Raw genomic sequence first — 288,358 nt, 5'->3', positions numbered from 1 at the left:
CAGTCATTGCATGTCTCATACTGGTAACGCCCCCTTGCATTTAAAGAAAAGAGCTCTGGTGGAAGATTCTGTGTCCGGCCCATAGATCTTAATAGCTCATTTAATGAGAACACGTACTCACTAAGTCTATGATTCTGCTCACATGTCTGATTTTTTTGCAGACCATGTGTCATGCAAAAATCATGGAGACATATACATCATCATACTGTAGTACTGTGTACTTATAATTACTAAATTTTACTTTCTACTCATTCAATCTTTCTCTTTTATCTGCTCTATGTAGAAACAGGAAGTCTCTTTTCCCTGCATGAGTCATCAACTCCTGACCCATCTGCTCCACTCCTACCACTTTTGCAGTAATGTAGAATAGTAGTTCTAATGATGACTCATGCAGTGAAAAGAAATTTCCTATTTCTACACAGAGCTTAGAAGGATTCAGATAGTCTATTTTTAATCATGTGATGTTATAGACTTAATGGAAAAGAGAACAATTGACTCTGTAGAAAGGCAAAATGAGCAATTGTAAATACACAGTACCATAGCACATGATGACTGCAATATATTAAGAGAATAGAAATTTTGATGGGACTGATGAGAGTGCTTCTTTAACATTACTGTGTATAGGAGAAACTTTGTAATTTATTTAGTGATCTATCCATACTTGAAAAACGCACGTTGATTTATCCATACGTAAAAAACTGACACACTTACCGAACACTGATAAAACTCGGATCCAAAACACTGATGACACTAGTACCACTTTTATGCGTATATTCAAAAAACATGAGTGTCTGAATGAGGCCTTAGAGTAACTAGTGCTAAAGATGAAGTGGCTGTCCAGCAATGGATGAGAATGAGAACGCAAGACTCCCAATCTGTGACGCTGGACAATGTCTCCACAACAGAAAATATGCACAGAACCTTCACAACAAATATATCATCTATACATGTGGGAGCATCTGATAATTTGCAGAGGCTGATAAATTCCATGCGCTTGTCATTTAGTGAAATAAAACTAGTTAAATGTCAGTAGAGGAGAAATTTAATGGCTGTTATTTATTGTTGCCACTCCTTACTGTGATGATTACAATTTATATCTTCTGACTAACTTTTCATTGTCAGGCTGAAAGTTAAAGCAGCTTCCCAACTGAGGCCCTTGTCATCGTCAAATATGAAAAACAGTTATGTTGTACGGTTACGGGGGCTTAAAAATGACTGTGTTCTGAATTACAATATTGTCATATGGAAAATAAAGACCTTTTTATATACTGGATGATAAGCTGTTGATTTAAGGCTTCATATACATTTTCAGCTTTGCGACTGATGTGTTCACATGGATGCACATTTCAATCACTAAGATTCAAGAAAGTATAAAAATATATACCGCGCAAAATACTGAAATTATTCCCATAAATCTAAAGGACAATGCTGGAGACATTATTACTTCAGGATTGCGGTGCCTTGTAAATGTCTTAGTCATGGCACAATGACTGCTGCTACGTATATAACTAAAGTGGTTGACATGTAATGCTGCTTAAGTTTTCATGCAAATGTTACACTTCGTGATTTTTCAAAGGTTATTTCAAATACGATACAAACAACACATGCTATGTAAATTCTATTCAAAATGATAGAACACTCCAGGAATGATAAGTCACTATGAATGGTAACGTTCTTCTTGATGCCTCTATTTTTTCTGAAGGTCTCATGCAGTCAATCGAGGGTTCCTATTTGCCTCTCAAGCAATCCTACAAGCAGGTCTCACTGAAATTTTACTTGGTCTTCCAGACCTTATCTTGACCTCTACTTCTGCTGTTAACTTCCATTTCTCAATTACATTTCGAACTGAGGAAAGGGCAACATGAAAAAGCTTTGCTATCTTCTTATAGCCTTCTCCTGCTTTGTGGGCCTCCCCCATTTTCATTTTCAGAGTGCTAGGAAGCTGCTTAGAAGACCCCATGGCTGCTGTTTTAGGGCACAAGTTTAGAAGAGGCCAGGTTTTCATAAAGCTGGGAAATTGGCATCACCTGGCCTTTCCTAACGATGATGGTGAACAAGCCATAACCCTAAAAGGCTAATTAAGATTTGAAACCTTGGTCAAAGCTATCTAAGCACACAAATCTCAAACTTTAGCATAGGTCTATTTTTAGAACGCAAAAAGTGACTATTTTTTTTTGCCTAAAACACAGAAGAAATGTGTCATTATTTAACTTTAGGCATTTTAGAAACCATTTCATCTTCAACGTGCTTAACAGTTCACAATAACTGTAATTTTGATCATGGGTGCACAAACTTTTACATACTACTGTAGATGTTGGAATATGTCCCCAACTTGTTCATTCCATTCCTAAAAGACATGGTGATGTACATAAAAATCATGGACGTCATCCAAATAAATAGATGTAGTTGTTTTTTAAGTGGAGTGTATTCATATTTGCTTGGTTTGTTAGGAGAGACTGAAGAGCTTTGGAGGGGTAGGTCATTCCCATACTCCATTCTACATCTTTTACTTCTGGACAGAAACCACAGGAGGAAGTGTAATTGATTAAAAGCACAAACTACCAACGATTTGTGTACTCTGTGTCTGCTGGACTGATTGGAAGTTCAGCTTGGGATGAAAAGATCTGAAGAGATCACTGTAAAAAGTGAAGTATTATTGTTTGAACTGAACCTAAAAGATTTGGTGAGAAAATGTTAGGTACCGTCACACTTAGCGACGCTGCAGCGATACCGACATCGATCCGGATCGCTGCAGCGTCGCTGTTTGGTCGCTGGAGAGCTGTCACACAGACCGCTCTCCAGCGACCAACGATGCCGGTAACCAGGGTAAACATCGGGTAACTAAGCGCAGGGCCGCGCTTAGTAACCCGATGTTTACCCTGGTTACCATCCTAAAGTAAAAAAAAACAAACGCTACATACTTACCTACAGCCGTCTGTCCTCCAGCGCTGTGCTCTGCACTCCTCCTGTACTGGCTGTGAGCACAGCGGCCGGAAAGCAGAGCGGTGACGTCACCGCTCTGCTTTCCGGCTGACCGACGCTCACAGCCAGTACAGGAGGAGAGCAGAGCACAGCGCTGGAGGACAGACGGCTGTAGGTAAGTATGTAGCGTTTGTTTTTTTTTACTTTAGGATGGTAACCAGGGTAAACATCGGGTTACTAAGCGCAGCCCTGCGCTTAGTTACCCGATGTTTACCCTGGTTACCAGTGAAGACATCGCTGAATCGGTGTCACACACGCCGATTCAGCGATGTCTACGGGGAGTCCAGCGACGAAATAAAGTTCTGGACTTTCTTCCCCGACCAGCGATCTCCCAGCAGGGGCCTGATCGCTGCTGCCTGTCACACTGGACGATATCGCTAGCGAGGACGCTGCAACGTCACGGATCGCTAGCGATATCGTCTAGTGTGACGGTACCTTTAGATTTACGTGCAAGTGACAATATATGATATTAAGAGCATTTATTTTCTAATTTCCTGCTGAAGTTAGCCTGTTTCAGTTGCTGTTTATTCTTTAAAGGGAACCTGTCACCCCGTTTTTTCAGATTGAGCTATAAATACTGTTAAATAGGGCCTGCGCTGTGCGTTACTATAGTGTATGTAGTGTACCCTGATTCCCCATGTATGCTGAGAAATACATTACCAAAGTCGCCGTTTTCACCTGTCAATCAGGCTGGTCTGGTCAGGTGGGCGTGTTCACAGCGCTCTTTTCTTCTCCAGCTTTCCGTTGGTGGCGTAGTGGTGTGCGCATGTCCAAGGTCCGAATTCCCTGCGCCCACGTGAAGACACAGCACGCGATCTGCGCTGTAATCCCTTGCATCGGTGGGGGCGGCCATCTTCCTGGGGCCGCGCGTGCGCAGATGGAGTGCTCTGCTGCACGGGGCTTCAGGAAAATGGCCGCGGGATGCCGCGCGTGCGCATTAGAGATCGCGGTGGCCATTTTCCCAAAGCCGAGTTTGCATCTCGGCTTTGGGAAAATGGCCGCCGCGATCTCTAATGCGCACGCGCGGCATCCCGCGGCCATTTTCCTGAAGCCCCGTGCAGCAGAGCACTCCATCTGCGCACGCGCGGCCCCAGGAAGATGGCCGCCCCCACCGATGCAAGGGATTACAGCGCAGATCGCGCGCTGTGTCTTCACGTGGGCGCAGGGAATTCGGACCTTGGACATGCGCACACCACTACGCCACCAACGGAAAGCTGGAGAAGAAAAGAGCGCTGTGAACACGCCCACCTGACCAGACCAGCCTGATTGACAGGCGAAAACGGCGACTTTGGTAATGTATTTCTCAGCATACATGGGGAATCAGGGTACACTACATACACTATAGTAACGCACAGCGCAGGCCCTATTTAACAGTATTTATAGCTCAATCTGAAAAAACGGGGTGACAGGTTCCCTTTAACTACCAGCGTGTGCTTGTTTGACTATCTGAAGGGTCCCATTCACAATATTATATACACTACATTACTGTGCAAAACTTTCAGACAGCTAAGGAAAAAAATGCCACAAAGTAATAATGTTTCAAAAATACAAATGTTAATAGTTTATTTTTATAATTTAACAAAATGCAAAATGAATGAACAAAAGAGAAATCTAAATTATCCTAATATTTTACGTGACTTTGGCTTCAAAACAGAATCAAACCATCAATTCTTCTAGATACACTTGCACATAGTTCTTGAGGGAATTTGGCAGGGAGGTAGCTCCAAACATCTTGGAGAACTATCCACCGATCTGTGTATATTGCTTGTGTAAATCCTCCTGTCTGTTTATGTAATTCCACACAGACTTGATGATGTTGATATCTCCTTGTTCTCCAGGTCCAATGGCTGGATGTTCTGAAGGACAGAAATATCCAGGAAGGATGGTAGATTTTGATAAATGAAATTTTCATTGCACAATCAGTAACAATCCTGAAAAGAAGGAAGAATTGGAAGCATTTAAAGGCAACCCATCAATAGGATTGTGCTGAATAACCTACAGACAGTGTCAGGTTGGCGCCATTATACTGATTAAAATGATACCTTGGTTGATTAAATCCATCTTGTGGTTATATAATCTTTATTTTCAGTTTTGAGTATCTGTTGTTTCAGATGCTGGGGTCATCTGAAGGCAATTGTCTATGCTGTGAAGATATGAGACACGCAGCATCTGAAACAATGGATACTGGAATCCTTTGCTAGCATTTCTTCTGATGAGTTGCTATCAGTGTGTCAAGAGTGGGAGAAGAGGGTTGCATTGACAATCCAACACAATGGGCAGCACTTTGAACAGATTTTATAAGTGGTGGTAAACTTGTAAATAATTCATGAAAGAATAAAGTTATGTTAAAACCAAGCACACCATTGTTTTTCTAGTGAAATTCTCAATAAGTTTGATGTGTCACATGACCCTCTTCCCATTGGAAAAAATAAAGTTGGATCCAAAATGGCCAACTTCAAAATGGCCGCCAAGGTCACCACCCATCTTGAAAAGTTTTCCCCCTCCCATTTACTAATGTGCCACAAACAGGAAGTTGAAATCACCAACCATTCCCATTTTATTTAGGTGCATCCATATAAATGGTCCAACCTGTATATGAAAAAATGCTAAAAATTATATTTGATATATTTTTGTTGCATATATGTGGCATGTCCAGCAAATAAAGGTGATCAGAACTTAATTTCATCTCTGCTCTAATATAATTTGATCCTGCAACAGATTTAGTTCAATATAGTGGTGCTCCATATAATGTATAATCCATCTGGAAGAAGCGTCAAATGTGGCAAAAAAACAGCCATCGTACCTGGCTCAAAAGAGAGATTGTTACTGTTGTCTCTGCCTGTCTGTCTTTATTTTTACATTACATACGGAATAAAGATCATATTAATTTTTTCTCGGTGAGTGGCATAAAAATTTCTACTTTTAAAAATTGTAAATTCAAAAATCAAAATCTAAAATCAATATTTGGAGTGATCACCTTTTGCCTTCAAAACAGCATCAGTTTTTCTAGGACACTTGCACACAGGTTTTGAAGGAACACGGTGTCATGATCTGTATTTTTTTCCCTGTCCTGTATTTTGTATAATATGTCATGATGTGATGCGACTTCTCTTTCGTTGTATTTACTGTACATTTTGCAATGTCATGGGGTGTATGTAACTAACCTGTCTCCTTCCCCCAATACTTGCAGCCCTGAGCTATAATGTAATTAAGCTTTGTCCACACCACTAGGGAAGGAATAGCCATTCTTCCTCACAGCAGGTGGCTAGTCAAATGCACACAATGAATAGACTAAAGGTACCATCACACTAGACGATATCGCTAGCGATCCGTGACGTTGCAGCGTCCTCGCTAGCGATATCGTCCAGTGTGACAGGCAGCAGCGATCAGGCCCCTGCTGTGATGTCGCTGGTCGGGGAAGAAAGTCCAGAACTTTATTTCGTCGCTGGACTCCCCGTAGACATCGCTGAATCGGCGTGTGTGACACCGATTCAGCGATGTCTTTGCTGGTAACCAGGGTAAACATCGGGTAACTAAGCGCAGGGCCGCGCTTAGTAACCCGATGTTTACCCTGGTTACCATCCTAAAAGTAAAAAAAACAAACAGTACATACTTACCTACAGCCGTCTGTCCTCCAGCGCTGTGCTCTGCTCTCCTCCTGCTCTGGCTGTGAGCGTCGGTCAGCCGGAAAGCAGAGCGGTGACGTCACCGCTCTGCTTTCTGGCTGCCCGGCGCTCACAGCCAGACCAGAGAAGCAGAGCGCCGAGGACAGACAGCGGTAGGTAAGTATGTAGCGTTTGTTTTTTTACTTTTTAGGATGGTAACCAGGGTAAACATCGGGTTACTAAGCGCGGCCCTGCGCTTAGTTACCCGATGTTTACCCTGGTTACCGGGGACCTCGGGATCGTTGGTCGCTGGAGAGCTGTCTGTGTGACAGCTCTCCAGCGACCAAACAGCGACGCTGCAGCGATCCGGATCGTTGTCGGTATCGCTGCAGCGTCGCTATGTGTGACGGTACCTTAAAGGTACCTTCACACATAACGATATTGTTAACGATATCGTTGCTATTTGTGACGTAGCAACGATATCGTTAATGAAATCGTTCTGTGTGACAGCGACCAACGATCAGGCCCCTGCTGGGAGATCGTTGGTCGCTGAATAAAGTCCAGAACTTTATTTCGTCGCTGGACTCCCTGGAGACATCGCTGGATCGGCGTGTGTGACACCGATCCAGCGATGTCTTCACTGGTAACCAGGGTAAACATCGGGTAACTAAGCGCAGGGCCGCGCTTAGTAACCCGATGTTTACCCTGGATACCATGCTAAAAGTTAAAAAAAACAAACACTACATACTTACCTAACGCTGTCTGTCCTCCAGCGCTGTGCTCTGCACTCCTCCTGTACTGTCTGTGAGCCAGAAAGCAGAGCGGTGACGTCACCGCTCTGCTTTCCGGCTCACAGACAGTACAGGAGGAGTGCAGAGAAGCAGAGCGCAGCGCTGGAGGACAGACGGCTGTAGGTAAGTATCTAGTGTTTGTTTTTTTTAACTTTTAGCATGGTATCCAGGGTAAACATCGGGTTACTAAGCGCGGCCCTGCGCTTAGTTACCCGATGTTTACCCTGGTTACCGGCATCGTTGGTCGCTGGAGAGCTGTCTGTGTGACAGCTCTCCAGCGACCAAACAGCGACGCTGCAGCGATCCAGATCGTTGTCGGTATCGCTGCAGCGTCGCTTAATGTGAAGGGGCCTTAAGTGGAGCCAACCAGTCTAGAATCTTCTGCTGGACCCAACCATTGAATAGAAGGTGTGACCTCTACCCCCCCTTCATGGGCGGATCCCAGGAGCTCAGACAATCCATTCTTATTTTGAGATCAGATGTGAGTTGATCCTTGAAGGAGAAGGAGTGGGGATTCTTAGCTGAGGCTAGACCCCATGTCCATCTGTGACTGCGGGAGCGAATGGGGCGAGACTTGAGCTGAGGACTTATCTCGTCGCTCGTGGTATTGTTTTGGGATCCGTTGGACTCGTGTGGACTATTGCTTTGTTAGCTGGCACAAGGATTATCGGGAGGTGCCCCCGAACCTGTTCTGTTGGCCTAATTGTGGACTCTGTAGATCTACCTGCATGTGTTGTTCCAGCGTTCTTGATAATAAATCTGTTGAATCATCCCTTGGCCTGTTGTCCCTTCTTGCTCTGCCGTACACCCCGTCACACACGGCAGGGAGGTTTTTCCAAACAACTTGGAGAGCTAACCATAGATCTGATTTTGTGTGGATGTAGGCTTGCATGAATCCTTTCGTCTCTTCAAGTAATCCTCATCTTGATGATGTTGACACCAGGGCTCTCTGGGAGCCATATCATCATTTCCAGAATTCCATGTGCTTCTTTATGCTGAAGATCATTTGTAATGACATTGGCTGTATGTTTGGGGTCTTTGTCTCTTGCAGAACAGATTTGGAGCAAAACCAGATTTCTCCCTGATGGTACTGCATGATGGTTAATGTCTACCTGTATTTCCCAGCATTGATGACACCATGAAATGGTTATCATTGAGGTCCATAGTCGCATTGGTCGGCCAAGGAAACAGCAGATGAAATATGCATAAAACTTCCCTTCAAAGTCTTGAAAATATTCAGCATCGCCAGAAGTGGCAGGAACTAGTGGGACCCAACTATACTCTTCTAATGCTTGGTGACATCTGGCCAGAAGTGGTCTTTATGGAAGAAATCTGAATGCCATGAAGCATGGCTGAGGATCCTTGCAAGTTTTGGGCTGCATTTCAGCAAAAGGAGTTAGGACTTTGGTCAGGCTCACTGGTGTCCTTAATGCTGAGAAAGAAGAAGACAGGTACTTATTCATTATGCAATACCATTAGTCTGATTGCTTCCAAATTAATTCTGCAGCAGGACAATGGCCCCAATAATACAGTCAATGTCATTAATAATTGTCTTCAGCGTTAAGAAGAACATGGACTCCTGGAAGTGATGATATGGGCCCCATAGAGCTCTGCTCTCAACATCACCAAGTCTGTGTGGGATTACATGAAGAGATAGAAGGATTTGCAGAATTCTGCATCCAGAGAAGATCTGTGGTTAGTTCTCCAAAATATTGGGAGCCACCTTCCACTTAGTTGCATCAAAAACTGTGTGCAAGTGTACCTAGAAGAATGCTTTAAACACATCATAATAGGGGAGACATCATAATAAGATTATTCCATAGCGATGATGAATATTCCATAGCGACGATGATGTCACAATATTGTGCCGGAGTTATAGCAGGATGATCAACTGACTGAGCCCTTTGAGGGTCCGTGAAGGCAAATGGAGATGGAAGGTATGTAGAAGGCACATCACATCCAGAGGTGAACTACCAGAATAGCTGGCATATCTGCTGGGCACCCGATCCCTCTGCTACTGCCACTTACTATTGGAGGGGCATAAAGAAATAGAGGGGGAGTTAGTAGTGAAGCTTGACCACTAAATTACTGGGTATATATAGCAAGTGGGGCTGGAGTGGAGACATTGATAAAAGGGGGAGTAATATAGAGGGCTGTAAGGCCAAAAGAGCCGGGTTGAAAGAAACACATATTGAACTCGCTTGGTGCTGATCAATTTGATTGGGCCCCATACAGAGTTTGGCCTCATTACTTGCTACTGATTTCATTTACAGCTTCTTTGATAATCTGACATTTCAAATAATATAGAATTTATTGGTTTAAATGACCCAAGCCCAACATTTTAAGCTGGTGATTATATCAAATAAAATCTTGTACAATAGTACTGTCTATAACACAGATCATTATTTTCGGAATTTAAAACGGCTTCAGACATATAAAAACTACAACCTGCCACACATTCCACATGATAAACCGCTGTGAGTTCTTATTATGCATGGCAGATCTCATTATGACTGGGCATTACCTATAATACATAGGTTCTGTGTCACAATGCTGAGCAGGGGGGTGTGCAGTATAGGACTGGTCAGCTCATTAAGCCCTTTGAGGCTGAAGTAATGGGGAGAGGACATGGCAGGTCAATACTTTGCGATATTTTGGAGGTTGCTTTGTTTGTACAGTTGTATGATAAAGATTTTGCCCCCTTCCTGGTTTCCTATTCTTTAGGGGCCCTGTAGGTTTGGATTTCTTCTTCCCTTAACAATAAAGACCTTCTTTTATAAACTGCATTTTGTGTTACTTCCGTTATTTTTGTCTAATATTTAAATTTGTTTATTGATCTGAAACATTTAAGTGTGAAAAACATGCAAAAGAATAGGAAATCAGGAAGGGGGCAAACACTTTTATACATCTGTATATGTCTAACGTGGGATTGACAAGCTCCCAGACACAAGAGCGTATTACAAGGGTAGAATTACCATTGGTGCAACCTGTGCAGCTGCATAGGGGCCCGAGAGGTAAGGGGGCCACTTCTACCTCGAAAGCAAGTGGGATTGTGCATTACGATGAGCTATTGCTTCTGCAGGAGGGCCCTTCCTTATCCGCCTGCGTCTGCCCCTGGGGTAATATACAGGTTTGGTTTCTAGAGGCACATATTTGATTTTTGTCTTTCAATAACAGATAATTAATCTTGTGACTTTATACCATGAACTATTTTTAACCCATCTATTTCTATTTTGCATACAGGAGTTAATACAAGAATGTTTTTTGGCGTTTTTATTGTGGTGATTGCAGTTTTTATTATTGCTGGGATTTTAAGTTACATCCGGTAAGTTGCTGATGTCACCCAATATTAGAAATAATATTACACTTCTCTAATCAAAGTCATTGTCAGCTGAACCTTATACATCTGCTTATTTGTTATAATAGGGATAGTATTAAAATGGGGAAAAATGTTCATTGGACATAATAATGGGACTTAATAATCCCAATCTGTAAACGATACAGAGGACAGGAGGGAAGAAGGCCAGTGTAAGATATGGGGCCGGAAAAGGTTATTACATCACTACAAATGTATAAATCACTCTTTACAGATATTGTATATAATATATAATGGACATCATGGCTATAAATATGTTGTTTAGTTCCCTGATTTGTAAAGGTGCTATAACTGTATAATACACTATGGACACTTAACGAAGCCCTGTCTGAAAACATTTTATTCCCTATTCCCGTCTAAGCCTTTGTTCACATGCAAAGTGTCGTTTTACAGGTTTTATTTTTTTTTTTTGCTGCATTTTTAATGCAAATTATGAAAATTAAAAGCTGCTTTTTGCATTACCAGCAAAAGCAAGGAGATTTCAGAAAACTCATGAACATGCTTGCCAGTTATTTACTGACTGTACTTTAGCTTATCAGTTCTTGCAGTGGTTTTGCAGCTAATGTTCTTTCACCCACAGAAAGCAATGAAAAAGTGAAAAAACATTGCCAAAAACTAAACAAATGTTTTAGTAGTGTTTTCACTGCCTTTGTCATTGTGTTTTTGAAGCATTTTTTGGTAAATAAAACTAACTTTATTAAACATGTACTGTAGATAAAACACATGTAATCTGCACCCCCCCAAAAAAGGTTGCAAAAATGCAGCGAAAATGTTAAAAAACATGTAATTTGAAAGCAAAATTTTTATTGCCAAGAGAGCATATTTGTTTGGCTACAGAAATAAAGACTGCATGTGAACATAGCCTAAATATGTATGTAATGTAGTATGGTCACTTCATTGTTCTCTCTGCTCCTGCCCTTCACTATACTATCCTATAAATCGTTTTATTAAATCCTTCGCATTTATCAAACAAGAGAATACAGCAGCACCCTGTACGGGGTAAGATGTATGCAAATATTAACCCCTTTCCGACACTGGGCGCAATAGTATACCGATGTTGGACTCCACCTGTTTGGTGCAGGCTCCAGCGCTGAGCCCACACCTTTCTGGGCACATGACGGATGATCTGTATAGCTGACATGTGCCCGCAACAGCCGCAGGTGGAATCGCGATCCACCCACAGCTGTTATCCTGATAAATGCCGCTGTCAATCTCTAAAAGCGGGATTTAACTCGTGCTTCCAGCAAGAATGCCGCTAAACCTCACCCATTGGTGACCCCATCATGTGATCGCAGGTCACCGATGGGTCGGCATGACGGCCAGAGGTCTCCAGCAGACCTCTATGGTTGTCACTGCTGGATTGCTATGAGCGCTGCCCGATGGTCGGCGCACATAACAAGTGAGTATTTCTGCTACATACAGGCAATCTGATCATCACCTGTGTATAGCAGAGGCAATCGGACTATGGCAGCTTCTAGTCTCCCATGGAGAATTTTAAAGCATGCAAAAAGTAAAAAAAATAAGTTTTTTTAAAAAATAAATAAATCAAAGTTCAAATCACCCCCCTTTTGCCCCATTCAAAATAAGACCATAAAAAAATTCAAACATACACATTTTTGGTATTGCATGTTCAGAATCGCCCGATCTATCAACATAAAAAAAGAATTAACCTGATCGTTAAACGGCGTATCTAGAAAAAAAAGTCAAAACACCAGAATTACATTTTTTTGGTTGCCGCAACATTTCATTAAAATACAATAACGGATGATCAAAAGATCGTATCTGCACCAAAATAGTATCATTAAATATGTGAACTTGGCACGCAAAAATTAAGCCCTCACCCGACCGGAGATCATAAAAAATGGAGACGCTATGGGTATTGGAATATGGCACAATTTTTTTTAACAAACTTCGTAATTTTTTTTCCCCATTAAATAAAAAAGAACCTAGACATGTTTTTGTTGTCTATAAACACATAATAGCCTGGTCAATCATAGTCAGTTTTAACATTTAGTGAACATGGTAAAATAAAACCTCAAAAAATCTGTGGAATTGCACTTTTTTTGCATGGAATTTCTTTCCTGTTTTCCAGCACACTATATGTTAAATCCAATGGAGTCTTTCAAAAGTACAACTCGTCCCGCAAAAAACAAGCCCTCACATGGCCATTTTGACCCAAAAAAATAAAAAAAAGTTGTGGCCCTGGGAAGAAGGGGAGCAAAAAAAAAAATGCAAAAACAAAATTACCTCTGGTCATTAAGGGGTTAAATATATGAGATTTGAACTGCATTACTGCTATATAGAATGTACTTATGAAAATGAAGGTACTTAGCGCATAATTTTGCCATTACATGAGAGCTGTCAACCAGGGCAAGATGACATAGGATCCTAAACCTAATATTTAACATGCCTCTCCGGGGCTCCAGGGTCCCATCAAAGAAAGGTTGCCTTGCTGTGGCTGATGGGCTCTCGTGAATTGGCCAATTTATGCACCAAACTTTCTTTCTATATAGCAGTAATGCAGTTGAAATGTCATAAATTCAATGTTTTCATAGATCTTAGCGCTTACAGGGTGCTGCTGTATTCTCTCGCTAGTCAGTTTTTTTTGTTTTTGTTACATGTCTTTTAATTTTTAGGATGAAGATAATAGACCGTCAGCATGAGAAGCTTGTGGCTGCATTTGCAGATAAACTGGGTAAGTACAGTCATGTACCTACTACACATGTTCTCCATTCTGTAGCTATAACGATTTATAGTCAGGTATGTGATACCTATGAGTTCCAGTTACCGGCCCAGTCACTGTTATAGCACATATTACGAGTTACTAAGGCCTCGTTCAGACCTGGGATTTCACTTATGTATTCTGTACCCGTTCTCACAGATAGGACATGTGCCCATCATACTCCATGTGCATGTTCACATGTCAATTTTTTCACTGAAATACCCTAATTGAAACATAGAACAATTTACATCTTCTCTTCCACTTCCCAACAGAGAAGCAGTATCCGGAAATGATTGAGGATGACACGGAGCTATGGGTGGTGAAACAGTGGCAGGCTGAAGGAGAGAAATATAAAAAATAACATCAACATCATAATCAAATAATGTAACATCATCATAATACGGTATGTACTGTGCTGGAGTATTGTTATTGCTATTGTACAAGTCATGTAACACGAGTCAAAAACTGCATATATATCCCATATCTGGATGCTTTACAGTATGAGCCACGTTGGATATACAGTACAGACCAAAAGTTTGGACACACCTTCTCATTTTAAGATTTTTCTTCACACTGAAGGCATCAAAACTATGAATCAACACATGTGGAATTATATACTTAACAAAAAAGTGTTAAACTACTGAAAATATGTCTTATATTCTAGGTTCTTCAAAGTAGCCACCTTTTGCTTTGACGACTGCTTAGCACACTCTTGGCATTCTCTTGATGAGCTTCAAGAGGTAGTCACCGGAAATGGTTTTCACTTCACAGGTGTGCCCTGTCAGGTTTAATAAGTGGGATTTCTTGCCTTCTAAATGGGGTTGGGACCATCAGTTGTGTTGAGCAGAAGTCTGGTGGATACACAGCTGATAGTCCTACTGAATAGACTGTTAGAATTTGTATTATGGCAAGAAAAAAGCAGCTAAGTAAAGAAAATGAGTGGCCATCATTACTTTAAGAAATGAAAGTCAGTCAGTCCAAAAAATTGGGAAAACTTTCAAAGTGTCCCCAAGTGCAGTTGCAAAAACTATCAAGCGCTACAAAGAAACTGGCTCACATGAGGACTGCCTCAGGAAAGGAAGACCAAGAGTCACCTCTGCTTCTGAGGATAAGTTTATCCGAGTCACCAGCCTCAGAAATCGCAGGTTAACAGCAGCTCAGATTAGAGACCAGGTCAATGCCACACAGTTCTAGCAGCAGACACATCTCTACAACAACTGTTAAGAGGAGACTTTGTGCAGCAGGCCTTCATGGTAAAATAGCTGCTAGGAAACCACTGCTAAGGACAGGCAACAAGCAGAAGAGACTTGTTTAGGCTAAAGAACACAAGGAATGGACATTAGACCAGTGGAAATCTGTGCTTTGGTCTGATGAGTCCAAATTTGAGATCTTTGCTTCCAACCACTTTGTCTTTGTGCGATGCAGAAAAGGTGAACGGATGGACTCTACATGCCTGGTTCCCACCGTGAAGCATGGAGGAGGAGGTGTGATGGTGTGGGGGTGCTTTGCTGGTGACACTGTTGGGGATTTATTCAAAACTGAAGGCATACTGAACCAGCATGGCTACCACAGCATCTTGCAGCGGCATGCTATTCCATCCGGTTTGCGTTTACTTGGACCATCATTTATTTTTCAACAGGACAATGACCCCAAACACACCTCCAGGCTGTGTAAGGGCTATTTGACCAAGAAGGAGAGTGATGGGGTGCTACCCCAGATGACTAGGCCTCCATAGTCACCAGACCTGAACCTAATCGAGGTGGTTTGGGGTGAGCTGGACCGCAGAGTGAAGGCAAAAGGGCCAACAGGTGCTAAGCATCTCTGGGAACTCCTTCAAGATTGTTGGAAGACCATTCCCAGTGACCACCTCTTGAAGCTCATCAAGAGAATGCCAAGAGTGTGCAAAGCAGTCATCAAAGCAAAAGGTGGCTACTTTGAAGAACCTAGAATATAAGACATAATTTCAGTTGTTTCACACTTTTTGTTAAGTATATAATTCCACATGTGTTGATTCATAGTTTTGATGCCTTCAGTGTGAATTTACAATTTTCATAGTCATGAAAATACAGAAAAATCTTTAACTGAGAAGGTGTGTCCAAACTTTTGGTCTGTACTGTATGTTTCTATTTTATTATGTTCTTCCTCCACTAAGGTAATGCATGGGCTACTTCAAACCAAGCCTGCCGTTCAATGGGGATCTGGAGATGATGTGTAGATCTATTCACATACGGTATATAGATATCACCTGTTAGGGAAAAAAACTATAAGTATCAAAATATTTACTTTTTTCTGGACTGAAATCTGACGAAATCTCTTTGTTTCCAGATTGTTACACCATCTACAATCGCTTAACATCTCTATGACCAACAAGCAAGGATGGGATAACATCCATAGGGGAAACATCCGCTAAATGTTCTCCAAAATGAATGATTTAATTTATTTTTTTAAATAAAATAATAATATAGCTGTGTGTTAAAACTCTGTCATGATCTCTTCCTTCTATAATAACTGCACATCATATAAAGAATTGGAATCTGAGCAACCTTGATCACAGCTGTGTATATGTGTGAGTGTGTGTGTGTGTGTGTGTGTGTGTGTGTAAATTGGCTAATTCCTGTGAGTACCAGTCATGAAAAGGCTGAGAGAGATCTTTATAATTTCTTCCAATTATGTTTCACCTCTGTAGAGTTTGTCATCAAGATTTCTTCACTTCCTAACTCAATCTACAGTATATTCATCTATATGGCTTATGACAGGTCACTGATCCTCTGTGACCTGCCCCCCTATTTTACATACTGATTATATGTATTGAAAAAAATAAATCACCATCAGCAGGCAGGCGCCGCCGCCTGTGCTGCAGCCTGATCGCATGTATAATGTGCATTATATTGTTTTATTTAGGCCACATGCACACATTCAGTATTTGGTGAGTTTTTTACCCCAGTATTTGTAATCCAAAACCAGGTGGGTGAAAAATGCAGAAGTGGTGCAAATATTTCCATTATGCTTTTCCTCTGACTGTTCCACTCCTGGTTTTGGCTTACAAATACTGGGGTAAAAAAACTCACCAAATACTCAATGTGTGCATGTGGCCTTAGTCATATACACTGATTCTCAAAAAAAAATATTTCTCAAAATGGCACCGATTGCGCCTGCGCAGTAGCATCTATCGGCGGTCCGATACATGCTGCTGTGTTGGAGCTGAAGCTGCCATCTTGGTGGAGACAACATTTTTTCCTGTAGCAAGATGGTGCCACTGGTGCCTGTGCAGTAGCATCTCTCAGATCGCCGACAGATGCTACTGCGCAGGTGCGGCCAGTGCCATTTTGATAAAGATTTTTTAAAATTCCGAATCAATGTGTATGACTAAATAAAACAATTTCATCCGCATTATACATTGGACAATGCGCCCGCCTGCTGAAGGTAATTTTTTTTCAATACATATAATAATCAGTATGTAAAATAGGGGGCAGGTCACTGAGGTTACTGACACTGTCTGTAGGTTACTCAGCACAATCTTGTTGACAGGTTCCTTTTAACCCCTTAATCCCATATGACGTACTATCCCGTCCAGGTGACCTGGGACTTAATTCCCAGTGACGGGATAGTACGTCATATGCGATCGGCCGCGCTCACGGGGGGAGCGCGGCCGATCGCGGCCGGGTGTCAGCTGACTATCGCAGCTGACATCCGGCACTATGTGCCAGGAGCGGTCACGGACCGCCCCCGGCACATTAACCCCCGGCACACCGCGATCAAACATGATCGCGATGTGCCGGCGGTACAGGGAAGCATCGCGCAGGGAGGGGGCTCCCTGCGTGCTTCCCTGAGACGATCGGTACACGGTGATGTACTCACCGTGTACCAAGCATCTTCTCCCTGCAATCCCCGGATCCAAAATGGCAGCGGAGCTGCATCCGGGTCCTGCAGGGAGCACTTCCGGGTCGCCTGCAGGCACTTGCTAACGCTGCAGCGATGAATGAGATCGCCGATCTTACAGAGTGCTGTGCAAACTGTAAGATCAGCGATCTGTGATGTCCCCCCCTGGGACAAAGTAAAAAAGTTAAAAAAAAAAATTCCACATGTGTAAAAAAAAAAAAAAATTACTAAATGAATAAATAAATAAATAAAAAATATATTATTCCCATAAATACATTTCTTTATCAAAAAAAAAAAAAACAATAAATGTACACATATTTAGTATCGCCGCGTCCGTAACGACCCGACCTATAAAACTGTCCCACTAGTTAACCCCTTCAGTGAACACCGTAAGAAATTTAATAAAAAACGAGCCAAAAAACAACGCTTTGTTATCATACCGCCTAACAAAAAGTGGAATAACACGCGATCAAAAAGACGGATATAAATAAACATGGTACTGCTGAAAGCGTCATCTTGTCCCGCAAAAAACGAGCCGCCACAAAGCATAATAAGCAAAAAAATAAAAAAGTTATAGTCCTGAGAATAAAGCGATGCCAAAATAATTATTTTTTCTATAAAATAGCTTTTATCGTATAAAAGCGCCAAAACATAAAAAAATGATATAAATGAGGTATCGCTGTAATCGTACTGACCCGAAGAATAAAACTGCATTATCAATTTTACCAAACGCGAAACGGTATAAACGCCTCCCCCAAAAGAAATTCATGAATAGCTGGTTTTTGGTCATTCTGCCTCACAAAAATCGGAATAAAAAGCGATCAAAAAATGTCACGTGTCCAAAAATGTTACCAATAAAAACGTCAACTCGTCCCGCAAAAAATAAGACCTCACAAGACTCTGTGGATCAAAATATGGAAAAATTATAGGTCTCAAAATGTGGAGACGCAAAAACTTTTTTGCTATAAAAAAAGCGTATTTTAGTGTGTGACGGCTGCCAATCATAAAAATCCGATATAAAAAATGCTATAAAAGTAAATGAAACCCCCCTTCATCACCCCCTTAGTTAGGGAAAAATAATAAAATTAAAAAAATGTATTTATTTCCATTTTTCCATCAGGGCTAGGGTTAGGGGTAGGGTTAGGGCTAGGGTTAGGGTTGGGGCTAGGGTTAGGGCTAGGGTTAGGGCTAGGGTTAGGGCTAGGGTTGGGGCTAGGGTTGGGGCTAGGGTTGGGGTTGGGGCTAGGGTTAGGGCTAGGGTTAGGGCTAGGGTTGGGGCTAGGGTTGGGGCTAGGGTTGGGGTTAGGGTTGGGGTTAGGGTTAGGGCTAGGGTTAGGGTTGGGGCTAGGGTTAGGGTTGGGGTTAGGGTTGGAGCTAAAGTTAGGGTTAGGGTTGGGGATAAAGTTAGGGTTAGGGTTAGGGCTAGGGTTAGGGCTAGGGTTGGGGCTAGGGTTGGGGCTAGGGTTGGGGCTAGGGTTAGGGCTAGTGTTAGGGCTAGGGTTAGGGCTAGGGTTGGGGCTAGGGTTGGGGTTAGGGTTGGGGTTAGGGCTAGGGTTAGGGCTAGGGTTAGGGTTGGGGCTAGGGTTAGGGTTGGGGTTAGGGTTGGAGCTAAAGTTAGGGTTAGGGTTGGGGATAAAGTTAGGGTTAGGGTTGGGGCTAAAGTTAGGGTTAGGGTTGGGGCTAAAGTTAGGGTTAGGGTTTGGATTATATTTACGGTTGGGATTAGGGTTGGGATTAGATTTAGGGGTGTGTCAGGGTTAGGGGTGTGATTAGGGTTACCGTTGGGATTAGGGTTAGGCGTGTGTTAGGGTTAGGGTTTCAGGTAGAATTGGGGAATTTCCACTGTTCAGGCACATCAGGGGCTCTCCAAACGCGGCATGGCGTCCGATCTCAATTCCAGCCAATTCTGCGTTGAAAAAGTAAAACAGTTCTCCTTCCCTTCCGAGCTCTCCGGTGCGCCCAAACAGGGGTTTACCCCAACATATGGGGTATCAGCGTACTCAGGACAAATTGGACAACAACTTTTGGGGTCCAAGTTCTCTTGTTATCCTTGGGAAAATAAAAATGTGAGGGGCTAAAAATCATTTTTGTGGGAAAAATAAGATTTTTTTTATTTTTGCGGCTCTGCGTTGTAAACTGCAGTGAAACACTTGGGGGTTCAAAGTTCTCACAACACATCTAGATAGGTTCCTTGGGAGGTCTAGTTTCCAATATGGGGTCACTTGTGGGGGGTTTCTACTGTTTGGGTACATCAGGGGCTCTGCAAATGCAACGTGACGCCTGCAGACCAATCCATCTAAGTCTGTATTCCAAATGGCGCTCCTTCCCTTCCGAGCTTTGCCATGCGCCCAAACAGTGCTTCTCCCCCACATATGGGGTATCAGCGTACTCAGGACAAATTGGACAACAACTTTTGCGGTCCAATTTATCCTGTTACCCTTGTGAAAATACAAAACTGGGGACTAAAAAATCATTTTTGTGAAAAAAAAAAAAGAATTTTTATTTTCACGGCTCTGTGTTATAAACTGTAGTGAAACACTTGGGGGCTCAAAGCTCTCAAAACACATCTAGATAAGTTCCTTAAGGGGTCTACTTTCCAAAATGGTGTCACTTTTGGGTGGTTTCAATGTTTAGGCACATCAGGGGCTCTCCAAACGCAACATGGCGTCCCATCTCAATTCCAGTCAATTTTGCATTGAAAAGTCAAATGTCGCTCCTTCCCTTCCGAGCTCTGCCATGCGCCCAAACAATGGTTTACACCCACATATGGGGTATCAGCGTACTCAGGACAAATTGTACAACAACTTTTGGGGTCTAATTTCTTCTCTTACCCTTGGGAAAATAAAAAATTGGGGGCAAAAAGATCATTTTTGTGAAAAAATATGATTTTTTATTTTTACGGCTCTGCATTATAAACTTCTATGAAGCACTTGGTGGGCCAAAGTGCTCACCACACATCTAGATAAGTTCCTTAAGGGGTCTACTTTCCAAAATGGTGTCACTTGTGGGGGGTTTCAATGTTTAGGCACATCAGGGGCTCTCCAAACGCAACATGGCGTCCCATCTCAATTCCAGTCAATTTTGCATTGAAAAGTCAAATGGCGCTCCTTTCCTTCCGAGCTCTGCCATGCACCCAAACAGTGGTTTATCCCCACATATGGGGTATCAACGTACTCAGGACAAATTGTACAACAACTTTTGGGGTCCATTTTCTCCTGTTACCCTTGGTAAAATAAAACAAATTAAAGCTGAAATAAATTTTGTGTGAAAAAAAGTTAAATGTTCATTTTTATTTAAACATTCCAAAAATTCCTGTAAAACACCTGAAGGGTTAATAAGCTTCTTGAATGTGGTTTTGAGCACCTTGAGGGGTGCAGTTTTTAGAATGGTGTCACACTTGGGTATTTTCTATCATATAGACCCCTAAAAATGACTTCAAATGAGATGTGGTCCCTAAAAAAAAAATGGTGTTGCAAAAATGAGAAATTGCTGGTCAACTTTTAACCCTTATAACTCCCTAACAAAAAAAAATTTTGGTTCCAAAATTGTGCTGATGTAAAGTAGACATGTGGGAAATGTTACTTATTAAGTATTTTGCATGACATATCTCTGTGATTTAAGGGTATAAAAATTCAGTTTTCAAAATTTTTGTCAAATTTCTGTTTTTTTCACAAATAAACGCAAGTTATATCGAATAAATGTTACCACTAACATGAAGTACAATAGGTCACGAGAAAACAATGTCAGAGTCGCCAAGATCCGTTGAAGCGTTCCAGAGTTATAACCTCATAAAGGGGCAGTGGTCAGAATTGTAAAAATTGGCCCGGTCATTAACGTGCAAACCACCCTCGGGGCTTAAGGGGTTAAAGAGACCAGGATGGATGAACACAGAACTTAAACGCTTGTTAAAAAGAAAAAAAATAAATGTATATTAAATGGAAATTGGGGGTCTAAAGAAGAATATAATGCTGTCAGCAAGGAATGCAGGGCTAGCATTTGAAGAGCTAAAGCCAGTAATGAAGTGAGGCTTGCAAGGGAGACCAAAATCAATAAAAAAGGATTTGGGGGTATGTCAAAAGCAAAAGAAATGTAAAAATGCAATAGAATTTTTACAGGATGTAAAGGTTGAGGTGATCAAAAAATGATGTTGAGAATGCAGAACTTTTAAATTCTTATTTTGGATCGGTGTTCTCTAAGGCCGGGTTCACATTAGCGTTCGGGGGCATTGTGGAGGGCTGCGTATGTCCTTTGTTAAGCCCTGCCTACTTCTGCATACTTCTGCATGTGTCCTGCATACCTATCTTTAGCATTGGGTATACATCTGCATACATCCGCATGTCCTGTGTACCCAATGTTAAAGACAGGTACGCAGGACGCATGCAGAAGTATGTGGAAGTAGGCGGGGCTTAACGGAGGACGCATGCAACCTTCCTCCGCAAAGCCCCCAAATGCTAATGTGAACTTAGTCTAAGAAAGCAATTGTAAAATCAATTGATCTTTACAGTGCCTTCTAAAGAATTAAAGAATCCACACTATTTATAAGCAGAAAGATGGTGAGGGAACACTTGGCTAATTTAAATTAATTTAAATCTCCTGGTCCAGGTGAATTACATCCTAGGTTACTGAAAGAGTTAGTAGAGGAAATTGTAGAATCACTAGCCAGAATCTTTGAAAAATCCTGGAAAACAGGAGAAGTCCCAGAAGATTGGAGAAGGGCAAATGTTGTCCCTAACTTCATAAAAGGAAAGAAGATAGAGCCTGGAAATTACAGGCCAGTAAGCTTTACCTCTATACCAGTAAAGATCTTTAAACAAATTATGAAACAGTATGTAAGTATTTGGATAAAGGCCCCTTCACATTTAGCGACGCTGCAGCGATACCGACAACGATCCGAATCGCTGCAGCGTCGCTGTTTGGTCGCTGGAGAGCTGTCACACAGACCGCTCTCCAGCGACCAACGATGCCGGTAACCAGGGTAAACATCGGGTAACTAAGCGCAGGGCCGCGCTTAGTAACCCGATGTTTACCCTGGTTACCATGCTAAAAGTAAAAAAAAACAAACACTAGATACTTACCTACAGCCGTCTGTCCTCCAGCGCTGCGCTCTGCTTCTCTGCTCTCCTCCTGTACTGTCTGGGAGCCGGAAAGCAGAGCGGTGACGTCACCGCTCTGCTTTCCGGCTCACAGACAGTACAGGAGGAGAGCAGAGCGCAGCGCTGGAGGACAGACAGCGGTAGGTAAGTATGTACTGTTTGTTTTTTTTTACTTTTAGCATGGTAACCAGGGTAAACATCGGGTTACTAAGCGCGGCCCTGCGCTTAGTTACCCGATGTTTACCCTGGTTACCAGTGAAGACATCGCTGGATCGGTGTCACACACGCCGATCCAGCGATGTCTCCAGGGAGTCCAGCGACGAAATAAAGTTCTGGACTTTCTTCAGCGACCAACGATCTCCCAGCAGGGGCCTGATCGTTGGTCGCTGTCACACATAACGATTTCATTAACGATATCATTGCTACGTCACAAATAGCAACGATATCGTTAACAATATCGTTATGTGTGAAGGTACCTTAAGACTACAGTAATTAACCAGAGCCAGCATAGGTTTGTAGCAAACAAGTCATGCCAGACTAATCGAATTTCCTTATATGAAGGAATCACTGACTGGGTGGATCAGGAAAATGCAGTAGATATAGTATATCTCGACTTCAGCAATGCATTTGTAAAAAAAAAGTATCTCATACTATCCTTATTGAAAAAAATGACCAAGTATGGGATTGACAAGGCTACGGTTTGGTGGATTCATAACTGACTCAATGATCGTACCCAAAGAGTGGTGATAAATGGTTGCACATCCGATTGGAAGTGTGGTTCAAGTGGAGTACCACAAGGCTCAGTCCTGGCCCCAGTGTTTTTCAAAATTTTTGTAAATGATCTAGATAAGGGAGCTGAAAGTCAACTAATCAAATTTGCAGATGATGCAAAGATAGGAGGGATATATAACAATAGGGAAGACAAAGACTAAGGAAAAGCTAGGAGGGACAGCTAACACTAGAGAAGGCAGTGACTAATAGAATTATATATAACAGGGTGAAAAGCAAGATTCTACATCTTTGCAAGAAAAACAAAAATTACATCAACAGAATGGGAGGAATAGAAGTAAGCAACAGCACGTCTGAAAAAGACTTGGATATACTAATAGATCACAAACTTCACAAGTTAATAGTGTGATGCAGCAGCAAAAATTGCAAATACAGTGCTAGGATGTATGAAGAGAAGCATAGAGTCTAGATCACGTGCAGTAATTATCACCCTCTACTCCTCCTTGGTCAGGCCTCATCTGGAATACTGTGTTCAGTTCTGGGCATCACATTTTAAAAAAGACATTGAAAAACTGGAGCAAGATAAGAGAAGAGCTATCAGAATGGTAAGCGGACTTCAAAGTATATAGAATTGTCAGAGCTTTCCGAACCTTCTGCAAATTATCTTGCAATTGTGGGAGAGTCCCTTTAATAATGCATTAACCAGATGAAACAGAAGTGTAGTTTTATTGTAAACCTTTGGGGCTAAATTGTTTTTCATTAACTATATCAACTTCTCCAGAAATACAAAGCTGAGAGACCATCAGATATAATGACCATATCGATAATGTACATGCATGTATTGTCGACTAACTTTCCCAGAAACAAATAAAATATATCACATCACTACAAAATTATGATTGTTATAGTCTATGGATCATTAGACACCTTTTAGGAAGAAAAAATCTTGATTAAAAATGTGAATTTTATAGTTTGGAGTCAATGTCCTATAACACTGCATTCTTTTCAACTAATGTGTGAAATATGCAGCATCACAGTTCTCTATCCTCCAATCAGACACTGATCATTCTGATTAGGTCATGTAATCAGTCATAAATCTGAAAGGAACTTCAAAATGTAGTACTGTTGACACAGTGTGCAGCATAGATACAGGTGTTTCTCACAAAATTACAATATCATCAAAAAGTTAATTTATTTTGGTTCTTCAATACAAAAAGCAAAACTCATGTATTATTTAGAGTCCTTACAAACAGAGTCATCTATTCCTAGTGTTTATTTCTGATAATGTTGATGATTATGGCTTACAGCCAATGAAAGCCCAAAAGTCATTATCTCAGTAAATTAGAATACTTTATAACACCATCTTGAAAAATGATTTTAAAATCCGAAATGTTGGCCTACTGAAATGTATCTTTAGAAATTGCACTCAATACTTGGTCGGGGCTCCTTTTGCATCAATTACTGCATCGATGCGGCGTGGCATGGAGGCGATCAGCCTGCGGCACTGCTGAGGTGTTATGGAAGCCCAGGTTGCTTTGATTGCAGCCTTCAGCTCGTCTGCATTGTTGGGTCTGGTGTCTCTCATCTTCCTCTTGACAGGAAGATCAGGTTAAGGTCAGGCGAGTTTGCTGGCCAATCAAGCACAGTGATACGGTTGTTGGTAAACCAGGTATTGGTAATTTTGGCAGTGTGGACAGGTGCCAAGTCCTGCTGGAGAATGAAATTTCCATCTCCAAAAAGCTCGTCAGAAGAGGGAAGCATGAAGTGCTCTAAAATTTCCTGGTTGATGGCTGCACTGACTTTGGTCTTGATAAAACACAGTAGACCTACACCAGGAGATGACATGGCTCCCCACACCATCACTGACTGCAGAAACGTCACACTAGACTTCAAGCAGCTTGCATTATGGCCTCTCCACTCTTCCTCCAGACTCTGGGACCTTGATTTCCAAATTAAATGCAAAATTTACTTTCATTTGAAAACAACACGTTGGACCACTGAGCAACAGTCCAGTTCTTTTCTCATTGGCCCAGGTAAGATGCTTCTGGCGTTGTCATGAGTGGCTTGACACAAGGAATGCGACACTTGCATTGGAAAATTCTTCCAGTTCTGTGAGTTTCCTGGGTCGTCTTGCATGCACTGCTATTTTGAGGTCTAGCCACAGATTTTCAATGATGATCAGATCAGGGGACTGTGAGGGCCATTGTAAAACCTTCAGCCTGTGCCTTCTGAGGTAGTCTATTGTGAATTTTGACGTGTGTTTAGGATCATTATCCATTTGTAGATGCCATTCGCTTTTCAGCTTCAGTTTTTTCACAGATGGTGTTAGGTTTGCATTAGGAATTTGTTGAAATTTCACTGAATCCACTCTTCCCTCTACTCATGAAATATTCCCTGCGCAATTGGCTGAAACACAACCCCAAAGCAAAATTGATCAACACCTATGCTTAACCGCTTCACCCCTGAACCTGTTTTCACCTTCATGACCAGGCCAAATGTATCAATTATGACCAGTGTCACTTTATGTGGTAATAACTCTGGAATGCTTCAGCAGATCGCACTGATTCTGAGATTGTTTATTTTCATGACACAAACATTTGGCAAAAGTTTTTAAAATTTAGCAATTTTCAAACTTTGAATTTTTATCTGCTTAAACCAGAGAGGTATTTCACACAAAATAATTAATAACTTATATTTTTCAGATGTCTAGTTTACATCAGCACAATTTTTGAAACATCATTTTTTTTTTTTTTTAGAAAGTTAGAAAGGTTAAATTTTGATTAGCGATTTCTCATTTCTCCAACAAATTTTACAAAACCATTTTTTTAAGGACCACATCACATTTGAAGTGACTTTTCGGGGCCTACATGACAAAACATACCAAAAAAGAATGACACCATTCTAAAAACTGCACTCCTCAAGGTGCTTAAAACCACATTCAAGAAGTTTATTTACCCTTCAGGTGCTTTACAGGAATTAATGGAATGTGGAAGGAAAAAATTGCTGATGCCTCAGCAATGTTGGAAATTGTGCCGGTCAAGTTTGTTCTTTTGTTGTTGTTTTTTTTTTGAGATTCAAATCTCAAGATGTTTGAATTCAAGAAAAAACTTGAAGTCTATCCTCCGCAGATCAATCCACTCATCTCTAGTGAGCATCTGTTAAAAGCCATTAGAGATATGCTGTGCAGCAGCCACATGAACCATAAAATAATGTGAAGAGATTTATTGATTTCTATGGGAGAGTTTTCATGGCATGCTCCGTGACCATCGCCTATTGTGAAGAGTGCGATGCTGTGTTATCTACTGTATGTATATTCTGGTGTTGTCCTGGATCCTATATGTGATGACAATGATATGACTGCAAAGGAGTGATCTCTATAGAACCGGTATTGTCAGTCTAACCTCAGTGGCCTTAATTGAAACTTTTTTTAGTATACTAAAAATGGTGACCTAAAAATGAAAAAGATTACCAAAAATTATTATGGAATGGATTGAATATAAAATCATGTTTTGTAACAGATCGTTTTCTGATGATAAATGCACTTAATAGGTACTGTATAAAGCACCTGGTAAATTTACAGGACCACTCTATCAAATGACACTATTCACAAATTATGAAATTTGTCAGAAACTTCAGTTTAAGCTCAGGTTTTTATAGACTGATACACGAGACCGGAGACAGCCATATGTTAACACTTTAAAATGTTTCAGTAGAAAAATTATATTACCATAAATCTAATAAAAAAAAATCTCAATATGTAGTAATGCTTGTCCTATATTATGTTTTGTAACCTTTTTAAGTTATTGATTTGACAAGTTGAGAAACTTTTCTTAACAACCTTAGAAATAGACACTGAGCAGTGATAACGGTTGCTAAAGTGTTTCTTCTAGGATTAATGACATCTTTATTTAAAAAATGTCATACATTCAATCTCCATCTTCAGATCCTTTCTAAATACTGTAGCTGCAATGCATTTAAACTAAGACAGAATTATGTGCTGATTGCAGTAACTGAGAAGAAAATTTACATAGTTTTTTGGGACTAAGTATCGTTGGCTTAAATCCCACAAAGGGAGCGGAAAGGAGAAAATGTGAGTGGTAAATATAGCATATCTTTTAATTAAATATTTTTTAAAAAAATTTGTCTTGATCCTGAGTCATGATGACTTGATGAATGAATGATCTGTAGGAAGTTTAATCTTGTGCAAGTGAGTCGCCTGTCAGGGCAGTAGGGTACTCGGTACCGCGTCTGGTCGCAATTAAAGGAGTGGTCACGGTGGCAGCGACCTGGTCCGTGGCCCTGGGCACCCAAGTAAAAGGGACGGTCTTTAAAGGGGTTGAGGAAATAATAGTTCGTGACGCCACCTGTGGTATTCGGTCATTGATGACCAATGCTGCTTAAGGGGGTCCTCTGGGGTGATGTTATGGCAGCCAGATGGTATAACTTCCCACAGGTGAAGTAGGTCCCCAGGGCTCCCGTGTGCAGATGGAGATGGTGAACGATGCAGTAAAGAACGAAGGACGCAGTTGTGGAGTCTTTTTACCTGGTTTACTGTTGGTAGCTGGCAGCCCCAGTCCAGCGCACCAGATCACAGGTACAGGCAGGATCCGGCTGGTTTGGAAGCAAGTTCAGAGTTCAGCTTTACCAGGTCAAGTTAAAAGCCTTCCTTCTAGCGCTGTGTTATTGTAGTCCCTTACTGCCTATGTCTTTTTAGCAAGGTCCTGTCAGTTCTCTCTGTCCTTTAGTGAAGTAGGACACAAACCTGTATGACAGGTGACTTGAGCCTTTTTACAGGGTCTCTATCATGTCCCGGGCTCTATGTGTCACTGTGTCTCCTGGGTATTAGGGCGGACAGGTTACGTGTAGTCTAGCTGTCCTACCGGTTTCTGCTCTGCCTCTTAGAGTATGACACAACCTCGGTCTTCCAGTTACCGGTATCTGTGCTCTGTCAGGGAGATAGCCCTCTCGCAGCTATTCTCCCTTGTTCTCACGCAGCTATTCTCCCTTGTTCTCACACTCCTGTGCTTCGCTCTCCAGCATGTTTGCTACAAGCTGTTCTTCCTTCTTTCTCTCAGTATCTAGGAGCTGCAGCATTTCAGGCTACATGGCCCCTCACTCATCCTTCTGCTTCAGACTGCTCCAGTCTACTGCCTAGCAACTAACTCCTCCTCAAGAGAGAGCAGCTCCCCTGAAGTCGGGTGCAGGGCTCCCCCTTCTGGCCTGGAGTCAGAACGGTGTTGTATGTGCTAATTACCTGTCAAAATAAATCCTCCATCGCTTCCAAGCGTGACATCACTCTCGCTGTGAGGAAAGCAATGCTACTGTGACAACTAGAACCCTGGGGCATCACACTAGCCTAAACAGGTCCACCAAAGTTGTTTCCACTATTATCTTAATAGTATCAAGCAATCCGGTTGGTGGTCTTCCTATTCACCTTGTTCATTCTATTCTACCAACCAAGATGTCCTTCTCCAGTGATTGCCCTCTTCATTAAATGTGTCCAAAGTAGGCAAGTCATAGCTTGGTGTTCCTTGCTTCAAGTTACGTGTCTGGCTTGATTTGTTCCAAAATTGATTTATTTGTTCTTCTTGCCAGCAACGGTATTGAAAACTAGTGATGAGCTAATTTGTTCATTATTTGTTTGTCATTTAGTGCTGTGGTGATATGAAACTGTCTGCAGACCTAATGTACATTTTAAAAAAATTATAATTTTTCAGTTGCAAAAAGTTAGACAGCTACACTTTGTAATTTTTTGGATTGAAATTAAGCTGTCTGCAGATCACATAACCCCAAAAAAATTTCTGTTGCTAAACATCATATAGTAGGGTACCTGACTTTAACCCCTTTCTGCCATTAGACGTACTATTCCGTCCATGTGGGGTGGGCCCTACTTCCCAAGGATGGAATAGTACGTCATAGGCGATCGGCCGCGCTCACGGGGGGAGCGCGGCCGATAGCGGCCGGGTATCAGCTGCTTATCGCAGCTGACATCCGGCACTATGTGCCAGGAGCGGTCACGGACCGCCCCCGGCACATTAACCCCCGGCACACCGCGATCAAACATGATCGCGATATGCCGGCGGTGCAGGGAAGCATCGCGCAGGGAGGGGGCTCCCTGCGGGCTTCCCTGAGACCCCCGCAGCAACGCGATGTGATCGCGTTGCTCCGGGGGTCTCCTACCTCCTTCCTGCAGCAAGTCCCGGATCCAAGATGGCCACGGATCCGGGTCCTGCAGGGAGGGAGGTGCCTTACCAAGTGCCTGCTCAGAGCAGACACTTGGTAACGCTGCAGCGCTCTGAGACAGATCGGTGATCTGTCAGAGTGCTGTGCAAACTGGCAGATCCCCGATCTGTATTGTCCCCCCATGGGACAAAGTAAAAAAGTTTAAAAAAAATTTACAAATGTGTAAAAAAAAAAAAATCCTAAATAATGAAAAAAAATATATATATTATTCCCATAAATACATTTCTTCATCTAAATGAAAAAAAAAAACAATAAAAGTACACATATTTAGTATCGCCGCGTCCGTAACGACCCGACCTATAAAACTGTCGCACTAGTTAACCCCTTCAGTAAACACCATCAAAAAAAAAACGAGACAAAAAACAACGCTTTATTATCATACCGCCGAACAAAAAGTGGAATAGCACGCGATCAAAAAGACAGATATAAATAGCCATGGTACCGCTGAAAGCGTCATCTTGTCCCGCAAAAAACGAGCTGCCATACAGCAACATCAGCAAAAAAATAAAAAAGTTATAGTCCTCAGAATAAAGCGATGCAAAAATTATTATTTTTTCTATAAAATAGTTTTTATCGTATAAAAGCGCCAAAACATAAAAAAAATGATATAAATGAGGTATCGCTGTAATCGTACTGACCCGAAGAATAAGACTGCTTTATCAATTTTACCAAACGCGGAACAGTATAAACGCCTCCCCCAAAAGAAATTCATGAATAGCTGGTTTTTGGTAATTCTGCCTCACAAAAATCGGAATAAAAAGCGATCAAAAAATGTCACGTGCCCGAAAATGTTACCAATAAAAACGTCAACAAGACCTCACATGACTCTGTGCACTCAAATATGGAAAAATTATAGCTCTCAAAATGTGGTAACGCAAAAAATATTTTTTGCAGTAAAAAGCGTCTTTCAGTGTGTGACGGCTGCCAATCATAAAAATCCGCTAAAAAACCCGCTATAAAAGTAAATCAAACCCCCCTTCATCACCCCCTTAGTTAGGGAAAAATAGAAAAATTAAAAAAATGTATTTATTTCCATTTTCCCATTAGGGTTAGGGCTAGGGTTAGGGCTAGGGCTAGGGTTAGGGTTAGGGCTAAGGCTAGGGCTAGGGTTAGGGCTAGGGTTAGAATTAGGGCTAGGGTTAGGGCTAGGGTTAGAGTTAGGGCTAGGTTTAGGGCTAGGGTTAGGGTTAGGGTTAGGGCTAGGGTTAGGGCTAGGGTTAGGGTTAGGGCTAGGGTTAGGGCTAGGGTTAGGGCTGGGGTTTTGGTTAGGGCTAGGGTTAGGGCTAGGGTTAGGGCTAGGGTTAAGGCTACAGTTAGGGTTAAGGCTACAGTTAGGGTTGGGGCTAAAGTTAGGGTTAGGGTTTGGATTACATTTGCGGTTGGGAATAGGGTTGGGATTAGGGTTAGGGGTGTGTCTGGGTTAGAGGTGTGGTTAGGGTTACCATTGGAATTAGGGTTAGGGTTGTGTTTGAATTAGGGTTTCAGTTATAATTGGGGGGTTTCCACTGTTTAGACACATCAGGGGCTCTCCAAATGCGACATGGCATCCGATCTCAATTCCAGCCAATTCTGCATTGAAAAAGTAAAACAGTACTCCTTCCCTTCCGAGCTCTCCCGTGTGTCCAAACAGGAGTTTACCCCAACATATGGGGTATCAGCGTACTCAGAACAAATTGGACAACAACTTTTGGGGTCCAATTTCTCCTGTTACCCTTGGGAAAATGCAAAACTGGGGGCTAAAAAATAATTTTTGTGGGAAAAAAAAAGATTTTTTATTTTCACGGCTCTGCGTTATAAACTGTAGTGAAACACTTGGGGGCTCAAAGTTCTCACAACACATCCAGATAAGTTCGTGGGGGGGTCTAGTTTCCAATATGGGGTCACTTGTGGGGGGTTTCTACTGTTTAGGTACATTAGGGGCTCTGCAAACGCAATGTGACGCCTGCAGACCATCCCATCTAAGTCTGCATTCCAAATGGCGCTCCTTCCCTTCCGAGCCCTCCTATGCGCCCAAACGGTGGTTCCCCCCACATATGGGGCATCAGCGCACTCAGGACAAATTGGACAACAACTTTTGGGGTCCAATTTCTCCTGTTACCCTCAAGAAAATACAAAACTGGGGGCTAAAAAATAATTTTGGGGGGAATTTCTTTTTTATTTTCACGGCTCTGCGTTAGAAACTGTAGTGAAACACTTGGGGGCTCAAAGTTCTCACAACACATCTAGATAAGTTCCTTGGGGGGTCTAGTTTCCAATATGGGGTCACTTGTGGGGGGTTTCTACTGTTTAGGTACATTAGGGGCTCTGCAAATGCAATGTGACGCCTGCAGACCATTCCATCTAAGTCTGTATTCCAAATGGCGCGCCTTCCCTTCCGAGCCCTCCCATGCGCCCAAACGGTGGTTCCCCCCAACATATGGGGTATCAGCGCACTCAGGACAAATGGCACAACAACGTTTGGGGTCCAATTTCTCCTGTTACCCTCGGGAAAATACAAAACTAGGGACTAAAAAATAATTTTTGTGGGAAAAAATTTTTGTTTTATTTTTACGGCTCTGCATTAGAAAATTCTGTGAAGCTCTTGGTAGGTCAAAGTGCTCACCACACATCTAGATAAGTTCCTTAGGGGGTCTACTTTCCAAAATGGTGTCACTTGTGGGGGGTTTCAATGTTTAGGCACATCAGTGGCTCTCCAAATGCAACATGGCGTCTCATCTCAATTCCTGTGAATTTTGCATTGAAAAGTCAAACGGCGCTCCTTCCCTTCCGAGCTCTCCCATGCGCCCAAACAGTGGTTTACCCCCACATATGGGGTATCAGAGTACTCAGGACAAATTGTACAACAACTTTTTGGTTCCAATTTCTTCTCTTACCATTGGGAAAATAAAAAATTGGGGGCAAAAAGATAATTTTTGTGAAAAAAAATGATTTTTTATTTTTACGGTTCTGCATTATAAACTTCTGTGAAGCACTTGGTGGGTCAAAGTGCTCACCACACCTCTAGATAAGTTCCTTAGGGGGTCTACTTTCCAAAATGGTGTCACTTGTGGGGGGTTTCAATGTTTAGGCACATCAGTGGCTCTTCAAACGCAACATGGCGTCCCATCTCAATTCCTGTCAATTTTTGCATCGAAACGTCAAACGGCGCTCCTTCCCTTCCAAGCTCTCCCATGCGTCCAAACAGTGGTTTACCCCCAGATATGAGGTATCAGAGTACTCAGGACAAATTGTGCAACAACTTTTTGGTTCCAATTTCTTCTCTTACCATTGGGAAAATAAAAAATTGGGGGCAAAAAAGATAATTTTTGTGAAAAAAAAATGATTTTTTATTTTTACGGTTCTGCATTATAAACTTCTGTGAAGCACTTGGTGGGTCAAAGTGCTCACCACACCTCTAGATAAGTTCCTTAGGGGGTCTACTTTCCAAAATGGTGTCACGTGTGGGGGGTTTCAATGTTTAGGCACATCAGTGGCTCTCCAAACGCAACATGGCGTCCGATCTCAATTCCAGTCAATTTTGCATTAAAAAGTCAAATGGCGCTCCTTCGCTTCCAAGCTCTGTCATGCGCCAAAACAGTGGTTTACCTCCACTTATGGGGTATCGGCGTACTCAGGACAAATTGTTCAACAAGGTTTGGGGTCCATTTTCTCCTGTAACCCCTGGTAAAATTAAACAAATTGGAGCTGAAGTAAATTTTCTGTGAAAAAAAGTTAAATGTTAATTTTTATTTAAACATTCCAAAAATTCCTGTGAAACACCTGAAGGGTTAATAAACTTCTTGAATGTGGTTTTGAGAACCTTGAGGGGTGCAGTTTTTAGAATGGTGTCACACTTGGGTATTTTCTATCATATAGACCCCTCAAAATGACTTCAAATGAGATGTGGTCCCTAAAATAAAATGGTGTTGTAAAAATGAGAAATTGCTGGTCAACTTTTAACCCTTATAACTCCCTAACAAAAAAAAATTTTGGTTACAAAATTGTGCTGATGTAAAGTAGACATGTGGGAAATGTTACTTATTAAGTATTTTGTGTGACATATCTCTGTGATTTAATTGCATAAAAATTCAAATTTGGAAAATTGCGAAATTTTCAACATTTTCGCCATATTTACGTTTTTTTCACAAATAAACGCAGGTAATATCAAATAAATTTTACCACTATCATGATGTACAATATGTCACGAGAAAACAAAGTCAGAATCACCGGGATCCGTTGAAGCTTTCCAGAGTTATAACCTCATAAAGGGACAGTGGTCAGAATTGTAAAAATTGGCCCGGTCCATAACGTGCAAACCACCCTTGGGGGTAAAGGGGTTAAAATACTTTGTAGCATGTTGAATGTTACAGAGGCCTGTTCCAGAGGTCACAAAAATATCTTCTGTTCCTAGTGTCATACATTAGGGGACCTGACATTAAAATGGCTTGCAGTATCTAGTGTGTTATAGAGGCCTGATCCAGAGGCCACCCAAAAAAATTCTGTTCCTAATGTCATATAATAGGGGACCTGACTTTAAAATACTTTGTGGCATCTAGTGTGTTATAGAGGCCTGATTCAGAGGTCACAATAAAATTCTTGTGTTCCTAACTAGAGATGAGCAAATATTTCAATGTTCGGTTCGGATTACGATAGCTGAATTTGCAATATTTGCCGATTAATTAGATGACTATTTGCTGAACATAGCCAAACGCCATTCACCTCAATGGGAGGCAAAAACAAACGCATGCACAATACCTTATAACGGCCCCAAATGCTGCAAAAACAAATTAAATGAGGGACAGACACCAGGTACGTGGCCTCAATTCACTCACGGTACAAATTGCAGCATGGTACTGCAGCAATTAGCCAGGCATGAGGTATTGGGGTCTGGGACAGCATTTACAGATTTAAATTAAACGTCACAATAAGACGAGGTGGGTGAGGGATCGGTGAAGGCCATCTTTGCTGGGAGCCCTGATACCACTTGCAACACCTCTACCTGCTTTCATGCTGAGCCACACTCAGGTGGCATAAGTATCAGTTTTGTAGACTACCACTGTCAGAAAAATTTAACGATAGTAACAAGGGTAGTTGAGTCCAAGGAACTGGAGGCATGACGGTCTCGGAAGCCTACTGCTACAGGCAACACGCAAGAAGGAGACCCAACCAGGAGTGTTCACATTTCTAAAAATTATTGGCAGACACTGACAAAGTGGAATCAATTTCACCACAGTAGAAATAGTATAATAGGTCTTCCACTAAATCCAATCCAGCAGATGGATACCCAACTAGGAGTGTTCACATTTAAGCAAATGAGGGCCTTACACCACAGAAGTGCCAACAATTTCACCACAGTAGAAATAGTATAATAGGGACCAACGGGTCTTCCACTACACCCAATACCGCAAATGGACACCCAACCAGGAGTGTTCTCATTTTAAAAAAATGAGGGCCTTCCACCACAGAAGTGGACTAACTGTCATGAGAATTGAAATAGTATAATTAGGACCGACACGTCTTCCATTTCAGCTAGCCCAGCAGATGTAGACTAACCATGACTGTTCACATTTCCACAAATTTGTGTTAACATCATCAGCAGCAGCCACAGCAGGCACAGAAGCCACACTAAAGATATCACAGAGTGCAGTTGCGTGACATTAATGCATCACACTAAAAAATGCAATATCACCTAGTCTGTACAGTCTGCGATTGGGGTTCAAAAGTCCTTAGAGATCCATGGGGACAGACGGCTGCACTTATCCATCAGGACACCACCAGCAGTGCTGAAGACACGTTCTGAGAGAACTATGGCTGGTTTTTGGTGAATATATACATACATATATATATACATATATATATATATATATACAGCTCTGGCAAAAATTAAGAGACCACTGTCATGATCCCAATGGCAGGGGATCACAAAAGGACAAGCACACAAAAAACAGAACAAGCTCTAGGGTGATGGAAACTGAGCTGACCGCGATCCTGAACCTAATTCACAACACTAGCAGTAGCCGGGGAACGTGCCTACGATGATTCTAGACGTCTCGCGCCAGCCGAAGGACTAGCTTCCCCTATTAGAAGAAACAAAGACCTCTCTTGCCTCCAGAGAAACACCCCACAGAAATAGCAGCCCCCCACATGTAATGACAGTGAAATGAGAGGAAAGCACATACGTAGTAATGAAAACAGATTCAGCAAAATGAGGCCCGCTAAAACTAGATAGCAGAGGATACAAAAGTGAACTGCGCGGTCAGCGAAAAACCCTACAAAAAACCATCCTGAAATTACCTGAACTCATGTGCCAACTCATGGAACATGAGGAGTAATATCAGCCCACTAGAGCAACCAGCAACAAGGAATCACATAACTGCAAGCTGGACTAAAACAAAAATAAAGCAAAACGTGGAACAGAAAAATCAAAAACTTAGCTTGTCCTGAAGATTACTGAAGCGGAAAGCAGAGGTAACAAGACACACTGATTACATTGATCGCCGGCGAGGAAATGACAAGAAAGCCAGGTTAAATAGGAAACTCCCATATCCTGATAGAACAGGTGGACACCAGAGACCGCAGAGAACACAAGTCACCCAGTACCATCTGTAACCACCAGAGGGAGCCCAAAAACAGAATCCACAACAGTATCCCCCCCCTTGAGGAGGGGTCACCGAACCCTCATGAGAACCACCAGGGCGACCAGGATGAGCCCTATGAAATGCACGGACCAAATCAGCAGCATGAACATCAGAGGCAACCACCCAAGAATTATCCTCCTGACCATAACCCTTCCACTTGACCAAATACTGAAGTTTCCGTCTGGAAACACGAGAATCCAAGATCTTCTCCACAACATACTCCAATTCTCCCTCCACCAGCACCGGAGCAGGAGGCTCAAGCGAAGGAACAACAGGTACCTCATACTTCCGCAACAACGACCGATGGAATGCATTATGAATAGCAAACGATGCCGGGAGATCCAAACGAAACGACACAGGGTTAAGAATTTCCAAGATCCTATAGGGACCGATGAACCGAGGCTTGAACTTAGGAGAAGAGACCTTCATAGGAACAAAACGAGAAGACAACCACACCAAGTCCCCAACACGAAGTCGAGGACCCACGCGGCGACGGCAATTAGCAAACTGCTGAGCCCTCTCCTGGGACAACTTCAAATTGTCCACCACATGACTTCAAATCTGATGCAACCTATCCACCACCATGTCCACTCCAGGACAATCAGAAGGCTCCACCTGACCAGAGGAAAAACGAGGATGAAACCCCGAATTACAAAAGAAAGGAGAAACCAAGGTAGCAGAACTAGCCCGATTATTAAGGGCAAATTCGGCAAGCGGCAAAAAGGTAACCCAGTCATCTTGATCAGCAGAAACAAAACACCTTAAATAAGTTTCCAAGGTCTGATTAGTTCGTTCCGTCTGGCCATTCGTCTGAGGATGGAATGCAGACGAAAAGGACAAATCAATGCCCATCTTAGCACAGAACGTCCGCCAAAATCTAGACACAAACTGGGATCCCCTGTCAGAAACAATGTTCTCCGGAATCCCATGCAAACGAACCACGTTCTGAAAAAACAGAGGGACCAACTCAGAGGAGGAAGGTAGCTTAGGCAAGGGTACCAGATGAACCATCTTAGAAAAGCGGTCACACACAACCCAGATGACGGACATTTTTTGAGAGACAGGGAGATCCGAAATAAAGTCCATGGAAATGTGCGTCCAAGGCCTCTTCGGGATAGGCAAAGGTGACAACAATCCACTGGCCCGAGAACAGCAAGGCTTAGCCCGAGCGCAAACTTCACAAGACTGCACAAAAGAACGCACATCCCTCGACAAGGAAGGCCACCAAAAAGACCTGGCCACCAAGTCTCTAGTACCAAATATTCCAGGATGACCTGCCAACGCAGAAGAATGGACCTCGGAGATGACTCTACTGGTCCAATTATCCGGAACAAACAGTCTTTCAGGCGGACAACGATCAGGTTTATCTGCCTGAAACTCCTGCAAAGCACGTCGCAAGTCTGGGAAGACAGCCGACAAAATCACCCCATCCCTAAGGATACCAGTGGGCTCAGAATTTCCAGGGGAATCAGGCACAAAACTCCTAGAAAGAGCATCCGCCTTCACATTCTTTGAACCTGGCAGGTATGAAACCACAAAATCGAAACGGGAGAAAAACAGTGACCAACGAGCCTGTCTAGGATTCAGACGCTTGGCAGACTCAAGGTAAATCAGATTTTTGTGATCAGTCAAGACCACCACACGATGTCTAGCACCCTCAAGCCAATGACGCCACTCCTCAAATGCCCACTTCATGGCCAAAAGCTCCCGATTACCAACATCATAATTCCGCTCAGTGGGCGAAAACTTTCTAGAAAAGAACGCACATGGCTTCATCACCGAGCAATCGGAGCTTCTCTGTGACAAAACCGCCCCCGCTCCAATCTCAGAAGCATCAACCTCAACCTGAAAAGGAAGCGAAACATCTGGCTGACGCAACACAGGAGCAGAAGAAAACCGGCGCTTAAGTTCCTGAAAGGCCTCCACAGCCGCAGGAGACCAATCAGCAACATCAGCACCCTTCTTAGTCAGATCCGTCAAAGGCTTAACAACACTAGAAAAATTAGTTATGAAACGACGATAGAAATTAGCAAAGCCCAAGAACTTCTGTAGACTCTTAAGAGATGTAGGCTGCGTCCAGTCACAAATAGCTTGAACCTTGACGGGATCCATCTCAATAGTAGAAGGGGAAAAAATATACCCCAAAAAAGAAATCTTCTGGACTCCAAAGAGACACTTTGAACCTTTTACAAACAAAGAATTGGCCCGCAGGACCTGAAACACCTTCCTGACCTGCTGAACATGGGACTCCCAGTCATCAGAAAAAACCAAAACATCATCCAAATACACAATCATAAATTTATCCAGATATTCACGGAAAATATCGTGCATAAAGGACTGGAAGACAGAAGGAGCATTAGAAAGTCCAAAAGGCATCACCAAATACTCAAAATGGCCCTCAGGCGTATTAAATGCTGTTTTCCACTCATCACCCTGCTTAATCCGCACAAGATTATACGCACCCCGAAGATCAATCTTAGTGAACCATTTAGCCCCCTTAATGCGAGCGAACAAATCAGTCAACAATGGCAAAGGATACTGATATTTGACCGTAATCTTACTCAAAAGACGGTAATCTATACAAGGCCTCAAGGAACCATCTTTTTTGGCCACGAAAAAAAAACCTGCTCCCAAAGGAGACGAAGATGGACGGATATGTCCCTTTTCCAAGGACTCCTTAACATAATCCCGCATAGCAGTATGCTCTGGCACTGACAGATTGAACAAACGACCTTTAGGAAATTTACTGCCAGGAATCAAATCTATAGCAGAATCGCAATCCCTGTGAGGAGGAAGCGAATTGAGCTTAGGCTCCTCAAAAACATCCCGATAATCAGACAAAAATACAGGAACCTCAGAAGGAGTAGATGAAGCGATAGAAATCGGAGGTGCATCATCATGAACCCCCTGACATCCCCAGCTTAACACAAACATCGTTTTCCAGTCCAAGACTGGGTTGTGAGTTTGTAACCATGGCAGACCAAGCACTAAGACATCATGTAAATTATACAGTACCAGGAAGCGAATCACCTCCTGATGAACGGGAGTCATACGCATGGTCACGTGTGTCCAGTACTGAGGTTTATTCATAGCCAAAGGTGTAGAGTCAATTCCTTTCAAAGGAATAGGGACTTCCAGAGGCTCCAGACTAAACCCACAGCGGTTGGCAAATGACCAATCCATAAGACTCAGGGCAGCGCCTGAATCCACATAGGCATCGACGGAAATGGCTGATAATGAACAAATCAGAGTCACAGACAGAATGAACTTAGACTGTAAAGTACTAATGGCAACAGACTTATCAACCTTTTTTGTGCGTTTAGAGCATGCTGATATAACATGAGCTGAATCATCACAATAAAAACACAACCCATTTTTCCGCCTATAGTTTTGCCGTTCACTTCTGGACTGAATTCTATCACATTGCATTGTCTCAGGTGCCTGTTCAGAAGACACCGCCAAATGGTGCACAGGTTTGCGCTCCCGTAAACGCCGATCAATCTGAATAGCCATAGTCATAGACTCATTCAGACATGTAGGCGCAGGGAACCCCACCATAACATCTTTAATGGCCTCAGAAAGGCCATCTCTGAATCTTGCAGCCAGGGCGCACTCATTCCACTGAGTAAGCACCGACCATTTCCGAAATTTCTGACAATATAATTCTGCTTCATCTTGCCCCTGAGAGAGAGCCAATAAAGCTTTTTCAGCCTGAATCTCTAGGTTAGGTTCCTCATAGAGCAAACCCAATGCCAGAAAAAACGCATCCACATTGAGCAACGCAGGATCCCCTGGTGCCAATGCAAATGCCCAATTCTGAGGGTCACCCCGCAGGAAAGATATTACAATCTTGACTTGCTGAGCAGGGTCTCCAGAGGAGCGAGATTTCAAAGAAAGAAACAACTTGCAATTGTTCCTAAAATTCAGAAAACTAGATCTATCTCCAGAAAAAAACTCTGGGATAGGAATTCTAGGTTCAGACATAGGAGCATGTACAACAAAATCTTGTATATTTTGAACCTTAGCAGCAAGATTATTCAGGCTGGAAGCCAAACTCTGGACGTCCATGATAAACAGCTGAGGTCAGAGCCATTCAAGGATTAAGAGGAGGTAAGATGCAGCAAACTCTGAGGGAAGGAAAAAAAAAAAAAAAAACTTCCTCAGACTACTTTTCCTCCTACTTCAGCCAATATGATTACCACTTTTCGGGCCGGCGATACTGTCATGATCCCAATGGCAGGGGATCACAAAAGGACAAGCACACAAAAAACAGAACAAGCTCTAGGGTGATGGAAACTGAGCTGACCGCGATCCTGAACCTAATTCACAACACTAGCAGTAGCCGGGGAACGTGCCTACGATGATTCTAGACGTCTCGCGCCAGCCGAAGGACTAGCTTCCCCTATTAGAAGAAACAAAGACCTCTCTTGCCTCCAGAGAAACACCCCACAGAAATAGCAGCCCCCCACATGTAATGACGGTGAAATGAGAGGAAAGCACATACGTAGTAATGAAAACAGATTCAGCAAAATGAGGCCCGCTAAAACTAGATAGCAGAGGATACAAAAGTGAACTGCGCGGTCAGCGAAAAACCCTACAAAAAACCATCCTGAAATTACCTGAACTCATGTGCCAACTCATGGAACATGAGGAGTAATATCAGCCCACTAGAGCAACCAGCAACAAGGAATCACATAACTGCAAGCTGGACTAAAACAAAAATAAAGCAAAACATGGAACAGAAAAATCAAAAACTTAGCTTGTCCTGAAGATTACTGAAGCGGAAAGCAGAGGTAACAAGACACACTGATTACATTGATCGCCGGCGAGGAAATGACAAGAAAGCCAGGTTAAATAGGAAACTCCCATATCCTGATAGAACAGGTGGACACCAGAGACCGCAGAGAACACAAGTCACCCAGTACCATCTGTAACCACCAGAGAGAGCCCAAAAACAGAATCCACAACAGACCACCACATCAAAAGCCTGTCATGGGCAGCCCAATCTCCAGACCTGAACACCTTTGAAAACCTCTGGAATGTAATCAAGAGGATGATGGATAGTCACAAGCCATCAAACAAAGAAGAACTGCTTACATTTTTGCTCCAGATGCAGTATGAAAGACTGGTGGAAAGCATGCCAAGACGCATGAAATCTGTGATTAAAAATCATGGTTATTCCACAAAATAGTGATTTCTGAACTCTTCCTGAGTTAAAACATTAGTATTGTTGTTTCTAAATGATTGTGAACTTGTTTTCTTTGCATTATTTGAGGTCTGAAAGCACTGTTTGTTTGTTTTTATTTTGACCATTTCTTCTTTTCAGAAAAAAATACAAAATGTATTGCTTGGAAATTCGGAGACATGTTGTCAGAAGTTTATAAAATAAATGAACTATTTACATTTTACTCAAAAATATGCCTGAAACGCAATATCTGTTTAATTAAAAAAAATGCATGAGCTCCCGCGTAATTTCCATAACCAGCAGAGGAAAAGCTGATGGCTGAGGGCTGATGTTAATATTCTGGGAATGAGCCAATAGCCATAAAGATTCCCAGGCTATTAATATCAGCTAACAAATGTTTGCTTAGTCTTTATCATCTAGTTTACAGAGGAACTCCAGAAAAAAATTGACATATGGTCCCCCTATAAAATAGAACCAGCAAAGGCTAGGCAGACAGCTGCGGGCTGACATTAATAGCCTGGGAAGGGGCCATGTGTATTCGCACCCCCCAGGCTAAAAATATCAGCTCTCAGCTGCCCTAGAAATGTTGCATCTTATAGATGCGCCAACTCTGGCACTTAGCCTCGCTCTTCCCACTTGCCCTGTAGTGGTGGCAAATAGAGTAATATTTGTGGGGTTGATGTCACCTGTGTATTGTTCGGTGACATCAAGCCTATGGCTTAGCAATGGAGAAGCGTCAATAAGATACCTCTCCATTACAAATCCTATAGTTATATGGTAAATAAAGACACAGCAAGAATAAAGTCCTTTATTTAAAATAATCACACAGACTCCTTTATTAATCTTAATTAACCATACTTACTGCATTGCCTAATCCCCAAATCCCTCAATCTCCTGCAGCAAAAATAAAATAATAAACCAACACAAATACTCCCTGTCCAACGTAGTCCATTTACCAAGTGTCCCACGACGATCTCACATGTAGAGCGTCACATCGGGAGATGTGACTGCTCTACACGGCCTCCAGTGATACATTGAGAGTTCACCGGAGTTCATGCTTTCACTTATGGCACTACCGCTGCGTGAGAATTTTCTCACGCAGTGGTGCCACAAGTGACAGCATGAACTCCGATGACCTCTGATGGTGGCGCAGTGATACACTACTGGAGGGATAATCTCTTCACAGTGTATCACTGGGAGTCGGGTAGAGCGGTTATATCTCCCGATGTGACTGTTCTACATGTTAGATCACCGTGGGACACTCGGTATTAAATGGACTACGGCGGAAAGGTAAGTATATGTTGGTTTATTATTTTATTTTTATTGCAGGAGATCAAGGGCATCAGTGAATTGGGTGTTTGGTGAGTATGAATGTGTTTTTTTTTGTTTTACAATTGAACACAGTTGCCGGATGATGGGACTACTACTGTCCCATCATCGGCTCATGCTGTCACTGTTATATGTGACACCAGACATAGAAAGATGGGAGTAGTAGTCCCATCAGACGATGCCTGGCTACACACACAGACACCCACACACGCACACACAGACACCCGCAGACACACACCCTGACACCGCACACACATACAGATGCCCACAGACACACCGACACACAGACACCCGCAGAGAGATGCACACAGACACAGACACACACACACACACACAGAGAGGCACGCACATATTCTCCACTCACGCATAGCCTCCGCCCACACACATACACACATATTCTCCACACACACTCTTACTCCTTCCTTTCCGCAACGTTTTTGGCACGCAAATCCGCAGCCTTTTTTACACCTGTGGTTTAGCTGCAGATTTGACTGACTCAATGTAAGTCAATGGGTGCAGAAACACTGCAGCTCCACAAAAAGAACTGACATGCTGCAGAAAATAAAATGCCGAGAATCAGTGCGGAACTTTCCGCAGCATGTGCACACCAATTCTGGATTCCCATTAATTAACATTGCCTGAACACTCTTTGCGGATTTGGTGCAAATCTGCGCGGAAAAAGCGCTGCGGATCAGCAACAAAATCTGCAATGTGTGCACATAGCCTAAATGGATCTTATCACGAAATCTTTCCTATGGGAGGCTCTTTCTTTATACCTGACATGGTGGAGCTCTCCCATTCTACTTGCCATATTCCCTGATGAGCCCTGGTGGTATAAAACACGTCAGGGGCATTTATTTTCTGGAAATGGCATATAGATATCAACTCATGGTTTGGACAAAAAATATATTATTAAATGTTATGTTTTAAGTTTCCTACCCTGCTATTTTCTCTCACCATAACTCATGACCATCATTTTTTATTAAGCAATAATATCTCTAACTAGATAGTCCAGCAATGTTGCACAATATTCTAATGCTAGGCATCCTTGAATTTTGCAGATTAGTGATCACATAACTGCAGTCAGCGTCCAGTTTTAAGGAAAAGAAACATACAAATGATTTCCCCTGGCTAAAGCTCTTACAGATACTGTAAGAAGTAGACATGTCCTGAATTATGGGATTATAAAATATTATAGGAATAAGGTGCAGATTATGCCATAGAAAAAGCATTTGCATTTTCTGCTGTGTTTAAACTCAGGTTAAATTAAATCTTGAAGAACAAGCCTGGAAAAGTACATTGTGGCACCAAAGATTTTATATTATTATTTTCTATTACCTTTCTCCCCGTGCAGAAGACTCAACGATTAAATTAAATTGAATTATATGAGATATAGGCAGCAATATAAGGTGAAGCAATATTACGATGAATAACATAGAAAATCTCTAAGAAAAATAATACAGGTTTAATTTGGCATTCTTCAGGAGGAAAGCAATTGTCTCATATGTTATGATCAACCATAAAGCTGCTCATTGTAATGCATTTTGTAAAATCTTAATCATTAAACATGAGAGGATTGTAAAGTGCTTTCCAAAGTTAGCCATGGAACACTGACTTCTTTCACAATCATTAAATCTAGCATTTTCCACTCTGACCACAGAGACTCATTAGTTTAACACTTCCTGTTCTGTACAGAACAGTACATACCAGGGTGCTGTGACCAGCAGAAGTTGTCAGAAGGATAAAAAAGCGAGCATCTTACACAATTCCTGAAAACCCGAGAATTTGCAGAAATTGTGTAGACTATATAGTAAATCAGAAGACACAAAAGAGAATAGTAAAACCAAAAACACTCAGTTTGAAAAAATGTTGCAGTAATCCGCAAGTGCTAGTAAAAGATGTAAAAAACAGGGTATTTGGTTGATACGTTTTTTGCAAAAAATGTATACTAAGCTGCTCTACCAATCTTCACGGTATACCCTTATCAGAGCAGTCCTAACTAATGTATGCAATCCCTATCTGATGTATTTAAAAACCTGATCATCTGTATATAACCTGTGTGAACAGGGTTCAGAGAGGAAAAATCCATGTGTGCATACAGGGTAGAACAGCTTTTGTGCAGATAGCCCAAGAGGAGTGGTGGAACTCCCCAGTCTTGTAGACACAAGAGAACAATTATGGAAACAGGAACACATGGGCTACTTGCACACTGAACAAGTCTGTATGATCATGTTCACACACCACCAAGAAACCTGAAGACACAAAAGAGAATAGTAAAACCAAAAACACTCAGTTTGAAAAAATGTTGCAGTAATCCGCAAGTGCTAGTAAAAGATGTAAAAAAACAGGGTATTTGGTTGATACGTTTTTTGCAAAAAATGTATACTAAGCTGCTCTACCAATCTTCACGGTATACCCTTATCAGAGCAGTCCTAACTAATGTATGCAATCCCTATCTGATGTATTTAAAAACCTGATCATCTGTGTATAACCTGTGTGAACAGGGTTCAGAGAGGAAAAATCCATGTGTGCATACAGGGTAGAACAGCTTTTGTGCAGATAGCCCAAGAGGAGTGGTGGAACTCCCCAGTCTTGTAGACACAAGAGAACAATTATGGAAACAGGAACACATGGGCTACTTGCACAGTGAACAAGTCTGTATGATCATGTTCACACACCACCAAGAAACCTGAAGACACAAAAGAGAATAGTAAAACCAAAAACACTCAGTTTGAAAAAATGTTGCAGTAATCCGCAAGTGCTAGTAAAAGATGTAAAAAACAGGGTATTTGGTTGATACGTTTTTTGCAAAAAATGTATACTAAGCTGCTCTACCAATCTTCACGGTATACCCTTATCAGAGCAGTCCTAACTAATGTATGCAATCCCTATCTGATGTATTTAAAAACCTGATCATCTGTATATAACCTGTGTGAACAGGGTTCAGAGAGGAAAAATCCATGTGTGCATACAGGGTAGAACAGCTTTTGTGCAGATAGCCCAAGAGGAGTGGTGGAACTCCCCAGTCTTGTAGACACAAGAGAACAATTATGGAAACAGGAACACATGGGCTACTTGCACAGTGAACAAGTCTGTATGATCATGTTCACACACCACCAAGAAACCTGAAGACACAAAAGAGAATAGTAAAACCAAAAACACTCAGTTTGAAAAAATGTTGCAGTAATCCGCAAGTGCTAGTAAAAGATGTAAAAAACAGGGTATTTGGTTGATACCTTTTTTGCAAAAAATGTATACTAAGCTGCTCTACTAATCTTCACGGTATACCCTTATCAGAGCAGTCCTAACTAATGTATGCAATCCCTATCTGATGTATTTAAAAACCTGATCATCTGTATATAACCTGTGTGAACAGGGTTCAGAGAGGAAAAATCCATGTGTGCATACAGGGTAGAACAGCTTTTGTGCAGATAGCCCAAGAGGAGTGGTGGAACTCCCCAGTCTTGTAGACACAAGAGAACAATTATGGAAACAGGAACACATGGGCTACTTGCACAGTGAACAAGTCTGTATGATCATGTTCACACACCACCAAGAAACCTGAAGACACAAAAGAGAATAGTAAAACCAAAAACACTCAGTTTGAAAAAATGTTGCAGTAATCCGCAAGTGCTAGTAAAAGATGTAAAAAACAGGGTATTTGGTTGATACCTTTTTTGCAAAAAATGTATACTAAGCTGCTCTACCAATCTTCACGGTATACCCTTATCAGAGCAGTCAGGTTTTTAAATACATCAGATAGGGATTGCATACATTAGTTAGGACTGCTCTGATAAGGGTATACCGTGAAGATTGGTAGAGCAGCTTAGTATACATTTTTTGCAAAAAACGTATCAACCAAATACCCTGTTTTTTACATCTTTTACTAGCACTTGCGGATTACTGCAACATCTTTTCAAACTGAGTGTTTTTGGTTTTACTATTCTCTTTTGTGTCTTCAGGTTTCTTGGTGGTGTGTGAACATGATCATACAGACTTGTTCACTGTGCAAGTAGCCCATGTGTTCCTGTTTCCATAATTGTTCTCTTGTGTCTACAAGACTGGGGAGTTCCACCACTCCTCTTGGGCTATCTGCACAAAAGCTGTTCTACCCTGTATGCACACATGGATTTTTCCTCTCTGAACCCTGTTCACACAGGTTATATACAGATGATCAGGTTTTTAAATACATCAGATAGGGATTGCATACATTAGTTAGGACTGCTCTGATAAGGGTATATTGTGAAGATTGGTAGAGCAGCTTAGTATACATTTTTTGCAAAAAACGTATCAACCAAATACCCTGTTTTTTACATCTTTTACTAGCACTTGCGGATTACTGCAACATTTTTTCAAACTGAGTGTTTTTGGTTTTACTATTCTCTTTTGTGTCTTCAGGTTTCTTGGTGGTGTGTGAACATGATCATACAGACTTGTTCACTGTGCAAGTAGCCCATGTGTTCCTGTTTCCATAATTGTTCTCTTGTGTCTACAAGACTGGGGAGTTCCACCACTCCTCTTGGGCTATCTGCACAAAAGCTGTTCTACCCTGTATGCACACATGGATTTTTCCTCTCTGAACCCTGTTCACACAGGTTATATACAGATGATCAGGTTTTTAAATACATCAGATAGGGATTGCATACATTAGTTAGGACTGCTCTGATAAGGGTATACCGTGAAGATTGGTAGAGCAGCTTAGTATACATTTTTTGCAAAAAACGTATCAACCAAATACCCTGTTTTTTACATCTTTTACTAGCACTTGCGGATTACTGCAACATTTTTTCAAACTGAGTGTTTTTGGTTTTACTATTCTCTTTTGTGTCTTCAGGTTTCTTGGTGGTGTGTGAACATGATCATACAGACTTGTTCACTGTGCAAGTAGCCCATGTGTTCCTGTTTCTATATAGTAAATCAGATCTCCCCAAAGGCCTTATGAGAGCAACTATACACTACTCAATATTGAACTTGAAACAACAAAAATGAATAGTCATGGAATTTTAAAAAATCACAGGATCAAGAGACATGTTAATAATCTTGATTTATTCAGTATCAAGTACCTGCAATATGCTCTTACATATTTTGGCAAGCTATCAATGATTGTCTGAGGAATGTTCTTCCACACTGAATGCACTTGGGCAAATCATCAAGATCCGCTGCTGGCATCTCCCTTTGTTATAGCCAACAAAGGATGTTGCAGATGTGTTTGATGGAAGACAAGTCTGGTGGCACTGCAGGCCATGGTAGCATAATTAAGCCACAAATGCTCCTCACAGTAAAATGAGCAACATGCGGACTGGCATTGTCATGGTGAAAATGTGTATGTCCATTGCCAACGTCCTCTCTAGGCTAATCTCCAGATATCACTGCCTTATTCCTGAAGGCATCTTACTCCATAAGCGGCTACTATGATATTATTATTATTATTATTTATTGTTATAGCGCCATTTATTCCATGGCGCTTTACATGTGAGGAGGGGTATACATAATGAAAACAAGTACAATAATCTTAAACAATACAAGTCATAACTGGTACAGGAGGAATGAGGACCCTGCCCGCGAGGGCTCACAATCTACAAGGGATGGGTGAGAATGCAGTAGGTGAGGGTAGAGATGGTCATGCAGCGGTTTGGTCGATCGGTGGTAGCTGCAGGTTGTAGGCTTGTCTGAAGAGGTGGGTCTTCAGGTTCTTTTTGAAGGTTTCGATGGTAGGCGAGAGTCTGATGTGTTGTGGTAGAGGGTTCCAGAGTAGGGGTGATACGCGAGAGAAATCTTGTATACGATTGTGGGAAGAGGAGATAAGAGGGAAGTAGAGTAGGAGATCTTGTGAGGATCGGAGGTTGCGGGTAGGTAAGTACCGGGAGACGAGGTCACAGATGTATGGAGGAGACAGGTTGTGGATGGCTTTGTACGTCATGGTTAGGGTTTTGTAGTGGAGTCTCTGGGCAATGGGGAGCCAGTGAAGGGATTGACAGAGGGGAGAGATATAAGATATGTTGCTCATTGTAGTTATCTCTTCCACAAGCACATTGGGTCCCCTGATGAATCCTGGTCTATCTACTTGGGGGGAAACGTGTGGGGATTGGCTTGAACTATTATATTAGATAAGTACACGCTTTCTTTTTTGGTCTGCTGCATTTTTTATCATGATATCAATCCCTATGGATCAATTTTGCTTTGCCTATATCTATATTAAGGGGGTTTGTTATAAGAGGGTTTCTTTTGGATGCTAGATCTTAATATAAATATTCTGAATATTCATTTCATCTAAGTATTGGCACATGTGACCGCCGGCAGCAGCAGGAAGTAGGTGGCTGACAGTATGCGCTACTGAATAGGAATGGATACTCACCGCAATCTCTGATGAACACCCGGTGAGTATTCCGGCAGCTGTGCTCTGCTTGTGAGCAGCATATGATGTCCCTGCCATGTGCTGCTTACAAGCATTAAGAAGCTGCTGACACCGGAGGAGGACGCTGCAACTGCAAGGGAGTGGAGGAAGGTAAGAGTAAAGGTTTGTTTTTTTAATCTTTTCTGATGGGACCATGGATACCAGGACTGGGATGGGGTCAATCATACCAGCAAAGGGATGGGGCCAATCAATCATACCAGGAACAGGATAGGGCCAATCAATCATTCCAGGAACTGGATGGGGTCAATCAATCATACCAAGAACGGGATGGGGCCAATCAGTCATATCAGAATAAGAATGGGACCATGCCTACCAGGACTGGGATGGGGTCAATCATACCAGCAAGGGGATGGGGCCAATTAATCATTCCAGGAACTGGATGGGGCCAATTAATCATACCAGCAAGGGGATGGGGCCAATCAATCATACCAGGAATGGGATGGGGCAATCAATCATACCAGGAACTGGATGGGGCTAATCAATCATACCAGGAACTGGATGGGGCCAGTCAATTATACCAGGAACTGGATGGGGCCAATCAATTATATCAGGAACTGGTGGGGCCAATCAATCATACCTGGAGCAGGATGGGGCCAATCAATCATATCAATTTATATTACAGGATGATTTATGTAAACTAGAAGCTTGGGCTGATAAATGGCAAATGAGCTTTAATGGGGATAAATGTAAGGTCATTCACTTGGGGAGAAGTAATAAGATGTAAAACTATGCGCTTAATTCTAAAACTCTGGGCAAAACCGTCAATGAAAAGGACCTGGGTGTATGGGTGGATGACAAACTCATATTCAGTGGCCAGTGTCAGGCAGCTGCTACAAAGGCAAATAACATAATGGGATGCATTAGATGCACATGAGGAGAACATAATTTTACCTCTATACAAGTCACTAGTTCGACCACACTTAGAATACTGTGCACAGTTTTGGTCTCCGGTGTATAAGAAAGACATAGCTGAACTGGAGCGGGTGCAGAGAAGAGCGACCAAAGTTAGTAGAGGACTGGGGGGTCTGCAATACCAAGATAAGTTATTACACTTGGGGCTATTTAGTTTGGAAAAACGAAGACTAAGGGTTGATCTTATTTTAATGTATAAATATATGAGGGGATATCATACCAGCAAGGGGATGGGGCCAATCAATCATACCAGGAACTGGATAGGGCCAATCAATCATACCAGCAAGGAGATGGGCAAATCAATCATACCAGGAATGGGATGGGGCCAATCAATCATACCAGGAACTGGATAGGGCCAATCAATCATACCAGGAACTGGATGGGGCCAATCAATTATACCAGGAATTGGTGGGGCCAATCAATCATACCAGGAACAGGATGGGGCCAATCAATCATGTCAGAATACGAATGGGACCATGCATACCAGTAATGGGATGGGGACAATCATACCAGCAAGGGGATGGGGCCAATCAATCATACCAGGAACTGGATGGGGCCAAACAATTGTACCAGCAAGGGGATGGGGCCAATCAATCATACAGGAACGGGATGGGGTCAATCAATCATTCCAGGAACAGGATGGGGCCAATCAATCATACCAGAATAAGAATAGGACCATGCATACCAGGACTGGGATGGGCCCACTCATACCAGAATAAGGATGGGGCCATACATACCAGAATAAGGATGGGGCCATGCATACCTACCAGGATGGGGGTCAGGGCCATGCATACCAGGATAGGGATGAGGGGACCATATTTACCAGGATAGGTGATCTTAAGTACAGAATTAACCACATTTTTTGCTTCAGTTTTTTTTTCTTAATTTCCTCCTCTAAAACCTAGGTGTGTCTTATGGTCCGGTGCGTCTTATAGTCCAAAAAATACGGTAAATAAAAAAAAAGGAAAATAAAAGTAGCATGAAAATGAAGCACTATATGTGGCAAAAAAAGGCAAAAATTATTTCAATGTCTGAGCGAGAAAAAATTACAGTGCCATTAAAGGCACATTTGCAGTAAACATCAAGTAAACATCAATCCTCACTTTTGCCCATTGTTCTTCAGATGCTGATTCACATAAATGGTACATGCATCTACCGTCAAAGATGGAATCACCATAATTATCCTAAAGTACTGCTTGTAATGATGGATTGTCCTGTTTTTCATATATTTTACTGTACTTGATAAGGCTGACAGATTTATAGTGTAGCCTTTTTTGCATACAAGAGCATCACAACAATATCTTCATGCGTTCCAGCAATCAAGTAAAAGAGGCCGTGCTGCAATACTCAATTCAATCCACACACAAGGGTCATGTTTATAGAAAAAAATAAAACTTTCACATCATCTTAAACTTTTTATATGGATTTTCCCACCAACCACATTTATAATCTATTGATATGATACCAGATAACTACTGTATAAGACTGATGGGGGTCAGGCCTTTGGACACCGTCTGATCATAAAATAAAGGAACCATGTCCTCCAGGTAAAAAGAGCCCTTCTTCTAGTGCAGTGTCTCCCAAACTCCAGTCCTCAGGAACCCTAACAGAACATGTTTTCAGGATTTCCTTTGTATTGCACATCTCAGATAACCTGTGGCCATTTCTGATGCCTTTATAATTATTACATCGCCTGTATAATACTAAGGAACTCCTGAAAACATAATGTGTTGGGGACCCAGAGGACTAGAGTTTGGGACATGCTGTTCTAGTATCTAATGGGTTCCAGTGCTGGTAACACCTGTAGTCATAAAATGTGGATACTGTAGGTGATAAATATAATTGGTGGGAAAGCCCTATTAAATCCATATATTTACAGTATATCTGATTCTTTATCTAAATATACAATTGTACATAAAAAGAACTACACTCTCCGTCACGCTCCCTCCTACCAACTTCTTAAAGGGACACTGTCACCTGAATTTGGAGGGAACAATCTTCAGCCATGGAGGCGGGGTTTTGGGGTTTTTGATTCACCCTTTCCTTACCCGCTGGCTGCATGCTGGCTGCAATATTGGATTGAAGTTCATTCTCTGTCCTCCATAGTACATGCCAGCGCAAGGCAAGATTGCACCTCGTGCAGGCATGTACTACGGAGGACAGAGAATGAACTTCAATCCAATATTGCAGCCAGCATGCAGCCAGTGGGTAAGGAAAGGGTGAATCAAAAACCCCAAACCCCGCCTCCATGGCTGAAGATTGTTCCCTCCAAATTCAGATGACAGTGTCCCTTTAAAACATATAACACCTCCCAGGGTTGCCCTAACTGTGCGCTGTTAACCCTGAAGACTATGAGCCAGAATTCATCATTTGCAGTTTGCGTTTTTTTAAGTTACTTTTCTTTTTATGTCTTGTGGAATTCACTGATAGTTTTTTCCTGCCAGATTCATCAAAATGGCATACACGGTTCACCAATTTTGCGCAAAATCAAAAATGCTCGTTGATTTTGTATTTTAACCTTATTTGCAAGGTTTCAGATTGGAGCAAAAAGTTGCATGTCCACTAAAATGTAAAAACTATTTGCGCAACAACTGAAGATGTACATAAAATTACACCAGGGGAAAATTGGAGTAATTGAGCGCCAAACTAATTGAAACTTTTTAAAAAGTCTTGATAAATCTGCCTAAAACATCTGGAATCCCCAAATCATGTCCACAAAAAAGAACATAAAAAAAACTTGGTAAAAACATAAAAAAAAACACTTTATTAAAGTTGCACAATAAAAGAGGAATGAAACAAAATTGAAAAACACCAGAAACTAGATAAAAAATGCACAAATGCAATAATGAATCAGGCCCTATTTAAACAGCATGGACACCCGTAATCATTAACATTGGAATTGCTAGTTCACATGTAAGTGGTTGGTACGTTGACAATCTGGAGGGACATAAGTTTTAATGTAGCGTCATATTATTCCATATGCTCACACTCAAATGTATATTATAACCCACTGTACCCTAAAGGTTATTTAAAGTTGGATTATAGCATCAATAATGTACTAACACTCTATGTATGAAAACCAAATATACTCCGCACGCTGGGATCTTTCTTGCCGGAAATTTGTGGTAGTTTATAAAATCACATCTGGCAGAGAAAAATTCAATTACATGGCTATAAAACAACTAATGAAAGGAAAGAAATCAATTTTATACAACAAAGGGCAATTCTAAAACTTCAAGTTGATGAAAAAGCTTATATAAGTGAGAATGTTCTTTCATTTATTTTAAATAAAAAAGACACAATGATACTGTGATAGTAGTTGGATTTTACACGTTACGGAAACAGGCAGACGGCTGTCAGAGCTGAAATGAAGCACTGTACTAAGCAGCGAGCACCATCTAGCGATTCAATTATATGTAGCAGTAGCACATCCAACAGCGTTAGAATGCAATGTGCAGGCAACTTGTAATTGTCAGTTAAGATTAATTTAAGACAGCAGTTCCATCCAGCAGGGAAGTAACTGAGGGTGGGGCAGGTGGGTCATGTCCCACGATCACAGATAGCAACAAATTGCCTTTGGGCCGCATCTTGCCTCCTACGGCAGTCTGAGTTGTCACCCTAGGATCAGCTGGGATTTGCCATCTCCTATCCGGTTGTTAAACTGACAGCCAACTCAAGAGAACCAGTACAAAACGTACCCTTCTTGCAAAAGTGGACAAAACTAAACTAATCATCTTTCCTTCCTCTCTCTCAACCCCCATACCCGATCTATTACTATAAACCTCATCACACTTCCCCCTATTACACAAGTCCACTGCCTTGGCGTAACCCTTGCATTGCCCAGTCCTTCAAACCACACATCCAAACCCTTAACATCTTCTGCCGACTCCAACTCATTAACATTTCCAGAATTCATCCTTTCCGCAACTCTGAATCTACTCAAATGTTAGTTCATGCCCTCATCATCTCCGGCTTCGACTACTGCAATCTCCTCCAACTAACATTCTTACACATCTCCAGTCCATCCTTAACCCCTTCATGACCAGAGGTCTTTTCATTTTTGCGTTTTCATTTTTTGCTCCATTATTCCCAGAGCCATAACTTTTTTATTTTTCAGTCAATATGGCAATGTGAGGGCTTGTATTTTTGAATGACACCATTGGTTTTATTATATCCTGTACTGGAATACGGGGAAAAAAATTCAAAGTGCATTGAAATTGCAAACAAAGTGCAATTCCACAATGGTTTTTTGTTTTGCTTTTTTACCATGTTCACTAAATGCTAAAACTGAACTGCCATTATGATTCTCTAGGTCATTACGAGTTTATAGATACCAAACATGTCTAGGTTCTTTTTTATCTACGGTATGTGGTGAAAAAGAATTCTAAAGTTTGTTAAAAAAAAATTTGCGCCATGTTCCGATACCCACAGCGTTTCCATTTAGGTGCATATACAATCTTTTGATCACCCGTTATTGTATTTTAATGCAATGTTGCAGCGACCCAAAGAACGTAATTCAGGCATTTTCACTTTTTATCTCGCTACGCCATTTAGCGATCTGGTTAATTCTATTTTTATATTTATATATCCGGCAATACTGATCATGGCCGATACCAAATATGTGTATGCTTGATTTTTTTTCCTCATTGTTTTATTTTGAATGGGGCAAAAAGGGGGTGATTTGAGCTTTTATATATTTTTTTTTATAAATAATTTTTAAAACATTTTTTTCTACTTTTGGCATTCTTCAATAGCCTCCATGGGAGACCAGAAGTGATAACCCAATCAGCTCTGCTACATACAGATCAGATCGCCTGTATGTAGCAGAATTGCTGACTTGCTGTGAGTGCCAACCACCAGGTGGCGCTCATAGCAATCCAGCAGTGACAACCATAGAGATCTGCTGGAGAGCTCTGCCATGCCAACCCATCGGTGACCCATGGTCATGTGACACGGGTGCCGATGGGTTGGATTTCTTTGCTGGAAGAGCGTGTTAAATGCCGCTGTCAGAGTCAGCACCTGTTCACGCACACTCCTGTCCTCCCTCTCCTTGCCATGATGTTTTAACCATTTTTGAATAAAATATGGAACTTTTTAAGGATCGGTGAGTGCTATCCATTTTCTTTCTTCAATGGAGTTTCTGATAGGTCATTTAGGAAGGCAATGCTGTTATTCAGACTCCTTCAGAGGCAAGCCTACGATCCTTAAATTCCACTATGCACTTTCCCTACATGAGCAAATTTATGGCTACAACAAATGAATGAATACATCTATAATATTTATGTGCCTTCTTCTACTGTAGTCTGATTTATGAAAGTCATTGAAGGTTCTCTTCTAGCGACTAGCAGTCACATGGTGGCCAAATCTTGTCTGCGGAAAGTTTAAATTTATAAATTATTCTCTATCTTCCGAAACAGATTGTGTAATTTAACTTTCAAATGGCTTTAAAAGAGCAAAGAGGAAATGCATCAAAGTTTTAGGAGTTGGTGAATTTGTTTTCTAAGTGAAATATTTTGCTTGATATCAATAAAATGTTTACACTCATTTGATAAATTATAGATGCCTTCAGCAATTTTACATTAAACTATTGAAACACACAAAAAATACATCTTAAAAATTAAACGAATAAAGTTAAAGTATACGCGGCACTGTTAGAAATGAAGATCTTTAAATGGGCTAGGTATTAGCATTAAGGTACCGTCACACTTAGCGACGCTGCAGCGATACCGACAACGATCCGGATCGCTGCAGCGTCGCTGTTTGGTCGCTGGAGAGCTGTCACACAGACCGCTCTCCAGCGACCAACGATGCCGGTAACCAGGGTAAACATCGGGTAACTAAGCGCAGGGCCGCGCTTAGTAACCCGATGTTTACCCTGGTTACCATCCTAAAAGTAAAAAAAAACAAACACTACATACTTACCTACAGCCGTCTGTCCTCCAGCGCTGTGCTCTGCACTCCTCCTGTACTGTCTGTGTGAGCACAGCGGCCGGAAAGCAGAGCGGTGACGTCACCGCTGTGCTTTCCGGCTGACCGACACTCACAGCCAGTACAGGAGGAGTGCAGAGCACAGCGCTGGAGGACAGACGGCTGTAGGTAAGTATGTAGTGTTTGTTTTTTTTACTTTTAGGATGGTAACCAGGGTAAACATCGGGTTACTAAGCGCGGCCCTGCGCTTAGTTACCCGATGTTTACCCTGGTTACCAGTGAAGACATCGCTGAATCGGTGTCACACACGCCGATTCAGCGATGTCTGCGGGGAGTCCAGCGACCAAATAAAGTTCTGGACTTTCTTCCCCGACCAGCGACAGCACAGCAGGGGCCTGATCGCTGCTGCCTGTCACACTGGACGATATCGCTAGCGAGGACGCTGCAACGTCACGGATCGCTAGCGATATCGTCTAGTGTGACGGTACCTTTAGTCAAAGCTTGAAAGGTGACAAGGCCTACTAGGCTTGGGGTGCCCAATGACCCATTGTACACACTTAGCCAACTCTGTCTTTAAGCTGCCAAAGACAAGGTAGTAGGACCAACGTGGGGCTTGTCTCTTCTACAATGTAATCATGACGCAATATCTCGTCAAAAACTGTAAACCCTGGAGTTTAGAAAAATAATTCTGTAAGAACCAGAAATGTAATTAACATGACATTACAAGAGTCCTCAGAAGTCCAGCACCCAACTGTTTTAGCGCTCTGATAGTGTCACTGTCACGGTCCTGCAAAATCAGCAGCAGGACAACTGTTGATGCAAATGTCATGATAGTAGTCAACCTTGATACATTTACCCAGCGACTCCGGTCACATCACACGTGCGCCTACGTGGACAGGACTTCTTGCTGCATCCAGGCTACCCTACCAATATTGGAATTTATAGAGACAGGATTAACGCTTCTCCCTGCACTATATCTCTTATATTTGTTCTGATGAAGGTCCGGATGTGGACCGAAAACGTTCGACTTGCCTTTATGGATGCACATCAATAAACCTTTTGCATATGATAATTATTCATCTAGAGTGCCAAGTTTTTTCGGATTTGAACAACCACTTTAGGTGGTCTTATCTGAGAAGAGGTCATGCTGCCTTGTTCCTTGGCAACCCCATGAAGCAATTGCAGGATGCCAGTGGGTTGCCAATTGCAAGCAGTATCATCTAGAGGCCAATGTCTCCATAATCTTTGTGAAGTTTTACATCAACTTCATCGATGAGAAAAAAATAATATGCTCTATAATCTAGAAAATATTGACAAACCAATTTTTTTACCAAGTTCAATGGCAAAATACATTTTTTTCACCAATTCGAATTACATCTTGTTTTTATTCTCCACATTTTTAGTACAATATATGATAAATTGAACGGTATCATTCACAAATATAACTCATCCCACCAAATAAAAACCAGCCGTCATATGGCTATGTCAATGGAAAATAAAGGAATGGCTCTTGGAAGAATGGAAGGAAAAAAAATGTAAAAAGGAAACTTGGATGGGAAGATTAAAAAAGTGGGTAAACTTTTTTTTGTTCCATGCATTTTTTTTGTCTGAATGGACATCCAAAAGAACAACCAAAACTATGGAATAATAGTTACTACATTATTTATCCCATGCAGTGACTATTGTGAAAAAGTATAAAAAGTAATGCTATAATTGCTGTTTTTTATTCATCCCGTCTCACAGAAAAACAAAATGATAAAGAATCATCTGCTTCCAAAAGCAGGAAGAAGTGGACGTTAGTGTTGTGCAGTTAGTCCCAAAAGCAAAGTTCACCCTTATTGAACTTCTATGCAATATAGGCCTTGAAAATGCAATTCCCTAACTTAATATGTACACGTAATGTAAAATTACAGTAGTTTTCATATAATGCAAACATAAACTCGAGGGATAAACCGACTTCAGATGTAATTTTTCTACTTTAAAACTAAGAACTGAGCTGTAATATTTCTCACGTCTATCACAGTCAATAACAATTTAAGCCAATATTGAAATCGTTGGAGATTTCAGCAGATTTACAGAAATGTCATCTATATATTAAACATACCCAATAAGGGAATTACCTTTCCGAAACAAGGCGATTTTAGACAACATTTAACTTCGGGAAGAACATGAAGCCAGAATCAATATTTCAGTAGTTAAACACTGAGTCTTACCTGTGTACAATTAATGTGATAATGTATCTAGCAGAATTAAACTCACAGGGAAATACATTATTCTTGATCTACGCACTTTCATTGAAACAGAGTTTAACATTTGTATCTTTGGGATTAATTAAGTTGAATTTGCAGACACGGAAGAACTAGAAATATCATAAGAAAAGGGATCACAAAAATCCCTCACTTCTTTTTTCTATATCAAATTCCCAAATGGAACTGTTCATTAACCTACATACAAAGTAATGTTCATCCTATATACCTTTCTACTTGATGTCAAAATCTAAACTAATTTCTAACATAATTCAAGCAATTATCTATCCTCCCCTAACTACACTGACTGCTTCTTTTTTTTATTTTCTACTTCCTTTTTTGATTACACTTCTTCTGATTATCCCAGCATGCCCTGGTATTCTCAAATGAAGTCTCACCAGGGGAGCAGAGGCTGGAGTCACTGCTGCAGCCCCTGCCCCCTTCCTGAAATAAAGTGTCATCAGCGACTCTTGCTTCAGGGACTTTGCTAGTATCTGTTTTTCACGGTACAATGTGCACAATGACAGTGCGCTCTGCTGCTGACTCAGATCAGCAGTAACAAGCCACTGTTAGTGCGCGCTGTCAGAATACCCAATGTGCAAAGACAAGCACTGCCTCTGCAAGTGACTGACTTCATTTGTGGTGGTGGTTCTTGTCTCTGCATTTCGGGAATTCTAACACCATGCACCTTACAGTGCGCTCTGCTCTGGTGCCAGCTTGTTACTGATGATCCGAGTTGGCATCAGAAGGTGCGATGTAATTGTGCATATCGCACAGTGACAAGGCAAGAACTAGCATCACTGATGATGCTGCCTTTCTGGCATAGGGTCAAGGGCTGTTGCAGCCTCTGCCTCCTGATGACGCTTTGCTTCATTATCCCAGCATGCACTGGTATTCTCAAACGAAGTGTCATAAAAGAAGTAGTAAATAAAAAGAGAAGCAGTTAGTGTAGTTATGGAAGGATAGGGAATTTATAATTCAAGAATATTAAAAATTAGTTTAGATTATTGCATCAAATAATCTAGGACTTTGAAGAGTTGGGGAAGAAAGTAAAGGAACTGGATGCACAGGTAGTTTTTTCTTCTATCCTTCCAGTAGATGGGCATGGCACCAGGAGATGGAACAGGATCCTTGATGCAAACAACTGGCTAAGACGATGGTGCAGACAACAAGGATTTGGATTCCTGGACCACGGTGTGAATTACTGGTATGATGGACTCCTCGCCAGAGACGGACTACACCTCAACAAACATGGGAAACACACATTCGCCAGAAGACTCGCTACACTCATCAGGAGGGCGTTAAACTAGAAGAAGAGGGGACGGGAAGAAAAACATTAGACTCGAACAAAGACAACCCAGGAAAACATACTCAGAAGGGAGGTAAGAACATTTCTAAAACAATCCACAGTGAGGAGATTGGAACAAAAAAAAGTCCTCTAAACTGCATGCTCGCAAACGCCAGAAGCCTGACAAACAAGATGGAAGAACTAGAAGCAGAAATATCTACAGGTAACTTTGACATAGTGGGAATAACCGAGACATGGTTAGATGAAAGCTATGACTGGGCAGTTAACTTACAGGGTTACAGTCTGTTTAGAAAGGATCGTAAAAATCGGAGAGGAGGAGGGGTTTGTCTCTATGTAAAGTCTTGTCTAAAGTCCACTTTAAGGGAGGATATTAGCGAAGGAAATGAGGATGTCGAGTCCATATGGGTTGAAATTCATGGAGGGAAAAATGGTAACAAAATTCTCATTGGGGTCTGTTACAAACCCCCAAATATAACAGAAAGCATGGAAAGTCTACTTCTAAAGCAGATAGATGAAGCTGCAACCCATAATGAGGTCCTGGTTATGGGGGACTTTAACTACCCGGATATTAACTGGGAAACAGAAACCTGTGAAACCCATAAAGGCAACAGGTTTCTGCTAATAACCAAGAAAAATTATCTTTCACAATTGGTGCAGAATCCAACCAGAGGAGCAGCACTTTTAGACCTAATACTATCTAATAGACCTGACAGAATAACAAATCTGCAGGTGGTTGGGCATTTAGGAAACAGCGACCACAATATTGTGCAGTTTCACCTGTCTTTCACTAGGGGGACTTGTCAGGGAGTCACAAAAACATTGAACTTTAGGAAGGCAAAGTTTGAACAGCTTAGAGATGCCCTTAATCTGGTAGACTGGGACAATATCCTCAGAAATGAGAATACAGATAATAAATGGGAAATGTTTAAGAACATCCTAAATAGGCAGTGTAAGCGGTTTATACCTTGTGGGAATAAAAGGACTAGAAATAGGAAAAACCCAATGTGGCTAAACGAAGAAGTAAGACAGGCAATTAACAGTAAAAAGAAAGCATTTGCACTACTAAAGCAGGATGGCACCATTGAAGCTCTAAAAAACTATAGGGAGAAAAATACTTTATCTAAAAAACTAATTAAAGCTGCCAAAAAGGAAACAGAGAAGCACATTGCTAAGGAGAGTAAAACTAATCCCAAACTGTTCTTCAACTATATCAATAGTAAAAGAATAAAAACTGAAAATGTAGGCCCGTTAAAAAATAGTGAGGAAAGAATGGTTGTAGATGACGAGGAAAAAGCTAACATATTAAACACCTTCTTCTCCACGGTATTCACGGTGGAAAATGAAATGCTAGGTGAAATCCCAAGAAACAATGAAAACCCTATATTAAGGGTCACCAATAGAGTTGAGCGACCTTGACCTTTTTAGAGTCGAGCCGGGTTTTGCGAAACCCGACTATGTCCAAAGTCGGGTCGAGTGAAATCGGCCGATTATGACGTAAAGTCGGGATCGACCGAAACACGAAACCCAATGCAAGTCAATGGGGCAGCATAGTCGGCAGTGAGTGGGGGCCAGGAAAACACCTAGAGTGGCCATTTTAATGTCAAAACCATCCATTCTTCTTAATGAAGCTTGTCAAGCGTAATTTACCTTATAATAATTGGAAGGCATTTGAAATTGGGGGTCATTTGGCTAAAGTTGTGGGGGGTAGGGCTGGTTCAAGTAATTAGTGGGCCCAGGAAATCTGGACCACGTCACGGCAGTGGAGCAGGGAGAGGTAAGTATTTCAACTTTGCAAGTGCTGTGAACCTGAGCAAGCAGGGGGGGCCCACTCGTTGGCATTGGCACTGGCACAGGGCCCCTCAAAGTACAGCGGTGTGTTTGCACGGCGGGGGCGCCTCCCACCGGCAGCAACACTTTTGCGTACTATGAGAGGCCCTGTGCCAGTGACGTCGCCAACTAGTATTCCTCCCCCCACCTGATGAAGGAACCTGCACTTTCATCTGCACCTTCCTCTTTGTCCCCGTGTAAGGTGGTATGGTATGCGGGAAGAGCAACCTGACTTTCAGCAGGGTCACAATGTTGTTGTGTAGCGTGCACGGGGAATGTTGCGTTATGGGTCAATGTACCAGCAGACTCATCTATCACTGGCTGGGCAATGGGCACGATGAAGTGGAAACACAGATATAGGCCCAAAGAAGAAAGTGGGCTAAATGCAGTTCAAAATTGGTAACACAGGAATAACCAGGGGGCATTGCAGTGGAGGACAACTGGAATGAGAGGCTGACACAGAGAGTAGGGCCAAATCAGTAAGTAGTCGAAATGCAGTTCAAAATTGGCAACCGTAGTAAACAGGCGGCACAGCTTTGTTCAGTGGAGGAGAACAGCAAGGAGTGGCAGACACCGATAGTAGGCCCCAAACCAACTAGTACGCCAAATGCAGTTGTTCCATTTAACCACAATTTAATGAGAGCCTGAAGATAGAAGCTCAGGAAAGGCAACCTGGGGAACACCTTGGAGTGTAACACACCATCTCTCTCCACCCCATACCCATTTTGTATGGCCTAATGCAGTGTACTTTTCTACAACTACTAAACGAGAGTCGGAAGACCGAAGCAATGGCAAGGAAACCTGGGGAACACCTTAGAGTGTAACACACCCTCTCTCTACACCCCATACCCAATTTGAAGGCCTAATGCAGTGTAGTTTCCAAGAACTACTAAACGAGAGCCGGAAGATCGAAGCTCAGGAAAGGCAACCTGGGGAACACCTTGGAGTGTAACACACCCTCTCGCTACACCCCATACCCAATTTGAAGGCCTAATGCAGCGTAGTTTCCAACAACTACTAAACGAGAGCCGGAAGATCGAAGCTCAGGAAAGGCAACCTGGGGAACACCTTGGAGTGGAACACACCATCTCTCTACACCCCATACCCAATTTGAAGGCCTAATGCAGAGTAGTTTCCAAGAACTACTAAACGAGAGCCGGAAGATCGAAGCTCAGGAAAGGCAACCTGGGGAACACCTTGGAGTGTAACACAACGTCTCTCTACACGACGGAAGGGCTGATTCTTAGGAAGGAAGGCTGTTGGAAATAAGCATTGCGCGTCCGAGGGTGATTATATTCTTATTAGGTATATACTCACCCTCGGACGCGCCCTGCTTCTTTATTTGGAATGAATGTTTATTTGCAATGTGGTGTTGACTTTCTCTATTATTTTGGTAATTAATGATTTTATTATTTTCATTATTTTGCATCTTCTCGGCAATAATATAAAGAAGACGCGACAGGACAACACTCGGTGGATGCCATATGTGTGTTTTCAATTTAAAAAAACTTTCAGTTAACTACTTGCAGGAGAAAGTAATTGTAGCTGGTGGCCATTTTTAGTACTGTACCAGATTAGAGTTGTGTGTTTGTTTTTAATGTTAAAATGTCTGCATTTGATATCTCACCAGTATTTTCTTTTTTATAAGCAAAATACTTATTTTTATATTTTCTGATGTTGGTTCCAGGGGTACACGGCCAGCAGTGCCCTGGTCAGTGTAGTAGTAGTTGAAAGAATGGACCGCAGACAGGCATCGAAGGCCTAAAATAATAACACATGGCTGTAGGCAATTTTAAATTGGTTCCAGGGGTACACGGACAGCAGTGGTGTGGTCAGTGGAGGCCTAGTGGAAGGAGTGACCGCAGACAGGCATCGAAGGCCTAACATAACAAACTTGGGCTGGCTGTAGGCACTTTTAAATTGGTTCCAGGGGTACACGGGCAGCAGTGGTCTGGTCAGTGGAAGTCTAGTGGAAGGAGTGACCGCAGACAGGCATCGAAGGCCTAAAATAATAACACATGGCTGTAGGCAATTTTAAATTGGTTCCAGGGGTACACGGGCAGCAGTGACCTGGTCAGTGTAGTAGTAGTTGAAAGAATGGACCGCAGACAGGCATCGAAGGCCTAAAATAAAAAAATTGGGCTGGCTGTAGGCAATTTTAAATTGGTTCCAGGGGTACACGGGCAGCAGTGACCTGGTCAGTGTAGTAGTAGTTGAAAGAATGGACCGCAGACAGGCATCGAAGGCCTAAAATAAAAAAATTGGGCTGGCTGTAGGCAATTTTAAATTGGTTCCAGGGGTACACGGGCAGCAGTGACCTGGTCAGTGTAGTAGTAGTTGAAAGAATGGACCGCAGACAGGCATCGAAGGCCTAAAATAAAAAAATTGGGCTGGCTGTAGGCAATTTTAAATTGGTTCCAGGGGTACACGGGCAGCAGTGGTGTGGTCAGTGGAGGCCTAGTGGAAGGAGTGACCGCAGACAGGCATCGAAGGCCTAAAATAATAACACATGGCTGTAGGCACTTTTAAATTGGTTCCAGGGGTACACGGGCAGCAGTGGTCTGGTCAGTGGAAGTCTAGTGGAAGGAGTGACCGCAGACAGGCTTCGAAGGCCTAACATAACAAAATTGGGCTGGCTGTAGGCACTTTAAATTGGTTCCAGGGGTACATGGGCAGCAGTGTATGGTCAGTGGAAGTCTAGTGGAAGGAGTGACGGCAGACAGTCTTCGAAGGCCTAACATAACAAAATTGGGCTGACTGTAGGCACTTTTAAATTGGTTCCAGGGTAACACGGCCAGCAGTGGCCTGGTCAGTGTAGTAGTTGTAGAAAGAAGGGACCGCAGACAGGCTTCGAAGGCCTAACATAACAAAAATGTCAAAACAATGGTATTGTCAGTGCCAGGCATTGAAGGATGTCAGCGGCTAGACTACACATTGGTGAAGCTGTGAGAGATAATTTTGCTAGTGGTAGAGCACTGTTTGAGCTGGGGGGGGGAACTGTCTTGTGGCCGGCGGTACAGGCACAGGGCCCCTCATATTACAACGGTGTGTCTGACGTTGGGTGCGCACCACCACCGCCAGAGACACTTTATTGTACTATGAGGGACCCAGTGGCAGTGCCGTCGACCAAAAGCGGCCACACCCACCTCTTCAGACAAACAGCACTCTCAAGGGTCCAAGCGCAAAGTGGCGATAGCACGGCCCCGTGTGGGGAGTTTGGCCATTTCGTGAGGTGGAAACATGTCGTATGCTGGACAATCAGGTGAAGAAAATTACGAGATTGGAAAAGTCATTCAGAATAGTCCACAGGCAAGACCTTTTCATAGGAAAGCTAGGTGTCAGCCGGGCAGGGTGGGGCAAAAGATTTTGAAATCCAGTTGTGGTTCATTTTAATGAAGGTTAGATCATCTACATTTTGGGTAGCCAGACGAGTCCTTTTTTCTGTTAGTATTGAACCTGCAGCACTGAATACTCTTTCTGATAGGACACTAGCTGCCGGGCAAGCAAGCTCCTGCAATGCATATTCTGCCAATTCTGGCCAGGTGTCTAATTTGGATGCCCAGTAATCAAATGGGAATGACGGTTGAGGGAGAACGTCGATAAGGGATGAAAAATAGTTTGTAACCATACTGGACAAATGTTGTCTCCTGTCACTTTGAATTGATGCTGCAGTACCTGTCCTGTCTGCGGTCATAGAAAAATCACTCCACAACCTGGTCAGAAAACCCCTCTGTCCAACGCCACTTCTGATTTCTGCCCCTCTAACACCTCTGGTCTGCTGGCCCCTGGAGCTCGTGTGAGAACGATCACGGGCGCTGTGTGCAGGGAATGCCAGAAGCAAACGGTCAACAAGAGTTGATTGTTTTGTTGCTAATATTAGTTCCAAGTTCTCATGTGGCATAATATTTTGCAATTTGCCTTTATAGCGAGGATCAAGGAGGCAGGCCAACCAGTAATCGTCATCGTTCATCATTTTTGTAATGCGTGTGTCCCTTTTGAGGATACGCAAGGCATAATCCGCCATGTGGGCCAAAGTTCCCGTTGTCAAATCTGCGGTTGTGCTTGGTTGAGGGGCAGTTGCAGGCAAATCTACGTCACTTGTGTCCCTCAAAAAACCAGAACCCGGCCTTGCCACGCCACCAATTTCCCGTGCCCCCGGGAAAGCTTCCTCATTAAAAATATACTCATCCCCATCATCCTCCTCATCCTCCACCTCCTCTTCGCCCGGTACCTCGTCATGTACACTGCCCTGACCAGACAATCGCTGACTGTCATCAAGGCTTTCCTCTTCCTCTGGTGCAGACGCCTGATCCTTTATGTGCGTCAAACTTTGCATCAGCAGACGCATTAGGGGGATGCTCATGCTTATTATGGCGTTGTCTGCACTAACCAGCCGTGTGCATTCCTCAAAACACTGAAGGACTTGACACATGTCTTGAATCTTCGACCACTGCACACCTGACAACTCCATGTCTGCCATCCTACTGCCTGCCCGTGTATGTGTATCCTCCCACAAAAACATAACAGCCCGCCTCTGTTCGCACAGTCTCTGAAGCATGTGCAGTGTTGAGTTCCACCTTGTTGCAACGTCTATGATTAGGCGATGCTGGGGAAGGTTCAAAGAACGCTGATAGGTCTGCATACGGCTGGAGTGTACAGGCGAACGGCGGATATGTGCGCAAAGTCCACGCACTTTGAGGAGCAGGTCGGATAACCCCGGATAACTTTTCAGGAAGCACTGCACCACCAGGTTTAAGGTGTGAGCCAGGCAAGGAATGTGTTTCAGTTGGGAAAGGGAGATGGCAGCCATGAAATTCCTTCCGTTATCACTCACTACCTTGCCTGCCTCAAGATCTACAGTGCCCAGCCACGACTGCGTTTCTTGCTGCAAGAACTCGGACAGAACTTCCGCGGTGTGTCTATTGTCGCCCAAACACTTCATAGCCAATACAGCCTGCTGACGTATGCCAGTAGCTGCCCCATAATGGGAGACCTGGTGTGCAACAGTGGCAGGTGCGGATGGAGTGTTTGTGCGACTGCGGTCTGTGGACGAGCTCTTGCTTCTGCAGGAGGACGAGGAGGAGGAGGAGGAGGGGGTGCGAACGGCTACAGACAACTGTTTACTAGACCGTGGGCTAGGCAGAACTGTCCCAAACTTGCTGTCCCCTGTGGACCCTGAATCCACCACATTTACCCAGTGTGCCGTGATGGACACGTAACGTCCCTGGCCATGCCTACTGGTCCATGCATCTGTTGTCAGGTGCACCTTTGTGCTCACAGATTGCCTGAGTGCATGGACGATGCGCTCTTTAACATGCTGGTGGAGGGCTGGGATGGCTTTTCTGGAAAAAAAGTGTCGACTGGGTAGCTCGTAGCGTGGTACAGCGTAGTCCATCAGGTCTTTGAAAGCTTCGCTTTCAACTAACCGGTAGGGCATCATCTCTAACGAGATTAGTCTAGCTATGTGGGCGTTCAAACCCTGTGTACGCGGATGCGAGGCTAAGTATTTCCTTTTTCTAACCATAGTCTCATGTAGGGTGAGCTGGACTGGAGAGCTGGAGATCGTGGAACTAGCGGGGGTGCCGGTGGACATGGCAGACTGAGAGACGGTGGGAGATGGTATTGTTGCCGCCGGTGCCCTAGATGCAGTGTTTCCTACTACGAAACTGGTGATTCCCTGACCCTGACTGCTTTGGCCTGGCAAAGATACCTGCACAGATACAGCAGGTGGTGCGCTAAATGGTGGTCCTACACTGCCGGAAGGGATGTTGCGTTGATGACTAGCTTCATTGGCCGAGGGTGCAACAACCTTAAGGGACGTTTGGTAGTTAGTCCAAGCTTTCAAATGCATGGTGGTTAAATGTCTATGCATGCAACTAGTATTGAGACTTTTCAGATTCTGACCTCTGCTTAAGGAAGTAGAACATTTTTGACAGATGACTTTGCGCTGATCAATTGGATGTTGTTTAAAAAAATGCCAGACTGCACTCTTTCTAGCATCGGATACCTTTTCAGGCATTGCAGACTGAGCTTTAACCGGATGGCCACGCTGTCCTCCACCAGGTTTTGGCTTTGCCACGCGTTTTGGGCAAGATACGGGCCCGGCAGATGGAACCTGTGGCGATGTTGATGCCTGCTGCGGCCCCTCCTCCTCCTCTGCTTCAGAACTGCTGCTGCCTGCACCCTGTTCCCCCAATGGCTGCCAATCGGGGTCAAGAACTGGGTCATCTAATAACTCTTCTTGTACCTCCTGCGCAACTTCGTCTGTGTCACCGTGTCGTTCGGTGGTATAGCGTTCGTGATGGGGCAACATAGTCTCATCAGGGTCTGATTCTTGATCAGCACCCTGCGAGGGCAATGTTGTGGTCTGAGTCAAAGGACCAGCATAGTAGTCTGGCTGTGGCTGTGCGTCAGTGCACTCCATGTCAGATTCAATTTGTAATGGGCATGGACTGTTAACTGCTTCACTTTCTAAGCCAGGGACGGTATGTGTAAAGAGCTCCATGGAGTAACCCGTTGTGTCGCCTGCTGCATTCTTCTCTGTTGTTGTTTTTGCTGAAGAGGACAAGGAAGTGACTTGTCCCTGACCGTGAACATCCACTAACGACGCGCTGCTTTTACTTTTACCAGTTTCACGAGATGAGGCAAAAGAGCTAGAGGCTGAGTCAGCAAGATAAGCCAAAACTTGCTCTTGCTGCTCCGGCTTTAAAAGCGGTTTTCCTAATCCCAGAAAAGGGAGCGTTCGAGGCCTTGTGTAGCCGGACGACGAACCTGGCTCCACAGCTCCAGACTTAGGTGCAATATTTTTTCCCCCACGACCACCTGATGCTCCACCACTACCACTACCCTCATTACCAGCTGACAATGAACGCCCCCGGCCACGACCTCTTCCACTAGACTTCCTCATTGTTTTAAAAACGTAACCAAACTAACGTTATTTGTTGCAGTCACACAACTTACACGGTGAGCTATAACTTCAGTATGATTTAGCTACCCCTTTACAGGTTGGTGAGACCACAGCGAAAATCAGGCCCAATGTTACACACTCTTTTTTTGGTGGCTGCAAATTAGAGAGATGCCCCACACGCAGGACTGTCACTGAAGCACAAATGTTAATATTAATGTCACACTATTATTTTTTTTTTATTTTTATTTTTTTCAGGAACACTTTAGAAACCCCCCAAAAAAAAAAAAATAGATTTTTGCAGGGAGAATTTAGAAAACAAATGTAACAAACTATATGCTTTCTATGGGCCACTGAGTGAGAGATGACGCACACAGGAATCAGGAGTGGCACACAAGCCCAGAGGCCAATATTTTTCTACCAATGATTGATGGAGTTATTTTCTCTGGTAGATTTTGGAACCCAAATCAAGGAAAAAAAATGTAGGCTTTCTATGGACCACAATTGGAGAGAGAGAGAGAGAGAGATGGCACACCCAGGAGTCAAGACTGGCACACAAGCAGAAAGGCCAATATTAATCTCCCACTGTTTTTTTTGGTTGTTTTTTTTTTTTTTTTTTTCAGGGAGACTTTAGAAAAAAAAATAATAAAAAAAATATGATTTTATCAGGAAGAATTTAGAAACCAAATAAAATAAAATGATTTTTTCAGGGAGAATTTAGAAAACAAATAAAACCAAAAATAGGCGTTCTATGGCCCACTGACTGAGAGATGACGCACCCAGGAGTCAAGACTGGCACACAAGCAGAAAGGCCAATATTAATCTCCCACTGTTTTTTTTGGTTGTTTTTTTTTTTTTTTTTTTCAGGGAGACTTTAGAAAAAAAAATAATAAAAAAAATATGATTTTATCAGGAAGAATTTAGAAACCAAATAAAATAAAATGATTTTTTCAGGGAGAATTTAGAAAACAAATAAAACCAAAAATAGGCGTTCTATGGCCCACTGACTGAGAGATGACGCACCCAGGAGTCAAGACTGGCACACAAGCAGAAAGGCCAATATTAATCTCCCACTGTTTTTTTTGGTTGTTTTTTTTTTTTTTTTTTTCAGGGAGACTTTAGAAAAAAAAATAATAAAAAAAATATGATTTTATCAGGAAGAATTTAGAAACCAAATAAAATAAAATGATTTTTTCAGGGAGAATTTAGAAAACAAATAAAACCAAAAATAGGCGTTCTATGGCCCACTGACTGAGAGAGAGAGAGAGATGGAACGCTTAGTACTGGCACACAAGCCCAAAGGGCAATATTAATCTCCCTTTTTTTTTCCAGGGAGAATTTCTGAAACCCAAAAAAAAAATAAAATAGGCTTTCTATGGCCCACTATTTGTGAGAGAGATGGGACGCTCAGGACTGGCACAGATGGCACGCTCAGGACTGGCACAGAAGCCCAGAGGCCAATATTAATCTCCCTTTTTTTCTGGGAGAATTTATAAAACCAAAAAAATATTTAAATAGGCTTTCTATGGCCCACTATTTGTGAGAGAGATGGCACGCTCAGGACTGGCACAGATGGCACGCTCACAACTGGCACAGAAGCCCAGAGGCCAATATTAATCTCCCTTTTTTTCTGGGAGAATTTATAAAACCAAAAAAATATTTAAATAGGCTTTCTATGGCCCACTATTTGTGAGAGAGATGGCACGCTCAGGACTGGCACAGATGGCACGCTCACAACTGGCACACAAGCCCAGAGGCCAATATTAATCTCCCTTTTTTCAGGGAAAATTTATAAAACCAAAAAAAAAATTAAATAGGCTTTCTATGGCCCACTATTTGTGAGAGAGATGGCACGCTCAGGACTGGCACAGATGGCACGCTCACAACTGGCACACAAGCCCAGAGGCCAATATTAATCTCCCTTTTTTCAGGGAAAATTTATAAAACCAAAAAAAAAATTAAATAGGCTTTCTATGGCCCACTATTTGTGAGAGAGATGGGACGCTCAGGACTGGCACAGATGGCACGCTCAGGACTGGCACAGAAGCCCAGAGGCCAATATTAATCTCCCTTTTTTTCAGGGAGAATTTATAAAACCCAAAAAAAAATAAAATAGGCTTTCTATGGCCCACTATTTGTGAGAGAGATGGCACACTCAGGACTGGCACACAAGCCCAAAGGCCAATATTAATCTCCCACTGTATTTTTATCAGGGAGAATTTATACACCCCACAAAAAAAAATACAGAAAAATGAAAAGGCTTTCTATGGCCCACTATGTGAGAGAGATGGCACACACAGGGATGGCACTCTAGCAGAAATGCCAAATTGCCAATCTTAATCTCCCACCAAAAAAAAAAAAAAAAAAAAAACAGGGAATGTCCTACAATTACTATCTCCCTGCCTGCAGTAATCTCAGCCAGGTATGGCAGGCAGCTACTATCTCCCTGCCTGCAGTAATCTCAGCCAGGTATGGCAGGCAGCAATAAGGAGTGGACTGATGCACAAATGAAATAAAAAGTGTGGACAAACAAAAAAGATAGCTGTGCAGAAAGGAAGGAACAAGAGGATTTGTGCTTTGAAAAAAGCAGTTGGTTTGCACAGCGGCGTACACACAGCAATGCAGCTATCAGGGAGCCTTCTAGGGCAGCCCAATGAGCTACAGCGCTGAGGGGAAAAAAAAAAAAAAAAAAAATTCCACTGTCCCTGCACACCGAGGGTGGTGTTGGACAGTGCAAATCGCTGCAGCACAAGCGGTTTTGTGGTTAATGGACCCTGCCTAACGCTATCCCTGCTTCTGACAAAGCGGCAGCAACCTCTCCCTAAGCTCAGATCAGCAGCAGTAAGATGGCGGTCGGCGGGAACGCCTCTTTATAGCCCCTGTGACGTCGCAGACAGCAAGCCAATCACTGCAATGCCCTTCTCTAAGATGGTGGGGACCAGGACCTATGTCATCACGCTGCCCACACTCTGCGTTTACCTTCATTGGCTGAGAAATGGCGCTTTTCGCGTCATTGAAACGCGACTTTGGCGCGAAAGTCGCGTACCGCATGGCCGACCCCGCACAGGGGTCGGATCGGGTTTCATGAAACCCCGACTTAGCCAAAAGTCGGCGACTTTTGAAAATGTTCGACCCGTTTCGCTCAACCCTAGTCACCAATCTAACCCAAGAAGAGGTGCGAAACCGGCTAAATAAGATTAAAATAGATAAATCTCCGGGTCCGGATGGCATACACCCACGAGTACTAAGAGAACTAAGTAATGTAATAGATAAACCATTATTTCTTATTTTTAGGGACTCTATAGCGACAGGGTCTGTTCCGCAGGACTGGCGCATAGCAAATGTGGTGCCAATATTCAAAAAGGGCTCTAAAAGTGAACCTGGAAATTATAGGCCAGTAAGTCTAACCTCTATTGTTGGTAAAATATTTGAAGGGTTTCTGAGGGATGTTATTCTGGATTATCTCAATGAGAATAACTGTTTAACTCCATATCAGCATGGGTTTATGAGAAATCGCTCCTGTCAAACCAATCTAATCAGTTTTTATGAAGAGGTAAGCTATAGACTGGACCACGGTGAGTCATTGGACGTGGTATATCTCGATTTTTCCAAAGCGTTTGATACCGTGCCGCACAAGAGGTTGGTACACAAAATGAGAATGCTTGGTCTGGGGGAAAATGTGTGTAAATGGGTTAGTAACTGGCTTAGTGATAGAAAGCAGAGGGTGGTTATAAATGGTATAGTCTCTAACTGGGTCGCTGTGACCAGTGGGGTACCGCAGGGGTCAGTATTGGGACCTGTTCTCTTCAACATATTCATTAATGATCTGGTAGAAGGTTTACACAGTAAAATATCGATATTTGCAGATGATACAAAACTATGTAAAGCAGTTAATACAAGAGAAGATAGTATTCTGCTACAGATGGATCTGGATAAGTTGGAAACTTGGGCTGAAAGGTGGCAGATGAGGTTTAACAATGATAAATGTAAGGTTATACACATGGGAAGAGGGAATCAATATCACCATTACACACTGAACGGGAAACCACTGGGTAAATCTGACAGGGAGAAGGACTTGGGGATCCTAGTTAATGATAAACTTACCTGGAGCAGCCAGTGCCAGGCAGCAGCTGCCAAGGCAAACAGGATCATGGGGTGCATTAAAAGAGGTCTGGATACACATGATGAGAGCATTATACTGCCTCTGTACAAATCCCTAGTTAGACCGCACATGGAGTACTGTGTCCAGTTTTGGGCACCGGTGCTCAGGAAGGATATAATGGAACTAGAGAGAGTACAAAGGAGGGCAACAAAATTAATAAAGGGGATGGGAGAACTACAATACCCAGATAGATTAGCGAAATTAGGATTATTTAGTCTAGAAAAAAGACGACTGAGGGGCGATCTAATAACCATGTATAAGTATATAAGGGGACAATACAAATATCTCGCTGAGGATCTGTTTATACCAAGGAAGGTGACGGGCACAAGGGGGCATTCTTTGCGTCTGGAGGAGAGAAGGTTTTTCCACCAACATAGAAGAGGATTCTTTACTGTTAGGGCAGTGAGAATCTGGAATTGCTTGCCTGAGGAGGTGGTGATGGCGAACTCAGTCGAGGGGTTCAAGAGAGGCCTGGATGTCTTCCTGGAGCAGAACAATATTGTATCATACAATTATTAGGTTCTGTAGAAGGACGTAGATCTGGGGATTTATTATGATGGAATATAGGCTGAACTGGATGGACAAATGTCTTTTTTCGGCCTTACTAACTATGTTACTATGTAAATGGATAGGAATGTAGGATGAAAATCACTTTGTATGTCAGACCACCCCTTCATGCTATTTTCAGTTTTCAAATTATTTATTATGGTTTTAATGAAGGATAATACATCATCAAGGAAAAATCGATGAGCAACATCCTGTAGGATTTACATCACTGCATAATCTTATATTAAAGGTATAATTAGCGTAATACTCTGATTACTGCAATTAGAGAAAGAAAATGGGACAATTCACCTATAAGATTTGCCATTAATTTCCGTCACTACTCAGCTGGCCCAAAGACTTTTATTCCCTAAGCTAGTCCAGGGTTTAATTCTTTAATTATCGTCTAATATAAGTGGAACGAGAACATATGGGTATTAGTTAAAAATATAGCAAAGGGCAATGTCAGCAGAAAGTAAATGAAGTACAATATTAGTGTCATGATCAGTTCCAGGGTTTAATCTTGTCTGCTCTTTTTCCGAGCGGATCATGTCAAGGGTTAACTTTGCTCTGCCTCATTCTGGGTTCACGTTTGCTATTTGGCTCCTATGCATCCTGCAGGCGGTGTCAGCTATAGTTCTGCCTTCGGCGTGTGAACCTGACTCTAGTACCCCTTCATTTATCCTGCTGTGATGCCTGACTTGCCCCGTGTCTGTGTACTCCCTCTGCCCATTTCCCAGCGTTTCCCTTTTTTCAGTATGATTGTCTGGTTTCTGACTTGGCTTGTATTCGCATTTGCTTCTGCCTTCTGACTTTGTCTTATCCACTCCTGACCGCTGCTGAACCTTCTGGCTTGTTCCTGACCATGTGTACTTCTAATCCCTTTAGTACTTCTGCCTCTGTTTTTTGACTTGGTTTGTCTGACCACTCTCTCGCTACTTGGTGGTGCCTGTGCTGCTGCTCTGTGGTGCTTCTCTGTGACCACAGTCTCACTTCCCTCTCAACTTTGCTCTGGTGGAGGTTGCACTATACTGCACCGCAGGAGCATGACAATTAGAGAGGGTAGCATGATGAGGTGGGCATACAATATTGAGTGGACAGAATCAATGATGTCAGTAAAGGAGATTGAGACAAACCAGGGTACCAAATTCAAGTTCACAAAAAAGCAGGTAACTCACAACACAAAATAGGTAGAAACTACCTATAATTGATACATGGGCTAATGAGAAGCCCAAATATATATATCACACCTTCTGACTTTGGTGAATCTGACAGCTGCTTTGTGTATGTTCCCCAGGAAAAGAAAGTTACAGTGCTGAATATTACTATATTACTATACTATTAGATGTATAGAGGTGGAGAGAATGACGTGGCACCTCTATAGGTACCCCTGTTGATTTAAATATATGAAGATGCATTGTATTGTTTGTTATCCTCTTGGAAGATGTAGTTGTTGTTAGTCAGGGGTTATAGGGTTAAGTGTAGGGCAAGCCCATAGTTTGGGAGGAGTATTAGGGACTAGTTTGGACGGTCCTGTTTGGTTAGTAGTAGTTAGTGAGCGGGAGACAAGAAAGGACACTCTCAGAGGAAAGTGATCATCATTGTGGGAGGGTGTTGGAAGAGACCAGGAAAAGGGTGCAAATTTCAGCAAGAGATCTTCAGTGGCAGCAGTGTTGTACCTTAAGCAGGCAATTCGGGCACCTATAGCAACATGCAACAGACTATTAGGAACGTTATTAGTGCTATCCAGACCTGGAATCTGCTGTGAAGCAAGGCAGAGTCAGCTAGGCTGAGGCCACATTTAGTAAGGTGGTGGTGGAGCTGACTTACTCTATTCTCAAGAAGTGTAATTAGGGTGAAGTATTCAATGCGAAACACATTTACCCATGGGGCCCTGTACCAGAGAGCTGGAGTTACTCACTTTGTCATGCTGTTCATCTGTAACGTTCATCACAGGTATTGTGTCACAGTCCATGACCACCAAGAATGTGTCTCTGTATTGTGCAGAAGAAAAAAGCAAGCTTATTTCCTGCTACCCTCAGTATATAAGTTATATTGTCAGTGAAAATGACTTTATTTAAATAAACTGGTCTGATCGTGGGTTTAAAGGGGTCCAGAGCCAAACAAATCGTGATAAAGCTGAACCTGAAGGTGTCCGTAACAGCAACCCAACCACACACACCCACCCACCCAGTAAGAACCCTATTTTTATGTAGAGTGCCAAGGCCTGGAAGACAAGTACCTCACCCACAACTACCGCCACACGACACACTGGACATGCTTGGAGAGTAACCACTGTTATAATTTTTATTTCATAAATCAAAGGAACATATGAAAATAAGCAATTTGGTAATATATATTATCAGAGAAATCTGCTTCTTTCTCCATTTGAGTTAATGTTTTACTCTTAATTTATGAGTAAAGTCTGTAAAATTTGCATTCAGCGAAGATAGATTTTCCCAATACCGAGATAGAAGATGTCAGTTGCTCCTTTTAAAATTCTATGGAGAGGATGTTATCCACAAAGGGAGCTTCCTCTAAAGTCCATGAATAAAAAAAAAAAACATCTACAATTTGCCAGGGCTCGTGGTTAAAAATATGAAGATTTCTGGGACTCTTTATCCTGGAGTGATGAGATCAAAATAAATGTTTTTGGAACTTATAGTTTCAAAACTGCATGGCATAGCAAAGGTGAGAAGTACAAAGAAAAATACATGATGCATACAGTGAAACATGGTGGTAGCAGTATTCTTATGTGGGGTGCTGGTGTTGGGGAGCTACAATTCTTTGATGGTATCATGAATTTACAGATGTACTGCTCTATGTTGAAGAAAATGCTAGCATTACTCCTTGCCCATGGTCACCGTGCACTTTTCCAACATGACAAGAATCCAAAACACATGTCTAAGGCAACTGCTGCATTTCTGAAGAACAGGGTGAAAGTGATTCAGTGGTCAGGTATGTCTCCTGATCTAAACCCAACTGAACACCTATGGGAAGTTCTGAATATACAAGGTGAGCCTCACTGTAAGTTTTTTCGGGCATGCGCAGTTGCGCTGTCCTTTGATCTTACAGCGCAGACGCCGGGGACACTAATGAAGGAAGAGGAGGCGGTGCGCGGTGCGCAGAGGCCCTGAGTGATGGCTGTGGTGCGTCTGTGTCAGGGGGGAAAGCCCTGCTCAACTGACAAATTCGAGGTATAAGGGGCACATTATAAAAGCGATTATTGCAGCGTTGGAAGGAACCAGAACTAAAAGAGACACCTTCACAGACTGCAGCATTAGTGCGGCACAAGGTGGCTCTTTTAGTTAAAAACGCCTGGGGGCGTGACAGGTTTCCTTTAAAAATGATGGAGGTCATCCAAAATACTAGACGTGGTTGTTTTTGATGTGGGGTATAAAACTGAAGATTCTGTAAGGAAATCTAAATTTTTTCATCTTATGGGTTAAACAAATGTTCTATGAGACTCAGCCTTGTCAATTTATGGGGAAATTATTGTTATGTTCAGTGAGATATTGATTAAAATCTTACTTTTCAAAGGGAGTGTACTCATTGATTCTTAGCACTGTATTATAAAGTTGACTACTTTTAAGCGTACTATTGTTTTATGTAAAAAAAAAAAATAACTGTACTCTTTAAGCATGCATTTCCATCTCAGACATTTATAAAAAATACACAGGACTGATCTTCCCCTTTTACTGTGACAGCACTGTTCAGGTCAAGATAACGAGTGAGTGGATGGGACTCTGATGCTGAGTGGCCATGCAACCAAACAGCTGGAGGGAACAGTGCATGGGACCAGTATCAATTGAACATTTATGGCATACTGTTAGACTAACCAGATGAGGTGGATCCTCAAAGCACCAGGTCCATGTGGACAAACAGTCCACGGGCATCAGTGCAGCAGGCAGTTGAGGCATGCAGGAAAGAGGTAGCAAAGGTACGGAAGAGTACAGACAGACAGGAGTCCCGGAACAGGTAGCAGAGATCCTGGAGACCGCAAACAGATAGTAGAGGTCCTAGAGACTGCAGACAGGTACTGAGCAGGTCTTGGCACACAGACAAACTAAGAGTCTTAATACCAAGACTGTAGTGGGAATATAAAAATGGACATTTTGAGTCCATATTGAAACATACAGAATGCATTCAAGCCATGACAGAGCAGGATTACTGGTCATACGTTTACAGATAGACAATGTTCATAGTGACAAAATCTAGAGAACTGTTTACTCCCATTGTCTGAAGGTTTTTACCTCAGAAATAGTCCTGTGTTTGTTGCTTGTTATTGTAAAACATGGAGATTTATTTAACCTCTATCTGTTGTTGAGTTATATTATCCTTCGGAGCTTTTGAACTATGTGGGTTTATTGCCCCCATTGTCTGATGTTTGTCTTGTATCTCTGTTTCATCTTATTCCAAAGGCTGGCCACTGGAGGGCAAGGGTGAACCAGACTTACCACATAGTGCAAATCACTAGATCAGGTCAGAGAAACATGACTAAGACAGAAACAGAAGTTGGGTATCTGTACTTATACGTGTACAGTGTTGTAACACTTCCATAAGTGGGGACGCCCATGCAGTGTTGTGAATTTTCCAGGAGTTCTCTGTCTTGGTGGTTGCTTCTCTGATATTCAAGATGGATGAGGTTTATAAAGCTCCTTGGTGATGATGTGAGTATATGTACTTAATCTTTATATGTACATACCCTGTGTATGTTAAAATATACAAAAGTGTACACAACAATATCATTCCTTTAATGTTGTACTTTGAAATAAAACTGTGTGATATCGCAAGCAGTAGCCTTCTTTAAAGCTGTATCCGAACCTTAGTGTTAAAAACTTGGCAATACACAAGATAGGTAGGATTTATATACGCTTAGTTAAATGATCACATAGGACCATTCCGGGCTACTTGTAATGCCCGACATGGAGCACAAGAGAGTTTAATGGACCAGTGTGAAGGGAGCAGAGCTCTGAGCCGGGAAAGGTATATACCACATATCTTGTGGCTCTAGACAAAAATAAGGACTATCACAAGAGAGAAAAAAAAGATGTATCATGTAAAACAATATCCAAGTGTGACTAACGCCAACTGTTCAAATTCCTTGACTGTCCCATACTGCCCTAGATTGGGTAGACCCTACAAAAGCTACTACAGCTACTTTGGTGGTAATTCTACCGTGTATAATGACATTAGATACTCCTGCCCAGCTTACATACAAATAGAAAATTCCTGACAGTTACAAATTAAGCTTTGATGCTGAGGCAAAGTGCTGAAAAAGCCAGAAACACTCTCTAACACAAGCACTAATTTGTAGCTGACATTTTGCAAAAGTAAAATGAAGGGAAAGTGATTTGGTTAACTAAAATGTAGACCTGGTAGATGACAATTGTCAGCGACACAGTTTGCAGTTACTCTCCTGACACTTTACTTCAGTAAATCCAATTTGTATTTAGAGGACACATTTACTGCTTACACCACCCTGTTGCTAAATTAGAAAACGGTATGAAAAAGTCAGGAGAGAGAAGTGGAGAGAGCTTTCCCGATGTTGTCATTGCCATGGAAACCGCTTCCATCTGTTCAGCTTCCATGTCTCAATTTGTCTTTTAAGTATCACAAAAAAAGCACCATAATTCTATAATAGAAGAATATTCAAACAAAACTGGCGTCCCACACCCGGTGATTTACTGGTCCATTAACCATATTGCTTTTGTATTTTATTTGTCTGCTGTACAAAATGTAATATTAAAATATAAATCATCCATCTTTTAGTTCAAGCTTTATATCAGCCTTAACTATATGGTTACTATGCATACACATAATGTGTTTGTTTATTTGTTGGTTCTTTTCATCCATAAGCACAAACAGCAGTGTGGTTTAGGGCCAACTGTTCCATGGCTTCAGCTCGTAAACAAACCTGTGAATATTCTCTTGTTTTTTGCTGGAATGTCAGAATTTCTGGATAGCAGGTGCCAGACTATGGGTATTCCCACTGTCTGTTCATTTTCTGGGCAGCAGCAAATACAGGGAAAAGTAGTAAAACTGTTCAGTTCAACTGGAATCTTAGGCTGCCGAGTCTGTATCATTATCCGAGCAGAAGACAAGGGTATGATTCTCCAAAATCTTGGCCACCTCGTTCTATTCGCAGTGAATATTCTGTTCCAATATCTACGAGGGTAACTGACTATGGAGCCTGATCCATTTGCATTCTTTAAAGTCATTTTTCTTTGACTAGTAGGCTTCCGCTGACGTGTTTTGCGCCATATTCAGCTAAACTGCGCATGCATTAATTTTGCACAAATTCTAAAAGTGTCTTTTTTTTTCTGCCATCGACAGTTTTTCTGACTTTTCTTGTTTTGCAAAATGACTTTAAAAAATGTCAAATTTTTGTCTGGCGTACATAAAACGACTTCAGGTAGAAACTGGAGTAGAGATGCTCCAAATTGTGTGACTTTTCAAAAAAGTCACATTTGATGAGTCAGTCTAAAACTTCTGAAAAAGTCACAGTGACGTAAAAATCAGAAGATTAACTAAATAGCATATGACAATTAGGAAATAAGGTTTTTCCTGTTTTTCAATACATTATATGGTAAAATGAATGGTACCATTGAAAACTAAAATTAATTTCCCCAAAAATAAGCCCTAATGCGGTTACGTCAATGGAAAAATAAAAAAGCACAAAAACAATAAATCAGCAGGTCTTATAAGGGTCATAGAAGACTTGGTATTCAACATTAATACTGTATGTAATTGTCTTATCTAGCCTAACTTCCACTGTTCTCATTAGTCTGTAAGGTTTTTTGTTGTTCCTCTGTTTTTGCATTCCTGAGATGCCCCTAAAATGTATTTCTTTAGACTGGCCTCACCTCACTAATGTAACTATTCCCTCTTTGCACTTCCTAAATTTCCCTCCAAATGTGATCTTTTGTATCATCTGTTTACCATTGTCCATGCACTTAATAACACCATGTGCTGATCACCGATTCATGCAGCATTAATTGAATAGTCTATTTATTAATATTAATGGCTGAACCATGCAATACTTGTGTTACACACCTGTCTCGGCTCGACTCAGCACGGCTTCACCACTTTCCCCTCTGGACACTGCCCTCTGCTGCACTCCACGTCAGGCTTTAAAAGTGGCCTAGTATGCTTTTGAAAGGAAGTAGATAAAGGAAAAGAGAAGTATGGTTACTGTCTGAGTATCTGTTGGTCAAAAGGCGAAAGTGAAAGTAAAGAAAGAATTCTATTAGTAGGAACCCAATAATTAAGTGTATGGTCCCCCAAGGAAGAGTTAGAAGATGACACCAGGTCAGGTGACACCTATGTCGTAGTTACTTAATTATAAAAAGGCCTGGCAGGGCTGAGAAGGAAAAGTTGCCACCAGAACCTGGATCAGACAGATCATGTGGCTGCGGAGTGGGCTTACATCCACCATCACCACAGAAGGGTCCAAGAGTGGCTAGATGCTGGAGAAGGCCTGAGCTGAGTAGAAGATCCATGAGCAGCGCCAGTAGAAGTCTGTAAGCAGCACCAGTAAACTAGGCTCTAGTAGAACACCGTGACCAGATCCGAACCAGGCTCAGGAGATGATCCAGCTGTAGCTGAGGACCATAGCCAAGGGAACGTAGTATTCAACACTTCTCTGTGGGTTTCTTCTTGTCGATAAGGCACTCTTAACTAAACAGACTAGATTTACGTGCAAATAAGAGTGATCATATCTCAGTAATGGCAAGCCGCAGGAACAAGAAAAACTACATGTCATTTTTAATGAAAATGGGGGCATTTGAAGCAGAAAAAACAATTTCATACCATGTTAATGGCAATTAACAGGCCCTCCTTGCTATCTTTATGAAACAATCATAGTTGAATCCATTCGACCCACCATTCCATAGTTATATGTTTTATATTTACCGTACTTTTTATTAGGCTTTCAATGTAAATTTGTTTCTTTAATAATAATAATAATAATTTTTATTTATAGAGCGCCAACATATTCCACAGCACTTTATAATTAAGTTTAGTTTCATTTTATTGAAAAATAGATACAATTGATAGGTTTATTTCCTTAATGAAGCATTCCTCCTCCCATCTAAGTTTTTTATCCTCTTAATATATTGTAATCATATTATATAGCACTGTGTACTTACTATTGCTCATTTTGCCTTTCTACCCTGTTGATTGTTCTAGTTTCTCTCCTCCATGTGGAAACAGGAGGTCACTTTTCCGTGCATGAATAATTGCCTTCTTCCACTCCTGACCCAGCAGCCCCCTACTCCCCACTGGCCTGGGACCTTTGCAGTGACTGATGAGTCATGCAGTGAAAAGAGACTTTCTGTTTATACATAGACCTTAAAAGGATTTGGCTAGTCAGTTAATAAACATGATATCATAGATTTAATGGAAAAGAGAAGCATTAACTGGGTAGAAAGGCAAAATGAGCAATTGTAAGTACACAGTGCTATACTATGTGATGACTACAATATATTAAAAGGATACAAATTTTGATGAGAGGGCTTCTTTAATTAAGAGGTTATTGAATATCATCACCTGTTCACAAGATAGGTGATAATGTATGATTGGTGGGGTGCTGACCACTAGAATGTGGCGCCCCCTGTTCCCCTGTAAAGCTAGTGGTAGTGCGCATACCTATTCATTAATTTCATAAACATGAACCACACCTAAAAAAAGAGAATGGAGTAGCGATTATGCAGGCACATAACGTAAAATACACATGGACTGACTAGATCAGTGGGGTCACAGTGGTCAAACCCCAAAAATCATACAATTAACATCTATCTAGTGGACAGGTGAAAATTTTTGTTCATGGGACAACCCTTTAAAACATAATATCAAAGAATTTAAAAAAAATCATGCAATATGCAGACTTCATAATTAAAATAATGTAGACTTTAGATGAGCTGAATGAGCTTTTGTTTTTTTCTTCACATCTCATGAACATTTATTGCTCAGCATCAACCTTTTCCTAAGAAATGAATGGCTCCATCAGAATAATCATGGTTACGTATTGCGAATGCTCCAAGTATGCCTGAAGAAGGTGGCATGTTTTATATAATTGCTGGATATAATCACCCACGGATATTATTATCTATTAATTATGATTGAATGGTAGATAGCACATGTAGCAAATTGTTATATGGTAGGTTATTGCCCTGTAAGCTGATGGCTTTCAATGCAGTTTCTGCTCAAAATATTTGCACCGAACACACCACAATTTGTGTAAATGTGGTTTTTAAAATCACATTGACATGCTTTGCAAAATTTGATTTTTCCAATTTGTTGATGAGGGACTGCGTGCAAAAATACTTAAAGGGGTTGTCCATGTTGTTTCTAATTACCTGTCTGTTCTGCCCATCACAGATCGTTACCGCCCCAAGGCAGTGGCAGGGCGCTCCTGCTGGTGGTTCTGTGACTTCTGCTGATGTCACGCAGACAGAACAGCAACTTCACTTCCACTCGCCTCTGTTGATGGGGCTTGACTGCCAATATCATAATGATTGACAGCCAGCTCCTCACTGCCTAACTGTGCGGCTGTCAATCAGCATGACATTGGCAGTCATGCCCCATTGACAGAGCAGCACGGAAGAAGAAAAGCTGCTCTGTTGACATGGAGCAGCCGAATCGCCGGCAGGAGCAGTCAGTGACGATGAAATAGAACAGGCAGGAAGTTACCAACTACCTGCCAGTTAATTTTTATTATTATAACACAAAAAAGTTATATAGTCCTGGTTAACCCCCTTAAAGATTAACTAAACTCTTTTTTTTTACATTTTTAAACTAGAAATTTAGTTTGAATACATATTACAATAGAGTTATTTATTCTATTTTGCTTATTAAAGGGTTGTCCAGTCTAGAATGGCAAGTCTGCTGTCACTCTATGTGACTGAACACTTAGTTCTCCCAGCGCGCGCACTGTGAGGATTCGCCGGTGTGTACCCCAGGAATGGCAGTCAAGTATGCGATATACTCTGGCAGAATACATCTAGTGAGCGTGGCCTCACTCAATACACTAATATTAAGCAAAACTGCATGCATTAGATGGGTTCTAACAAGGCGTATGCATATCGGATACTTGACCGCCGTTCCCAGACCAGATACCGGTGAATCCGCACAGCACACAATGCGTGAGTTGTGAGAATTCACAAGTCTGCAGTCACAAAGTGTGACTGGTGCCAACGAGCACAAGAAAATAATAACAGTATAAAGGCATTTTTAAGAGGCAATAGTGTGAAACAATTCCTTTTATTATATCTAAAGTGCAAAAAGACAATTAAGAACATTTAAAAAGGCAGAGAAGTTGGGGAAAAGCGTAACCACTTGTGAATAGTCCATATTAGGGTTGAGCGAAACGGGTCGTTCATTTTCAAAAGTCGCCGACTTTTGGCAAAGTCGGGTTTCATGAAACCCGATCCGACCCCTGTGCGGGGTCGGCCATGCGGTACGCGACTTTCGCGCCAAAGTCGCGTTTCAATGACGCGAAAAGCGCTATTTCTCAGCCAATGAAGGTAAACGCAGAGTGTGGGCAGCGTGATAACATAGGTCCTGGTCCCCACCATCTTAGAGAAGGGCATTGCAGTGATTGGCTTGCTGTCCGCGGCGTCACAGGGGCTATAAAGGGGCGTTCCCGCCGAACGCCATGTTACTGCTGCTGATCTGAGCTTAGGGAGAGGTTGCTGCCGCTTCGTCAGAAGCAGGGATAGCGTTAGGCAGGGTCCATTAACCACCAAACAGCTTGTGCTGTAGCGATTTCCACTGCCCAACACCACCTTCGGTGTGCAGGGACAGTGGAAGCTACATTTTTTTTTTTTTTTCCTCAGCGCTGTAGCTCATTGGGCTGCCCTAGAAGGCTCCCTGATAGCTGCATTGCTGTGTGTACGCCGCTGTGCAAACCAACTGCTTTTTTCAAAGCACAAATCCTCTTGTTCCTTCCTTTCTGCACAGCTATCTTGTTTGTTTGTCCACACTTTTTATTTAATTTGTGCATCAGTCCACTCCTTATTGCTGCCTGCCATACCTGGCTGAGATTACTGCAGGGAGATAGTAATTGAAGGACAGTTCCTTTTTTTTTTTTTTTTTTTTTTTTGTGGGAGATTAAGATTGGCATTTCTGCTAGAGTGCCATCCCTGTCTGTGTCATCTCTCACTCAGTGGGCCATAGAAAGCCTATTTATTTTTTTGCTTGATTTGGGTTCTAAAATCTACCTGAAAAAATCACTACATCAATCAGTGGGAGAAAAATATTGGCCTCAGGGCTTGTGTGCCACTCCTTACTCCTGTGTGTGCCATCTCTCACTCAGTGGGCCATAGAAAACCTATTTATTTTTTTGCTTGATTTGGGTTCCAAAATCTACCTGAAAAAATCACAACATCAATCAGTGGGAGAATAATATTGGCCTCAGGGCTTGTGTGCCACTCCTGACTCCTGTGTGTGCCATCTCTCACTCAGTGGGCCATAGAAAGCCTATTAATTTTTTTGCTTTATTTGGGTTCTAAATTCTACCTGAAAAAATCAATAAATCAATCAGTGGGAGATTAATATTGGCCTTTGGGCTTGTGTGCCAGTCCTAAGCGTGCCATCTCTCTCTCTCAGATAGTGGGCCATAGAAAGCCTATTTATTATTTTTTTTATTGGGTTTATAAATTTTCCCTGGAAAAAAAAAAAAAGTGGGAGATTAATATTGGCCTCTGGGCTTGTGTGCCAGTCCTAAGCGTGCCATCTCTCTCACAAATAGTGGGCCATAGAAAGCCTATTTATTTTTTGGGTTGATTTGGGTTCTAAATTCTACCTGAAAAAATCAATAAATCAATCAGTGGGAGATTAATATTGGCCTTTGGGCTTGTGTGCCAGTCCTAAGCGTGCCATCTCTCTCTCTCAGATAGTGGGCCATAGAAAGCCTATTTATTATTTTTTTTATTGGGTTTATAAATTTTCCCTGGAAAAAAAAAAAAAAAGTGGGAGATTAATATTGGCCTCTGGGCTTGTGTGCCAGTCCTGAGCGTGCCATCTCTCTCACAAATAGTGGGCCATAGAAACCCTATTTATTTTTTGGGTTGATTTGGGTTCTAAATTCTACCTGAAAAAATCAATAAATCAATCAGTGGGAGATAAATATTGGCCTCTGTGCTTGTGTGCCACTCCTGACTCCTGTGTGCGTCATCTCTCACTCAGTGGGCCCTAGAAAGCCTATTTTTTGTTTTATTTGTTTTCTAAATTCTCCCTGAAAAAATTATTTTATTTTATTTGGTTTCTAAATTATTCCTGAAAAAAATCATTTTTTTGTATTTTTTTTTTCTAAAGTCTCCCTGAAAAAAAAAAAAAAATCAAATCAGTGGGAGATTAATATTGCCCTTTCTGCTTGTGTGCCAGTCTTGACTCCTGGGTGTGCCATCTCTCTCTCTCTCTCTCTCTCTCCAATTGTGGGCCATAGAAAGCCTATTTATTTTTTTGCTTGATTTGGGTTCCAAAATCTACCTGAAAAAATCACTAAATCAATCAGTGGGAGATAAATATTGGCCTCTGGGCTTGTGTGCCACTCCTGACTCCTGTGTGCGTCATCTCTCACTCAGTGGGCCCTACAAAGCCTATTTTTTGTTTTATTTGTTTTCTAAATTCTCCCTGAAAAAATCATTTTATTTTATTTGGTTTCTAAATTATTCCTGAAAAAATCATTTTTTTTGTATTTTTTTTTTCTAAAGTCTCCCTGAAACAAAAAAAAAAAAATCAAATCAGTGGGAGATTAATATTGCCCTTTCTGCTTGTGTGCCAGTCTTGACTCCTGGGTGTGCCATCTCTCTCTCTCCAATTGTGGGCCATAGAAAGCCTATTTATTTTTTTGCTTGATTTGGGTTCTAAAATCTACCTGAAAAAATCACTACATCAATCAGTGGGAGAAAAATATTGGCCTCAGGGCTTGTGTGCCACTCCTTACTCCTGTGTGTGCCATCTCTCACTCAGTGGGCCATAGAAAACCTATTTATTTTTTTGCTTGATTTGGGTTCCAAAATCTACCTGAAAAAATCACAACATCAATCAGTGGGAGAATAATATTGGCCTCAGGGCTTGTGTGCCACTCCTGACTCCTGTGTGTGCCATCTCTCACTCAGTGGGCCATAGAAAGCCTATTAATTTTTTTGCTTTATTTGGGTTCTAAATTCTACCTGAAAAAATCAATAAATCAATCAGTGGGAGATTAATATTGGCCTTTGGGCTTGTGTGCCAGTCCTAAGCGTGCCATCTCTCTCTCTCAGATAGTGGGCCATAGAAAGCCTATTTATTATTTTTTTTATTGGGTTTATAAATTTTCCCTGGAAAAAAAAAAAAAGTGGGAGATTAATATTGGCCTCTGGGCTTGTGTGCCAGTCCTAAGCGTGCCATCTCTCTCACAAATAGTGGGCCATAGAAAGCCTATTTATTTTTTGGGTTGATTTGGGTTCTAAATTCTACCTGAAAAAATCAATAAATCAATCAGTGGGAGATTAATATTGGCCTTTGGGCTTGTGTGCCAGTCCTAAGCGTGCCATCTCTCTCTCTCAGATAGTGGGCCATAGAAAGCCTATTTATTATTTTTTTTATTGGGTTTATAAATTTTCCCTGGAAAAAAAAAAAAAAAGTGGGAGATTAATATTGGCCTCTGGGCTTGTGTGCCAGTCCTGAGCGTGCCATCTCTCTCACAAATAGTGGGCCATAGAAACCCTATTTATTTTTTGGGTTGATTTGGGTTCTAAATTCTACCTGAAAAAATCAATAAATCAATCAGTGGGAGATAAATATTGGCCTCTGTGCTTGTGTGCCACTCCTGACTCCTGTGTGCGTCATCTCTCACTCAGTGGGCCCTAGAAAGCCTATTTTTTGTTTTATTTGTTTTCTAAATTCTCCCTGAAAAAATTATTTTATTTTATTTGGTTTCTAAATTATTCCTGAAAAAAATCATTTTTTTGTATTTTTTTTTTCTAAAGTCTCCCTGAAAAAAAAAAAAAAATCAAATCAGTGGGAGATTAATATTGCCCTTTCTGCTTGTGTGCCAGTCTTGACTCCTGGGTGTGCCATCTCTCTCTCTCTCTCTCTCTCTCCAATTGTGGGCCATAGAAAGCCTATTTATTTTTTTGCTTGATTTGGGTTCCAAAATCTACCTGAAAAAATCACTAAATCAATCAGTGGGAGATAAATATTGGCCTCTGGGCTTGTGTGCCACTCCTGACTCCTGTGTGCGTCATCTCTCACTCAGTGGGCCCTACAAAGCCTATTTTTTGTTTTATTTGTTTTCTAAATTCTCCCTGAAAAAATCATTTTATTTTATTTGGTTTCTAAATTATTCCTGAAAAAATCATTTTTTTTGTATTTTTTTTTTCTAAAGTCTCCCTGAAACAAAAAAAAAAAAATCAAATCAGTGGGAGATTAATATTGCCCTTTCTGCTTGTGTGCCAGTCTTGACTCCTGGGTGTGCCATCTCTCTCTCTCCAATTGTGGGCCATAGAAAGCCTATTAATTTTTTTGCTTGATTTGGGTTCCAAAATCTACCTGAAAAAATCACTAAATCAATCAGTGGGAGATAAATATTGGCCTCTGGGCTTGTGTGCCACTCCTGACTCCTGTGTGCGTCCTCTCTCACTCAGTGGGCCCTACAAAGCCTATTTTTTTTTTGTTTTCTAAATTCTCCCTGAAACAATCATTTTATTTTATTTTGTTTCTAAATTCTTCCTGAAAAATTCATTTTTTTGTATTTTTTTTTCTAAAGTCTCCCTGAAAAAAAAAAATCAAATCAGTGGGAGATTAATATTGCCCTTTCTGCTTGTGTGCCAGTCTTGACTCCTGGGTGTGCCATCTCTCTCTCTCTCTCTCTCCAATTGTGGGCCATAGAAAGCCTATTTATTTTTTTGCTTGATTTGGGTTCCAAAATCTACCTGAAAAAATCACTAAATCAATCAGTGGGAGATAAATATTGGCCTCTGGGCTTGTGTGCCACTCCTGACTCCTGTGTGCGTCCTCTCTCACTCAGTGGGCCATAGAAAGCCTATTTTTTTTTTTATTTGTTTTCTAAATTCTCCCTGAAACAATCATTTCATTTTATTTGGTTTATAAATTCTTCCTTAAAAAATCATTTTTTTTAATTATTTTTTTTTTCTAAAGTCTCCCTGTTAAAAAAACAAAAACAAATCAGTGGGAGATTAATATTTACATTTGCGCTTCAGTGACAGTCCTGCGTGTGTGGCATCTCTCTCATTTGTTGCCACCAACAACAGAGTGTGTAACATTGTGCCTGATTTTCGTTGTGGTCTCACCCACCTGTAAAGGGGTAGCTAAATCATACTGAAGTTATAGCTCACCGTGTAAGTTGTGTGACAGCAACAAATACCGTTAGTTTGGTAACGTTTTTAAAAAAATGAGGAAGTCTAGTGGAAGAGGTCGTGGCCGGGGGCGTTCATTGTCAGCTGGTAATGAGGGTAGTGGTAGTGGTGGAGCATCAGGTGGTCGTGGGAAAAAAAATATTGCACCTAAGTCTGGAGCTGTGGAGCCAGGTTCGTCGTCTGGCTACACAAGGCCTCGAACGCTCCCTTTTCTGGGAGTAGGAAAACCGCTTTTAAAGCCGGAGCAGCAAGAGCAAGTTTTGGCTTATCTTGCTGACTCAGCCTCTAGCTCTTTTGCCTCCTCTCGTGAAACTGGTAAAAGTAAAAGCAGCGCGTCGTTAGTGGATGTTCACGGTCAGGGACAAGTCGCTTCCTTGTCCTCTTCAGCAAAAACAACAACAGAGAAGAATGCAGCAGGCGACACAACGGGTTACTCCATGGAGCTCTTTACACATACCGTCCCTGGCTTAGAAAGTGAAGCAGTTAACAGTCCATGCCCATTACAAGTTGAATCTGACATGGAGTGCACTGATGCACAGCCACAGCCAGACTACTATGCTGGTCCTTTGACTCAGACCACAACATTGCCCTCGCAGGGTGCTGATCAAGAATCAGACCCTGATGAGACTATGTTGCCCCATCACGAACGCTATACCACCGACTGACACGGTGACAGAAAGAAACGCAGTCGTGGCTGGGCACTGTAGATCTTGAGGCAGGCAAGGTAGTGAGTGATAACGGAAGGAATTTCATGGCTGCCATCTCCCTTTCCCAACTGAAACACATTCCATGCCTGGCTCACACCTTAAACCTGGTGGTGCAGTGCTTCATGAAAAGTTATCCGGGGTTATCCGACCTGCTCCTCAAAGTGCGTGGACTTTGCTCACATATCCGCCGTTCGCCCGTACACTCCAGCCGTATGCAGACCTATCAGCGTTCTTTGAACCTTCCCCAGCATCGCCTAATCATAGACGTTGCAACAAGGTGGAACTCAACACTGCACATGCTTCAGAGACTGTGTGAACAGAGGCGGGCTGTTATGTTTTTGTGGGAGGATACACATACACGGGCAGGCAGTAGGATGGCAGACATGGAGTTGTCAGGTGTGCAGTGGTCGAAGATTCAAGACATGTGTCAAGTCCTTCAGTGTTTTGAGGAATGCACACGGCTGGTTAGTGCAGACAACGCCATAATAAGCATGAGCATCCCCCTAATGCGTCTGCTGATGCAAAGTTTGACGCACATAAAGGATCAGGCGTCTGCAGCTGAGGAAGAGGAAAGCCTTGATGACAGTCAGCCATTGTCTGGCCAGGGCAGTGTACAGGACGAGGTAGCGGGCGAACAGGAGGAGGAGGACGAGGAGGATGATGGGGATGATTATATTTTTAATGAGGAAGCTTTTCCGGGGCCAGTGGAAATTGTTGGCGCGGCAAGGCCGGGTTCTGGTTTTTGGAGGGACACAAGTGACGTGGATTTGCCTGAAACTGCCCCTCAACCAAGCACAACCACAGATTTGAGAACTGGAACTTTGGGCCACATGGCGGATTATGCCTTACGTATCCTCAAAAGGGACACACGCATAACTAAAATGATGAATGATGACGATTACTGGTTGGCCTGCCTCCTTGCTCCTCGCTATAAAGGCAAATTGCAAAATATAATGCCACATGAGAACTTGGAAATAATATTAGCAACCAAACAATCAACTCTTGTTGACCATTTGCTTCTGGCATTCCCTGCACACAGCGCCCGTGATCGTTCTAACACGAGCTGCAGGGGCCAGCAGACCAGAGGTGTTAGAGGGGCAGAAATCAGAAGTGGCGTTGGCCAGAGGGGTTTTCTGACCAGGTTATGGAGTGATTTTGCTATGACCGCAGACAGGACAGGTACTGCAGCATCAATTCAAAGTGACAGGAGACAACATTTGTCCAGTATGGTTACTAACTATTTTTCATCCCTTATCGACGTTCTCCCTCAACCGTCATTCCCATTTGATTACTGGGCATCAAAATTAGACACCTGGCCAGAATTGGCAGAATATGCATTGCAGGAGCTTGCTTGCCCGGCAGCTAGTGTCCTATCAGAAAGAGTATTCAGTGCTGCAGGTTCAATACTAACAGAAAAAAGGACTCGTCTGGCTACCCAAAATGTAGATGATCTAACCTTCATTAAAATGAACCACAACTGGATTTCGAAATCTTTTGCCCCACCTTGCCCGGCTGACACCTAGCTTTCCTATGTAAAGGTCTTGCCTGTGGACTATTCTGAACGACTTTTCCAATCTCGTAATTTGCAGCACCTGATTGTCCAGCATCCGACATGTTAACACCTCCCTAAATGGCCAAAGTCCCAACACGGGGCCGTGGTATCGCCACTTGGCGCCAGCACCCGTGAGAGTACTGTTTGACTGAAGAGGTGGGTGTGCCCGCTTTTGGTCGACGGCACTGCCACTAGGTCCCTCATAGTACAATAAAGTGTCTGGCAGTGGTGGTGCGCACCCAACGTCAGACACACCGTTGTAATATGAGGGGCCCTGGGCCTGTACCGCCGGCCACAAGACAGTCCCCCCCCCAGGTCAAACAGTGCTCTACCACTTGCAAAATTTTCTCTCACAGCTCCACCAATGTTTAGTCTATGCGCTGACATCCTTCAATGCCTGGCACTGTCAATACCATTGTATTGACATTTTTCTTATGTTAGGCCTTCGAAGCCTGTCTGCGGTCACTCCTTCCACTAGGCCTCCACTGACCTGTCTACTGCTGCCCGTGTTCCCCTGGAACCAATTTTAAATTGCCTACAGCCAGCCCAATTTATTATGTTAGGGCTTCGAAGCCTGTCTGCGGTCCCTCCTTCCACTAGGCCTCCACTGACCTGTCTACTGCCGCCCGTGTTCCCCTGGAACCAATTTTAAATTGCCTACAGCCAGCCCAATTTATTATGTTAGGGCTTCGAAGCCTGTCTGCGGTCCCTCCTTCCACTAGGCCTCCACTGACCTGTCTACTGCTGCCCGGGTTCCCCTGGAACCAATTTTAAATTGCCTACAGCCAGCCCAATTTATTATGTTAGGGCTTCGAAGCCTGTCTGCGGTCCCTCCTTCCACTAGGCCTCCACTGACCTTTCTACTGCTGCCCGTGTACCCCTTGAACCAACATCAGAAAATATAAAAATAAGTATTTTGCTTATAAAAAAGAAAATACTGGAGAGATATCAAATGCAGACATTTTAACATTAAAAACAAACACATACAACAAAAATCTGGTACAGTACTAAAAATGGCCACCAGCTACAATAACTTTCTCCTGCAAGTAGTTAACTGAAAGTTTTTTCAATTTAAAACACAGATATGGCATCCACCGAGTGTTGTCCTGTCGCGTCTTCTTTATATTATTGCCAAGAAGATGCAAAACAATGAAAATAATAAAATCATTATTTACCAAAAAAATAGAGTAAGTCAAAACCACATTGCAAATAAACATTCATTACAAATAAAGAAGCAGGGCGCGTCCGAGGGTGAGTATATACCTAATAAGAATATAATCACCCTCGGACGCGCCCTGCTTCTTTCCGACAGCCTTCCTTCCTAAGAATCAGCCCTTCCGTGGTGTAGAGAGAGGGTGTGTTACACTCCAAGGTGTTCCCCAGGTTGCCTTTCCTGAGCTTCGATCTTCATGCTCTCGTTTAGTAGTTGTCGGAAAGTAGGCTGCATTAGGCCTACAAATTGGGTATGGGGTGGAGAGAGATGGTGTGTTACACTCCAAGGTGTTCCCCAGGTTTCCTTGCCATTGCTTCGGTCTTCCGACTCTCGTTTAGTAGTTGTAGAAAACTACACTGCATTAGGCCTACAAAATGGGTATCGGGTGGAGAGAGATGGTGTGTTACACTCCAAGGTGTTCCCCAGGTTTCCTTGCCATTGCTTCGGTCTTCCGACTCTCGTTTAGTAGTTGTAGAAAACTACACTGCATTAGGCCTACAAAATGGGTATCGGGTGGAGAGAGATGGTGTGTTACACTCCAAGGTGTTCCCCAGGTTTCCTTGCCATTGCTTCGGTCTTCCGACTCTCGTTTAGTAGTTTTAGAAAACTACACTGCATTAGGCCTACAAAATGGGTATCGGGTGGAGAGAGATGGTGTGTTACACTCCAAGGTGTTCCCCAGGTTTCCTTGCCATTACTTCGGTCTTCCGACTCTTGTTTAGTAGTTGTAGAAAACTACACTGCATTAGGCCTACAAAATGGGTATGGGGTGGATTGAGATGGTGTGTTCCACTCCAAGGTGTTCTCCAGGTTGCCTTTCCTGAGCTTCTATCTTCAGGCTCTCGTTAAATTGTGGTTAAATGGAACAACTGCATTTGGCGTACTAGTTGGTTTGGGGACTACTAACAGTGTCTGCCGCTCCTTGCTGTTCTCCTGGTTTCCTGTCCTGAAATTCCGTTTTCAGGCGCTCGTTAAGTAGTTGTTAATGTTAGACTGCATTTGGCCTACTAGTTGGGTTGGGGCCTACTATCGGTGTCTGCCTCTCATTCCAGTTGTCCTCCACTGCAATGCCCCCTGGTTATTCATGTGTTACCAATTTTGAACTTCATTTAGCCAACTTTATTCTTTGGGCCTATATCTGTGTTCCAACTTCATCGTGCCCATTGCCCAGCCAGTGATAGATGAGTCTGCTGGTACATTGACCCATAATGCAACATTCCCCGTGCACGCTACACAACAACATTGTGACCCTGCTGAAAGTCAGGTTGCTCTTCCCGCATACCATACCACCTTACACGGGGACAAAGAGGAAGGTGCAGATGAAAGTGCAGGTTCCTTCATCAGGTGGGGGGAGGAATACTAGTTGGCGACGTCACTGGCACATGGCCTCTCATAGTACGCAAAAGTGTTGCTGCCGGTGGGAGGCGCCCCCGCCGTGCAAACACACCGCTGTACTTTGAGGGGCCCTGTGCCAGTGCCAATGCCAACGAGTGGGCCCCCCCTGCTTGCTCAGGTTCACAGCACTTGCAAAGTTGAAATACTTACCTCTCCCTGCTCCACTGCCGTGACGTGGTCCAGATTTCCTGGGCCCACTAATTACTTGAACCAGCCCTACCCACCACAACTTTAGCCAAATGACCCCCAATTTCAAATGCCTTCCAATTATTATAAGGTAAATTACGCTTGACAAGCTTCATTAAGAAGAATGGATGGTTTTGACATTAAAATGGGCACTCTAGGTGTTTTCCTGGCCCCCACTCACTGCCGACTATGCTGCCCCATTGACTTGCATTGGGTTTCGTGTTTCGGTCGATCCCGACTTTACGTCATAATCGGCCGATTTCACTCGACCCGACTTTTGAGATAGTCGGGTTTCGCGAAACCCGGCTCGACTCTAAAAAGGTCAAGGTCGCTCAACTCTAGTCCATATTATAATGAAAATGGACATACAACAATCTCCCTAACAATCCAATAATATGGGACACATATAACAAAGTACAAGGTATGAACAAGGTACTATAGATATAATAAATAATAAATATGCCCATATGTACATCCCTGCCCAAGATCACAACATACAGATCAATATACTATGCATACCAAATGGCAAACCTGTCCTGAGAGAATAAAACATGAACGAGCGGTCCAAGGAAAAATAGAGAAATGCCTGAAATAGGGGTCAGATCAAGGAACTGATGTATGACCATAGGACACAACTCAACAGAGACATAAGAAAGTATAAATGGGAGAAAGTATTATGCCCTATGCATAAAGCCACACATAATAGCTTCATCAGGGTAATAAGAGTGAGACCACATATAGACAGAGGAAAGAACTAAGAGGCAGGAACCTAATTAACAAACAGATTATATCAATGAGAAAACATCCTATGAGTAAGAAAAAACACAAAAATTGAGCTTAGTTTAAGTTGGTATACATGCAGCACATAAAGGCATGTTCACATTGGCCATAAAGCGCACAAAACCTACAAGAAGCAAAATAAACATAAACCCTACTGTAACTAAATAAGTAAAAAACAAAAGTGCATTTAAATAGCACAGGGTTCTTAGTAATACTGTTTTTGATCAAAAATAGCATAATAGCCATCCCACTGTAGGCAAGGTGACCCTGTTTGGGATGGTCCTACACTGTCTAATATTAAAAACCCTTACGATGTGTCAGAGCTGATCTCATTGTGTGAATAAGGGCAGACAAAGAACCAGGTCCCGAACTGCGGACACCAGCCCTGGGAAGCTTTTATATGTAATTTCCAGGTTTTTAATATTAGACAGTGTAGGACCATCCCAAACAAGGTCATCTTGCTGACGGTGGGATGGATTTTATGCTATTTTTTATTTTTTAAAAAGTGTTATTAAGAACCCTATGTTATTTAAATGCACTTTTGATTTTAAGCTATTTATTTACAGCAGTGTTTATGTTCACTTTGCTTCTTGTAGGTTTTGTATCATATGAGTAAGGTAATTATTCATTCCCTGTGGGGCTGACCGTTTTTTCTGACATCCACATAGATAATGAATGGAGCATCTATTGGACATCCTACCCGCTGTGCCATTTTGTAAAAGAGATAGAAGTTCCCTATCAGGGATAATAATTCCCCAATCTACTAACAGGTGCGGATCCAAGAAGTCAGACACCCACCAATCAGTAACTTCTTTTCATCAGAAAACCCTTTTAACATAGAGATAATAATGTGCTCCAAAAATGCAAAATTACGAAATTCCTTGCAGATCGGATATGGCCACCAGTGCACCAGAACTTTGCTTTCAGATAGGTCTGGTTTCCATTTGAGAGCTGAATACTCTCATCATCATTTGTAGGTTCTGAATTTGACGTCTAAAAACGGACAACTCCTGGGAGGGAAACAATAATTAAAGGTGGACGGCGCTGTTCTAATTTCAGTCCAATGCCCATATCTTTAACTGCCCTCCAAGCATCAAATTGTGGTACTCAGTACGTGAGTTACTGCATGAAATGGTGCAAGAAACAGAAGACAATACAAATAACTACTGTATGTGCACGCCTGAAGATATGTATGTATATGTATTAATAAAAACAACAAACTACATTATTAAACCCAATTAAAACCAATGATGTAAATACTCCATTGCTGACATGATCCTTATAAACAAGAAAATTCTACAAAATGACTTCATGCTGTGTATGAAGGTGTATCAATAATGAATAAATAACAGCCAATTTATATAGCCGTCAAACTGCCCCCTTAGGCCATGTTCACACAGTGCGTTTTTTACCGCGGAAACGCAGCGGTTTTGCCGCTGCGGTTCCGCGGCTGTTTTCCATGCAGGGTACAGTACACTGTACCCTATGGAAAACAGGACCCACTGTGCACATGGTCCTGAATTGAAAAAAAAAAACCGCACTGATTAGCTGCGGTAAAAAAGAAGTACCATGTCACTTCTTTTTGTAAAACAGCAGCGGTTCTGCACCCATAGACCTCCATTGTGAGGTGAAAGCCGCAGTAAAACCCGCAGATGAAAAAAATATCTGCGGGTTTTACTGCGGTTTGTGGTGCAGAACCGCTGCAGTGTCGCTGCCCCCCCGTGTCCCAATCCCACCCCCCATGCTCCGATGCCACCCCCCCGTGCTCCGACGCCCCCCCCCCCGTGCCCCCATCTCCCCCCATCTCCCCCCCTTATACTTACCCGGTCCCGTTGTCCGTCCGGCCGTCTTCTCCCTGGGCGCCGCCATCTTGCAAAACAGATTCGTTCCAAAGTGCATTTTGATCACTGAGATATAACCTATCTCAGTGATCAAAATAAAAAAAATAGTAAATGACCCCCCCCCCCCTTTGTCACCCCCATAGGTAGGGACAATAAAAAAATAAAGAATTTTTTTTTTTTTTTTCACTAAGGTTCGAATAGGGTTAGGGTTAGGGGTAGGGTTAGGGGTAGGGTTAGGGTTAGGGGTAGGGTTAGGGTATTTTCAGCCATTTTAACCCTAAAAAAATTCCTAGAAAACACACAGACTCTGGCTAGAAAACTGCATCAAAAAACGCATCAAAAAAGGACCAAAAAAAGGACCTGCGTTTTCTGCCAAGAGCTGCAGTTTTTTAAAAAACAGTCCTGAAAAAAAAAGGATGGAAATCAGGAACGTGTGAACATACCCTTATGGTTATTTCCTAAACTTTTTGCTAAAATGTGAAGAATCTTATTGTTTAAAGTCAGGCTCCTGGAAGACACCGGCTGCAGGTCATATTTTGACTATATCGAGCAATTATACCTCTCCCAACAACATAAGGTAAGAACCTCCACCACCAAATGAGGTCTAATAAAAAAAATTCTACAAACGGTATTACCATATGTGGTGCTCTGATTTTTTAAAAAAAATTTGTTTCAAATTTACCTATTTTTAAAAGGAAACTATCAAGCCTTAGTCCATCAAGATACAGCTAGGCAATAACTCCTAGAGAAGTTGGGGGTCCTTCCCTTCCTACAGTCATGTGCCCCCTTTGCTTAGTACTACGGAAGGCTTGATCCTGCAGGGCTCTATGTACTGTACTCTGGGAACTTACAAATTCATTGTAAGATAGTTTTAAATTTAAGTAACATATTAATCACTAATTAAAGCTATCGCTTACAGATTAACACCACTATATAATTTTGTTACTTTGAAAACATATTAAATATTGCTGTTTTACTGGTATACGGCCTAAAAAGTATGCATGAAGAACTCGCTGAGCTGCTGACTGCTAACAGCTGCATCCAGAAAAGCCGTACAATGAGCATCGTAAGTTTTCCACCAGGAGTTGACAGATTTTTGGAATTGTGTTTCATTGGTTGATACAAGTAGCTCGCAAACAGTCTTCCCATTTACAAAATGAAAAACTAGTCTGGCTTAATGAGCATACTGTATGTGATAGGGCAGACCCATAAAGCAGCATAAAATAACACTTTGGCTGCATATTAGAGGTGGAGGATTCACAGCTGCAAAGAGGCTGCAGATTTAACAGTAACATAGCAAAATGACCCTAAACCAAGTGGCTCGTGCATTATATCTGTTGCCCAGCATTATGGCTTATAGACTATGGACAGCTATGGTTTACTTTCTCTGCTCCCAAAACAAACACATTTGTGGTTAGTTTCAGATATTATTGATACTCCTTTGTAGTATTCTAGAAATTCTGTTAGGATCTAGTCTAAAATACTCATTGTTAGTATTTTGGGGGGGGGGGCACTAAACCACCAAAATGGAGGGAAATAGAAGGAGCACCAATTTTTTCCCATCGTCTTAACCACTGCGTCTCTCTCTCGTCTCATATTTTGACTGCTGCATTATTTGGTGGCACTCTAACCCCAAGATAAGAAAAAAATTTACTTTCCACGGTATATGGTACTTTTATTTATGAATACAATAAATTATCTTATATCACTGAATAAGATATAGATGTGGAGGAAGGCAATTCTTTAGAGAAATAGCAAATATTGTCATTTTCATGTTTGAGAATTTGCGTTATTATGTCTCACAAAATCTAAAGTCCTTATGAGGTGGCACATTGTTCCTTTCAAACTGCATACATTTGTTACCCCGATATTTGTGGATGCCCCTATAAGCATTACAAGTATCATGTTTGGTGGAAAGACCTCCTACTCAGACCACATAATACCACATAAACCTTCTCATACTCATTCCCATAACTGTTTTACCTTGGCAACCAACATAACAATGGCTTGTTCATGAAAGCAAAGGTTTGGTATTTTATATAACAATTTATTTTGTTAGTTGAAATGCCCTGGGTGTAAAATTTCCAGACAGATTGCCACCCAGTAGCAGGAGTGACATCTGAATTGATGAATCCAGAGCATAAACAGGTAATACACTGAGCTGATGTGTAAGATCCTGAATCACTGGTACATACAGCGTGTGTTGTTTGAGCTCAGAAGGAGACTACAGAAAGATGCAGGCAGAAGCTCACTTTCCAGTTGGTGTGCCACTCAAGAAAACTAGCTATAAGGATTCAGAGAAGAACCCGAGAGTGGACCCTCTGGGTCGTGACTCTAGAGCCCCCGAGGACGAGCGGACCAGATGGAACCACCCCCTATACAGGGAGCGTTAGGAGCAGGGCCAAGGGGGAATGGAGACACAACTGCTAGAGCCAAAAGGGAGACCAAAAACAAAAGAGGGAGACAGTGGACAGGCTACAGGGAACTGGAACAGACTGGGGAAGGCATATATATTTGGAGACACAGGAGAGGGACACGGGAACCCACGAGGCTGCAAAAGAAACAAAAAACAGAGAACTAAAGAACTGGGTTACAAACAGGAAGGGACAAGAAATGGAAAACTGGTGCGGGATGGAGAAAGGGCAGATAAAGCGGAGACACACAGTGGACTGGAACACTGGACTGGCACGGTGAAAACACAGAGCGGACAAAGCTGAAAGGCAAAGCAGGCACGGCTCGAACCAAGGGTAGACACAGTGGAGACACAGCAGACAAAGGGCAACAGGCGTATAGAATGGTACAGAGACCAGGAAGTCTAGGGCATAGGAACGCTGACAAAAAGTTCAGAGAAACCTACAAAGCAAAGGCGTCTTAACTGGGAAGATGCTGGTAAGAAATACCCGATGGGCACCGCCATGTTGGGGCGGAGCCATTGGGTCGTGACCTCCCAGGAGGCTCTGCGGCACAGGAGATGCGACTGCACATGCGCGAAGGAACCAGACACCGCGACCCAGCAAAGAGAGAAACAGAGCGGCGTGGGACAGAGTCGCGAGCGCGCCGAGGGATAGAAGAAGGCAGGTGAGTATGTGCGGTCGTAACACTAGCTAGGATAACAGCAGTATTTACAAAGCTCCATCCTGCATTGCAATTATTGTAGTCTGCCCCAGGAGAAAGAGATAAGCCTTTCTGGATGGAGAGCTGACCTTACACAGAGAAGGTGAAAATTTCCTCCAGAGAGGGGAACAAAAAAGGCTTATTCCTGTGAGTGAAGAGAGTAACAGCTAACAGGAAGAAGTTAGCTGTCATAAAAGCAAAGATTAGATGCAAAAGATGGAAGCATAAAGGCGTATTCCTGACTGCGGGCTATGCCAGACAAGAAATGTCTGAATTGTGAGTGTGAAGAAAATTACTACAACAGAGAAAAACAGATGCAAGTGCCTTTGTGTGAGGAAGTGCTCTGTGATAACTGAAAAAGTAGGTCGTAAGCTGTCAGAAAAGATCTATATGGTAGGTGGTGCTATCTAGAGAATTGACCATGAAAAGGGGCTACGACCAGCACAAAAAGACTGTGCTAGTGTTAAGGAAGTGCTGCTGAAGTGTTTGCCAGCAGATTGTTGCAAGTATGAGCGAAGTATTGCGAGCTCATTGCTGTAAAAAAAACATTCCATCTCTGTTCAAGTTTGTTATCTCTTAAATGCACTTTGTAATCATCAAGTTAACTGCCTCCTAATGAGAAAAATTGAACTGCTTCTGGTGTCTGCGTTTATTGCTTTTGCCATACCGAAGTGGAGACAGTAACCACTATGTCCATTGAGAGCTTATCTACAGGGACCACTACACACCATCCCTGGCACCTCTCACCACTAGTCTCTTACTCGTTTACCTTGAATAAACCAGTTTGCGTGCAACCCTGTACTGCAAGCCGTATCTGTGTCAGTGACTTTGCCATCCCTGTATGAGGAGTCTGGGGTCAAAGGACCAAACATTAAAGATAACCTACCCTGTTTTTTACACATTGTGGGGATTCAAATAGGAAACAGAACTTGTCCTCCCTAAGAAACAGGCTCCCATTTATCAAGACCAGCATTTTTAATTCCAGTCTTGATGAAGGGCAGGGTGAAGTGAGAGGCACCTCATTTTTTAAGAGATGTATGAATCAGACGATGAGCAAAGTGGTACACTCGGGGTCACAATTCATCTATTTTTCATATTTCAGGAACTGAAAAACTGATATAATAGAGAGTGAGAACAGCAAAAGAAAATGCAGTGTCATAGAGAAAGATGTTCATTTAGAGGACAAATGAACAGTTTTTCTACTTATGTGCAGAAGCAATACTATGACTGACGCCATGCTAAATATCTCATCTTCATTGTATTGTCAATAAATGAAACACCAGATTAACAAACACTAGAAATTCATCTGGCAGGAGACATTTCAATGTCAACATGTCAAAAAAATGAGACAAATATTTAGTTCCAAATATTTAGATTGTATATTTTTACACTCTATTTAACACTAGTCCATTGTAAATTAGAAAAACATGCATTCTAAATTTACTTCAATACTTTATCATTTCAACTGCATCTAGAAATGTCGAGAAAATGGCAAGTGTATTGTATTTATGAATAAAGAACAGAGAAAATGGTATTAAATAGGTGCACAATGTAGAGTGATTATCTATCAGTACTTAACCCCTTAAGCCCCGAGGGTGGTTTGCACGTTAATGACCGGGCCAATTTTTACAATTCTGACCACTGTCCCTTTATGAGGTTATAACTCTGGAACGCTTCAACGGATCTTGGCGATTCTGACATTGTTTTCTCGTGACATATTGTACTTCATTTTAGTAGTAACATTTATTCGATATAACTTGCGTTTATTTGTGAAAAAAACGGAAATTTGGCGAAAATTTCGAAAATTTCGCAATTTTCCAACTTTAAATTTTTATGCCCTTAAATCACAGAGATATGTCACGCAAAATACTTAATAAGTAACATTTCCCACATGTCTCCTTTACATCAGCACAATTTTGGAACCAAAATTTTTTTTTGTTAGGGAGTTATAAGGGTTAAAAGTTGACCAGCAATTTCTCATTTTTACAACACCATTTTTTTTTAGGGACCACATCTCATTTGATGTCATTTTGAGGGGTCTATATGATAGAAAATACCCAAGTGTGACACCATTCTAAAAACTGCACCCCTCAAGGTGCTCAAAACCACATTCAAGAAGTTTATTAACCCTTCAGGGGTTTCACAGGAATTTTTGGAATGTTTAAATAAAAATGAATATTTAACTTTTTTTCACACAAAATTTATTTCAGCTCCAATTTGTTTTATTTTACCAAGGGTAACAGGATAAAATGGATGCCAAACATTGTTGTACAATCTGTACTGAGTACGCTGATACCCCATATGTGGGGGTAAACCACTGTTTGGGCGCATGGCAGAGCTCGGAAGGGAAGGAGCGCCATTTGACTTTTAAATGCAAAATTGACAGGAATTGAGATGGGACACCATGTTGCGTTTGGAGAGCCACTGATGTGCCTAAACATTGAAACCCCCCACAAGTGACACCATTTTGGAAAGTAGACACCCTAAGGAACTTATCTAGATGTGTGGTGACCACTTTGACCCACCAATTGCTTCACAGAAGTTTATAATGCAGAGCCGTAAAAATAAAAAATCATATTTTTTCACAAAAATGATCTTTTCGCCCCCAATTTTTTATTTTCCCAAGAGTAAGAGAAGAAATTGAACCTCAAAAATTGTTGGCCAATTTGTCCTGAGTACGCTGATACCCCGTATATGGGTGTAAACCATTGTTTGGGCGTATGGCAGAGCTCGGAAGGGAAGGAGCGCCATTTTACTTTTCAATGCAAAATTGACTGGAATTGAGATGGGATGCCATGTTGCGTTTGGAGAGCCCCTGATGTGCCTAAACATTGAAATCCCCACAAGTGACACCATTTTGGAAAGTAGACCCCTTAAGGAACTTATCTAGAGGTGTGGTGAGCACTTTGACCCAACAAGTGCTTCACAGAAGTTTATAATGCAGAGCCGTAAAAATAAAAAATCATATTTTTTCACAAAAATAATCTTTTCGCCACCAATTTTTTATTTTCCCAAGGGTAAGAGAAGAAATTAGACCACAAAAGTTGTTGTGCAATTTGTCCTGAGTGCGACGATACCCCATATGTGGGGGTAAACCACTGTTTGGGCGCATGGCAGAGCTCGGAAGGAAAGGAGTGCCATTTGACTTTTCAATGCAAAATTGACTGGAATTGAGATGGGACGCCATGTTGCGTTTGGAGAGCCCCTGATGTGCCTAAACATTGGAACCCCTCACAAGTGACACCATTTTGAAAAGTAGACCCCTTAAGGAACTTATCTAGATGTGTGGTGAGCACTTTGACCCAACAAGTGCTTCACAGAAGTTTATAATGCAGAGCCGTAAAAATAAAAAATCTTATTTTTTCACAAAAATGATCTTTTCGCCCCCAATTTTTTATTTTCCCAAGGGTAAGAGAAGAAATTAGACCACAAAAGTTGTTGTGCAATTTGTCCTGAGTGCGACGATACCCCATATGTGGGGGTAAACCACTTTTTGGGTGCATAGCAGAGCTCGGAAGGGAAGGAGCGCCATTTGACTTTTCAATGCAAAATTGACTGGAATTAAGATGGGACGCCATGTTGGTTTGGAGAGCCCCTGATGTGCCTAAACATTAAAAAACCCCACAAGTGACACCATTTTGGAAACTAGACCCTCTAAGGAACTTATCTAGATGTGTTTTGAGAGCTTTGAACCCCCAAGTGTTTCACTACAGTTTATAACGCAGAGCCGTTAAAATAAATTTATTTTTTTTTCGCAAAAATTTTTTAGCCCCCAGTTTTGTATTTTCACAAGGGTAACATAATAAATTGGACCCCAAAAGTTGTTGTCCAATTTGTCCTGAGTACGCTGATACCCCATATGTGGGGGGGAACCACTGTTTGGGCGCATGGCAGAGCTCGGAAGGGAAGGAGCGCCATTTGGAATACAGACTTAGATGGATTGGTCTGCAGGAGTCACGTTGCATTTGCAGAGCCCCTGATGTACCCAAACAGTACAAACCCCCCACAAGTGACCCCATATTAGAAACTAGACCTCCCATGGAACTTATCTAGATGTGTTGTGAGAACTTTGAACCCCTAAGTGTTTCACTACAGTTTATAACGCAGACCCGTGAAAATAAAAATTCTTTTTTTTTTTCACAAAAATGATTTTTTAGCCCCCAGCTTTGTATTTTTACAAGGGTAACAGAATAAATTGGACCCCAAAAGTTGTTGTTCAATTTGTCCTGAGTACGCTGATACCCCATATGTGGGGGGGAACCACTGTTTGGGCTCATGGCAGAGCTCGGAAGGGAAGGAGCGCCATTTGGAATGCAGACTTAGATGGATTGGTCTGCAGGCGTCACGTTGCATTTGCAGAGCCCCTGATGTACCCAAACAGTAGAAACCACCCACAAGTGACCCCATATTGGAAACTAGACCTCCCATGGAACTTATCTAGATGTGTTGTGAAAACTTTGAACCCCCAAGTGTTTCACTACAGTTTACAACGCAGAGCCGTGAAAATAAAAATCCTTTTTTTTCCCACAAAAATGATTTTTAGCCCCCCAAATTTTTATTTTCCCAAGGATAACAAGAGAACTTGGACCCAAAAAGTTGTTGTCCAATTTGTCTCGAGTACGCTGATACCCCATATGTTGGGGTAAACCCCTGTTTGGGCGCACGGGAGAGCTCGGAAGTGAAGGAGCACTGTTTTACTTTTTCAATGCAGAATTGGCTGGAATTGAGATCGGACGCCATGTCGCGTTTGGAGAGCCCCTGATGTGTCTAAACAGTGGAAACCCCCCAATTATAAATGAAACCCTAATCCAAACGCACCCCTAACCCTAATCCCAACTGTAACCCTAACCACACACCTAACCCAGACACACCCCTAATTCTAATCCCAACCCTAATCCCAACCGTAAATGTAATCCAAACCCTAACCCTAGCCCCAACCCTAGCCCTAACCCTAACCCTAACCGGAAAATGGAAATAAATACATTTTTTTTAATTTTATTATTTTTCCCTAAGGCTAGGTTCACATTGCGTTAGGGAAATCCGTTTAGCACTAGCGGATTGCGCTAACACAATGTCTTTTTAGGTGTCGTGTTTAGTGGTCGCGTTAACGTCCCCGCTCTGGAAGATCGGGGATCGGACCTCGGGCGCGCCGCGGACGCTGCAAGCAGCGTCTGAGGCGCGCCACAAAAGAATGGCACCTTGCTAGCGCGAGCCGAAAATGGCACGCTCTAGCGATGCGCTACACCTGAAAATCACATTGCTGTCAATGGGTGTGCTAACGGACCCGTTGCACGGCGTTAATTGTGACATTTTCGCCGTGCAACGCTGTCCGTTAGCGTTAACCCATTAACGCAATGTGAACCTAGCCTAACTAAGGGGGTGATGAAGGGGGGTTTGATTTACTTTTATAGCGAGTTTTTTAGCGGATTTTTATGATTGGCAGCCGTCACACACTAAAAGACGCTTTTTATAGCAAAAAAGTTTTTGCGTCTCCACATTTTGAGACCTATAATTTTTCCATATTTTGGTCCACAGAGTCATGTGAGGTCTTGTTTTTTGCGGGACGAGTTGACGTTTTTATCGGTTACATTTTCGGACACGTGACAGTTTTTGATCGCTTTTTATTCCGATTTTTTTGTGAGGCAGAATGACCAAAAACCAGCTATTCATGAATTTCTTTTGGGGGAGGCGTTTATACCGTTCCGCGTTTGGTAAAATTGATGAAGCAGTTTTATTCTTCGGGTCAGTACGATTACAGCGACACCTCATTTATATCATTTTTTTTATGTTTTGGCGCTTTTATACGATAAAAGCTATTTTATAGAAAAAATAATTATTTTGGCATCGCTTTATTCAGAGGACTATAACTTTTTTATTTTTTTGGTTATGATGCTATATGGCGGCTCGTTTTTTGCGGGACAAGATGACGTTTTCAGAGGTAACATGGTTATTTATATCCGTCTTTTTGATCGCGTGTTATTCCACTCTTTGTTCAGCGTTATGATAATAAAGCGTTGTTTTTTGGCTCGTTTTTTTTTTTTTTTTCTTACGGTGTTCACTGAAGGGGTTAACTAGTGGGCCAGTTTTATAGGTCGGGTCGTTACGGACGCGGCGATACTAAATATGTGTACTTTTATTGTTTTTTTGTTTTTTTTTTATGTAAAGAAATGTATTTATGGGAATAATATATTTTTTTTTCTGCTTTATTTAGGAATTTTTTTTTTATTTTTTTTTTTACAAGTGTGGAAATTTTTTTTTTTACTTTTTCACTTTGTCCCAGGGGGGGACATCACAGATCACCGATCTGACAGTGTGCACAGCACTCTATCAGATCGGTGATCTGACATACAGCCGGGCAGGATTAGAGCTGCAGCTGCAGCCTGATCCTGACCCGGAAGTGCTCCCTGCAGGACCCGGATGCAGCCCGGCGGCCATTTTGGATCCGGGGACTGCAGGGAGAAGACGCTCGGTACACGGTGAGCACATCACCGTGTACCGATCGTCTCAGGGAAGCCCGCAGGGAGCCCCCTCCCTGCGCGATGCTTCCCTGCACCGCCGGCACACCGCGATCATCTTTGATCGCGGTGTGCCGGGGGTTAATGTGCCGGGAGCGGTCCGTGACCGCTCCTGGCACATAGTGCCGGATGTCAGCTGCGATAGGCAGCTGACACCCGGCCGCGATCGGCCGCGCTCCCCCCGTGAGCGCGGCCGATCGCATATGACGTACTATCCCGTCCATGGGAATTAAGTCCCAGGTCACCTGGACGGGATAGTACGTCATATGGGATTAAGGGGTTAATCTGTCTATTTCTTCTGGTTAGCTAACTCAAGCTATTGAAAATTACATAATCTTGTAATTTATCACATGACATCCAAAAATATTAATGATTCAACATAGGATATGTGCCAGCTTCTAGATCAGGGAGTGTTCGACCGCTGATGTTACTGCCGATCCAAGAGTTATCTATCCTGTGGACAGGTGATAGCTTCTTGTTAGTAGAATCCCTCTATGAAGGGAGCAGAGAATGTCAGGAGACATTGTTGTAGCAGAGCTCGGTTTCCTGGAAGACTAACTTAGTGAATGTAACATAGTAGCCCAGAGGTTGTATCAGAGTCCAGTAGTTGTAACTAAGTTGGGTTAGTCAGGAGACGCTTCCCTGACCAAGGTGACACTATATACCTAAATACTCAGGTGGTGTTATGAAACGATGGCCGGGGGACCACCACAGTGCAGGAAGACTTCTGTACACAAGATGAGGTGCAAGCAACAAAGGGTAGATTTATTGGAAGGCAAGGAATGAAGGGAGTGAGGAAGATGCAAACAGGGGTATACAATGGCAAAAGACAATTTACAAGAGTTATGAACTTTAACTTTTCCGTAAAATAGCACGGTGCTACAACTATTGCAGACTCAAAATATGTCTAACAAACAAATGTAAAAAACAAACAAGTGATGATGCTACTCTACATATAACCTCCCTGGCCTTTACTAAGCAGGCCACACGGCTCCCTTGTACTGACTATTGAAGCCTACACTAGGCCCTAACAGGTGCACCAAACAGGAACAAACTCACGGTGATGTTGGAGAATCAGATCCAGTCCCAGGGGGCCACCAGCAGTCTAATACGGTGGTGCGCACAGCTTTCTGTCAGCTCTGTGAAACGTGGTCTTCTCCTTGCTTCTGGATCCTAGGGATGGTCCTGGAAACTGTAAATCCCTTTCTCTGTATCTTCGTGGCTCTCTTGCAGCTATATCAGGACACAGTTCTTCTCTTTTTCAGCTATCAGCACAAAAAGTCTTCTCTGCAGCAGCCTCAGCTCACACACGCTGCTCCAGCTCCACACCTGCCCTCTGCAGAGTAGTTCATTACAACGATTATTGCAGGGGAGAAGCAGAACATTCCATCACGCCAGACAAGGGGGTGCAGCCTCTTAAAGTGACAGCATGTTCCTTACTGTCCATAACAGCACCACCCTCTTACAGTTATACACCCTGAATTGGACTATAAGTCCTCAAAGGGGTACTCCCATCTCCAAGATCCTATCTCAATATTTAGTAGGTGTAATAATAATAATATTAGCAAATACCTCAGATTATAAATATAGTATAGTTTTTCTGATTCGCTATGTCTCTTTCCTCATCTGTAGGAATTGCAGGACCCTTAGGTATCCATGGTCATGACCACTAGCAACTAGCTAACTGTCACTATATCAGTGGTCATAACCATGGATACCTAAGGTCCTGCAATGCCTGCACATGAGGAAAGAGATATATTTCCTACCTTGGAACAGTGAACCACAGCTGTATTAGAACACAAAAGCAATGATTACAAATTTGTAGATTTTAGTAAACTTATTGGTTCATAGTTTCAGTAAATAGTAAGTATGTACCTTTTCCTCCAGATCAAAACTCCTTGGAGGTAAATCAAAGTGATTACTCCCACTGCTTCAATTTACACTGTAAAATAGCTTATGAAGAGATATTCAACTGGCCTGCCTCCAGCATCAGGAACTACTTTCTTCAACTTCACCCGTCTCCATATGCTCCTCTGCGCTGGTTTGATGATACTCTCTCAGGTCATATAGCTTGGCTCAAACAATGGATGACAAGGGGAGTACTCAGGTAAAGTTGATGTCCATGTCGCTACTCTGGACTTCTATTTTGTATCTGAACTTCATAACAAATTCAGCTCTGCTATTTTGCTGAGTCAACACTGCCATACTGCAGTTCCAGTATTGAACTCTGCTGCAAACTCAGCCCTGCTACATCACTAAGTTAAAGGGGTTGTCTGATAAAAACAAATTATTTACTATCCACCGAGAGGGGATTACTTGTTGATCGGTGGTGGTGTGAATTTTGGGTCCATTAATGATCATCAGACTGGAGAACTTTTATCAATGTTAGAATGGAGCAGCAAAGTAGTAAAGTGCATGCCCGACCACTGCTCCATGAATTCTCTACAGGGCTTCTGAATGGCTTTTTCTTGAAGGACCATGAAGAGTGAATAAAATGGTGGTCAGTTGTCCAAAATGCCGCTCCATTTTGCAACAGTATTAAAAATTCCCTAATCGGCAGATCAGTGCTGTTCCCAGCTGGGGGACACCAACAGATCAACAATTTGTCAACCAGTCCTGTAAATAGGTGATAACTTGTTTTCGCTGGTCAACCATTTTAATTCCGCTACACTCCTGCGCCAGTTCTGTCTCCGCAATATCTCTTCTACTTAGTTCTGCCTCACTGGTTCCATGTCACTGGATCTCTCCTGCTCCCTTGTGGAATACAACTTTGCCCTTCCAGTTGCTGTCCTGCCATATCAGCCTCAGTTGTTCCACCTGCACCAACTTGCTGCACCATTGCCTTCTTTCCGTGCCGAATATTGACTGGTCGTCAGGACCAATGGCTTTCTGAGACATGACAAGAAGTTTTAATTTAAGGTTTTGATTTTTCATATTACAAATTTAGCTATAAATTTGTCACTGTACCAAAGCCTAACATTAGTATTTATTTTCTTCCTTTAAGATATATTTCAGCATCCTTTCATGCATAGAACCCTCCACCTAATAGTCCATCCCTAGATAGAATCAGTACATCTTGCCCTAGTTAAACTTGAAAATAGTTCTTTATGGGCTGTTACACTATTAACATCAGTCCTTTATCAACATTATGTTCCGTTTATGTGTGATAATGTCCTAAAAAATAAAAAATATACTTTTTTTTCCTATGAAAAGCTGTTATTCTGTAAGATAATGGTATTTTTAAAAGGAAAAAATTCTACCTTTAATTTAATGATGTGATAATTAGGATGGCAAGAGCCCACAAATCTATAAAATGGTTTGTTTCTTCAACCGGATTGACATTTCATGTAATCGACATGGGGTAAATTGGAGTAGACAAATAACTAATGAATGTCCTTGGGAGTACTTCCTCTTAATGAGTGAATCATACAGCAAGTTAGGCAATTCTAACCCAATAAAGACGGCACTTCTAAGTAATCGCTCCTTAGGTACTAATTTTTGGGACATGAGATCTCATGGGGGATCATGAGGACAAAACAGGATACAGTATGTCAATGCCATCAAGCAAATATGTTATTCCGTGACATTAGTTCTCTGTTTACTATTCTTGACAACATATGTGAATGCAACAGAGTGCCCCATGCAGTAAAATCCAGAAAAACACTGGGAAGTTCATGGGATTTGTTATGTACAGTGCCTTAAAAAGTATTCATACCCCGTGAATTTTTCTGTATTTTATTGGGATTTTTTGTGATATACCAACACAAAGTAGCAAATATTTGTGAAGTGTAAAAGAAATGATACATGGTTTTCTAATTATTTTAGACATATTAATTTAAAAATTGTGACGTGCCTTTGTATTCAGTTCCCTGGGTCAGTATTTTGTAGGATCACCTTTCACTGCAATTACTGCTGCAAAAATGAACAAGTATGGGACTGACAAGTCTACGGATAGATGGATTCATTACTGGATAAATGATTGTACTCAAGATCTCTGTCCTGGCTCCAGTGTTGTTCAACATTTTTATAAATGATCTAGATGAGGGAACTGAAGGTAAACTGATCAAATTTGCAGATTATGCAAAGCTAGGATGATAGCTAACACTAGAGAAGACAGAGAAAGGATTCAGAAGAATATAGATAATCTTGAACAATGGGCAGCGACTATTAGAATGGTATTTAACCGGGATTCTACATCTGGGCAAAAAAGATGAAAATTAAGTCTAAAAAATGGGAGGAATAGAACTAAGCAACAGCAAGTGTGAAAAAATATACTAACAGATCACAGGCTGCACATGATTCAACAGTGTGGTGCAGCAGCAAAAAAGGCAAACACAGTTCTAGGACGTATTAAGAGAAGTATATTGTCTAGATCATGTGAAGTTGTTATCCCCTTCTACTCCTCCTTGATCAGACCTCATCTGGAATACTGTGTCCAGTTCTGGGCACCACATTATAAAAAAGATATTGAAAAACTGGAGCGAGATCAGGGAAAAACTACCAGGATGATAAGTGGACTGCAAAGTAAGGATATGAGAATTAAACACTCTAGCAAAAAAGAAGACTAAGAGGAGACTTTATTGCTGTCTACAAATATCTGATGGAATGTCACAATGTAGAGGGATCATCCTTATTCTCATTTGCACATAGAAACATAAGAAGCAATGGAATGAAACTGAAAGCGAGAAGATACAGATTAGATAATAGAAAAAACTTTTTGACAGTGAGTTGAACAGGTTGCCACGAAAGGTGGTGACTTCTCCTTGAATGGAAGTCTTCAAACAGAGGCTCGACAGACATCTGTCTGAGATGGTTTAGTGAATCCTGCATTGAGCAGGGGGTTGGACATGATGAACCTTGAGGTCCCTTCAAATTCTAACATTTTATTACAGGGGTAATCTATGTACTGTTAAGAACAAATACTCTCTGCCTCTAATATCTGAGCTATTCAACAGGTTGCAGGGAGCAAGGGTACTTACTAAGCTTGATCTGCGGGGTGCTTACAACCTGATTCGCATCCGTGAGGGGGACGAATGGAAGATGGCATTTAACACCAGGGACGGGCACTATGAATACCTGGTGATACGCTTCAGGCTCTGTAATGCTCCTTCCATTTTCCAAGACTTTGTGAACGATATCTTCCAGGATATGCTCATCACCTCGGTCGTAGTTAGTGTTGAGCATTCCGATACCGCAAGTATCGGGTATCGGCCGATACTTGCGGTATCGGAATTCCGATACCGAGTTCCGATACTTTTGTGGTATCGGGAATCGGTATCGGATCCATAGTGATGTGTAAAATAAAGAATTAAAATAAAAAATATTGATATATTAACCTCTCCGGCGGCCTCTGGACATCACCGCTGGTAAGCGGCAGGCTTCTTTGTTTAAAATGAGCGCGTTTAGGACCTGAGAATGACGTCGCGGCTTCTGATTGGTTGCGTGCCGCTCATGTGACCGCCACATGACCAATTAGAAGCCGCGATGTCATTCTCAGGCACTAAACTCCTCATTCTAGGAATTTAGGACCTGCGAATGACGTCGCGGCTTCTGATTGGTCGCGTGGCGGTCACATGAGTGGCACGCGACAAATCAGAAGCCGCGACGTCATTCTCAGGTCCTAAACGCGCTCATTTTAAACAAAGAAGCCTGCCGGTTACCCGCGGTGATGTCCAGGGGCCGCCGGAGAGGTGAATATATCAATATTTTTTATTTTAATTCTTTATTTTACACATTAATATGGATCCCAGGGCCTGAAGGAGAGTTTCCTCTCCTTCAGACCCTGGGAACCATCAGGATACCTTCCGATACTTGGTGTCCCATTGACTTGTATTGGTATCGGATATCGGCGATATCCGATACTTTTCGGGTATCGGACGATACTATCCGATACCGATACTTTCAAGTATCGGACGGTATCGCTCAACACGACCTATCTGGATGATATTCTCATCTACTCTCCAGATATAGACTCCCACCGGAGAGATGTTTGCAAAGTCTTCGACCTCCTATGGGCAAACTCCCTCTATGCCAAGTTGGAGAAGTGTGTGTTTGAGCAGGAGTCCTTGCCTTTCCTGGGCTATGTCATTTCCGCCCAGGGATTGGCCATGGATCCTGCCAAGCTACAGGCTGTGATGGACTGGCAAGAACCCCATTCTCTTAAAGCAGTGCAGCGCTTTATGGGGTTCATTAATTACTATTGTCAGTTCATTCCCCACTTCTCAACTTTGGTAGCTCCCTTGGTTGCCCTCACCAAGAAGGGAGCAAATCCCAAATTGTTGTCGGAGGAGGTCTCCAAGGCCTTTCTCTCTATTAAGTCACACTTCACTAGGTCTCCCATTCTACATCGCCCGGATGTTGATAAACCATTTATCATGGAGGTGGCTGCCTCTTCCGTCGGTGCTGGACCAGTCCTCTTCCAGAGGGATGCTCAAGTTCGGAAGCATCCTTGCTTCTTCTTCTCCAAGACCTTCACACCTACGGAGAAGAATTATTCCATCGGGGACAGGGAGTTGCTAGCCAAAAAGTTGGCCATCTCGGAGTGGAGACGCCTCCTGGAGGGGGCTCGCTTTCCCCTCCAAGTTTACACTGACCACAAAAATTTGGTGTATCTAGAGACTGCCCAGCGGCTAAATTCTCACCAGGCTAGATGGTCCCTGTTCTTTCATTTCACCCTCCATTTTCTCTCCGGGGAGAACATTTGTGCCGACACTCTCTCCTGCTCCATAGTGTCATCAGAGGAGGAGGAGGAGCCTCGGCTTACTATCCCTTCCGAGAGCCTGAGAACTGTGGCTCCGGTTTCACTAGAGTCTGCGCTCCCGGGCAAGATGTTTGTGCCATCTCATTTGCGACTGGAGGTTCTCTCTTGGGCTCACTCGTCCAGGGTGGGTGGACATTTTGGGACCAAGAGGACATCTGAGCTTTGGCGAGGACGTACTGGTGGCCGCATATGGCCCGTGACGTCGGAGACTATATTCGGGCATGTGTCTCCTGTGCCAAGAATAAGTCTCCTCGACAACGGCCTGCTGGATTACTTTACCCTCTGCTGGTGGTGGACAGGCCCTGAGAGATGGTCGGGATGGACTTTGTGGTGGGCTTACCCAAGTCCCGTAGCTGCACCATTATTTGGGTAGTCACTGACCATTTTTCCAAAATGGTGCACTTGGTGCCGCTTCAACGGCTACCTTCTGCATGGGCCTTGGCGGCGTTGTTTATTAAGCACGTTTTCTGCCTACACGGTATGCCTGACAAAATTGTCAGTGACCAGGGTCCCCAGTTTGCATTTCGGTTCTGAAGAGAGCTTTGTCGTTTACTCAGCATCGAGCTGAATATCTCTTCAGCATACAATCCCGAGACAAATGAGTTGGTAGAGAGAGCCAACCAGACCCTGGTCACATACCTGCGACATTTTGTTTCAGCCAGGCAGGATGACTGGGCATCCTTGCTACCATGGGCGGAGTTTGCGCTGAACAACGCCATAACCGACTCCACTGGGCAGACCCCATTCTTCTTTAATTACGGCCAGCATCCGCGGGTTCCTGTACCCATGCCTGTGTCTTCCGCCGACTCCAGGGTGGCAGACTGGGTTATGGAGGCATGTGACATTTGGCACCACACACAGGATGCCATCTGGGCCTCCAAGGAGAGAATGAGGTCCTCCGCCAATGCACATCGGTGCCCCGCTCCGACCTTTGCTTCTGGCAACTTGGTGTGGCTCTCCGCCCGTAATATCAGGTGAGATGAGTCCACTAAGCTTGCACCTTGCTACTTGGGTCCCTTCAAGGTCCTGGAACAGGTTAACGATGTGGTCTACCGTCTAGCCCTTCCTCCACGCCTAGACATCACCGACATGTTCCGGTTTTCCGAGTCATCTGCCGGGACATCGGGTTCATCCACAGACAATTACAAGGTGAACGCCATCATGCGGTGTAAGGTGGTACGTGGCAAAAGATTTGATTTGGTGGATTGGAAGGGTCATGGCCCTGAGGACAGGTCCTGGGAGCCTGCTGAGCACATTCGGGTTCTACAGCTCATTGCGGCCTTCGAGCATAGCGAGGTCCAAGCAGGGGGGCCCTAGGAGGGGGGTAATGTTAGGTGTCGAGTTCCCGCCACTTCACAGGGGGAATCTCTAACCATCTCCGCTGCGGTTCACATTCTAGGCTGGTTACTGCTGTCCTTCCAGGCTCAGCCATCATAACCAGTACTGATCAGTCCTGCTTTTCTTCTTCTGAGAATGCCCAAGGGACGACCTCCCATTGACGGTCAAGGGTCACATGCTCAGGTCCTGTAGCAGCTCCTATTGGACCACTAGGAAGGTCCCAGAGAGCTTCGGTTATAAAAGGTTTGCATGGCCGCACGGCCATGCGCTAGTACAAACCTGTTATCGTGTGTGTGGAAGTATGCCTGTTCTCGTGAATGCTCCTTAATCATATCCATTCATAGTGATGTTGAATGTTCACGAATGATGGAGGTACCTAGCGCCTGACAGTGCTATCCTGCACAGAAGCACGATTTTACTGGGTCAAATCAGCAGCGACCACCAGTGCGGCTCCATGCGCAACCAGTGAGCTTTCCTGACCCTAGTTAGGGTGGATAGTGGCAACCGCCAGTGCGGCGCTGTACGCACTCTGTGCGGTGAATGTTAGTTTTGTTCTGTCCTGACAACCGGTCAGTGTAGGGTGGGAATTCCCACTTGGACTCTGCATCTGACTCAGGGCGTCCTAAGGCGCGGGCTCAAAAGCCACTGAGGGTCAGAGCGAGTCCAGTCACCAGTTTAGTGGGGGTTCTTGTCTCTTAAAGGAGTCTTTATTTATAATTATGGACGACACTATAAGGTTTAGCATTTTTTGACCGCATATAATATGCACATGTTATGGCGCAATAATTACTATTCAATATTATTAAATTAGTTGCGGTTATAAATTGGAATTGCTGTATTCTGTATGACCCTCTTTATTTTGATTTTGATGATTTCATTGTGATGTGCTCTAACGTCCCCTAGACGGCATTTTGCTTTTTTATCATTTTTTTAAATATATTGCTTTTTTAGCGTAATTAATAAAAAATTGACTTTTTTATAATGGTTGGGATCTCTTCTTTGTCCTATACATTACTTGATATGAGATATGTTGCTTCATTATGATGAAGTGCCTGTAGCACAATTGGACATATGTTGATTTCCTTCAGCACATAGCATGCTGAAAAGAAACTTATGGGTTTCTAGATCACAGAGGAAAGTAACCACTGTGACACATATCTCCCCTCACATACAGTGACAGTGGCCCTCTCACAAAATGCTGAAAAATAGGTCCATAGATTTCATCTTAACCAGTTCCACATTCTCTATTGCTAGATTATTTATAAGGCACAATCTCATTTGTTGTGAGAGAAGCATCCGACCTTTTATTATAAAACCTGTTATAGTGTCTGCTATCACTACCTATTGCTGTCAAGCATTCTACAATCTGACTGCTCAAAACTGCATTTCCTCCACAAGTCAGGAATATCCCCTGGTCCTTTGTAAGGTCCTTGGATGGAATTAGTCATGTGCCAGCCCTTTGTATTAACCCTACATATACTTAACCATATAAATGAGAACTCCTCTGAGGTATCTTTTCTTTAAGCTACACAAGCCCAACTTTTTTAACCTCTCATTAAAGAGAAACCTTCCATCCCATGTAATAATCTAGTTTTCCGCCTTAGAACTTACTCTAAAGTCCCAATATCCTTTATAAAATGTGGAGAACAAAACTGGATCCCTTATTCTAGGTATGGCCTTACCAGTGATTTATAGAGGCATAATAATAGAGGCGTAATAATAATCACGGGATTTTATCTTTTTATACACAAAATCTTGTTTGTTTTTTTAGCTGCTACCTGACATTGAATACTCCTGCTTAGCTTACTTGTAACCAGAATATGCAAGTCATTTTCCTGTTCTTTAACCAAAATAAATTTCCATTTATTGTATATGCAGTAATATAATATTTGCAGCCTAAGCTCATTTTGCTCTATACTGCTTTACAGCAGCCTTGGCCTCCACCCTGAAATGCTGTGTCATCAGTGATGCTCATTTCCAGGACTGGGCTAGTCCATGTGCGATGTGCATTGTGCACTGTGCATAATGACAGTGCACTCTCTGCTGCTGATTCAAATCAGCAGTTACAAGCCAGCAACAGAGCTCGCTGTCAAAATATCCGAGGTGCAGAGACCAGAGACATTACTTATTGGGGAGGCGCTGGTCTCTTCATGCCAGATATTCAGGAGAAAAACGGAGCATGTTGTCAGATCTGAGTCGGCAACCTGAGAGTACGCTGTCATTGTGCACATCGTGCAGGGACTAGCCCAGCCCCTATAACGAGTGTCACTGATTACACTTTGTTTCAGGAAGGGGGTAGGTGCTGCAGCAGTGACCACCGCCTGTGCTCTCTAATGATGCTTCATTTGATGATCCCAGCATGCAAACAAAGATTATCAAAAAGGAAGTGAAAAACAAAATTAGAAAAGCAGTTAGCTAGTGCAGTAAGGTTGCTTTCACATTGTTTTCAGGCACCCTTCCGGGGTCCCGTTGGGGCTTATGTCTGAACCCCCCACAAAGCAGGACTCTGATAACTATAATGCTGCCTATAGAATGAACACGCGCTGTGCCGTGCATCATTTTCGAGCGTGTAACCTACTGGAGGCGGACACTCAAAAGTAGTAGACTGCACACACCCAAAAATGATGCATGGCAGATAGCACCTTTGCTCTGCCGACACCATTATAATTTATGGTGAAAGGTGTTATAGCATATAGATGGAGTCAGGCCTAGTGATAGGTCTGGCCGTCTTTGATCATCTATCCACCCCTGATGTGTTGATCAGCTGCTAATTTATCATAAACCAGCTCCCACAATCCCTCTCACCTGACCATCTAGTCAGCCTATTAATCTAGAAGCATCCTAAGGGGTGCATGTGTGTGGGGTGTATGCACATGTCCCCTTCAGCAAAGTATCCTTGTAGTTAAGTATCTAGAAGCTGCAGTTAATTCAATGGCAGTTAGTCAGGTCAGGAGTCAGGTAACCCACACATTGTACTCCTTTTTAACCATGTGCTTTATTTCTGCTTCCATCTTCCTGTATGCCTTTGCCATCCACATTCACCGTCGCATCCCCCCTCAGTCACCACTCATCCACATTAGTCCCTCTCTCCTTCCCTCTCCCATGTGCAGCTCCATGCTCTTTTCACCTTCCTGAAAATTCTCGGTTCATCTTGCCCAAAGATATCGCACAATAAACCATGTCACAAATCAAAGAACTACTTGCTCTTTCTCTTTTTACTGCTACTTATTTCAGGGAATATCTCTTCCAACCTCGGTCTAACATCCGCCAACTTCAACCCCTCCCTCTCCTTACATACAAGAAAGAAATATATCTTGGTACCGTGTTAGCCAGTAGATAGAAAAATAGAATCTCTCAATTCTAAATATTTTTCTCCTTACATAGAAGCCTTACTAACTTTATTAACATTAGCTGTACTCCCTCTTTTAATTGTTTACTCTGGAATCCATGGTCTATATGCAATAAGCTTCCTTTCCTGCACAACTACTTTTTACATACCGTAAACAAAAATTGTCTGCTGTGGTGCCATTGCCACCAGACCAAAAGTGATTCAACCAAGAGATAGTGAATTAATTTAAAGATACAATTTTTATTATAAATTAGTAAAAACATTTGATAGACAGGGCAAAAGAAACCTCCATGCGGAGGGAAAGTCACTGTACAATATTATCAATGCGACAATAAGGGATATGTGGAACAATCACAAAGGTATTATTATGAAATATAAGTCCGCCAAAGAGGTGGATAATGATGAGAAAATGTGTTACCACTAACTGGCCAAGGGACAGTACATAATCAATTGATCTAAAGTATTCAATAATGTACATCCACGGTCCACTAACATATAAATGTGATCCAATCAATTGAGAATATAATAAATAAATAATTCTATGGTGATAACCAAATAGGCAACAATCCAGTCAGTATGGTAACCATGTTATACCTATATCCTGCTGTTGAAAAACAAACAATCCTGAATGTTACACAAGTTATAACCCAGGAATATATCATCTGTCAGCCTGATATTGAGCCACCACTATCGCAAAATATATCTCCAAAAGATCGGTTGTTACCTGGTTGGTACCAGTGGGGGTAAAGGAAGCGATAGTATGGCGATAGTGCTTAGTCAGGGATGTTTGTCACGAAGCTATGCTTTCCCTCCCGCCTGATGGGCGCCGTTTCGCTGCTCGCTTCTTCTGGGGGCGTGCACAGTGAGGGGTGCCGGCATATTCAAATAGGAAGCGTGTGACAGTGATTGGTTATCATACCGGGTACAATAGCGCATGCATGCAGGATGCCGCTTCCCTGTGGCTAAAGGGACAGCCGGTCGATGCTCGCTGGAACGCACTGCGGTCACATGAATTAACATTTCCGGAAGTCATGGAGAAAGTCCGAACCCGGCGCATGCGCAATCCATGGTAAAGGCAAATACTGTACAGTCTGGGAAGGACAAATCAGGCGGTTGCAGTAAATGAAGGAACAAGCAGATATTTGTTTAATGAACAAAGTGCCCAGCTGTGGTGGGTATGAAAACGCAAATAGTGATTTAAAGTATCAATCGATAAAGTGGTGAAAAAGGAGTGAAGGGAAAAGTGCATAAGTGATGAGAAGAATTTATTGAAATAAATATATACGTTAAAAATATATACAAATCAGATGATGCTGATAAGATTAATTATATATAAAATCATAATAAATATACTATTATAGTGAAGGAATAATATGAGACCATATTGCTGAACTGCCAGTCATGTGAACAAGGACCAGATAAAAATGCTATTAATTCTTGTAAGGGGTAGGAAAATGTGAGAGAGGGAGGGGAAAGGAAAAAGGGGAGAGGGAGAGGGAAAATGGGTAAAAATTGGTGAAATTGGGAAAAGACTATACATAAATGATGGGGAACAATGTTCCTTATTATATATCTCTTTTCAAATTTTCTTTCCATGTTCCTCTTCCTTCTTCTTTTCCAGTCTTTCCCAAGTGATGGATAGATTTTGGAGAGGATAGTTCTGCTGCCACCTATTATTGCCAGATGAAATAGGGTTCATCAAATACCAATGGAACTCCACAATCGTGAGGGAGACATCATGTCACGAACGTTTCTGAAATGAATAACAACAAACCTATTAAAATCTAAAATAAAAGTAATATAATTATGTATAAAAACAAAATATATTAAAATTATAAAAATAAAGGAATCCTAATGAAGGAACCCCGCACCTAGAAAGAGAACCCCCAAAAACCAAAAGACTACTACAAGAAGGAATTAAATCCAAAGTTCTCATTTAACCCTTGCGGTGTAAGAGTCCCAAGATGGAAAATCCATCTGCTCTCATATTGAGCTAGGATTTTGCCCAAATCCCCACCCCTAATGCCAAGATCCACCTGATCAATGCCATAGATCCCAAGTCCCCTGGCATTACAATTATGGTTGGCCTTAAAATGGCGGGGTAGGTTCTTGAGGGAGGATAGATCTTCAACTGTCTGTGCTTTCTCAATGTCCCTCACATGTTTCCTAACCCTTATTTTAAGTTCCTGTGTAGTGAGGCCAATGTAAATCAAAGTGCGTGGACATTTTTCATAAAACATGACTCCCCGGGAGGCACACGTGAGATGTTACCTTATTTTAAAGTCTTTTAATCCATTCCAAATAGTAAAAGAAAAAGAACATATATCTGCTTGTTCCTTCTTTTACTGCAACCACCCGATTTGTCCTTCCCAGACTGTACGGTATTTGCCTTTGCCATGGGTTGCGCATGCGCCGGGTTTGGACTTTCCCCCTGACTTCCAGAAATGTTAATTCATGTGACCGCAGTGCGTTCCACTGCATTCCAGTGAGTATCGTTCGGCAGTCCCTTTAGCTACAGGGAAGCGGCATCCTGCATGCATGCGCTATTGTACCCGGTATGATAAAAACCAATCACTGTCACGCGCTTCCTATTTGAATACGCTGACACCCCTCACTGTACACGTCCCCAGAAGAAGCGAGCAGCGAAACGGCGCACTATCTGCCATACTATCGCTTCCTTTACCCCCACTGGTACCAACCAGGTAATGACCGATCTTTTGGATATATATTTTGCGATTGTGGTGGCTCAATATCAGGCTGACAGATGATATATTCCTGGGTTATAACTTGTGTAAACATTCAGGATTGTTTGTTTTTACAACAGCAGGATAATAACATGGTTACCATACTGACTGGATTGTTGCCTATTTGGTTATCACCATAGAATTATTTATTTATTATATTCTCTATTGATTGTATCATATTTATATGTTAGTGGACCGTGGATGTACATTATTGAATACTTTAGATCAATTGATTATGTACTGTCCCTTGGCCAGTTAGTGGTAACATATTTTCTCATCATTATCCACCTCTTTAGCGGACTTATATTTCATAATAATACCTTTGTGATTGTTCCACATATCCCTTACTGTTGCATTGATAATATTGTACGGTGACTTTCCATCCGCATGGAGATTTCTTTTGCCCTGTCTATCTAATGTTTTTACTAAATTATTTATAATAAAAATTGTATTTTTAAAGGAATCCACTATCTCTTGGTTGAATCACTTTTGGTCTGGTGGCAATGGTACCACAGCAGACAATTTTTGTTTACGCATAATTTAAGTGCCTAACTACTAATAACTTTTGGACATATAGTATTATACAACTACTTTTTAGACAACTCTCTTAATCTGTTGGCCATCACTGAAACCTGGATTCAGGATTCTGACACTGTCTCCCCTGCTGCTATTTCTCATGGTTCCCTCACTGCAGGGAAGTCCCGGCCTCTAACACCAGTCTCTAATATCTGCTTCATTTCTAAACTCTTGGAGCGCCTGGTCTATTCCCGCCTAGCTCCATCACAGTCCGGCTTCCGCCTCCTACATTCTACAGAAACTGCACTCATCAAAGTGACCAATGGCAGCAAAATATAACAGTGACTATTCTCTGCTCATTATTCTTTACCTCTCTGCAGCTTTTGACACTGTTGACCACCATCTCCTAGTCTCTATGCTCCAATCAATAGGCATAAAGAAAACTGCATTTCCTTGCTCATTTCTGTTTATCGACCTACCCGATCGTTACACTCTGCAAGCGACTTTCGACTAGCCTCTGCACTACACTGTGTGCAGAATTATTAGGCAAGTTGTATTTTTGAGGATTATTTTTATTTTTATTATTGATCAACAACTATGTTCTCAATCAACCCAAAAGACTCATAAATATCAAAGCTTAATATTTTTGGAAGTTGGAGTGGGTTGTTTTAGATTTGGCTATCTTAGGAGGATATCTGTTTGTGCAGGTAACTATTACTGTAGACACAAAAGAGAATAGTAAAACCAAAAACACTCAGTTTGAAAAAATTATTGCAGTAATCCGCAAGTGCTAGTAAAAGATGTAAAAAACAGGGTATTTGGTTGATACGTTTTTTGCAAAAAATGTATACTAAGCTGCTCTACCAATCTTCACGGTATACCCTTATCAGAGCAGTCCTAACTAATGTATGCAATCCCTATCTGATGTATTTAAAAACCTGATCATCTGTATATTACCTGTGTGAACAGGGTTCAGAGAGGAAAAATCCATGTGTGCATACAGAGTAGAACAGCTTTTGTGCAGATAGCCCAAGAGGAGTGGTGGGTAACTCCCCAGTCTTGTAGACACAAGAGAACAATTATGGAAACAGGAACACATGGGCTACTTGCACAGTGAACAAGTCTGTAGGATCATGTTCACACACCACCAAGAAACCTGAAGACACAAAAGAGAATAGTAAAACCAAAAACACTCAGTTTGAAAAAACTATTCTCTTTTGTGTCTTCAGGTTTCTTGGTGGTGTGTGAACATGATCCTACAGACTTGTTCACTGTGCAAGTAGCCCATGTGTTCCTGTTTCCATAATTGTTCTCTTGTGTCTACAAGACTGGGGAGTTACCCACCACTCCTCTTGGGCTATCTGCACAAAAGCTGTTCTACTCTGTATGCACACATGGATTTTTCCTCTCTGAACCCTGTTCACACAGGTTATATACAGATGATCAGGTTTTTAAATACATCAGATAGGGATTGCATACATTAGTTAGGACTGCTCTGATAAGGGTATACCGTGAAGATTGGTAGAGCAGCTTAGTATACATTTTTTGCAAAAAACGTATCAACCAAATACCCTGTTTTTTACATCTTTTACTAGCACTTGCGGATTACTGCAATAATTTTTTCAAACTGAGTGTTTTTGGTTTTACTATTCTCTTTTGTGTCTTCAGGTTTCTTGGTGGTGTGTGAACATGATCCTACAGACTTGTTCACTGTGCAAGTAGCCCATGTGTTCCTGTAGGTAACTATTACTGTGCAGAATTATTAGGCAACTTAATAAAAACCAAATATATTCCCATCTCTCACTTGTTTATTTTCACCAGGTAAACCAATATAACTGCACAAAATGTAGAAATAAACATTTCTGACATGCAAAAAAAACCACAAAAAATTAGTGACCAATATAGCCACCTTTCTTTATGATGACACTCAACAGCCTTCCATCCATAGATTCTGTCAGTTGCTTGATCTGTTTACGATCAACATTGTGTGCAGCAGCCACCACAGCCTCCAGACACTGTTCCGAGAGGTGGACTGTTTTCCCTCCCTGTAGATCTTACAATTTATGAGGGACCACAGGTTCTCTATGGGGTTCAGGTCAGGTGAAAAAGGGGGCCATGTCATTATTTTTTCTGCTTTGAGACCTTTACTGGCCAGCCACACTGTGGAGTAGTTGGAGGCATGTGATGGAGCATTGTCATGTATGAAAATCATGTTTTTCTTGAACGATATCGACTTCTTCCTGTACCACTACTTGAAGAAGTTGCCTTCCAGAAACTGGCAGTAGGTCTGGGAACTGAGCTTCACTCCATCCTCAGCCCGAAAAGGTCCCACAAGTTCATCTTTGATACCAGCCCATACCAATATCCCACCTCCACCTTGCTGGCGTCTGAGTCGGAGTGAAGCTTTCTGCCCTTTACTGATCCAGCCTCTGGCCCATCCATCTGGCCCATCAAGAGTCAGTCTCATTTCATCAGTCGATAAAACCTTTGAAAAGTCAGTCTTAAGATATTTCTTGGCCCAGTCTTGACGTTTTATCTTATGTTTCTTGTTCAAAGGTGGTCATTTTTCAGCCTTCCTTACCTTGGCCATGTCCCTGAGTATCGCACACCTTGTGCTTTTTGTTACTCCAGTAACGTTGCAGCTCTGAAATACCTTGGCACCTTGGCAGCTTTACGCTTGATTTGCCTCAATTCATTGGCAGTTATTTTGCACCTTTTTTGCCCAACATGCTTCCTGCGTCCCTGTTGGCTATTTGCCATGAAATGCTTGATTGTTCGGTGATCAAGCTTCAAAAGTTTGGCAATTTCAGGACTACTGCATCCCTCTGCAAGACATCTCATAATTTTGGACTTTTCAGAGCCCGTCAAATCTCTCTTGTGATCCATTTTGCTAAAGGAAAGGAAGCTGCCTAATAATTAAGCACACCTTATATAGGGTTTTGATGTCATTAGTAGTGTTGAGCATTCCGATACCGCAAGTATCGGGTATCGGCCGATATTTGCGGTATCGGAATTCCGATACCGAGATCCGATACTTTTGTGGTATCGGGTATCGGTATCGGATACATAGAGATGTGTAAAATAAAGAATTAAAATAAAAAATATTGATATATTTACCTCTCCGGCGGCCCCTGGTGAGTCCGCGGGTAACCGGCAGGCTTCGTTGTTCAAAATCAGCGCTTTTAGGACCTGAGAAACACGTCCCGGCTTCTGATTGGTCGCGGGCCGCCCATGTGACCGCCACGCGACCAATCACAAGCCGCGACGTCACCGCAAGCTATTAGCGCGCTCATTTTTGAAAAATGAGCGCGTTAATGACTTTCAAAGACGTTGCGGCTTGTGATTGGTCGCGGCCACGCGACCAATCACAAGCCGCGACGTCACCGCAAGCTATTAGCGCGCTCATTTTTGAAAAATGAGCGCGTTAATGACTTTCAAAGACGTTGCGGCTTGTGATTGGTCGCGGCCACGCGACCAATCACAAGCCGCGACGTCACTGCAAGCTATTAACGCGCTCATTTTTAAAAATGAGCGCGTTAATGGCTTTCAAAGACGTAGCGGGTTGTGATTGGTCGCGACCAATCACAAGCCGCTACGTCTTTGAAAGTCATTAACGCGCTCATTTTTCAAAAATGAGCGCGCTAATAGCTTGCGGTGACGTCGCGGCTTGTGATTGGTCGCGGCCACGCGACCAATCACAAGCCGCTATGTCTTTCCAAGCCATTAACGCGCTCATTTTTAAAAATGAGCGCGTCAATAACTTGCGGTGACGTCGCGGCTTGTGATTGGTCGCGGCCGCGACCAATCACAACCCGCTACGTCTTTGAAAGCCATTAACGCGCTCATTTTTAAAAATGAGCGCGCTAATAGCTTGCGGTGACGTCGCGGCTTGTGATTGGTCGCATGGCGGTCACATGGGCGGCCCGCGACCAATCAGAAGCCGGGACGTGTTTCTCAGGTCCTAAAAGCGCTGATTTTGAACAAAGAAGCCTGCCGGTTACCCGCGCTGAGTTCAGGGGCCGCCGGAGAGGTAAATATATCAATATTTTTTATTTTTATTCTTTATTTTACACCTCCCTATGGATCCCAGGGCCTGAAGGAGAGTTTCCTCTCCTTCAGACCCTGGGAACCATGAGAATACCTTCCGATACTTGATGTCCCATTGACTTGTATTGGTATCGGATATCGGTATCGGCGATATCCGATATTTTTCGGGTATCGGCCGATACTATCCGATACCGATACTTTCAAGTATCGGACGGTATCGCTCAACACTAGTCATTAGACAACACCCCTCCTCATTACAGAGATGCACATCACCTGATTTACTTAATTGGTAGTTGGCTCTCAAGCCTGAACAGCTTGAAGTAGGGCAACATGTATAAAAAGTATAATGTGATCAAAATACAACTTGCCTAATAATTCTGCACACAGTGTAATCCGTACCTCCCACTCCCGACTTCTCGCTAGTTGCACCTATCCTCTGGAATGCTCTACCCCAAGAAATCAGGACTAACCACAACTTATACAGTTTTAGGCGCTCCCTAAAAACCCATCTGTTTCGAGTGGCCTATCACGTTCCCTTATCGAAGTATTTTATATTTATAGCCCATTCACTTTCTCTGAACATAACTCTCCCTCAAACTCCACCACACCCAAAAGCACCACACATACTGGCTGGTGACAACCTCATGCAGCCTTTATCTATCCCCATTCCATCAAGATGGCTGGAACAACATTATAAATAAGCCTCTGTACTTTGCCTCCCCCCACCTCATTGTAGATTGTAAGCTCTCATGAACAGGGTCGTCAATATCTTTGCTTTAATTATCTTTAGCGCTGTTACTTATGACTTGTGCAGCGCTCCAGAGATCTGGTTGTTGCAGTATGACACTCTGCCACTAAGGGGAGTGATGGTACGTCTGATGGCACTGAAGGAATTCTACTGACCAGGTATCACCAGCACACATTACACTTCACACTCCGGCCACTAGGGGGAGAAAAAGGCTTTATTTATTGGGCCACTCCTCACACTGGTAAAACTAGGGGTTGGATAGGAAGTTAGTCAGAAGCTGACTGGGTTGGATTCAGGCAACATCCCGTGGCAGGGGGTGTTGCAGGGAGAAGACACAGGGGGGTCCCTGTCAGGCGTGGGAACCTGGCAGATGCCTAGCGAACAGAGCAGAACGTAACGGAACTGCGCCTGCACACCCTGCAGCGGTATCCTAAGAGAGAGACACAAAGGGAAGGATATTGTGGAACAGTGAGAAACGAGATCAAGCACAAAGGAGAACCAGTAGGAGTCGTGCCGTGAGACCGAGGCAACATCCTACTGAGGCGCGTAGCCGGTGGCCGGAACACCGCGGGAGTAACTGACTCTAGGCCTTACTTCGAACTCTGCAGGACAGTTAATTATAGGTTGGCTGTCTACCTTAAATTTCCTACGAAGACATAGGGGGCAACGCATGGAGAGGGGCGTCTCTAGGGTCCCGGAAAAGCTCCGAGCCTTCCCGTCATACGGGTGCGTCCTAGCCATAACATACTGGGGGATGAGAAACTAGTAACATCTGGAACAAGCGAGAGAGAATTAGAAAGAACGAACAAACGAGAACAGCAGTTGTGAGGACTATTCCGAATGCTCAGCAGGGTAGCACTACAACACACAGGTGCTAGTGGTAGGCACTGATTTCCACCTGCAAAGGGAACTCTGGAAGTGCCCATCGGACCGGCCGGTCTCAGACAGCCCTGTTAAGCATGCTCTGGATTGAGGATCCTAAAGTCTTCAGTAAAGAGGTAAAGAGACTGCAACCTTGTGTCCTCGTTATTGACTGCACCTCACACCATTACCCTCCACCTTACTGGGAAGCCCTGGGGACATACTTCACCTGTGGGAAGGTATACCATCGAGCTGCCATTCCACCACCCCAGCGGACCCCACAGCAGCGTCGGTCACCCTGACCGAACACCACAGGTGGCGTCACGAATCCCTGATAGACTGTACCACCTTTATTGGACGCCCCTTAGCAGGGTCGCGGACCGGGTCTAGCCACCGTGACAGCCTCAGAACCGAACCAGAGAGGCCCGGTACCGAGAATGCGTGGCCCTGTGTCTGAGGGCACTCCACTTGCATATGAACTGTTGAATTGTAAAGCGCTGAGGAATATCTTGGCGCCATACAAAGACTATTGGGCAGCACGGTGGCTCAGTGGTTAGCACTACAGCCTTGCAACGCTGGAGTCCTGGGTTCAAATCCCACCAAGGACAACATCTGCAAGGAGTTTGTATGTTCTCTCCGTGTTTGCGTGGGTTTCCTCCCACATTCCAAAGACATCCTGATAGGGAATGTAGATTGTGAGCCCCATCGGTGGACAGCGATGATAATGTGTGCTATATAGAAATAAAGATTATTATTATTATGGTCCTGTTGGTGCATATGTTCAAATCCTGTATTGCGGCGGGGTTCGGATGTAAACCCCAATGGGGCCATTGAATGGGTGCCTAAACGCAAAGTAAGGGGACAGAAGAGAATTTTAAATTCAAGTATATTAGAAAATAGTTTAGATTATGGCACTAAACAGTGATGTAAAATGAAAATTGCTTTGGACTTCGAACCACCCCTTTAATCAACATTATAATTAATTTACCTGGCTCTTACTCTGGATATCAATGGAACCAGATCACAACAATAGTCTACACTTGCACATATGGAATAAATGTGCACTATTGTGAAGAAATCCTTTTGATCATTTGAACTCGCTTATTCATGACTGTACTTTATAACTGCAATTGGATTTAGTAATTAGGTTTTACAGCTCGTGTTAACATTTTCATTGCTGAAAATTGCGCCGGCAACATGCACTTACGCGTTTTAATGACGACCATTACTTTTAAATGCTTGTAATTTTAGTCTTTCTATAACCATTACATTTATCTGCATTTTCGAAGAGATGTTTTTAGCTCAGATTTAAGTTTGAAACTCCTGTTAACAATTTACTCCTCAGCTTACGAATGACAGCGTTCTGTGCATCTGACACTTATTATACAAAGGCGATGGTTAAACCAGAGATGAGATGCAGATTACTGTAATCAAAGACGGAAGAAGGAAAGGGGGGATCGCAAACCATAGTAATGGTGTCACAGTGATTAAACCAATGACTAATTTATTTGGCTGCAGAGCGTGCTGCGCTGTAGATAAACATTTGGGTGGACTATGGGAATGCATTACAATCAATTAAAGTAAAATGACCTTGAAAAACATTTACTATTAAGAAAATGTATTCCAGTGTAAAAGGGTATGTGGGTTTAATAAAATCAAACACAATAGAGTATATGAAGAGGACAATAAAATGCTTAAATGTTGAATGGATACATACACTGAAGTGTACAATTTACATAGTATGCCCAGTTATTTGTTATATATATATATATATATATATATATATATATATATATATATATATATATATATATGTATATATATGTATATATATATATATATATATATATATATATATATATATATATACATATATATATATATATATATATACACACACACTACCGTTCAAAATTTTAGGGTCACTTAGAAATTTCCTTATTTTTGAAAGAAAAGCACAGTTTTTTTCCAAACCAATCGAGATGGTTGGGGTGAGCTGGACCGCAGAGTGAAGGCAAACAGGCCAACAAGTGCTAAGCATCTCTGGGAACTCCTTCAAGATTGTTGGAAGACCATTCCCGGTGACTACCTCTTGAAGCTCATCAAGAGAATGCCAAGAGTGTGCAAAGCAGTCATCAAAGCAAAAGGTGGCTACTTTGAAGAACCTAAATATAAGACATAATTTCAGTTGTTTCACACTTTTTTGTTAAGTATATAATTCCACATGTGTTAATTCATAGTTTTGATGCCTTCAGTGTGAATGTACAATTTTCATAGTCATGAAAATACAGAAAAATCTTTAAATGAGGTGTGTCCAAACTTTTGGTCTGTACTGTATATTTATATATCATAGACTTACCTAGGACACAGTTGTAATATAAAATAAGCTGTAAGGTGCCCATACACCAACAATAGCTGTCAGTTGAAAGGGTTGTCCACTAAGAGATGACAGGTTCTTAAAGGGAATATGGCAGTTGGTTTTTCCTGTTTAATCTGAGAGCAGCATGATATAGAGGCAGAGAACCTGATTTCAGTGATGTGTCACTTATTAGACTGTGTGTTATAACTTCACTAAAATCACTGTTTTATCAGCAGGAGATTATCACTAGAGGACTAGTTGTCCCGTGCCATGTAGTCCTCCTGCTCTGTGTAATCCTGCCCCCAACATTGACTGGAACTGTTCTGCCTATGTGTACATAAAAGTAGCCAATCAGTGGTGTGGGTGGGGTTATACAGAGCTCAGCATTCTGAGATCTGGTAAACCTGCAAGAACAGCAGCAGAAAAAACAGAGATCTTATCAAAACTGCAGCAAGTAGATCAGAAAGTGATGCATTTCTGGAATCATGGTCTTTGCCTCGGCCTTTCAGTATTCCGACATGGTAGAAGTCTATTATAATAACAATAATTTTTATTTATATAGCGCCAACATATTCCGCAGCGCTTTACAAATTATGGAGGGGACTTGTACAGACAATAGACATTACAGCATAACAGAAATACAGTTCAAAACAGATACCAGGAGGAATGAGGGCCCTGCTCGCAAGCTTAAAAACTATGAGGAAAAGGGGAGACACGAGAGGTGGATGGTAACAATTGCTTTAGTTATTCGGACCGGCCATAGTGTAAGGCTAAGGTGTTCATGTAAAGCTGCATAAACCGGTTAACTGCCTAAGTATGTAGCAGTACAGACACAGAGGGCTATTAACTGCATAAAGTGAATGAGAACATGATGCGAGGAACCTGATTATGTTGTGTTTTTTTTTTTTTTTAAATAGGTCACACAGGGATCGTTAGGTTAATGTGTTGAGGCGGTAGGCCAATCTGAACAAATGAGTTTTTAGGGCACACTTAAAACTGTGGGGATTGGGGATTAATCGTATTAACCTAGGTAGTGCATTCCAAAGAATCGGCGCAGCACGTGTAAATTCTTGGAGACGGGAGTGGGAGGTTCTGATTATTGAGGATGCTAACCTGAGGTCATTAGTGGAGCGGAGGGCACAGGTAGGGTGGTAGACTGAGACCAGAGAGGAGATGTAGGGTGGTGCTGAGCCATGGAGTGCTTTGTGGATGAGGGTAGTAGTTTTGTACTGGATTCTGGAGTGGATGGGTAGCCAGTGTAATGACTGGCACAAGGTAGAGGCATCGGTGTAACGGTTGGTGAGGAATATGATCCTGGCAGCAGCATTCAGGACAGATTGGAGCGCGGAGAGTTTGGTAAGAGGGAGGCCGATTAGTAGAGAGTTACAATAGTCCAGACGAGAATGAATAAGTGAGACAGTAAGAGTTTTTGCAGAGTCGAAAGTAAGAAAAGGGCGAATTCTAGAAATGTTTTTGAGATGTAGATAAGAAGAGCGAGCCAGTGATCGGATGTGGGGGGTGAATGAAAGGTAGGAATCAAGGATGACCCCAAGGCAGCGGGCATGTTGCTTTGGAGTAATGGTGGAACCACACACGGAGATAGCAATGTCAGGCAAAGGTAGGTTAGTAGAGGGAGAGAACACGAGGAGTTCAGTTTTTGACAGGTTTAGTTTCAGATAGAGGGAGGACATGATGTTGGAGGCAGCGGTAAGACAATCACTGGTGTTTTCTAAAAAGGTTGGCGTGATAACAGGAGAAGAGGTGTATAATTGGGTGTCGTCAGCATAGAGATGGTACTGGAAACCAAATCTACTGATTGTTTGTCCAATAGGGGCAGTATACAACGAGAAGAGGAGGGGGCCTAGGACTGATCCTTGAGGAACCCCAACAGTAAGGGGAAGGTGAGAGGAGGAGGAACCAGCAAAACATACAGTGAAGGTTCGGTCAGAGAGATAGGAGGAGAACCAAGAGAGAACGGTGTCCTTGAGGCCGATGGAGCGGAGCATAGTGAGGAGGAGCTGATGATCCACAGTATCGAATGCTGCAGAGAGATCCAAGAGAATTAGCATGGAGTAGTGACCATTAGATTTAGCTGTTAGTAGGTCATTGGAGACTTTAGTGAGGGCAGTTTCAGTAGAGTGTAAAGAGTGGAAGCCAGATTGAAGACAGATCTGTCGGAATAGTAACGTCTGCAGCCGATCAGCAGTCATGTGACTTTGCAATGGGAGGTAAGTTTACGTTTTTTGTTATTTTATCATGAGAAGCGTAGAATGGCTTGGTCACCAGTGCACAACGCCTGTAACTACTTGTTTAGAAAAGAGCTATACCACCAAAACCAAGCATACACATATACTCTCTGTTAAGCCGAGCGTGCATCAGTTTTCATATAAACCTCTGTCAGACACCTCTGGTGCCAGCTTATCTCCCCCAAAGAACAAAAGGATTGAGTATTTAAAATCAACATGCTTGATCCCCTCACCTTTCCCGACTTCATGTGTGATGGGGAGTCTGGAACCCCTCATGCAAACAAGAAATCATTGCGTTCAAATGACTGTGCTGCAATGTGTTTCACCATTCCGATCAGCAGAGCATGGAAATATCTGAATTCCAAGGTCCTGATACATCAAGACGAGTATTTTTCACGCCGGTCTTGGTAAGGAGACATGGTCAGAGACTGAAGTAACATTTGAGGCGTAAAGAACCCAACCGCTCTTCATGAATTTGACAATTGCGGGTCACCCATTCACACCCCAGGTCCTCACATTTTTACGATAGTTTAGCGATAAAGAGTATTGATTACAACGTATAAGGTGTCAGTGTTTCATTATACTTTTTTTTTTTTTCTTTCCTTTCTTTTTCTTTCTTTCCCTTTGTGAAGTTGAACCTGGGATTGCTTGACCGCTTACACTACATACAAAATAGCAGTTCTCTTATAGAGCGCTGCCTGTGGCTAAGCTTCACAGGGGAACCACGATAGTAATTTCAGGGTCCTTCAGAAGGTCCTTCGCTACTCTGGTAAACCCATTGGATGGGAGCCGGTGTACGTTTGCACCAGCAATGATGTAATTTAAATGGTGCTGTCAGAGACTGACAGCGTAATATAATTTGTTGAACTGCAGCGATCAGAGCAAGCTCCACTCGCTGTCGTTACAGGCAGATGCCGGCTATGTAACATATTCAGTATCGGCCTGGTATGTAGCGGGCTAAACTCCTCCAACACATCTAAATGACATCCAAGTGATCAATTATTTCCCCTATAAAGATAGATTAATGCCGCAGTCAAGGTCTAATGTTCTTTCTATCAGCCAGTAGTTCAGTGAAGATAATAATTCCAAACGACTATTCTTACTATTACTATACCTATTATTTGTAGTTATTACCTTTCAGTATAAGCACTGCGTCCACGATCCTTGGCTGATTGATATGATGAATCCATTTTAAAAGTATAGTTCTGTGTAGTGGTGTATGGTATATAAGTATCTTCCAAATAAATCATAAAAAATCTATATTCATAGATAATTCAAAGAAAGCACATTAATTGTGCCATATAAATTATTGCATGACATTTCACCTTAATTAAGTGCATAAAGCCAATAGCTGCATATTCTAACAGGTAATGAATCATAATTACTTCACATCAATGTGACAAAAATATGCTCTTGTTCGAGTCTTCTAGAAACATGACAGATGTAACATACATGAATTATTTGCCCTTGAATTCTTTACGCTGCCCGTTGCTTTTCCTAGTGCACAGGTATCGATAATCTAACAAAATTGACATAATCCATTACAGTGGCTTGCAAAAGTATTCCCTCCCCTTGGCATTTTTTGTGTTTTGCTACCTCACAACCTGGATTTTCACAGGTTTTTTTTAGGGTTTGCATCAGTTCATGTAAAGAACATGCCTCCATCTGTGAACATTTAGTTTTCTTTTCATTGTGAAGTAAACGACAAATAGGTAAAATTAACTGGAAACTTTAGTGTGCATAGCTATTCACCCCACTAAAGTCAGTACTTAGTCAGTCTAGAGCCTTCTTTTGCAATTACAGGTGCATGCCGCTTTGAATAAATCTCTATGACCTTTACACATGTTGCCACTGGGATTTTTGCCCATTCCTCAAGACAAAACTGCTCCAGCTTCAAGTTAGATGGTTTCCTGTGGTGAACAGCGATCTTCAAGTCTGTCCACAGATTCTCAATTGGATTAAGGTGTGGGCTTTAATTAGGTCACTCCAAAACATTTCCATGTTTCCCTTTAAACCACTCGAGTGTTGCTTTAGCAGTATGCTTTAGTACATTTTTTTGTTGGAACGTGAACCTCCATCCCAGTCTCAAATCACTGACAGACTGAAACAGGTTTTGCTCTAGAATATCCCAGTATTTCACACTATCCATCTTCCCCTTTACTCAGACCATTTTCCCTGCGCTGAAAAACATCTCCACAGGATGATGCTGCTACCACCATGTTTCACTGTGGGGGTGGTGTTCTTGGGGTGATGAGTGTTATTGGTTTGGCACCAGACATAGCATTTTCCTTGGTGGACAAAAAGCTAAATTTTGGTCTCATCTGGCCACAGTAACTTTCTCCATATAATTTTTATGTGTAAGTAAAATGATTTTTCTCCCTACTCTTCCATAAAGGCCACCTCTGTGGAGTGTATGGCTTATTGTGGTCATATGGACAGATACTTTAGTCTCTGCTTGGAGACACTGCAGCTTCCTGAGGGTCACCTTTGGTCTCTGTACTGTCTCTTTGAGTAATGCCTCTTTCCCCGGGCTGATAGTTTTCATGGGCTGCCCTCTCTTGGCAGGTTTTTTGTGGTACCATGTTCTTTCCATTTGATTATAATGGAATTTTTTTATAACCCAACCCTGACTTGTACTTCTCAACTACTTTGTTCGTGACTTGTTTGGAGATCTCCTTGGTCTTCATGGTGTTGTTTGATTAGTGGTACCTCTCGCTTAATGATGTTGCAGCCTGTATGGCCTTTGTGAAAAGGTAAAGTGTATATACTGACAGACATGTGACATTTAGATCGCATACAAGGGGACTTCCTTTCACTAAGCATGTGGTTTATGAAGGTTTCTTTTAGGGGCTACATAAAAAAAGGGGTTAATTCACAGGGATATGCCACTTTTTAGTTATTTTATCCAATAAATTAAATTTATGTCTACATTTTTCTCACTTCACTTCACCAGAGTATTTAGTGCTGATGCATCACACACAAATCAGATTACAAAATTATTTAAACACCGGTTGTAAAGTACAAAATAGGTAAAAAGCCAAGGGGTTGAATACATTCGCAAGCAACTGTATGTCATACCTCTTTCTTCCATTTTATATTCATTACTTTACAAAGCAAATTTCTGCTGTCACTGAACTAAAGCAAACATGAACACATGAAAGCAAAATTATCAGACCATGGCTAATTGTCAGCTAGACAAATCCACTATTTTATGATTATGGAGGCCAGAACAAGGCCAGACTTACACATTTCTATGACCTAGACCAAAGCACGCACATAATTCTGCACCCTTCCCTTCAAAAAGTTGATTAGAAATGTATTGATTAGTAAGAAAATTGTCACCCTCGCTTAAACGAACGTCACCATCACATGTCTCATCAGCCTGAAGTTTTCTGAGAATCGAACACTTTTCATTATGCTCATATACTTTCTTTTCAGAAATGTTGAGAGCTTTTTTCTCATATAAATCAAACTTTTCTCGCATTTCTACCAAAAACTCTACTAGTGATTAGAGAAGTTTGGCAACTTCCAAAACATCAATTACCACGTTTTGTACACACTTTCTCACTTGGCGTAATATGAGCAGCACCGTTCCACAAAACTGTGCTATGAACTGTGGGTTTCGTGTCTTTTAAGGCAGTTAAAATGGCAGTAGATATGTAGAAATCAAGAGATATGAGCATAATTAATCACTTGGAATCACTATTATAACTCCAAAACTGGAATTTTCCTTTAGCATGTGGTTTACGCTGAGTGTGTGAGAGAGAAGTAGCAAATGCATTGTGATTGTGAATGAGCAAGACAGCGCAAGATGTAGAGATGGGTAACGTAAGCATACCGCTCAAATTATTTAATATAAATAGATGAAAATTTAAAAAGCAGTATTTATATGGCTTTCTCAAAATAATACTGAAAAATTTGAAAATATTTGGCTATTTTTTCTGTATAAACACCACACTGACTGCTGTGCCGTAGGCCATGGCTTAGGTTGGGCTTTTGAGAAGTTCGCCCCTGCTCAAGGACATGAATATAATGCCCATGACATTGTACAATTAATGTATCTGCAGCGCCCCCAAGGGCTGTGGGGTACTTGGATCCGGGCCCTTCTGTTCTCAATGGGGATGTCACGGTGGCTGACCCGGTCCGTGGCCCTAGGGGAACGTCCGCTGTAAATAGTGGGGGAAAGGTCTTTAAAGGGATAATGTTCGTGACGCCACCTGTGGTATTCAGTCAGGGTGACCGACGCTGCTTAGGGGTCCGCTGGGGTGATGTTATGGCAGCTAGATGGTATACCTTCCCACAGGTGAAGTGCATCTCCCGGGCTTCCCAGAGTGTAGATAGTGGATGGTGGATGATGTAAGGCGCAGTGAATAACGAGGACACACGGTTGCAGTCTCTTTACCTTTACTGAAGGCTTCAGCATCCACAGTCCAGGGTAGGGACCATGGGGTAGGCAGAGTCCGGCCGGTCTGAAGGCAAATGCAGAGTCCCCTTATCCAGGTGGAATTCAATAGCCTTCCTCTAGTGCCTGGGCATTGTAGTCCCTCCCTGCTGAGCAACTCGGTAAGGTCCTCACAACTATTGTAGATGTTAAGTCTCTTTCTCTCTGTCCCCCTGATGGATAGGATAAACCCATATGACTGGTGGCCTGAGGCTTTTTATAGGGACCCTAGAAATGCCCCGGCCCCCACAAGTTGCCACCCTGCCTCCTGGGTATATGGTCAGGCAGCCGACGTGGAATCAACTGTCCTGCCAGTCTCTGAAGTAACGGCATAGAGATCCTTACTCACTTGGTGTTCTGGCCACCGGTAGTGCGCTTCAGAAGGAGGCAGCCTGCTTCTAGCTGGTCTCCTTCTGATGTTCCTCTCCTGTTGCTATGACTTTGTTGCTCACTCACTGCAACACAATTCCTTTCGTGTCCTTTCTTAGGATGCTGCCGCATGGGATGCAGGCGCAGCTCCGTGTACCTTTGTCCTCCACAGGCCGCAGTCTGGAGCTGGCTAGAACCCACTCCAACCAGCCTCTGCCAAACTCGGTCAGGACTCACTGACTATCTCCTTCTCCCTCCAGTCAGCTTCTGTCTAACTTCCTAACCAACCCACCAGTTTTACCTAAGTGTGAGGAGTACCCTAATAGATAGAAGCATGGCTCCCCCTGGCAGACTGGAGTGTGAAGTGTGTTTTGTGGTTGTGATACCTGGACAGAAGATCTCCTTCATTGCCTTCAGACGTAACATCACTCCCCCTGGTGGAAGAATAACATTACTGCAACGAAAAGGACTCTGGGGCACTGCATATCCAATATATTCGTGAATTTATTGCAATTCTGAAATCACAAAATTAATTCTACAAAAGCTTTTTTTGTGGATGCATACAGTATACTGGCACCTCCAGACTCATCATCTGTCAGGGGAACTAAGAATGGGGCATACTGTATTTCAACATTCCATAGATTTAGTGTCCAGGGTTACAGCCCTAACTTGTTGTAGACAAATCTTTAGAAGTGACATATTATAAGCTTTTTATATATGTAAGGCTGGAGATGAATGGGTTAAAATCTGGGCTGCCAGTAGTCCAGAGATGAGTTGGATACGGGAATGGTAGAAATGTGGTTTATTAGTCAACACATTTCGAAGTGACACACTACTTCATCAAGACAAACCACAATCTTGGTTTGTGGATTGTGGTTTGTCCTGATGGAAATGTGTATCACTTCGAAACGCGTTGACTAGTAAACCACATTTCTATCCGTCCTATCTCCTGCTCATCTGTGGACTACTGGCAGCACCATTTTTAACCCACTCATCTCCAGCTAACAAGTTTCTTCACTTTGTAGATCTGCAGCAGGCTTTTTCTAAGCTAATATAGGGATTGTGACTCTCATAACCCATCCAAGTAAGCATAAATTGCTTTTCTGTCTCGGATAAGACCCTATTGTGCTTATTGTCTTTCTAGCTTTCCTTTTTGAAAACTTTTTATATAATCTTTTGTTGTTTGGAACCTTTGTAAACAATTGTAACATTCAGAGGAACTTAATGGCAATTACTGAATACTTCTACAACACCTCTGCAGGAGATAATAGTAATTACACAATTTTTAGTAAAGGTTTTGTTTCCGGGCTAAACTTAAATTTTGCAGTCACTCTATGTGATTGCAGATTGCCAAATCCTGACTGTGTACAATATGCACAATGTTAGGATTCCCCTCAATTGCCAGTTCGAGTGGTCGTCACATGACTGCATGTATATAATTTGCGTAATTGCTGTTACATGACAACAAGCTTATCACCTACTTCTCTCAATAGCACGTGAAGCAGGACATGCTGGAAGCCACAGAACCAGAAAGGCAGAAGGAGAGGAAAACAACAGGTCTAAAACATCACACAGATTTATTTAGCAGACTCCACAGCAGGTAGCGACATAAACACTCCAAAAACAATTCCTGAGGCTTAGAGCAAATGACAGGTTAACCAGAGCAGATGTATGTTAAAGAAACCACAGCGGAATGTCTACAGAAAATAGTTAATGATGAGTGCAGCAAGCAATAAGTTGACCACTAGCAGATCCAAGTAATGTAAGCATACTCTAATACCAGTTTATGATGCTCACAACAAACAATTAGTTAATCAAAATTAGTTGCAAATGATGGAAATTACAGAATGCAATAAACAGGATAATAGCAATTGCCAAACAGCAATTGAACATGTTAAAGAGTTAACACTCAGACATATGGTTGTGTCTAATTTGGCATTAAAAGTCCTTGGAAGATGATGTCACTGAGGAATGCTGGGCCAGGTACAAGACCCAAGTGGACCACATCAAAGGGCAGCATCCACAGTGGATGGGAACAGAGCTTGGCCTTGAAGATGAGACAGGTGTAAATCAAGAACAATAAGAGAAGGAAGAAAAGTTGCTAGATGGCACTTAAGCGCAAGTATGTAAATTGCATATTTGTGGTTGTGTGATGACCACTCAAGTAACAATAGAAGGAAATCCTAGCAGAATGTACTGTCTGGATTTGACAATTTGCAGTCACATAGAGAGATTGCAAAAATTGTCCATCTTCTGCATGGTCTAGTCCTCCACAGCAAGAGATGCTCTTTGTTGCTAACCTCCACTAAGTTAACTGAAAACAGAAACCATTTCACAAACTTTGGCCATTGATCCAACTTCTTGAATTATTCTAGTATGGCCATTTTTATGCTTTAAGGGGAAATAGGCTTTACATACAAAGGGAGACATTAGAATCTTGTAGCATAGAAATTGCCTATAGACAGCATTATCATCAATTTTACAATAAGCTTTTACTCAGTATAATAATTTGCTCTCCCTGAAGAGGAGGCGGAAAGGAGATAAAAGGTATGTCAGTTTCACTTACACAAAGGAAAATTAGAAGAACTCTTATAAAACTCATCTTCTAAATGGTCGTCTCACCCGCCAGCTTCTTTCCCTATAGCCAAAGAAAAGGTTAATTGTGTAGAATTAAAGATAACATATCCATTTTCAAGAATAGCCTCTATGAAGATAACTGCAGGAAAGACTTTTATTCTAGGAATTACATCCCCATTTTTTATTCTCCTGCGGATGATTAATAACATGTCAGGAGGCGAAAATTACGGAAACAATTAGAGTTGAATAAAAAATAAAATACATCAAAAGTATTAGCTCTGCGGACATAAAAAAAAGTATTTCTCATTTTGCAGGATATAATTTGTAATCCTTTTTTTTATAAATTATCTTGCAATTAAATCCCTATGTTCTTTGTTAAGGTGTCTGGGTGATTCCACGACTAGATAATTAAAGTGTGAAGAAAAGACTTCAACAAACTAAAAATGTTCAGTATTTCAATAGTTTTGTAACCTATACTGCAATCTTCAGACATACTAAAAGATATCGCGCAAAGGTAGCTGAGTCTTTTACAATAGAAAATGAAAAAAAAATGATAATAAGAGTCAAGGATTAATGAAGATTAATATATAGCATACATATAGGGTCTTTGCTGACTTGTACCCTGCTTGTATTGTGTGAGCATAAAGTAAAAGGCTATTAGTACAATTAGGCATATAAAACAGTAAACAAGCCACGATTCACCAAAGCAAGTATGATAGCATAAAGTTTTGAAAAGTTGCAAAAATTTTGTGGGGGCAGTACGGGGGCACAACAGGGCGTGATGGAGCTCGCAATTCACAATGAACTGTGGCATACCTTACTCCAGATATCTTACACCAGTGCCTTACTAGAGTAAGGGTACCGTCACACTATAACATTTCGATCGCTACGACGGTACGATTCGTGACGTTCCAGCGATATCGTTACGATATCGCTGTGTCTGACACGCAGCAGCGATCAGGGATCCTGCTGAGAATCGTACGTCGTAGCAGATCGTTTAGAACTTTCTTTCATCGCTGGATCTCCCGCTGTCATCGCTAGATCGGTGTGTGTGACACCGATCTAGCGATCTAGCGATGCGTTCGCTTGTAACCAGGGTAAACATCGGGTAACTAAGCGCAGGACCGCGCTTAGTTACCCGATGTTTACCCTGGTTACAAGCGTTAAACTAAAAAAAAACAAACAGCACATACTTACATTCTGGTGTCCGTCGGGTCCCTTGCAGTCTGCTTCCAGCACTGTGACTGCCGGCCGTAAAGTGAAAGCAGAGCACAGCGGCTGTGCTTTCACTTTCACTTTACGGCCGGCAGTCACAGTGCGGGAAGCAGAGACTGCAAGGGACCTGACGGACACCAGAATGTAAGTATGTGCTGTTTTTTTTTTTTTAGTTTAACGCTTGTAACCAGGGTAAACATCGGGTAACTAAGCGCAGTCCTGCGCTTAGTTACCCGATGTTTACCCTGGTTACCCAGGGACCTCGGCATCTTGGTCGCTGGAGAGCGGTCTGTGTGACAGCTCCCCAGCGACCACACTACGATTTACCTACGATCACGGCCAGGTCATATCGCTGGTCGTGATCGTAGGTAAATCGTATAGTGTGACGGTACCCTAATACTTCTGTCGAGGTGCATGAACGTACATGTCACTTTTCTGACATGCCTGATCCATTAAGATAATGTCTTCAAAGGGAGACTTGTAGTTAAAGTTCTGCGCTTCCGCTAAGATGAATTTCAAGAGAGTATAGTTGATTCACAGTGATTTTATTCAACGCGTTTCAGGGGTCTCATGCCCCCTTCATCAGGAAATACCACAGAGAATATACAGGCATCACAGGTATAAATAGTTTTGCTAGGTTACAAAAAAAAAAAAAGGCGCCAACAGGTCAGATGACTCAGTGTCAAAGTTCAATGATAACACACAATTAACAATTCAAACGATTAGAGAGATATATATAATGAAAAAAAATACAATGACTTCTTTTATATTGCTAGACAATAGTTCCAAATTTGCAGCATTTAGGAGGAAATAAAAAGAAAAAAAAAGAAAAAAAAAAGAAACGATCTCTGCTTAACCCCTTTATCCCCAAGGGTGGTTTGCACGTTAATGACCGGGCCAATTTTTACAATTCTGACCACTGTCCCTTTGTGAGGTTATAACTCTGGAACGCTTCAACGGATCCCAGTGATTCTGACATTGTTTTCTCGTGACATATTGTACTTCATGAAAATGGTAAAATTTCTTTGATATTACCTGCGTTTATTTGTGAAAAAAACGGAAATATGGCGAAAATTTTGAAAATTTCGCAATTTTCCAACTTTGAATTTTTATGCAATTAAATCACAGAGATATGTCACACAAAATACTTAATAAGTAACATTTCCCACATGTCTACTTTACATCAGCACAATTTTGGAACCAAAATTTTTTTTTGTTAGGGAGTTATAAGGGTTAAAAGTTGACCAGCAATTTCTCATTTCTACAACACCATTTTATTTTAGGGACCACATCTCATTTGAAGTCATTTTGAGGGGTCTATATGATAGAAAATACCCAAGTGTGACACCATTCTAAAAACTACACCCCTCAAGGTGCTCAAAACCATATTCAAGAAGTTTATTAACCCTTCTGGTGCTTCACAGGAATTTTTTGAATGTTTAAATAAAAATGAACATTTAACTTTTTTTCACAAAAAATTTAATTCAGCTCCAATTTGTTTAATTTTACCAAGGGTAACAGGAGAAAATAGACCCCAAACATTGTTGTACAATTTGTCCTGAGCACGACAATAACCCACATGTGGGGGTAAACCACTGTTTGGGCGCATGGCAGAGCTCGGAAGCGAAGGAGCGCCATTTGACTTTTCAATGCAAACTTGACTGGAATTGAGATGGGACGCCATGTTTCGTTTGGAGAGCCCCTGATGTGCCTAAACATTGAAACCCCCCACAAGTGACACCATTTTGGAAAGTAGACCCCTTAAGGAACTTATCTAGATGTGTGGTGAGCACTTTGAGCCACCAAGTGCTTCACAGAAGTTTATAATGTAGAACCGTAAAAATAAAAAATCATATTTTTTCACAAAAATTAACTTTCCGCCCCCAATTTTTTATTTTCCCAAGGGTAAGAGAAGAAATTGGACCCCAAAAGTTGTTGTACAATTTGTCCTGAGTACGCTGATACCCCATATGTTGGGGGGAACTACCGTTTGGGCGCATGGGAGGGCTCGGAAGGGTAGGAGTGCCATTTGGAATGCAGACTTAGATGGAATGGTCTGCAGGCGTCACATTGCGTTTGCAGAACCCCTAATGTACCTAAACAGTAGAAATCCCCCACAAGTGACCCCATATTGGAAACTAGACCCCCATGGAACTTATCTAGATGTGTTGTGAGAACTTTGAACCCCCAAGTGTTTCACTACAGTTTATAACGCAGAGCCGTGAAAATAAAAAATCTTTTTTTTCCCACAAAAAATATTTTTTAGCCCCCAGTTTTGTATTTTCCCAAGGGTAACAGGAGAAATTGGACCCCAAAAGTTGTTGTCCTATTTGTCCTGAGTACGCTGATACCCCATATGTTGGGGTAAACCCCTGTTTGGGCACACGGGAGAGCTCGGAAGGGAAGGAGCACTGTTTTACTTTTTCAACGCAGAATTGGCTGGAATTGAGATCGGACGCCATGTCGCGTTTGGAGAGCCCCTGATGTGCCTAAACAGTGGAAACCCTCCAATTATAACTGAAACCCTAATCCAAACACACCCCTAACCCTAATCCCAACAGTAACCCTAACCACACCTCTAACCCTGACACACACCTAACCCTAATCCCAACCCTATTCCCAACTGTAAATGTAATCTAATCCCTAACCGTAACTTTAGCCCCAACCCTAACTGTAGCCTTAACCCTAGCCCTAACCATAGCCCTAACCCTAGCCCTAACCCTAGCCCTAACCATAGCCCTAACCCTAGCCCTAACCCTAGCCCTAACCCTAGCCCTAATCCTAGCCCTAACCCTAGCCCTAACCCTAACCCTAGCCCTAACCCTAACCCTAGCCCTAACCCTAGCCCTAACCCTAGCTCAAACCCTAACCCTAGCCCTAACCCTAATGGAAAAATGGAAATAAATACATTTTTTTAATTTTTCCCTAACTAAGGGGGTGATGAAGGGCGGTTTGATTTACTTTTATAGCGGGTTTTTTAGCGGATTTTTATGATTGGCAGCCGTCACACACACTGAAAGACGCTTTTTATTGCAAAAAATATTTTTTGCGTTACCACATTTTGAGAGCTATAATTTTTCCATATTTTGGTCCGCAGAGTCATGTGAGGTCTTGTTTTTTGCGGGACGAATTGACGTTTTTATTGGTAACATTTTCGGGCACGTTACATTTTTTGATCGCTTTTTATTCCGATTTTTGCAAGGCAGAATGACCAAAAACCAGCTATTCATGAATTTCTTTTGGGGGAGGCGTTTATACCGTTCCGCGTTTGGTAAAATTGATAAAGCAGTTTTATTCTTCGGGTCAGTACGATTACAGCGACACCTCATTTATATCTTTTTTATGTTTTGGCGCTTTTATACGATAAAAACTATTTTATAGAAAAAATAATTATTTTTGCATCGCTTTATTCTCAGGACTATAACTTTTATTTTTTGTTGCTGATGATGCTGTTTGGCGGCTCGTTTTTTGCGGGACAAGATGACGCTTTCAGCGGTATCATGGTTATTTATATCTGTCTTTTTGATCGCGTGTTATTCCACTTTTTGTTCGGCGGTATGATAATAAAGCGTTGTTTTTTGCCTCGTTTTTTTTTTTTTTCTTACGGTGTTTACTGAAGGGGTTAACTAGTGGGCCAGTTTTATAGGTCGGGTCGTTACGGACGCGGCGATACTAAATATGTGTACTTTTATTGTTTTTTTTTTAATTTAGATAAAGAAATGTATTTAGGGGAATAATATTTTTTTTTTTTTCATTATTTAGGAATATTTTTTTTTATTTTTTTTTTACACATTTTGAAAATTTTTTTTTTACTTTTTTACATTGTCCCAGGGGGGGACATCACAGATCAGTGATCTGACAGTGTGCACAGCACTCTGTCAGATCACTGATCTGACATGCAGCGCTGCAGCTTTCACAGTGCCTGCTCTGAGCAGGCTCTATGAAGCCACCTCCCTCCCTGCAGGACCCGGATCCGCGGCCATCTTGGATCCGGGGCTGGAGGAAGCAGGGAGGGAGGTGAGACCTTCGCAGCAACGCGATCACATCGCATTGCTGCGGGGGGCTCAGGGAAGCCCGCAGGGAGCCCCCTCCCTGCGGGAAGCTTCCCTATACCGCCGGCACATCGCGATCATCTTTGATCGCGGTGTGCCAGGGGTTAATGTGCCGGGGGCGGTCCGTGACCGCTCCTGGCACATAGTGCCGGATGTCAGCTGCGATAAACAGCTGACACCCGGCCGCGATCGGTGGCGCTCCCCCCGTGAGCGCCGCCGATCGCGCTGGACGTACTATCCCGTCCGTGGTCATGGGGGCCCACCCCACCTCGACGGGATAGTACGTCCCATGTCAGAAAGGGGTTAAATGGACAAGAACCTGCAAGAAAAGGAGTTATTCCAGTTCAGAAGAGAATGCCTTACAGATGAACTACCGTGTGGCATGTGCCTCTAAGTGAATCAGGCACCTCTGACTCCAACACAGCTCCTCATCAAGTCCAGTGTGAAAAATGCAGGTATTGATAAATCAGAGCTTAAGGCCCTGATTCATCAAAGATTTTATGCCAGAAAACAGGTGTAAAACACCTTGAAAATGTACACATTTTTTTGCTACTTTTGGTGTTTTCAAGCCAGTTTAGGAGGAGCTGATTAGAGATCAGTGCTACACCCACACGTCAAATTTAGGAATTTAGCAAAAGTGTCAACATTTCTAGAAATGCTACTCCAATCCCTGTCTGGAGTAGTATTTATATGTCACTCTTAATGAATAAGCCTCTAAGGACTTCATCATTTGCAGTTTTTCTGTAAGTCATTTTTCAATTAACATTTCATTGAAGTTTTTGGGGCCAAATTATTCATACTGGCACCTGCAACTCATGAATTTTGCACGAAATCAAAAATGCCTTTTATTTTTGGCATTAACCCGTTGTGCAACTTTGCTAGGCAAAAGAGGGCATATTCTGTTAAAATGTCAGAAAATTTGCACAAAAAAAGTCAGGTGTACATAAAATCACTGCAAAGGAGGACTGGTGCACATGGAAACCACATATCCTGCCCACAGTGACAAACACAACAAAACAGGTGATCACCTCTAAAATAGATTTTAAAAAAGGTGAAAGTTAAAAAAAATTACAGCACAAAAGAAAAACAGGTGAAAAAATACCAAAAACTAGAAGAAAAAAAGGCGCAATTGCTATAATGAATCCGGTCCTAATATTATACTGGTGATTTATACACATATCTATCTGCATGAAGTTTGTCTTTCAGCTTGGAGGGTAACATGCAAATTCACATCAGCTTTTTTCTAGGAACTCTGGGAAATGTGATGTCCAAACGAGGATCAGTATTTGATTTGCTGGTCTTGTATATTGAGTGCACTGTGCAGGGCCGGCGTCAGTACCTGGTGCACCCGGGCAAGTGCCGAGGCCCTGAGCAGGCAGGACCCCCCACCTGCTCCGGGCCCCGGCACTTGCGATACTCACCTCTCCTGGTTCCAGCTCTCCAGCGTCTTCCATCCTCTGACTGTGATATTCAGGTCAGAGGGCGCGATTACCTCACCAGTGCGCGCCCTCTGCCTGAGCGGTCACAGCACAGAGAGCAGGAAGATGCCGACGCTGAGGAGTCCAGAGCAGAGCAGCATCAAGCAAAGAGAGGTGAGTATTTCATTTTTTTTATTTTTTAATATTTGGAGCAATATATGGGGCTAATTCTATATGGAGTATCTTATGGGGCCAATAATATAGGGAGCATCTTATGAAGCCAATTCTATAGGGAGCATTATATGGGGCCAATTTAATATGGAGCATCTTATGGGGCCAATTTAATATGGAGCATCTTATGGGGCCAATTTAATATGGAGCATCTTATGGGGCCAATTACATATGAAGTAGTATATGGGGCCAATTACATATGGAGCAGTATATGGAGCTGTACATGGGGCCAATAATATATGAAGCATCTTATGGGATATTTAATTATGTATGGAGCATTTTATATGGCCAATTATATATGGTGTAACAACCCTGCCGGCATCACTGCATGGCCTTCCATTCCCCACCTGCCTATTACATCTACTCACCCTGTGCCATACTGTGAGATCTGTCTGCTGCCGGCTTAATGCCATGTGCTCCATGGCCGCTTACTTTGTGTACACTTCCTGGCTGTGTGCATAGGGGGGTGGCGCCAGCAACTCCGGAATCTTATTGAGACTGTGTGCACCTCCCTAAGGTGCTCCTGGCCAATAGCCTTGAGGCCTCTGATACTTAAGGCATCCTCACCCATTGGAGGATGCCTGAGCAAACTATTTCCCTCAGTTAGCACTTGCTACTGAGCTGCCAGGTCATGTCTTTTTCCTGTCTCAGAGGGCTGCAATTAGCAGGCCTTAATTTGTGTTCTATTTGTGTGTCCGTTCCTGTCTGAACTCTGGTCTGTGTCCGTTCCTGTCTGAACTCTGGTCTATGTCCATACCTGCTCCTTCTTTGTCATTTCCCACTCTGCTGTGTATACCTCCGCCTTACCTTTCTGCTCTGTTCGCCACTGTCTGTGGCTGCTTCTCTCTGCTCAGTTCTATCACAACCTGTTGTTCTGTGCTCTCAGCTCTGCTCTCTGTGACTTTGCTCCGCACTCTGACCTTGCTCTACACTCTGTGACTTTGCTCTCAGCTCTGCTCTCTGTAACTTTGCTTTGCACTCTGACCTTGCTCTGCACTCTGTGGCTTCGCTCTGAGGCTCCGCTCCTTGCGGTTCTACTTGGCTCTGCTCCTTGCGGCTCTACATCTCTTGCTCTTGGTTCCGCCTCCTGTGTTTCTGAATGTGGCTCCGCCTCCTGCATTTCGGCACGTGGCTCCGCCTTCTCCTTCTCTGCTCTTAGCTCTGCCTTTTCCTTCTCTGCTCTTAGCTCCGCCTTCTCCTTCCTGCTCTTACTCCACCTCCTGTGGTTCTGCTTCGCATCCGCTCTTGCTCTACCTCTGTTCAGCAACTTGCCATTCAGGTTCCTACCTGTTTCCATATACCCTCCAGTCTGAACAAGTTCTTACCTGTTTCCATACACCCGCCTGTATACCAGTTCCTACCAGAGTATCAACCCTGTCTGCCTGAGTGCCAGCCGTGCCCGCCTGTCTGCCTGTATCTCTGTCAAACCAGTCTGCCCGTCAGGGCCTCTGCCGTACCCATCCATCAGCCAGTGTCACAGCTGTGCCTGCCTGCCTGTGTCTCTTCCCCAGTGGGATCAGCATCCACAGTCAGACTCCACCCTGGAGTGGCACCTGGTAGCTTCCTATTGCACAAGTCTGACCTCACCATCAGAGGCTCCAGCGAACACCTAGGAAGCTACTTAGTTACGCCCCTTCCAGGGAAGTTTGGTCTGTGGTCCAGTGGGGCCACACCCCCAGACGCCCGCGCCAACCAGTCTCGGCACGAGCGTTACATATGGAGTATTATATGGGGCCCATTATACATGGAGCATCTTATGGGGTCAATTATTTTTGGAGCATTATATGGGACCCATTCTGTAAGGAGCATCATATGGGGCCCATTCTGTATTCAGCAATATATGGGACTCAGTATACCGTATGGGGCGGATCATATACTGTATGGAGCATTATATGAGGCCCATTGTATATGAAGCAATAGATGGGGCCCATCATATACTGTATGGAGAATTATATGTGGCTCACTATACTGTATGGAGCATTATATGGGGTCAATTCCGTATGGAGCAATATATGCGGCTCATTCTGTATGGAGCAATATATGGGACTCATTATTTTGTATAGAGGACTATGTGGTGCCAATTATACTGTATGGAGCACTATATGGGGCCATTATACTGTATGGGGCAATATATGGGGCTCAATATTCTGCTTGGAGCAATATAATGAAGGCAGCACGGTGGCACAGTAGATAGCACAGCAGCCTTGCAGCGCTGGAGTCCTGGGTTCAAGCCCCACTAAGGACAACATCTGCAAAGAGTTTGTATGTTCTCCCCTTGTTTGCGTGGGTTTCCTCCGGGTACTCCGGTTTCCTCCCACATTCCAAAGACATACTGATAGGGAATTTAGATTGTGAGCCCCAACAGGGACAGTGACGATAATGTGTGCAACCTGTAAAGCGCTGCGGAATATGTTAGCGCTATATATAAAAAAAAAAAAAAAGATTATTAAAGATTATATGGGGCTCATTATTCTGTATAGAGGACTATAGTGTCCGGTTTCTGAACTAATGTAGAATGCACAACAGATATCCCTCATGTAATGTAAGAAGTGAAATCGTTGGCATTGTACTTTACCTATATTTCTCTGCCGTATCCGTGCATTATGAATTGTGGTATGCGTTAAAGGGGCCCACCGGGACTCTTTCGCCCAGGGCCCATGAAAACCTGGCACTGTGTCACAACCAGATTTGTATTACATTCCCCATTTGGGATACTAGGGATCAGGGGAGAACATAGAGCTCCATAGCAGATGTTCTAATTGAACTCCGCCAAAACCCTCTCCCACCAAATATTTGTCAGGGTCACAGAAAAGCATATCTCATAACTTTGCAGTCCTTACAAAATACTTTTGCTCCTTTTGAAGTGAAGCCAAAAACAAAGTATGATAACCCCCATAGTGAATTCCTCCACATGCACAGTATGATGAACCTACAGTACACCCCACAAGTATGATAACCCTATACTGACCTCAACACGGTATAATGCCCTCACAGTGATCCCAATACCGTATGAAGGCCTCCCACACACAGTATGAAGGCTCATACACAATAGGATGGTACCAACAGTCTTCACATAGTATAACTGTCCCCCACATAGCCCTCTACACAGTATATTTGGCCCCCACATAGCCCTCTACAGTTTAGTTGGCCCCGCGTAGCCCTCCACAAAGTAAAATTGGTCCCCACATAGCCCCCAAATAGTATAATTAGCTCCTACATAGGCCTCAAAACAGTATAACTGGACCCAACAGAACCCTACAAATAGCATAATGGCCTCCACGTTGCCCCCAAATAGTATAATGGCTTCCACATTGTCATCCAATAAATATAATGGCACCTAACATAGTCCTTAAAATAGTATAATGGCCCCCAAAATACAGTAGCCCTCGAAATAGTATAATGTCCCTCAACATAGCCCTTCATATAATATAATGACCCTCACATATCCCTTCAAATAATATAATGGTCCCCACATAGCCCTGTAAACATAATAGTTCCCACATGTCCCTCCAAATAGTATAATGGCCCCAACATAGCCCTCCAAATAGTATAATGGCCCCCCACATAGCCCTCCAAATAGTAAAACGGCCGCAATATAGTGCTTAAAGCAGTATAATGGCCCCCCGCATTATACTCATTGATTAAAAAAAATCAACTTACTACATTCCCCTGCTGCCTCTACAATGTGTGGTCTAAAGCTCGGCACAGCTCAGTACAGTGGGCGCAATGTAGTGATATCACCATACCCACTGAACAAAGAGAATGATGGAGGAGGGAGCTGACCGCTTCCAGTTCCATCATTATGGGTCTCCCCAACTTATGGGCCCCATAGTGGCCTTGTGTTCTGCGACAATTAGCGGGCACACCACTGCTATGAATTTATGGTGTAGTCTTGACATTTTACCTAACTGTGCTGCTCTTGACTGCATGCTGATGCCCAATTGGATTTGATGGAATATGTGACCCTGACATCACCTTTAAGTCTGCTTTTACTGACTTTAGATCATGATGACTGATTTGTAAACTCATAAAGCTTACCTATTGATTTCCATAATTGCAAACTTGCTTTTTTCTATATAAATCCACTGTATACTTTGGTTGTTGGTCAATTTGCATTGATTTATCTTGTGATTTGTAAAGGCTACTTCTTTTGAAACTGACTCTTTTATGCCTTCCAGATTTCTGAAAACCTCCCTCCCTCCCTCTAGTGGGCAAAGCTGCAAGTCATCAATAGCATTATAAATTATTTCTGTGTGTAGTCATCACTAGGGAGAGCTCCTTAAAAACTTATTTAAATAGGTGTTAAAAACAGTACCTGCACTATAACCATTTAATATTCAGGATCAGATAAAGCCATATTATGCATGGACTTCACTGTTTCTCCTTGCATGGTAGCGTTCTTGGGGAACTATAGCTAGTGTTGGCGTTCGGGGGAAGGATTGGACAATTACTCAGGGCTCCCACTCCCTTACGTAAATCCAGCGTTTACAGCAGAAACTACAATAATAATAATAACAATTCTGCATTATTAGTGCAGTTTCTGATGTTGAGAGTACAACAGGACCTTTGTAGTATGTACATGGCCAAAAGTATTGACACCCCTGCAATTCTGTCAGATAATACTCATTTTCTTCTTTTTTATTGCAAACACAAATTATTGGGTATTATTATCTTCATTTAATTTGTCTTAAATGAAAAAAACACAAAAAGAATTGTCCTAAAGCCAAATTGGATATAATTCCACACCAAACATAAAAAAGGGGGTGGACAAAAGTATTGGCACTGTTCGAAAAATCATGTGATGCTTCTCTAATTTGTGTAATTAACAGCACCTGTAACTTACCTGTGGCACCTAACAGGTGTTGGCAATAACTAAATCACACTTGCAGCCAGTTGACATGGATTAAAGTTGACTCAACCTCTGTCCTTGTGTCCTTGTGTGTACCACATTGAGCATGGAGAAAAGAAAGAAGATCAAAGAACTGTCTGAGGACTTGAGAAACCAAATTGTGAGGAAGCATGAGCAATCTCAAGGCTACAAGTCCATCTCCAAACACCTGAATGTTCATGTGTCTACCGTGCGCAGTGTCATCAAGAAGATTAAAGCCCATGGCACTGTGGCTAACCTCCCTAGATGTGGACGGAAAAGAAAAATTGACAAGAGATTTCAACACAAGATTGTGCGGATGTTGGATAAAGAACCTCGACTAACATCCAAACAAGTTCAAGCTGCCCTGCAGTCCGAGGGTACAACAGTGTCAACCCGTACTATCCGTCGGCATCTGAATGAAAAGGGACTGTATGGTAGGAGACCCAGGAAGACTCCACTTCTTACCCCGAGACATAAAAAAGCCAAGCTGGAGTTTGCCAAAACTTTCCTGAAAAAGCCTAAAACATTTTGGAAGAATGTTCTCTGGTCAGATGAGACAAAAGTAGAGCTTCAACATAGAGTTTACAGGGGAAAAAAAAGAGGCATTCAAAGAAAAGAACACGGTCCCTACAGTGAAACATGGCGGAGGTTCCTAGATGTTTTGGGGTTGCTTTTCTGCGTCTGGCACTGGACTGCTTGACCGTGTGCATGGCATTATGAAGTCTGAAAACTACCAACAAATTTTGCAGCATAATGTAGGGCCCAGTGTGAGAAAGCTGGGTCTCCCTGAGAGGTCATGGGTCTTCCAGCAGGACAATGACCCAAAACACACTTCAAAAAGCACTAGAAAATGGTTTGAGAGAAAGCACTGGAGACTTCTAAGGTGGCCAGCAATGAGTCCAGACCTGAATCCCATAGAACACCTGTGGAGAGATCTAAAAATGGCAGTTTGGAGAAGGCACCCTTCAAATATCAGGGACCTGGAGCAGTTTGCCAAAGAAGAATGGTCTAAAATTCCAGCAGAGCATTGTAAGAAACTCATTGCTGGTTACCGGAAGCGGTTGGTCGCAGTTATTTTGGCTAAAGGTTGTGCAACCAAGTATTAGGCTGAGGGTGCCAATACTTTTGTCTGGCCCATTTTTGGAGTTATGTGTGAAATGATTAATGTTTTGCTTTTGCTTCATTCTCTTTTGTGTTTTTCATTTAAGACAAATTAAATGAAGGTAATGATACCAAAGAATTTGTGTTTGCAATCATTTTCAGGAAGAAAATGAGTATTATCTGACAGAATTGCGGGGGTGTCAATACTTTTGGTCATGACTGTATGTGCTCTGTGTATACATGTGTGTACATGTCTGTGCCCAGTGTATACATATAGAGTGACATGTAAAAGTTTGGGCACCACTAGTCAAAATTACTGCTATTGTGAACAGTCAAACAAGTTGAAGATGAAATGATTTCTAAAAGGTCTAAAGTTAAAGATGACACATTTCTTTTATATTTTTGGCAAAAAAATATTGTAAGTTTGCACATTTTAAAAATAATAAAAAGGAAAGTGGACCAATGCAAAAGCTTAGGCACCCTTGAAGATTTGTATGCTCAGATAGTTTTGACCGAAGTTTCAGACCTTAATTAACCTTCAATGAAATTTCAACAAATTCTTGATGCAAACATAACATCAATAGTAAAAAAGCTGAAGTTGAAAAGAGGATGGCTTCTATGAATGGATAATGATCCTAAAAACACGTCAACATCCACATTAGACTGTACTGGTTTTAGAGAAAGTGGGGCCCTGACACAAAAAGAGGACTTAAAAAATCATCCAAAAATTTGAAAAAAGTCACAGAGAAAAAAGCAGAGATGATTACCGGTACCTGCTCAAGCCTCCAAAACAAATGGACTGGCAGGGTGCAGCGGACCCGATAAATGATGGCAGAAACACAGGTGCAACAATACCGATTAAACAACCACTTTCAATCCAGTGTTGGCTGTTTGGTATTTTAGTGCACAAAAAGATAAAAGATAATAGTCTGTATGTGGCATTATTCACACAAGCAATGCAGAGCATCTGGCTTACAGCCTATTAGTAATGCACATGCAGACGAGCTGCCCAGTGCTACAAAATGCATGCTGTGTGAACAGAGACATCTTGGTCCAACTACACCCTGCAAGTATTGGTTAATATTGGGGCCACAATACATAAGCTGGCAACCTACGTCAAGGGTCCTTACGTTTGCCAGTCCTAACCAAGATGGCTCTGTAAACCGTGGCCTCTGTTCACACAGCATGCATCTTCTCTGCACCCGCTCTAGTTCAGCTATGTCTTTCTTATACACTGGAGACCCGAACTGTACACAGTATTCTAAGTGTGGTCGAACTAGTGACTTGTATAGAGGTAAAATTATGTTCTCCTCATGAGCATCTATGCCTCTTTTAGCCCCTTAGCGACCGCCGATACGCCTTTTAACGGCGGCCGCTAAGGGTACTTAAACCACAGCGCCGCATTTGCGATCGCCGGTAATTAACCGTTTACCGGCGATCGCAAAAAAAAAAAAAAACGCGATTTCTTTTTAATTTCTCTGTCCTCCGATGTGATCGCACATCAGAGGACAGAGAAAAGGGGTCCCCGATCGCCCCCCGATACTCACCTGTCTCCCCCGGTGCTCCTCGTGGCTCCCGATGGGCGCCGCCATCTTCAAAATGGCGCCCGCCGGCCGGCCCCGGGAGAATCTTTGGGGTCTCGGCTACCGGGGGTAGCCGAGACCCCAAAGAGCATGATTGGGGTCGGTTTTGCCGACCCCTGTTTTGCGATCGCCGGTAATTAACTGTTTACCGGCGACGGCAAAAAAAACAAACAAAAAAACAAAGTGTAATTCTCTGTTCTCTGATGTGATCGCACATCAGAGGACAGATAAATAGGGGGATTCAGGGACCCTATCATACTCACCGGTGTCCCTGGGTCCTCCTGCTGCTCCTCCTGGCCGTCGGGGAAAAGAAAATGGCGGGCGCATGCGCAGTGCGCCTGCCATCTGTCTCCATCTGCCGGCCGGCAGGAGAAGAGCAGTTGGGGCTAAAATTAGGGTTAGGGTTAGGGCTAGGATTAGGGCTAGGGTTAGGGGCTAAATTTAGGGTTAGGGTTGGGGCTAAATTTAGGGTTAGGGTTGGGGCTAAATTTAGGGTTAGGGTTGGCGCTAAATTTAGGGTTAGGCTTCTTTCACACTTACGTCGGTACGGGGCCGTCACAATGCATCGACCCGACATACCGACGCACGTTGTGAAAATTGTGCACAACGTGGGCAGCGGATGTAGTTTTTCAACGCATCCGCTGCCCAATCTATGTCCTGGGGAGGAGGGGGCGGAGTTACGGCCACGCATGCACGGTCAGAAATGGCGGATGCGACGTACAAAAAACGTTACATTGAACGTTTTTTTGTGCTGACGGTACGCCAAAACACTGATCCAGTGCACGACGGACGCGACATGTGGCCATCCGTCACGATCCGTTGGCAATACAAGTCTATGGGCAAAAAACGCATCCTGCGGGTACATTTGCAGGATCCATTTCTTGTCCAAAACGACGGATTGCGACGGATGCCAAACGATGCAAGTGTGAAAGTAGCCTTAGGGCTAGGGTTAGGGCTAAAGTTAGGGTTAGAGTTGGGATTAGGGTTAGGATTAGGGTTAGGGTTGGCATTAGGGTTACGCTTGGGATTAGGGTTAGGTTTGGGATTAGGGTTAAGGTTAGGGTTGTGATTAGGGGTGTATTGGGATTAGGGTTAGGTTTGAGGTTAGGGTTGAGATTAGGATTAGGGGTGTGCTGGATTTAGGGTTTTGATTAGGGTTATGGTTAGGGTTGACATTAGGGTTGTTTTGGGGTAAGGGTTGTGATTATCGTTAGGGTTAGTGATTAGGATTATGGATCGGGTTGGGATTAGGGTTAGGGGTGTGTTGGGGTTAGGGTTGGAGCTAGAATTGGGGGGTTTCCACTGTTTAGGTACATCAGGGGGTCTCCAAACACGACAGCCAATTTTGCGCTCAAAAAGTCAAATGGTGCTCCCTCCCTTCTGAGCTCTGCCGTGCGCCCAAACAGTGGGTTACCCCCACATATGTGGCATCAGCGTACTCGGGATAAATTGGACAACAACTTCTGGGGTCCAATTTCTCCTGTTACCCTTGTGAAAATAAAAACTTGGGGGCTACAAAATCTTTTTTGTGGAAAAAAAAATTTCTTATTTTTATGACTCTGCATTATAAACTTCTGTGAAGCACTTGGGCATTCAAAATTCTCACCACACATCTATATAAGTTCCTTGGGGGGTCTAGTTTCCAAAACGGGGTCACTTGTGGGGGGTTACTACTGTTTAGGTACATCAGGGGCTCTGCAAACGCAACATAACGCCCACAGGCCATTCTATCTAAGTCTGCATTCCAAAACGGCGCTCCTTCCCTTCTGAGCTCTGCCGTGCGCCCAAACAGTGGTTTACCCCTACATATGGGGCATCAGCGTACTCAGGATAAATTGAACAACAACTTTAGTGGTCCAATTTCTCCTGTTACCCTTGTGAAAATAAAACCTTGGGGGCTACAATATCTTTTGTGGAAAAAAAATATTTTTTATTTTCACGACTCTGCATGCTAAACTTCTGTGAAGCACTTGGGCATTCAAAGTTCTCACCACACATCTAGATTAGTTCCATGGGGGGTCTAGTTTCCAAAATGGGGTCACTTGTGGGGGGTTTCCACTGTTTAGGCACATCAGGGCCTCTCCAAACGCGACATGGCGTCCAATCTCAATTCCAGCCAATTTTACATTGAAAAAGTAAAACTGCACTCCTTCTCTTCCAAGCTCTGCGGTGCACCCAAACAGTGGTTTACCCCTACATATTGGGTATCGACGTACTCAGGAGAAATTGCACAACAACTTTTGTGGTCTAATTTCTCCTGTTACCCTTGTGAAAATAAAAATTTTGGGGCAAAAAGATCATTTTTGTAGAAAAAATGCGATTTTTTATTTTCACGGCTCTACGTTATAAACTTCTGTGAAGCACATGGGGGTTCAAAGTGCTCACCACACATCTAGATAAGTTCCTTAAGGGGTCTAGTTTCCAAAATGGTGTCACTTGTGGGGGGTTTCCACTGTTTAGGTACACCAGGGGCTCTGCAAACGCGACATGGCGTCCAATCTCAATTCCAGCCAATTTTACATTGAAAAAGTAAAACTGCACTCCTTCTCTTCCAAGCTCTGCGGTGCGCCCAAACAGTGGTTTACCCCCACATATTGGGTATCGACGTACTCAGGAGAAATTGCACAACAAGTTTTGTGGTCTAATTTCTCCTGTTACCCTTGTGAAAATAAGAATTTGTGGGTGAAAAGATCATTTTTGTGTAAACAAAAGCGATTTTTTATTTTCACGGCTCTACGTTATAAACTTCCGTGAAGCACTTCTGGGTTCAAAGTGCTCACCACACATCTAGATAAGTTCCTTAAGGGGTGTAGTTTGCAAAATGGTGTCACTTGTGGGGAGTTTCCACTGTTTAGGTACATCAGGGGCTCTCTAAACGTGACATGGCGTCCGATCTCAATTCCAGCCAATTCTGCATTGAAAAAGTCAAACGGCGCTCCTTCACTTCCAAGCTCTGCGGTGCGCCCAAACAGTGGTTTACCCCCACATATGGGGTATTGGCGTATTCAGGAGAAATTGCATAACAAAATTTATGGTTACATTTCTGTTTTTACACATGTATAAATAAAAAAAATGGTTCTGAATTAAGATGTTTGCAAAAAAAAGTTAAATGTTCATTTTTTCCTTCCACATTGTTTCAGTTCCTGTGAAGCACGTAAAGGGTTAATAAACTTCTTGAATGTGGTTTTGAGAACCTTGAGGGGTGTCGTTTTTAGAATGGTGTCACACTTCGTTATTTTCTATCATATAGACCCCTCAAAATGACTTCAAATGTGATGTGGTCCCTAAAAAAAAATGGTGTTGTAAAAATGAGAAATTGCTGGTCAACTTTTAACCCTTATAACTCCCTAACAAAAAAAAAATTTGTTTCCAAAATTGTGCTGATGTAAAGTAGACATGTGGGAAATGTTATTTATTAACTATTTTTCGTGACATATCTCTCTGAGTTAAGGGCATAAAAATACAAAGTTTGAAAATTGCAAAATTTTACATTTTTTTGCCATATTTCCATTTTTTTCATAAAGAATCGCAAGTAATATCGAAGAAATGTTACCACTAACATGAAGTAAAATATGTCACGAAAAAACAATCTCAGAATCAGCGGGATCCGTTAAAGCGTTCCAGAGTTATAACCTCATTAAGTGACAGTGGTCAGAATTGTAAAAATTGGCTCGGTCATTAATTACCAAATTGGCTCTGTCACTAAGGGGTTAATGCATCCATTTTATTTGCCTTTGTTGCAGCTGCCTGACACTGGCCACTAAATGTGAGTTTGTCAACCACCCATACTCCCAGATCTTTTCCATTGACGGTTTTGCCCAGAGTTTTAGAATTAAGCACATAATTATACATCTTATTACTTCTACCCAAGTGCATGACCTTACATTTATCCCCATTAAAGCTCATTTGCCATTTATCAGCCCAAGCTTCTAGTTTACATAAATCATCCTGTAATATAAAATTGTCCTCCTCTGTATTGATTACTCTGCAGAGTTTAGTGTCATCTGCAAGTATTGAAATTCCACTCTGTATGCCCCTACAAGATCATTAATATGTTAAAAAAGAGGGCCCAATACTGACCCCTGTGGTACCCCACTGCTAACAATGACCCAGTCCAAGTGTGCTCCATTAATAACCACCCTTTGTTTCCTATCCCTGAGCCAGCTCTTAACCCACTTGCACATATTTTCCCCTATCCCCACTATTCTCATTTTATGTATCAACCTTCTGTGTGGCACCATTTCAAAAGCTTTTGAAAAGTCCATATACACTACGTCCACTGGGTTCCCTTGGTCCAGTCCGGAACTTACCTCTTCATAGAAGCTGATCAGATTAGTCTGACAGGAACGATCCCTAGTAAACCCGTGCTGATACTGGGTCATGAGGTTATTCCTCTTCAGATACTCCAGTATAGCCTCCCTTAGAATGCCCTCCAGGATTTTACCCACAGCAGAGGTTAAGCTTACTGGCCTATAATTTCCGAGTTCAGTTTTTGTCCCCTTTTTGAATATTGGCACCGCATTTGCTATACGCCAGTCCTGTGGTACAGACCCTGTTATTATGGACTCTTTAAAAATTAAAAATAATGGTCTATCAATGACTGTACTTAATTCCTGCAGTACTCGGGTGTGTATCCCATCCGGGCCCGGAGATTTTTCAATTTTAGTGATTTTTAGACGCCGACGTGCTTCCTGCTGGGTTAAGCAGGTGACATTTAATGGGGAATTTTTATCATTGATCATATTGTCTGCTATGGAATTTTCTTGTGTAAATACTGATGAAATAAAGTCATTTAGCATATTGGCTTTTTCCTCATCCTCATCCACCATTTCACCCAGACTATTTTTAAGGGGTCCAACACTATTATTTTTTAGTTTCTTACTATTTACGTAGTTAAAGAATATTTTGGGATTATTTTTACTCTCTCTGGCAATGAGTCTCTCTGTCTCAATCTTAGCTGCCTTGATTTGCTTTTTACAGAATTTATGTAATTTTCTGTATTTATTTAATGCCTCATCACTACCTACTTCCTTTAATTCTCTAAATTATTTCTTTTTGTCCCTTATTGCGCCCCTTACAGCTCTATGTAGCCATATTGGTTTTCTCCTATTTCTAGTTTGTTTATTCCCATACGGTATATACTGTGCACAGGTCCTATCCAGGATGCTAATAAACGTCTCCCATTTTCTTTGTGTATTTTTATGTCTCAGGATATCGTCCCAGTTAAGCTACTTTCACACTTCCGTCTTTTGTCCTCCGTTGCAATCCGTCGGTTTGGGCAAAAAACGGATCCTGCAAATGTGCTTGCAGGATGCATTTTTTGCCCATAGAGTTGTATTAGCGTGTTTTGGCAGACGCAACGCACAAAAAAAGTTCAATATACCGTTTTTTTGTGCGTCGCGTCTGCCATTTTTGACCGCGCATGCACGGCCGAAACTCCGCCCGCTTCTCTCCGGACTGCAGAATGGGCAGTGGATGCGTTGAAAAACTGCATCCACTGCCCACATCGTGCAGTAATTTCACAACGTCCGTCGGTACGTCAGCCCGACGCATTGCGACGGGCCTGTACCGACGGAAATGTGAAAGTAGCCTTAATTGCACTAAGATCATCTCTCATCCGTTGGAAATTTGCCCTCCTGAAGTTTAGTGTCCTTGTCACCCCTCTACTACACATCTTATTAAAGGATACATGAAACCTTATTATTTTGTAATCACTATTCCCCAAGTGACCCCAAACCCTTAGGCTGCGTGTCCACGATCAGGATGGCCAGCAGTTTCGTCGGAGCGGCAATCCTGCTCTGCGCTAAGCCCCGGCCCCTTCTGGGACGCGATGATGCAAGGTATATGGACATGCTGCGATCTTAAAAGACGCGCCGCATATCCGGAGTCGCAGGGCTGCCGCGTGTGTGTTACCACGCATAGTGGAGACGGGATTTCATTAAATCCCCTCCACTATGCTGTAACATCTGGACGCTGTGTGTTTGACGCTGCGTCTCTATGCAGCGTCAAACACGCAGCGTTTACTGCACGTGGACACACAGCCTTATATTTGATATGCGGTCTGGCCTGTTGGTTAATATTAGGTCTAGCAGTGCCCCCCTTCTTGTTGGGTCCTGAACCAATTGTGAAAGGTAATTGTCTCTCATAGTTGTCAAAAACCGATTACCTTTGCTGGAACTGCAGATTTCTGTTCCCTAATTTATTTCAGGGTACTTGAAGTCCCCCCACAATAATGACTTCTCTTTGAGTCGCAGCTTCATCTATTTGCTTTATGAGGATATTCTCCGTAGCTTCCATTATTTTTGGAGACTTATAACAAACCCCTATCAGTAATTTATAATTTTTCCCCCCTCCCCTTATTTCCACCCACAGGGATTCTACATTTTCATTAGATTCACCTATATTATCATGCAGGATGGGTTTTAAGGATGACTTTACATATAGACATACCCCTCCCCCTCACTTATCCGTTCGGTCATTTCTGAACAGACTATAACCCTGCAGATTAACAGCCCAGTCATGGCTCTCATCCAGCCATGTCTCAGATATCCCCACCATGTCATAATTATGCTCCAACACCATTAACCCCTTCATGGCCTTGGGATTTTCCGTGTTTGTTTTTCACTCCCCTTCTTCCCAGAGCCATAACTTTTTTACTTGTCTATCAATATGGCCATTTGAGGGCTTATTTTTTTGTGAAACAAGTTATACTTTTGAATGACATCATTGGTTTTAGCATGTCGTGTACTAGAAAACGGAAAAAAAATTCCAAGTGCCGTAAAATTGCAAAAAAAGTGCAATCCCACACTTGTTTTTTGTTTGGCTTTTTTGCTATGTTCACTAAATGCTACAACTGACCTGCAATATGATTCTACAGGTCATTACGAGTTCATAGACACCTAACATGACTAGGTTATTTTTTATCTAAGTGGTGAAAAAAAATTCCAAACTTTGCTAAAAATAAAATTGCTCCATTTTCCGATACCGGTAGCGTCTCCATTTTTTATGATCTGGGGTCGGTTGAGGGCTTATTTTATGCGTGCTGAGGCGGTGTTTTTATTGATTGCATTTTGGTGCAGATACGTTCTTTTGATCGAACGTTATTGCATTTTAATGCAATGTCGCGGCGACCAAAAAACGTAATTCTGGCGTTTTGAATTTTTTTCTCGCTATGCCGTTTAGCAATCAGGTTAATCCTTTTTATATTTATAGATCGGGCGATTCTGAACGCGTCGATACCAAATATGTGTAGGTTTGATTTTTTTTATTGATTTATTTTGAATGGGGCGAAAGGGGGGTGATTTAAACTTTTATATTTTTTTTATTTTTTTAACTTTTTTTTTACTTTTGTCATGCGTCAATAGCCTCCATGGGAACACATTTCAAAAAACCCGATCTGCACATCCAAACATAGACTGAGTGTGAACAGGTGCTGAGTCCAAGGAGAGGTTTCACATGTACCCATTCAGATGGAGACGTTTATTCTCAGCGAGGTAGGTTTAGAGTAGGACCTCGTATAAGAGAGATGCCGTAAAGTGGCTACGAGGTACACATAAAATTGGCCATTTTTATGCGCTAAAAGCTCTCATTTTTCATATTTCTAGTGCAGTAATGCAGTTTAAATTTCGTGTTTTCAAGTTTGCATGTTTTGGCGCTGCAGTGTGCTGCCCTATTTATTTAGCCTCCATGGGAGGCTAGAAACTGGCACAACTCGATTAGCTCTGCTACACAGCAGCGATCATTAGATTAGAATGCAGGTGTGCTATGAGCGCCGACCACAGTGTGGCGCTCAAAGCAGGCTGGCATCAGTAACCATAGAGGTCTCAAGGACCTCTATGGTTACCATTCTGATGCATCGCTGACCCCTGATCATGTGATGGGGGTCGGCGATGCGCTCATTTCCGGTCACCCGGCTGGAAGCGCCGGTTAAATGCCGCTGTCAGCGTTTGACAGAGGCATTTAACTAGTTAATACCGGCAGGTGAATCGCGATTTCACCCACCGCTATTGCGGGCATGTCAGCTGTTCAAAACAGCTGACATGTCCTGGCTTTGATGCGGGCTCACCGCGGAGCCCTGCATCAAAGTGCGGTATCTGACCTCGGACGTACTATCCCGTCCAAGGTCAGAAAGAGGTTAATTCTAATTTGTCAATTTTGTTGGCAAGCCTTCTGGCATTAGTACACATACATTTTATTTATCTCTCTGCACCTCTATTCTTTCGTAAATGATTAACACTAGAAGTCCCAGAGAGGGGTCATTTGACATTTCTACCTTTGAAACCCAGAGAAGGGTCAAATGACCTAAAGGATTTTATCTATAGCTTATCTTATCTCTATTCACTGTCTTTTGTTCTATAATTAAGGCCATTACTGTTGCACCACAGGAGGTTGTTTGCTGTTTTCCATCCAGTTTACCCATGTAGTTTCAAGTTTCAAGTTAGTTCTGTTCAGTTTATTGTATTTGATAATATAAAGACTATACATATTGTATTTAGTTTAGTATTATTTGTGCAAAAAAGCGCTGAAACAATGAATCATTTTTTATATATTTTAAATAGAGAATTAGAAATTTTAGAGCAAGGTACAGCTGTGAGTAATGACCAGAAGCATTTGTGTCTAAGGCTTTGTGCACACTTTGCGGATTCCACTGCGGATTTTTCCGCAGCGGAATTCCAAAATCCGCAGCGAAAACCCGTTGCGGTTTTTACTGCGGATTTATCGCGTTTTTTACTGCGGTTTCTTCTGCGGATTTTCATCTGCAGTTTCCTATTGGAGCAGGTGAAAATCCGCAGAAAAGTGACATGCTGCGGAATGTAATCCGCACCATTTCAGTGCGGATTTTTCCGCAGCATGTGCACAGCGTTTTTTGTTTCCCATAAGTTTACATTGTACTGTAAACTCAGGGGAAACTGCTGCGGATCCACAGCGGTCAAAGGTACCGTTACATGTTACGATCTCGTCGACGATATAGTTAGAAATGTCACGTGATCACATCGTTCGTGCAATCAGTTTCACATCGTCCAAGAGGCGTCACATGCAACTATCTTGTTAACAATGTAAATTTTGGCTCCGCGTTAGCCTCATTGCAAACGTTTGCAGAACGATTTTTCACAATGGCAGGAATAGGAGAATTTACACCAAAATCGTTCATCTCAGCGTTACACTGAACGATGCTGCACATCTTCTGACACATAATTGGACGAGGATCGTCAGATTTGAGATCCTGACCTCAAATATGCGATCAGCGATCCAACGATGTGTTCGTCCGATATCTTCACGTTACATGCAACAATGTGAAAACGACATTGCATGAACGACGTGATCATGTGACGTTTTCAAACGATATAATCAACGAGATCGTAACGTGTAACTGTACCTTTAGGCCTCAATCACACTAGCGAAAAAAAATCGCAGCATGTTCATTCTTGTGCAAATTTGGCGCAAAAAAAATTTGCACAAGAGGACTGAAATTTTAGTGTGAAAAATATACAAAAGAACAACTGTTATTTGTTTTGATTAGTGTTGAGCGATACCGTCCGATATTTGAAAGTATCGGTATCGGATGGTATCGGCCGATATCCGAAAAATATCGGATATCGCCGATACCGATATCCGATACCAATACAAGTCAATGGGACACAAATATCGGAAGGTATCCTGTAATGGATCCCAGGGTCTGAAGGAGAGGAAACTCTCCTTCAGGCCCTGGGATCCATATTCATGTGTAAAATAAAGAATAATAATAAAAAATATTGATATACTTACCCTTTGACGCGCCCTGGTCGTCACCGCTGCAACCGCCTTGCTTTCGTTCCGAAGAATGAGCGTGTAAAGGGCCTTCAATGATGTCGCGGCTTGTGATTGGTCGCTGAGCGGTCATGTGACCGCTCACGTGACCAATCACAAGCCGCGACGACATCGAAGGCCCTTTACGCGCTCATTCTTCGGAACGAAAGCAAGGCGGTTGCAGCGGTGATGACCAGGGCGCGTCAGAGGGTAAGTATATCAATATTTTTTTTTTTTATTCTTTATTTTGCACATTAATCTTAATCCCGATACCGATTCCCGATATCACAAAAATATTGGAACTCGGTATCAGAATTCCGATACCGCAAATATCGGCAGATACTTGCGGTATCGGAATGCTCAACACTAGTTTTGATGCTTTTTATTTTTTTTTAAAAACCAATAAGATTTTTTTTCACTAAAGGGTTATTTCACACCAACATCAAACAAATAGTCACATTTTCAAGATGAGAAGTGTATAAGCGGCATGGCCAAACAAATGTGATCAAACAGTGAACAAGAAAACAATATAATCAAATTATACAACAGAGAGGGATGTTGGTGGAGGAGTGGGAAGAGGGGAGGGGGAAAGGGTAAAGACAAATACATGGGGGTAGGGGAGTAAAGGAGCACGCTTCAAAGGATGCTTTTTATTTTTGTTATAAAAATGTTAAAAAAATACAAGGAATAAAACAATTCCACACATATTTTCCATAGGCTGCAGTGGGGGGCTGTGTGTGTGAGTGGCATGTCCTTGTGTGACTAGCATTTCAGCACTCACTCAGCAGTCTGTCTGAACATACCTGGCACTGCCTGGTATGTCCCTGGTACATTTGCCACACGTGTATTTGTAGCAGTCAACACATCTCTTAGTTGCCCAATTGTTCGTGCATCGATGGTTGACCTGACACTTCGCCCTTTTGCCAGGGCTGGGTGTGGAAGGAAGTTGCCAAAGGAGTTTCTCCTTGCGTGCCTTCTTTTCAGTCACATGACGGCCACCTAACTCTTTTGCAAGCTCAACCAGGAAGTCCACCCGTCTCTCCTGCACCCCAGTGCATGCCTGATAAAGAACATGAGCATTGAGTGCTGCCATGTCAATCATGTTGTAGAACACGGCGACTGGCCATCTCCGTGCTCCTGCACGCACGCTGTACTCCCGCACCATTTGGTCCATTACATCCACACCGCACTTTGTGTGGTTATATTGTGTGACCGTGTTTGGCTTCCTTTTGTTGGTATCCTCAGTCTCAACCACGCTGTGCATGCTGCTGAGAATCTAGACGGCCTTCTTTCGTTTGGGTGCATACACTGTCAGTGTGGCACCAGTGGTTGAAAACACCTCAGTGGTGAATTCAGTGCGGTCCATCTGTCTAGTGGATTGAGGAATTTCCCGGTGACTCTTGTTGACTGTGCCGAGGATAGTGGTTTCCCGGCTAAGCAGTCGTTGTGCAAGTGACAATGATGTAAAGAAATTGTCCGTGGTTACAGTTCTGCGGTTTCGGGTCATAGTGGCAATGATCCTTGGGTTTCCCAGGTTTCCTGACCAGCTGTCACGTAGTGATGGAACATTGGTCACCCCCCGCAAGATAATGACTGAAATAAATGCCATTAGTTCCGGGAGACCCATGAACCAATCCACCTGCTCCGTGTGACGTGCATGTTGAGTAGTCCATTCTTCAATGCTACGAAGCATGTCAAGACTCTGGAAGGAAGGTGACGGGCACAAGGGGGCATTCTTTACGTCAGGAGGAGAGAAGGTTTTTCCACCAACATAGAAGAGGATTCTTTACTGTTAGAGCAGTGAGAATCTGGAATTGCTTGGCTGAGGAGATGGTGATGGCGAACTCAGTCGAGGGGTTCAAGAGAGGCCTGGATGTCTTCCTGGAGCAGAACAATATTGTATCATACAATTATTAGGTTCTGTAGAAGGACGTAGATCTGGAGATTTATTATGATGGAATATAGGCTGAACTGGATGGACAAATGTCTTTTTTCGGCCTTACTATGTTACTAAGACTGATAAAACAGAGGAAGCTCTGAAGGCGACTCTGGACACTTCGTCTGGCCTTAGCACTTGGCTCTCCATCTGTAGGGTACGGTTCTATTGGGGTCAAATGGAGATGTTTCCCCACTTGTACTTCATGCCACACTGTGCCATCTTTTGCGGTCTCTGTCGGCTCACTCGCCAACCAAGCTCTCTTTTTTGGTAGAGGCGGAGTCTCCTCATCTGCAAGATAAATAATTTCAAATAAGCATTTTGTTTTGGTTCAAAATAAAAAAGATAGTCAGGAAATAAAATAGGTAACTCACACTGCCTTTTTTGGCATCCTGTTCTGTCCGTTTTTGAAACAAGCAGAACAGGATCCCTTTTGGCCCCCATGCACCGTGGGTGATGTCCGTGTGCTATCCGTGAATCCACAGATAGCGCTGTCTGCTGTCACCACATACTCACCTCCCTCCAGCGCCTCTTCTCCTCTCACTTCCGGTTCACTCTTGAGATCAGTGAAGTGAATATTCATAGCCTAATGAGCGGCACCGGAAGTGAGAGGAACTGTCAGCGCTGGACTGAGGTGAATATGAAATTCTTTATTTTTAGGCTTTTCACTTTCCTCCGTGGTCCGTGCACACGGAAGTCACACGGATGACATCTGTGTGCATGGACGTTTTCAGCAAAAAGCGGTCCGTGCTTCCGCAAAACAACGGACATGTCTCTGTGTGGAGTAGACGGACACGCATGTGCTCCACACAGAGACACAGTTCGTGCAGAATGGGGCCATAGGGGAACATGTGTCCCGTATGTCCGTGCCTACGGCATGTGTCAGCACAGACCCCACATGTGCCGGTTGAAGGACTATGTCTTCTCCATCTGAGTCTGAAGGGTTTGTGTTGCTCAGAATCAGTTCCAATGCCTCTTCAATGGTGTGCCTTCTCTCCATTTTCTTTCCTGTGAACAAAATAGGTTTCTCCCCCACACTCAGGGAAAAACCAAAATAGGTTTTTCTTGTGAGCAGCAACCCCCACACTCAGGAATAGCTTGCATTGTTCTGTTTACACACTCTTATCTTAGATAATCCCCCCTGCAGATTCCTCAGGCAAGAGCACATTTAAGCCCCCGTCACACACAGCGAGATCGCTAGCGAGATCGCTGCTGAGTCACAAGTTTTGTGACGCAACAGCGACCTCAGTAGCGATCTCGCTATGTGTGACACGTAGCAGCGACCAGGCTCCTGCTGTGAGATCGCTGGTCGTGTCGGAATGGCCTGGACCGTTTTTTGATCGTTGAGGTCCCGCTGGGTAGCACACATCGCTGTTTGACACCTTACCAACGACCTCGTTTACAGGACGTCCCATTGAATCGTCATGAAATAGCATCGTTGTACAGGTCGCTACAGGTCGCCGCATCGCTGCTGCATCGTTGGGGAGATCGCACTGTGTGACATCTCACCAGAAACCACATAGCGACGCAGCAACGATCCCTGACAGGTCGTATCGTTGTCGGGATCGCTTAAGCGTCGCTATGTGTGACGGGGCCTTTACAAATGAATGGATGCTAATTAAGGTGTCAATATGGACTGAGGGTCATTTGAGCCTCTCTCAGGACTTCAGGGGGGATCTTGAAATTCCCGGGACTTCTAGTGTTAATTGATCTAACCCCACCCCCCCATGCCACCGCCACCCCCAACTTCCTTATTTGTGCCCAGGTCTGCACTATCTTCCCCTCCATTATATTGAATACCCTCCCCCCATTCCCTAGTTTAAACACTCCTCCAAACTTCTAGCCATTTTCTCCCCCAGCACAGCTGCACCTTCCCCTTTGAGGTGCAGCCCGTCCTTAGCGTAGAACCTGTAGCCAACTGAGAAGTCGGCCCAGTTCTGCAGGAACCCAAACCCCTCCTTCCTACACCAATTCTTGAGCCACTTATTAACCTCCCTAATCTCCCGTTGCCTCTCTGGCGTGGCACGTGGTACAGGCAGTATTTTGGAAAATACCACGTTGGAGGTCCTTGCTTTCAGCTTGCAGGCTAATTCCCTGAAATCGTTTTTAAGGACCTTCCACCTACCTCTAACTTTGTCATTTGTGCCAATGTGCACCATGACCGCTGGGTCCTCACCAGCCCCTCCCAGTAATCTGTCCACCCGATCAGCGATGTGTCAGACTCGAGCGCCAGGTAGGCAGCACACCTTTTGATGATCCCTGTCTTTGTGACAGATTGCCCTATCTGTTCCCCTAATAATTGAGTCCCCCAGTACCAGCACCTGTCTGGCCTGCCCGGCTCTCCTATTTCCCTCCTTACTGGAGCAGTCACTCCTCCAGCTTTCAGAGGACATGCCTGGCTGCAGCAGTGCTACCCCTGTACTGACACCCCCCTCATCTGCCAACTTAGCAAACTTATTGGGGTGTGCCAGATCAGGACTAGCCTCCCTGGCACTCTTCCCTCTACCCGGCCTTCTGTCACCCAGCTTGCTGCTCCACTGTCCTGCAGCTCCATCCTACCATCCCCCACCTCATCTATCTCATTGAGCATCTGCTCAGTGAGCAGAAGACTCCTTTCCATATTGTCAATGGATCTTAGTGTTGCCAGCTGCACATTTAGATTCAGAATCTTGGTTTCCAAATGCACAACGTGCTCACATCTCGCACAGCAGTATGCACCCTCGATCGGCTGCTCAAGGACTGCATACATGTGGCAAGATGTGCACTGGATGGCATTAGCAATAGTGGAGCAAATTTCCTAATGGGGATTGCACCAGACAGAAAAGTTAAATAAAATATAAATGCAAAGTATCAATAAAACACAGACAGCAATTCAGTAATTCGTTCCTTGGAAACTCCATGAATCCAAAGTCACTGAATTACAAGTCACACACTTACCGCCGTTCACACTTACGCTCAGGTCACACTCAGCTCGTTCACGCTCGCTAAGCTGAAGATTTAAAGAATATTTTTTCTTTCTCTTTCCCTTCAGCAGCAATCCACCTTGCTGTTCAATGCACTTCCAAAGACATGAACAGTCTATCATTTTAAGGGTAGGTTAATTTTAACATTGAGAGATAGAATATCAAAAATAAAATCCAAAAATCACTTTTTATAAATTATATACAGTGGGTATGGAAAGTATTCATAGCCCTTTAAATTTTTCACTCTTTGTTTCATTGCAGCCATTTGGTAAATTCAAAAAAGTTCATTTTTTTCTCATTAATGTATACTCTGCATCCCATCTTGACTGAAAAAAACAGAAATGTAGAAATTTTTGCAAATTAATTAAAAAGAAAAATTGAAATATCACATGGTCATAAGTGTTCAGACCCTTTGCTCAGAATTGAGTAGAAGCACCTTTTGAGCTAGTACAGCCATGAGTGGGAATGATGCCACAAGTTTTTCACACCTGGATTTGGGGATCCTCTGCCATTCTTTCTTGCAGATCTCCAGTTCCATCAGGTTGGATGGTGAACATTTGCGGACAGCCATTTTCAGGTCTCTTGTCATGTCGCCTCTTACTGCCGACGTGCCTGCTGCTGCCTTCCCTGATTCCCGGTATACTTAACTGTCTTGGCGTGCTCCTGGAGTGTGCGCGCGTCCTCTCTTCCTGTTTCACCGTCGGTCCCTGGGTCTCGCACTCCAGTCTTAGCAGCGCACGCACACCTCCTTGGTCTGGCCTGCAGTCGCTCCGTTCCTCCACTCCATGATCCTGGAGGATACTGACCCGAAAGTCCTGCCGCACACATTCAGAGCCTCTCCCTCTGCTCCATGCCTGTCAATTGTGCTTCACGCTTGATCCAGACCCCATGCTTGCTGCACTCTCTTGTTTACTCTCCTGCCTGCATTGCCTCGTGCGCTACCCTGTATCTTGCGTCTTCCTTCCCTGTGTTCTCTTCGTCTCTTTCCTAGTTTCGTCCGTCCCAGTCTACTCCTTTTCAGCTCCGTGTTTCCAGTCCCTCCAGAGTGTTCGTCTCCGTCGTTCTTATTATTATTCTCTTTCTGATTTTCGGTAGCCTTCCCTGTGGTTCCCAGTCTCGGCCATCTGTTCCTAATCCGTCCTTGCTTGTGTCTCCTATCTCCTGTCCCCGGGTATCAGCTTCCGCGACAATAGTCTCCCTTGGGCCTGCCCCTGATGCTCCCTGTATTGGAGGTGGCCCACTAGGTCAGCTCACCCTTGGGAGGTTCGTTGTCGCGGTCCTGCGGGTTCACCCTAGGAGTTCTACAAGTCTCACACACAGATGTTACATCTCTCCAGAGATGCTCAATTGGGTTTAGGTCAGGGCTCTGGCTGGGCCAGTCAAGAATGGTCAGAGTTGTTCTGAAGCCACTCCTTTGTTATTTTAGCTGAGTGCTTACGGTCATTATCTTGGAAGGTGAACCTTCGGCCATGTCTGAGGTCTAGAGCACTTTGGAAGAGGTTTTCATCCATGATATCTCTGTACTTGGCCGCATTCATGTTTCCTTCAATTGCAACCAGTCATCCTGTCCTTGCAGCTGAAAAGCACCCCCATAACATGATGCTGCCACCACCACGTTTCACTGTTAGGATTGTATTGAGCAGGTGATGAGCAGTGCCTGATTTTCTCCACACATACCACTTAGAATTATCACCAAAAAGTTCTATCTTCGTCTCATCATGTTTTTTAGCAAATACTATGCAGGCTTTCATATGTCTTGCACTGAGAGGCTTGTGGAGCGCCCGCTAGGACCGTGGGTACTCGGAACCGGCCCGGTTCTTAAAGGGATGTGCCACGGTGGCAGTGAGCCGGTCTGTGGCCCTGAGCATCCAATTAAAGGGGGAAAGTATATGGGAGTAAAGTCTATGGTAGTAGTGTTCGTGATGCCATCTGTGGTATTTGCCCAAGGATGGGCGACGCTGCTTAAAGGGGTCCTCTGGGGATGATGGTATTGCAGCAGAGGTGATATAGTTCTCCATAGGTAGAACTTAGTCCTCAGGGCTCCCAGTGTAGTTGGTAAGGATTATAGATGGAGAAGAGCAGGAAAGAATTAGAGGACACAAAGTTGCAGTCTCTTTACCTTTTACTGGTAGTATGCAGCCACAGTCCAGGGTACGGATCACAGGTGCTGGTGAGGTCTTGCCAGCCTGGAAGCGATTCGGAATCGCCCTAGCCAGGTGGGGTTAGAAACTTTTCTTACTGCACTGTAGTGTGCGTCCCTTGCTGCCTAAGGCTTCACACAAGGTCCTCTCTTTCTCTCTGTCCTATTAACAGGTCATTATCCATATGGCAGGCAACTCGAGCCTTTATTCAGGGGTCCCTACTTGCGGCGACTCACAGGCTGCTGTGCCTTCGGATGTAATGGTGGACAGACGACTTTAAATCTCCTGCCCGCCTGTTTCTGCTGTGGGGCAATCAGTTACCCCCACAACCTCGGAATTTTGGCTTCCGGTTTCTTGCGTATTCTGGAGTGAGCTCTCACAGCTCCACTCCCAGTATATTTCCTCTCCTTTACCTCTTCTCCCCTCACAGTCTCACAGACTGCTCTGTCAGGAGCTGCAGAATCACGTGTCTGCACGGCTCCAGCTCTCTTCTCCAACTGACTACCTAACTCCTCTACCAGCCAGGATATATAGGGAAGCCACCCACAAACTGGATCAGAGCTCCCCCTTCTGGCCTGGAGTCAGAACAGTGTTGTGTGTTCATGTTACATGTTAAGGGGATCCTTCCTCGCTTTCAGGCATGGCATCACCCTCCCCGTGAGGAAGGCAATATCACTGTAACAACCTGCTTCCTGGGGTGTTACACTTCTGTTGGGCCACTCTGCCATAAAGACTTTGTGGAATATCAAAGTCTAGCACTCAACTTCAGTAACCGTAGAAACAATTGTAAACGTAGAAACGATTTATTTGTAGCACAAGTGCTACAAATAAATCGTTTCTACGTTTACAATTGTTTCTACGGTTACTGAAGTTGAGTGCTAGACTTTGATATTACACATATTGACGGTTTGGGAACCTAAGTCTTAGCACCATTTTGTGAGCTGTGCACACGGTGTTTTCTTTTCACATAAAGGCTTTGTGGAACTTTCTCCCATCTCCCTACTGCATCTCTGGAGCTCAGTGATCTTGGGGTTCTTCTTTACCTCTCCCACCAAGGCTCTGCTCCCACGATTGCTCAGTTTGACTGGACGGCCAGGTCTAGGAAGACTTCTAGTGGTTCCAAACTTCTCCCATTTAAGGATTATGGAGGCCACTGTGCTCTTAGGGACCTTGAGTACTGCAGAAATTGTTGTAACCTTGGCCAGATCTGTACCTTGCCACAATTCTGTCTCTGAGCTCCGTGGCCAGTTCCTTTGACCTCATGATTTTCATTTGGTCTGACATGCACTGTGAGCTGTGAGGTCTTAAGGTACCTTCACACATAACGATATCGTTAACGATATCGTTGCTTTTTGTGACGTAGCAACGATATCGTTAAGGAAATCGTTATGTGTGTCCGCGACCAACGATCAGGCCCCTGCTGGGAGATCGTTGGTCGCTGAACAAAGTCCAGAACTTTATTTCGTCGCTGGATCTCCCGTGGACATCGCTGGATCGGCGTGTGTGACACCGATCCAGCGATGTCTTTACTGGTAACCAGGGTAAACATCGGGTAACTAAGCGCAGGGCCGCGCTTAGTAACCCGATGTTTACCCTGGTTACCAGCGTAAAAGTAAAAAAAAACAAACACTACATACTTACCTACCGCTGTCTGTCCCCGGCGCTGTGCTCTGCACTCCTCCTGTACTGGCTGTGAGCGTCAGTCAGCCGGAAAGCAGAGCGGTGACGTCACCGCTCTGCTTTCCGACCACTGTGCTCACAGCCAGTGCAGGAGGAGAGCAGAGAAGCAGAGCGCCGGGGACAGACAGCGGTAGGTAAGTATGTAGTGTTTGTTTTTTTTTACTTTTACGCTGGTAACCAGGGTAAACATCGGGTTACTAAGCGCGGCCCTGCGCTTAGTAACCCGATGTTTACCCTGGTTACCCGGGGACTTCGGGATCGTTGGTCGCTGGAGAGCTGTCTGTGTGACAGCTCTCCAGCGACCAAACAGCGACGCTGCAGCGATCCGGATCGTTGTCGGTATCGCTGCAGCGTCGCTTAATGTGAAGGGGCCTTTATATAGACAGGTGTGTGCCTTTCCAAATGAAGCCCTATCAGTTTAAATAAACACAGCTGGACTCTAATGAAGTAGTAGAACCATATCAAGGAAGATCACAAGGAAATGGACAGCACGTGACTTAAACATGAGTGTCTAAGCAAAGGGTCTGAATATTTATGGCCATGTGATATTTCAGTTTTTCTTTTTTAATAAATTTGCAAAAATTACTACATTTCTGTTTTTTTTGTTCAGTCATGATGGGGGTGCAGAGGGTACATTAATGAGAAAAAATGAACTTTTCTGAATTTACCAAATGGCTGTAATGAAACAAAGAGTCAAAAAATTAAAAGGGTCTGAATACTTTCCATACTCACTGTAAATTTATTTTCATTTTTCAGGGAGAAAACGAGTTTTTTCACTTCTCCATAAAGACCAGATATGCGGAATGCACAACTACTGTAGACAAATTCTCCCACCTGAGCAGTGGATTTCTGCAGCTGCTCAAGAGTGACCATGGGTCTCCCTGCTGCTTCACTAGTTAGTGCTCCTTTTGCTCGGGATGTCAGTTTAGGTGGATGGCCATGTCATAGTAGGTTTTCAGTTGTAGTATACTCCTTCGATTTTTGGATGATGGATTGAATTGTTCTCTTGCTTACTCTTATCCACAACTTTATATCTGGCTTATAACACCAAAACCAAATGCCCCGAAGGGAATATCAAAGGACAAAAAACTCAAAAGAATGTAGATAACACCCAGCGGTACAATGACCACAAAGAAAGTATAATCTTCAGAAGAAGTTGTGACGAAACGTGCGTTGGGGCGGCGGGGACCACCTGTCACCAGCATTTTGCCTGCTCAAATTTATGTAAGTATTGCTCACCTCGTGCTTTGATTATGCGTTTGCATTTCTATAGACAGTCCACCTTGGACCTGATGCACCTTGCACTTTCCAGTACATGCTTAATGTAGTTATGGTAATCTTAGCTATTTGCACAGACCTAAATGCATACCTATTGCACATTAATTAGCTCAGAGGTATGGAGTAGTAGTATCCACTTAGGCATTTGTTTATGCTGGTGACAGAGTTCCCGGTTATTGTGGTATCCAGTAGTATCTTTTTTAATCATTGGTTATTTGATTGTTATTTATGTCATATAATAAAAAATTATTTTAAGGATTATACTTTCTTTGTGGTCATTGTACCGCTGGGTGTTATTTATATCTGGCTTGTCTAGTGTGTTCTTTGGTATTCAAGATGCTGTTTGATCTCTAATGTTCTCAAACAAAACTCTGAGGCGTTCACAGAAAAGCTGTAGTTACAATTAAGGAACTTCTGAAAGCAATTGGTCATTCAAGATTTTATGTGGGTTCTCAGACCACAGGGGCATGAATACAAATACACATCACAATTTTCAGATTTATATTTTTAAAATACCGTATTTACTCGAGTATAAGCCAAAATTTTCAGCCCATTTTTTTGGGCTGAAAGTCCCCCTCTCGGCTTATACTCGAGTCATACCCGGGGGTCGGCAGGGGAGGGGGAGCTGTCTAGTTATACTTACCTGCTCCGGCGCGGTCCCTGCAGTCCCGGCTTCTTCCAGCGCTGCATCTTCTTCCTGTATTGAGTGGTCACATGGTAGCGCTCATTATAGTCATGAATATGCGGCTCCACCTCCCGTAGAGGTGGAGCCGCATATTCATGACTGAAAATGAGCGGTAACTGTGACCGCTCAATACAGGAAGGTGCAGCACTGGGAGAAGCAGGGACTGCGCTGGGAGCAGGTAAGTATACGGGGAGGGGAGCGCTGCGTGATATTTACCTGCTCCTCGCTCCGGTGGGGCTCCCGTCTCCAGCGTCCTCTGGCAGTGACGCTCAGGTTAGAGGGCGCGGTGACGTAGTCAGTGCCCGCCCTCTGCTGAGCGTCAGTGCTGGAGACGGAGCCGCACGAGGAGCAGGTAAATATTGAAAGCGCCAGCGTCCTGAGCAAAGAGAGGTGAGTATGTGATTTTTTTTTTTATTGCAGCAGCATTCTATATGGCACAGCTTTATATGAAGCATCTATGGGGCCATAATCAACGGTGCAGAGCAATATATATGGGGCACAGCTTTATAAGGAGCATCTATGGGGCCATAATCAACGGTGCAGAGCATTCTATATGGCACAGCTTTATAAGGAGCATCTATGGGGCCATAATCAACGGTGCAGAGCATTATATATGGGGCACAGCTTTATAAGGAGCATCTATGGGGCCATAATCAACGGTGCAGAGCAATATATATGGGGCACAGCTTTATAAGGAGCATCTATGGGGCCATAATCAACGGTGCAGAGCATTCTATATGGCACAGCTTTATAAGGAGCATCTATGGGGTCATAATGAACGGTGCAGAGCATTCCATATGGCACAGCTTTATGTGGAGCATCTATGGGGCCGTAATGAACGGTGCAGAGCATTATATATGGCACAGTTTTATATGGAGCATCTATGGAGCAATAATGAACAGTATGCAGCATTATATGTGGCACAGCTTTATATGGAGCATCTATGGGGCAATAATGAACGGTATGCAGCATTATACGTGGCACAGCTTTATATGGAGCATCTATGGAGCAATAATGAACGGTATGGAGCATCTATTTTTATTTTTGAAATTCACCGGTAGCTGCTGCATTTACTACCCTAGGCTTATACTCGAGTCAATAAGTTTTCCCAGTTTTTTGTGGCAAAATTAGGGGGGTCGGCTTATACTCGAGTATATACGGGTAATTAGAAAACAATGTATCATTTCCTTTATACTTCATGAATACTTGCTACTTTCTTTTGGCTTTTCACATAAAATCCCAATAAAATACATTTCAGTTCATTGGTCTAACATGAAAAAATGTCAAAAATATCATAGGGTACGAATACTTTTTCAAGGCACTGTATATCTACATTAATACTGTCACTCATTTGCCATCAGCAGCCTATTGAGTCGCCAAAGGAAGAGACAGGTTCCAAAAGAGAGCTAAAGGGACAAGGGTTGAGTCCTGATGTTGTAATCATTTTGAGAACAAACAATAGAAAATAATAAAACATACCTGATATAGACTGTCACTTTTTTATTTTATATTGTGATCTTAGAACAGTGGTTCTCAACCTTTCTAATGCCGTGACCCCGCAATACGGTTCCTCATGTTGCGGTGACCCCCAACCCAAAAAATAATTTTGGTGGCTACTTTAAAACTGTAATTTTATTAGTTATGATTCGGAATGTAAATATCTGATATGCATTATGTATTGTATTCTCATTGCTACAAATCAAACATAATAAATAATCACAAAAACAATTACCGTATATACTCGAGGAGGCTGCGGCACCGAAGATCAGCTGTCCGGGGGAAGGAGCGGGACGCCGGGAGCAGGTAAGTATGTCATATTTACCTTCCCTCGTTCCACACGCCGGGCGCCGCTCCATCTTCCCGGCGTCTCTCCGCACTGACTGTGCAGGTCAGAGGGCGCGATGACGCATATAGTGTGCGCGCCGCCCTCTGCCTGATCAGTCAGTGCAGAGAGACGCCGGGAAGATGGCGCCGAGGAGCTGCAAGCAAGAGAGGTGAGTATGTGTTTTTTTATTGCAGCAGCAGCAGCACAGATTTATGTGGAGCATCTATGGGGCAATGGTGCAGAGCGCTATATGGCAGAGCTATGGGGCAACGGTGCAGAGCACTATATGGCACAGCTGTGGGGCAATGGTGCAGAGCACTATATGGCAGAGCTATGGGGCAACAGTGCAGAGCACTGTATGGCACAGCTATGGGGCAACAGTGCAGAGCACTATATGGCACAGCTATGGGGCAACGGTGCAGAGCACTGTATATATGGCACAGCTTTATGTGGAGTATCTATCTGGGGCAACGGTGCAGAGCATTGTATATGGCACAGCTTATACTCGGGTCGGCTTATGCTCGAGTATATACGGTATATGTTGAGAAATATTTATTACGAATTCCAATAAATAACATTTCACCATGGCATACCATGGGTTTAAATATAACAGTCTGATGCACACACATGTCGGCGCCACATGTTTAATGCGGCTGTCAGAGATTGACAGTGGCATGGCATTTAACATGCGCCATACATGTAAGGCGGATGTTGTGAAGGGGTCAAATATCTGAGGGCGCCTTCCCCACTGTGTCACCTAATTTTCTGTGTGCCCCTTTCTCCACAGTGTCACCTAATTTCCTGAGGGCCCCCGGGCCCTTCCCCACTGTTTCATCTAATTTCATGAGGGCCCCCTTCCCCAGAGGTGAAATGGTGGGAGAGGTGATCCACAGTAAATTAGGAGACAGTGGGGAAGGGGGAGGGGACCACAGGAAATTAGAAATTTTCTATGGGGGACCCCCACCTTGTGTCACCTTCAGATTGCAGGGGGGCCTCCCATAACTGTCTCAGTGTCTCAAACTATGCTGCAGGCTGCCTGCAGGCATATTTTACTTACACCTTACTGACTGGCTGCGATCATCCAAAAAAATGTGACGTCCCTCAGCTCCAGGCAGCCTCCAATCATAGTATTGCAGACAGTGCGCGCGCCTGTGTGCCTGACCTGTGGTGTGCTGCCTGGGCAGGAGGACAGATGACCAATCACAGCACAGCTCATTGAGGTGTGCTGTGACCTGTGAGGTCACACAAAGAAAACTAATGCTGATTGGCTGCTCCTGCCTGCATCTGTCAGCCAATCAGCATTAGAATACACCCTTAGTCCAGACTCCAGTCAGACCACAGAGTTTTATTGATGAAGAGGCGGAGTCGAGGGCGGGCAAAATAACAATAAACAGGTCGGTGATGATGAACAGTGCAGACTCAGTGCAGACAGTGCGTCGTGCGGGTGCGTGTGTCCCTCCCTGTCTTCTCCTCTCTGACTCTGAGTCACACAGTCAGCTGTTTCCTCGGACTGTGCTGTGTGCTGGCTGAAGTCAGTGAGGTCGGCACTCGCACCACGCTGCGCACAGGCCGCTCTTATCAAGAGCCTCTGAGCACAGACTCGGCGTCGCCGTCGCAGGCCAGTGCGAGATGAGTGTGTGTGATCATTTCAGATGTGAAGGAGCGAGCAGCTGCCGCGCGGCTGCTTGCACAGCACTTCACATTCTTCAGTACAGCATGTGCGCCGACCGCCGGCTATAATAATAAACTGTGCACCGCCACATGCAGGGCAGGGACAAATGAAGGAGGCAGGGGCTGGGGGATTCTCCGGTGTCCCGGTGCCCCAGTCCGAGCCTGCATACGGGGGAAGGTGGATGGGGAGGTGAGAGAGGTGGCGACCCCTGTGTTTTGGTCGTTCGACCCCCAGGTTGAGAACCGCTGTCTTAGAAACATATAATCCTGCTACATTTCACAGTTCTGTTCTTGCAACAAAAAACATTAATTGTGGATACATTGTGGTTACCTACAATTCTATACTGGAGCAGAATTTGCATTTTGTGTTTCTGCTGTTATTATGCAAAAGTACACTTTTTAGACTACCAAAGACTACCATCTACTGGTGAAATATATGCAGTATGAGAACAAAAGTAATGGGACATACGTCTTGAAAGGTTATTTCCACAATGGCAATAATTTTTACAAAGCACAGTATCTGCAGGACTATAAGTAATGTACAGTACAAACACAATACTATGTTTATTTCTTGTACACTTGTGCCTTAATTCATCTCCTTCTGCCATCCAGATTCACAGAGCAAATGGTCCTTTTGTTATCTGCTAAACCACATTTCCTAGCAGCACACTGCTACTCCTTGGTGCTTTAGGCCCCTTCCTCTGCTCTCCTGTGTTCTTCCTGATTGAGATAGACCTCGGGGCGCATTGAATAAGAGAATAATACTGTATTGGTATGCCACTGTTGTAAAAAATTTTAATCGCAAAATGTCTTTTCTCCTATAGATTCAATGATCAATTGTGACTGTGATCAATCCCACACTCGGATCAATATCAGAAAAATATTCCTGCTTTTGTGAAGACCACTTGGTCGATGAAAAAAATTAGACATGTGAATTACCCAATAGACTATTGTAGCTAAGAGTAGAGATGAGCGAACCCATGGATGTTCGGGTTCACCGTGTTCGACCATGAGGCAGAGTACCCCCTAAGAAGTAGCTTACAAATTTCACACACAGACCATGAGGCAGAGTATCCCCTAAGAAGCTTACAAACTTCACCCACAGACCATGGGTCAGCTTACAAATTTCACCCACACACCATGGGGCAGAGTACCGACTAAGAAGCAGATTGCATAGTTCACCAACAGAGCATGGGACAAAGTACCCTCTTAGAAGCAGCTTACAATTTTCACCCAGACCATTGGGTAGAGTACCCCCCAAAGAAGCAGCTTGCAAATTTCACCTACAGACCATGGGGCAGAGTACCCTTACCAAGAAGCAGCTTGCAAATTTCACCCACAGACCATGGGGCAGAGTGCCCCAACATTAGTGGAGAAGTTGGAGGAGGTGGACTTCGTGGTATATGTCAAAAGTTGGAGGTAGCCAACAGTTTTTTGTGTTTTTTATTTGTTGAGGAGGCCCCCAAATTAAATGAATGGCTGGGTGTGGCTGATATAGTTGTCTAGTCATCCAAGACTGGTTCATTTTAAGGAATATAAGGTTACTCACGTTGGATGAAGACAGGCAGATACGCCTGCCTGTGATGACCCTTCCTGCCATGCTTAACACACGTGTCATCAGTACACTTGCTGCAGGGCAGGCCAGCACCTCTAAAGCATAAAGGGCAAGCTCAGGCCATGTGTCCATAGATCCAGAAATTAAATGGGGCTGTCGGATGTGTTAGTTTGTGTAGTCGTGTGGACAGGTAGTCTTCCATTATGTTGTTGTAACGTTGTCTCCTGCTAATACAGACCGTATCAGATGGTGTTGTGGCATACTCAGAAAGGTTTACCACGGTTTGGCTATGGTAAGCCTGCCTTCTGAGGTTCTGGCGGTACTCTAGTTGCATTTGGCGACTTCCTCCTCTGTCTTGTTGTTCCACTGTGTCACTGTTGTCAAGTGGGAAAGCCATTAGTAGTTTTTCTATCAGCGTGTGCTTGTTAGCGCACATTTTGCGATCCCGCTCCAGTGACGTAATGATCATACGTTGTCCTTGTAGTGGGGATACATTGGGGCGGCCACCCAGTGATTTGCACTGTTAACAATACGGGCAACTTGGCGGCCATTCCGTAGGCACTGCAGTATGTATTGGCTCATGGGTGCCAGGCTGCCCAGAGACAATCACAAGTTGTCCTTGGTGGGAATTATATCATCTGGATAAAAAATGTTCCAGCTTCTGGTACAATTTTCAGAGTAATCTTTATTCCATCAAAAAACAATTAAAAAAAATAATGGGCAGAAACAAGAGCAAGCAACGCATTTCGAACATGGTTGTTCTTTATCAAGCTTACTTAAAAATGACCAAACACCAGTCTTAAAAACAGGTGCAAATAAACAACACACATGAAAAATAATTGACTAATTAAAACTAACACACTGTGGAAGGAAGGGAAAAGAAAGGAAATACAATGAATGGATGCGGAGGATATATGTCAATTGTTAAGATTATTACCAGTAATATCATCAATATGTTCATTAATACAAACCTTTAGTTTGTGAGATGTACATCCAATGTACAGCTTGTTGCATGCTGTACATTTAATGGTATAGACAACATGGTCAGTGTTGCAATTAATGAATTGATTAAGGGTATGTTCACACAGGGCGTTTTTGCTGCTTTTTTTTTCTGCAGCAAAACCAGATCTTCTTGGGAGGAAAGAAGCTGCGTCAAAAACGCAGGTTTTGGTGCATTTTTTGGTACGTTTTTTTTTTTCTCTTTATCCATGCTAATGTCCTTGAATATTCAGCAGCAAAAATGCAGCAAATAATACCTGCGTTTTTGCAGCGTTTTTTCTTCACCCATTCAAGTCAATGGGTGAACAATGCTAAAAAAGCAGCAAAAAGCGCTGAAAGAAGTGAAATGCTCTATGTCCAAAAATCGCAGCAAAGCACAAAATACTGATCGCACAAAAAACAATATGTGTGCATGAGATTTCTGAAATCTCATAGGCTTTGCTGGTACTGTAAAAAGCAGCTGAAAATTAGCATAAAAAACCGCAACAAAAACACCCAGTGTGAACTTACCCTAAGGCTAGAGACACATTAGCAATTTTAAAATCGGTCCGATTTTGATGCAGGAGAATCGGACGAGTGTAATGCAAGTGTTATGTGTTTTTTATGCAAGTACAATCCAATTTTTCACACCTAGCATCCGATTTACATCCGAATGCAGTGTGATTGCTATCCGACTACAATGCGATTTTAACATGAGCTTTTGCATACAGCAATTCTCTATGTCATTTACACATCGTTTTCAAAGGAAATATTCATCAAAACACACACACACATATATATACAGCTCTGACAAAAATTAACAGACCACTGCAGTTTTATGACAATCAGCTTCTCTACATGTCTGACAGCCATTCCATTCCAGTGTCAGTTGAATTCCAACCAGAGTACACCTCATTCTACTTAAAGGGACTCTGTCACCTGAATTTGGAGGGAACAATTTTCAGCCATAGGGGCGGGGTTTTCGGGTGTTTGATTCACCCTTTCCTTACCCGCTGGCTGCATGATGGCTGCAATATTGGATTGAAGTTCATTCTCTGTCCTCCGTAGTACATGCCTGCACAAGGCAATCTTCTTTAACAAAGAAAAGTATAACAAAATACTGCTGTGGTGTACACAATAATCTTGCAATAGGACAAGCTGGATGTCAAAACAAGTGCTAGTAATATCCCAAAAGTAATAGGAATTAAAAAATAACTTTTAACCATGCCAAAGGAGTTGTAAAGAGAAGTCTTGAGTGAGGAAAAGGGCTCATTTCTGGCTTTACAAGCAGAGGGACACAGTGAGAGTCATGTTGCCTCCATCCTTAAAATTTCTAAGACGGCAGTCCATTACAACAAGGTCAAGCAGTAGACATTGGGGACAACAAAGATACAGACCGGCAGAGGGTGAGAACGACTCTTCACTGACCGGGATGACCGTCATCTTATTCGAATGTTACTCAGCAACCGCAGGTTATTATCCTGTTGCAAGACCCATGACCTGCAACTGAGACCAAGTTTTCTGACACTGGGCAGCACATTTCTCTCTAGGATCCCTTGATAGTCTTGAGATTTCATTGTACCCTGCACAGATTCTAGACATCCTGTGCCAGATGCAGCTAAGCAGCCTCAGAACATAACAGAGCCTCCTCCATGTTTCACAGTAGGGACAGTGTTCTTTTCTTGATATGCTTCATTTTTCCATCTGTGAACATAGAGCTGATGTGCCTTGCCAAAAAGTTCAATTTTTGTCTCATCTGTCCATATGACATTCTCCCAGAAGCTTTGTGGCTTGTCAACATGTAGTTTGGCAAATTCCAATCTGGCTTTTTTGATTTTTCTTCAACATTGGTGTCCTCCTTGGTCATCTCCCATGAAGTCCACTTTGGCTCATACAACGACAGATGGTGCGATCTGACACTGATGTTCTTTGAGTTTGAAGTTCACCTTTAATCTGTTTAGAAGTTTTTCTGGGCTTTTTTGTTACCATTCGTATTATCCATCTCTTTGATTTGTCATCAATTTTCCTCCAACAGCCATGCTCAGGGAGGTTAACTACAGTCCCACGGATCTTAAATTTCTGAATAATATGTGCAACTATAGTCAAAGGAACAACTAGCTGCTTGGAGATGGTTTTATAACTTTTACCTTTAACATGTTCATCTATAATTTTCTTTCTAATCTCCTGAGACAACTCCTTCCTTCGCTTCCTCTGGTCCATGTTGAGTGTGATACACACCATGACACCAAACAGCACAGTGAGTATTTGTAGACCTGTATACAAGCCCACTCACTGATTCCAAGATTGTAGACACTTGTGATGTTAATTATTGGACACACCTTGATTTAACATGTCCCTTTTGTCACATTATTTTCAGGGGTACAATCATGTCTATCCAGGCCTATTTCATGAGTTTTATTTTTTTAGTTTAATCAGATTTTATTAGTTATACATAACAAAACATAACACAAAAAACAAATTTTCATTTGGGCCACGCAGGGCCTCATTGCATACAATAACCAGAGAATTATAACACTGCTCTTGTATATCCAAGTTGATCACAGATGCATTTAAGATAACTTATATACTATACTCTTTTCTCGGTATTATGTTAAAGATATATCAAGTAGAAAAAAAAGACAAACAAACGAGAAACATACCACAACATTGGTGAATATCGCTACCTAAGAAGGATATATAAATTATATTAGATACAAAAGTAGGAAGAGTGAGGAGAAGAAGAAGAAGATCATACAAGGGATAAGACAAAAAAATGGAGGACAGGGTGGAGAGGAGTAAGGGGGTGGTGGAAATTTTTAGCCCATATTTTCCCTATTTGAAAGGATAAATAGTGGGGATCAAACAAATGTCTAGGAGAGGTGACCAAATCAATTATTTCCCAGTATTGAGCAGTCTTTTCTCTTCAGGAAAATAAGGAACAGAATTTGGGTGAGTTCCTAAAGAGAATCCAAGGTTGCCACAACTGAAGAAACTTTATGTTGTCACCCGTGGCTTCTGCTAACAGATCTTCCATATGACAAATATACTAAATTTTGTCCTGCCATTCTGACATAGATGGAGTGACTGATGTCCGCCAGTGTCTGGGTATTATTGTACGTGCTGCTGCCAAGCAGAATCTCAAAAGACTACATTTCTGTGTACCTATAGGGCCTGGGAGCATAGATAAGAGGGCAATCTTGGGGGAAGAAGTGATTCTTTCCCCTGAGATCTTACAATATGTGTTAAATATCTCATCCCAAAAAAGTCTAATTTGGTCACAATCCCATCAAATGTGCAACATCATGGCCCCTCTCTGTTCCACAATGCCAACACACATCCGGCACCGAAGGGAAGATCACATGTAGCTTTGTTGGGACTGATATCGTCTTGTCAAGATCTTGTAATTTCTCTCCTGAACACACCCGGACCCCGACACCTTGAGCGTAAACAAAAATGCTTTCTGTATATCCTCCTCCAAAAAGGTAGTATCTAGTTTGGTTTCCCATGCATGCACAACTACGGGATCCACTGAACAGAGTGAATGGCTTAATAGTCGACATACAACGGAAATCAAATGGGAGGGTGATGACACTGGTAAGGAGTGCCGTCCTCTCTTCTTCCAAAGATTTATAAACAATTTCAACTGTTCGTATTCTAGCCAAGAGAGCTTTTCAGTAGGAAAATTATTTTAAAGTTCTGAGAAGGGAGGAACATCAGGTCCCTTCAAAATATGACTAATGGGAATATTGTCACGACTATTCCAACTGAGGAATTTGTCCTTCGTACAACCCGGCAGAAATTCAGGATTTAAGAAAATGGGGGTACGCTGACTGTGCGGTCTTGTCAAACCGCTTTTGCATCTCAACTGATCCCATATCTGCAGGGCTGCTTTGAGTAAGATCCCCTGGTTTGCTAATGATAATTTACTAGTAGTTACCATCAACGGAAGGCATTGTAGTGGGATAGAAGAATACTCCTGTTCTATTATAACCCACTGTTTGGAATCTTTATGAAACAGCTGGTCAAATAGACGTATTAGTACTGAGGCCTATATTCTCGGTGTAGTACGCTTCCTGTTGTGAATTCTGTGGCTGAATTCACTCCTGTGGTCACAAGTGGTACTGCAGCTTCTGAGCTTCCTCCCTCAGGTGTTCTGGTGAGCTCGTTAACTGCTTCATTACTTAACTCCGCCTGATGCTGCTATCCTTGCTCCTTGTCAATGTTTCAGTGTTGGATCTGAGCTTCTCCTGATTGTTCCTGTGACCTGCTGCTCTGTATAGCTAAGTGCTTTTTGCTTTTTTGTTGCTTTTTTTCTGTCCAGCTTGTCTTTTGTTTTGCTGGAAGCTCTGAGACGCAAAGGGTGTACCGCCGTGCCGTTAGTTCGGCACGGTGGTTTTTTTTTTGCCCCTTTGCGTGGTTTTGCTTTAGGGTTTTTTGTAGACTGCAAAGTTCGCTTTACTGTCCTCGCTCTGTCCTAGAATATCGGGCCCCACTTTGCTGAATCTATTTCATCCCTACGTTTTGTCTTTTCATCTTACTCACAGTCATTATATGTGGGGGGCTGCCTTTTCCTTTGGGGAATTTCTCTGGGGCAAGTCAGGCCTATTTTTCTATCTTCAGGCTAGCTAGTTTCTTAGGCTGTGCCGAGTTGCCTAGGTAGTTGTTAGGCGCAATCCACAGCCGCTTTTAGTTGTGTTTAGGATAGGATCAGGTGTGCAGTCTACAGAGTTTCCACGTCTCAGAGCTCGTTCTTGTATTTTTGGGTATTTGTCAGATCACTGTGTGCGCTCTGATCGCTAAGCACACTGTGTTTCTGGATTGCCTTCATAACACCTGTCATTAGCAAACATAACAGCTTCCATACAAATCTAATCAATGCTGATTTAAGAGTTCTGAAAAAGCTCGCCGGTAGGATAATAGGTACTAATTGAAATATATAGAGGAATCTGGGGAGGATATCCATTTTGAATGTATTTATGCGACCAAACCATGATAATGTTTTTTTATCATAGCTCGCAAAATCTTTTAGGGTTTTCTCTAGGAGTGTATGGTAATTTATAGAATATAACTAAGATTGGAAGGGGTCTGAATACCTAGATATTTAATTGCATCTGATTGCCAGCGGAAGGGAAAGTTAGTTTTTGCACCCTCAATATCTGTTGATGAGAGAAAGATGTTTAATGCTTCAGTCTTAGAGTAGTTAACTTTGAATTTACTTAGCAATCCAAATTGTTCAAATTCTTTCATTAAAGTAATGAGGGGTTGTGATATGTATAATAAAAGATCGTCTGCATATAAAGAAGTTTTATACTGAATGTGGCCCATGGATATACCGTGCACACTGGGGTTGTTCCTAATTGTGATTGTCAAGTGCTTCATCACTATTACATATATTAAAGGGTCCAGAAGACATTCCTGTCTTGTCCCGTTTGTGAATTGCAATTGGATTAGAAAGAGTGCCATTAGCTCTTACACGGGCAGATGGACATGTGTATAAAGCCATTATTTTATTAAGGAAACCCTGTACGAGGCCTATCTGTTTAAGAGCAGCCTTCATAAAACCTCAGTGTACACGGTCGAATGCCTTCTCCACATCCACCGACAGCAAACCCAGCGATTTTGATGAAGACAAGGCATTTTCTACAAGTGATATAGTTTTATTTACATTATCTCGGACTTCTCTTCCCTGTACAAATCCCACTTGATCAGTGTGAAGTATTGAAGGGAGAAGGAGTGTTAACCTGTTGGCCAGCAATTTAAGGAAAAGTTTGATGTGAATATTTAAACAGGGACATTGGCCAGTAGTTGGAGACTAATGACGAATCTTTCCCTGGTTTTGGGATCACTGTTATGTGTGCTTCTAGGGTTTGTGGGACAAAGGGGCTGGAGACAGAGACAGCATTGAATGCTTCAGTGAGGAATGGAGTAATTTGCTCTCTGAATGATTTATAGAACTGTGGCATAAAGCTGTCCGGCCCAGGACATTTTCCTGAGGGTGTGTTTTTAATAGCGGAGTTGATTTCATCTTCCAAAAATTGATTTTCCAAGTGTTCTCATGAATCAATATCGATAGTGGGGAGGGCCGTGTCACCTATATATTTATCAATGCGGTCCTGCAGAACCTGAGGTTCTAAGTCTGAGATATTCCCCTGAATGTTGTAAACTTTAGCATAGTATGATTCCATTATTCCCAGAATTTTCACAGGAATATACGTTTTCCCTCCTCCCTGCTGCTGTAATCTGGGGATATAAGAAGTTTGGTTGCGTGGATGAAGGAAACATGATAAAGTGCGGCTACATTTATCAGCATGATTATATAAGACCCTCTTAAAACAATTTTTATATTTCAGATATTTTTCATCTATTATGGATCTAAGTTCCTCCCTACATTTAGTCAATTCTACCAAAGTGGTTGAGGAGACATTATTTTTACGTCTCATTTACAATGTACATATCTGTTTTAGGCGTTCTGAGATTTTAAGAGCTTTTTCTTTTTTGAGACGGGTGCCATGTTTTATCGGCGTGCCCGACACTTGAGAGCTTCCCACTGTAAGGGTAAAGATGTGGGATCTGAAGAATGTGTTGATAAAAAAAAGCTCAACTGTCTCCTTAAGGTCAGAGGTACAGACAGAATCCCTGAGTAAATTATCATTGAGCCTCCAGGTCTAAGTACAGTTTGGGCTATCTGGAGGATAGGTTGTCATATACAAATATTTAAATTTTTTCATGAAAATATTGTTTTAGCTCCAATTTTTTACAATTTGCAAAATGTAACATGAAAAATTTACCACTCAGTTTGTTACCCATATTCTTCTGAGTGTGGTGATAAATGGTCGGGCTCTGAAAGGACTATTTGAATTTTGATACAAACTGCTCAAAAAAATAAAGAGAACACTAAAAACAACAGAATATAACTCCAAGTAAATCAAACTGTCCACTTAGGAAGCAACAGTTTGACAATCAATTTCCCATGCTGTTGTGCAAATGGAATAGACAACAGATGGAAATTATTGGCAATTATCAAGACACATTCAATAAGAGAGTGGTTCTGCAGGTGGGGACCACAGACCACATCTCAGTAACAATGCTTTCTGGCTGATGTTTTGGTCACTTTTGAATGTTGGTTGTGCTTTTACACTCGTGGTAGCATGAGACGGACTCTACAACCCACACAAGTGGCTCAGTCAGTGCAGCTCATCCAGGATGGCACATCAATGCGAGCTGTGGCAAGATTTGCTGCGTCTGTCAGCATAATGTCCAGAGGCTGGAGGTGCCACCAGGAAACAGGCCAGTACACCTGGAGACGTGGAAGGGGCCGTAGGAGGGCAGCAACCCAACAGCAGGACCGCTACCTCAGCCTTTGCGCAAGGAGGAACAGGAGGAGCACTGCCAGAGCCCTGCAAAATTACAAATTTGCAGGCCACAAATGTGCATGTGTCTGCACAAATGGTTAGAAACCGACTCCATGAGGATGGTCTGAGTGCCCGACGTCCACAGATGGGGATTGTGCTCACAGCCCAACATTGTGCAGGACACTTGGCATTTGCCACAGAACACCAGGATTGGCAAATTCGCCACTGGCGCCCTGTGCTCTTCACAGATGAAAGCAGGTTCACACTGAGCACATGTGACAGACGTGACGGAGTCTGGAAATGCCGTGGGGAACGATCTGCTGCCTGCAACATCCTTCAGCATGACAGGTTTGGCAGTGGGTCAGTAATGGAGTGGGGTGGCATTTCTTTGGAGGGCCGCACAGCCCTCTATGTGCTCGCCAGCGGTAGCCCGACTAAAATTAGGTACTAAGATAAGAACCTCAGACCCCTTGTGAGACAATATGCTGGTGCGGTTGGCCCTGGGTTCCTCCTAATGCAGGACAATGTCAGACCTCATGTGGCTGGAGTGTATCAGCAGTTTCTGCAAGATAAAGGCATTGAAACTATGGACTGGCCCGCCCGTTCCCCAGACCTAAATCCGATTGAACGCATCTGGGACATCATGTCTCGCACCATCCAGCAACATCACGTTGCACCAGACTGTCCAGGAGTTGGCGATGCTTTAGTCCAGGTCTGGGAGGAGATCCCTCAGGAGACCATCCGCTGCCTCATCAGGAGCATGTCCAGGCGTTGTAGGGAGGTCATACAGGCATTTGGAGGCCACACACACTACTGAGCATCATTTCCTTATCTTGAGGCATTTCCACTGAAGTTGGATCAGCCTGTAACTTCATTTTCCACTTTGATTCTGAGCATCATTCCAACTCCACACCTCCGTGGGATATTAGTTGTGATTTACGTTGATCATTTTTAGGTTTCATTGTTCTCAACACATTCCACTATGTAATGAATAAAGCTTTACAACTGGAATATTTAATTCAGTGATATCTAGGATTTGGGATTTTAGTGTTCCCCTTATTTTTTGAGCAGTGTACATATTTGGCATTTGCAGAATTCTTGAAATGCCAAAACAGCAGAAACTCCACAACTGACTCCATTTTGTAAACTGCACCCCTTAAAGATTTAGATGAAAAGGCATAGCCATAAACTGGCAAAAAAATAATAAAATGCATACCATTTCAGCAAATTCCCTTACAGCATTCACCTACAGGTATAGTGAGCATTAACTTTTTGAAATTATTGTGTTTTTTTGTATTCCAATTTATAAATCGGCGATGAAGAAATAAAAAATGAATAAAGAGGAAATGGCAGAAAGTGGCAAGTGTATAAACAAAAAATAAATCCAGTTATTCTAGGAATGTGTGGTAGCGATGAAAACATTACCTAATGGAAGACTACCATAAGCCAGAATAAAATGGGGGTCTTATGGTGACACAGACCCCGCAAGTAATTTTATTTTAGCTTCCTTGTTCATTGGTGGTAATAGTGGTTTCTACATCTACTGATTGTGTATACTTACCAGGTTAAAGGTGACTTTAGTCCGCTGTGGCTTCATGAGCAGGTTCATTCCAGTATAAACAGGTTGATTTGGCGGTTCTTTTCCTGGAAAATGATTGGTTACCTGAAAAAAAAAACACTATAAAACACTGTGGCCTGTGGATCAGCTGCCAGTTAAAACCTAAGCAAAAAAGTGAAGGATGGAAGACCTACTGCAACAGATTGCCTGGAGAGCGAGGAAGGAGGTGGTGCAAATTGGCTTAGAAGCTGCCTTACCAGAGGAACACCTGCAGCGCCAGAAGAAGATGATAAAGGTTTACTCGGTGAAACGGCGATGAGAAGAGCAGGAGCGGTGTCCATTCTGGAGACGAGGAATAATCACGAGCCATACTCACCGCTGCCGCCAGCCAGTCAGAATGAGGTCACCAGCCAAAATCGGTCCCGCCTCCCTGGGAATCCTGAAGACCATTGCGAAAATGCCACCGTCACACTGAAGCGACGGTCACCGGGACAACAGACGGAGCTCCATGGGATATTAAGTTTGATTCACATTGATCATTTTTATGTTTTAAAGGGAACCTGTCACACCCCCCCCCCCCCCAGGCGTTTGTAACTAAAAGAGCCACCTTGTGCAGCACTAATGCTGCATTCTGACAAGGTGGCTCTTTTAACCCCTTCATGACCCAGCCTATTTTGACCTTAAAGACCTTGCCGTTTTTTGCAATTCTGACCAGTGTCCCTTTATGAGGTAATAACTCAGGAACGCTTCAACGGATCCTAGCGGTTCTGAGATTGTTTTTTCGTGACATATTGGGCTTCATGTTAGTGGTAAATTTAGGTCAATAAATTCTGCGTTTATTTGTGATAAAAACGGAAATTTGGCGAAAATTTTGAAAATTTCGCAATTTTCACATTTTGAATTTTTATTCTGTTAAACCAGAGAGATATGTGACACAAAATAGTTAATAAATAACATTTCCCACATGTTTACTTTACATCAGCACAATTTTGGAAACAAAATTTTTTTTGTTAGGAAGTTATAAGGGTTAAAATTTGACCAGCGATTTGTCATTTTTACAACGAAATTTACAAAACCATTTTTTTTAGGGACCACCTCACATTTGAAGTCAGTTTGAGGGGTCTATATTGCTGAAAATACCCAAAAGTGACACCATTCTAAAAACTGCACCCCTCAAGGTACTCAAAACCACATTCAAGAAGTTTATTAACCCTTCAGGTGCTTCACAGCAGCAGAAGCAACATGGAAGGAAAAAATGAACATTTAACTTTTTAGTCACAAAAATTATCTTTTAGCAACAATTTTTTTATTTTCCCAATGGTAAAAGGAGAAACTGAACCACGAAAGTTGTTGTCCAATTTGTCCTGAGTACGCTGATACCTCATATGTGGGGGTAAACCACTGTTTGGGCGCACGGCAGGGCTTGGAAGGGAAGGAGCGCCATTTGACTTTTTGAATCAAAAATTGGCTCCACTCTTTAGCGGACACCATGTCACGTTTGGAAAGCCCCCGTGTGCCTAAAAATTGGAGCTCCCCCACAAGTGACCCCATTTTGGAAACTAGACATCCCAAGGAACTTATCTAGATGCATAGTGAGCACTTTGAACCCCCAGGTGCTTCACAAATTGATCCGTAAAAATGAAAAAGTACTTTTTTTTCACAAAAAAATTCTTTTAGCCTCAATTTTTTCATTTTCACATGGGCAACAGGATAAAATGGATCCTAAAATGTGTTGGGCAATTTCTCCTGAGTACACCAATACCTCACATGTGGTGGTAAACCACTGTTTGGGCACATGGTAAGGCTCGGAAGGGAAGGAGCGCCATTTGACTTTTTGAATGAAAAATTATTTCCATCGTTAGCGACACCATGTCGCGTTTGGATAGCTCCTGTGTGCCTAAACATTGGCGCTCCCCCACAAGTGACCCCATTTTGGAAACTAGACCCCCCAAGGAACTTATTTAGATGCCTAGTGAGCACTTTAAACCCTCAGGTGCTTCACAAATTGATCTGTAAAAATGAAAAAGTACTTTTTTTTCACAAAAAAATTATTTTCGCCTCAATTTTTTCATTTTCACATGGGCAGTAGGATAAAATGGATCATAAAATTTGTTGGGCAATTTCTCCCGAGTACGCCGATACCTCATATGTGGGGGTAAACCACTGTTTGGGCACTCGGCAGGGCTCGGAAGGGAAGGCGCGCCATTTGACTTTTTGAATGGAAAATTAGCTCCAATTGTTAGCGGACACCATGTCGCGTTTGGAGAGCCCCTGTGTGCCTAAACATTGGAGCTCCCCCACAAGTGACCCCATTTTGGAAACTAGACCCCCCAAGGAACTTATCTAGATGCATATTGAGCACTTTAAACCCCCAGGTGCTTCACAGAAGTTTATAACGCAGAGCCATGAAAATAAAAAATAATTTTTCTTTCCTCAAAAATGATTTTTTAGCCTGGAATTTCCTATTTTGCCAAGGATAATAGGAGAAATTGGACCCCAAATATTGTTGTCCAGTTTATCCTGAGTATGCTGATACCCCATATGTGGGGGTAAACCACTGTTTGGGCGCACGGCAGGGCTCGGAAGGGATGGCACGCCATTTGGCTTTTTAAATGGAAAATTAGCTCCAATCATTTGCGAACACCATGTCACGTTTGGAGAGCCCTTGTGTGCCTAAACATTGGAGATCCCCCAGAAATGACACCATTTTGGAAACTAGACCCCCAAAGGAACTAATCTAGATGTGTGGTGAGCACTTTGAACCCCCAAGTGCTTCACAGAAGTTTATAACGCAGAGCCATGAAAATAAAAAAAAAAAATATTTTCTCAAAAATGATCTTTTAGCCTGCAATTTTTTATTTTCCCAAGGGTAACAGGAGAAATTTGACCCCAAAAGTTGTTGTCCAGTTTCTCCTGAGTACGCTGATACCCCATATGTGGGGGTAAATCACTGTTTGGGCACATGCCGGGGCTCGGAAGTGTAGTGACGTTTTGAAATGCAGACTTTGATGGAATGCTCTGTGGGCGTCACGTTGCGTTTGCAGAGCCCCTGATGTGGCTTAACAGTAAAAACCCCCCACAAGTGACCCCATTTTGGAAACTAGACCCCCAAAGGAACTTATCTAGATGTGTGGTGAGCACTTTGAACCCCCAAGTGCTTCATAGAAGTTTATAATGCAGAGCCGTGAAAATAATAAATACGTTTTCTTTCCTCAAAAATAATTATTTAGCCCAGAATTTTTTATTTTCCCAAGGGTTACAGAAGAAATTGGACCCCAAAAGTTGTTGTCCAGTTTCTCCTGAGTACACTGATACCCCATATGTGGGGGTAAACCACTGTTTGGGCACATGCCGAGGCTCGGAAGTGAAGTAGTGACGTTTTGAAATGCAGACTTTGATGGAATGCTCTGTGGGCGTCACGTTGCGTTTGCAGAGCCCCTGATGTGGCTTAACAGTAGAAACCCCCCACAAGTGACCCCATTTTGGAAACTAGACCCCGAAAGGAACTTATCTAGATGTGTGGTGAGCACTTTGAACCCCCAAGCGCTTCATAGAAGTTTATAATGCAGAGCCGTGAAAATAATAAATACGTTTTCTTTCCTCAAAAATAATTATTTAGCCCAGAATTTTTTATTTTCCCAAGGGTTACAGGAGAAATTGGACCCCAAAAGTTGTTGTCCAGTTTCTCCTGAATACGCTGATACCCCATGAGTGGGGGTAAACCACTGTTTGGGCACACGTCGGGGCTCAGAAGGGAAGTAGTGACTTTTGAAATGCAGACTTTGATGGAATGGTCTACGGGTGTCACGTTGCGTTTGCAGAGCCCCTGGTGTGCCTAAACAGTAGAAACCCCCACAAGTGACCCCATTTTAGAAACTAGACCCCCCAAGGAACTTATCTAGATATGTGGTGAGCACTTTGAACCCCCAAGTGCTTCACAGACGTTTACAACGCAGAGCCGTGAAAATAAAAAAATCATTTTTCTTTCCTCAAAAATTATGTTTTAGCAAGCATTTTTTTAGATTCACAAGGGTAACAGGAGAAATTGGACCCCAGTTATTGTTGCGCAGTTTGTCCTGAGTATGCTGGTACCCCATATGTGGGGGTAAACCACTGTTTGGGCACACTTCAGGGCTCGGAAGTGAGGGAGCACCATTTGACTTTTTGAATACGAGATTGGCTGGAATCAATGGTGGCGCCATGTTGCGTTTGGAGACCCCTGATGTGCCTAAACAGTGGTAACCCCTCAATTCTACCTCCAACACTAACCCCAACACACCCCTAACTCTAATCCCAACTGTAGCCATAACCCTAATCACAACCCTAACCGCAACACACCCCTAACCACAACCCTAACCCCAACACACCCCTAACCCTAACCACAACCCTAATTCCAACCCTAACCCTATGTGCCCACGTTGCGGATTCGTGTGAGATATTTCCGCACCATTTTTGAAAAATCCGCGGGTAAAAGGCACTGCGTTTTACCTGCGGATTTTCCGCGGATTTCCAGTGTTTTTTGTGCGGATTTCACCTGCGGATTCCTATTGAGGAACAGGTGTAAAACGCTGCGGAATCCGCACAAAGAATTGACATGCTGCGGAAAATACAACGCAGCGTTTCCGCGCGGTATTTTCCGCCCCATGGGCAAAGCGGATTTGGTTTTTCATATGTTTACATGGTACTGTAAACCTGATGGAACACTGCTGCGAATCCGCAGCCAAATCCGCACCGTGTGCACATAGCCTAATTCTAAAGGTATGTGCACACGCTGCGGAAAACGCTGCGGAAAACGCTGCGGATCCGCAGCAGTTTCCCATGAGTTTACAGTTCAATGTAAACCTATGGGAAACAAAAATCGCTGTACACATGCTGCGGAAAAACTGCACGGAAACGCAGCGGTTTACATTCCGCAGCATGTCACTTCTTTTGTGCGGATTCCGCAGCGGTTTTACAACTGCTCCAATAGAAAATTCGCAGTTGTAAAACCGCAGTGAAATGCGCAGAAAAAAACGCGGTAAATCCGCCATAAATCCGCAGCGGTTTAGCACTGCGGATTTATCAAATCCGCAGCGGAAAAATCCGCAGAGGACCAGAATACGTGTGCACATACCGAAACCCTAACCCTAGCCCTAACCCTACCCCTATTCTAACATTAGTGAAAAAAAAAAATTTCTTTATTCTTTTATTGTCCCTACCTATGGGGGTGACAAAGGGGGGGGGGGTCATTTATTATTTTTTTTATTTTGATCATTGAGATAGATTATATCTCAGTGATCAAAATGCACTTTGGAACGAATCTGCCGGCCGGCAGATTCGGCGGGCGCACTGCACATGCGCCCGCCATTTTGGAAGATGGCGGCGCCCAGGGAGAAGACGGACGGGACCCCGGCTGGATCGGTAAGTATGATGGGGAGGGGGGGGGACCACGGGGGGGGGGGATTGGAGCACGGGGGGGGGGGATCGGAGCACGGGGGGGGAATCGGAGCGCGGGAGGGGTGGAACGGAGCACGGGGGGGCTGGAATGGAGCACGGTGGGGTGGAACGGAGCACCGGGGGGGGGGGGTGGATCGGAGTGCAGGGGGGGTGATTGGAGCACGGGGGGGTGATTGGAGCACGGGGGGAGCGGACAAGAGCACGGGGGGGAGCGGAGCACTGGATGGAGGGGAGCCGGAGCAGTGTACCAGCCAGATCGGGGGGCTGCAGGGGCGATCGGTGGGGTGGGGGCACATTAGTATTTCCAGCCATGGCCGATGATATTTCAGCATCGGCCATGGCTGGATTGTAATATTTCACCCGTTATAATAGGTGAAATATTACAAATCGCTCTGATTGGCAGTTTCACTTTCAACAGCCAATCAGAGCGATCGTAGCCACGAGGGGGTGAAGCCACCCCCCCTGGGCTAAACTACCACTCCCCCTGTCCCTGCAGATCGGGTGAAATGGGAGTTAACCCTTTCACCCGGCCTGCAGGGACGCGATCTTTCCATGACGCCGCATAGGCGTCATGGGTCGGATTGGCACCGACTTTCATGACGCCTACGTGGCGTCATGGGTCGGGAAGGGGTTAATAATAATAATAATAATCTTTATTTTTATATAGCGCTAATATATTCCGCAGCGCTTTACAGTTTGAACACATTATCATCGCTGTCCCCGATGGGGCTCACAATCTAAATTCCCTATCAGTATGTCTTTGGAATTTTAGTTCTGGTCCCTGCCACTGCTGCAATAATCGCTTTTATAATGTGCCCCTCACACCTTGAAATCTCCAGGGGGGCAGGTCTTTCCACCCTAACTCAGATGCACCACAGCCATCACTCAGGGACTCTGGGCGCCGCCTCCTCTTCCTTCTTTAGCGTCCCCGGCGCCTGCGCTGTAAGTTTTTATTTCGGGCATGCGCAGTTGCGCTGCCCTTCGAACTTACAACGCAGGCGCCGGGGACGCTAATGATGGAAGAGGAGGCACGCAGAGGCCCTGAGTGATGGCTGTGGTGCGTCTGTGTTAGGGGGGAAAGACCTGCCCCCCTGGCGATTTCAAGGTATGAGGGGCACATTATAAAAGCGATTATTGCAGCGTTGGCAGGGACCAGAACTAAAAGAGCCACCTTGTCAGAATGCAGCATTAGTGCGGCACAAGGTGGCTCATTTAGTTACAAACGCCTGGGGGGTGACAGGTTCCCTTTAATGTTCTCAACGCAAAACACTATTTAATGAATAAAGATCTGCAACTGGAATATTCCATTCAGTGATATCAAGGTTGTGGTATTTTAGTGTTTTTGAGCAGAGTATTAAAAAAAAAAAATGACTGTCTGAGTCAGGCCTTGGACTGCCTAAGACATGATGCAAGTCAGCCCAGGACTCTGGTTTGGCATCGTCACTAAATAAACTAATTCAATGAACTTGTGAAAATTATGAGTTAAAAATGTAAAAAGTGGTTTGGCATTTAATCATAATGTGGTTAGGCTTACTGAATTATTTACATCCAATAGCACAAGCTCTTAATGAACAAGTTATCACCTATACACATTATAGGTGATAACTTACTGATTGTGGGGGTCTGACTGCTGGGACCCGCATTGACTGGCGGAACAGGGAACTTTTGCCTACTGCCACTCCATTCGAATGGAAATAAAAATTCCCTGTTCTGCCAATTGGTGCAGGTCAAAGCCGTAGTACCCCCACTGATCAATAAGTTATCATATATAATGGGAATAGGTGATATCTTCTCCTGTAAACAACTTTAAGGTAAAAGGACAGTATGACACCACAGCCCAAAAAATACAGAATGACTGCCTCCACAACAACAACAACAGTGTAAATGCTCCCAAGGTACCCCTACATACAGAGGAATAGCTGGGGGTTCAGCTCGAGGAAGGGATCGGGAGGGTGATCTAAGTGGGCTCCTAACTGGTAACCCTGATTACAACTATGATGGTGTACTGACATTACCGTCATGGTGACATATAGTGGTAGATATCAGTCCTGCAGAGCAAACAAGTGATTACAGCACAGTTATAGATGATGACTTACAGATGATGGTCTTTCTGAAGGAGTCGCTCATTTTTCACGTCTTTTCCATTTGGCCCAGACCAACATGACAACTTCCCCAGTCATGACTTGTCTGCAAAGATTACAAAAGACACATCTGACCTGTCACATTTACAGCCCCGTCCCCATCTATCCACAACCTACACAAGCTCCTCATCCTACTAATACCCCAATGCTGAGCCGCTGCTGTCATAATTTCCCTATTACTGCACCCACTGTTTAGCACAGTAACAGCGCTGCTCTTAGTGCCCCTTTCATAGTAATAATGTCTCTTTTCTGACCCCTAGATGGTAAAATTGCCCCCTAGAAAATATTAATGCCCTGTGTAAATGCCCTAGAAAACAGTGTCCACATTTTGCACCTTTAACGGACACAATACTCTGAGTGCCCGTATAACAATACTTCTTTAGTTGCCCACTTAAAGGGAACCTGTCACCAGCCAAAATGCTATTAACCTACAGATAAGGGGTTAGTCTGCAGGTTAATAGCGTTCTTCACCTGTCCAGCACCAGCACTTAGTAGCCTGCTGCAGGTAGAAAATTAACTTCATTCTCCTTGGCAGCATTTACTTTCAGCCATGAGGGCGGCGCCAGTTCAGTCAGCGGTCTGAGAATACAGCGCAGTGGCTGTAACTGCACCCCCAGCACTGACTAACAGCCGGCCCCAATGCTGAGCCAGGATCAGTCAGGGTCAGGGCACAGTTACAGCCTCCGCTCTGTATTCTTATTCTGGTGACGGAAGCCGGAACACTGCTGGGGATAATAAAGTTAATTTTTTCCCCGCAGCATTTTGCTCTGTACCTGATATCTTGACGGATGTATCATATATTTTTCCAATAAAAGTTCACGAATTACACAGCTAGATCGGGTGAGTGCCGCATGTTTCTTTTCTTTACTGCCTTATTATTTATATACTGTATTATATATATATATATATATATATACACACGTGTTATATATAATGTATATGTGTGTATATATATAGTCTGAGTATATATATATATATACGTGTACATGTATATATATATCTGTATATACACACATTATACATACATACACAGTATATACATACACACATATATATACACAGACTATACACACACATCACTTCCGGGTGGCGCGAGCATGCATAACTCTCCACGGTCACTGCTTGTATGGTAAATGCTAGAGTGTATGGGCTCCTTCCAGGTGTGACGTCATTTCCGGGGCGTGTCCTATCGGGAGGGGGCGTGTTTTCAGTCACATCATGAAGGCGGCAAAGCAAAGCAGCATGATTCTAGCTTGTGGACGCCATGCCACATGGAGGTTAGTGGTGTCAGGGTGAAAAAATGCTACTTGCGCTCTGGGGGGAGGCTCTGTGGTGGGCGACCTGCTTGTCTGTGTGGGGGGCACCGCTGCTGCTGTGGGGGACCCCCGTGGTGGGCTTTGTGGGGGGGGGCACCGCTGCTGCTGTGGGGGACCCCTGTGGTGGGCTTTGTGGAGGGGGGCACCGCTGCTGCTGTGGGGGACCCCTGTGGTGGGCTTTGTGGAGGGGGGCACCGCTGCTGCTGTGGTGGGCTTTGTGGGGGGGGGGGGGGGGCACCGCTGCTGCTGCTGCTGCTGTGGGGGACCCCTGTGGTGGGCTTTGTGGGGGGGCACCGCTGCTGCTGTGGGGGACCCCCGGCCGGCTGTTGTGGGGGGGCCACCTCTGCTGCTGTGGGGGACACCTGTGGTGGGCTTTGTGGAGGGGGGCACCGCTGCTGCTGTGGTGGGCTTTTTTTTTTGGGGGGGGGCACCGCTGCTGCTGGCTGTTGTGGGGGACCCCCGTGGTGGGTTTTTTGGGGGGCACCGCTGCTGCTGGCTGTTGTGGGAGACCCCCATGGTGAGCTTTTTTGGGGGGCACCGCTGCTGCTGGCTGTTGTGGGGAACCCCCGTGGTGGGCTTTTGGGGGGGCGCTGCTGCTGGATGTTGTGGGGGACCCCTGTGGTGGGCTTTTTGGGGGAGACCGCTGCTGCTGGCTGTTGTGGGGGACCCCTGTGGGCTTTCTGGGGGGGCACCGCTGCTGCTGTGGGGGACCCCTGTGATGGGCTTCTGGGGGGCACCGCTGCTGCTGTAAGGAACCCCCGTGGTGGGCTTTTTGGGGGGTGGCACCGCTGCTGTTGTGGGGGACCCCCGTGGTGGGCTTTTTGGGGGGGACCTGCTGCTGGCTATTGTGGGGGGACCCCTGTGGTGAGATTTGGGGGGGGCACCTACTGCTGCTGGCTGTTGTGGGGGACCCCCTGTGGTGGGCTGTTGTGGGGGGCACCTGCTGCTGCTGGCTATTGTGGTGGGACCCCTGTGGTGGGATTTTGGGGGGCACCTGCTGCTGCTGACTATTGTGGGGGACCCCTGTGGTTGGATTTTGGGGGGCACCTGCTGGCTGTTGGGGGGGACCCCTGTGGTGGGGTTTGGAGGTGACCTGCTGCTTACGGGGTGGACCCCTTTTAGTGGGGGAGACCTGTGGTGGTGGGGTTTGAGGGTGACATGCTTGTGGTTCGGTTTGGGGGGGTGTGACCTGTCTATTGGGGGGGACCCCTGTTGTGGGATTTGAGGGCTATCTGCTTGTGGGATGTGGGGGGAGACCTGCTGCAGGCTATTGCGGGACCCCTGTGGTGGGACGTGGGGAGGCGACCTGCCTGTGGTGGGACGTGGGGAGGCGACCTGCCTGTGGTGGGACGTGGGGAGGCGACCTGCCTGTGGTGGGACGTGGGGAGGCGACCTGCCTGTGGTGGGACGTGGGGAGGCGACCTGCCTGTGGTGGGACGTGGGGAGGCGACCTGCCTGTGGTGGGACGTGGGGAGGCGACCTGCCTGTGGTGGGACGTGGGGAGGCGACCTGCCTGTGGTGGGACGTGGGGAGGCGACCTGCCTGTGGTGGGACGTGGGGAGGCGACCTGCCTGTGGTGGGACGTGGGGAGGCGACCTGCCTGTGGTGGGACGTGGGGAGGCGACCTGCCTGTGGTGGGACGTGGGGAGGCGACCTGCCTGTGGTGGGACGTGGGGAGGCGACCTGCCTGTGGTGGGACGTGGGGAGGCGACCTGCCTGTGGTGGGACGTGGGGAGGCGACCTGCCTGTGGTGGGACGTGGGGAGGCGACCTACCGCTTACGGAGGGATCCCCTTTATTGGGGGGCGACCTGCTTATGGGTTGGGTTTGGGGGGCTGATGAGGGCTTAGGCTGGGTGGAGTGGACGTCCGATAAGAGTTTAGGCTGGGTCGGGGGTGGACGTCCGATGGGGGGTTTGTGCTGGGTGGGGTGTCCGCGTCTGATGGGGGTGTGTGCTGGATGGGGGGTCCACGTCCTGTGGGGGTTTGGCCCTCCGGTGGGGGTTTATTATTGGGTGGGCGTGGTGTACGATGGGCGTAATGCTTGGAGGAGGGGTGGACGTCCGATGGGGGTTAAGCTGGGGTGGCATCCGATTGGGGGGGGTGTCTGATGGGATTTATGGTTGGGGGCGTCATATGGGGATTTACGCTTGTGGGAGGGAATGTCTGGTGGGCTGTGGGTTTATCCTGTGGGGTACGCTGGTTAATGTGAGGTGGAGGTTTCTGACTGGAGGAGTCAGGTTATACTGTGTGGCCTTCTGGTTGATGTGGGGAAGCTAATGCTTCATTGGGGTACACAACAAAAAAAAATGGGTGTATGCTGCTTATGCAATGCAAAAAAATTTTTTAAGGTATTTCCTGTAGAGGAGGGTACACCACCAACTAGCACGAAGCTAATCCGTTTTAACTTAATGTCAGTAGGAGGAAGACATGGGTCTGGACCGCCCAGCCCAGTTTAGGCCTTAGGTTTTGGGAGGTTTTTTTATTAACGATTTTTCTTTTTCATTTTTTTTTTTCTTCCCAGATATGGCTTTTGAGGGCGACAGTGGAATTGTCACTCTAATCTCCCACCTAGAATTGTCACTACCATATCATCTGTGCTCTACGAGGCAAGGCCCTAACACATCAAGAGTGTTTGGGGTTCCCCGGAGGACCGTTCATGCCACGAATCGCCCTACCCTCTCGCCTCTCTGCGTCCAGGTTATTCCATGCCCATCATCATCGCTCTGCGAAAAAGGATTTGTGATCTTAAGGACTGGTATATCCTATGAGGCAGTAAGGGGGCTACTTTAAAAAAAAAACAAAAAAAAACACAGAACAAATGTCCTAGTTTTCCCCTGAGCAATGTGGACGTCTCCTGAGGAAACCTTCCTATTCATGCAGCCTCCACGTTTTCCAGAGGCTCCTGTGACCTTGCTCTTAAAATATCCAGGTTTTGGTCTAGGCCTTCTCTGGTGGCCGGTCCACACCGCCAGCGCCCTGAACAATCATGCACGCCAACTTTCTAGTGCATCCTACTCTGCGCCTATCAGTTTAAGAGTACTTCGCTTCTGCAACAGAGGACTAAAGTCTGCCTCCCAAGAGATCTGTTCAAATTTGGTTGTTTTGGAAATGTTCTGTCCAAAAAAAAAAGACTGGACAACTCTCTGACCCACCAGGAAAAGACGAGACCTTCCTTTAGGCCAGCTCCCTCCTGGCATCCATGAACCCACCAGCACTGGTCTGCTAGGCCTGGATCTAGCAGGCTCTCTTCGACATGATGGGGCATTCCCACCTTGGATGTTTCTCAGGATCGGCTGCCGTGTCCTTCACAATTCAAGGCCGGTATTATGATCTCTGGTCCGGGACACCGAAACCTCAGACACCGGAGGCAGGCCTGAGGGGGGGGGCTTCAGAGCCGCATACCCTACCGACAGTCCTGCCCGCATGCACCAACAGCATATTACATTTTTACAATACTTTAGAAATGCATAAAATGAAACAGGCAAAGGCATAAAGTTTTTCTATGCAAAAAAGGCAGTTTTATAAAATTAAAAATATTTCTATATCTAATGTTAAAATGATATTTATCCAGTATTTCTATAAGTAAAAGTCTGAGATTTCTGTGAGAAATGGTAATTGTTTACCTCTTAAACCAGTTCTGAATGTAAATAAAACATTGTCCTGATTATTTCTCCACATTGTATTTGTCTTTCATTTCATGCGTAGGGCAGGACAAGCCCATGTTGTATCTGTGTAAAGCTAGGTTCACATTGCGTTAATGGGTTAACGCTAACGGACTGCGTTGCACGGCAAAAATGTCGAAATTAACGCCGTGCAACGGGTCCGTTAGCGCACCCATTGACAGCAATGTTGCTTTTAGCTGAAGCGCATCACTAGCGCATGCCATTTTCGGCACGCGCTAGCGATGTGCCGTTCTTTTGTGACGGACCTCGGACGCTGCTTGCAGCGTCCGAGGTGTGTCCGAGGCCCGTTCCTTGCTACCGCAGATCGGGGATCTGCGCTAGCGGGGAGGGTGAACGCCGACCCTCTAGAAACATTGCGTTAGTGCAATCCGTTAAGCACATAGCGCTAGCGGATTGCGCTAACGCAATGTGAACCTAGCGTAAGACATAAGGTGCTATAATAACAGCCTTGGGCTGGTTTCACACCAGCATTCGGCAGGGCTGCGGATGGCAGCCTTCTTCCTCCGTTAAGCCCCGCCCAATGCCGCACCTCTTCCTTCAGTTCCGCCTACGTCTGCATGCGTCCTGCATACCCTATCTTTAACATTGGGTACGCAGGCCAAGCGGATGCCGCTGCATGCGTTGTTTTAACGCTGCGCCGACCGCAACAAAATGCAACATGTTGCGTTCGACGCAGTTCAGCGCATCGTCAAAACGACACGTGCCTGTGTACCCAATGTTAAAGATAGGGGATGCATGTAGGCGGAGCTGAAAGAGGTGTAGCAGTGGGTGGGGCTTAACGGAGGAAGAAGGCTGCCGAACGCTGGTGTGAAACAAGTCTTAGGTAAACCACTTTTGAAACAATGTTCACTTGTACAAGCATTTAACCCCTCAGTGACGGGGCCAATTTTTTTAAAATCTGACCAGTGTAACTTTATGTAGTAATAACTCTGGAATGCTTCAACATATTCCATTGATTTTGAGGTTGTTTTTTTTCCTGACATATTAGACTTTGATAATGGTAAACTTGGGCTAATGATAAACGTGGGTTAATATGTTTTGCTTTATTTTGTAAAAATATCAAATTTTAAAAAATAGAAATTTTCAAATTTTGAATGATTTTCCCTTTAAGGCTGGAGTCACACTAGAGAGGAATACGGACGAGTGCTATGTGAGAAAAAAAAAATTGCATACCACTCGGACCAATGTTAATCTGTTGGGCAGCTCCCATCACTTTTTTTTTTTTTTAACGGCCGTATTATATGTGCGAGTGAAATTGCACTATGCTGCGATTTGTACCGTATATCAGCCGAGAATCCCCAATGAAAGTCTGTTTATGCAAGAAAAACTCACACCACACGGACCATCAGTGTGACTTGCAAGAAATACGCAACGGTGTCCTTTTTAAAGGCTTGCAATTCAGGTGCAGTGTACAGTAAAATCACACTGACAGCTTACAATATTTACAAATAGTTAATTTGTCGGCTTCTGTGAAATCATTGCAGGATAGGAGACATGGTTTACATACAGTAAACCATTGCAGAACTGTTAGATTTATATAGGTCAGTGACTAATACGGTTAGTAGTATGTGTGTGTAAAATTTGGGACCTGTATGTATTTAATAAAAATGTTTTCACTGAAAAAACTGGCGTGGGCTCCCACACAATTTTCTGTGCCACAGAGGGAAAGTCAGTGACTGAGGACATATTATAGCCTAGAGAGGGACCATGGTTATTGCCACCCCAGAAAAGGTGCATCTGTAAGATGCGCCAATTCTGGCACTCAGCCTCTGTTCTCACTGCCCTGTAGCGGTGGCATATGGGGTAATAAGGGGTTAATGTCACCTTTGTATTGTAAGGTGACAGTAGGCCAGCTTACTAATGGAGAGGTGTCTGATAGATGCCTCTCCATTACTAACCTGTGGCTTGATGTTACTTGACAATAAAATGGTGACATCAACCCCACAAATCTGAGCCCCTCTGCTACAGGGCAAGTGGGAAGAGCGAGGCTAAGTACCAGAATTGGCAGATCTACAGGTCCTTCTCAAAAAATTAGCATATAGTGTTAAATTTCATTATTTACCATAATGTAATGATTACAATTAAACTTTCATATATTATAGATTCATTATCCACCAACTGAAATTTGTCAGGTCTTTTATTGTTTTAATACTGATGATTTTGGCATACAACTCCTGATAACCCAAAAAACCTGTCTCAATAAATTAGCATATCAAGAAAAGGTTCTCTAAACGACCTATTACCCTAATCTTCTGAATCAACTAATTAACTCTAAACACATGCAAAAGATACCTGAGGCTTTTATAAACTCCCTGCCTGGTTCATTACTCAAAACCCCCATCATGGGTAAGACTAGCGACCTGACAGATGTCAAGAAGGCCATCATTGACACCCTCAAGCAAGAGGGTAAGACCCAGAAAGAAATTTCTCAACAAATAGGCTGTTCCCAGAGTGCTGTATCAAGGCACCTCAATGGTAAGTCTGTTGGAAGGAAACAATGTGGCAGAAAACGCTGTACAACGAGAAGAGGAGACCGGACCCTGAGGAAGATTGTGGAGAAGGACCGATTCCAGACCTTGGGGAACCTGAGGAAGCAGTGGACTGAGTCTGGTGTGGAAACATCCAGAGCCACCGTGCACAGGCGTGTGCAGGAAATGGACTACAGGTGCCGCATTCCCCAGGTAAAGCCACTTTTGAACCATAAACAGCGGCAGAGGCGCCTGACCTGGGCTACAGAGAAGCTGCACTGGACTGTTGCTAAGTGGTCCCAAGTACTTTTTTCTGATGAAAGCAAATTTTGTATGTCATTCGGAAATCAAGGTGCCAGAGTCTGGAGGAAGACTGGGGAGAAGGAAATGCCAAAATGCCTGAAGTCCAGTGTCAAGTACCCACAGTCAGTGATGGTGTGGGGTGCCATGTCAGCTGCTGGTGTTGGTCCACTGTGTTTCATCAAGGGCAGGGTCAATGCAGCTAGCTATCAGGAGATTTTGGAGCACTTCATGCTTCCATCGGCTGAAATGCTTTATGGAGATGAAGATTTCATTTTTCAGCACGACCTGGCACCTGCTCACAGTGCCAAAACCACTGGTAAATGGTTTACTGACCATGGTATTACTGTGCTCAATTGGCCTGCCAACTCTCCTGACCTGAACCCCATAGAGAATCTGTGGGATATTGTGAAGAGAAAGTTGAGAGACGCAAGACCCAACACTCTGGATGAGCTTAAGGCCGCTATTGAAGCATCCTGGGCCTCCATAACATCTCAGCAGTGTCACAGGCTGATTGCCTCCATGCCACGCCGCATTGAAGCAGTCATTTCTGCCAAAGGATTCCCGACCAAGTATTGAGTGCATAACTGAACATTATTATTTGATGTTTTTTTTGTTTGTTATTAAAAAACACTTTTATTTGATTGGATGGGTGAAATATGCTAATTTATTGAGACAGGTTTTTTGGGTTATCAGGAGTTGTATGCCAAAATCATCAGTATTAAAACAATAAAAGACCTGACAAATTTCAGTTGGTGGATAATGAATCTATAATATATGAAAGTTTAATTGTAATCATTACATTATGGTAAATAATGAAATTTAACACAATATGCTAATTTTTTGAGAAGGACCTGTATAAGATGCGCCATTTCTGGGATGGCTGAGCGCTGATGGTTTTTAGCCTCTGGGGCTGCCAATATCCATGGCCTCTTCACAGACTATTAATATCAGCCTACAGCTTTTATAGGGGGACCCCATGTCAATATTTTGTGTCCCACTGTAAAATAGCCAGTAAAGGCTAAGCAAACAGCTGTGAGCTGATATTAATAGCCTGGGAACCTTTATGGTTATTGGCTCCTTTCCAGAATATTAACATCAGCTGTCAGCTTTCCCTCTGCTGGTTATGAAAATTATGCCGTGCTAGATATAGACACTGACATTCACCGCAGCGCGTCCGCCCCGATGCTCTTTTCTGACTCCTTTCTCAGGCCCCCAAAAAAGTGTTAACTAAGTACCCTTTATTTTCTTGCACTGTAGCCGTTCACTTACTACAGGGTATTCAATCATTGTTTCTGTCCCCCCCCCCTCCACATAAAGTACGACCACTATCTATATGCCTTTATATATAGCATTCTAGAATGCTGTGTATATATAGTAGGCCCACTGCCTGTATACCCTTATATACAGCATTTTATAAAGCACAACCACTATCTGTATGCCCTTAAGACTTGCCTAGCCCCATACAATGGGCTTTGCTAGTCTTAATCCGGGGCCTTCTCCTCTTCTATCACCGTCCTTCTTTCTTTGAGTCGATGACGCGTCCTATGTCATCCACACGGTGTCTTCCATCGTGCTCCTGTGCATCGCACTTCTTTCTGCCCGTTGCAGTACTTTGCTTTGTGCTCGGCAGAGAAGTGTTCCTGCACAGAAGCGTGATGAGGGAGGTTGTGTGGATGATGTAGAACACATCATCCACGGGAAGGACTGTGCCGGATGAAGACCAGCGCCAAACATAACACCGGACCGCCCCGTAGGTGAGTATAAGAAGTTATTTACATTATGCACATTGGCTTAGGGACATACCGTATATACTCGAGTAGAAGCCGACCACCCCCCCTAATTTTGCCACAAAAAACTGGGAAAACTTAATGACTCGAGTATAAGCCTTAGGGTGGAAAATGCAGCAGCTACTGGTAAATGTCAAAAATAAAAATAGATACCAATAAAAGTAAAATTAATTGAGACATCAGTAGGTTAAGTGTTTTTGAATATCCATATTGAATGAGGAGCCCCATATAATGCTCCATAAAGTTTATGATGGCCCCATAAGATGCTCCATATTAAAATATGCCCCATATAATGCTGCACAAATGTTAATAATGGCCCCATAAGATGCTTCATAGAAACTTTTGCCCCATACAATGCTGCATAAAGGTTGATGGCCCCATAAGATGCTCCATAGATTTTACTCCATAGATTATGCCCCATGAGATGCTCCACACATTATGCCCCATGAGATGCTCCACACATTATGCCCCATTTGCTGTTGCTGCGAATAACATAAAATAAAAACACATACTCGCCTCTCTTCGCTCAGGCCCCCGGCACTTTCCACTGCTGCGCGCTGCTCTGTCTTCCATCCTCTGCACTGACTGTTCAGGCAGAGGGCAGCGCGCACACTAATTACGTCATCGTGCCCTCTGACCTAAACAGTCACAGCCAGAGGACAGAGCGGCCCGCAGCTGTGGAAAGGGGAGAGGTGAATATCGCGCAATGCTCACCTTCCCCGTCATACTCACCTGCTCCCGACGCGGTCCCTGGCAGCTTCTCACTGTCAGATGGTCTCCGGGAGTCGGCAGTGTCTTCCTATGTTCAGCTGTCACGAACAGCTCATTAAAGTAATGAATATGCATCCATATTCATTAATGAGCGGTTCCACGTGACCGTTGAACAAAGGAAGAGCTGCCCGGAGACCATCGGACATGCAGGGACCGCGCCGGGAGCAGGTGAGTATGTGACAGCCGCCGCTCCCCCTCCCCCGCCGACAATGACTTGAGTATAAGCCGAGAGGGTCACTTTCAGCCCAAAAAAGTGGGCTGAAAATCTCGGCTTATACTCGAGTATATACGGTATGTACGGTACAGCACTGTAGAAGGGTGTGTATAAGGGCATATAGGTTCTGGTGGTACTATATATGGGGAAAACCTGGTGACAGGTTCCCTTTAAGAAACCTATGGAACTAGGTAAAAAATAGCATTTTTTGGATGGTGAAAAACTTGTAATTTAAATATTGATGAAGGCTGAGCTGCAGGTGGTCTGTGTCTCTTCATAAGTTTAAGGCCGGGGTCACACTAGCGTAGAATACGGACGAGCGCTATGTGAGAAAACATCGCATGGCACTCGGACCAGTGTTAATCTATGGGACAGATCACATCTGTGATTATTTTTTCATGCCGAATCAGCATACGAGAACAATCGCAGCATATATACCTGACAGGGGCCCATACATTCTGATATCACTAATATATACCTGACCGGAGCCCATACATTCTGATACCATCAATAATATATATATATATATATATATATATATATATTTCTGACAGGAGCCCATACCTTCTTATATCATCACTAATATATACCTGACAGGAGCCCGTACATTCTGATATCATCAGTAATATATACCTGACAGGGGCCCATACATTCTGATATCATCACTAATATATACCTGACAGGGGCCCATACATTCTGATACCATAATTAATATATACCTGACAGGAGCCCGTACAGTCTATATCTACAATAATATATACCTGACAGGAGCCCATACAGTCTATATCTACAATACTATATACCTGACAGGAGCCCGTACAGTCTATATCTACAATAATATACACCTGACAGGAGCTCGTACAGTCTATATCTACAATAATATACACCTGACAGGAGCCCGTACAGTCTGTATCTACAATAATATACACCTGACAGGAGCTCGTACAGTCTGTACCTACAATAATATATACCTGACAGGAGCCCGTACAGTCTATATCTACAATAATATATACCTGACAGGAGTCCGTACAGTCTGTATCTACAATAATATATACCTGACAGGAGCCCATACAGTCTGTACCTACAATACTATATACCTGACAGGAGCCCGTACAGTCTGTATCTACAATAATATATACCTGACAGGAGTCTGTACAGTCTATATCTACAATAATATACACCTGACAGGAGCCCGTACAGTCTGTATCTACAATAATATACACCTGACAGGAGCCCATACAGTCTGTAACTACAATACTATATACCTGACAGGAGCCCGTACAGTCTGTATCTACAATAATATATACCTGACAGGAGTCTGTACAGTCTATATCTACAATAATATATACCTGACAGGAGCCCGTACAGTCTGTATCTACAATAATATATACCTGACAGGAGTCTGTACAGTCTGTATCTACCATAATATATACCTGACAGGAGCCCGTACAGTCTATATCTACAATAATATACACCTGACAGGAGTCTGTACAGTCTATATCTACAATAATATACACCTGACAGGAGCCCGTACAGTTTGTATCTACAATAATATATACCTGACAGGAGCTCGTACAGTCTATATCTACAATAATATACACCTGACAGGAGCCCGTACAGTCTGTATCTACAATAATATACACCTGACAGGAGTCTGTACAGTCTATATCTACAATAATATACACCTGACAGGAGCCCGTACAGTCTGTATCTACAATAATATATACCTGACAGGAGTCTGTACAGTCTATATCTACAATAATATACACCTGACAGGAGCCCGTACAGTCTGTATCTACAATAATATACACCTGACAGGAGCCCATACAGTCTGTAACTACAATACTATATACCTGACAGGAGCCCGTACAGTCTGTATCTACAATAATATATACCTGACAGGAGTCTGTACAGTCTGTATCTACCATAATATATACCTGACAGGAGCCCGTACAGTCTATATCTACAATAATATACACCTGACAGGAGTCTGTACAGTCTATATCTACAATAATATACACCTGACAGGAGCCCATACAGTCTGTACCTACAATACTATATACCTGACAGGAGCCCGTACAGTCTGTATCTACAATAATATATACCTGACAGGAGTCTGTACAGTCTATATCTACAATTATATACACCTGACAGGAGCCCGTACAGTCTGTATCTACAATAATATACACCTGACAGGAGCCCATACAGTCTGTAACTACAATACTATATACCTGACAGGAGCCCGTACAGTCTGTATCTACAATAATATATACCTGACAGGAGTCTGTACAGTCTGTATCTACCATAATATATACCTGACAGGAGCCTGTACAGTCTGTATCTACAATAATATACACCTGACAGGAGCCCATACAGTCTGTAACTACAATACTATATACCTGACAGGAGCCCGTACAGTCTGTATCTACAATAATATATACCTGACAGGAGTCTGTACAGTCTGTATCTACCATAATATATACCTGACAGGAGCCCGTACAGTCTATATCTACAATAATATACACCTGACAGGAGCCCATACAGTCTGTAACTACAATACTATATACCTGACAGGAGCCCGTACAGCCTGTATCTACAATAATATACACCTGACAGGAGCCCATACAGTCTGTAACTACAATACTATATACCTGACAGGAGCCCGTACAGTCTGTATCTACAATAATATATACCTGACAGGAGCCCGTACAGTCTGTATCTACAATAATATACACCTGACAGGAGCTCGTACAGTCTGTATCTACCATACTATATACCTGACAGGAGCCCGTACAGTCTATATCTACAATAATATACACCTGACAGGAGCTCGTACAGTCTATATCTACAATAATATATACCTGACAGGAGCCCGTACAGTCTGTATCTACAATAATATATACCTGACAGGAGTCTGTACAGTCTATATCTACAATAATATACACCTGACAGGAGCCCGTACAGTCTGTATCTACAATAATATACACCTGACAGGAGCCCATACAGTCTGTACCTACAATACTATATACCTGACAGGAGCCCGTACAGTCTGTATCTACAATAATATATACCTGACAGGAGTCTGTACAGTCTGTATCTACCATACTATATACCTGACAGGAGCCCGTACAGTCTATATCTACAATAATATACACCTGACAGGAGCTCGTACAGTCTATATCTACAATAATATATACCTGACAGGAGCCCGTACAGTCTGTATCTACAATAATATACACCTGACAGGAGCTCGTACAGTCTATATCTACAATAATATATACCTGACAGGAGCCCGTACAGTCTGTATCTACAATAATATATACCTGACAGGAGCCCGTACAGTCTATATCTACAATAATATACACCTGACAGGAGCCCGTACAGTCTGTATCTACAATAATATATACCTGACAGGAGCCCGTACAGTCTGTATCTACAATAATATATACCTGACAGGGGCCCGTACAGTCTGTATCTACAATAATATATACCTGACAGGGGCCCGTACAGTCTGTATCTACAATAATATACACCTGACAGGAGCCCATACAGTCTGTATCTACCATACTATAGACCTGACAGGAGCCCGTACAGTCTGTATCTACAATAATATATACCTGACAGGAGTCTGTACAGTCTATATCTACAATAATATATACCTGACAGGAGCCCGTACAGTCTATATCTACAATAATATATACCTGACAGGAGCCCGTACAGTCTATATCTACAATAATATACACCTGACAGGAGCCCATACAGTCTGTATCTACCATACTATATACCTGACAGGAGCCCATACAGTCTGTATCTACCATACTATATACCTGACAGGAGCCCGTACAGTCTATATCTACAATAATATACACCTGACAGGAGCCCGTACAGTCTATATCTACAATAATATACACCTGACAGGAGCTCGTACAGTCTATATCTACAATAATATACACCTGACAGGAGCTCGTACAGTCTGTATCTACAATAATATACACCTGACAGGAGCCCGTACAGTCTGTATCTACAATAATATATACCTGACAGGAGCCCGTACAGTCTGTATCTACAATAATATATACCTGACAGGAGCTCGTACAGTCTGTATCTACCATACTATATACCTGACAGGAGCCCATACAGTCTGTGTGTACAATAATATATACCTGACAGGAGCCCGTACAGTCTGTATCTACAATAATATATACCTGACAGGAGCCCGTACAGTCTGTATCTACAATAATATATACCTGACAGGAGCCCGTACAGTCTGTATCTACAATAATATATACCTGACAGGAGCCCGTACAGTCTGTATCTACAATAATATATACCTGACAGGAGCCCGTACAGTCTGTATCTACAATAATATACACCTGACAGGAGCCCATACAGTCTGTATCTACAATAATATACACCTGACAGGAGCCCGTACAGTCTGTATCTACAATAATATATACCTGACAGGAGCCCGTACAGTCTGTATCTACAATAATATATACCTGACAGGAGCCCGTACAGTCTGTATCTACCATACTATATACCTGACAGGAGCCCGTACAGTCTGTATCTACAATAATATATACCTGACAGGAGTCTGTACAGTCTGTATCTACCATACTATATACCTGACAGGAGCCCGTACAGTCTATATCTACAATAATATACACCTGACAGGAGCCTGTACAGTCTATATCTACAATAATATACACCTGACAGGAGCCCGTACAGTCTGTATCTACAATAATATATACCTGACAGGAGCCCGTACAGTCTGTATCTACAATAATATATACCTGACAGGAGCTCGTACAGTCTGTATCTACCATACTATATACCTGACAGGAGCCCATACAGTCTGTGTGTACAATAATATATACCTGACAGGAGCCCGTACAGTCTGTATCTACAATAATATATACCTGACAGGAGCCCGTACAGTCTGTATCTACAATAATATACACCTGACAGGAGCCCATACAGTCTGTAACTACAATAATATATACCTGACAGGAGCCCGTACAGTCTGTATCTACAATAATATATACCTGACAGGAGCCCGTACAGTCTGTATCTACAATAATATATACCTGACAGGAGCCCGTACAGTCTGTATCTACAATAATATATACCTGACAGGAGCCCGTACAGTCTGTATCTACAATAATATACACCTGACAGGAGCCCATACAGTCTGTATCTACAATAATATACACCTGACAGGAGCCCGTACAGTCGGTATCTACAATAATATATACCTGACAGGAGCCCGTACAGTCTGTATCTACAATAATATATACCTGACAGGAGCTCGTACAGTCTGTATCTACCATACTATATACCTGACAGGAGCCCGTACAGTCTGTATCTACAATAATATACACCTGACAGGAGCCCGTACAGTCTATATCTACAATAATACATACCTGACAGGAGCCCGTACAGTCTGTATCTACAATAATATATACCTGACAGGAGCCCGTACAGTCTGTATCTACAATAATACATACCTGACAGGAGTCCGTACAGTCTATATCTACCATACTATATACCTGACAGGAGCCCGTACAGTCTGTATCTACAATAATATATACCTGACAGGAGCCCGTACAGTCTATATCTACAATAATATATACCTGACAGGAGCCCGTACAGTCTGTATCTACAATAATATATACCTGACAGGAGCCCGTACAGTCTGTATCTACCATACTATATACCTGACAGGAGCCCGTACAGTCTGTATCTACAATAATATATACCTGACAGGAGTCTGTACAGTCTGTATCTACCATACTATATACCTGACAGGAGCCCGTACAGTCTATATCTACAATAATATACACCTGACAGGAGCCTGTACAGTCTATATCTACAATAATATACACCTGACAGGAGCCCGTACAGTCTGTATCTACAATAATATATACCTGACAGGAGCCCGTACAGTCTGTATCTACAATAATATATACCTGACAGGAGCTCGTACAGTCTGTATCTACCATACTACCTGACAGGAGCCCATACAGTCTGTGTGTACAATAATATATACCTGACAGGAGCCCGTACAGTCTGTATCTACAATAATATATACCTGACAGGAGCCCGTACAGTCTGTATCTACAATAATATATACCTGACAGGAGCCCGTACAGTCTGTATCTACAATAATATATACCTGACAGGAGCCCGTACAGTCTGTATCTACAATAATATATACCTGACAGGAGCCCGTACAGTCTGTATCTACAATAATATACACCTGACAGGAGCCCATACAGTCTGTATCTACAATAATATACACCTGACAGGAGCCCGTACAGTCTGTATCTACAATAATATATACCTGACAGGAGCCCGTACAGTCTGTATCTACAATAATATATACCTGACAGGAGCTCGTACAGTCTGTATCTACCATACTATATACCTGACAGGAGCCCGTACAGTCTGTATCTACAATAATATATACCTGACAGGAGTCTGTACAGTCTGTATCTACAATAATATATACCTGACAGGAGCCCGTACAGTCTGTATCTACAATAATATATACCTGACAGGAGCCCGTACAGTCTGTATCTACAATAATATACACCTGACAGGAGCCCATACAGTCTGTATCTACAATAATATACACCTGACAGGAGCCCGTACAGTCTGTATCTACAATAATATATACCTGACAGGAGCCCGTACAGTCTGTATCTACAATACTATATACCTGACAGGAGCCCGTACAGTCTGTATCTACCATACTATATACCTGACAGGAGCCCGTACAGTCTGTATCTACAGTAATATACACCTGACAGGAGTCTGTACAGTCTATATCTACAATAATATATACCTGACAGGAGCCCGTACAGTCTATATCTACAATAATATACACCTGACAGGAGTCTGTACAGTCTATATCTACAATAATATACACCTGACAGGAGCCCATACAGTCTGTACCTACAATACTATATACCTGACAGGAGCCCGTACAGTCTGTATCTACAATAATATATACCTGACAGGAGTCTGTACAGTCTATATCTACAATAATATACACCTGACAGGAGCCCGTACAGTCTGTATCTACAATAATATACACCTGACAGGAGCCCATACAGTCTGTAACTACAATACTATATACCTGACAGGAGCCCGTACAGTCTGTATCTACAATAATATATACCTGACAGGAGTCTGTACAGTCTATATCTACAATAATATACACCTGACAGGAGCCCGTACAGTCTGTATCTACAATAATATACACCTGACAGGAGCCCGTACAGTCTGTATCTACAATAATATATACCTGACAGGAGCCCGTACAGTCTGTATCTACAATAATATATACCTGACAGGAGCCCGTACAGTCTGTATCTACCATACTATATACCTGACAGGAGCCCGTACAGTCTGTATCTACAATAATATACAGCTGACAGGAGTCTGTACAGTCTATATCTACAATAATATATACCTGACAGGAGCCCGTACAGTCTATATCTACAATAATATACACCTGACAGGAGTCTGTACAGTCTACAGATCCCGCCCACCATTCCTAGGAGTAAGAAGCACTGAACATGAGCTCCTGAATTTCCATCACTTTATACCTTGTAATGAGTCAACTGTAAGACAAAACCTGGAAAAACTCAACTCCGTGGAACATAAAAGTGATCTGGACTGAACTGGACTTTACATTTTATGAAAAAAGGAAGAATTGGAGGATTTAAAGGACAAAACAAGAATCCCCTGGAGGACACAGACTGGAAGCAGCCGACATCATACATCTGACATCCTGATACCTGGACCTATAGAAGGTAGGAGAATTCTTTAACTACAACACAACCTATAGACTTGCTACAAATTAATCTTCTTAGAAACAAGGATTATAATTAACATATAACTACAAAATGGAAAACACAAATTTAGAACATGTAAATGAACAAAGCCCGGAGCCAGAGACACAGGAATGCTGGGGGCCAGATCTGGAGATAACACAGGGGGGCAATAAATCCAAGATGGACTACGTTAGGCTAGGTTCACACTAGCGTTGCGCCGCCCTGCGTCGGCGACGCAACGCGCGACGCACGTAAAAACGCGCGCAAACGCGCGCAAAAACGCGCGCGTTTTGCGACGCGTGCGTCGTTTTTGACGAAAATCGGACGCACAGAAAATGCTACAATGTAGCGTTTTCTTGCGTCCGACGCTAGCGTCGGAAACGACGCACGTGGCGAAAAACGCCACCAAAACGACGCACGCGTCCCCTATGTTAAACATAGGGGCGCGTCGCCGCTGCGTCGCCGCTGCGTCGCCGCTGCGTCGCCGGCGCGTCGCCGGCGCAACAGCGACGCACATTGGCGGAACGCCAATGTGAACGTAGCCTTAGAGAGAATCCAGAGACCCTTTATGCAGATTTCACAAAGAAAGAACCAAAAAGAAAAACCAATGTATTATTCTATACAGACCACCCCTCAGCTTGGCGCACTGCGCTGTGCAAACGATACAAACATGTATCTAAAACCAACGATAAAGGTGTCCAGCAGATTAAAATTACCAGCCAAGCAGATGAGGACACCAATGCGCTCACCATACTCCTATACAAAACTGGCACAGTCATGGCGCAGGGGACGGAGGAGATTCTGCAGCAATTTGAAAATTGTTTCTCCGATATCAAAGAGCAGGCACAAACCTATAAAGGACTACAAGCCCCAGCAGCTACCTCTAATGCTCACATAGGGATTCCCAGACAGAGCCGCCTAACCCCCGACACTTCACACCTCTCGCCTGATAACATCAGAGACTTCTTATCTCAACTAGAAAGAGACTTGGCCCAACTGAAATTAGAATGTGAAAGAAACTCACAAAGCAACGCAAATTACCAAGCAGCAAATGACACAGCCACACAGAAAATAAGGGCCGAAATGTGTGAAATGAAGTGTCAATACAAGGCAGCACTACAGGAAATGGGGGAGCTGAAAAAAGACAATGATCAACTCCGAAAGGAGATTAGAGAATTAAAAGCCCATAGCCCTGGTCATCTGAACCAGCAGGGGGCAACGAAAACATGCCAGAGAGCAGACAATATGGCCACCACTGAACCCCATCAGCAGCACCGTAGCCCACCCAAGACATCACAAAGTCCTGATACTGTCCTAATAATGGACTCAAATCCTGAAACCAGAGAGATGGAAGAGAGAACAGAACCAGCCACCAGCAAAGCCAGCACCACAGACCCTCGTCAGCAGCACCGTAGCCCACCCAAGACATCACAAAGTCCTGATACTGTCCTAATAATGGACTCAAATCCTGAAACCAGAGAGATGGAAGAGAGAACAGAACCAGCCACCAGCAAAGCCAGCACCACAGACCCTCGTCAGCAGCACCGTAGCCCACCCAAGACATCACAAAGTCCTGATACTGTCCTAATAATGGACTCAAATCCTGAAACCAGAGAGATGGAAGAGAGAACAGAACCAGCCACCAGCAAAGCCAGCACCACAGACCCTCGTCAGCAGCACCGTAGCCCACCCAAGACATCACAAAGTCCTGATATTGTCCTAATAATGGACTCAAATGGGAAGTACCTAAATACACAGCGGCTATTCCCAGGAAAACAGGTCCGTACAATCCGCTGTGCAAGTATTGAACAGGTGACAGAGGTCATCAGTAGACCACGGTTTACCAACCCAAAGCACATTATTATACACACGGGTACAAACAATCGGCCAGACCAGCAGATCGCAGAACAACTGATCAACCTGGCAAAGATGGCAAACCTAAAATTCCGGGACAGTAAAATCATTCTGTCATCGCTGCTTCCAAGAAAGGACATACCCAGGCAAACCACCCAAGCCATCAATGCAGAACTGACTGAAAAGATCAAGACTGTGCCAAACGTGACCCTGGCACAACACCTCTCCATAAACAACAGTCACCTGCACGATGATAAACACCTCAACAAACAAGGGGTCAGCCTCCTGGCCAAAGAGCTGAAGGACATCGTGCTAAACAGAGACCCCGGGCCTGGATTCAACAGTGGCCATAATCACACTGAAAGACCCCCGAGAACGATAAAGCAGAAAACCCCAAGGCTACCTCCTGGAGCTGGAAACAAAGCTCTTCACCCAGTGTCAGACCATCGGAGGTGGAGACCTCCACCGAGGACACCACCAAGCCCACACAGATACATGCAGAGCAGAGATAGGGATGAGATAATAAACCTGCTCAATGCACTGCGCAGAATAATAATGTGACCGGATGGAACCAAGCACCACTATAAAACTGTCAGAAATCCAGTTTGTCCCACACAGCCATACTCATTACAAGGTATATACACACAAACCACACAGAAGAATGTCTTCACTTACAATCAGCAGCTGGAATATCCAGGGTCTCAACGCCTCAACCTTTGGATCTAAAACAAAGGACCCTGATTTTATACAAAGTATGAAAAATATAGACATTCAGATCCTCCTGGAAACATGGACCAGAGCCGAAAACGAATCCCTGGTGCCTATTGGATACAAGGAATTCTTGGTCCATGCCCAGAAAAATAAAAACATCAAACAGGGCCGGGGCTCAGGAGGAGTAGCGATCTGGTATAAAGAGGAGCTCCACCAGTACATCAAACCGGTGAAGAAAGGAGGCAGCCACATATGGATCAGAATCAGCAGCTCCATCCTCACCTGTCAGTCTGATGTCCACCTCTGTGCCACCTATATACCACCGCCAGAGTCCCCCTACTTCAATCCAGACTGCTTCGAAATCTTACAAAGAGAAGCCGCCCATTATCAGGCCCTGGGCAAAGTTCTCATCTTTGGAGACCTCAATGCAAGAACAGGGAGAGAGAGAGACTTCCTGACCACGGATGGAAACATCTACATACTTGGAGCAGAGAATGACGGCCAAGACCCTGTACACACTGAGAGAAACAGCTATGACAGTACAGTCAACAAAAGTGGCAGAAAGCTCCTGAACGTATGTAAAAGTTTAGGACTTCATATCCTTAATGGACGATGCAAGGGTGACTCCTTAGGAAGGTATACACTAAACTCCCATGTAGGGAGGAGTGTAGTTGATTACGCCATTACAGACATGAACCTGGCAGATGTCAGCGCCTTCATAGTCACCCCACAAACGCACCTGTCAGACCACAGCCAACTTCTTCTGTACATGAAATCTACAGAGAAACCATCCACTCAGAAGCCACAGCAGAGCGGCCTCTTCACCCGGCCTCCATCCTATAAATGGTCCAAAATATCGGCACTAAGATATAAAGAAGCTTCCAGAAGACCTGAAATACAGCGGATGCTCCACCACTTCTACAACCTTGAGTACATGCCAAACCCAGAGGGAGTGAACCAAGCAGCAAAGGACCTCAACAATATATTCTACGCAATGGCCAGACTGTCTGACCTTAAAAAAGTCGACTACAAGAGACCAAAAGAAACACAGGTCAATGGCTGGTTTGACAGAGAATGTAAAGCTGTACGGAAGACCCTGAGAACAGCCTCCAACAAGAAACACAGAGACCCCAACCACCTGGGTCTGAGGGAAGCCTATGACTCCATACAAAAGCAGTACAAAACCATCCTCAGGAGGAAGAAGCAGAGTTACATCTCTACGAAGCTCAATCAACTCCAAGACGCCCTCCAAGACCACTCCTTCTGGGAACTATGGAACCACATGGACACCAAAGACAAGAAAAACAACAACCATATCCAAAATGGCAACCTCTGGCTCCAATACTTCAGAGACCTCTATAAAGACATTCCAAAGGAAGGACTAAGCCAAGAACAGGAAAACATAATGGCGAAACTAAAAGCAATGGAGGAAAAAATCAAAAACTTCCAAAACCCGGTGGATACACCTATAACACTACAGGAAGTAACCGAGAGACTCTCCTCCATAAGAAGTAGAAAAGCCGGTGGCCTAGATGGAATCCTACCAGAAATGCTGAAGTACAGCCCACCAGAAATACAGGCTGCAATGGTTAAACTCTTCAATATTGTACTGAGTGCCGGCTACTTCCCTCGTACCTGGAACCAAGGCCTCATCACACCCATCCACAAGAGTGGGGACAGGTATGACCCAGCCAACTACAGAGGCATATGCGTCAGCAGCAACCTGGGAAAACTGTTCAACAGTATCCTGAACAAGAGGATCCTCACCTTCCTCACCGAGCACAACGTCCTCAACAAGAGCCAAGCAGGGTTCATGCCGAACCACCGCACCACTGACCACATCTATACTCTGCACAGCCTCATTCAGAGACACATCTACAATACAAAGAATGGGAAGATATACGCCTGCTTTGTGGACTTTAAAAAGGCCTTTGATTCAGTGTGGCACCCGGGCTTATTCCTGAAACTGCTGGAGAGTGGAATAGGAGGAAAGACCTACGATGTCATCAAAAGCTCCTACACCGAGAGCAGCTGCAGCGTGAGTGTGAGCGGCAAAAGAACGGCTTTTTTCCAGCAGAGCCGCGGAGTAAGACAAGGCTGCAGCCTAAGCCCAACGCTCTTCAACATCTACATCAACGAGCTGGCTACCGCCCTGGAATCCTCCTCAGCACCAGGACTCACCCTCCACGACGCTCAGGTGAAATTCCTGCTGTATGCAGATGACCTGCTGCTGCTGTCACCAACCGAGAAAGGCCTCCAGGACAACCTGAAAATCCTAGAGAAATTCAGCTCCACCTGGGCCCTACCGGTCAACCTAAAGAAAACCAACACCATGGTGTTCCAGAGGAGAAAGAGAAGATCAGACCAACACCCATCATTTATCCTCAACAACTGCGACCTCACAGGAACGGACAAATATACCTACCTGGGCCTAGAGATTCACCGGTCAGGGAACTTCAAACAAGCCATAGAGACCCTGAAAGACAAGGCCTGCAAAACCTTCTATGCCATCCGAAGGACACTCTACCATCTGAAGCCACCAGTGAGGGTCTGGCTAAAAATCTTCGACTCCATCATCGCCCCAATCCTCCTGTATGGCAGCGAAGTCTGGGGTCCTCACACCTACCCAGACTGGTCAAAGTGGGACTCCAGTCCAACAGAAATATTCCACCTGGAATTCTGCAAGCACCTTCTCCAGGTCCATCGGAGCACCTCCAACAGTGCTTGTCGGGCCGAGCTGGGCAGATTCCCTCTACACCTGACAGTTCTAAAGAGGGCGCTGTCATTCCGGGCTCACCTGCATAGGAGCAATCCAAGCTCCCATCACCATAAAGCCCTGATACATGAAGGTGAAACAGAAAAACCAGAACCCCCGGAACAGCCCAGCCAAACCCAACCGGAGCAGAACACCAATCACAACAACCTGACAAAAGCCGGAATTAGGAAGATGGCAGATGAAGGCCAGGAGAGGTATGTCAGTGACTGGAAGAATGATATCATCAGCTCACAGAAACTGACCATGTACCGGAGCCTACAGAGAGACTACAGACTGGCCCCATATCTGGAGAAACTCCCGGACCCCAGAGACCGCCAGATCCTGAGCCGATATAGACTCAGCGCCCACAGTCTGGCCATCGAATGTGGCCGACACAGGCAAAGCTACAAGCCCAGGGAGGAAAGACTGTGCCAACACTGTGACCAGGAGGCCATAGAGGACGAAACCCACTTCCTGCTACACTGCTCCAAATACTCAGCAGTGAGGGACACTCACTTCAGGAGACTCTCACATCTCTTCCCAGACTTCATCACCATGAAGGAGGAAGAGAAAACATATATCTTGCTGGGAGAAGAAGAGAGAGCGGTGGAGATAGCAGCGCGGTATGTGAGCGAATGCCATAGACTGCGAGAAAGAGAACTATGATGCCATGGACTATAGCCCCCAACCTGGATCTGCCCCATCCACCTCCCCTATGCCATGGACTATAGCCCCCACAATGGACCTGCCCCATCCACCTCCCCTATGCCATGGACTATAGCCCCCAACCTGAACCTGCCCCATCCACCTCCCCTATGCCATGGACTATAGCCCCCAACCTGGATCTGCCCCATCCACCTCCCCTATGCCATGGACTATAGCCCCCAACCTGGATCTGCCCCATCCACCTCCCCCCACAGCTCCTACCCAACATCCCCTCAGTCCCTATCCCTATTGCCTCTATACACTTGCTTTGGCAAAACTGATGTGTATTTGGTCCTGCCAATAAAGCTTCTTTGAATCTTGAATCTTGAGTCTATATCTACAATAATATACACCTGACAGGAGCCCATACAGTCTGTACCTACAATACTATATACCTGACAGGAGCCCGTACAGTCTGTATCTACAATAATATATACCTGACAGGAGTCTGTACAGTCTATATCTACAATAATATACACCTGACAGGAGCCCGTACAGTCTGTATCTACAATAATATACACCTGACAGGAGCCCATACAGTCTGTAACTACAATACTATATACCTGACAGGAGCCCGTACAGTCTGTATCTACAATAATATATACCTGACAGGAGTCTGTACAGTCTATATCTACAATAATATACACCTGACAGGAGCCCGTACAGTCTGTATCTACAATAATATACACCTGACAGGAGCCCATACAGTCTGTACCTACAATACTATATACCTGACAGGAGCCCGTACAGTCTGTATCTACAATAATATATACCTGACAGGAGCCCGTACAGTCTATACCATACTATATACCTGACAGGAGCCCGTACAGTCTGTATCTACAATAATATATACCTGACAGGAGTCTGTACAGTCTGTATCTACCATACTATATACCTGACAGGAGCCCGTACAGTCTATATCTACAATAATATACACCTGACAGGAGTCTGTACAGTCTGTATCTACCATACTATATACCTGACAGGAGCCCGTACAGTCTATATCTACAATAATATACACCTGACAGGAGCTCGTACAGTCTATATCTACAATAATATATACCTGACAGGAGCCCGTACAGTCTGTATCTACAATAATATATACCTGACAGGAGCCCGTACAGTCTATATCTACAATAATATACACCTGACAGGAGCCCGTACAGTCTGTATCTACAATAATATACACCTGACAGGAGCCCGTACAGTCTGTATCTACAATAATATACACCTGACAGGAGCTCGTACAGTCTATATCTACAATAATATACACCTGACAGGAGCCCGTACAGTCTGTATCTACAATAATATATACCTGACAGGAGCCCGTACAGTCTGTATCTACCATACTATATACCTGACAGGAGCCCGTACAGTCTGTATCTACAATAATATATACCTGACAGGAGTCTGTACAGTCTGTATCTACCATACTATATACCTGACAGGAGCCCGTACAGTCTATATCTACAATAATATACACCTGACAGGAGCCTGTACAGTCTATATCTACAATAATATACACCTGACAGGAGCCCGTACAGTCTGTATCTACAATAATATATACCTGACAGGAGCCCGTACAGTCTGTATCTACAATAATATATACCTGACAGGAGCTCGTACAGTCTGTATCTACCATACTATATACCTGACAGGAGCCCATACAGTCTGTGTGTACAATAATATATACCTGACAGGAGCCCGTACAGTCTGTATCTACAATAATATATACCTGACAGGAGCCCGTACAGTCTGTATCTACAATAATATATACCTGACAGGAGCCCGTACAGTCTGTATCTACAATAATATATACCTGATAGGAGCCCGTACAGTCTGTATCTACAATAATATATACCTGACAGGAGCCCGTACAGTCTGTATCTACAATAATATACACCTGACAGGAGCCCATACAGTCTGTATCTACAATAATATACACCTGACAGGAGCCCGTACAGTCTGTATCTACAATAATATATACCTGACAGGAGCCCGTACAGTCTGTATCTACAATAATATATACCTGACAGGAGCTCGTACAGTCTGTATCTACCATACTATATACCTGACAGGAGCCCGTACAGTCTGTATCTACAATAATATATACCTGACAGGAGTCTGTACAGTCTGTATCTACAATAATATATACCTGACAGGAGCCCGTACAGTCTGTATCTACAATAATATATACCTGACAGGAGCCCGTACAGTCTGTATCTACAATAATATACACCTGACAGGAGCCCATACAGTCTGTATCTACAATAATATACACTTGACAGGAGCCCGTACAGTCTGTATCTACAATAATATATACCTGACAGGAGCCCGTACAGTCTGTATCTACAATAATATATACCTGACAGGAGCCCGTACAGTCTGTATCTACCATACTATATACCTGACAGGAGCCCGTACAGTCTGTATCTACAATAATATACACCTGACAGGAGTCTGTACAGTCTATATCTACAATAATATATACCTGACAGGAGCCCGTACAGTCTATATCTACAATAATATACACCTGACAGGAGTCTGTACAGTCTATATCTACAATAATATACACCTGACAGGAGCCCATACAGTCTGTACCTACAATACTATATACCTGACAGGAGCCCGTACAGTCTGTATCTACAATAATATATACCTGACAGGAGTCTGTACAGTCTATATCTACAATAATATACACCTGACAGGAGCCCGTACAGTCTGTATCTACAATAATATACACCTGACAGGAGCCCATACAGTCTGTAACTACAATACTATATACCTGACAGGAGCCCGTACAGTCTGTATCTACAATAATATATACCTGACAGGAGTCTGTACAGTCTATATCTACAATAATATACACCTGACAGGAGCCCGTACAGTCTGTATCTACAATAATATACACCTGACAGGAGCCCGTACAGTCTGTATCTACAATAATATATACCTGACAGGAGCCCGTACAGTCTGTATCTACAATAATATATACCTGACAGGAGCCCGTACAGTCTGTATCTACCATACTATATACCTGACAGGAGCCCGTACAGTCTGTATCTACAATAATATACACCTGACAGGAGTCTGTACAGTCTATATCTACAATAATATATACCTGACAGGAGCCCGTACAGTCTATATCTACAATAATATACACCTGACAGGAGTCTGTACAGTCTATATCTACAATAATATACACCTGACAGGAGCCCATACAGTCTGTACCTACAATACTATATACCTGACAGGAGCCCGTACAGTCTGTATCTACAATAATATATACCTGACAGGAGTCTGTACAGTCTATATCTACAATAATATACACCTGACAGGAGCCCGTACAGTCTGTATCTACAATAATATACACCTGACAGGAGCCCATACAGTCTGTAACTACAATACTATATACCTGACAGGAGCCCGTACAGTCTGTATCTACAATAATATATACCTGACAGGAGTCTGTACAGTCTATATCTACAATAATATACACCTGACAGGAGCCCGTACAGTCTGTATCTACAATAATATACACCTGACAGGAGCCCATACAGTCTGTACCTACAATACTATATACCTGACAGGAGCCCGTACAGTCTGTATCTACAATAATATACACCTGACAGGAGTCTGTACAGTCTATATCTACAATAATATACACCTGACAGGAGCCCATACAGTCTGTACCTACAATACTATATACCTGACAGGAGCCCGTACAGTCTGTATCTACAATAATATATACCTGACAGGAGTCTGTACAGTCTGTATCTACCATACTATATACCTGACAGGAGCCCGTACAGTCTATATCTACAATAATATACACCTGACAGGAGCTCGTACAGTCTATATCTACAATAATATATACCTGACAGGAGCCCGTACAGTCTGTATCTACAATAATATATACCTGACAGGAGCCCGTACAGTCTATATCTACAATAATATACACCTGACAGGAGCCCGTACAGTCTGTATCTACAATAATATACACCTGACAGGAGCCCGTACAGTCTGTATCTACAATAATATACACCTGACAGGAGCTCGTACAGTCTATATCTACAATAATATACACCTGACAGGAGTCTGTACAGTCTGTATCTACAATAATATATACCTGACAGGAGCCCGTACAGTCTATATCTACAATATATACCTGACAGGAGCCTGTACAGTCTGTATCTACAATAATATACACCTGACAGGAGCCCGTACAGTCTATATCTACAATAATATACACCTGACAGGAGTCTGTACAGTCTGTATCTACAATACTATATACCTGACAGGAGCCCGTACAGTCTATATCTACAATATATACCTGACAGGAGCTCGTACAGTCTGTATCTACAATAATATACACCTGACAGGAGCCCGTACAGTCTATATCTACAATAATATATACCTGACAGGAGCCCGTACAGTCTGTATCTACAATAATATACACCTGACAGGAGCCCATACAGTCTGTATCTACAATAATATATACCTGACAGGAGCCCGTACAGTCTGTATCTACAATAATATACACCTGACAGGAGTCTGTACAGTCTATATCTACAATAATATACACCTGACAGGAGCCCATACAGTCTGTACCTACAATACTATATACCTGACAGGAGCCCGTACAGTCTGTATCTACAATAATATATACCTGACAGGAGTCTGTACAGTCTGTATCTACCATACTATATACCTGACAGGAGCCCGTACAGTCTATATCTACAATAATATACACCTGACAGGAGCTCGTACAGTCTATATCTACAATAATATATACCTGACAGGAGCCCGTACAGTCTGTATCTACAATAATATATACCTGACAGGAGCCCGTACAGTCTATATCTACAATAATATACACCTGACAGGAGCCCGTACAGTCTGTATCTACAATAATATACACCTGACAGGAGCCCGTACAGTCTGTATCTACAATAATATACACCTGACAGGAGCTCGTACAGTCTATATCTACAATAATATACACCTGACAGGAGTCTGTACAGTCTGTATCTACAATAATATATACCTGACAGGAGCCCGTACAGTCTATATCTACAATAATATACACCTGACAGGAGCCCGTACAGTCTGTATCTACAATAATATACACCTGACAGGAGTCTGTACAGTCTGTATCTACAATAATATATACCTGACAGGAGCCCGTACAGTCTATATCTACAATAATATACACCTGACAGGAGCCCGTACAGTCTGTATCTACAATAATATACACCTGACAGGAGCCCGTACAGTCTGTATCTACAATAATATACACCTGACAGGAGTCTGTACAGTCTGTATCTACAATAATATATACCTGACAGGAGCCCGTACAGTCTATATCTACAATATATACCTGACAGGAGCCTGTACAGTCTGTATCTACAATAATATACACCTGACAGGAGCCCGTACAGTCTATATCTACAATAATATACACCTGACAGGAGTCTGTACAGTCTGTATCTACAATACTATATACCTGACAGGAGCCCGTACAGTCTATATCTACAATATATACCTGACAGGAGCTCGTACAGTCTGTATCTACAATAATATACACCTGACAGGAGCCCGTACAGTCTATATCTACAATAATATACACCTGACAGGAGCCCGTACAGTCTGTATCTACAATAATATATACCTGACAGGAGCCCGTACAGTCTGTATCTACAATAATATATACCTGACAGGAGCCCATACAGTCTGTATCTACAATAATATATACCTGACAGGAGCCCGTACAGTCTGTATCTACAATAATATATACCTGACAGGAGCCCATACAGTCTGTATCTACAATAATATATACCTGACAGGAGCCCATACAGTCTGTATCTACAATAATATATACCTGACAGGAGCCCGTACAGTCTGTATCTACAATAATATACACCTGACAGGAGTCTGTACAGTCTGTATCTACAATAATATATACCTGACAGGAGCCCATACAGTCTGTATCTACAATAATATATACCTGACAGGAGCCCGTACAGTCTGTATCTACAATAATATATACCTGACAGGAGCCCATACAGTCTGTATCTACAATAATATATACCTGACAGGAGCCCATACAGTCTGTATCTACAATAATATACACCTGACAGGAGTCTGTACAGTCCATATCTACAATAATATACACCTGACAGGAGCCCGTACAGTCTATATCTACAATAATATACACCTGACAGGAGCCCATACAGTCTAGTGTCTTCACCAGTGAGCTGACTAGACTGTATGGGCTGCAGTCAGGACCTGGCAGGAGCCCATATATTCTGCTGGGTTTAATAATTTATACCTTGAAGGAGCACATACATTCTAGTGTCATGTATTTACTGCAGTCAGGGCCAGGCAGCAGCCCATAAAGTCTGCTATCTTCAGGAATATATACCTGACTGCAGCCCATACACTCTAGCATCTTCAGTACTGAGCCAGCTACACTGTATGGGCTGCAGTCAGGACCTGGAAGGAGCCCATACACTCTAGGCTCAACCCTGCTTGTACAGTCTCACAGCAAGGACTTGCAGTCCGCCTGATGGGTTGGCCGCGAAGGATTGTGGGATGCCGCAGTGCGTGCCGGGATTCCCACAACCCGGAAGTGGCTTTCGCCGGACTGCCGGCTCGTACAGTGACAGGTTTCCTCACTATAGTATTCACTGTCAGAAAAGCTCCATGATCCGCGCAGCCGCACAGGAGCAGATGCTGCACTCTGGCACCCACCTGTGCGCTGACACCGAGTGCTGCCCTGTGAGGAGCCTTCTGTTGGACCGAGGCTTCAGCTGCCGTAGTCGGGATTGATCATGGCTCCGCTCCTGGAATATGAGAATCAGATCTTCCTGGACCTGTTCCACGAGGACGGACTGGTCATCACTGCCCGTGGCCTGGGCATTGACCGGATCCTGCAGAACTTCCTGCGGCTTTATTGTGACCCGGGGAACCTGGTGCTGGTGCTGAATACGGGGACCGCGGAGGAGGTAACGGGGCACAGGAGGTGACGGAGGAGGTAACAGGGGCGCAGGAGGTGACGGAGGAGGTAACAGGGGCGCAGGAGGTGACGGAGGAGGTAACAGGGGCGCAGGAGGTGACGGAGGAGGTAACGGGGCGCAGGAGGTGACGGAGGAGGTAACAGGGGCGCAGGAGGTGACGGAGGAGGTAACAGGGGCGCAGGAGGTGACGGAGGAGGTAACGGGGCGCAGGAGGTGACGGAGGAGGTGACGGGGCGCAGGAGGTGACGGAGGAGGTGACAGGGCACAGGAGGTGACGGAGGAGGTAACGGGGCGCAGGAGGTGACGGAGGAGGTAACAGAGGCGCAGGAGGTGACGGAGGAGGTAACAGGGGCGCAGGAGGTGACGGAGGAGGTAACGGGGCACAGGAGGTGACAGAGGAGGTAACGGGGCACAGGAGGTGACGGATGAGGTAACGGGCGCAGGAGGTGACGGAGGAGGTAACAGGGGCGCAGGAGGTGACGGAGGAGGTGACAGGGCGGAGGAGGTGACAGGGCGCAGGAGGTGACGGAGGAGGTGACGGAGGAGGTAACGGGGCGCAGGAGGTGACGGAGGAGGTAACGGGGCGCAGGAGGTGACGGAGGAGGTGACGGAGGAGGTGACAGGGCGCAGGAGGTGACGGAGGAGGTGACAGGGCGCAGGAGGTGACGGAGGAGGTAACGGGGCGCAGGAGGTGACGGAGGAGGTGACAGGGCGCAGGAGGTGACGGAGGAGGTGACAGGGCGCAGGAGGTGACGGAGGAGGTAACGGGGCGCAGGAAGTGACGGAGGAGGTGACGGCGCAGGAGGTGACGGAGGAGGTAACGGGGCGCAGGAGGTGACGGAGGAGGTGATGGAGGAGGTAACGGGGCGCAGGAGGTGACGGAGGATGTAACAGGGGCGCAGGAGGTGACGGAGGAGGTGACAGGGCGCAGGAGGTGACAGGGCGCAGGAGGTGACAGGGCGCAGGAGGTGACAGGGCGCAGGAGGTGACGGAGGAGGTAACAGGGGCGCAGGAGGTGACGGAGGAGGTAACGGGCGCAGGAGGTGACAGGGCGCAGGAGGTGACGGAGGAGGTAACGGGGCACAGGAGGTGACGGAGGAGGTAAGAGGCGCAGGAGGTGACGGAGGAGGTAACAGGGGCGCAGGAGGTGACGGAGGAGGTAACGGGGCGCAGGAGGTGACGGAGGAGGTAACGGGGCACAGGAGGTGACAGAGGAGATAACAGGGGCACAGGAGGTGACGGAGGAGGTAACAGGGGCGCAGTAGGTGACGGAGGAGGTAACAGGGGCGCAGGAGGTGACGGAGGAGGTAACAGGGGCGCAGGAGGTGACGGAGGAGGTGACAGGGCGCAGGAGGTGACGGAGGAGGTGACAGGGCGCAGGAGGTGACGGAGGAGGTAACAGGGCGCAGGAGGTGACGGAGGAGGTGACAGGGCGCAGGAGGTGACGGAGGAGGTAACGGGGCGCAGGAGGTGACGGAGGAGGTGACAGGGCGCAGGAGGTGACGGAGGAGGTAACGGGGCGGAGGAGGTGACGGAGGAGGTGACGGAGGAGGTAACGGGGCGCAGGAGGTGACGGAGGAGGTGATGGAGGAGGTAACGGGGCGCAGGAGGTGACGGAGGATGTAACGGGCGCAGGAGGTGACGGAGGAGGTGACAGGGCGCAGGAGGTGACAGGGCGCAGGAGGTGACGGAGGAGGTAACGGGGCGCAGGAGGTGACGGAGGAGGTAACGGGGCGCAGGAGGTGACGGAGGAGGTAACGGGGCACAGGAGGTGACGGAGGAGGTAACAGGGGCGCAGGAGGTGACGGAGGAGGTAACGGGGCGCAGGAGGTGACGGAGGAGGTAACGGGCGCAGGAGGTGACGGAGGAGGTAACGGGGCGCAGGAGGTGACGGAGGAGGTAACGGGCGCAGGAGGTGACGGAGGAGGTAACAGGCGCAGGAGGTGACAGGGCGCAGGAGGTGACGGAGGAGGTGACAGGGCGCAGGAGGTGACGGAGGAGGTAACGGGCGCAGGAGGTGACAGGGCGCAGGAGGTGACGGAGGAGGTGACAGGGCGCAGGAGGTGACGGAGGAGGTAACGGGGCGCAGGAGGTGACAGGACGGAGGAGGTAACGTGGCGCAGGAGGTGACGGAGGAGGTAACGGGGCGCAGGAGGTGACGGAGGAGGTAACGGGGCGCAGGAGGTGACGGAGGAGGTAACGGGGCGCAGGAGGTGACGGAGGAGGTAACGGGCGCAGGAGGTGACGGAGGAGGTAACGGGCGCAGGAGGTGACGGAGGAGGTGACAGGGCGGAGGAGGTGACGGAGGAGGTGACAGGGTGCAGGAGGTGACGGAGGAGGTGACGGGCGCAGGAGGTGACGCAGGAGGTGACGGAGGAGGTGACAGGGCGCAGGAGGTGACGGAGGAGGTAACAGGGCGCAGTAGGTGACGGAGGAGGTGACGGAGGAGGTAACGGGGCGCAGGAGGTGACGGAGGAGGTGATGGAGGAGGTGATGGAGGAGGTAACGGGGCGCAGGAGGTGACGGAGGAGGTGACAGGGCGCAGGAGGTGACGGAGGAGGTAACGGGCGCAGGAGGTGACGGAGGAGGTAACGGGGCGCAGGAGGTGACGGAGGAGGTAACGGGGCGCAGGAGGTGACAGAGGAGGTAACGGGGCGGAGGAGGTGACAGGGCGCAGGAGGTGACGGAGGTGGTGACGGCGCAGGAGGTGACGGAGGTGGTGATGGAGGAGGTAACGGGGCGCAGGAGGTGACGGAGGAGGTAACAGGGGCGCAGGAGGTGACAGGGCGCAGGAGGTGACGGAGGAGGTGACGGGGCGCAGGAGGTGACGGAGGAGGTGACGGGGCGCAGGAGGTGACGGAGGAGGTGACGGGGCGCAGGAGGTGACGGAGGAGGTGACGGGGCGCATGAGGTGACGGGGCGCATGAGGTGACGGGGCGCAGGAGGTGACGGGGCGCAGGAGGTGACGGGGCGCAGGAGGTGACGGAGGAGGTGGCGCAGGAGGTGACGGAGGAGGTGACGGGGCGCAGGAGGTGACGGAGGAGGTGACGGGGCGCAGGAGGTGACGGAGGAGGTGACGGGGCGCAGGAGGTGACGGAGGAGGTGACGGGGCGGAGGAGGTGACGGGGCGCAGGAGGTGACGGAGGAGGTGACGGGGCGCAGGAGGTGACGGAGGAGGTGACGGGGCGCAGGAGGTGACGGGGCGCAGGAGGTGACGGAGGAGGTAACGGGGCGCAGGAGGTGACGGAGGAGGTAACGGGGCGCAGGAGGTGACGGAGGAGGTAACGGGGAGCAGGAGGTGACGGAGGAGGTAACGGGGCGCAGGAGCTGACGGGGTGGAGGAGGTGACGGAGGAGGTAACAGGGCGCAGGAGGTGACGGAGGAGGTAACGGGGCGCAGGAGGTGACAGGGCGCAGGAGGTGACGGCGCAGGAGGTGACGGGGCGGAGGAGGAACAGGGCGGAGGAGGTGACGGGGCGCAGGAGGTGACGGGACGGAGGAGGTGACGGGGCGCAGGAGGTGACGAAGGAGGTGACGGGGCGCAGGAGGTGACGCAGGAGGTGACGGGGCGCAGGAGGTGACGAGGCGCAGGAGGTGATGGAGGAGGTGACGGGGTGGAGGAGGAACAGAGCGCAGGAGGTGACGGGGCACAGAAGGTGACGGTGTGGAGGAGGAACAGGGTGCAGGAGGTGACTGGGTGGAGGAGGTGACAGAGCGCAGGAGTTGATAGAGGAGGTGACGGGGTGTGGGAGGTATGTGCAGACGATTTGGATGTATCAGTACTTTGGACACAGCGCATGTTCACTGAACCGTGCGGATTCACTGCATTCAATATGTTATCCGAGCACGTTCGCTCATCACTAGAAGCTGCACATAATCTTGGTATCAGCGTATGGCCACCGCTTATGGCCTCTCTCTTTGTCATTTTCTTTATAACGTATGTTGCTTTGTCATTTCAGGAGTATCTGATTGAGCAGATGAGATCTGAAGGAGTCGCCCATTTGCCTCGTATTATCACCAATGAGGTTGGCAGTAACGAACGCTATGACGTCTACACACAGGGGGGAGTGCTGTTCGTCACTAGTCGCATCCTTGTGGTTGATTTCCTCACTGATCGGATTCCTGCCAACCTGATAACTGGTAGGATTCTCAGCACTTGGCGGGAAGAGCCAACATCCCTTACATTACTTACATTAGGAGCATCACTGCTGTCAGTCTGGCGTGAAGATGAAAGGCAGAGCAATTACTATATCATGAAATCCTTCTCACAGATTGCAGTAGAAAACACCTTTGTTTTAAGATATTTTTGTCTTTATCTGTTCCTCATCTCAGCCAGGGAATAAGGTGAAGAATTATGGAATGCTCGGCCCACACTCCACCAAGGGTCTTGAGTCGGAATTTTGGAAAGAAATGATTTGCGGGCTGTCATGGTGGTATATAGAATAGGAACCACTGCCTTAAACCATTTTCCTAACAGGATTATAAATGTAGGAGGTACTGGGGCTGGAACTATATTGGGACCTTGGAGCTTCACAGGGTACAAAATGTAGCTGCCATATATTAGGAGACCAGTAAGATAACATACTAAGTTCTGTAGTAGCAGTATAATTTCTCATTATATTTTGATTTGAAGCCCAGGAGAAGAGGTTCTCCAAGCATATGATCTGATAGTCTTATTAGTGCTGGCAGTGGCTGGATACTGCACAGCTCCATTCATTGTGCAGCGGCCGCTCTTGGGTGCTGGTGATCAGCTCTTACATTGCCCCACAATGTAACTGTTCAGTGTTTACATCCGGCCACCGCTGGTGATTCTCCTGCTGCCACTGACATCATGTCGACAGACAAGCTTCTTCTGCTGTGTCAACAGGGCCGTCACTGCCGATGTCATGCTGATTGACAGTCATCTCCCGGCTGCTTAACTGAACAGAGTCTCAGTCTGTCTCAATCTGCATGATGTCAGCAGTGATGTCTCATCTTCGGAGCAGACCGGGAGAGAAAGAGCTGATCTGCTGATGTGAGGTTAAATGAAGCAGGATAGTCACTTTCTGAGTCTGGCAGAATAGCCAGCTACCTGCCAGAAAGTTCTTATGGCTCTAACATATTCTACAACACTTGATATTGCCATCACTCACTGTGCCAATTGGGGCTAACTATCTTGATGATACTGTTCTGATCGCCCCTCTCTGTCCAGAGATTACTTAAAACCCTGGAGAATAAATTTGGCATCCGATTCTTACATCCTGGCACTAGGTGTACATAAAACGCTGCTTATCCTAATTTCACCACTAGATGTCAGCAGAGCCCTGCTGTCTTCCCCTAATAATAGTATCCTATCTTGCAAAATATTTAGAATTGAGACTCCTCAGTGGTTGATACTTTTTAATGGCTAACTGAAAAGATGGTAACAAATTAAAAGGTATCAACCACTGAGGACTTGCACGTCTAAATATTTTTCTATCTACTGGCTAACACGGTACGAAGATATATAGCTTTCCTGTATCCTATCTTGCACACATTCTGCTTATTAACCATTGGGATTGCAAACAAGGCTTGGATGCAAATGGGGCCACTGAAGCTTTTTTTGTCATACCTTTAAAGGGAACCTGTCACCCCAAAAATAGATAAGCTGTGGCCACCGGCATCAGGGGCTTATCTACAGCATTCTGTAATGCTGTAGCTAAGCCCCCGATGTATCCTGAAAGATGAGAAAAACAGGTTATATTATAGTCACCCAGGGGCGGTCCTTTCCGATGGGCGTCGCGGTCCGGTCCGGGGCCTCCCATCTTTTTACGATGACGTCCTCTTCTGGTCATTACTCTGCGGCAGCGGCGCAGGCGTTCTTTGTCTGCCCTGTTTAGGACAGAGCAAAGTACTGCAGTGCGCAGGCACCGGGAAAGGTTAGAGAGGCCCAGGTTCCCTTTAAGCATTGAACATTTCCCCTTATTTTCATAAATCGAAAACCCAATCCCTTGTATCTAGCTCCTATGAACTGGTTATGGTGCAGTGAGTAAGAAAAGGCTAAGGACACTTTCCTCTCTTACTGACTTTTTAGACCATTTCTGTGATGGAAATTCATACAGAATACATTGGATGTTTATGTTGAACCGTATGGGCATAAGTCATTTCAGCAATATCTTGTATACAATTGCAAAGGTAAATGAATATTGATGTGAAAGTGCAACATGATTACTTTCATTCATCTGCTGTTTGACAGCAATTTAGTCATCATTCTGTTTTCTTCAGGTATCCTTGTGTATAAGGCACACAAGATTATGGAGTCCTGCCAGGAAGCCTTTATACTGCGCTTATATCGGCAGAAGAACAAGCAGGGCTTTATAAAAGCCTTCACGGACAATCCAGTCGCTTTTCACACCGGCTTCTGCCAAGTGGAACGAGTAATGAGAAATCTGTTCGTCAGAAAACTTTACTTATGGCCGAGGTGGGTAGACATATTTCTATTAATCTCTAAACCTGACTAAAATTGGTCAAAAATGTGATGTTGGTTCTGGAAATAAAACGGATTTAGAGTATATTTTTTTAATGTTTATTCGCTTGCTGTATACTTTTACACATGAGCTGTATGTGAAAGTACAGTAGATCTGTGTAAGCCTGAATTTGCTGACATTAATGACGCTCAATGAACCCCACCAATCAATCCTTTCTGTCTTCTCTAGTGTTAGCTATCCCTCCTAGCTTTGCAACGTCTCCAAATTTGATTAGTTTACTTTCAGTTCCCTTATCTAGATCATTTATAAAAATGTTGAACAACACTGGGGCCAGGACAGAGCCTTGTGGTACCTCACTTGAAACACTCTTCCAATTGGATGTGCAATCATTTATTACTAGTGATGAGCGAATATACTCGTTACTCGAGATTTCCCGAGCATGCTCGGGTGTCCTCCGAGTATTTTTTTAGTGCTCGGAGATTTAGTTTTCATCACCGCAGCTGAATGATTTACATCTGTTAGCCAGGATAATTTCATGTGGGGATTCCCTAGCAACCAGGCAAACCCCACATGTACTTATGCTGGCTAACAGATATAAATCATTCAGCTGCGGCGATGAAAACTAAATCTCCAAGCACTAAAAAATACTCATAGGACACCAGAGCGTGCTCGGGAAATCTCGAGTGATGAGTATATTCGCTCATCACTATTTGTTACTACTCTTTGAGTACGATCACTGAGCCAGTTATGAATCCACCTAACCGTAGCCTTATCAATCCCATAATTGATAATTTTGTCAGTAAGGATAGTATGAGATACTTTATCAAATGCTTTGCTGAAGTTAAGATATACAATATCTACCGCATTTCCCTGATCCACCCAGTCAGTGATTCCGTCATAGAAGGAAATTAGATTAGTCTGGCAGGCTTGTTTGCTGAAAACCCATGCTTGCTCTGGATAATTACTGTATTGTTATCCAAAAACTTACATGCATTACATGACCAAATGCACTGGGATCTTCAAGGAAAGGTGCTGAATCCAGCTGGTGAAGCATGGGAAGTTACCAAATGCTGTTGGGGAGAATAAAGATACCGTAATTTTCTCCCTGCTGTGTGCAGGCCCCGGACAGCATCATAATGCTGTTACCCTGCAGATTAAACTCGTATCTGCAGGATAACAGTGTTATTTCTGTTCCCTTTAAAGGGAAGGTGCCACCAGTTTTGTCGTATTTTGTTTTTTTGTGAAATTAAGCTTAAAATAGTAATTAAAATGTATTAATGCAATGTTTGCACTGTTTGCAAACATTTCTATATGAAAAATATTATATATTTTTCTACAAATATACATATTTACCACTAGGGGGAGCATTTTCCGTTTTAGACCTCAAGCAGCTATAGTAAGATTTAGCAGCTCTGCCCCAGGGATATTAGACCACCCAAAAGGGGAGGGAAATGGTGATGTCAGCAGTTACTGCCCCAACAGTAAGAATGAAGAGCAGCATCACAGGGCAGCGCCATTTTGTGTGTGACTGCCCTGTGACCTGCTATCACCAGCAGTTACTGCATCAGAGGCACAGCTTGTTTACAGAGGAGCAGAACACAGTGGGCTCAGCAGAATCTGGACCCAAGAAGAGTGAAGACATGTGGTGTGCATGGAGCAGCATTAGGAGCTGTCTGGGAGCTCCAGCTCTGCAGTGAATAGCCAGGCATTATGGAGGGAGGGGAGAGATGCATTGTATGGCTAAGGCCGGGGTCACACTAGACCGCAATACGGACGAGTGCAATGCGATAAAAAATCGCATAGCGCTCGTCCCAATGTTAATCTATGGGGCAACTCCCATCATCCGATATTCTCTCGGCCGTATTCAGGATCCGAGTGAAATCGCAGCATGCTGCAATTCTCAGCATATCTCGGCCGAGAATCGCCAATGAAAGTCTATGGGGGTGAGAAAAAAAAATCGCACAGCACACGGACCATCAGTGTGACGTGCGAGAAATTCTCAGGCATTGGGCAGGTGACAGGAAAGGCTCAGCGATTATTTGCTCATTTTGCAAGTGTGTGAGAAAATCTCACCATACGGACGCCATACGGATGTCACACGGATGTCACACGGATCATTGGATGCGAGAAAATCGCATCCTCGCACTGCACACGGATTACTGTTTTGGTAACATTTGTGCGATTCTCGTCCATCAAAAACGGACCTTTTTTTTATACGTTGTGTGTGTCCCCGGCCTAAGAGTGACTGATGGGAGAGAAAGAGACGTGAAGTATGATGAGTGAGACACATATGGAGTGTGATGGGGAGATACACCTTGAGGCTGTGTGCACACGTTCAGGATTTTTCGCATTTTTTTGCGTTTGTTCGCTATAAAAATGTGATAAAAACTATTTTAAAATGCATACATATGCATCCCATCATTTATAATGCATTCCGCAATTTTTGTGCATATGTTGCGTTTTTTCTGGGGGAAAAACGCATCGCAGTAAAAAACGCAACATGTTCTGCGCATGTCGTGTCTCCTCCTTTGATGTGGGCTCCGGCGCTGAGCCCACATCAAAGTCACGACATGTCGGCTGTTTTGTACAGCTGACATGTGCGCGCAATAGCGGCAGGTGAAATCGCAATTCACCCGCCGCTATTAACCTGTTAAATGCCGCTGTCAAATGCTGACAGCGGCATTTAACTACCGCTTCCAGCCGCGCGGCCAGAAATGGGCGTATCGTCCACCCCCGTCACATGATCAGGGGTTGGCGATGCGTCAGGATGGTAACCATAGAGGTCCTTGAGACCTCTATAGTTACTGATGCTGGCCTGCTGTGAGCGCCTCCCTGGGGTCAGCGCTCATAGCAAGCCTGTAATTCAGCTACGGAGCAGCAATCTGATGATCGCTGCTATGTAGCTGAGCCGATCGAGTTGTGCCAGCTTCTAGTTTCCCATGGAGGCTATTGAAGCATGGCAAATGTAAAAAAAAAATGTTTTTAAAAATATGAAAAAAAATTAAAGTTTAAATCACCCCCCTTTTGCCCCATCAAAAATAAAACAATAAAAAAATCAAACCTACACATATTTAGTATCGCCGCGTTCAGAATCGCCCAATCTGTCAATAGAAAAAAACATGACTGACATGTGCCCGCAATAGCGGCAGGTGAGATCGCGATTCAACCGTTCCTCTGTATGTGTTTTCCGTCCGGCGGAAACAGCTGTTTTGACGGATCCTGCAAAAAACGGATAAAACGTGTGGTCATCCGGCGCTAATACAACTCAATGAGAAAATAACGGATCCGGCGAAAAAAACTGATCTGGCACAAAAAAAAAGTAAATTGTGGAAAAAAACGGATCTGGCGTGAAAAAACAGATCCGGCGGAAAAAACTGATCTGGTGGAAAAAACTGATCTGGCAGAAAAAAAGGAACTTGTGGGAAAAAAACGGATAAGGCGGAAAAAAACGGATAAGGCGGAAAAAAAGGATCCGATGGAAAAAAAAACTGATCTGGCAGAAAAAAAAAGGAAATTGTGGAAAAAAACGGATCCGTGGGAAAAAACGGAACTGGCAGATAAAAAAAAGAACTTGTGGAAAAAAAAACGGATCTGGGGGGAAAAAACGGATCAGGCTGGAAAAAAAGGATCCGATGGAAAAAAAAAACTGATCTGGCAGAAAAAAAAGGAAATTGTGGAAAAAAACTGATCCGGCGGGAAAAAACTGATCCGGCAGGAAAAGACGGATCAGGCGGGAAAAAAAGGATCCGATGGAAAAAAAAAACTGATCTGGCAGAAAAAAAAGGAAATTGTTGAAAAAAACGGATCCGGCGTGAGAAAACGGATCCGGCGGGAATTAACGGATCCAGCAGGAAAAATGGATCCGGCGGGAAAAAATGGATCCGGTGGAAAGAACGGATCTGGCGGAAAAAAACGGATTCTGCAAATGTGCTCGCAGGATGCGTTTTTTTCCCATAAACTTGTATTAGCGACAGATCGTGACGGATGGCCACACGTCGCGTGGTCGCGTCCGTCGTGCAATGGATCCGTCGTGTTTTGGCGGACCGTCGGCACGAAAAAACGTTCAAGTGAACTTTTTTTGTCCAGTGCGTCCGCCATTTTCTACCGCGCATGCGCTGCCAAAACTCCGCCCCCTCCTTCTAGACTTCAGAATGGGCAGTGGATGTGTTGAAAAACTGCATCCGCTGCCCACGTCGGGCACAAATTTCACAACGTGCGTCGGTACGTCGGCCCGACGCATAGCGACGGACTCGTACCGACGCAAGTGTGAAAGAGGCCTTTGTGAGGGTTGAATTAAAAAAAAACAAAAAAAACCGCGTGGGCGCCCGTGCAATTTTCTGCGCCAGAGGGGGAAAGCCGGGGGCCAATATCTGTAGCCTGCTATGAATATCAGCCCGCAGCTGTCTGTGTAGCCTTTACTGGCTATTAAAATAAGGGGACCCCAAAAAAAAAAATTGCGTGGGGTCCCCCTATATTTTATAGCCAGAAAGGCTACGCAGACAGCTGCAGGCTGATATTCATAGCCTAGAGAGGGGCCATGGATATTGGCCCCCCCCCAGGCTACAAATACCAGTCCGCAGCCGCCCCAGAAATGGCGCATCTGTAAGATGCGCCAATTCCGGCACTTAGCCCCTCTCTTCCCACTCCCGTGTAGCGGTGGGATATGGGGTAATGAAGGGTTAATGTCACCTTGCTATTGTAAGGTGACATTAAGCCGGGTTAATAACGGAGAGGCGTCAATAAGACGCCTATTCCTTATTAATCCAATAGTAAGAAAGGGTTAAAAAAAACACGCACACATTAGGAAAAAAGTATTTTAATATTCTTCATTTCACCATACTTACCATACTTCAGCGCCTGCAAAAAAAAAGTAAAATAATAAACCGTATACTACCTGTCCGCCGTAGTCCAATTAATATCGAGTGTCCCACGACGATCTCCCCTATAGAACAGTGACATCGGGTGATGTCACTGCTCTATAGGACCCTCAGTGACACACTGACAGGAGACAATGGCTCCTACAGTGCATCACTGAGAGGTTACCTTAGGACAAGGTCTCACTTTATGGCAATTGCTGCCTGGGAAAATTTCTCATACACCAATGGCATAAAGTGAGACTAGGGACTTTTTTTTTTTTACAGCGGCGGAGGAATACAGTGGTGGAAGGATACGTTCCTGCTGTCATTGTGTTCCTGCAGCCCCTAGAGAGCAGTCGCATTATCTGATGCTGCTGCTCTCCACAGGAGATCGTCGTGGGACACTCGTGGATTTCTGCGGACAGGGAGTATAATGGTTGTTTGTTTTTTTAATATTTTTTTTACAGATGACACTGGCTTCGGGGAACAAAGTGACAAGTAATGGTGAGTATGAAATCTATGTTTAATGTACTGTATGTCTATATGTATGACTGTATTGTACATACATGTACAGCATGTATGTGGCATGTATGTAGCATGTATGTATGGAGTATTTTTTTTTTCATTCAACACATTAGCCGGATGATGGGACTATTACTGTCCCATAATTGGCTAATGTGTCAATCACTGTCATTGTAGCAGGCATCGTCCGATGGGACTTGTAGTCCCATCGGATGATGCTTGCATACACGCATAGAGACCCCCCCCCCCATGCCGCACATAGGCCCCCCCACGCCGCACAGAGACCCCCCCACGCCGACGCCGCACAGAGGCCCCCCACGCCGCACAGAGACCCCCCCACGCCGCACAGAGACCCCCCGATGCCGCACAGAGACCGCCCCGACGCCGCACAGAGAGCCCCCCACGCCGCACAGAGAGCCCCCCACGCCGCACAGAGAGCCCCCCACGCCGCACAGAGCCCCCCACGCCGCACAGAGCCCCCCACGCCGCACAGAGCCCCCCACGCCGCACAGAGCCCCCCACGCCGCACAGAGCCCCCCACGCCGCACAGAGCCCCCCACGCCGCACAGAGCCCCCCACGCCGCACAGAGCCCCCCACGCCGCACAGAGCCCCCCACGCCGCACAGAGCCCCCCACGCCGCACAGAGCCCCCCACGCCGCACAGAGACCCCCACGCCGCACAGAGACCCCCACGCCGCACAGAGACCCCCACGCCGCACAGAGACCCCCACGCCGCACAGAGACCCCCACGCCGCACAGAGACCCCCACGCCGCACAGAGACCCCCACGCCGCACAGAGACCCCCACGCCGCACAGAGACCCCCACGCCGCACAGAGACCCCCACGCCGCACAGAGACCCCCACGCCGCACAGAGACCCCCCCCCATGCCGCACAGAGACCCCCCCCACGCCGCACAGAGACCCCCCCCACGCCGCACAGAGACCCCCCCACGCCGCACAGAGAGGGAGAGCGACACATGGGGAGAGTGCAGTTTACCGGAGATCACTGGGACTCTGTGCAAGTGGGGAGGCGGAGACAGAGCAGAGGGAAGCACAGGGCAGAGTGTGAGAGCAGAGGATGTCTCCCCAGAACCTGCAGTGCCTGGAGTACAGAGGAGCAGTGAGGGATTCTTCTCTCCTGTGATAGAGAGCAAGTGGAGCTCGGCACATAGCACAGGGCTCTAATAAAATGGCAGCTAGTCACACCTACAGCAGTGAGTTGTGCAGCCCACAGAGGCGTGCCCAGCTCACTGCTAATGCTGCTGCAATGTTACAGATGGGGTCAGCGCCGGTCTATTATCTCCTATGTCCATGGGGTGCCGTAATCTGACACTGATAGTGACGTGCTACTGCTGCAAAACCAAGATGTCAGCCCCCAGTGCATTCTTTCTACTCATATATCACACGAAATCTGTTTTACATGCATTCAAATCTGGGTTATAACAGCATGTTATGCTACATTACATTGATTAATTAATGATCTACAAACGCGGTACCTTCCCTTTAAGGAAAAAAACAAGATTCAGGGAGAAGAAATAAGCATCCATAATACTGAAACGTGTTTGTACCCCCCAAAAAAACTGAAACCGAGTGAGTGCTTGAATACGGCAAGGGAGTTCCTTTTTTAAAAGCTGAAAAAGCAATTTTAGAAAAAAAAAAGTTTGTTGGATAATACAATTAAATATAGTTTCCTAACAACATACAATCAGTCTCCTAGTAATATCAGGGGCATTATCTAAGTATTGGATCGTTCTAGGAATGATCATGTCCTCTCAGGAAATATAATAAAAATATCTAACATTATTTTTTGTAGAAATAGGAATCTTAAAGGGAACCTGTCACCTGAATTTGGCCGAACCGGTTTTCAGTCGTGGGTGGAGTTTTCGGGTGTTTGATTCACCCTTTCCTTACCCGCTGGCTGCATGCTGGCCGCAATATTGGATTGAAGTTCATTCTCTGTCCTCCGTAGTACTCGGTTGCGCAGGCAACCGCGACCTCTCGCAATGTATTACTAGGAATGCTAGCTGCCGGGAGCATCGCTGTGCGGGACGCCGGTAGGTGAGAATACTGGGATTTTTTATTTACTTATTTATTTTCTTTTTTTTTAAACCTGGTTTGTGTTGTGTATGCGTTTTCGCAGCGGAAAACAGACGCATACACAACAGGTGCACATAGCCTTGACGGGGCCGTTGGAAAGACGGGCCCAGTGCACACGTCTTCCACAATCTGAACAGGATCCGTCATTTCAACAGCTTGACGGATCCTGTGCAGATTTGGAAGACGGAAGTGTGAAAGAAGCCTAATAGGGAATGCCAAAAAGTTGATACCCTAAATCTGTTAAATTGGTTGTATGTGACACATTGCAGATTTGCCTGCGGATTTTTCCGCACTGAATCTGCTCCTCTTGGCAGAAAACGCAGGTGCGTTTTTCATGCGTTTTTTTTGCGCGGATTTGATGCGTTTTTTGATACTTTTTTTTTTGTATGCGTTTTTGAAAGCTAAATGAAGATTTTTTTATTGAACAAACAAAAAAAAAAAAAAGATTTGTGATGTCATTTCTTGTTCAACCTCCTCTTTTACATTTGTCCAACCCACACTCCATTACACAGAGATAGACAGATCTATAGATAAGATATCGATCTATATATAGATCTATCTATCTCATTCCTTCTATCTATCTATCCATCTATCTATCAATAACTAGATAGATATGGGATAGATAGAAGGAATGAGATAGATCTATTGATACATAGATATATCTATTCATATATCTATCTATAGATATATCTATGGATAGATGTAGATAGATCTATAGATAGATAGATCTATAATGAACAATATTTATGACTGCTCGGAGATTTAGTTTTCATCGCGGCAGCTGATGATTTACAGCTACTAGCCTGCTTGATTACAATATGGCCCCTGCTTATGCAAACCTGGTGATGGAGGCCCTGGAGGAGGACCTCATCTATGTGTCCCACCACTTCCGGCAAGTGCTGGTGTGGTGGAGGTACATAGATGACGTCTTCCTCCTGTGGACGGGTACGCAGAAAGCATTAGAAGACTTCCATGGGTTCCTTAATACGATCGATGACACCATCAAATTCACGTTGGTATCGTCCAAATTGGAAATACAATTTTTGGATGTACTGGTCACGCAGAAAGAAGGAGAATTGAGCACAACACTCTATGTCAAAAAAACGGATAGGAATAACCTGCTAACATACGATAGTCAGCATCCACGTAACATGGTAAGCTCAATCCCGCTTAGCCAATTATTGAGAGTAAGACGTATCGTGAAGAAAGAGGACGAAGTTGACGAGGTGCTCGATAGGTTAATTAACAAGTTCTTGGGAAGAGGGTACCCAAAAAACCTACTGGAATATACTAGAAAAAAAGTCTGTAACCAAAAAAGGGAAGAACTAATTAATAAGTCATCAAATACAAGGAAGCAGCTTGACCGAATCCCACTAGTCATGACTTTTGCTGAAGAAAGCAGTGAAGTAGTTAAAATTATAAAAAAACATTGGGGGATGTTAGGGAGATGCCTCCCCGACATTATAGAACTTCAGAAGCCCCCTATATGTTCATACAAAAAAAGTAGGAATATTGGCAACCACTTAGTCAAATCAGACATAGGGACAATGAGACAAAATACCCAGCGGACACTAACTGGTGTGAATAAAATAGGATGCTACCCATGTCTGAATTGTGTGAATTGTACCTATATGATAAAAGGCCCTACATTTACACATCCCCAGACGGGGAAAATGTATAGGATTAATGAATATTTGACGTGTAGTTCAGCCTACGTTATATATCTCCTGATGTGTCCCTGCAAACTCTGGTATATAGGTGAGACCACATGTGAATTTAAGGTCAGAATGAATCAACATAGATACAGCATATGTAAAAAGCGAACGGATCTCCCAGTCCCGAAACATTTTTCTAGAATTTAACCATACTGAAAAGGATTTAAAATTCAAAATAATTGATGTAGTCCCGGCACAGAGGAGAGGGGGGGACAGGGAATTGATCCTAAAGAAGAAGGAATTAAAATGGATCTATGAACTGAACACTCTGAAACCCAATGGCCTTAATGTGGACTTTAAAATTCACACAGTTATGTAAAGTGTATGGTAATTTATGGTATATAGTTCCTTGTTCAGGTTGTATAGTTGGAGGACTTGGTTAAGAAGAGGTACACTTACCCTTCTGTTGTTTTAAATTTTAATTGTTTTTAACATATTTTCTGTCATTCCCTCTGTAGATCCATAATAAATCTGTGGGTGGACATGAACGCAGGAGGACTGAAAACTTATTATTTTTTCATTTTTTTATTGTTTTTTTTCTATAAATGCTTGGTTTCTGTTAAAAAATTTCTAAACATTAAAAAACTTGTCTCAAAATAATTTTTCTAACTGAATTTGTCCTGGGAACAACAATAAAACAATTGATGAAAAGTAATATTAGCTTAAGAAAAATTATTTTCTATAGGGCGCTATATTCTTTTATATATGGTGGTCGTTGGCTCAGATAATGATAGTACAAATGCAAAGGTTGTTACCTAGTAGTTGTCCTAATTGCAACAGTTGGCGCATAGAGGTTAGCTGGGGCATCTGGACACTATGTGGCGCCCGGAGACATCCTGAATAAGGTGCCGTCCGAGTAGCCAGGGTACAGAAAAAACCTATTTGAAGTCCATTTAATGGACAGTTGGATAATGTAAGCCACAACATGAAACCATATGATATGCAATACATGGCTGTTCATGGAATGTATCGATCCGTGATTCACTAGTCTTTTACAACAGAATTAGCGTTTTAGTGTATGCCACGTCTAATATGGCGGTCAGGCACAAGCGCATCATATAGTGGTAGAATGTGCCACTCACAATATGGCTATCACTAGCGCTAGTGCGCAAGCGTAAGATGAATCTATCTGTAATCGCTTATTGCCACAGGGCATATGGCGTCTATTAGCGCTAGTGCGCAAGCGCAGATCGGAAGTATCGGTAATCTCTTATTTGGGCCTAGCTTGTTTCCCGGACATGCGCAGATAGAATGTATGGACGCCAAGTAGAAGTAATGGTGTCCTCCATGCGTTACATGAGCCCTCGCAGCATAAAGTAAGTGGTAATAATATCTATGGATAATAAATATGGAGCGATCTTGACAGGGGGATACATGTATGTAACAGAAGCACATTAGAGCATTTAGCACTTAAGCACTATAGCACTTTATACTGGTATATATAATGAAAAATAATTGAAGCACTGTATGTTATGAACCTGGATTGGCTTAAACCCCTATTGGTTGTAATTATTGATGGAAGTACTATATATATGCACTTTTTTGTACCACCCATTGCTTGAGAAAGGCTCAGTCTGAGCCGAAACGTCGCCCTGCACAGTGGGTTGATTAAATCCTACAAAGTTGAACATTGACTACATGGAGTGCTGCCTCATTTTTTGACGTATATATCTATAGATAGATATATCCATATCTATCTCTATAGATATATCCATAGATATATAATAGCAAGGCCGATGTTTAATAATGAATAATATGTTGAATTTTTGGATAAAAAAAGGGAAAAAGGGAAAAAAAATGGCGCCAGAGGGGGAAAGCCGACAGCCGGGGGCATTATATTTGTAGCCTGGGAAGGGGGTAATACCCATGGCCCCTTCCCAGGCTATGAATATCAGCCTGCAGCTGTCTGACTAGCCTTTGCTGGCTATTAAAATAGGATCCCCCCCCAAAAATGACGTGGGGTCCCCCTATAGTCTATAGCCAGAAAGGCTACGCAGACAGCTGCGGGCTGATATTCATAGCCTAGAGAGGGGCCATGGATATTGTCCCTCCCCTGGCTACAAATACCAGCCCACAGCCGCCCCAGAAATGGCGCATCTTTTAGGATGCGCTAATTCCGGCAATTAGCCCCTCTCTTCCCACTCGTGTAGTGGTGGGATATGGGGCAATAAGGGGTTAATGTCACCTTTTGTATTGTAAGGTGTCATTAAGCCCGGTTAATAATGGAGAGGCATCAATAAGTCACCTATCCATTATTAATCCTATAGTAGTGAGAGAGTTTAAAAAAAAAAAAGTCAGAAAAAAGTATTTTAATATAATTCACCATACTTACCATACTCGATCGCCTGCAAAAAATTAAAAATAATAGACCAACTATATACTCCCTGTCCAACGCAGTCCAATTAATAACGAGTGTCCTACGACAATCTCCCCTATAGAACAGTGACATTGGGTGATGTCACTGCTCTATAGGGTCTCCAGTGACACACTGACAGGAGACAATGGCTCCTGCAGTGCATCACTGCAGAGGTTACTGTAGTTCAGGCTCTCACACAGGCTTCCCACACAGCAGTGCCGCAAGTGAGAGTATGAACTATACTTACAGCGACGGAGGGATACAGTGCAGAAGGATACCTTCTGTCATTGTATCGCCGGAGCCCCTGGTGAGCGGTCGCATCAGCTGATGCAGCAGCTCTCCACGGGAGATCGTCGTGGGACACTCGTATTAATTGGATTTCTGCAGATCAGGGAGTATATTGTTGGTTTATTATTTTAATATTTTTTACAGGTGAGCGATGGCTTCGGGGATCAAGGTGATGGTGAGTATGTGTTGTATGTTGTATATGCTGTATGTTGTGTGTACTGTATGTACTGTATGTGTATGTGTGTATGTTTTTTTTTTGTACCCTTGAACACACTAGCCGGATGAAAGGACTATACTGTACCATCCAGCTACCTGTCACTGTAGCAGGCATACCCAAATGGGACTAGTAGTCCCATCGGACGATGCATGCCTACTAGTGATGAGTGAGTGTACTCATTGCTCGGGTGACCTCCGAGTATTTATGACTGCTCGGAGGTTTAGTTTTCATCGCGGCAGCTGATGATTTACAGCTACTAGCCTGCTTGATTACATGTGGGAATTCCCTAGCAACCAGGCAACCCCCACATGTACTCAGCCTGGCTAGCAGCTGTAAATCATTCAGCTGCCGCGATGAAAACGAAATCTCTGAGCACTTAAAAATACTTGGAGATCACCCAAGCGTTCTCGGGAAAACCCAAACCCGAGCAACGAGTATTCTCGCTCACCACAGCCCCCGCGATCCCCCCCCGCACAGCCCCGCAATATGCACATGCCCACACGCACACGCACATGCGCACACACACACACACACACACACACACACACACACACACACACACACACACACACACACACACACACACACACACACACACACACACACAGCCCCGCAGATACACATGCAGACCACCGCACTCACAAACTCCTGCACACACACGCACATCTTCACCGCCCACACAGTTGCCGCTCACACACTCCACCCATAGTCTCCGCCCACACTCCGCTCACACACTCTTCCCTCTCCCGATCTGCAGTGTTTCTCACACCCAACTCCGCAGCAAAACCGCAGATCTTTTTTAAACCTGCGGTTTTGCTGCGGATTGGCCTGATACAATGGAAGTCAATGGGTGCAAAAACGCTGCAGATCCGCACAAAAGAAGTGACATGCTGTGCAAAATAAAATGCTGCGTTTCTGTGCGGATTTTTCTGCAGCATATGCACATCAAGTGTGCGGTTCCCATAGACTTACATTGGTTGTGCACTACATTGCGGATTTGATGCAATTCCGTGCGGAAAAAATTGATGCGGATCCGCAATAAAATCCGCAACGTGTGCACACAGCCATAAAGCATAACTGTCCTTTTAATTTTTATGTAATAATAATGTAGATAAAGTGATTTTTTTAATAAACTTTCAAATATATTTTGTAAATGAAATCAGGACAAAAACCTTTTATATGATGACTCCCTTTGCTGTTTCTGAATTAGACATTTGCTCGTTGTCAATCTCAATCTGTATTCTGCTCCACACACACAGAATGCAGCCTTCCAAGGATGGGACGGAGCCTACACAGCGCGGGCGCTCCTGTCTGACTCCAAACTGTCAGGGCAGCGGCAGTTTACCACTGCTTCTCTGTCCTGTCGGCTGGTTCCTGTGTGCTCTGCGAGATCAGCACACCTCTGTTCTGTCAGCTGTTCATGTTTCATTGTGTGCGTGGTGTTCTTGGGGTGATGAGCGGTGATATAACGTTTTACCTTGGTGGCCAAAAAGTTCCATTTCTTCTTCGCCTCATTGGGGGACACAGCCCGTGGGTGTATGCTGCTGTCACTAGGAGGCTGACACTAAGGCTATGTGCACACGATGCAGATTTAGTGCAGATTTAGGGTATGTGCACACACGTTGCAGATTCTCTGCGGATCCGCAGCATTTTTTGAGGTGCAGAAACGCTGCAGATCCGCAATTGATTTACAGTACAATGTAAATCAATGAGAAAAAAAAAAATGTTGTGCACACTTTGTGGAAAATCCGCTGCGGAAACGCTGCGGTTTAAAAGAAGTAGCATGTCACTTCTTTTTGTAAATCTGCAGCGTTTTTGTACCCATTCCATTATAGAAAACCGCAGGGGTAAAAAACGCAGCAAATCCACACGAAAACCGCAGCAAAAACGCACAAACGCTGCGAAACCGCACAAAAAAAGCGACAAATCCACAGGTGCGTTTTCTGCCAGGAGAGGCAGAATCCGCACCAGAAATTCCTAAGCCTAATCCGCAACGTGTGCACATAGCCTTAGTGCAGATCTGCAGCGTTTTTTTCTGCAGCAGAAATGCTGCAGAGCTGCACTGTGATTTACAGTACAATGTAAATCAATGTGAAAAAAAAAAGCTGTGCACATGGTGCAGAAAAATCTGCGCAGAAACGCTGCAGATTTCAAAGAAGTGCATGTCACTTCTTTTATGCAGTTCTGCAGCGTTTCTGCACCCCTCCATGATAAAAATCTGCAACAAAAACTGCACAAAATCTCCACCTGCATTCTGCCAGGAGATGCAGATTTAGTGCAGAAAATTCTGCGCCACATTTCCTATGTGTGCACATAGCCTAAGTGATACACAGAAAGTTCTCTCCTCCCCTGCAGTATACACCCTCCTGCTGGCTCTCAGCTCCTCCTCCTCTGCAGTATACACCCTCCTGCTGGCTCTCAGCTCCTCCCCTGCAGTATACACCCTCCTGCTGGCTCTCAGCTCCTCCTCCTCTGCAGTATACACCCTCCTGCTGGCTCTCAGCTCCTCCCCTGCAGTATACACCCTCCTGCTGGCTCTCGGCTCCTCCCCTGCAGTATACACCCTCCTGCTGGCTCTCGGCTCCTCCCCTGCAGTATACACCCTCCTGCTGGCTCTCAGCTCCTCCCCTGCAGTATACACCCTCCTGCTGGCTCTCGGCTCCTCCCCTGCAGTATACACCCTCCTGCTGGCTCTCAGCTCCTCCCCTGCAGTATACACCCTCCTGCTGGCTCTCGGCTCCTCCCCTGCAGTATACGCCCTCCTGCTGGCTCTCGGCTCCTCCCCTGCAGTATACGCCCTCCTGCTGGCTCTCGGCTCCTCCCCTGCAGTATACACCCTCCTGCTGGCTCTCGGCTCCTCCCCTGCAGTATACACCCTCCTGCTGGCTCTCGGCTCCTCCCCTGCAGTATACACCCTCCTGCTGGCTCTCGGCTCCTCCCCTGCAGTATACACCCTCCTGCTGGCTCTCGGCTCCTCCCCTGCAGTATACACCCTCCTGCTGGCTCTCGGCTCCTCCCCTGCAGTATACACCCTCCTGCTGGCTCTCAGCTAACCAGTTCTTGCTTAGTGTCTGTAGGAGGCACACGGGTCTGGTTCAGACCCCAACGTTTTTATTTTTTTTTTTACTTTTCTGTAAATTTTAATTTTTTAATTAACGGAGTGAAGGGGGCGAAGGATCCTTTCAAGGCTCCGATCTCCCGCGAACCATCAACAGGCGAGCACACGGAGTTTACCTCCCCATACCCTCTCCTGCGACGTGGGAAGCCATGCCTGGGCTCACTTCAGGGGCGACGGTTTCTTCACGGTCCCGATCTCCCCACACCAGCAGCAGGCGACCACATGGAGTGTCACCTCCACGTATCCTCTCCTGGAGCCAGGCCTAATGCCGGACAACTGGCCCTGTCCACCCGGGGGCTGAACTCCGTGGATGTACAGAGGCCCCTCTCTATGGCGTCCGAGCAGCCCCCACTGCCCTACCACGGTTAAAGCGGATGGCACAAGGAGGCGGACGGTTCCTCTCCACCTCCCTAACAAAGGGATGATGAATTGAGGTTTATCCCTCTATCCCTGCACCGTCCACGCTGCAATACCCGACCTGCAGTCATCCGCGGCGGCTCCATGCCGGGGTGCACACCGATGGTGAGTGGATCCTGTCAGCGGTGGGCCTCTGCAGCGGGATATTCACATGCTCACAGGCAGTCTCAGGCTTCCCTGTGGCCCACATCCCTAAGGTAACTCTCCGGCCGGCTGCAAAAATTTAGCCGCCGGCTTCGGCCGATGTGAAGGCCACACCCCGTAAGCGCACTATGGCGCCCTAAGGTGGCTCTGCCCGCTTTTCTGGCGCTTCTCACCTGGCACGGAAGCGCTCAGTTTTTTCAGCCACTACAACGTCCCTCACTTCTACCGCTGGTATCGCTCCCACCGGCTGCAGAAATTTAGGCCCGGCTTGGGCCTATTCATGGAAGTCTTGAGGCTCCGCCCACATTGTGCCTGTTGCTCTGCCCCAAAATTGGCGCTTCTCGCTCTCTGCGAGATTTTATCACCTCTGCAACTCCCGGTGGCCATCTTGGTCCACCCGGCCGGCTCACACAGGGGCGACGACTTTGCATTAAAGGGGCACAACAACTCTGCAACATGGCATGACCAGTATTCTCTAGTCTTAAAGGCACATGACCAGTATTCTCTGGTCTTAAAGGCACATGAGCAGTATTCCCTGGTCTTAAAGGCACATGTCCAGTATTCCCTGGTCTTAAAGGGACATGTCCAGTATTCCATGGTCTTAAAAAGGCACATTACCAATCCGAAGCCGGTCACTCTAAATGAGCTCAGGAACTCGGGTTCAGCACTCTACCATCCCAAGCCGCCGCATGGATTGCTAGAGCAATGGTCTCCTTGCTGGCGACCTTAACTACTTTGATTCACACCAGTAATCTTTTCCCGAAGACAGTACAACTGGCCAATCAAATCTTTTAAGCGGGAGACTAACAAAAGATCGTATGTTTCCTACAGCCCCAACCAGCAGTGGAATGGTTGTCCAGGACAGTCTAGATCTAAGGGATCTTGGTTCCAAAAAGGGGAACAAAAAGTAAGACCGATCCTGGACCTCAAACTTCTAACAACCTTTGACAAGGTCCTCCTTCTTCGAATGGAGTTCCTCCGCTCAGCCATTACTTCAACAGAAAAAGGTGTAGTTTCTGGCATCAATTGACATTCGGAATGCTTAACCTCACATTCTTATTTTCCCACTTTTCAAAAATTCCTTCGCTTTTCCATTCGTGAACAGCATTTTCAAGTCACGACCTTGTCCTTTGGCCTTGCTACTGCAAGACACAAAAGAGAATAGTAAAACCAAAAACACTCAGTTTGAAAAAATGTTGCAGTAATCCGCAAGTGCTAGTAAAAGATGTAAAAAACAGGGTATTTGGTTGATACGTTTTTTGCAAAAAATGTATACTAAGCTGCTCTACCAATCTTCACGGTATACCCTTATCAGAGCAGTCCTAACTAATGTATGCAATCCCTATCTGATGTATTTAAAAACCTGATCATCTGTATATAACCTGTGTGAACAGGGTTCAGAGAGGAAAAATCCATGTGTGCATACAGGGTAGAACAGCTTTTGTGCAGATAGCCCAAGAGGAGTGGTGGAACTCCCCAGTCTTGTAGACACAAAAGAAAAATTATGGAAACAGGAACACATGGGCTACTTGCACAGTGAACAAGTCTGTATGATCATGTTCACACACCACCAAGAAACCTGAAGACACAAAAGAGAATAGTAAAACCAAAAACACTCAGTTTGAAAAAATGTTGCAGTAATCCGCAAGTGCTAGTAAAAGATGTAAAAAACAGGGTATTTGGTTGATACGTTTTTTGCAAAAAATGTATACTAAGCTGCTCTACCAATCTTCACGGTATACCCTTATCAGAGCAGTCCTAACTAATGTATGCAATCCCTATCTGATGTATTTAAAAACCTGATCATCTGTATATAACCTGTGTGAACAGGGTTCAGAGAGGAAAAATCCATGTGTGCATACAGGGTAGAACAGCTTTTGTGCAGATAGCCCAAGAGGAGTGGTGGAACTCCGCAGTCTTGTAGACACAAGAGAACAATTATGGAAACAGGAACACATGGGCTACTTGCACAGTGAACAAGTCTGTATGATCATGTTCACACATGGATTTTTCCTCTCTGAACCCTGTTCACACAGGTTATATACAGATGATCAGGTTTTTAAATACATCAGATAGGGATTGCATACATTAGTTAGGACTGCTCTGATAAGGGTATACCGTGAAGATTGGTAGAGCAGCTTAGTATACATTTTTTGCAAAAAACGTATCAACCAAATACCCTGTTTTTTTACATCTTTTACTAGCACTTGCGGATTACTGCAACATTTTTTCAAACTGAGTGTTTTTGGTTTTACTATTCTCTTTTGTGTCTTCAGGTTTCTTGGTGGTGTGTGAACATGATCATACAGACTTGTTCACTGTGCAAGTAGCCCATGTGTTCCTGTTTCCATACTTGCTACTGCAAGCAGTGTTTGCAAGGCTCATGGCGGCTGTCATGTTCCTTTTGCACCCTAGAGGCGTGGTTTTCCTGCCCTGTTTGGTCGACTGTCTAGTTTCCCTTCCAGGACTACGCTGAGTAGTCTATATCACTTGCAATACCCTCTCACCTGGGCTGGCAGCTAAACTTAGACAGGTTCTCCTCATTTCCAGCCCAGCAGATATCCTTTTTGAGGATGACCCTGCACACTTCCAGAAGGATGGTAATTCTCCCTCGAGACAAGGTCATGGCCCTTCAACAGGGGGCTCGCGCACTTGATCACTCATCCCCTCATTTCATTTGATTTGCTAGGAGGGTTCTGAGGAAAAATGGTGACGACAATGGAAGCAGTTTCCTTCACTCCGCTCATTTTCAGCAAGTCAAACAGACTTTCAGACGATAGTCTCTGAGCTCCTTCTTCATCCAGGGCCTTTCTCCCGGTTCAATGGTTATTAGTAACTACCAATGCCAGTCTTCTTCTCCCGATCATTGCTCTGGAGATCCAAACGGTAGTCCTACAGCAGATCCACTGCCTTCTGGCAGGTCATCCCTTCCGTATTCAATTGGATAATGCCACGGCTGTGCCATATGTCAATCATCTAGCAGGTAACCCCGGTCAGGCGCCATGGCCGAGGTACCTCACATTCTCTGATAGGCCGAGATCTATAATTCGATTCGATTGATCTCGGCAGTACATATCCCAGGAGTAGAACTCTGGGCGGCAAACATATTCAGCCGTCAGGGTTCCGCCTCAAGTGAGTGGGAACTTCACCCGGAAGTCTTCCATCAGATTTGCCTTCACTGGAGCTCTCCAGTTGTGGATCGGATGGCGTCCAGACTGAACGCCAATGTACTCGAGTTCGTGGTTCGGCCTCGACATCCAAGAGCCATCGCACTGCATGCTCTGGTTCCTCTGTGGTACTAGTTTCCATAACTCCCCTTCCACTACTTCTGAAAGCCTTTTGAGGGACCGGGTGACCCTCGGAGATCCGCACTGACCACGTCAGTTTTTTGTTTGCGGAACTAGTATCTTTCTGCCTTTATTGCAAACTGCAAGTAGGGACATTCTCTCAGGGAGTTTTCACACGTAGTTCTTCCCTATCGCATACCGTTAGATCATTGGGACCTTAATGGTCCTAGGAGTCTTACATTAGACTCCTTTTTTGATCCGGACAGACTTTACTATCACGGAAGGTCGCCCTTTTTTCTCTGCGATATCCTCATCCTGAGGAGTCTTCGGAGCTAGCTGCTCTGTTCTTTCAGACTTTTTTCCCTTATTACCTTCAAGGCAAGGTTGTCCTCAGGCCATCCCCGTCCCTTGTTACCAAAGTGGTATTGTATTACCACTGTTATGAGGGCATCGTTCTTCCCTCATGTCTTTCGGCACCAGTCCACAAAATGGAATGAGTTCGTCATATTCCGGATGAAGTGAGTGCTCTGAGTAGGTACGTCTCGAGGACGGCGTCCTTCCGAAGGTTGGACACTTTATCTTGGGCTTCCTGGCGGTAAGAGGAAGGCTTCCTGACGTTTACAGGAAGGGTTTAGCCGTTTCATCTGCCATGTTAGCCTGGTGGATTCGTTTCACCATCCAGGAGTCCTTCCGTGTTTAGATGTCAGCCTATCACCCTGTATATCGTGGGTTCAAGGCACCAGGCGTCGGCAAAGCACGCCTGCAAGCTTGCGGATTCGTCCAGTCCGCATACATTCTTGAAGCCCTATAATTCCCACACTTCCACAGATGTGAGTCTGGGCAGGCGGACTCTGCAGGCCGCGGTGGCGCACTTGTAAGTAGCGGTTACACAGGGCCTGATCTGATGTTGCCCCCACCCAGGGACTGCTTTGGGACGTCCCACGGTCTGTGTCCCCCAATGAGGTGAAGGAGAAATGGGGATTTTCGTGTACTCACCGTAAAATCCTTTTCTCCGAGCCAATCATTGGGGGACACAGCTCCCACCCTGTTATTAGCTTATGCCTGTTTTTATAATTTGACATGCTATACTCTCATATATAATATGACATGCTATACGCTCATATGTTGTTATTGATCTCCTACTGCTTTTACACCGAACTGGTTATCTGAGAGCCAGCAGGAGGGTGTATACTGCAGGGGAGGAGCTAACTTTCTTTGTATCACTTAGTGTCAGCCTCCTAGTGGCAGCAGCATGCACCCACGGTCTGTGTCCCCCAATGAATGGTTCGGAGAAAAGGATTTTACGGTGAGTACACAAAAATCCCTATTTTGGTCTCATCTGACCACTGTAATTTCCTCTATACACTGGGGGTGCCTCCCACATGTCTTTTGGCAAACTCAAAACAAGCCTTACAATTTTTTTTTTGTGTAAGTAAAGCCTTTTTTCTGCCTACTTTTCCATAAAGGCCACCTTTATGGAGTGTACGGCTTATTTTGGTCGTATGGACATATACTCCAGTCTGTTTTTTTTGTGTTGTTCCAGTGCACACAAAAGAAACGTGTGTATAACAAAACATGTAAATTGCAATAATGTTCTGGGAGAAATACTTCATTTTTCTGGAACAATTTCAAGGGTCCCAAACATTGTGGCCACGACTGAATGTGTGTCTGTTTTCTATACATTAGTTGCATTTGCCTGATTATACATTGGCCTGATGAATGTCTATAAATCCATATCACCGCAGATTTAGTCGGCTCCGTTACCAATTCCCTATGTTGTAGTTCCAAAATATATATGCAAAGTCAGCGACATTCTTTCCTTGAGTGAACCATTAAAATGTGATTTCTGGTAATAAAAGGAAGTGCCTTTCACCTATACTTATCACAGAAAAGGCTTATTTAGCTTCAGTCCGTCAGTGCTGACTAGGATCCAGCTAGGTTGAAAAGAGCATGGCTTCAGTTACATCATTTTCTAAATGACGCAATGAATCTTCATTAGCTGTAAATCAACGTCAGGGTTAATAAAGAACGCCTTTTGATCACCGGCGCTGTTGTGTTCAGCCATGTGTACTCTCGGAGCACATTACATTACAAACTGCTGATTCCCTGCCAGTTCTCCCATGTTTATCTGGCTTATTCGGGGCACTTTGGCTGCTCTTTGCATCTTCTTCCAGATGGTGGATTTTTCTTCCCTCCAGTCCACTGAGCATTAGTGACCAAGAATGAAATGTTGCAGACAAGCTCGGATCTGGCTGCTGTTCACAAAGGGATTAATGTTCCACTTTGATGTTGTAAAAAGAGTAATAATCTGTTGGAGATAAATAATTTGTGTGTGTTCTGCAAAGTCAAGATAATGCCACATCGTTCTGTGAAATGTCGATATAAGGATTGTATCATGGGCAGAATAACCAGTGAAACATTGGTAGCATAAGGCTGGCTTTACACTTGCTGTATTTTTTCGGCCCGTTTTTGCAGGCCCAATGCATTTCTATGGGACCGCAAAAATTCGTAGGACCGCCGTACACTGTATGGCCGTGAGGGCCGTATTTACGGCTGTGAAAAAATATCTAGCTTGCTCTATATTTTTCACGGCTTATGGACACCGCCCCCATTGAAAATCAATGGGGCCGCAAAAACAACACAAGCTCGATTTTGCGGTGCACCATGACTTCCAGTTTTGCGGAACGCCGGTTTTTTTTTTTTCCCCCCCAATACTTTTTCCATAGTATTGGGAACCTGAAAAATGGCTATCCGCAAGATTTTTGCGGTCCGTTATCGCGGCAGACCGTAAAAATTGTGGCGATACGGCCCACAAAAAAGACCCGCAATATCGGGCCGCAAAAAACCCGTTAAGTGTAAAAGAAGCCTAAAAGGTATAATATAAATACATATATATTGCACTATCGTGCTATAGAATGTCAATGTGAAATATATCACATATGAATAGCAATAAGGCTTTTGAATATTAGGTAAAAAATGAATGAGCCGCTTTGCACAAAATTTGGCCAAATAATGTCTGCCCATCAACCAACGTCAAGGACTGATGGGTCCCTAACCAGTGTGAATACCTCTCTTAGGCTGATGTCTGAATTCCTGGGTGAATTCTCTTCATCTTTCATCCAGCACAATGTGCCACATCATGTCAGTCCACATCAAAGAAATCCCAGAATCAGTGATTGATACATGGAGCATCACTGATGCCACAATGTGATCTGTGGTGGTCCGTGAAGCTGCAGGATAACTGGCTGCATGGTCTTATAGGGGTTGCTTGCTTTCTAAAAGGCCAAATCGTGTTCTCTAGAGACTAAAGCAGCTGCCCCTTGATTTCGGTGTGTGTAAGGGTGGCACATGTGGATGCCTTTCTCTATAAGTGCTGGATATGTGGGGTTTTTTTAACACTTAAATGCTTGTATTTTGGGCTAAAAATCATTTTTGCCATTTGATTTCATTGAAAAAAATAAGTTGCACCGTTTTGTCTTCTGTAGCCTCAGGTAATGTTGTGCATTCAAAAACAAATAACGCCGCTTTGTTTTCTGAAGGTTTCATGCGACTGTGAATTCATTCTTGGAGAAGCAGAAGCCTGAAGTGGTGGAGCTGCACATCACTATGACCCCGGCCATGCTGGCTATACAGGCGTCCATCCTGGACATAATGAACGCTTGTCTGCGGGAGCTGAAACGCTACAATCCTGCGCTCGAGGTGGAAGATCTGTCCCTGGAGAACGCCATTGGCAGAGCCTTTGACAAGGTACCACATGTATATAATAATTGGTGGCACTAATATAGTAATAATCATATATTCATTGCCTATGGCTTCATTTGGACTTCGTGATATTGCAGGAAAGCAGAGCGATATTGTCAGATAATCTATAGTAGACCAGCAAACAAATTGCATTTTAACACCTTCATGACCTTACAATTTTTCGTTTCTTGTGGCTCCCGTCCAGCAGCCGCAGATTTCTGATATGGTCAATGCTCCAGGTCCTGTGAAACAATTCTCACAAACTCAAGTTATTATACATAAAGATCATCTCATAGAAATCTCCTTGCTATTTGGGGTATATTTTGGGTGACGGTTAATAGTGGTTGATTGGCCGAGAGTTATTTGTCCATGAGCTGTGTAGTGGCAATGGCCGGCCTGACAAAGGTTACCCATCTCCTTTGTTGTAATAGCCCTTCAGACACAAAACGGCAAACGAAAAATAACCATTAAGAATGTCATATACGGATGGGAATGTATTAAATATAAGTGGCAGGGATGAAAATAATTATTTTATTGCACCCCTAGCCACCATAGTTTGCTGCAACTGCAAGCATACATGTGTTTTGAAAGTAAGGAGCCTGCAGACACTGGTCAGAGACTCATCTCTCCTGAAAACAAAAGGATCATAGTGCCTGATTCTTGACATCACCTGTCGGGGGAAGAAGGGAGCCCCCATACTCCAGAAAATATTTAGTGGTTTTGGGCCGATATTGCTGTAATGAGTATGATCACTTTTAGTAGTGGCTGGCAACACTAGCTACAGTCTGCTGAAGCTGTCACTTATATAGAACTAAAGTTCCAATTGACCAGATGGTTATCGTCAGAATTTGAATAAAACTATGTATTGGACAAAAATGTAGCGGCTTTTAGCATTTTGGCTAGTCTCGGCCATTTTGAAAATTGGGGAGGGTTCAACCAGAAAGATAAAGAAACAGGAAATAAGAAAAGTCAACATCTTCGAAATATGGTGCTGGAGAAGGATGTTATCAATACCATGGATGGCGAGAAGAAAAAACCAATCAATTTTGGAACAAATCAAGCCAGACATGTCACTCTAAGCAAGGATCACCAAGCTAGAACTTGCCTAAATTTAACACATCGTACGAAGAGGGCAATCAGCGGAGAAGGACACCATGGTCAGAAGAATAGAAGGAGCAATGCGAAGACCAGCAACTCGATGGCTTGATAGAAACAAGATAACAGCGGAGAAGACCTTGGTGGACTTATCTAGGCTTGAACAACATCGATCTTCCTATAGAGCGTTCATCTTCGTCACCATGGCTCGAGATCGAGCTGGAGGCTGTTTAAATAATAAAAATAACCAGGAGGAGAGTGTTCAAGCGTGGCTGACAGATTCATCATCATTTATGCTACAAAGCATCTTACTACAGTGCACTGTTCAACAAGGCTGCTGTGCAAAACGCCATTCTTAATGAATCCAGGCCAAAAAGTGTGCAGTATAAGGGCTAAACGTTATAAAGCATTAATGCATGTGGTTTTGTTTTGTTCTCCTCTAGACAATACGTCATTACTTGGATCCCCTGTGGCATCAACTTGGAGCCAAAACAAAATCTTTGGTTCAGGATTTAAAAATCCTCCGCACACTGTTACAGTACCTCTCCCAGTACGACTGTGTGACTTTTCTGAACCTGTTGGAGTCGATGAGAGCCAGTGAAAAAGCATTTGGACAAAATTCAGGTGCATTCTCATATTAGACAGTTATTGGGTATTGTGGTTTCAGGACATCAAATTTTAGTTTTTTTTTGTTTTTCTTTTTACATTTAAAGCACCACTCCAGCGGTGCTGGAAAAAAAACTCGATGGAGTGGTGCTTTAAGAAAATATGTAATACTAGCTGAAGAACCCGGCGTTGGCTGGGCATAGTAAATATCTGTGGTTAGTTATAGCACCTCACTTCTCTTATTTTCCCCCTCACATCTCTCATTTTCTCCCTCACATCTCTCATTTTCCCCCTCACTCCTCTCATTCCCCCCTAACACTTGTCATTTCGACCTCACATCTGTCATTTTCCGATCACTCCACTATTTTCCCTCACTCCTCTCATTTTGCACTCACACCTTTTCATTTTCACCTCACACCTCTCATTTTCCCCTCAGTATATACATGTTTGTCATCTCCCTTATATATAGTATACACCTGTCATCTCCTGTATATACCTGTCATCTCCCCTGTATATAGTATATATCTGTATGTCATCTCCCCTGTAAATAGTATAAACCTGTTGTCATCTCCTCCTGTATATTTTATATACCTGTCATCTCCTCCTGTATATAGTATATACCTGTGTCATCTCCCCTGTATATAGTATATACCTGTGTCATCTCTCCTGTATATATGTGTCATCTCCCCTGTATATAGTATATATCTGTATGTCATCTCTCCTGTATATATTTGTGTGTCATCTCCCCTGTATATAGTATATACCTGTGTCATCTCCCCTGTACATAGTATATATCTGTATGTCATCTCCTCCTGTATATAGTATATATCTGTGTGTCATCTCCTCCTGTATTAGACCGCGTTCACACGTTATTTGCTCAGTATTTTTACCTCCGTATTTGTAAGCTAAATTGGCAGCCTGATAAATCCCCAGCCAACAGGAAGCCCTCCCCCTGGCAGTATATATTAGCTCACACATACACATAATAGACAGGTCATGTGACTGACAGCTGGCGTAGTTCCTATATGGTACATTTGTTGCTCTTGTAGTTAGTCTGCTTATTAATCAGATTTTTATTTTTGAATTATAATACCAGACTTGTGTGTGTTTTAGGGCGAGTTTCATGTGTCAAGTTGAGTGTGGCGACATGCATGTAGCGACTTTTGTGAGATGAGTTTTGTATGGTAACATGCGTGTAGCAACTTTTTGTGTGTCGAGTTGCATGTGACAGGTTAGTGTAGCAAGTTGTGTGCAGCAAGTTTTGCGCGTGGCGAGTTTTATGTGTGGTGCCTTTTGAGTATGTGCAAGTTTTGTGTGAGGCAACTTTTGCATGTGTTGCAACTTTTGTGCATGTGGCAATTTTTCTGTGTGTGCAAGTTTTGCGTGTGGCGAGTTTTCCATGAGGTGAGTTTGCACGTGTGGCGAGTTTTGCATGAGCCTAGTTTTGCATGTGGCGAATTTTGCACTTGGCGAGTTTTGAGCGGTGACTTTTGTGTTTCGACTTTTATGTGACGAGATTGGTGTATGTGTGGTGAAATGTGTGCTGAGGGTGATATGTTTTCAAGCACGTGGTAGTGTGTGGCGCATTTTGTGTGTGTGTTCATATCCCCGTGTGTGGTGAGTATCCCATGTCGGGGCCCCATCTTAGCAACTGTACGGTATATACTCTTTGGCGCCATCGCTCTCATTCTTTAAGTCCCCCTTGTTCACATCTGGCAGCTGTCAATTTGCCTCCAACACTTTTCCTTTCACTTCTTCCCCATTATGTAGATAGGGGCAAAATTGTTTGTTGAATTGGAAAGCGCGGGGTTAAAATTTCGCCTCCCAACATAGCCTATGACGCTCTCGGGGTCCAGACGTGTGACTGTGCAAAATTTAGTGGCATAATCAGCACATGAACAGAAATGTTAGCGAAAAATTGTGTTTTGAAGTTCAGTACATAAGTGGATTGGGGCCTGCCAGTTCTCTTCCAGGTCCTCCGCCTCACGCTGTATGTCCTGCCCTGCGCCACTCTGGTCTGGTTCAGTGACAGGTCGATGGCGCTGATACACCGGAGGGAATACAGCGTGGGGCTGAGGAGCTGTAAGAGCATCGCTACGCCCCAAGCACATCCAGACACATGGATACTGAGCTTCAAAACGTGATTTTTTGCTGCTAGAGCAATGCATTGGGGGTTATCAAGTATTTAACTTGCTTTTAAAGACCTAGACGTTTGTCAGGTTCCCTTTTAAAGAATATCTGTATATATTGAACAGTATTGGTTGCCTTTAAGCGCTTTATATGGTGCCATTCAGATGTGTATTTTTTTGCTTCCCTTTAAGGTTGGCTGTTTCTTGACTCGAGTACTTCCATGTTTGTTCATGCCCGAGGCCGGGTCTATAGAGCTCCTGACTCAAAATCTACCAAAAAATGTAAAACTGCTGAAACAAATGAGAAGCAGGGTAAGAAACGAAACTTCTTCCAACTCTTGTGTTCTTTTCAAATGCAACTTTTTTGTTCCGTAAATATGGCCGTATGAGGGCTTGTTTTTTTGCGGAATGTGTTGTACTTTTGAATGACGCCATTGTCCCCTCTATAATTTGTAAAGCGCTGCGGAATATGTTGGCGCTATATAAATAAAATTATTATTATTATTATTATTATTGATTTTACCATATAGAGGTACTGGAAAGCTGGGAAACAAATTCCAAATGCTTTGAATTTGCAAAAAAAGTGCAATTCCACAATAGTTTTTTAAGTTTTTTTTTTTTATTTACTATGTTTACTGTACTGTAAAACTGACATGGCGATATGATTCCCCAGGTAAGTACGAGTACGCTGATACCAAACTTGTATAGTTTTATTTTTTTATTTAGATGAACAGTTTTTCGTATTTGTAGTCATTTTCCGAGACCCCTAACGTTTTCGGGATCGGGGGCTGTGTGGGGGCTTTTTTTTTTTTGTGTCCTGTGCAGATATTTTATTTACCGTATATACTCGAGTATAAGCCGACCCGAGTATAAGCCGACCCCCCTTATTTTGCCACAAAAAACTGGGAAAACGTATTGACTCGAGTATAAGCCTAGGGTAGTAAATGCAGCAGCTACCGGTGAATTTAAAAAATAAAAATAGATGCTCCATATCGTTCATTATGGCCCCATAGATGCTCCTTATAAAGCTGTGCCACATATAATGCTGCATACCGTTCATTATGGCCCCATAGATGCTCCATATAAAGCTGTGCCCCATATATATTGCTCTGCACCGTTCATTATGGCCCCATAGATGCTCCATATAAAGATGTGCCCCATATAGAATGCTCTGTACCGTTCATTATGCCCCATAGATGCTCCATATAAAACTGTGCCATATAGAATGCTCTGCACCGTTCATTATGCCCCATAGATGCTCCATATAAAACTGTGCCACATATAATGCTCTGCACCGTTCATTATGCCCCATAGATGCTCCATATAAAACTGTGCCACATATAATGCTCTGCACCGTTCATTATGCCCCATAGATGCTCCATATAAAGCTGTGCCATATATAATGCTCTGCACCGTTCATTATGCCCCATAGATGCTCCATATAAAGCTGTGCCACATATAATGCTCTGCACTGTTCATTATGGCCCCATAGATGCTCCACATAAAGCTGTGCCATGTAGAATGCTCTGCACCGTTCATTATGGCCCCATAGATGCTCCATATAAAGCTGTGCCATATATAATGCACTGCACTGTTCATTATGGCTCCATAGATGCTCCATAGAAAGCTGTGCCCCATATATGCTCTGCACCGTTCATTATGGCCCCATAGATGCTCCATATAAAGCTGTGCCATATATAATGCACTGCACTGTTCATTATGGCTCCATAGATGCTCCATAGAAAGCTGTGCCATATATGCTCTGCACCGTTGATTATTGCCCCATAGATGCTCCACATAAAGCTGTGCCATATATAACGCTGCTGCTGCAATAAAAAAAAAATCACATACTCTCCTCTCTTGCTCAGGACGCCGGCGCTGTCAATATTTACCTGCTCCTCGTGTGGCTCCGTCTCCAGCACTGACGCTCAGCAGAGGGCGCGCACTGACCACATCACCGCACCCTCCGACCTGAGCGTCACTGCCAGAGGACGCTGCAGACGGAGCCGCACCGGAGCGAGGAGCAGGTAAATATCGCGCAGCTCTCCCCTCCCCGTATACTTACCTGTTCCCGGCGCGGTCTCTGCTGTCCCTGCTTCTCCCGGCGCTGCATCTTCCTGTATTGAGCGGTCACAGTTACCGCTCATTTTCCGTCATGAATATGCGGCTCCACCTCTATGGGAGGTGGAGCCGCATATTCATTTCTGTAATGAGCCGGTACCATGTGACCGCTCAATACAGGAAGAAGATGCAGCGCTGGGACTGCAGGGACCGTGTCGGAGCAGGTAAGTATTATTAGACAGCCCCCGCTCCCCCTCCCCTGCCGACCCCTGTGTATGACTCGAGTATAAGCCGAGAGGGGGACTTTCAGCCCAAAAAAATGGGCTGAAAATCTCGGCTTATACTTGAGTATATACGGTAATACAAATTTGGGCTACATACAATGTTCTGATCTCTTCTTATTCCGTTTTATTGAAGTGTTGTAGCAGCCAAAAACAACATAATTCTGGCATTTGATTTTTTTTTTTTCCTCATCACGCCATTTACCGATCGGATTAATTTATTTTATATTTTGAACGGACTTTTTTTTTAAATTGGCGGTACCAAATATGTGTAATTTATTTTTTAATGGGGCAAAAGGGGAGTAATGTAAACTTTAAAAAAACATTTTTTTTCTTCTTTTTAAACTTTTTTTTTACATTTTTGTTTACTGTCTTTAATAGTCCCCTTGAGATGATCGCAGCTTCAAGTCTACTAGCAGGGCTTCAGCAGATCAGCATTCACAGGAGGATCGTTATGACAGACACAGGGGTCATCAGCAGACACCCAGCTGTCATGGCAATCCATCAGCGCCCCAAGATCACATGACCGGCACAATGATGAGTAGGAGGAACGACCCTCTTCCTGCTGTTAAAGGCACTTGATGGTTGATTAAATCAACCATCAAGTGCGGGGAAAGATGCGGGCTCGACGTGTGTGCTCTCATCAGAGGCACGGACTCTACCTACAACTCTCATAGACTTACATTGTGTTGTGACTTCCGGATTGCCCAGCAAACAGTGGAGCGATCCCGGAGGTCACAATCTGCAGAAGACGACCAGATTTCAACATTTAAATACATTTTTTAATATTGCTGATTTCCTCTTTAACTTGCGCTGCCATATTATTCCGTACCCCACCTGCACTGCAGAGCTGATTGGGGTCTGCTTAGAACAGGCAGCTCCTGCGTCCTCTTGGCACCCAGCATTCACATGATCACTAGTAATCATAAGTACTTGACTCCCACCTGTTCTGCTCACCGCTGCCTCTGTCCCCCTCTGGTCTCCTTTACTGTCTCATTGCGGGCAGTCATGTGACTTCTGCAGTTAGTCAGTGCCCATTGATTGCTCGCAGTGGTGATGTTTTATCTAATCCAAAAAAGACTGTTTACTAGGACTTTCTTCTGGCTCCGACGACTTGTGACCGCTGCAGCCAGTCAGTGGCAATTGGTTGGCTGAATCTGTCAAGTGCCCAACAGAAAAGGAATCTGGAAGAAAGCGCTGATTTATAAAATAAAAAGTTATGCATTTACTGAACTGTTTTTCTTACCCATTAGCACACACACTTTTTGGTACAAAACATAAATGACTTGTTTTGTCTGACTTTTGTCTCCTTTTTCTAATTCATTTTATCAGATGGAAAGCGTGAGCTGGTGCTAGAGAGCAACCCCAAGTGGGAAGCTTTGAGCGAGGTTCTGAAAGAGATTGACAAGGAGAACAAGAACAGCGATGCTCTAGGCGGGCCAAGTAAGATCGACGTATGCAAAAATCTGATGGTTTAATTTTGTGTGCTCGTGTGTCTTAGAATTGGTAAGATACTGCATGGATTGCAGTAACCTCCACTGCACTGTATTTTAGGTGTGAACATGGCCGTATATTTGATTGCATTTTTTTCTAGCTATGTTATTCCCCTTGTATTCCTCAGTACTACAGGAAACACCTTTTGCTTACATCTCATAATCCTTGTGTAAATCTAGGAGTGGGAAACAGAGCGCAATAGGGTGATACCGGATGGAGGGAGAGTGCTGGTTAGGCTAACCTGGTAGTCTTGTTACGGGCACAACTCCTATGTAGGCATGAAGAAAAGTAACTGAGGCCCCGTGGCTGGTGGACAAATCCTCAAAGGAGATATTGGATCCAGTTGGTTAAACACGTAGGTGGGCTGCGCTGCTGGAGTAAATCAATTCTCTAGAAAACACGATGAACAAAGGCTTCTAATTCGCATGGCGTTTCACATCGTAGCGGTGCCTTTTTTAAGTGAAAAAAAACAAACAAATGTCATAACCCTTACCACATTCATTTGATGGTCTCCAATCCTGAACCAAGGTGTCTCACTCTAGTTTATATTAACCTGAACCATGCGTGATCAGACTAAAACCTATCTTAGGTAAAATCCTCCTTCGAACAGGATATTGTACCAAAGTTATGCCTGTCATGTATTTATCAAAACCTTGGCCAAAATGCGGAAGCAGTGTGTGAAAAATAAAGTACTCCCTTACTGCTTCCATAGGAGTTAATGTGAACCTGACATCAGAATTTTGCCTGTTGCTAATCCCAGGTAAGATTAATGCTGGTGGGTGTGGACCCACTGTACCAAGGGCTGGGATTACCCTCGAGGGGTTGGGACTATGCGACTACCTGCTTTTTGCTAAGGTCTCTGGGGGTGAGGTTAGGCTTGGCTGCAGGTAGTCATCAGGTACCACTCCAGAGCACTCCCCAGGTCTGCGGCACCTGACTGGAGGGTCAGTGGCATGGACGCATGGTCAGACGGGCCGAGCTCATGAGTGCAGAGATCAGGTAGGACGAGACAACTAGCTATGCAGTGCAATACAGAAGACAGCATACACATGAACAAAAGGGGTAGGAACCAAATGTTCGAGCTGCCTTTTATATGGAGTCTGCTTGCTTGGCATATGCCGAGAGTGCAAAATCTCAGCAGGACCCAGCTGGGTTAAATTCCTGCAGAGACAGGCCGTGCCCCCCTAAGGCCAGATGGAACCACCATGCTTCCATGCTTTAGTAGCAGTGTCCAGGAATGCAGCAGGAAATAATCCTCAGCAAACTGACCTGATGCTAGGAGACGCCGCATGGTGACCATGGTGAGAGGGGCTTCGTTGAGAAGGCACACGGTTTATCGCCGTGACAGACATCAGCGAGGATCTCGGACAAGCAATTGTTGCTGACCATCAATCTAGATAAGGCCATTTCCAAACAATTTAGAACTCATAATTCTACAGTGAGAAAGATTATTCACAAGTATAAAACATTCAAGACAGTTGATAATCTTCCAGGGAATGGATGTCCCAGCAAATTCACCCCAAGGTCAGACTGCAAAGCTCAGAGAAATTGCAAAAAAAAGAGCTACAGCTCAGACTCTTTAGAATCTGGAAGATAATTCTGCCCCCAGATCTGATTCTACATGAAGGGGGAGTTACCAGTGGGATGTGTGATGGCCGCTCTTTTCTCCTGATTTCACTGCAGTGCTGTGTGCAATTATACCTGACACATCTGCAGGTTCCTCTCTGCTCCAGTTTCCAACTGTTCGCAGCAGCTCATTCCTCAGTGACCAGCGGTGACATCATTGACGTTACTTCTGGTCACTGAGGCTGCTTTCCCAGTTGGGCCCCTGAACTGCGGGGACCTCTGTGAGAAAGTCTCACGTTGCAGTGGTGAGTTCACCCCGGTTCACTGGTAGAAATTTCTCATTGATGACCTCAATGATGTAACAGCTGGTCACCGATGCTGCGCTCGCAGCAGCTCATTCCTCAGCGGTTCTCAGCCTGGAAAAAGGAAAAGTGTGTTGTTTTTTATTTTAAGTAAAAGACTTTATTCTGGCTATGTGTTTATTTACAATATAACTATGGGATTAGTAATTATAGATGCCTCTCTGTTACTAATCCGTGGGCTTGATATCACCGGACAATACAAAGGTGACATCAACCCCAAAAATATGAACCCCACTTGCCACCGCCACAGGGCAAGTGGGAAGAGCTGGGCAAAGCGCAAGAATTGGCACATTGAATAGATGCACCTTTTTGGGGAGGCTGCGGGCTGCTATTTCTCTATCGCCTTTCATTGGGGGACACAGGAACCATGGGTGTATGCTGCTGCCACTAGGAGGCTGACACTATGCAAATAAAAAAGTTAGCTCCTCCTCTGCAGTATACACCCCACCGACAGGAAGTAGGATATTCAGTTTAGCTTAGTGTCAGTAGGAGGTGGACACGGGTCTTTCATTAGACCCTTATCTACCTCAATGTGCGTCGTTTCTTTTCAGGTTTTCCGGAAGGGATACAGGGTGAGCAGTCACACCTGTAGTCCCACAATGCGGACTATGAGTACGGCGTGTACTGCCACCCCGTATCCTCATAGATCCCTCTCCAGGACCAAGATCCTAGCACACAAGCGTGCTCAGAAGTCCGGTCCTGGCTCCGTCCCCCACCCACTCGCCCACCAGAGCCTGTCGGTTGGAGGTGACGAGGACGTCCATCAGCAGCTCCATGGACGGCTCATTCCCCTCAGGTTAGTAACGGCGTGGGATGTTTAGGTGAGTATTTTCCCATGCTCCCTTTTCCCAGATCACTCGCAGTGTGGGGGAGCAGAGGTCCCTGAGGCACGATTTTTACCTTATATGTTAGGAATCCCAGAATAGCATCGCAGCCAGTCAGGCAGCAGCGCTCCCTTCTGAGCTGCGGTGATGGCAGGCTAGGGACGCTGGTTCTGTCTCTTCTTCGGCCGCAGTGCTCTCTCTGCATCAGCGCGACACTCTGACAGTCTGCCGCGCCGCTTCCCCCTGGGCCGCACTGCTCGGCGGCCACATTGTTTTTCTGTTCCTGCGCGGCGGCCTTGGCAGACTGCCGCGCTGCTTAGTCCCTGCGGCGTACTGCTCCGGCGCCGCGACTCTCTTCTCCGGCGGCGCCGGCCTCTAATTTAGGTTCCGGCTCCGGCCGGGGCCTACTTCCGGCGCCGCGACCCGACTCTTCGTTCCCTCGGGCGGCCCTGGCAGGCTGCCGCACGGCTCTGCGGCGCACTGTTCCGGGGCCGTGGCCTCTTCTTCCAGCGCGCCGGCCTCTAATTTAAGTCCCGGCTTCTGCCGGGGCCTACTTCCGGTACCACGCTCCTCCACTTCCGGTTTCTTCGGGCGGGCTTTCTCCCGCCCGACAAACTGTGCCCTGCACTCTCCGCCCACCGGCACCATCCTGACTGACTCCGCCTCTTCTTCCACGTCGCACAGGACAGAAGTTTTTTCCACACATGACCCGCACTTTTTGTCAAAGAGCTCCGCAGTGTGCTTTCTTCACAGCACACCATCTGCGCGGATTGCAGCACCAGAGGTCGCAGGGCAGGAGCTCCACTCATTTTCTCCGGAGATCCACGCAAGCGGGACATCCAGGCCGGCAGTATCCTGTTATCCGTTTTCTCGTCTGCCGTGAGTAGCTCTGCACTGCAGATTGACACCCCCCTCTGTCCCACTGTCCCCTAATCCACTGGCATTTTCTTCAGGGACGTCTCCAACATGTCTAACTCTAAAGGGGGCCGCTCTCGTCCTTACCGCTCTGTCAGGCCTATAGCAATCCGATTGTTCCCACCGCTCAGGATCCCCCGGCTGATCCGCCCGAGAGTGATACCCCCATCCCAGGCTGGGCTTCCGCTCTGTCACAATCAATGGCCGACCTAAGTCCGGTGTCTCAAACTTTGGTGTCCGTGCTGGATCGGCTACCCCTGCAGAACCCCGCAGTAGCCAGCGGGTCGCAGGACGCTCCGTCCGAACCCTCCATGGCTAGCCGCAAAGGTCCAGACAGGAACGACGGTCTGAGTCCTCTTCTCGCTCCATCTCGCCACTCGGTCCTCCTCTGCGGTCGGCGTCCTCCCGATCCTCCTCCCCTGAGGCAAGGCGTTCTCTGATGCGCCTTCGGAGGATGTTTTGGAGCTGGATTCGAACCAAATCGCTACCATGAGGGATATGGTTCAGAATCTCATTGGGGCGATAAATCTAACTTGTGACATCAAGGAGTCCTCTACGAAACCCGCAGATCAGGCGGTTTCGTTTAGACGGGCTAAACCACCTTCCAAGTTTTTCGCTCCTCACCCGGAATTCGAGGAGATTATGACCAGAGAAAGAGAACCTGACCAGACGCTTTCAGAGAAGAAAGCGACTTGGCGTTTTATATCCTTTTCCTCCGGAGCTCACCGCTAATTGGACTGTCTCCCCTTCGTTGGACCCTCCAGTTTCCAGACTGTCCACCAACACAGTCCTCCCACTGTCCGGCGGAGCATCTCTGAAGGATTCTAACGATAGTCATAGAATCTTTTGTGAAATCAGCCTTTGAAGCGGCCTCAGCTAGTCTTTGCCCGGCATTTGCTTCCACTTGGGTTTCAAAATCCATTTCCAAATGGGCCAAACAGCTCCGTCAGGGCATTCTGGACGGGGTTCCATCCGGACAGCTGGCGGAACTTGCCAACCAGATTTCTCAAGCGGGTGAATATCTGGTCTCCGCCTCCCTGGACGCCGCGTCTTGTGCGGCTCAGGCGTCCAGCAACGCAGTTGCCATCCGCCGAACAGTTTGGCTTAAGGCCTGGCAGGCGGATTGGTCTTCTAAAAAGTCCCTTAGCAGCCTGCCTTTTCAGGGGTCTCGTCCCTTTGGTTCTAAGCTAGACCAAATTATTAAGGACGCTACAGGGGGCATGAGTTCCCTTCTTCCCCAGACCAAGCCTTGATGCCCTCCTAGACGTTAATTTCGGTCTTTTCGGCGCTTCGCGGCATCAAATTCCTTCTCCCAGCAGCAACAGAGGCCACAAGCCCGTCAAGAGAAGAAGACTGTATCCTTTAGGCCCACTCCTTCCTGGCGTCCTCGCTACTCACAAAAGAACCACTCAAAGCAAATAGTATCAGGATCCTAGAGAACAACCAAAAAACCAAAACGCAACAAGGATCCTTAAAATATAACTTTTAATATTTAAAGCTAAAAAAGTTTGTTCCAATATATGCAACAAAGGTATTACAAGTTATAACCCATGAAAGTCAGATACAAACTACCTTACCCTGTCTGGTAGCCTATTCTCAATCACTACCTGACAGCGGAGGTTGGCACCCTAAGTTTCTGCGGTAGGCGCCCCCGCTCCTCGACGACCGGCCCTAGTAGCCCTAAATAGACCCTATATTCCCTAAAAAAGACGTGTCAAATCTATCCACCCCAGAAAAAATGAAAGAAATATACAAAATCAAAACACTACACAAATGAAAGTAGAAAAAAAAAAAAAATAAATATAGCAGAAAAACAGAAAAAAAAAAAAAAAATCTTTTTTCTTGATCCGTCGAATCAGAGAGTCCCTTAAATAGGGATATTTAGAAATGTCACTGCCAAAGGGGTAGAAATAACACCCATGTCTCTTTAATCCAGAAAGATATCAGCGGGCCACACCATCACATATATATACTTCAGGGTGATCATGTGCTTCTGTACATTCAATGATGTTTCCCAAAAAGGGACATATCCAGTATAAATACCCCCCAAAGAATGAAAGAATTATAAAAAAAAAAAAAAAACTACAAAAATAAAAATAAAAAATGAAAAAAATAAACACAGCAAAAAAACACAATTGTTGTCTGCCAGAGGAAAAAAGTCCCTTAAAGGGAAATAGTCCAAAATCACATCCCAATAAGTACAAATACCAATGTCTCGTTTATCCATAAAATATCAGCGAGCCACTCCATCCCGTATATTTTTGCAAGAAAAAAATAATAATAAGTATAATCCAGAAAATAAATCCAAAATCAGTCCAATGACTCCCAAATAAATGGATTTCACAAGAGGACAGTGGCCCACCTCATACCAGAGACATCCCAGCAAAAAGAAAAAACAGAGGACCATCAAAGCCGGTTGAAAAAGTTGTCCCAAAGACACCCCATAGTTCAATACTGTATCCAACGCTTCTACTCATCTGCGTCCCAGAGGCGTTGTGGGTGGTGATGCGATCATCCAGCTCCGTTAAGACTTCTGCCGGGATGTCCTCCCTATTCTGCCCGACGCGTTTCCCCCCCGTGAAAATCCTGGGGGTTCATCAGGGGACATGGATCAATGCCACAGAGATATCAAGATGTCCCCTGATGAACCCCCAGGATTTTCACGGGGGGGAAACGCGTCGGGCAGAATAGGGAGGACATCCCGGCAGAAGTCTTAACGGAGCTGGATGATCGCATCACCACCCACAACGCCTCTGGGACGCAGATGAGTAGAAGCGTTGGATACAGTATTGAACTATGGGGTGTCTTTGGGACAACTTTTTCAACCGGCTTTGATGGTCCTCTGTTTTTTCTTTTTGCTGGGATGTCTCTGGTATGAGGTGGGCCACTGTCCTCTTGTGAAATCCATTTATTTGGGAGTCATTGGACTGATTTTGGATTTATTTTCTGGATTATACTTATTATTATTTTTTTCTTGCAAAAATATACGGGATGGAGTGGCTCGCTGATATTTTATGGATAAACGAGACATTGGTATTTGTACTTTATTGGGATGTGATTTTGGACTATTTCCCTTTAAGGGACTTTTTTCCTCTGGCAGACAACAATTTTGTGTTTTTTTGCTGTGTTTATTTTTTTCATTTTTTATTTTTATTTTTGTAGTTTTTTTTTATTTTTATTTTTTTTTATTTTTTATATTTTTCATTCTTTGGGGGGTATTTATACTGGATATGTCCCTTTTTGGGAAACATCATTGAATGTACAGAAGCACATGATCACCCTGAAGTATATATATGTGATGGTGTGGCCCGCTGATATCTTTCTGGATTAAAGAGACATGGGTGTTATTTCTACCCCTTTGGCAGTGACATTTCTAAATATCCCTATTTAAGGGACTCTCTGATTCGACGGATCAAGAAAAAAGATTTTTTTTTTTTTTTTGTTTTTCTGCTATGTTCATTTTTTTTTTTTTTTTTTTTCTACTTTCATTTGTGTAGTGTTTTGATTTTGTATATTTCTTTCATTTTTTCTGGGGTGGATAGATTTGACACGTCTTTTTTAGGGAATATAGTGTCTATTTAGGGCTATTAGGGCCAGTCGTCGAGGAGCGGGGGCGCCTACCGCAGAAACTTAGGGTGCCAACCTCCGCTGTCAGGTAGTGATTGAGAATAGGCTACCAGACAGGGTAAGGTAGTTTGTATCTGACTTTCATGGGTTATAACTTGTAATACCTTTGTTGCATATATTGGAACAAACTTTTTTAGCTTTAAATATTAAAAGTTATATTTTAAGGATCCTTGTTGCGTCCTCGCTACTCCCAGGGTAGATCCTCCAGGTCCAGGACTGGAAGAACCACCTCCGCATGACTCTCGGCTAGTAGTCAACCCACCTCCCAGGCTGGGCGGCCGTCTCCACTTCTTCAGGGACGTCTGGATCTCCTCGGTGGAGGACGCATGGGTCAGGGAAGTTGTATCCTCGGGATACAAGATAGAGTTCGTTTCACGACCCCGGGATCATTTCTTTGAATCCCGACCTCCAAGAGACCCCGCTCTAGTTCCGGGTTTCTTCGCAGCCATCGAGTCTCTCCTCAAAGCCGGGGTAACCGTTCCCGTCCCAGAAAAAGAACGGTTCAATGGTTCACAGGCTTCTCTTCGAATATCTATGTACCGGAAGAGAACGACAAGTTTCGTCCCAGTCCGGATCTCAAATTGCTGAACAGGAAGTTTCGTCTGAGACATTTCAGGATGAAATTCCCTCGTTCAGTAATCGCTTCCATAGAGGCTCAGGAATTTCGGTTTCAGGCTCCCGAAAGTCTATCCATCTTCCCCGACACTCTAGCCTTTGCGGTTGGCTCGTCAACAGGAAGAAGTCCCGTCTTGTTCTTTCTCAGCGCCTCGTATTTCTGGGCACGTTCTTCGACACTTGTCGGACCAGAGTCTTCCTTCCTGAAGACAAGATATCCCCCCTTTGTCGGAAAGTTCGCTTGCTCCAGGGTTCTCGGCTCCCCTCCTTTCCGATGGACCATAAAGGTCCTAAGGAGGTTGGTTGCAACATCGGAAGCGATTTTCCCTTCGCCTGTTTCATTCAAGACTTCTTCAGCAGGCTATCCTATCACAGGGGGACAAGCCTGTCTTCTCCCTGCATCGTCCGATCCAGCTATCTCCCGGGTCAAACGGTTCCTCGACTGGTGGCCGAGGTCACTTCTCTTATCCCAGAGCAGATCCTTCACAGCATATCCTTCCTTCCAGTTTCCTGGCAGGTGGTGACAACAGCCTGCCCGGCTGAGGCGCGGGGCTTTGTCACCTGTTCTTTTCAGGGTTGTTGGTCGGCGCAGGAGTCCTCTCTGCCGATCAATGTCCTCGATCATCTTTCTGTCTTTCCTTCACTGGGTAAGGATTCTCAGGAGCCTGCCAATTCGAATCCAGACAGACAATGCCACAGCAGTGGCATATGTCAACCACCAGGGGTGGACTCGGAGTTCTCTGGCCTCGGCCGAGGTTCCAGGATCCTACTTTGGACAGAGGCAACGGTCCTGGTGAGATCCACAGTGCATTTCCGTGGCGTGGACATTTAGGCCGCCGACTTCCTCAGCCACGAGGGTCTCGCGGCAGGGGAATGGTCCTTCAGGAGGTCTCCTATCGGATTGCTCTTCGATGGAGGACTCCGGAGGTGTACCTCACGGCGTCCCGATTTAACAGGAAGGTCCCTCGGGTCGTCCCAAGGTCCCGCGTTCCTCTCGCAGTGGTATTGGCACTCTGGCCATTCCTTGATCGCAGTTCGTGCTCCCCTATCGGTTCCCACCCCTTCCTTTGCTTTCCAAGCTGTCGAAAAAGATTAAGGCGGAACGGGTGCCGGTTATTCTGATCATCCCGGATTGGCCCAGGAGTTCTTGGTTTGCGGGGATCGTCAACCTTCTCGCGGACGCCCCCTGGCGCCTTCCAGACAGACCTGATCTGCTGTCTCGGGGTCCGATCTGCCACCCGAATTATCTGTCGCTCAGTTTAACGGTGCGGCTGTGGACACCATAGTTCTAAGAGCGTCCGGCCTTTCGGCCCGGATGAGTCACACTATAATCCAGGCTAGGAAGCCTTCGTCTTCCAGGATCTACTATTGTACCTGGAAGGCTTACTTTCGTTGGTGCGAGTCCAACCGCTTTTCACCTATGTTCTTCTCCCTGCCTTTCATTTGGTTTTCCTTCAGGCAGGACTGGATTGGGGCTTCAATCTAGTGCCCTAAAGGGCCAGGTTTCTGCGCTCTTCTTCTTTTTCAGAAGATGTTATCTTCTCAGCCACAGGTTAAGACTTTCCTTCAAGGAGTAGCCCTCTCTGTCCCCCCGTACAGAGCCTCTGTGGATTCATGGGATTTAACCCCTTAATGACCGCCAATACGCCTTTTAACTGACCTTACATATAAGAGAAAATCATCCCCATACAGGTATCAATCCGGCATCTGTTGGTTGTACACTATAGCTGACAACTTTCTGCATCAGCCACGATCAGTGTTTGCACCGTCCAAATCTGTTTAACCCCTTAGATGCTGCTGTAAATAGTGACTACATCATTATATATGGTTAACAGAGTGTGGGGGCTCCCTCTTTATCCCAATTGGTGCCCTCAGATCATGATTTTGTGGTCCTGATGTTTGCCATGACAATTCATGACCAAATAGCGGCCTTAGAGTCTGCCGGGTGTAGTAATCTGTTCAGAAGTTAGAGGCATTTAGGTGGTAAAAATGCACATTTTCATTTTTGTCATACCACTTTGCATTAATTCCTGTAAAGCACCTGAAGGGTTAATAAATTACCTGACAGCAGTTTTTTATATGTCAGGGGGTGCTGTTTTTAAAATGGTATCACGTTTGGGGGTTTCCCAATATATGAGACCCCTAAAGTCACTTCAAACATGGATGAGTCCCTAAAAAATAAATTTAGTAAATTTCCTTGAAAAAATGAAAAATTGCTGCTACAATTTTAAACCTCCTAAAATGCTAAAAAAATAAAATATCATTTTACAAATGGTGCTGATGTAAAGCCGACATGTGGGAAATGTTATTTATTAATGTTTTGCTGTGGTATGACTATCTGGATTAAAGGGATAATCATTCAAATTTTGAAAATTGCAAATTTTTTAACATTTTTCTCAAATTTTTGATATTTTTTATAAATAAACACAAAACATATTGACCTAAATTTACCATTTTCATAAAGTATAATGTGTCACGAAAAAACATTCTCAAAATCACTGGGATTTGTTGAAGCGTTGCAGAGTTATTACCACATAAAGTGACAATGGTCAGATTTCAAAAATTTGGCTCTGTCACTAAGGGGTTAAAGGTTGTGTTGGACGTTCTTAGGGGTTCCCCCCTTTTGAGCCTCTCAGGGAGTTTTCCCTGTCAGTTCTATCTCGGAAGGTGGCTTTTCTCGTGTCCATCATCCGCCGCGTTTCCGAGTTGGCGGCCATTTCTTGCCGACCTCCTTTCTTATTTTTCCACCAGGACAAGGTGGTCCCAGGCCTCCGCCTTCCTTGCTTCCTGATGTGGTTTTTACCTTTCCACCTCAACGAGGACATCGTGCTACCTTCCTTTTGTCCATCTTCAACTCATCCTCTGGAGCGATCGTTGAACAGGCTGGATCTCGTCAGGGCAGTGAGGATCTCCCTGGCTAGCACGGCCGCTTTCTGAAAGATGGATTCTCTTTTTCGCCATCCCTGATGGAGCGCGTAGAGGCCTGCCGGCTTCCAAGGCGACTATTGCTCGCTGGATCAGAAGGGCAATTTTGGAAGCTTACCGGGTCAAGAACAGAGTGCCCCCGTCCTGAGATAAGGGCTCACTCTACCCGGGCAGTCGGCACTTCCTGTGCGGTACGTCACTGGGCTTTCGCCCGACGGCTTTACAAAGCGGCAATCTGGTCTTCCATCCATACGTTTCGCCGAACTTTACAAGTTCCATACCTATGCTTCAGCGGATGCCAGCCGGGGCAGAAGGATCCTGCAGGCAGCAGTGGTGAGTCCTCGGACCTGATGGAAGTCTGTTTTCCCACCCCAGGGACTGCTTTGGGACGTCCCATGGTTCCTGTGTCCCCAATGAAAGGCGATAGAGAAAACAGGATTTTTGGTTGCTTACCGTAAAATCTGTTTCTCGGAGCCTTCATTGGGGGACACAGCACCCTCCCAAGTTGAACAGCTCTGTTCACGGTTTACGTTTGAGTTCTTTGAACACTCTTTGAGTGTTTGAAACTGTTAATCTGTGGAGCGCCGTGGAATTTGTTGGCACTATATAAATAAAGTTTATTATTATTATATTATTATTCTTTCTCTTTTACACGTTGCTTCTCCTACTGCTTTCTCACTAACTGAATATCCTACTTCCTGTCGGTGGGGTGTATACTGCAGAGGAGGAGCTAACTTTTTTATTTGCATAGTGTCAGCCTCCTAGTGGCAGCAGCATACACCCATGGTTCCTGTGTCCCCCAATGAAGGCTCCGAGAAACAGATTTTACGGTAAGCAACCAAAAATCCTGTTTTTTAGGCTGGGGACCAATATCCATGGCCCTTTACTAGCCTGAGAATACCATCCCCCTGCTGTCTGCTTTAGCTTTTCTGGTTGTCAAAAATGGGGGAGCTCATGCTTTTTAAATTTTTTTATTTAAATAATTTAAAAAAGGCATTGGGGCCCCTATGATATAGTGAGCCCGCAGCTGTGATTTAACAGCGTGGGAACAGCTGCTGTCTGACCGGCGGTCATGATTTTATGTTTGCCATGCTGTCAGCATGGCAAACACTGTATGTTCAGGCCCCCATTCAAGTGAAAGTGGTTCAGCTCCAGGTACAGTTCTGGTACCTGTACCTGAACTTTTTTTTTTAGCTGCTTAGTGGATCCCGCTGGACCCAAATTTCCAGGGGTCTGCCCATGTCTACTCAAAAGTAGTATTCTAGGACTATCTGAAATGTCAAGCTATCCAAAAGTAAAGCTCAGAACGGGTCATGCAACAGGACGATGATCGTGATCGTGCCTGCGTGTGTGTATGTAATAAATATATATAATTTAATATATACACATACAAGCACTTGGGTTCATCGTATCATCATCCTATTGCATGACCCTTTCTGAGCTTTACTAATAGAGAGAGAGGGAGAGATAATCTCCATCATAGCCAAAATAGTTAGAGCCCTTGAAATTGTTCTAGATAATGCAGTATTTCTTCTAGAAAATTATTGCAATTACACGTTTTATTATACACGTTTATTTCCTTTGTGTGCACAACACAAAAAAAAGCTGAGAAAAATCGCAAATTGGACCTAATTTCACACACAACCGCAAAAATGGTCCAAAAAATAGTTGGAACCCTCAACTTAATATTTGGTTGCACGAAGTTTAGGATAAATAACTGCAATCAATCGCTTCGTATAACAATTAACAAGTTTCTTACACACCTCAACTGGGATATTTACCACTTTTCTTTTGCAAACTGCTCCAGGTCTCTCATTTGAAGGGGTGTTCAATGAGATATAGATCCGGACTCACTGCTGGCCACTTCGGAACTCTCCAACAATTTGCTTTCATCCATTTCTGGATGCTTCTTGAAGTATGTTTGGGTCATTGTCCTGCTGGAAGACTCATGACCTAGGATGCAAACTCAGCTGTCTGACACTGGTCACCACAGTGCGACCCAAATTTTTTTGGTAAACTTCAAATTTCATGTGGCTTTGCACACAGTCAAAGCACCCAGTGACAGAGGCAGCAAAACAACCCCAAAGCATGTTCAAATCTCCACCATATTTGACTGTAGGTACTTTGTTCTTTTCTTTCTAGGCCTCATTCCATTTTCGGTAAACTGTAGAATAATGTGCTTTACCAAAAAGCTCTATATTGGTCTCATCTGTCCACAAGTCGCTTTCCCGGAAGGATTTTGGCATATTCAAGTACTTTTTGGCAAACTGAAGTATAGCTTTTTTATGTCTGTCAGGAGTGGGGTCCTCCTGGGTTTCCTGCCATTGCGTTTCATTTCATTCAAATGTCAACAGATAGTTCCCTCTGACACTCATGCATGCTCATCCACCATCTGGACTATCCTGCGTTGCAACGATTAATCAGTTTTTCTCTGCCATCCACAATCTGGAAGATTAGCTACAGTGCCTTGGGTTGTAGCGTCTTGATTATGTTGCTCACTGTGGTCAAAGGGACATCAAGATCTCTGGAGATGGACTTGAGAACCAGAATTGTTGAATAATATCATCAATCTCAAGGTTACAAGCCTCAGACGGGTCTGTTCTCTATGCTTAGTGAGGCACACAATGCGAAGATTGAGTCATCTTCTCTTTTATTTGGTTTCAGGTGTGATTCTCTTATTGCCCACACTTGTTACTTGCCACAGGTGAGTTTGATTGAGCATCACATGCTTGAAAGAAAGTTTTTTTCCCCCACAATTTTGTAAATTTGCCAACGATTTTTGTCCGGCCCATTTTTGGGCTTTGTGTGAAAATGTCCATTTTGCCTCTTTGCCTCTTTTTTTTTCTACTTTTCCAATACACACAAAGGAAATAAACGTGTGTAAAAAGTACATGGGTAATTTTCTGGGAGAAATAATTCATTTTCTGGAACAATTTCATATATATATCAAATTCTGCATTTTGCAATAAACCAACGAAAAGGGAACAATTAAACTATTCTGGAAGTGTTTCCAATTTCCATATAACTGTCTCCACTAGGTTGACTCCTGTAATCTGAATCCATAAATTTTAGTTTGATGAACATAATTTGCTGTTAAATTCTGACACCGTTCCTACACAATTTACTTTTATTTTCTATTTTCACAGCAGTTTCCTTCGTAACTGAGTTCTCTATGCCGACATCTGGCACCGAGACTGTGAAATGAGGAGTTATATTTTTAGCTTTAACCTGACAGATTGTTATGAAGTGCAAGATCGCATATCTGCCTTCTTCTGGAATGTTTTCACGCGGAGCGTTGCATTATTTGTTTAAATATCTGTAATCAAGATCAATCGCATTAAATCAGATTGAGAATAAGACAGTATTTATGTAATTAGGTGCTCGACCTCTGAACTCTCTTAGAGGTTATAGCTGACGTGTATGTTTTTTTTTATATCTCATTTCTTTTCAATGTGTACTCCGATTTTGTTGCAGAAAATATTTATTTTGGGAAAGGCAAATCTGAAACAAATGCCTATTGTTCATTTTGCTGTTAAATCTAGAAGTTCCAAAAGGGGAGAAGAAAACTAAACCTACACTCTGGGCAGCTTGGCAGCTTGGTAGCTAGCTCTGCAGCGCTGGGGTCCTGGGTTTAAATCCCACCAAGGACAACATCTGTAAGGAGTTTGTGCGGGTTTCCTCTGGGTTCCCCGGATTCCTCCCACATTCCAAAGACATCCTGATCAGGAATTTTAGATTGTGAGCCCCAATCGGGACAGTGATGATGTCTGTAAAGCACTGTGGAAATAATGGCGCTATTTAAGGGAGTAAAATATAATACTGCCCCCTTTAATTGCCCTTTTGTGGCTTCTTCCTTTTTTCTACGATGTTCGCTGTACACCAGGCCTTCATTGATGATGTCTCGTCACAGTTGTTATCTTGGAGGCTGAGTGTACAAAGGCTGGGTGGGGAAGGGGCTAGAGAAGTGTTTGCATACAAGCTCCAGAGAATGATAAAAGTTATGGATTGTTTTTTTTATTGTTTTTGTTTTTTAATGCCTGTTTCTTTTGTGGATAAAATCCACAATCAAGTTTATACTCTTTGGAGTGGATTTACAGGTTTGTTCGGAATTGCGGTGACCATTTGCGGCAGCAATTCGGCTACATAAATGTAAACATATTTTAACACCAATTTCTTTCTTTCCGTCTTTTTTTGAGTGGAGCTATTCACATGTGAGTTTTTTTTCAACTGACCGTCGTGCTAGATCTGGAAAAAAAAATAAAAAAATATCTGCACATTTCCGTGTGCGTATTTGCAAAGCAGACTCGACTATTCAAGTCTATGGAGGAAAAAGTTGGCCAGAAGATGTTATCTAAGTGCCTCCGAGCATTATCCGAGATGGGAGCGCTCACTCGCATAGCATGGCGGAAGAAAAAATAAATGTACAAAACGTAGCGCATACATAGAACACTGGTCTTTTCCTCTGTATTTTTGAATTAAAGATTAAATGCTCCAGTCAATTTCCAAGTGGTAAAATTCTCTACAGGAAAGTTCTTCACTTTTAATTCCTAAATTGTATCCAGTTATTCTTTATTAGTAACATATTGGTCATTTTCTTCTCTCGTCAGGCCGCGTGCTGATTTGCGCCAGCGATGATCGTACCTGTGCCCAGTTAAGAGAATACATTGCAGTGGGGGCCGAAGCCCTGCTGATGAGACTATACAACAAAACCTTTGGGAAGGATGAGAAAGCTGCTGAACTGTGGCTGAAAAACCGAAAAGATGTCAGGAAAAAGGATCTGGGGGCAAGTGGGAAAAACTCCCGGGCCAAAAAGACTAAAGAAGGCACGAGTAAACAGAAAAGAAACGTAAAGACGACAGAACTGACTTTAACCCAGATGATAGGAAAAGGCGGCGAAGACGAGGCGGGGAAAGGTCAGGAAGAAAAGTTTCGTCAGGGAAGTGAGAGCAGTGTTGAAGAACCGAACTATGAAGACCTTCAGTTGAACTTGCCTTCAGACTGTTATTACGGCATCTTAAAGGAGCCCCTCACGGTCATCCATCCTTTGCAAGGTTGCACCGATCCGTACGCACTTACCAGGGTGCTGCACGAAGTGGAGCCAAGATATGTGGTCCTATATGACGCGGAACTCAGCTTTGTGCGACAGCTCGAGATATACAGGGCAAGCAAGCAGAAGACATTGAGGTATTTGTAGCCAAAAATTAACACTGATTATGAATATTTGTTCTTGGGGGGAAAAAAATTTAAGGTAGAACTTCAGTTTATGAACAATATGATAAGTCCAACACCCCGTGCACTGCCCGGCACTCAGGGCTTGTGGGAATGAGCGGGTAACTTTGTTGCTTGCTGGGATTCTCCATAGTTTAGGGGGATTACATCATTTTGGATATGAAAAGGAATTACAGCACTTTCATTGCGGGCATAGACCATTTCTTTTTATAAGGTCATTTTCAAAGTTAAAATTGCAAAGTGCTTGTAAAAACCAGGAACTTTGCAATTTACTTGGGATTAAAAAAACTTTCCATTCTCGGGAAACGAGGGATTCTTAATTCTGTAGTTTACGGCTGGTTGCCTAGGTTACCGGCCACCTTTTGGAGTCTCAGCTGTAGCTGGTGTCCTAGGGAAAAAGCACTTGCAAGCTTTTTATTAAAAGAGCTCGCAAGAGATGAAGCTGGGCAGATCTCTGTATCCGGCCCGCTTCAGTGCCTCCTCCATTGCTCGCAGTATGGGAGAGCGCGCAGTTGAGACCAGCAGTCAAACTATACCGCTAGTCTAGACTGTGAATCTTCGGGAGCACACCGCTGCTAACCAGCAGGAAGCCGGGAGACAGAAGTGGCGGTGCGCTCCTCAAGATTGAACGCATAATTATTATTGTATTTTCACATCTATATTTTATATTGACATATTTTTCCTTTCGATCTCACACTTGTAGAGTTTATTTTCTCATCTACGGTGGCTCCACAGAAGAGCAGAGGTACCTCACTTCACTCAGGAAGGAAAAAGAAGCATTTGAGCAGCTGATTAGGTAACAATATGACCATTAACCAAGGATATGTCTAAGGCCAAAATAAATGGAGATAAAGGAAATTGTTAAATTCTTTGAGTGCTGCACACTCACTAAACTCATTAAACTGCATTTCGTACATTTTTGTGTCTTTTATTGCACAATTCTGCCTCTCTGCCAGCAGGTGTCACTATTTCAGATGATATCTACAGAAAGGTTATCACTGTGCGTAAAGTGCTGTGTGTACAGGCGGTAGAAAGAGCAGAACAACTAACAGATGTTGGGATGTAGACTTTATAGGGTTAATATACGCAATGCATTTACTACATTTGTGATGGGAACTAACTTTTTCTGTAATGCGAGAACTTTCTCTATTTCTCTATGCTTTATGATATAATTCAATTATGAATTTTAATCAGCCCTTGTCATCCAATCTAATCGGAGGTATAATCTATTATTTTGGGATTTATCTGTAAATTTAACCGTAGGAGTCCATTTTAGAGCACATTCAGGCGACCATATAAATTGGTCCGAGATCGGACCGCAATACTCAGACTGGCAGCGGCTCTCCCGACTCGAGCTGCATAGAAATATATGAAGCTGTCTTGTTTGGGGAGCCGCGGTCAAGTCCGTGCATTGTGGTCCAATCTTGGGCCGAATTTATATCGTCGTCTGAATGCACCTTCTAAAGGACAATTTTTAATTTGTCGCGATTATGTGAAAATGTTTTTTTTGAACATGAAGAGGGGAGTATGACACTGACAGACATGGGTGTCACTTACCTCTTTTGAAAACAAAGGATCAGGCATAGGGAAGTTCAACATGCCTTATCCTTTTTTTTTTGCTCCTGCATTGTTCAGCTGAACTCCAAAGAAACATCCAGTTCACATTAGATGATCGTCTGGTCTTGCCGAAATCATTGGGTTTGGCCAGCTGTAGCCTGATGTGTAAGGCCACTTTAAAGGGTTAGTCTCAAAGTCACAATGTGATCTTATAATACAGTACACACATTTATTAATCTGTGCCAATTGAACCTATTTTTAAATCTGCCACATTTTGCACATATCACACTCCCCAAGGATGACCCTCCAGGCTCTATGTACCCTCCAGTTGCCATTGGAACTGGTCTGCTGGGAACTCGTCATGCACGGCGCTGAAAGAGACATATACATGGGTCTGAGAGTAAGATACTGGAGGAGGTCCTGTATACAAGATGAGATGAGAGTTACTGTAGAATGGTGTGTATACAGGGGCTGAGAGGAGAGTTACACTACAGAATGGGCTGTATATAGCACTGAAAGGAGAGACCAGCTGTAGGATGGGCTGTGTGCAGGGGGTTAAGAGGAGAGAGATACTGTAGGATGGGGCTCTGTATACAGGGGGCAGAAAGGAGAATATAGTTCAAGTTGGGACTCTGCACAAAGGGGCAGAGATTGGTTAAGCTGTAAGTTTTGCCTAGACCAGTGATGAGAAACTGCAAATTGATGCTTATGACAGAGGATTATTTTCTGACATATGCATCAATAGAGGGGCATTTGCAGTTTCACAAAGCTGATCTGTCAGTAGCAGGCAACAAACAGCGGTCTGCCGTACACTGTCATTAAGGTGGAGTACAAGAGAGTTGTTCTCTGCTAGAAACCAGATAACAATTATGTAAAATCACGCTGGTGGCTATACTGATGTAGATGGCAGAAGATCTAATTAGTTAGGCAGGGAACTGTACAGGAGCAGAGAGTGCACAGAAAAATAGAGCGAGTTCTACACTTAAAAGTACTTAATGTTCACTCAGAGATGGGGCTCATCAGGAGGAAGTGCTCCGTGAAAATGTAGTTTTAGCAGATAAGAATAGTACTACCCATTCAGCTATGTGAACCTAGATGCACAGAGTGGCAGATAAAAATGAAAAAAACAAAACACACTAATACAAGAAAAAAAATATTTGTAGTGGGCTTAGTCTATATATTCACAATGCGTATGCATTTACTCTGCTTTGTGAAAAAGAATGCGATTTTGGAAGTTCTCCTTTAGTAGATAACTAATTAGAATTTTTTTTTTATATAGTTTAAGAAAGCAAATTCTTATCAGGTAAGATATTCAACATTAATATATTTTTCTTTTATGTTTTCAGGGAGAAGGCCAGCATGGTGATCCCTGCGGAGAGGGAAGGGAGAGACGACACAAACTTGGATCTTCAGAGAGATTCTGCTCCTGCATCAGATGCCACCGATACCCGCAAAGCTGGTAAGTAGTGTGAGATCCCATTACTGCTTTACAAGGACTCTTCCTGGGATTGTAAATATTATTTAAGCCGATTTATTTTCTTCATGTAAACGCGATATAAAAGCTTTTGTTCTCGGGTAGTTAGCTCATATTTCCAACAAAGAAATCTGAAGTGCAAATAGAACAAGCTCTACGAAAGAATTGTAATGTCTTCATCTTATCACCAGCTTTTAGTTTCAGGTATACTATTAACCTGGCTAAACGATGTGTGCTTTACATCTGTAGGCAGACCACACAAACATTACTCCCCTTAAGTAGTCTCTGTCAGTGGGCTACTGTTTTTGTTTTTATTTTTTATATTTTTATTTAGGGGAGGCAAGATGGGATTCGAAGTATTAGCGACAATGGCAGGATAAGGATAGAACTAGAATTCTGAAGTCATATTATCGTTCTGGATCAGTGGTATCCGTGATAAATGTACGTCCTCAACCGTGTCCAAAGTCTTAAAGCATGCTTGTAAGGGACTGGATCAGGAATAAGTCTTTACTATTGCACCGGTTATTGTTTTTCGGTAAAACTCATTTGTTAATTTATACATACATGTCAAGAAGGAGTAACAGAGTAATGTCAAAATGCTGAGAAAAAGGAAAATCACTCTACAATTGTCACAAGTTGAAGACACAGAAGCGCACAGAGAGGTCAAAAAATACTCTGTTGTAAAAAAAAAGTCACAGTAAATAAGCAAGTGCTAGTCAAAAAATGAAAAAATACAGGGAATTTAGTTAATACGTTTTTTTGCAAAAAAAAGTATGTTAAGCTGCTCCACCAATCGCCAAGGTATACCCATAATAGAGCAGTCCTATCTAATTGTCACAAGTTGTCAGACACTGTGAAAGATAAAGTTGTTGATTACATAAGCTGCTTATTGAAGAGCTTTAGCGATCAGTTTGCTAGGCATTTTATGTGACTATATGTCAGACTTCACTGTAGTCTCATCAGTGTCATATGAGGAACTACTGAGAAGTGCGAACAGAGATTCTTCAACAAGATCTCTAGGACCAAACCGATAAGATTGGACCTCAGTGCTCTGCAGGTACTTCTGGTTCAAAGGCACAAGGAATGTATTTATACTCTGTTTCTTGTGTTTTGCATTGTGGAAGTTAAACGGATTGCATAGAATTCAAGAAACATGTCTGCTGTCTTTATAAGAAAAAAAAAGAGGGATTTTTGGTTCTTACCGTAAAATCGCTTTCTTGGAGCCTTCATTGGCTCCAAAGAAAGAGAAAAGCAGCTAAGTTATTTTAATCCTGGGTGACCCCTTTAATATTTCTACATGATCATTCTCTTCCTTTTTTCCTTTAGCGCACATGTCATTTTAGTTCTTTGATTTTTTTATTTTTTTTTTAGGAGGCCAGCAACAGAAGAATGTGCAGCACAACATCATTGTTGACATGAGGGAATTCCGCAGCGAGCTACCGTCTCTGATCCACCGACGCGGCATTGACATAGAACCTGTCACTCTAGAAGTGGGAGATTATATTTTAACTCCCGACATATGCGTGGAGAGGAAAAGCGTGAGTGACCTGATAGGTTCATTGAACAATGGCCGTCTCTACACGCAGTGCGTTTCCATGTGCCGATACTACAAGCGGCCTATTCTTCTGATAGAATTTGACCCCAACAAGCCATTCTCTCTCACATCTCGAAGTTCCATCCACCAGGAAATTTCTGTGAACGACATCACCTCAAAAATCACCCTCCTTACACTTCACTTTCCTAGACTTCGTATTCTGTGGTGTCCATCACCTTACGCCACTGCAGAACTGTTTGAGGAGCTGAAGCAGAACAGGCCACAGCCAGACGCCGCGACCGCCATGGCTATTACTGCAGACTCTGAAACCATCCCGGAATCTGAGAAATATAATCCAGGCCCTCAGGACTTCCTTCTAAAAATGCCAGGGGTTAATGCCAAAAATTGCCGAGCCATAATGAATCATGTAAAGAACATAACAGAACTGACAACCTTATCTCTAGACAGATTGTCTGAGATCCTCGGAAACTCTAATATGGCAAAACAACTTCATGATTTCATTCACACGTCTTACACAGAAGCGATTTCCCAGGGGAAAGCCAAACGCTAAGATACGTGCGCATACGTGTGTGTATAAAATATATAGGTGTGTGTTTTTTATATATATATATATATATATATATATATATATATATATATATATATATATATATATATATATATATATATATATATATATATATATATATATATATATATATATATATTTTGTGCACAGTTGTGTGAAAGTGTTTGCCCCTTCCTGATTTCCTATTCTTTTGCATATTTGTCACATGTAAGGGACAAAGCAATCCAAACCTACAGGGCCCTGTGTGGAAAAGTGATTGCCCCCTAAGCCTGATAACTGGTTGGGCCACCCTTAGCAGCAACAACTGCAATCAAGCGTTTGCTATAACCGGCAATGAGTCTTTTACAAAACTCTGGAGGAATTTTGGCCCACTCATATTTGCAGAATTGCTGTTATTGGAGGGTTTCCGAGCATGAACCGCCTTTTTAAGGTCATACCACAGCATCTCAATCAGGTTAAGGTCAGGACTTTGACTAGGCCACTCCAAAGTACTAATTTTATTTTTCTTCAGCCATTCAGAGGTGGACTTGCTGGTGTGTTTTGGATCATTGTCCTGCTACATAACCCAAGTGCGCTTCAGCTTGAAGTCACAATCAGATGGCCACACAGTCTTCAGGATTTTTTGGTAGACAGCAAAATATTTAGAATTGAGAGTCCTCAGTGGTCGATACCTTTTAATGGCTAACTGAAGGTATCAACCACTGAGGACTCTCAATTCTAAATATTTTTCTATCTACTGGCTAACACGGTACCAAGATATTTATCTTTGTTGGTAGACAGCAGAATTTATGGTTCCATTTACCACAGCAAGTCTTCCAGGTCCTGACGCAGCAAAACAGCCTCAGACAATCACTTTAACTTTTGTCTGATCAGTCCACAGTATTCTGCCAGAAGTCTTGGGGATTATCAAGATGTTTTTGGGCAAAACTGAGATGAGCCTTTATGTCTTACTGGTGAGGCAATTACTTTTTCACACAGGGCCCTGTAGGTTTGGATTTTTTTCCCCTTAATATTATAGTAAAGGCCTTCATTTTTTTTAAACTACATTTGTCTAATATTTACATTTGTTTGGTGAACTGAAACCTTTAAGTGTGACATACATGCAAAAGAACAGGAAATCAGGAAGGGGGCAAACACTTTCCACATAAATGTGTATATATATATATATATATATATATATATATATATATATATATATATATATATATATATATATATATATATATATATATATATATATATACACATATATATATACACACACACACACATATATATATATATATATATATATATATATATATACACACACACACATTGACAGATATATAAATAAAGATATTATTTAATAAAACAAATATTTATTTTTTTTTAGATTTGTAATTGCTTCTGTTTTCCATCATGAACTGTATTAAATTCTTTTTTTATTTTATCATCCCGTGTTAATAAATTATATAGTTACACCACAATTAAAGGGAACCGGTCACCGGCGCCGCCCCTGTGACTGAAACGGGACGGGAACGCTGCTGGGGGAATAAAGTTAATTTTCTCCCTGCGGCGTTAGGCTATGTGCAGATGTTGGCCAGCATAATAACGCTATTATCCTGTAGATTAACCCCATATCTGCAGGATAATGGTGGTTTTTCTGGTGACAGGTTCCTTTTAACATTATTAATATTGTTAGAAGATCAGATAAGAGTCTGTTCGACTGTACAGCAAGTGTGTATGAAATAGACTTTAGGATTAGTGTCCCGTTCAAATCATGTGTACTTATTACTCGGGGAGCATCATACTCGGGGAGCATCAGTTTGATCAGTGATGATTTACATTTTTACTACAATTTATACATAATTAAATATACCTGTTTTAAAGGCCCCTTTATGTGCACATTTATTTAAACCACCAACAAACCATCAATGGTTTGTAAAATCTTGTACCTGATGGACTTAATTACGGTACTTAAATGATAGGTACACATTCGCACTGAATTTTGTTTTTCATTCATTCACTTTTTTAAATAGTCTTCAGTAAAAAAAATTCTACTACTTTGCTGCTGCACAATGTCTGTGAGTCTTTTTTTTCCAGCTAAGTGATCTGCAAAAAAGTATCAACTGTCGTAGCTTTTGATTATGACAACTTTTTCTGCTTCTACCCCCTATCCCCCCTCCTCTTTGTTCTCTAATTGTTAGACCATAGCATAGAGGGAGTTGTTGACAGATCTTCACAGTGTGGAGAGGTGAGAAAGCATGTACAGTCTCAGAGATGGCAGAGGCACACTATAAAAGGAATTGTTGGATTGAAGCAGTGCTGATATATGACATAATGAAGACAGCAGTAATAAATTATAGTCAATTGTTTTACCTTGTACCTGGTGGCCCGTGTACTGTCTGGACAATGATTTGAATAGTCATCTAATCCTAATTATAATTACATGTTCCTGTGTATTGTGTTTGGCGGTTTCTTAAGAAGCATCCAATCATGATTTCTTAATTTGCTTTACTTATTCCTAGTTCACAAAATACATGTTTCAGAAAATGTTTCTTCTATTTTTTTTTCTATTCTTTTTACAGCAGTTTCAATGTTAACAGTACCAGGATGCCATTAGTGTCACAATTGATTCTTCTTTTTAATTGAGGAATATAATCGTGTAAAACAGCCATATAACTTTGTATAAAAGATAAACCAGGATCTCAACTTGCAGGCATGTGGTTCGGGGTGTTGCCCCTCCTCTGTGCAAAGTATGAGATCTAATTTGGCTGTATGAGAGGCCTCTGACTGAGATCTAAGGGATTACTGCTCATCTTGAGGAGAGCGATATGCTATTGTATGGAGACTTCTAGGCCAAGGCGCATTAAAGGGTCGATAGTGACTTTTTAGCATTGCCACTTTCAATAGGTAGCACTAAAGTTCAAGTCCTCTTGAGACAATTTGCATATTTAATTTCACATAGGAGCATTGCATGGCCTATAAGGGTATGTTTCCACGGGCAGAAACCGGCAGTGCTTTGGACGCAGCACATGCCCGCTCCTTCCAAAGATCTGCCGGCTGTACGCGTGGTGATTCCGCATGTGTTCATTGAACCGTGTGTAATCACCGCGTCCTATACATTGGACGGTGATATTTATCTTGACTGAGTGTCAGACATGCTGCAGTCTGGAAAGACGCGCCACATGTCCATTTACGCAGGGTCCCTGCACGCATAGTGGAGATGGAATTTCATGAAATCCCCTCCACTATGTTGTAACATCTGGACGCTGCGGCTGTACGCAGCGTCCAACCCGCAGCGTTTACTGACCGTGGAAACATGCCCTAAGACTCTTTACACTGGCATGTCACTCTCTACAAGGAGAAACGTTGCCTTTTAGACTCCAGAGTAAAGTGTAGTAACACAGCATCTAGTTATTCCTACTCCTGCATAAAATATTCTAAGCATCCCTCTAAATATAATGCTAATAATCTAGGAACATTAATAATTTAACAGGAAGCTACAATAAAGGGAACATGTTGTGTCCCGAAATACTATTAACCTGAATATAGGGTTAATCCTGCAGTTTAATAGCACTACAAAG

At 43.8% G+C, this 288,358-nt stretch overlaps 1 protein-coding gene and 2 long non-coding RNA genes across 3 annotated transcripts; 2 read left to right on the top strand and 1 right to left on the bottom strand.

Annotated features, from left to right (window-relative positions):
* Positions 1–137,841: 137,841 nt before the first annotated feature.
* Positions 137,842–226,511, bottom strand: LOC138645054 (uncharacterized). The gene is made up of 3 exons (XR_011314704.1): positions 226,438–226,511; positions 187,702–187,803; positions 137,842–137,881 (listed from the first exon to the last, which is right to left on the bottom strand). It is a non-coding gene; the product is annotated as an uncharacterized lncRNA (long non-coding RNA).
* LOC138645052 (uncharacterized) lies at positions 196,459–199,670 on the top strand. Its single transcript, XR_011314703.1, has 2 exons — positions 196,459–196,552; positions 199,114–199,670. It is a non-coding gene; the product is annotated as an uncharacterized lncRNA (long non-coding RNA).
* Positions 226,303–284,865, top strand: ERCC4 (ERCC excision repair 4, endonuclease catalytic subunit). The gene is made up of 11 exons (XM_069734079.1): positions 226,303–226,691; positions 230,662–230,842; positions 232,946–233,141; positions 255,705–255,912; positions 257,445–257,625; positions 259,929–260,048; positions 263,411–263,521; positions 279,014–279,590; positions 280,339–280,431; positions 282,539–282,651; positions 284,038–284,865. Exons 1-11 carry the CDS (start codon positions 226,518–226,520, stop codon positions 284,769–284,771), a joined length of 2,688 nt encoding a protein of 895 aa, XP_069590180.1. The 5' UTR covers positions 226,303–226,517; the 3' UTR covers positions 284,772–284,865.
* The last annotated feature ends 3,493 nt before the right edge of the window (positions 284,866–288,358 follow it).

The sequence above is a fragment of the Ranitomeya imitator genome, chromosome 7 (assembly GCF_032444005.1).
Source record: "Ranitomeya imitator isolate aRanImi1 chromosome 7, aRanImi1.pri, whole genome shotgun sequence".
Taxonomy (NCBI): Eukaryota; Metazoa; Chordata; class Amphibia; order Anura; family Dendrobatidae; genus Ranitomeya; species Ranitomeya imitator.
This window is presented reverse-complemented; position numbering and strand designations above follow the sequence as displayed.

Coding starts and splice junctions, on each gene's coding strand:
- ERCC4 (XM_069734079.1), top strand. CDS start 226,518: ATGGCTCCGCTCCTGGAATATGAGAATCAGATCTTCCTGGACCTGTTC. Junction 255,913..257,444: donor TTGGCAGAGCCTTTGACAAG/GTACCACATGTA, acceptor GTTCTCCTCTAG/ACAATACGTCATTACTTGGA. Junction 260,049..263,410: donor TGAAACAAATGAGAAGCAGG/GTAAGAAACGAA, acceptor TCATTTTATCAG/ATGGAAAGCGTGAGCTGGTG.